General features: G+C 38.1%; 8 protein-coding genes across 11 annotated transcripts in view; 3 read left to right on the top strand and 5 right to left on the bottom strand.

Annotated features, from left to right (window-relative positions):
• Positions 1-1,814, bottom strand: part of mrps33 (mitochondrial ribosomal protein S33) — a 4,032-nt gene extending 2,218 nt beyond the window's left edge. The window contains exon 1 of the mRNA XM_060889545.1: positions 1,640-1,814. The gene's annotated coding sequence lies outside the window, so the exon portion shown is untranslated. The remainder of the gene's footprint in view (positions 1-1,639) is intronic.
• A 3,620-nt stretch (positions 1,815-5,434) lies between these two features.
• tmem178bb (transmembrane protein 178Bb) lies at positions 5,435-104,048 on the top strand. Its single transcript, XM_060890099.1, has 5 exons — positions 5,435-5,658; positions 6,165-6,818; positions 57,718-57,831; positions 98,629-98,766; positions 100,377-104,048. The coding sequence occupies exons 2-5, from the start codon at positions 6,437-6,439 to the stop codon at positions 100,625-100,627; spliced, it is 885 nt and encodes a 294-aa protein (XP_060746082.1). The 5' UTR covers positions 5,435-5,658; positions 6,165-6,436; the 3' UTR covers positions 100,628-104,048.
• Positions 104,049-111,822: 7,774 nt separating this feature from the next.
• Positions 111,823-133,475, bottom strand: cnot4b (CCR4-NOT transcription complex, subunit 4b). 3 transcript variants are annotated; one of them, XM_060889147.1, is made up of 14 exons: positions 133,264-133,475; positions 132,749-132,859; positions 125,467-125,703; positions 123,941-124,138; positions 122,235-122,321; positions 121,960-122,061; positions 121,738-121,863; positions 121,532-121,656; positions 121,081-121,284; positions 120,567-120,621; positions 120,135-120,396; positions 119,038-119,577; positions 115,225-115,467; positions 111,823-113,702 (listed from the first exon to the last, which is right to left on the bottom strand). In XM_060889147.1, the coding sequence occupies exons 3-14, from the start codon at positions 125,638-125,640 to the stop codon at positions 113,386-113,388; spliced, it is 2,433 nt and encodes an 810-aa protein (XP_060745130.1). In that variant the 5' UTR covers positions 125,641-125,703; positions 132,749-132,859; positions 133,264-133,475; the 3' UTR covers positions 111,823-113,385. The 3 variants fall into 3 exon arrangements, with proteins under 3 accessions (XP_060745130.1, XP_060745129.1, XP_060745131.1); XM_060889146.1 differs by lacking the exon at positions 132,749-132,859; XM_060889148.1 differs by lacking the exon at positions 132,749-132,859 and having other exon boundaries at positions 115,237-115,467.
• Positions 133,476-137,342: 3,867 nt separating this feature from the next.
• On the top strand, positions 137,343-149,623 carry mkrn1 (makorin, ring finger protein, 1). Its single transcript, XM_060889278.1, has 8 exons — positions 137,343-137,498; positions 138,988-139,116; positions 143,092-143,306; positions 145,423-145,640; positions 146,452-146,666; positions 146,777-146,887; positions 147,098-147,254; positions 148,259-149,623. The coding sequence occupies exons 1-8, from the start codon at positions 137,416-137,418 to the stop codon at positions 148,469-148,471; spliced, it is 1,341 nt and encodes a 446-aa protein (XP_060745261.1). The 5' UTR covers positions 137,343-137,415; the 3' UTR covers positions 148,472-149,623.
• Positions 149,624-150,806: 1,183 nt separating this feature from the next.
• On the top strand, positions 150,807-152,587 carry tmem121b (transmembrane protein 121B). The gene has a single exon (XM_060889600.1). The coding sequence runs from the start codon at positions 150,959-150,961 to the stop codon at positions 152,150-152,152; it is 1,194 nt and encodes a 397-aa protein (XP_060745583.1). The 5' UTR covers positions 150,807-150,958; the 3' UTR covers positions 152,153-152,587.
• A 4,777-nt stretch (positions 152,588-157,364) lies between these two features.
• Positions 157,365-162,729, bottom strand: il17ra1a (interleukin 17 receptor A1a). 2 transcript variants are annotated; one of them, XM_060889264.1, is made up of 11 exons: positions 162,475-162,729; positions 162,054-162,075; positions 161,639-161,785; positions 161,217-161,341; positions 161,002-161,128; positions 160,392-160,439; positions 160,113-160,261; positions 159,883-159,957; positions 159,689-159,755; positions 159,454-159,579; positions 157,365-159,323 (listed from the first exon to the last, which is right to left on the bottom strand). In XM_060889264.1, exons 1-11 carry the CDS (start codon positions 162,574-162,576, stop codon positions 157,888-157,890), a joined length of 2,424 nt encoding a protein of 807 aa, XP_060745247.1. In that variant the 5' UTR covers positions 162,577-162,729; the 3' UTR covers positions 157,365-157,887. The 2 variants fall into 2 exon arrangements, with proteins under 2 accessions (XP_060745247.1, XP_060745248.1); XM_060889265.1 differs by having other exon boundaries at positions 159,454-159,576.
• Positions 162,730-180,761: 18,032 nt separating this feature from the next.
• Positions 180,762-185,544, bottom strand: rergla (RERG/RAS-like a). The gene is made up of 5 exons (XM_060889978.1): positions 185,215-185,544; positions 185,049-185,105; positions 183,539-183,612; positions 183,081-183,229; positions 180,762-182,363 (listed from the first exon to the last, which is right to left on the bottom strand). Exons 1-5 carry the CDS (start codon positions 185,264-185,266, stop codon positions 182,078-182,080), a joined length of 618 nt encoding a protein of 205 aa, XP_060745961.1. The 5' UTR covers positions 185,267-185,544; the 3' UTR covers positions 180,762-182,077.
• A 13,653-nt stretch (positions 185,545-199,197) lies between these two features.
• Positions 199,198-247,825, bottom strand: arhgef39 (Rho guanine nucleotide exchange factor (GEF) 39). Its single transcript, XM_060889553.1, has 12 exons — positions 247,716-247,825; positions 242,602-242,805; positions 241,810-241,904; positions 235,763-235,883; positions 233,269-233,387; positions 221,811-221,881; positions 214,006-214,134; positions 209,174-209,403; positions 204,684-204,772; positions 201,975-202,104; positions 201,720-201,829; positions 199,198-200,298 (listed from the first exon to the last, which is right to left on the bottom strand). The coding sequence occupies exons 2-12, from the start codon at positions 242,749-242,751 to the stop codon at positions 200,259-200,261; spliced, it is 1,284 nt and encodes a 427-aa protein (XP_060745536.1). The 5' UTR covers positions 242,752-242,805; positions 247,716-247,825; the 3' UTR covers positions 199,198-200,258.
• Positions 247,826-288,358: the final 40,533 nt, after the last annotated feature.

Here is a 288,358-nt window from a genome sequence, read left to right as displayed (position 1 = left end):
GTCCAGAACACAGCAGCTAGAGTCCTAACTAGAACCAGAAGATATGAACATATCACCACTATATTATCGTCATTGCATTGGCTCCCAGTCAAGTTTCGCATTGATTATGAAATACTATTACTAATCTACAAAGCACTTAATGGTCTCGCGCCACAGTACCTGAGAGATCTTTTGGTTTTTGTGATCCATCATTCTTCGATCAAAAGGTGCAGGCTATTTGGTTGTACCTCAAATACAACAGGCTACAGCAGGGTTCATGGGCATAGATTGTTTGGTGAACTGGGATGTCTGGATTCGGTCTGCTTACCTCCCTCACATGTCACTCATCTGCTTTTAGCTATTAAGCTGCCCATAGTTGGAAATCAGATGGGCTAAAACATCAGCCACATTTAAATCTAAACTCAAAACTCATCTGTTTAACTGCATTTTCTGAATGAGCACTGTGCTACGTCCAAACTGATTATGTATAATCCTTTCCTCCTTTCAAATGTTTGAATTTTATTTTAAATACATTTTTTAATCATTTTTAAATTCCTTGTTTTATTGTTGTGAGTTTAAAAGTTTTTAAATTCCTTGTTTTTGTTGTGATTATTGTTTTATGATTATTTGACTTTTTTATGTAAAGCACTTTGAATTACCATTATGTATAAAATGTGCTATATAAATAAACTGGCCTTGCCTAGTCTTGTCAGAGCCCCTCTCTGCACTTTGCAACGATTACAATAATATCTAACAATTTTTCTCCTCTCTGTCGAGCTATATATGCCACTCCTGAGCCCGCCGGTGTTCTGAGTTCCTAGCCTGATCGTCTCTTCTTACGGAGTTACTTCATCAATCCTGATGTTCTACCCCTGGTTGGCGTCTCGTCACCCGGTGGTCATCTTGCCAGGGATTTATCTATATGGTCAACCAGTGTCTCATGGGATTGTTGTGGATGGAGCCGCCCGGAGACTGTCATACCTTCTTTGAACCAATGTTGTGTCAGTAAGCTGTATAGTCTGGTCTTTATCAGAAATCAGGTCTGCGCTGAACTCAGAGTTTTGCGATGACCCATTAGTTCCTCAGGAGCTCTCGGTTGCACTATTATAAACTGTTTTATAAAGGACATTATTGACATTATTTACTGTAGAGTGTCACCCAAATGAGGATGAGGTTCCCTTCTGAGCCTGGTTCCTATCAAGCTTTCTTTCTCATATCCTCTCAGGGAGTTTTTCCTTGGAAAAGGGTTAAGGATAGATATATAGTATCATAAATTTTAAGTTAATCTTTTTTAAAATTAATTTCGAACTTTAATTGTATATAATAACTTGTTTATTTGTATCCTTATATTTCTTCTTCTTCTTATTATTATTATTATTATTATTTTTATTTATTTATTTTTCTCTCTCTTCTGTTCTGGGAATTGTTAAAAGCGCTTTTCAAATAAATTTAATTTGAATATTAATGCCTTTAATTCCTTGTCTAATTACATTTACTGTTCAATCACCATCAATACCAAACACCTCTTCACTCCCTATATAGGCGCCCTATATTTGCCTCGCGCACTAGGCGTCCAATCCGGAGCCATTTGGGATTTAACCAATAACATTTAACTAAACAAGGTCTGAGGGTCATTCAACGGAAAAACAGAATTGCTTACCACTCAATGAAACCCCGAACAATTTACTCCGAGATAAAAATCCAAAAAGCTGTTGATAAATGTTTATGAAGGATACATAATAATGTGTGACTGTATTCGCCTAAACAAAACGCATATGCTAAATAGCTAAATATGCTAAATGTAGCTAACCTAAGCATCTAGCGTGGGATAGGAAATTGTGTAAACAGCGCATGCGCTAACTAAGGCCTCTGATTGGTCAACAGGTGACCAAGCAACTTCCTGCGGTGTACGAGTCTCTCATCACTTCCGCATTTTTAGCTATTTTGTCTTTATTTTTTATTTTTTTAATGTTGTTTTAATGTTATATGACTTTTCTTTAACTAATCCTGGTGAATAATTACATCGACTACATTTCTGTACAGGGTCAAAGATATCTGAAGCTGTTTCCAACAACACTTCCTCCAAAACAATGTAAAGGTTCATGATGAATATATTCGAGATATTCGTAAATGTTTTCTGAACACCAAGCTGAAAACACTCCCGTTTGTGTTGTATGTGCTGATTTTTTTAGTGTTAACGAGCTAATCTTTTAAACATGTTGCAAAGATGCTGAGAAAGATAATGCACGCCTTTGTATTGACTCCGTGTAGAAACAGATTTTCTAAATGGTTCCATTTTGAAAAAACGTTCAAAATTGTTAGAAGCAACGATTAGCTGTATTATTATCACCCTGAAAACAAAACAAATAAAATATAAATATGGCAAACATTGATATTAATGTGATTTGTGGAAACATCTTTCCCCACAAAGGTGCGAAGGAGGAAAAATTATTAATATTATTTATGTGTCAATAATACAGTATTCACAGTATATCCATTAGCAGTTGTTGTCTTTCTTTCTTTCTTTCTTTCTTTCTCCGATATTTTGTGAGTGAACATACAAGTTATTGAAGAAAGGAAGACATTCAGAAAAGCAAAAAAAAAAAAAATTAATTAGTTTCTTAATTAGATTCAATTAGTTTTCTTTTTCTTAAACATACATGATTTGACAAACCTTTTGCTATTAGAACATCTGTGAAATCTAACATACTTAAATATTTTATTACTACATATGTCAAGTCTTTATTTGATTATTTTCTCGCACAGGTATACAGGCTTTTGTACCTGACTGTTTATTTGTATGTCTGGTACTGAGAGCTGAAATGACACACTTGTCATGTCCACACTTGTCCACTAGATGGGGATCTGTTCATGGGAACAAGATTGGCATTCACTTAAATATTTCTATAGATGGCTTTCTACATTGGTATGAGCATCACGTTTTAACTTCTCTCACATTGAACGTATCTATTAACACGATTCTGGGGACAACAAAATTGAAAAAAAAAAAAAAGAAAGGCAAAGAAAAAAGCCTGAATTCAAGATAAGGAGCTTTCACACAGTGCAAGACAAATTGCTGTGGTTGTATCTACTGCGTTTCCAGATTACATTGTCTGGTATCCTAAAGTGCTGCAAAGAGAAACATAATTAAAATTCAGCTGTCAAGATGCCATTCTTACCATTGCAGAGAAAATTACAGTTGCATAGTTAAAATTCAGTTATAAAGTGTGGAAATGTGAGCAGGGGAAGCTATTAGACCTACTTTTATCTGGACCTTCAGGGCAGAGATTATTCTAATGCCACATTCAATCTATGACTGCTTCGCCAAGTGCTTTGGGAAGCTGAAGAAACAGATTTTATTTTTCCAGACCCAGTAGATGCTGTGTCATTCTACAGCAAAGAGAGAATATATACAGTAAAGAGAGAATATATGCAGTAAATAAACACTGCTTTAAAATCCAAATTTGTTGGGTTTGTGTTCTGTGACAGAAACATAAAGTCATTTAATCTTAAAAAAGTTGAATTCCATCCAGTTATTTGCGACTCAGTGGTGCAAGCTGGTCTTTACACTGGTCTTTACAAGTATTACTAGTTAAAAGCAAAAAATCCACCATGAAACACATTCAATATTAAATGCTTGTGGTGAGATCTGTTGTTACCTATTATGGTGTTAATTGTGTTATTCCTGTAAGAAGGTAGCATGTGCCTAGTAGAACGTCTCTAGCAGGATGTTGCTAGCACAGTTACTGTGTTATTAATGGGTTTAAACAAAACAGATAATGGCTTTGCTGTTGGTCGTCACATTATGAATTTTTAGCCTAATGTGGTTAGAACTGATACGATCACTAAAACTGGACACTTGAAGATTGAAAAAAGGACCAGGATAACTGTCATTTCTGAAATAGACATGATGCCACAGTTGATGTCACTGAGATCACATTTTCCCCACAGTCTGATCAGTGATGTGAAGATTAACTGAAGCTCAACTGCATTTGCATGATTTTATGCCTTGTTATGCTGCCACATGATTGGTTACTTGGGTAATTGCACAAATGAGCAGTGGTACACGTGTTCCTATTAAAGTGACTATTGAGTGTATTTCACAATTACAAAAGCTCATAGTTGAATTGTTTTCAGTTATGATGATGTAGTATGAAGAGCACTATGAGCTTATAGGCTAAAGAAGAAGATTCTATCTACAAACATCTACACTGCTGGTTCACTGACTCACTATTTCAGTATGTGACAGATGGCTACTACTATCATAAATTATTCAGCAATATACTCTGTGGACAGTACAATAGTTTACTATAACAAACAGATTAGGGAAAATGGATCTGTTTAGCTGTATCATATAACAATGTCCAATAAACATATGTTGCGAACAAAATGGCCATAATGATAAAGAAAAAAATGTTGGCAAGATCATGTGTCCTTGTTACAATATACAGACTAGCAGCTCATTTTGAGAGGTTTTCAGGCTCGATGTCTACTGAAAACACACAAAATACTTCTCCTCAGCATTTGCATGGGTAACCATGGTGCACACACACACACACACACACACACACACACATTTCTGCTACACTGCCATTATGTATGCCATACACTCCCTTTCTGTCTCCCAGTCCTTGAAATACTGTATCTTATAACAGAAATGTTTTTTGTTACATCATAACCATAGTGTCTGTAACAATACTTTGCATTTGTTTGTTGAAAATTGAATTAAGTTCAATTATTTGCTACTAAGTAAGGTCTTTGCAAATTTATCAACCCCGTCTATAACAGTAATGGGGTGGGGGCAACTTGATCAGTGGTATCGGATGTGCCCTGCCCCACTGCCCTGTTTACTGATTTTCAGGTTCTAGCTGTTTTTTCCTCCATACGAGATAAACAATTAATTGTAAATTCCGGTGGATATTTAGCACGTGCCATCATTTTTTAGCACTTAAGATGTGACCAAGGTCATTATGTATTGACAGGATGCTTACAGCTGATTGACATGCCAAAGGTTAAGGTTCAAGATGCTGTTCTGCTCACCACTATTGTAAACAGTGACCATTGTGATATATATACATAGAGGAGTCACTCGTTTTTTGTTTTTATATGAATGTTGTTTTTTTTATTGTCATTTTATTCAACTTTATTCTAACTTATGGAAATAAGTTTTGTTTTTACTCTTTAGTTGCTACAAATATCTTTCCCCTAGAACCTAATGACAAACAATCATGCAGTATGCATTAATACTAATAGGGTTGTACACCATTTGGAGTGACACACGTGACATTTTCTGACACACGTGAACACTCCGAGTCGCAAAAACGGGAAGTTCTCCGGCATGACGTCATACCGCTGACTCAAACCTCTGCAGGTGGCGCTGCGCTGCGCCTTTAAGAAGGTGCTTTAATAAACAATGAGCGTCTCCGGCTGGCAGCATGACATCACCGCTGGATTTGGAGACAGAGACGCGCACAGAGAACGCTGAGGCCACATTAACCGAATCTGCACCAGCCAAGTAAATATCGGCTTCGTTATTTCTCAGACTTTCTCCAGGTTGCTTGGGTAACAGGTAAAGAATACAGGCAATGTTCAGTCCTAAACTGGCCACCGACCGAGAAGGATTTATCGACATGGCCTCGATTTAGGACCTTACAGCTTCAGCATCATTATTATCTGAGGGTGAGTAGGACCGACAGACCGACTGATTGATTAATAGGAAAGGAAGGGCCGTGGATGCTTTGTGTGGACAGCAACATTGCTCTGTGCTCAGGAGTACTTTTACTCTCTATAACCTTTCGTTTTTTGTAAGATTTCATGCATGCAAAACTGCAGGTATGTTTACAGAACTGAAATGAATTTCTACACAATTCCTCATTGTACTAGTTATAGATTGCACGAGAAGAACGTGAGAAATGAATTGCTCCCAGCTCGGACCCTGTTCAGTGAATGTGATGTCTGATAGAGAAAGGCGAAGGTCTGAGTTGGACAGAGACATTTACAACATTTCATTCATTTGCTCTGAGCCTTGTTTTGGCATCCACATTGGTCATAGCGATGGTGCTCCTCTTTATTTAGTGTAAAAACCTTTAGAATGATATAATATTTATAGGATATAGGTCAGGCTACATCATATTGTTTATTTGTCACCTAAGTGTTGAATCATAATTGTTTTATTTTCTTCAAAGGTACTGGATGTCCCCTCCCCCACCACCCCATTTACGAATGGTCCGGGATTAAGGCGTCTTTTCTTCCGTACAAGATAAACAACAACAACAACAACAAGCAAATTCCAGTGCACGGACGGATATTTATCACGTCCCGGCATTTGTCGAGGTCAGACTGCGTTGCGTTGTTTGTCGCGAGGTGATGCACACAGCTGAGCACGGGGTCTCGCGCGCTCACGCCAACCGAAGCTGTCCGTGGTGCTGAAGGCGGCTGAGACGAAGCTCCGAGGAGTATGGCCGCCGGCAAGCTGCTGCTATATGCCGGTCTCTCTCTCTCCCTCTGCGCACTAGGTATGCTGGCCGTGGCCGTGTGCTCCGACCACTGGTACGAGACGGACGCCAGGCGCTATCGAGAGCGGTGCCGAAGCTTCTCGAGCCGCCGCAAGGACCCGGGTTTCATCTACATCCCCAACAACAGCCTGCCTCTGCGCGCTAGCCGCTCGCGACTCGACCGCTGGGAAGGCAAGCTGCTCGTGACGCGCAACCGACGGCAGCTTTTCGCCATGAGTGCCGCTGACGAGTGCAGCCGCCAATATAACTCCACCAACATGGGTCTGTGGAGCAAATGCCACCGCCTCGGGTTCGACCAGGACATCGAGGACCTGATTCGAAAAGGTAAGGGCTCGATGTGTCTGAGATCTCAAAACAAAGGGCTGGGATTTTTATTGATTTTTGGGGGAAAATATTGTCGCGCATGAGTGAACATTGAACCGTCGGTTGTGTAAGCATCACCTGAGATTTAGTATTTCGGGTTAACCTCGTGCAAACAATGAAGTTCTACTGTTTTCGTCCTGCACACATCACCAAGGGCGCAATATATGATTTGTTAATCAGCTTTCCTTTCTCAGAAGGCTGCATTATGCACGAATCCACAGTGAGTCACTATGTTTTGTGCGCTCTGATCCATTCTCGTGACGAGTTCCAGATGGGGTCCCTCCAGATGTTCGAGTTTCTGATTGTTTTTGTACAAAATACTTCAAGTAACTTTTTTTTTTTTTTTTTAACAATTTGATAAAATCGCTTCATAATGCAATTGACGAGCTCAAGTGAAAAGAAAAACCACTTGGTGGAAAAAAAGAGAATATTTACACTGACCTGGTTGCATAAGTGTGCACATGCATTTATAATGGGGCATGTGACTGTGCTCAGAATTAACCAATCACATACAAGCATATGTTCAGAATTAATTCTCATACACCAGTCATCATCGAAGTGATTCTGATTAACCCCAAATAACAATTTCTGTTAGATTTTCTTGGTTTCATCTGACTTCTGAAGCCATGGTCCACAAAAGGAAAGGGGTACAAAGGGGTACAAAATAATTTCCAAAACACTAAATTTACCATTGACCACTGTGAAGCTCATTAATTCAGGAATCTCATACCCATACTGAAACATGGTGGTGGTAGCATTATTCTCTGGAGCTGCTTCTGTTCAGCTGGAATTAGGGCTCTATTCAACATAATGGGAATTATAGAGTAGATAGCTCCAAATTCCAAGTCATTTTTCACAGAAACCTGCAGGCCTCTGTTAGACAACTGTAGATGAAGAAAAAAGTCTCCTTTAAGCAGGATAACGACCCAAAGCACAAATCCAAATCAACAGAATTTCTGAAGAAGTCGTCAGTCTCTGAAGAAGAAAATCAGCACTTTGGATTGGCTCAGATCTAAATCCTATCTACAATCTGTGGAATGACATGAAGAGGGCTGTACAAAAAGTTGTTTTGAAAATTTGTGTACAGCCCTCTTCATGTCATTCCACAGATTGTAGATAGGATGTACAATTGTAGACCATCCTTGTCTTAGTTGATGAACAGCATCAGACTGAAAATTTGTGTAAATCTGATGTACTCTGAGATTATTTTGGCCATTGAATATCCCTCACCAAAGGAAATGAAATAATTATGTTGCATAAAAGCTTTCCTTAGGAAAGAGAAACCTTTAAGTGCCAGTGAATGTATCAGAAAGCACTTCAGTGCTGTTGCATTTGGGTTTTGGAAAATAAATTATCTATAATCGGTGAAGTTCTGTATGTGAGCTGATATATTTTTCTTTAATATTTAGAAACAACTCAAACACAATGTATTTTCATATATGGGCTTTTTTATGAAGAGAAATGCTTTAGTTTAGATTCTTTATGTAACAGAACTCTTGCACCCACAACAGGACAAGCCATATTTTAACGGTTCTGCAATGGTAAGCAGAGAAAATATAACATGAGACCACCATTTTCATATTCTCCAGATGAGAGATTTGTGTTGTTTGTCTAAACTGATGGTCTTATAGTAAAATTCCATCCTGAACTACTTGCAAATCAGTCATAATTAAAACATCATCTTTAAAAGTTTCTGAGAGTGAGAATAAATCGGCATGTTTGTCTGTTTTACACATTGAATATCATTGTCCTAAGGAGCCCTCGCTTCACCTCTACATAAAAAAGTGATGCAGCTGAGCTTTAGTAGTTTAGTCCATCCTGCTATCTCACCTCATCATCTGTACACTCTGCCTGTCTAGTCAGGTTAGCTTCTTAATCTTCAACTCTCATGCTAATACTGCGATCAATGCCAATCGTTCTCGTCATCTTGTAGATCAATAACTAGACGAGTCTCTGTTAAAACTCAGGGCCAATGTATCATGTAGTTGCATTGCATTCTGGAACGTTCAGAAAAGTGAGAAAAGACTGCTCTTGGACTTTAAGAGCTAATAAAGATGACATGATGCTTATCACTAATGTTTCTTACCATTTCAATCAAATGTGATCATATCATCTCTACACTTTAACCATAACCCTTTTGTTAAAAATAACAAAAATACAACACCAAGCAACAAATTATAACCACACTCATGCAGAAACTCTTCATAAATATTTTATCATCAACATTTTTCAGGGTGGAGTTGTAAGGAGCGTTGAGGCTTCCATCTCTCTCAGGTCTGCCAAGGTGAATCTGCATGTGACAGCACAAAATGGCCTCTGTGCAACATGCAAGCTTTTACAAGTGTGTATGTACCCTGTTATGTAAGTCCACATTTGATGAAGAGGTGTTTTTGTGAGTTGTGAATGTTACAAACCTGTGTGCGGTGTACAAGCTGTCTGTGTTTTGTCTGATCAGCAAAGGCTTGTTTTCTTTTCTGGAAAGCCTGTGCTATTGTTTGGCAGCGTGATTCAGAAAGTATCCTAGATACGATGATAGTAGTTGTAGTAGTGTGTGTGTGTGTGTGTGTGTGTGTGTGTGTGTGTGTGTGCGTGTGTGTGTGTGAGAATTTAAAAGCACAATGAGAAGTGACCATTCACTTCACCGTCTTGCTGGTTGTGTTTAAAGAGCGCTAACTTTCTGTCAGGTTTGTCATTGCTAGCTTGAAAATGGATGAAAAAATGTGTCTGTGTGTGTGTGTATGAGTGGGTTCAAGGCTGAATTCTATTCCCCATTATTATCTCAACATACAGCATATCTTTGCATGAAATCCGCTGACTTCACTCTCCTTGTCACCCCTCCTACACTTTGTACTCCCAGAGGAAATTCATTTTGTTCTTACAAACACATTAGATTCCCATGAGGGAAAAATAGACAGAGAGAAAGAGGAAGGGGGTGAAATAAAATAGCAGAGTACTAAAGGAAAGACCTTGTTTTTTTTTTTCCACTGAAGAGGATAGGACTTTAACCAATACTTTGTATTCATTAAATATGTATTTCTTAAATTTAGTAGATTAAAAGGCAACTGCGAATGTTTAAAGAAGAAGATGTAGGTTTTTTTCTAGGAAATAAAATAAAAACTCTGGTCTAACAGCCATAAGAAATCTTTTGATAAATCTCTTATGCCGTTCTTGATCCCGTCCCTTGTAGATGGACGGTTTTGCCATTAATTTCAAGGATTTTCTAAGAAGGAATTGAGAATTTCTACAGTTTTTAATAAGAGTTATGTGCCGGAATTATTCATCCGTTGTAACCTTGGTTGTTAAGAATAAATAAAAAAGGGTGTATTAAAAAAAGATGGACTAGAGCAGGGGTGTTCAACTAAAAAATGTGTGTAGTATGTGAAATGCTTTAAGGGTCTCGGAAAGCAATTAACACTGACTAACTGAAGGCAACAGCTTCCTGTTTTAAACCTTGCAGTTATTTTTTTTCTCATTAGATCCACAAATGATGAGATTGTATTTGTTTTTTGTTTTATTGCTTTTAGAATTTGTTTATCATTTTCTCCCATTATTTACTCATGTTTTCATCTCATTTTGTACAAATGAGCAATTAAGGGACTTGCTCAGGGGCCCAGCAGTAGCAGCTTGATGGACCCTGGGTTCAAACCCACAACCTTCCAATTGGAAAAACAATGCCTTTATCCCCTATTACATATTTTAGATATATTATAGTAAACATGATATATACTGTAGACAGTGTGATAGGAAAAAACATAGGGAGGAGAAGAAAAAAGAAATAAACAGAAACTAGACAATGCAATGTCAATTTTCATGATCGATATGTTAAGAAGTCGCAAAAGTAAAGTAGAACATTCGGCCTTATTGGATCAGAGCTGTAACGTTGCTATATCTTGAAAACCATTTTTGGGCATCAAGAGTGTGTGGAGGAGCCAGCAAACTAAATTACTCTCTCCTCTATAGGGAGGTCAATCTTGGAATCATCATTTAACAGATGCATTATGGGGTCCACTGGCATACTGTACTCAATTAGATTTGATCATTTAGAATGCTCTCGCCTTCAGAAATGATTCACTCTTTCACATCCATGCAACATGTGGTGCAACAAGGATGAGCCAAGCTGTTAAAGAAATATGGAGGCATGTCACATAGAGACTAATGGATGAGTCAATACAGCTTTTCTTAAGGGGTGTCCAGTACGTCCTGTGACATGGTCTTCAGTTTGAATTCTCCCATGATGTCAGATTTTTTTCCCTCATGCTCTCCCAGTTTATTCCTCCCTCTTTCATTTATTGTTTTGTTTAACAAGCCTTGTCATCACTAATTAAACCAAAGAATGTATCGTTGAAAGTCTGAAAAATCTTTCCTCTCTTGATGAGCTGCAGTCAGCTAAATAAATGACAGAACCTCATGTGATTGACTCAGATAGAGAATCTGGTACTGATGCTGTGATGGGTCATGCTTAGAAAACTGGAGTTGCTGAACTTTTCTTTCTCAGTAATGTTCCAAAGCAAGGATTTGGTCCACTGAGATGCACTGTTCACATGCAGTCCACCAATCGATGACCTCGTGGACTAGGCATTTACTCTAATACTCTTGCAACCTCAAGATTAGGTGATATTGATGGGGAGTTGGGAAGAGGAAGAAAAAGTACAGTTAAAAAAAAACGATTCATGAAACAGAGGTATCAGGAGGTTACAGGTAAAGCAAACACTTTAAAAAAAAAAGAAAGAAAGAAAGAGCGATCACTCAAGGAAAGTGAATCCTTTTTCATCATCCACCATCTGTTCCACAGCTCTCTACAGGAAACCCATCAGGAAATGATGAAGATGTTTAGGCCTTAGAGTGCAGTCACTGAGTCGCAGAGCCAAAAATGAGCGACGCTTGGCCACTACCTAAACCACATTGTCTGTCCTCTAACCTAATGAGAGAGAGACAGACAGAAGGAGGTGGGGGTAATAATTAGATGAGATGAGAATAGGATTACCCACCAGCTCCATGGGGATATTCCTATCCATTGGGTGTCTAAATTTGACACTGTGTGAGGATGATGCGCCGGCCTTTTGGATTGTCACCGAAGCCCTAATGAGACATAGATGCTGGCATTAATCAGATAGAATTTTACTACTTTCTTCTTCAGGATACAAACCATTTCCTTTGGAAAATACCATTAGGAAATTCTATAGTTGACATAATATTGCTTGTGAGGTTGAACGACTCGCTGAATAAGCCTTTCCTGCTCTTCAAATCTAAAAAAAAAAAACTATTAACATTTTGCATCCATATCAGATTATTTAGGATTTTTATGTGCCAAGCACATAATCACCATCCATGGCTGTAAGGAAAATATACATAAATGTAAGAATAAGCGTAAATGTGCCTGATTTTACTCTAGCCCAAAATGCCTTTAGGGAAACCACAAGCAAATAAAGTAAACGCACAATTTCCAACCAAAGTACATATTGCACAAAAGGACAGATAACAGAACCGTAAGTTTAGTTTAGTTTTTGGGTGGTTATTGCTTATGTTTACCATGTTTACCATGTTTGTTATGAACCCAGTAGAACCCAGTACATCTAGTTTAATCCCCCAGTCTAAAGACATGCATTGAAGGTTGATTGGCATCTCTACGGGGGCTTTCACACTGGCAGTTTAGTCTGAAACAGAGCCTATTTCAGATGAAAAATTGCTGTGAAAGCTGTCCTGTGGACTGGGAAGTGCAGCCGGGTACTGAACCCCAGACTACCTGTAGGCAGTGGTGTGAGTTATGAGTCTGGTTGCACTGGAAGTGTGCCGCAGTTCCCATGAATATAAACGCAACTCGTACTTGGGTCCCCACTTGTTCAGGAGGTAAAGTAACCTGCAAGTGTTTTTTACTCAATGATTACATCATTTGTTTTCACAACACGTTGTGGAGCACTGGAGATGTGAGACCAGGAAAAATCACACTCAGATTCTGACCACAGCAAACATTCCCAGTGAGAAACCTGGGAAATTTTCTGTAGTGAGTGACTGGCACATAACAGTGTGTGCAGTTCTGGGTTAGCAGCCTCTCCAGGGTGTCTCCTGTCTTGTGCACCAAGTCCGCTGCGATAGACTCCAGACTCCCCATGACCCTTTGTAAAATAAGCAAAAATTAATATATGATAGAAATGAAGCTATCTTTAAATGTTCATGTCTAATAACTTGCCCCACATCTTCCGTATTAAGTCACTGATGACACTCGTGATATAATTCATTGCTAAACTATAATAGTTTCATTATTCAGCTATTGATGGAATAACCTCTTTAATATAATGACCAGAATTCACTGTGTGTGTGTGTGTGTGTGTGTGTGTGTGTGTCAGTAACGGCAGTAATTTTCATTTCCTTATGTACTGAAATAAAACCTTTTTGTAGGGTTTCTGTTAAAAAAATACTAAAGCAGGTTCTATATTTTCTCTTGGTATTTTAACTGTTGTATCACTGCATGCGGTTATGTTGATGCTTCTTAACATTGTGCCACAGTTATATTCTGAGCCACAGCATTGCAGGACGTTTTAAATGACTTTATCATTATTACAGAGTAACATGTTGAGGATGTCACACTTGGAACTACTCACCAAATCATGTACTGTGATTTTGCTTATTTAAATGTTTTATCTTTGACACTTAAACCTTGTTTTTTGCTTCTTCATACATGTTGTTCATCTACAGTATACATGTGTGGCATGAAATAGTAGAATCGTTTAACTGCTGGTTCTGTTCATCGACATACGTTGAAAAAATAAAAAAGACATGCATATTTAAGTGACTGTCAGCATTAATGTTTCAGGCTTCATGCTGTATCTGATAAGTAAGGAATTAACCCCTTTTTACCAGTACACTGGAGTTTGATATCAGACCATTTCAGTCAGTATAAACAAATGAATTATTTTATTGCAAGACTGACAGAAAATCAGTCCGGACATTCAGTCAGATGTTTGTTTTTCCCTCAGTTCTGATAACCTTACACAGAATTTTAGTGGTTGAAGATAACACCTCCAAATTTTAGATGCTTAAATCATTTGTGTGGAAAAAAAACAAAAAAATTATTTTATTTTTTTTAGAATTTTGCTATGAAACTGTTCCCCTAATATGGAAGGTAAAAACAAAAATACTTGATGAAAAACTATAAATTCTTAAAGCCCAGAGTGTCTACTTTCACATGAGGCATTAAACACCACTGTGGAGTGTGACATCACAAAGAAATTTAATGTGAAATAAATAACACAACCAAAACAAGAGCAAATTTCATATTTTAGCTTCTGGATATGAAAATAATTCTAAACATAGTGATATGATACGATATGACATAAAGTACATCTGCCCCAAAACATTTCAAAGCGTATTATTTCACAACATTTTTAATTCTATAATACATTAAACTACATCTTATGATATATTTTCTTATACATTTCTTTCTCTCATGCATGTAGCTTGCCACAAAAACACAAAGCCCTCCATCGTAATGACTTTCTATTGATGGAAAAAAGCTTAATCTCTGACTTCTACACAGCACTGACAGTGGAGACGTCTTCGAAATGATGCTAAATAAACATCACCTCATAGGAAATGTCCTTATAAAAATATTTAATCCATTAATTTGACGCACGTACCATTACTTGTTACTATAGAAACAATAATTATTAAGCGTTAGAGCATCACATTCATTAATATAAGGCTGTGATATTCTTGCAGCTGCAATTACTGCTCTGAACAATCAGAATCCAGAATTCAACAGACTGTGGTAAAATAAAATAAAGTAAAATAAAATAGTGGACACACATAGAAATCAAAAATCGTCTCTCATACCTCCCATAAATTAGCCGAATGTGCAAATGGATACATTTTATCATGACACTATTGAGATTTGCACAATTGTCCTTAGTCTTGCATGGAAATAAATGGGAAGTACAGGAAATGGAAATATACACCATTAGACGTGTTTGAATGTTATTTGCAAATGGCACCAAAATGTCAGTGAGTGTATGTGTGTGTGACTCACATGAGTGTGACAAAGATCCATTAGAGGCTCATGTTTCCTTACTACCCAACCACATGTACAGCTGCAAAGCTCCTGTTACAATTTGCGTACAAAGCAGGAAGCAGGGATGCTTTTCTTACGCTACTTAATCATTTAGGAGCATCTGAAGAAAACGAAACCTGTGCTACACTATTAACACCATCCAACGAGCTCCTGCTATCAGCAGACTATTCCAAGCCCACACCAAGCTCTTATTGCATAACTAAGCAGCGCTATCAGTAAGTCAGATTCCCAGAGAACAGCGTAGGCCGGAGGAGTAGTGATAAATATTGTTATTTCACATGGTCAGAAGCCAGTGAATAGCCATCAATGTTTCATGACCCCAGAGTTGTTCTGAGAATTTCTTTCTTCCTTCCTAACTGTTGAAACTTGCTGTAGATTAAACCTCAAAGCCAGCCTTGTACGGATAATGCTGCGTCTTGAGGTGTGGGAGTTGCACGGATAGCAAATATTGGATGAGGATTGAGTGGGGACGCTGAATGCAGTAAATACTAATGCACTTGTGCACCTGTGGAACTCCAGGATATGCATTTGTAAAAGCGGACAGCTTGCTGAAGCAGAGAGAGAACAAATGCGGCCACAGAGGTGAAATAAGACCAGCAAAAGCTTTCTGAGCTCTTTGAAGTGCCACTGTAAATCTGGCTTCATATGCCACCCTCCTGTTGTAGCCTTAGGATAGTAAAAACACTGAAAAAGCCATCAATGGACTGCCATAACTTTTTTCAGTGGCAACAGTCTTCAGTGCTTCTCGTTTTTATGTATGGTGTATCTGTTGTGCTCAGTGGTTAAGGTGGTGGACAACTGATTGGAAGGTTATGAGTTCAAATCCCAGGACTGCCAAGGTGCCACTGCTGGGCTCAGTTGTATAAATGATATAAATGTAAGTGGCTCTGGATAAGGGCATCTGCCAAATACTATTGTGTAATGTAATGCATTGTATTGTGATGAGTTACCAAGTATTTTAGTTATCAGAATGTAAAGTTTTTGAACCATTAGATCACCAAGCTACAATATAGTGAGAATAAGAAGTAAGAAAGAAGATACTGAGCTCATCAGATTTTGGCACTGGGGATAATCTAGAGCAGGTTTAGACAGAAATAAATGGGAAGATCATATACTTTAAGTTTGGAATGAAACAAATCCTGAGTTTTACTTCGTTTGATTGGAAACTTTTACTGGGTTGCTGTAGTCTGATTAATTATTAATTACTAATTATTTTATCACACTGATCAAATCTTCGAATCCTCCACTAATATTTGTAAATGTTTTTGTAGCGCTAACTAATTAATTGCTAGGTTTCTGTAACTCTGATCTTTTTTCTAGTCATGTTTATAAACGCCAATCACCAATAAAATGCCAAGCTGATTGAATTTGGCAGAGGTTAAAACATTAAAATGGCAACTAAACTGTGGGAAAATGCTTCTTAAGGGCAGTAAAATGCAACTGAGCCACTCATGTCAGCTACCACGAATACACATTTACTCTCCCACCTGTTATATGGTGCCATTTCTTTTGTCCTAATTCAATAGCCGATCTGATTTGACCTAATATATGGATTTCTTTTGGATTACTTTCTCTCAAGTCATTAATATGAAATAAGTTTTACATCATTTTCATTAAATCAGTATATGTGCAATTGTAATAAATATAAATCATATGCAGCAACTCACAGCAGTTATATGGTTTGAAGTCGATCAGTTAAGGTTCACATGCCAGTCTGCCTATTTGTAAATGAACACAAAATCAAGTATGCATATATTTTTCTTCACTAACCGGATTTTCACATATTATACATGCATTTCCTGTGAAAATCCACCTGGGAAAAATTTCCGAATAAATTTGTTTGTATCCGGTTTGATAAATGAGACTTATTTTGTGAGAGCAGAAATCAGAAATAACCATCTGTGCTGCCATCTTATTGCTGTTTTGTAGCCAGTCGCCTAATAACTCCATTGTGCTGAAAGCATTTTAATGTAGATTTGTAGGTGATTCACACAGAGAAACTTTTCTCCTTAACCCTCACCCCGTCTGAACTTCCTGCAGCCTTGAACAGGGCTCAATAGACCTGATTGAGCTCCTAGCTGGGATTTGGACCAGCTCTGATCGCTGATGTATGACCTCTCCTTCTTCCAGGTGGGTTCCTCCCTCCCATCCTCTTCCTTCACTCCTCTTTCTCTTCTCCTTTGATCAATGGTTGAACAGAAGGGCTGGACTTTGCCAGGGCCAAGCCGACAGGGTGATGACACCAATCAGCTTCCTATTCAGAACAGGAAAAAGACGAGGCACATGTTAAGGACCATGTAGATAGGAGAGCAGGCCTTACTTTTAATGAGAATCACGTTCTCTGCAGCTGCCTGACTGAATAGGGAGCTTTCAGGCTGCCTACAAAGAAAGAATTATACCCAACATAGGAGTAGTACAGCTGCTTAAACTTTTTACCCCAAAGAATAAATGATGAGTATAGGGTACTTTAGCTTGTCGATTTTCAATGAACAGTTTGGCCTTGAGAAACAACGTGTTTGGTCAGGGACAGTGTAGTACAAATAGAAGGTCTGATGAATTAAATAATACCAAGGATGTGTTGGGACAGAAAATGAAAAATGTCTTCAATTCAGTTGCAACATATCTTCTTTTTTAGGGTATATTTTTGTGCCTTGTGTAAGTGAATGTGTTTCACATTGAAAGGTACTAGGATTCCTAAAAGTTGCAGGAACCTTTTTGAGATTTACATTCATTCATTCACAAGCAAGCAGTCAGATATTAAGGCTCGAATTCCATGTTCATTAACATGCAAGTACAGCTTTCAATCACCCATCTTTAGTTTTCAGGGTCGCGGTGCTTTAAACGAGGCTACTAAACTTCAACTTGTTTATATTTGGTAAATGAGATGCAGATAAAATCATTAGAAAAATATCATGGTACAGTACAAACTAAATTAAACACCTTGCAAGAGTGGGTTTAATAAAACAGAACAATTATGAACTCGAGTGATATAGCTGAGATTGAAGTACTGTCAGAGATAATACACCTTCAAGTGTATGTCCCACCCATTCCGGGTTTAAATCTGAATAGAGATGCAGATACAGGTGTTTGGATCACTATGCAGACAAAGAGAGTGATATCGCATTACACCTCTATTTCAATCCCATTTCTCAGGAACATGTCCTGGATGTGACACCACTCCACTGCAGAGTACAATGTACACATTTATTTACACTTAAGAGCAGTTTATATTCACCATTCCACCTATTGGCCTGTTTTTGGAGAAGGGAGAAATCTGAAGAGTCTGAAGGAACCCCATCTATCTGAAACTTTACACAGGCAGTAATTTAATTTTAAGCTCAGGATCGATCTCAAGGACCCTGGAGCTGTGAGACAGCCATGCTATCTGCTGCACCACAAAGTATATGAATACAAATCATAAAAATACTGTATCCATGTATATGATTCTAACATAGTACTAGTGTGTCCCCTTGTGGTGTGCTGCTTTAGAGCTTTGATTTGGAGTGTGGTGGGGTAGTGTAATTAGATTTTGCTTAGGACTCCCACAGCTTCAGAAACAGCCTTGTCCTCCGTAGTACCTCCCATGTGACAAAAATTGTGTTTTTTAGATGTTTTTTAATTTGTGTTTCAAACCTCAGTGCAGTGGGGACTCAGTTTGAGAAAGTCTAGTCTGCAGGTTGTTTGTCAGGTAGAGCTTAATGGAGTGACCAATGGATAGAGATGTTTCTTGTTCTTCACTGGACTGATACAACACAGACCCATGAGAGAAGTTGAAAGAGGCCGTTCATCTAGAACAGGAAGAAAAATTCCTCTGCCTCTGTTGTCATGGTAACGTGAAGACATTGCTTGACAGATGTTATTTCTGCTCTCCAGAGCAGGCATTCATTGCTTTGCTATGTACATGGTCAGACTCAGTATTCAGGATGTGTCAGATGTGTGTGTGTGTAAGTTGCAAATACTAATCCATCTGTATGTAGATGGAAATAGCTGAAGGGTATCACTCACAGTCGAGCAGGTGTCTATGACTAATAATGCTTATAATACTGTACTGACAGTAAGATGACATGAAAATGTGTGAAAAGGGGGAGAGAAAGAAGAAAGAACGTGAGAGAAAAGACAGAGGGCTTGAGAGCAATACAGAGACAGGCTGAAGCTTCACTTTGACAAGAATCTAAAAAGATAAAGTGGAATTAGAACGACCTTTTATAGGCGTTAATTGGCACTGTTTTGTTTTTTTCCTGAACACTGAGTATGTTTACATCTGTTCATGAGATCTGAGGTACTTAAATTGTCTTTGAAAACACTGATGATGCAAGATGTCAATCTTTCTTACTAATACACATCAGTTAAAACAACAATCACGCACATGTAGACTCACATGCACACACACACCGTCCATATTTAAGGACCATGAATGTGCATTACATTAAGAAGCCCAGCTTGTGTGAACACCAGGAGAGTCTGAAATGGCTTTGACATTTGAATGACATCTATTTCCCGACATTTTAATTGGAGCGGTCCCTGAAAATTCGGCAGAGAACCAGCACACACTGCCAGTGCTGTCACAGTACTGCTAAAGATCATCAAGAAGAAAAAATATCCTCCAGTAAATATTAGTTTTGTTTGCTAGAAATTAGAGACGGGAAATGCTATGCAAGGTCCATTTGGTCTGGTTTCAAAAACAATGCAATTTCTCATTCAGTGTCATTTTGTTTGGTACTAGCAACTATTTTTTACACACTAACTGGTTATAGTTGCGTGTATGTTATTGTTAGCAACATACATTAATATATTTTTCAACCTGCCACCTAAAGACACTCCAGACTCTTCTGTCAATGAGGAACATTAGTTTGAAGAAGCATCGTCTTGTTCACAGCACTGTCATTGTATGAAGCAGACGATTGCTGCTTTAGAGGACAGACCATCCATGATCAATCAGATGAAGTACGACAAGATGCTCTTGCCAAATAATTTATGCAAGCCCAAGCAGCAACAATTTTAATAAAGGAAAATTGTTGTTAATCTGGACAAAAGCTTCCCATGCAATCCACTTTATGTCAATGGCAGCCAGAGTCAATAAGGTTAAAAAAAACAAAAGATCTATAGATAGATAGAGAGATGGATAGATTGGCTTGTTTAGCTGAAGGAATCTTTAAAGTATAAGATTGTCAAGGCTGAATTTTGAATGTAGTCATAGGAAACTTTTATCAACGGTTGTATACAATATAGTTTTATACACTTGTAAACGCTCTATACAATTCTTGTATTAAAGAATATTTTAATCTATCTAAATCTAATATATCTATCCAAAAACAACTTGTATTAAAGAATATTTAAGATTAGTCTATTCATCACTGAGAGATGAGAAGTTCAAAACACAAAAGATACTTTATCTATCGAAGAGATGTGTAATAATCTGCTGCATATTATTATTATTATTATTATTATTATTATTATTATTATTATTATTATTATTATTATTAAAAAACACCCGGATTTGCACAAACTTCTTAAACTTAAATTTATTACTTTATTTTTCAGATTTAGATTTAGATCCAGATTTTCTAATAGCTATCCAAATAGCTATTAGTTTTTATAGTAATAGTATTAATGTATGTTGGCAATTGGTGTGTGCTGTCCTTGATTTCTGTATACTGGCGTACCATCTGGTATATGTGGGTAAGAAAACTAGCTCATCCAGAATGGGTGAGATCATTTGGAGATGCAATGCAATATACTGTAATGCTGTCACAGACTTCCTCTCAAATAATATCAAACACAGAGCCATTGCTGCTGCATATAGCACACAGCATATAGGATATTATATAGGAACAAATACTAAACATAAAGAAATTATTTCTGGAACTTTGTTTAAATTATTATATTTATAAAATATATTAGATCTGTCAATCTGTAATATTCTATGATATAATAATATATCATGCCTCTTTCTGTCAGGTTCTGGGGTGATACCCATGATTTGGATTAAACAATTTTACTACCGCTTCTTTATATCCCACCCGTTGACAGGCATCATTATAAGCAGATAATCAGCGTTATTCATGTCAACCTTCAGTACGCTTAATATTATAACTGATCTGTGTGTATGTTAGAAACATTTCAATCTAATGATACTAAGTATAAGTACATAAGTACCCAAGTTCACCCAAATGTTTTTTTTCATCTAAACAAAACAGAAGCTGATCGTAACCATGTGAGGAAGGGTTTCTTTTCAATGCTTCGACATCACATTCTGGCTGTCTGCTTCATTTCAACTTTATTATAGGACTCTTTTACTGGTAAAGCTTTTAATGGTATAGAGCCTTCATCTCAGACAGGATATACTTGATATCAGGCTCTAAGATAATCCACTGCTGACTTATTAAGCATTCCATGAATGACGTACAAAGACAAGCGAAGCAGCTTCTGTTATGTTCCAGAACATTATGTATTAAAACTTGACAGGTAATTAATATAAATAGCTTTAGAAAGCAGATGTGTTCTTCGGTTAGCTTTGCATTTTAATGACACTTGTATTTTATTTTTGAGAGAAAAATAGCATCGATTTAAAGAGCCATAAAATGAAAATTGTGGCTCTTTAAATTTAGGCTATTTTTTCCTCTCCTGTAGACAGTTCATCTATTGCTATCCACTATACAGATGTTTAGGCTATATAATTTTATTTTACTTAAAGAAGTTGCCCAGAGGAACTGACCACAATCAGAGCCTTTTTTTTTAAAGACCGTAGTGCTGCAGATTACAAGAAAACTAGAAACTAAATAAACAAAATCAAATGATACAAACAGCTCAATTGACATATTATAAAGGATCCCATAGCTATTAGGCAATAAAATTGCTATTATTTTTCATAACTGCCATTATTTTGCATGCATAGAAAGATAATATGAATTCTTACTCAAATGAAATATCACTAATAAAAAACACATTCAAGAGCCTATTGTAATACTTTAATTATTTTCACCACTGCCTCATTCTTACTTATAATATATAATTCATAAACCTAGCCAGGATCCTACATCACCCACCCGATCAAAATCGGACTTAATTCACAACCACGTTCATGAGTCAGACCTGCATGCTCGGATTCTTGATTGCTGTTGTTTCTTTTCGTATGTGTGTCTCTATTATTTCCTGTAAAAGTAATGTGAGATAAACTGTAACCTCAAGAACTACAGATCAGAAGATGAAAAGAAGCCAAAAAAATCAGACAAACAAACATAGTATGCATATATAAAGGTGTGTTTTTTTTTTCACCAACAGCAGATTTACACAGAATTTGAATTGCGTAAATACAGTGTTTATACACTGGGTTTATTTCTTCTTGCATCACATTACTGTAAAGGCTTCAAAACATAAAAATCTACAAATGTTTTTCATAAGAAGTGTTGCTGTCTCCAAAGTAGCTGAAGCTTGCTTAAAAACGTAACCAGATGACATCATAGACTAATTTGCATGTAAAATCATCTTTTGCATCATTTGCATATCAAAATGTGTTACATGCAGAAGCAAGATTTCTGAAGACACAGATGGCATAAATCTCTTTCATTACGTGTGTGTGTGTGTGTGTGTGTGACAACAATAGTGATAAGTGATCAGTGGGAACAGTGATGACAGTGCTGGTGGTGATTCTTTATTGGGAACAAATGATGTGATAGTGATCAGTGGCTGTTTGCCGAGAACAATGGTAATAGTGTTGGGAATAATGATGATCAGTGATTAGTTGTTAGGAATAAGGGTGATCAGTGATGAATTTTGGGGAACAGTGATAATCAGTGATTAGTTGTTAGGAACAATGCTGATCAGTGATTGGTTGTTTGGATCATGCCTAAACCATTGTAATTGGTTTGTGGGATCGGTGGTCACCAGAGATTAATAGGAACAATGATAGTCAGTGATTAGTTGTTGGGAACAATGATTTTCAGTGATTGGTTGTTGTGAACAATAGTGATCAGTGATTAGTTGTTGGGAACAATGATTATCAGTGATTGGTTGTTGGGAACAATGATTATCAGTGATTGGTTGTTGGGAACAATGATTATCAGTGACTGGTTGTTGTGAACAATAGTGATTAGTTGTTGGGAACAATAATTATCAGTGATTGGTTGTTGTGAACAATAGTGATCAGTGATTAGTTGTTGGGAACAATGATTATCAGTGATTGGTTGTTGTGAACAATAGTGATCAGTGATTAGTTGTTGGGAACAATGATTATCAGTGATTAGTTGTTGGGAACAATGATAATCAGTGATTGGTTGTTGGGAACAATGATTATCAGTGATTGGTTGTTGTGAACAATAGTGATCAGTGATTGGTTGTTGGGAACAATGATTATCAGTGATTAGTTGTTGGGAACAATGATAATCAGTGATTAGTTGTTGGGAACAATGATTATCAGTGATTAGTTGTTGGGAACAATGATAATCAGTGATTAGTTGTTGGGAACAATGATTATCAGTGATTAGTTGTTGGGAACAATGATAATCAGTGGCTGTCTGTTGGAAACATTATCTAATTCAAGCTCAGCTCAGTCTGGCATTATGCACTATTGCTGAGTAAAGCTGCTCTCTCTCTGTAAACCAGCAGCTGTGGTGTGTTCCAGAAAGCCATGTGGACTGCAGGACAGTAAGTAAAGTAGGGAAGCTCATCTTATATAACTACACTATACATTATAACTAATAGTACTGTTGTACTATTATGAAGTGCTAACAGTTTTTTTAAAGACTCAAACTTGAGATGATAGTCATCAGCTGGAAAAATACATTGTAGAAATTGCAGATTTTTGCTCTCACATCCTATATAGTTGGATATTCAGAGATGTTTTTGCACTGTCTTTAATTGTAATGTTTTATTTCTTCTGCTTAAACACAGGTTGATTTGTTCCAGTGTTTTATTTAAGCAAATATAAAGTTATCTACCCTTATGTGCATCAGTTCACAATGCACATATTGTTTAAAAAGAGTGGTTTCATTTATGACCATCTGCCTTTTAACAACATGGCATTTTATGTAAAGTATAAAAAAAACTGAGATCATTAATATGTTAAGTTATTTATCTAATGTAGAGCTCGGCAGTGTGGGCAGTGCTGCTGTCTCACAGCTCCAGGGTCCCTGATTCAATCCTGAGTAGAGACAGTGCAGGGGTTTGCATGTTCTTTCTGTGATCTCATGGGTCTGTCTTCTCAGGTTTCCTCCAACCTCTCAATAACATGTCAGTAAGTAGATATGGTAGGTTTGATAAATTGCCCCTAGATGTGAAAGAAGGTGTGAATGTGTGTGAATGCATGGAATGGTATACTATCCCCAATATGTATTCCCATAGCACATCTAGTGTTTCTGAGACAGGCATCAAATCCACTACAACTCTGACCAATTAAAATCAGATACTGGAGATGAATGAATAAATGAAAGAATAATCAAGCCAATATTTTAATTGAGCTGTAACATTTTTGTCTTTTCCTAAAGATTGCGTCCGTTCACAATACCAGCAAAACATCCACCCACTGGATGGATGGACACTGTTGCTATGCCGTGCTCCTTAGAAGCTCTACCTTCTCTATTAATTCTCAGAAATCATCAGCCATTTATTTGACTCCATCCATCATTAAAGTCTCATTCTAGAGTAGAGCTACGAAAGCATATTTGTGATAGCTCTCTGTTTTTTATGCTATTCTTCTTTGACCTCCTGCGTGGAAGCCTTAAATCAGGCTTAATCAGAAAAACGCCCCACCAGGCAAGAACAGAAATGAACACAAGGATATAAGGATATATGGAAGACAGAGAGAGAGAGAAATAGAGTGAGAGAGAGGTGAGTTCATAAGAGATAAAGTGAGACAGCTAAGTGGGAAAAGAGAAAAGAGAAGGAAGAGATTGTGATGTAGTGTGAGAGGAATGTGGTCTTCAATCTCACACTTGCGCTCAGCTAGTATGATAATGAAGGTAAGGCAGATAACAATCTGTCTGGATGTATCTTCACTTCATCAGCAGGAAACTCTTGGGATAATTGCCTTTTTCCCCTGGGCTATCTGTACCACAGCGACAGCTCTCTCTCTCTATCTCTCTCTCTCTCTCTCTCTCTCTCACACACACACACACACACACACACACACACACACACACATGTGCATACACATCTGAATACTGCCTCAAATTATCCACTTCTGTACTTATATTTGTGATCATAAAGAACATGCAAAAATAACACTCAGGAGTTTCAGTCTGCAGCAAGGATGTGTGTCGCAAAGTTATTCCTGTGACTACTGGGCCAGCTAAAAGTGACGTAATCGTAAAAAAAAGGGACGATGTCACAACGAATACATTATCATGCGGTGTGATTAGTCGTCCTGCTGTGATCTCCATTCAGATGAGCCCCTTTCGTTACAGATAATAAAATGAATGCACAGTGACATTTGCTTACTAACAAGTTACTAACTTACTAACTCACGATGCAGTTACACTTTATTTCAAAAGGTAACTTTTTATGTGATCTTATATAGTTGTTCTCTCACGTCTCTGAGCATGTGGAACTACATTGAGTAATACCTTGCCTATAGTACTCGACTGGCAATACATTTTTCGACATTTCTTTCCTCTGTTTCTCCTGTAATGATGTATCGACTGTCTGATTCATGTTTAGTATCTACAATTGAAGTGTTTGTTGCGCCGCGTTTTTTTCTACAGGCTGGTGAGCCACTGGATTATGGAGTATGTAAGACTGTAGACATGCATGCTGTAATCTGGAGGCATTTCAGAAGGCATTCAATTAGGAAATGATGATACCTTGATGCCTTTAAATTTAGCTCAGATTCAGGTCCTAATGCAGTGTAAACTGTTGGTCCAATAGCTTATTTTATGCACATTCATGCACCAGAAAGTCAAAGAGGAAGACTGACACTGTGTCCTAATTACATTCTATCTGTAGTCCAGTTCAGTTGAATTAATTATACAGGGCCTTTAATAATAGATATTGGCATAAAGCAGCTTTGTATAAATCCAGATATGGCTTTAGATTCCTAACAAACAAGCTTAATGAAGGCGTTTACATTGTCAAGAACAAAAAAAAAAGCTCCCTAAGATGATATGATATGGGAGAGGATGGGAACTCATCCTGTGACTGACACTGAATAGTGGGATAGCAATTAAAAAGTAATAAACATGTGTAGAATACAGTACAGTGTGTTGAATGGATGTTCAGTATGAGCAGAATGTTAATAAGAGTATTTAAATGAACATGGTAGAGTCTTTATGATTACAGCAGCAGTTCTTAGGTACGACTCTACAGTCTTGTACAGAGGCAAATGGTGTGTGCATTTTTTCTTTTGTTTTGGGAAATCTCTTGATGATATCCATTACAGAAGAAAGTGAGTCACGAGTACAGCAGCTCCAATCAGAAGTCAAGCATGCATTTTCATCCATTTTGCAATAACACAGGGATGCGGGCAACACTGTCTGAGTTACAGCACTATAAAATGACCAGCCAGCTCTCAGCTCATTAAGCCTGATTGCTTGTTTTGGTTCCATCAAGTGCACTTCTGAAAACACTACAAAAAAAAAAAAAAAAAAAACTTGTTCAGAGATTGTAGGCAGGCAGCAACTTTTCCCCTTTCTTCATATATTTCTAAAGAAATGCTAATACCAAGCTCATAATTAGCAGCAATCACAGATTAGATTCTCATATCAAATTTATCCGATATATACAACCACTCATTAAGAGTCCAGCGACATTTGAACAAACGCAGACAGAATTTTAGTGCTGTGACATTTGATTTGTCAGCACTTCAGCATTTCAGCTGGACAAGAACCCCCATATTACATCTGCTAATGACATGTTCTAAAAGCCATTACAGGCCGGAGGATCACCGCTTAAGAGGATCCGGAGGGAATACAATTATCTGCAGCTCTGTGAAGGTACGACATGAAAGATTGGAAAAAATTTTGAAGCACCTCCCAATCGTGGCAGAACATTGATTTCTTCACAGCTCCTGTTCCCCAGGCTAGAAGACTATCTGTGTAATTGGCAATGCTGTTCAATGTTCACATTCATCAGTCTTCAGGTTACAAACCTGCCCTCTGAATTACTGCATAGTCTCTGCGAAGATGCCAGTGGATAAGTAAAAGCGAAATGTAGCAGATGTTAAAAGATCAAGATTTAGATTTGTTTTTTGTGCCTTGGCATGATTACCTTATTGATAACAAGTTAACCCTGTTGCACTGTGGTATTGGTATTAATGCAGCGGAGGCTCAAAGGTCATCATGCTGGGTTATTGATCAGAAGGTCAGGGGTCCAAGCCCTAATACTACCAAGCTGCTATGGTTGGGCTCAGGGAATAATAAGAAAACTATTATTTAGAGCAATGTGTGAACACATTTTATTCTCTGTATTAGATGACCATTTTAAAAACCTATAAAGTCTATGCTCTAGATGAAAATAATAATATTTTCTCTTACTAAGTATCTAGCATTAATGTCAGACGTGCAAATTCAGTGAACGGCACGAACTACACAAACTCGGATCAGAACAGAAATATAACGTTAAGTTATATTAAGTTATCACATTTAAGATATCACAGTTATAATAAGTTATCACATTTCCATACACGCTCAGAGAGTGCGGTGATATTAGAGCATCTGACTAGATCTACAACGGATGGATTTTCTCAATGTTTAAATGAGTAAACATTTTTGAAGCCAAAAGTTTGTAGAATTCAATTCAATTCAATTCAAATGCATTTGTATAGCACATTTAACAATGGACTTTGTGTCAAAGCAGCTTTACAAAACTTTAATATTATATAAAGATTAATATAAAACAAAAATTCAAGATTAGTATTAGACTTTAAATGTGTTTGTATTTATCCCCAATGAGCAAGCCTGAGGTGACTGAGGCGACTGTGGCGAGGAAAAACTCCCTAATTTGGAAGAGGAAACAACCTTGAGAGGAACCAGACTCAGAATATACAGTCAGACAATTGTGTATTGATGAGGAGGTTGTTGTCCTCAAAAAACTGCAGTGCAGAAGCATCATGGATTGTTGTGACTGGTGGGATGTGATTATAAACTGAACTGATAAGGCTTATGTCCATTTTGCTATAAAGCAAAACTATCCAGCAGCTTGATTAAAGCCTGACATTCAATGTGGGAGGAAATCATACTGAGCTAGAAAAGATTAAGACGTTTTTAGGCAGAGTGACTGTTTCTACCACTGCAATTTCCCAAGGCGATCTCAACAGGAAGATAGTGTGGGTAAGCTTGAAAAAGAAATAAAAACATTTCTACATTTATGCTTTTGGTGAATTATGATTATAAGTTGTTCCCCAAAAATGTTACAGACAGACAGGCAAACAATTTGGCCAGTATTGAATTTTTCATCTTTTCTAAACGTCTTCTACACAATAGTTCGGGAGAGCCGGCTATTGTGTTCAAGACAACAAAGATGGAACTAAAACCCATTTTAGTGACATCCAGATCCAATCACCACCTGAGCTGGAGACAGACAGAAAACAACTTTGGGTGGTCTGGTCACCCACAGCTGAACTGCTGGCTTTGTATTTTAAATGAAAGTGTATCATCTTAAGCATCTTGCAGTCCTTAACAAGTGCCTGTTCTTTAGGTCCAGCAAGCGTCATTAAGCTCAGCCTAGTGTGATGAGTTAGATGGAGGTTCACTGGTCTTATGTAACACCACAAAGGCTCTGGGAATAAATTTGTGCCCGTAGCAGCAGGTGTATTAACGTGGCATGAAGGGCAAGGTGAAGCATAGGAGAGTGTAAAATGTGCTATGGAGTACAAAAAGGCTAAAAACACAACCCAAAGGTTGGAGCAAAAAACATTATTTACATTTAGCAAATGTATTTTTCATCCTAAAATGTATAATTTTACTTCTGTGACAGATTAAAATAAAATTATACCTCAGTGCTGGTGAATTCCCAAATCTGAATGGATAGAAACTGGTGGGTTTCAGCTGTGATTGGCTGTAATTCAAATCAAAGATCCATATGAAATAATTCACTTGGGCTTGTATGATGAAATGTAATTTAAGGCTTTGTAGAAGTCTTTTGCATTGCTGAAAGTTTTTCATAGCAGGCCAATTTAATGATTCTTTAATAAATATCAAGGGCACGGTGGCTTAGTGGTTAGCAGGTTCGCCTCACACCTCCAGGGTTTGGGGTTCGATTCCCGCCTCCGCCTTGTGTGTGTGGAGTTTGCATGTTCTCCCCGTGCCTCGGGGGTCTCCCCCGGTCCAAAGACATGCATGGTAGGTTGACTGGCATCTCTGAAAAAAATTGTCCCTAGGGTGTGATTGCATGAGTGAATGAGAGTGTGTGTGTGCCCTGCGATGGGTTGGCACTCCGTCCAGGGTGTATCCTGCCTTGATGCCCTATGACGCCTGAGATAAGCACAGGCTCCCCGTGACCCGAGGTAGTTTGGATAAGCGGTAGAAGATGAATGAATGAATGAATGTAACCATTGCCAAATTGTTGTGGTGAACAAACAAGGTGAAAGTCAGTGTTGTTGACATTGTTATTTTCAGCACACAACGCAGTGCAAAGCTTTTATTCCTCATCCATATGATACTACTTTCTCTAGAGTTCATAGAAGAACCAATTCTGGATTCCTGAGGAACAAAAATAAGGTAAAGGAAAGTGATTACTAAGTTTATTGAGGCAATAGAGATTTCATTAAACTCAGGGATCAATCATAAGTCAGGTATCTACATTCCATATAGCTTAAATCACTAGCATTAGGAATATGTCTGTACAGTGAATGTATAGACATCTAACAGGCATCTATAATTACTAGCTAAATGCACTTTGCCCAGTGAGGGAATCTTGATTAATAGACTTATGTAACAGCCTAGTCTGATTTGAGATAAACTAAACTGTCCCTAGGGCTCAAAAAGTGTTACTGTACCATCTTAAAACTGTCATGTTCAGACTTGTAGCTAAATCACATCTAAGAAGCTTCTGTATCTTTGCAACGTTAGCATAAGGAGTCGTGCTGACCATTATAGCAGAGAAGGACATCTATTGCGCCCACGGCTCTCTTTAATGAGATGCTAATTCTGGTTCTGGTTTACAAATGGGCTGACAGTTTCATAGTAACCTCACCCATCTGTGAGGTGATGCAAAGTAAAGAAGCAGTCTCTCGCCAGACTGCAGTCAAAGATGGCACCCACCACGGCGCCCGCCTACCCAGTGTCTGTATTTACAATTGCCTCATTGCCTGTTTGCTATTCTGGCCCACGTTCCTTCTCCGGAAGGGCCGAGATACAAAAGCAAGTAAATGTGGGGCAAAGGGGCAAAACATGAGTGAAGACAGCACACGTAATCACCAGAGACTTTCAAACGCTGAGAGACTACCAACACCTGAGCAAGGTGGGGAGCGAAAGGCCAGAACGGCACGAGGGAGCAAAATAGCCTTAAATCTTCCAATCTTCCATATCACCTGGACCACTAAGAGAATTCATTTCATAAAAATGTGACACCTAGAATGATAGCTTTGGATTTTCTTTCTTTCTACAAAGCAATTTTATTTTCCAGCACAAAAAAAATCAGAGATTCATTTTTCTTAGCTCCAGATCCTATTACTCTTATCTCAACCACTCTGCTTCCAGTCATGTGTCAGTGTAATTTTTTTTAAAGTGAGCAATTTCTTACATTATTAAGCAAAGTCTGGGAATGAGACGGAGAAAATGTTGAAGAATTGGCTCCACATTCGATGCAAACCAAAGTGTTTAAAATTTTTTCAACATGCTATATTACATTAATTTTCCTAGATATTTTTCTTTCATTTCGTGTAGGCAAGCAAAATCACCTATGTTCTGTTCACTAGCAAATTAGAACAATGATTCCTTTTGGACCCTAAAGGGTTCTCCAAGGGGTCTTGCCTTAAGCTGAGTTTACACAATACATTTTCTTTGCTCAGTTCCTTAGAAAAATACAAATAAAAGGATTCTGAAACTTGTGTGAGTCATAAGTGTGTGTTTATGTGTCAGACTGAACATTGGCATTGATTTGTCCATCCTGGGAATCTTCTGTGGAGCGAATAACTACTGCAAGTTGAACTGGTGATGTTCAACCAGTGTTAGTTTTAGCAGGTACTGAAATGAACTTTGCTACATCTGTAGAATGATAAAAGTGTAATTCAGTCAGGCAGACAAGTGGTACACACCAGACTGAAATAGTTTTATTAATGCATAGCTCTACTGCTTGCTTGGGCCCCCTGGCCATGCAATATTCAAAGCCAGCAATTTTCTTTCCTATTTCCTTAAGTTGCAGCTTGGGCAGGGAAGCCCACTGGTTTTGTGGTTATATCAATTTCACTGACTGAAATGTTAATAAATAACTTCCAGGCTTATCAACCACAAGTGGCCCTGCCAAGGGGAAATAAACTCCTCTGATGTCACCTGGAGTAATAAGCCTACAAATGTCTTGATGCTAGTATCAGTTTCTGTATTCCATACTGCTCGAATAGTTGGAGTTTAATTTGTTATGTCATTTTTCTTGATTCTGATTGGTTCAGATTTGGAAAGTCACAGGTTTTCATTAATGAATTTGTTTTAAAATGTTGTTTCTAATTCACAAAGATTTGTATGTTCTACACTCTATATTACCTATATCTAATAATCAACAGCTTAAAAAACAGAAAAAAATTGTTGATATGGTGAAGCTTTTGTGAAAGGAGTCTCCAGTGTCAAGGCTTTGTAACAGTCAGTTACTTTAAGGTTTCCACCAGGGGAAAGTCTTCAAGACAAAGACGTTTCTCTTGAACAAGCTGCATTTTTGCCTTATTTACTTGCTTCCTGATTAACATTGTAAAGAAATAAATAAAGGGAATAATTATTTATTGCAGCAATAGTGCAAGATATAACAGGAACTAACTTCTTGCACAAGAACAAACAACTATAATTACATCTAAGGGAGTTTTTCCTCGCCACAGTCGCCTCAGTCACCACAGGTTTGATCATTTGGGATAAATACAAACATTTAATAACGTCTTAAATTAAACGTCTAATATTAATCTTGAACCTTTGTATAAATCTTTGTATAGGTTTTGCAATATTTATGTTCTGTAAAGCTGCTTTGAGGCAATATCCTTTGTTAAATGTGCTATACAAATAAGTTTAAATTTGAATTTATAATTGAAAGACATTTGGGGGCACGGTGGCTTAGTGTTTTAGCATGTTCGCCTCACACCTCCAGGGTCGGGGTTCGATTGCCGCCTCCACCTTGTGTGTGTGGAGTTTGCATGTTCTCTCCGTGCCTTGGGGGTTTCCTCCGGGTACTCCGGTTTCCTCCCCCGGTCCAAAGACATGCATGGTAGTTTGATTGGCATCTCTTGAAAATTGTCCCTAGTGTGTGATTGTGTGAGTGAATGAGAGTGTGTGTGTGTGTGTGCCCTGCGATGGGTTGGCACTCCGTCCAGGGTGTATCCTGCCTTGATGCCCGATGACACCTGAGATAGGCACAGGCTCCCCGTGACCCGAGGTAGTTCAGATAAGCGGTAGAAGATGAATGAATGAATGAATTGAAAGACATATATTTTGGGGTGGGGGGTTTAGTGTTTAGCACATTTGCCTCGTAGCCTAGTGGTTAAGGTGTGGGCAACCAATCAGAAGGTTGTGAGTTTGATCCCAGGTCCACCAAGCTGCCACTGTTGGGCCCCTGAGCAAGGCCCTTAACCCTCAGTTGTATAGAAATGAGATAATGTAAGTCGCTCTGGATAAGGGCATCTGCCAAATGCTGTAAATTATGGTTTTCCTGTAACAGCATGCTTCATTGTGTTTTATTCTTTAGTATTTTAAGGTCACTACCTACCGTTATAGTGACAAACATCTTGTTATATCACCTCTAGAGCTTCAGTAAAGTTATTCCTTCTTTTAAATGCAAGAAGTGAGGCACTATAATATTTAGTGTGACACTACTGCAGATGGTAACCTGACATCTCTTACATAATGATGAGCTATGTTTTAGCAAAATGTGGCATGGCATTACAATCCAGCATGAGCAACGTTAGAAACAGATATCTGTGGAAAGCAAAATTCTTCTTGTGTCATTTGAACATCCAGCTTAGTTGCCCGAACAATGATTGCAAGACACAGAAATATTAGGAGATAAACGCAGAGGAATTATTGCCTTGGGGATACTGCAGGAACCAGGACGTTTCTTTTGAAAGTAAACTAAACATGATTCTGAAACAGCGCCAGGTTTCATGTAACAAAATTGCCTATTTGTGTAGAATCCACATTTCACATTTGCCTTGATTCATTTGGAGTTAAGGCAGGATACAACTGAGCAGATGTGGGTGAAGTGTCTGGCTCAAGGACCCAACTGCGGCTAATTGACAGCGACTGAGACTTGAATTCACAGTCTTCAGCTTTATCACTATTATCCTAATTCTGGATTCTGGCCTGTTATGGGTTTTTATTGAGCAAATAATATTCAGTCTTTATGTCAAAATTACTGTTAAATTTAATCCATACATGTATGTAGATGGGAGCTCTCAAATATATAATAATGTGACTTTTAAACTATGAAAACAAACTGAATGAACAAGTCTGTATGTCATATTACTCACTGTCTGATACGCATGTGTATTATTATGTATTTAAAAAAGCTGATGCCATATATCAGAAGCTTATTTTAATGTCTGTCATATAATTAACTTGTGTTGACATCCCAGCCCTCTGACGTCACCAGCAAACCATCAGAATTGTGATTTTGAACCAATTTTGCCAGCCAAGAACAGGCTTTTTTGCTGTGGAAATGTGAGAAGAGGTTCAAATTAGCCACCAGCTCTAGAATCATCACCACCTGAAGAAAAAAAGGCCATCAGAATGATGGATTAGCTCACACATATATTAAGGTAGGCAATGATCTGAGAGTACATCTCACCAGAGCGTGAGTAGGAGGAATATCACAGGGAGCTACATCAGTTTCATGTGTGTAAATGAAAATCGTAATAGACACATCCTCCCGAGAGACAAGCTCAAACTCAGACACCCTCCTGCATCGAACGATCCAACATGGCATTTGATTGAGTGTCCTGTCCCGGGTCTGGTGCTGCAAAACATTTGCAAGCTAATCAGTCAATTACGACTCTCTCAGTGGGTTGATGGGTCTCAGTTGGAGTCTGTGTATATATGTGAGTGTGTGTGTGTGTGTGTGTATGTGAGTGTGAAATCACTCGCCACATTGGATGCAGGACTGTATTAAGTGCACTCGTGTATAAGATTGGGAATAGATCGTTGCCTCTCTGTGGCTGTACAGCAGCGTGGATCGTCTGAGCCCTTTGTTGAATACACGGTTCCTGCAGTGGCCTCCTTGTAGTTTTGTAAAGCAGAAATGTTTTGTCGTATAAATTTAAATATGAAAATATTTTGGGGAATAGTTTAAAGAACACTATTACTCCATGACACAGGATGTAAAAAATCGCCCCTTGAATATTTCCAAATATGGTTTTATATATATATGTATGTATATATATATATATATATATATATATATATATATATATATATATATATATATATATATATATACGTATATATATATATACGTATATATATATATATACGTATATATATATACGTATATATATATATATATATATATATATATATATATATATATACAATACAATAACAACATTAATTTAATAGTTATGCATTCAATTAATGTTCGTATATTTGTTAATTATTATTATTATTATTATTATTATTATTATTATTATTATTATTATATTTTTTTATATTAAAAACAATTATTTCATACAACTGTAACCACCGAAAGCAATCAGACATGAACATGAATTAGGATATGTATGTATTCTACTAAACTCCTCTCCAAACATGAGTCATACAGTACCATACGCCCCCAAGTATATGCATAAGTATTAGTGCCCTCCCCTCTGAAGTAGGTTAGTTAAGGTTACCATGGCAATGACCATCTTATGCAGCAAGAATGGTATGATTATACCCTGCTGCATTATAGCCTTATATATCTGATAAAGCTGTAATTTCATGGATATGTTGCTTATAACCTGAATTTTAATACCGAATTACATACAAAACTTTTGTAAAATATTGTTAATTACAAACGATTTTACTTGAGACTTGGATACCTGGGATACAATTGGGGACCTTTTGCATCACTGCAAAACTTACAGGACAGAATCACAACATGCCGCTGGAATACACCACTTGCCACTCACCACCTCAACCCCTCCATGCCCCAGTCCATCTTTAAGCTCGACGGCAGGATCTGAGTGTCGATAGTGTTTCTGCATGAAAGAACACGGATGTTGTGGTGTGTGTGTGTGTGTGTGATAGGCTGTGAAAGATGGCCCATATTGTTTGGAATACATTACTGTGCATACAGGAGGACATGGCCCTGACTGCACAGCCTAGAGGCAAACACGGTATGTCATGACAACACATTCTGACAGAACTTGACTTCCTGCCACTGCCTCTCCAAATCTCTGCATCCACTCATGTGTGAGTCACACCAACAATTTGACCCACTTCATAATAGGCCATCAGAGAATGATGTCATCTGAAGCACTGAAGGTTTGGAATGAGCAAACTGTGCACTTTTCCCAAACTCCATGCATGTTCAGACAGATTTAGTTCTACATGGGGAGCTGGGAGCTGGAGTATCTCTGGGACCTTTACCATCTATAAAATAACACTGAGATGGTCATATACACTGAGATGAAAACATCACCTTGTCTTCTTTCTTTTATCTGTACAGTTTTGGCGAGCACATGTCCGTTATAGCCTCAGATACCTGTTTTTTTTTTTTCTTGGGTGACCGTATTCTGGTTTTTGAAAAATCTATATTATTTGTGGTGTACGAGAAGGCTCGAGTTACACAGAGTGGTTAAAGCAAAGCAAATATCCAAACACATGATAAAGTATTTGACCATAAGCAAATCATAATGAAACTAAAGACAAATCCGTGGTATGATCCATGTTCGCAGAATTACAAATCCAAGGAGACGTCCTGGAAAAAGAGGATGTATGGTCACTATATTTATGGAACTGGAGTGGACCCTGATGCAGTCTTGTGCTTATTCTTTTATATCTCATCTCTTCTGAGATGCTTTTCTGCTCAACACAGTTTTAAAGAGTGGTCATTTAAAATAATGTATAGCCTTCGAGTACATTCACTTTGATCTGTTTCAAAAGAGGCGTCACTCATCGGATGTTTTTATTTTCCACACTATTCAATGCAAACTCTGTAGACCATAGAGAAGTATTGATCTGGTTTAAAATATAGAACAGTAACTTATAACATATAAATGACTTTTTAAAGGGTTGGTGCTGAATCTCCAAGCATGTGTAAAGCCTATCGGCATTTTATGGTCATGTGACGTTCTAACGATCGAGCATTCCTTGATCAGAAATGTACATGCAATACATGTACTAAAAGCGCTAATAATAAAGCACAATAACAAACAGTTTGCGTTATGTATGTAGTACACATGGAATTTCTAGTGTGATGGGGTTCATAAAAACATTCCTTTAAGCAGAAGTCACTTATCCTGTCCAAATCGATCATAATTACTACCAACATCCTCTAGCAACATTACTTATAAGTCATGGAAATCCTATCCATTGCCAATAGTACGTGATTGATTTCTTTTTTCTTAGCATACATGGTTCCCAAAGGTTCTAAAATAAGTGTCATGAAAATCAATAAGATCAGGGACCAAGATACCGGTAGTCCAGTAGTGGATTTATTTCATGAAATGCATAGCATTCTACATTGACCATACCAGAGCATCGAAGCATCTTCTCAGATCAATTCTCCTGCATGCTGGTTCTCCAACACAAAAGCACACAACATGATCTATCAAGTGGTACAGACATATTTGTTTCTTCACGACTCGATACCATCTGATTTCTTTAATGAGCTTGTTTCCTTAACAATGTAGGAAACCTAATTAACAAAACAGATGGAACAAGTACCTGTAGCTGTAGAAGAGCTCAATGAGCCTTTGGGGAAGTTAACAGTGAATATTTTCCTCATTTCATACATGAAGTATCATTTGAAGTAGAAAGCTGTTGGAGACCTAACATCAAAAGCATGCTTCATGATATTAGCATTTTGCCTGTAGCCTTCTCTCTTTAATATTTAGTGGGGAGAAATCAGTTGTCTTGGTGCATCTCTCTTACTTTAAGTGTAAGTCATAAATCTTTACCAACTCTAAGACCTGGAGTGGAACAAAGACTACTGAGAGATTCAGCACAACAGCAATTTCTCCAAAATTACCAATGAAACAGAGGAGAGACTTTAACTCACACAAGGGAAAGGAAGCCTCAGGCTTTTAAAAAAGTTTGATTTTTTTTTTAATACAGCTATGTGACACACCTATAACTCACTATGTACTTTTTTGTTTTATTTTAGAATAAATTAGTGAGATTTTCTGTGGATTAGAATAGAAAAGAAGCTTTTATTTTGTCACATATACATTACAGTGAAATTCTTTCTTCGTATATACCAACTGGAAGTTTGGCCCGAGCACAGGGTCTGCCATGATACAGCACCCGTGGTACTGTGAGGGTTAAGGGCCTTGCTTAATGGCCCAACAGTAGCAGTTTGCCAGTTCTGGGGTTTGAACCCTGATCCACAGCCCAGAGCTATAACCGCTTGAGCCACCGCTCCCCAGGATTGAAGTACGAGTGTGGCTTACTGGTTTTAAGCATTCAGAATACTTTCTCACATACACCATCTGTCTGTATCTTTAATTCCTTCATGACTTCTGTATCAGAGCAAAATGGAAAATCTCTATCTCATTCATCATCACATCTTCTCAGTAGGAGCTGGAAAATATCCAGTAAGCATAAATAACACGAGCTTTGCTCCTGCAATGTTGGTAAAGGTAAAACAGCATAAGGCATCTTTGATACACAGCTACAGAACTTGTAGCAAACTGATTCATGTGTGATTTGTGAAGCAGTTGATCAGCTTGTGTTGAGGTTAGAGCTGAGCAGCAGGAAAAATAGAATTTACGTTCTGTGTATGTGATTGGATATGTGTGTACACTCTTAAAAATAAAGGTTCTTTGTCAGGATGTTTTTTTTTACTATGAAGAGCATTTAACATCCATGGAACATAAAGCACAAAAGTTTTGTTGTAGTGAAAGTGTAGGTTCTTTAGACTATAAAAATGTTCTTTATGGAACTAAAAAATGGGTTATGTTCAGAAACATTTACTGAGAGCTTCTTAGGGGAACCAAAAATAGTAAAACTCCTTTATGGTTTGTGTTGGCACATTTTATTTTTAGTGTGGTACTGTGAAAAAGGTCCTACCCACCCTGCAGTTCTTTGTCTTAGATATTAAAAAGAAGCAAATTTAGACAAAATTAACCAGTTTGCATGTTCTCTGCACACTTTAGGGTTTTCCTCTGGCTATTAACCCCCACCCCCACCCCCCGAGTCCGAAGACATGCATTGTAGACTGATTCTCATCTCTAAATTTTATGTTTGTGTGTGTATACTGTATGTGTGTGTGTGTGATTGTGTCTCCTGCCTTGTGCCCCAAGTCTCCTGAGATAGACATCAGGTTACTCACAACTTTGTACAGGGTCAGAACATGGCTGAACCTGACTATACAGTTTCTCTATAGAGATGGAGGCTGGAGGTTTGTTTGTGCCTAAAGGCAAAGCTTGGTTTTTCTCTGAGAAAAGCAAGAATATCAGTCTCTTTGGATATGCTCACTTCATTTGGACTGCATGGGAAGATAGTCCTATAGTTTTTGAGGATATTACAACCTGCTGAGATGAAAACGCATTTAGTTTTCACTTCCTGTGATCCTTCTTTATCTACTTAGCTACAAACGCAAGCCTGCTCCCTGTGAAATGATCTACGTTCAGTCATCTCAGGGATTTTTCAGGGAGTTTTAACTGAAATGGTAAAGTACCATATCAGAAATAGCTGACAGCCGTGGCATCAGTCTGTACTACAGAAACCAATCTCTTAAATACCAAAGCTCTGAAGATCAAGCTGAGTCTCTGAATCAACCAACATTTGGATTGAAGTTAGAGATCTCATCATAGAGACAGAAACTGATTTTTTTTTTCTCCAAAAATAAAAGTTGCTGGCAAGGATGAAAGTTTCTAATGGCATGTTCTTATTAAAATATAGTTGAAGGTCCAAATCCTTAAATGTCCACTTTAGTTCCAGGGTTATGTATGATATGGCTGATAATATGATTGCTGAGCCGTGTGGAACAGGGTCATTATCATCTGATGATAATGATAGCAAGCTCAGTATTTATTGAGTGCATCTCTACTGTAGACAGTAATGATGACCTTTCTTTCTGTTCCTTACTTTGCAAATTACTAAAATCAAAAAAGTCAGTTGACCTTTTAAGATTTCTGTTGTGTAATCAGGGGATAAATCCTGAAGTCACACAGAAAAAAAAACAAAACTCAAGGGTTGGGGGTTCCAGACTCAGATGCCAAGCCTATGAACCGTTGACTGAACGTCTGTTGCATATGGCACAGAAAATTGGAAACACTTCAGGAGTTTCAAAGTCATTATCTGATTCGTTGGATTCTACAGGATTTCAGGGATATTTGTTTGTTACGTTTTTTAACGGTCCCCCTGGAAACAAAGCCGTCGTGAAGATCTGCTTCCTCCATTTACAACTGTGACAGTGAGCAGGATCAGTTAAACGCTGGATTTTCCAAATGATGTGAAGTTTGCAGAATAACCTCATTACTTTGTACAACATTTTAAAATGAACAATCTATGGTTGCACTTGTCTGTTTTTAGAGACATCGAATTTACAATTTCAGGCTGCTAAACTTGATGCTTAACAAAATGAACATGATTGGTTACTTTCTATGTCAGTCAGACGCCATCTTGGGCGGTCCATGGCCAATAAAAGCTGTTATGGAACCCAGACCTTCTGCCATCAGTCTGAAGCTCTGGCTACATTAAACTAGGTGTTTGATTAATACCGCTGCCCTGTGGGAGTTTAAATCTTCTCCCTTTCCCTTGGGGTTTCTTCCACATACTCTGATTTTCTCCCACATTTCAACAATGTAAGTTGTTTATTGTGGAAGTGGGGGTGAGGTCAAGCGTTGGTTTATGAATAGAAGGCGTGGTTAAGGGAAGTGAGTGGTAAGGATCACACATACTGAATTTGACTAATGACTGTTCTCTGATGCAGTGAACTGCAGCAGGGATAAAAAAAAAGAGATAGACTAGCATCCAGGGAGAGAGAGAAGCAGCTCAAAACAGTGTGTGTGCATGCGAGCGTGTTGATACAACAAGATCTCTGATAAAATAAGATTTTGAATTGTTCCAAGCCTGCCTCCGGTTTATTCCTAACACTAACATGAATAACACTTTAGTGAAGATGTCACCTGAGAAATTCCAGGAATGAGGCTGAAGCTAATTTTAATATTTATACCTGAAAAGTGTCGGGACGATATTTGCATTTACTGTGAATTAAAATCATGTGGCAGGATAACTGTTACTAATTTCTGTGGACTTATTTTTTAGCGATGTATTGAATAAACAGTACTCAGTTAACATGTAAAGAAACATCACTTTCTTAACATTACCTACTGTTTTATTAATCTAGTGATGTAAAGGAATCTTAAAGGAAAGAGTTAACACAATCGTGCTGAACTGGTTCTCTGTTTCAGTTCCCTGCTTATTAAATATTTACAATTTTATATGAAATCCTCCTACGATTTCTAATTTCACTTTCTCTACTTGGGTTGTATATATATACAGCGAGACGGGAAATCTTTAATATTTAATATCAGCTTGTTGATTTAAATGTCTAGGGCTATTCTTTTTCATTCACGCTAAATGAAAAAGGTGCTGCTGAATTCTGGGGTTGATTCATTTTCTAGAGCAGCAGATTTGACTGAAGTTCTGTCTGCAAAGCAAATCACAATCTTATGCTTGTCCTAATACATTAGTGGTTCAATAGTAACATCTTATTCACAAGATTGTTGAGCTTTATCGAATGGGTTCAAAATAATAACACTTAAGAGCTGCTGCCCAATAAGCGATAACAGAAACAAACCTATTTCACTGATTTTTAAAAACATGGAATAAAATAGCTCTTTAACCCCCCACCCCACCCCTTTAACCAGTACACCTGCTTTCCAGTCTGATGGCAGAATTGAAATTGACTTAAGGGACATTTTCAATCAGTATTAAAAAAAACTAACAATTTTATTAACACAAATCTGATATAAATTTAGGTCGGACACTGTTGCCTTACAGGGTGAGATGTTTGTTTTTCTCCCTGTTGATAACTTTACACAGAATTTTATTCATTCATTCATTTTCTACCGCTTATCCGAACTACCTCGGGTCACGGGGAGCCTAAGGCGACATTGGGCATCAAGACAGGATACACCCTGGATGGAGTGCCAACCCATTGCAGGGCACACACACACACTCTCATTCACTCACGCAATCACACACTACGGACAATTTTCCAGAGATGCCAATCAACCTACCATGCATGTCTTTGGACCGGGGGAGGAAACCCGAGAACCCGGAGGAAACCCCCGAGGCACGGGGAGAACATGCAAATTCCACACACACAAGGCGGAGGCCGGAATCGAACCCCCAACCCTGGAGGTGTGAGGCAAACATGCTAACCACTAACCACTCTAAAACATTTCTATGAAGATATTGCCACTTGTAGGCTACTAACAGAAAAACTTAGGAAAACTACAAATTCACTGAAATGAAAACCCAAGCGAATTCTTTCATATGAGTCATTAAGCACCACTGTGGACTGTGACATGACAACATCCACACAACCCGAATGAGCAGAAATTCCATTTTTTTGTCCTCAGGTAACAGTTACTCCTATTTGTGTATTAGTTGTTGTTTCAATAATATTTCAATCTTTAATCATGAACGGATGCTGTACATTTCTTCATTTCTGTGGATGCATGTTATTGACATTTCAGTCCTAGTCTTATCCTGATCGATAGCTTTTTTGGTTTCGATCAATCTTACTTATTTGTAGTTTTTAATGGTGATTATTGACAGTCATGTCTATCATTTTAACACATTTGAGCTTTTCAGCTATTGACAGAAATTGACTCCCTCCCTCTACAATGTGTTTTTACAGAGTGGATAGAAACACGCCTGGCTGTCAGGAACATCCCTATGTGGCTATTATCTATGGGTAAAGGTGTTTTACTACAACCCAAACTATCTTATTAGGTGTGTCATGGTGCCTTAATTTAAAGAGCTTAAAAATACATGACAGCGAAAGTGATAACGAGCAGGATAGCCAGTGTTTTATTAAGTAGATATTGTATTGTTGATCAATTATTGATCAATAATGGTTATAAATAAAATCACATGCAGGTCAGTAGTTGCATTTTCTGTAACACTTATCCTGCACAGGGTCCCTGGAGTTTTTTCACAGGGACTCAGGGCACATGGTGTGAGACATTCTAGACAGGTTGACACACACCATGGACATTTTGTCTGATCAGCTTACAACCTAATGCTAGATTGGGGGAGGAAACCGAAGTACACAGAGGAAATCTCTGAAGCACAGGGAGAACATGCAAACTCCACACACATGACAGAGGCAGGAATTGAAAACCCAATACTGGAGGTGCAAGGGCAACATGCTAAACTCTAAACCACAATGCCCTGCATTTAAAGTCTTCACATGCAACACGTGTCTTGCGTTTATTTGCTTAAATAGAATAAATACTGTAGATTCCACATTTGTATAATCTGGATAGTTTTTTGAATGAATTTTATTTGATATGCTGTAAAGAAACACCATAATGTGCGGCCTTCGGGCTTTACCCGAGGACGTGTGTGAGGACTGTCTTGTAGGAGGGTGGGTTAGCACATTATCTATTACTCCTTAGATAATTAAATTAGATTTACTATAATCTATTATATTCTTTCTAGAACTGCCACTGATAGTGATGGCTTTTTATAGCTCACTAGATATACAGTAATGATAATGTGACTATCACAGTATCCTTCTTTCTTAATATGCAAGAACTGAAGGTGACTTGGGCATGACACTTAACATTTTAAATATCTGAAATGTTGTATTTTTGGCCTAAATTGAAAAAAAAGAGAGGATAAATTGGAGAAAATTGAATTGGAGTACAATTATGAAACTCAATTATGATGAGATCACAGTGAGTCATTATCTTGAGCGCTGAAGATGGCAGATGAAGCTTAATGCCCACCCACTGGGTCTTAAGTCTTGTTAATTGATGTCCTTTTTAAATTGGCTCCTTAAAATACCCCCTCACTGATGCTGGAGCATAGCCATAGGAAGACCACACTCAGAACATTATTTGCACTCAGAACCACACACACTGTATACTCGTATACCGGTTGGAGCTATTTCATGTGTATTGTATTGTATTGTATTGTATTGTATTGTCTGTTTACTCTTTCTTTTGTCTTGCACTGTTTTTATCTTGCACTATTTGTATATATTTTATGTATATACGTTTATTTTACTTATTTTAGCCCTTAGTTCTGTTGTCTCATGTGGCTTCATGACTCCTGACTTGACCACATGTAACTGTTATCTATCCATCTATCTATCTATCTATCTATCTATCTATCTATCTATCTATCTATCTATCTATCTATCTATCTATCTATCTATCAAGCATAATAAGGCAAAGGAATTAAAATGAGTTTTAAATTAAGCTTTAAAAATGGCTAAAGACATGCAGTCTTCAGATGAGAAAGAAAACCATTCTAAAGTTTAAGACCAAGCAGAGAAAAGGCCTTTATCTTAGATCTTAGTACAGCAATAGTGAACGGATAGAAGAAGCTGATTCAAAGATTAAAAGATTTATATACTAAGATATACTTAAATAAGATTTTTTAAAATTTGTTAAAATATACAATGAGGCATTTTTCTAGTTCTTTTCTAGTAGAAGTCTAGTAATCTAGACTTCTTTGGTCTTCAAAAAAGAAAAGAATTTGACAGCGTATTTCTTGTTGTACAGAAATATACATTATGCATTATGGGAAGAAGGCACGCCGGCAGAGGCAGTGTAATGCTTTGGGCAATGATCTACTGAGAAACCTTATATTTTAGAGACCAACACAATATTAGGTAGATGGTCATAATGTTATGCCTGATCGGCGTATATACTAACATTTTATTATTATTTGCTACAGTGCTACAATCTGGTTCATATTGTTTGGCAGGCTGGGAAAACATAGCAAAGCCTGCTATAAAATGACAAAAAAAAGCTTTTCTTGCATTAGCTTTAACATCTCAGCCTAAAGAAATCATATCTTTTCATATCATATCTAATCATATTCATTCATTCATTCATTTTCTACCGCTTATCCGAACTACCTCGGGTCACGGGGAGCCTGTGCCTATCTCAGGCATCATCGGGCATCAAGGCAGGATACACCCTGGACGGAGTGCCAACCCATCGCAGGGCACACACTCTCATTCACTCATGCAATCACACACTATGGACAATTTTCCACAGATGCCAATCAACCTACCATGCATGTCTTTGGACCGGGGGAGGAAACCAGAGTACCCGGAGGAAACCCCGAGGCACGGGGAGAACATGCAAACTCCACACACACAAGGCGGAGGCGGGAATCAAACCCCCAACCCTGGAGGTGTGAGGCAAACGTGCTAACCACCTAGCCACCGTGCCCCCCTATCTAATCATATATTTTACCATAATATATGTATATTAACCATATATATTTACCATAATATAAATAAATTTCAAGTGCGACTGTATTTGGCTGAGAAATCTACACTCCCTTTGGTAAGTTTAACAATCACCGTGTCTCAAGTGCCTTAAAATGTTGAACTGTTTAAAAAGCATGACTTCCTTATAGGATGAATGCCACATCGTAGTTCAACTGTGTGCTGAACTGAAAAGCATACAGTATAATCCTAAACAGGTCAGTTTAGAATCAGATATGAGCTGTCAGAATATCTGTGAATATCTCCACCTATCTCCCTGTTCACTTGTTAAAACAATCAGATATTAACATGCTACAGTCGTACTTGTTGTTGAAATATATGTCAAAGAGAAAAAATTTTCAGTATGTATAATATTTCACTATGTGAGGGCTTCCTGCAGTTGACCTGACAAGAGTGTTTTTTTTTTTGAAGATTTTTCTACAGAATTTATAGCTTTAGGTTGCAAATTGATTATGTCAATAGAATGGTCAAAGGATCATATTAAGGAAGACTGTAAGTGAAGGTGGGGGGGGGCACGGTGGCTTAGTGGTTAGCTAACGTTCGCCTCACACCTCCAGGGTCGGGGTTCAATTCCCGCCGCCGCCTTGTGTGTGTGGAGTTTGCATGTTCTCCCTGTGCCTCGGGGGTTTCCTCCGGATACTCCGGTTTTCCCTCCCGGTCCAAAGACATGCATGGTAGGTTGATTGGCATCTCTGGAAAATTGTCCGTAGTGTGTGATTGTGTGAGTGAATGAGAGTGTGTGTGTGCCCTGCGATGGGTTGGCACTCCGTCCAGGGTGTATCCTGCCTTGATGCCCAACGACGCCTGAGATATCCACAGGCTCCCCGTGACCCGAGGTATTTCGGATAAGCGGTAGAAGATGAATGAATGAAATGAATGTAAGTGAAGGTCAGGGCATGTCACTGGCTCCACTATTCAGTAGGATGGCCTGATATTATGTATTATTTCTCCCAGATTCTCCAGCTACAGATAAGGTAGAAGAACAAATGTGTGGAAGTGAGCAATATCGGAATGTCCGTCAGACAGCTAATAACTGTCACTAGAAAAAAGACAGGCAGCCCACTTGATGTTGGAAATGCTAGCGCTATTGTTGCTTTTCGAAATATATTGAAAGGTTGGAAGTGCTGACAGGCATCAAGTCACAGTCAAGACTCAGGTCACAAGCATTTAAGCCTGAATGGATGGTTTTCAACCAAAGTAAACAAATCTAATTCAGACTGAATTGTTCAGTTAATTGTAGACTAGAGAAGATCAGTAGATCACACAAAACCTACAGATATCATGTCAAGGGAACAGCTATATTTGCTCATTTTGGCTGACCAAATAACAGCTATATTTGATGGTTGAACATTCCTTAATTTTGCTGTTATATTATATTTTCCACTGGAGTGTAGTCTGCCTCCAGTTCATCCTAAAGAGGATCAGTGGGGTTGAGTTCAGGGCTTTGTGCTGGACACTTGAGTTCTTTAACACCAACTTCGGCAATACCTACAGTATCTGGCTTTATTGAGCTCTTTATTGAACTCACATCATGTACTTTGGCATTATCATGCTTAGAAAATTTTGGGGTTCTTAGTTCCAGTAAAATGGAATTCTCAGTGCACCAGCATACAAATAACTTTGTTACTTACAAAGTATGCTTAGGATCATTGTTCTATTAAAAATTAAACCTCCACCTCTTGCTCAATTCATTTGCAGACTAGAGCAGGTTTTCTTCTAGGATTTCCCTGTATTTGGCTCCATCCATCTTTGCCCTCAACCTGTACCAAATTTCCAGTCCCTACAGATGCTACCATGACCATGTTTCACTGTGAATTATGTGTTCTAAGGGTGATGAATATTCCTGGGTTTCCACCAAAAAGAATGCCTTTTAAAAGCCAAAAAGTTGGTGACATCAGACCAGAACCTTTGCCACATGTTTACAGACTTTCTAACTCTGGGGAGAACATTTGGAACTCCACATGCAGTAACTCAAGCTGAGGATCAAACCGAGGATTCTGCAGCTGTGAGGCAGCATAGTTACCCACTGCACCCCTGTACCACCCACTCAAAAATAAACTGCTCACTATACCTTTAAGCTTGGAGTGCCTAGGATTTTAGTTTCCATTACTTAGTTCAAGTAAAGGGGAATTCTCAATGCAATCTCAATGGCCATATTTTTATAGTTGCTTGGCAGACAAGAATAAAAAATGAATGACATATATAAATAAAAATAAAATAAAAACGAAACCCCCTTCTATGATGACTTTCATAAAAAAAAAAAAAATGTCATTATAAATGTTATGATATTGTTTGTTTGTGTCATTGTTTGTTTCAAATGAATGCACTTCATGGTTGTGACACACCTCAAAGATCAAGTCACACATCCCATCACATGCTGCACTACTTATCAGCCAAAATGATAATGAGCTGGCTGATGGAAGAAGGATTTTTACAATGCTGATTAATTTGTGTACAGATGACATTTGAGCTTTTCAAATCAAGAACATACAGGTCTGTATAAACACTGACAAAACCAAGAAAAATGAAGTGCAGTGCAAAGTCTCCTGCTAATACAACACACACGTCACCTCACAGTCAAACAGATCTTGTTATTGTGCTTGTGATGCAAAGAAAAAACACCACAGCTCATAGGTGAAACATCAGTCTGTGAAGTACTCACAGTATTCACAGTATTCAAACCATTATTTTTTTTTTTTGTCTAGATGCTTTACATATAATAACACACAAACATTTCTGGTCTCATTGCTCCAAAAAGAACTACTGCTTTTCTAGCAAATCAATAATTAATAGTTCTGAAGATAGTTCCTAAGAATGGTTCCTTAAAGGTTCTTTGGATGGCTAATGGTTCTACATTCCTATATGGGTTTTATTTAGACTGCTTTTTTGTGAAAAGAAAGCACCCTTTATGCCGTTAGATGGACCCTATTTTTATAGGAGTGTAGGATGAACGTTGAAGCTACTTTTCAAATCTCACTGACCTACTAAAGTGTTGGTGGTGATTTCTCTTGCTTGTGCTACACTATGTTGTAATAATGTAGACAGACAAGACACACCAGCTGGGACAGACCGGCCGGGAATGTTGTGACATCCTTCCCCACACAATGAACTAGTGCGTCTTACTCCATTAATCCTGAGCTAGGGCTTGGGGGCGAACTAGGTCACCAAATAATGAGGGCACAGCATGCACTGCATCGTAGCATCCATCTGCCAGCTACGTGTGCTTGCCTCTGCCTGAGATGTGGAGGACTCAGGAATAAACAAGGCGAGAGGGAGCTTTTCAGTCTGCCCTCACTCAATGCTGGAGGAGTATTGCTAATGCTAGGCACCATTTCTGTGCAATGTGAGTAAAAATAGAAAAAAAAAATTGTTCCAAAAAAGATTGAAGCACAACAAGGTCTTTTATTATGAGGCATAATATATAGGGGCCCTATTATACAACAAGATTGTCTCATAACAGTATGAAGCATTTATCTGAAAATGATCATATTTTTGCTTTTTTTCATTAGCCATGCATGTGACATTTAAGGTAAATGCCACAGACATGCACAAATCAGAGGTATACTTTAGAAAGCCAGCATTACAGCACTACCTCAAACAAAACTGCCAATTCATCAACCACATCATCCTCAAGGCTTCAGCAGTAACAGCTTGAGCTGTACTGTAGGCACTGACAGTGATCTACGATGCCCATATGGACTATGGTGACAGAATAAAGTGGCTCTAAGCACAAACTTGACTCATGCACTCGAGAAGTCTTCTTCTATCTTTATTACATTCATTAAACATACTCCCACCACCATGAAGCACGTTCACAATTAGGCCATGGGGCAACTGTTAAGTACAGATATATTCGTCTGAAGCTCAGACGGCGGAGGCTTACAATATAATAACCTTGATTAGTTATTGCGGTCTTACGGCACTCTTATGGCAGTCATTACGGGACTTATGCTACTGTGTGACTAAGGGTATGAACCTTCACTAACCTTTCATTTACTAGAAAGGCTGGAGGATGAGATGCATGTGGAATTACAATAATATGTAGTAATAGAATTCTCAGATGATGAGCCAGGATGTTCTTTAGTCCTGTAGCATATTTGAACCAAGTATTTTGAAAATTACTAATACTCTGTCGGGAGGCACGGTGGCGTAGTGGTTAGCATGTTCGCCTCACAACTCCAGGGTTGGAGGTTCGATTCCCGCCTCCGCCTTGTGTGTGTGGAGTTTGCATGTTCTCCCCGTGCCTCGGGGGTTTCCTCCGGGTACTCCGGTTTCCTCCCCCGGTCCAAAGACATGCATGGTAGGTTGATTGGCATCTCTGGAAAAATTGTCCGTAGTGTGTGAGTGCGTGAGTGAATGAGAGTGTGTGTGTGCCCTGCGATGGGTTGGCACTCCGTCCAGGGTGTATCCTGCCTTGATGCCCGATGACGCCTGAGATAGGCACAGGCTCCCCGTGACCCGAGGTAGTTCGGATAAGCGGTAGAAAATGAGTGAGTGAGTGAGTAATACTCTGTCAGGCTGGATGGAGACTGTTGGTGAACAGCAATTTACAGTTTTACCAAAGATATCGAGGTTTGAAAGGTTAATTCATCTTTAATTAATCATTAATCTTTTCCCTCAAACTGTACTAAATTCCCAGTCTATACTGATGAAAAGCATCCACTGGACAACATGATGCTACATTATCATGTTTCAGTGCAGAGATTGTGTTCTCAGGGTGATGATTATTTCTGGGTTTACATCAAATAGACTGCCAAAAAGTTGGTGACATCAGATCAGAACCTTTCCCACATGTTAACAGAGTCTCTAACTCTGGGGAGAACATTTGGAACTCTACATACAGTAACCAAATAGTGTAATATCTTGGAACTCCACATATAGTAACCAAATAGTGTAATTACATTGTTGTTAGTTAGCTAGATAACTAGATAAGGTAGCGATTTTGATCTCAAACATTTTTTTTTTTTGCTCTACTGTAATACTGAGGAGAACATGATAAGAGCAGAAGTTTTGTATATCCTTTGGGTCACAGTTACTTTAGATGTATGTACTGTATTAAACAGTATGTCAGTACACCATGCTAGCATAATATATTGCAACATATTCTTCTGCAACTAGCCAGCAGGAAAGTTTTTTTTTTCTAGTAAGGAGTGTTCCTAACTTTTAAACCCCAACATCTTGCATCCACCTGCCTTAAGCAGTGTTGGTTATAGTGCTATAGTTTCTCTATTCATCTCCTAATTTGCTAGCAGTCTAACCATATAGAGCAGGAGACCTAGAGCAGAAACAGATTATAAGTAATGTTTTTAAACTGAACGCCGCTGTGAATAAGCCCGTTATACAGTCGATGCTCCTGTAGCGAACTAAGCGAGAGCTTTATGATTGAGTGTGAGAGATGTAGAAAGCATCATACCAACTGCTGCCTCCAATTAACTCTGCTTCCACCATTGTAGCTGTGCATGGTAAATACACTACATCACGGAAATGAATGCAGCCTTCAGTATTGTGCATGCACAGAGCACTCAGTGGGAAACAACAGCAGTGGTGCAGTAAAAAAAAGCCTTAACTACAGAAATATTGGAATAAAAATATTGAAACTGCAGGATTGAAAAAATTAAACTGCAGGATTGACACACAGGTCAGAATGTCTTGTGTAATCGACTAACAAACATGGCTTCTGTTAGTATACAGTATTGTGTACATATAGAAAATATTACATATTTTCTAATAGCAGGAGAAAAGTCTAGTTCTAAACACATTCCGTCATTTTTTAGTAGAATATTCAAGTGATAACAAGAATTTTCAAATAATTATATTTAGATATAAAATATTTAATACTTAAATGGTGGTTTAAATGTCTACAAATGAAATTTTGTTCATTTAATCAGAAATCATCAGAAGGTTTTAATACGTAAAGCAAAAAAGTACAACAAAGAAATTCTGCACTATTTCTAGCTCCCTAATCTCTTCTATTGAAGCACGTCTTCAGATGGATTTGATCTAAAATGGATCATTTGATCTAAAATGTACAAACTTGTGGCAGCTCAAGCACACACTGTCATTAAAGCAAAAAATGGAGATAAACCGAATACTTCAAACGCTGAAATTCATAAAATTTGTTTCAAAGATTCTATGTTTCACTCGAGTTGATAGCAATATAATCTGTAATTAAAAGTGTCTTATTAAATTAGAATAAGAATGCAAAATTGAAGCATTTTCACTTGTTTTCACAGACATTCGGTCCCCAGTGCAGACACGTTTTGTTTCTTTCCCCAGTTTCACGATTTTCTTCAAATTTAGAAATTTGAAGACTGTTTCCTTTACATGTGACAATAAACTAGTGAATCTTGAACCTTAAATGTATTAACAGTAAAATGCAGTCTGTAGAGTTTCAATGGAGTAAATGAGTCTTTATGGAATCGAGATATATAAGAGATATAAGATGGACATGTCTGTGTTAAGGAGTCTGGGGCCTATGGGAAGAAGCTCCTCTGAAGCCGCTTAGTTAGGCTGAACATCATGTTACTAGGGTGGGTGGAGTCTTTGATGATGAAGGTATGCTCTCTGACCAAATCTGGATCTTCCAGGAACCTTCTTATCTTTAACTACACACAGATCAACTGCATTCAACAAATGATGTAACTTATGATTGTAGCTTGGTTCCACTTTTGTTTAAAGCAACATATTATATGCATCCTCCTAATCCTGGTACCCCCTATACATCTGTATTATAATCATGATTAAGTCCATTTCATGTCCAGGTTGTAGCAAATAGGAAAACAGCTATAGATAAAAGTTTCTTTTTCTTCTGTCTTGCCATCCTAGGGCTTCAAAACCAATCGTTTTTTTGTCAGAGCATAAATAAAACATGGAAATGAATTGTCCACAGATGCTTATGTTGCGTTTTATCCTGCATGATCTTTGACTAGCAGATTAGACCATATTTATTTATGTGCTTAGAGGCAAGAGTTGTGTAAATGCAGCAAAGAAGTAGTGAAGTTCGTATAGCTCATTATTATTCAAGACGAGTCCAGAGTTCTCATTAATCCCCTTTAGTAAACAATATGAGGCACATTGAATAAAACACACATTTTTTGTCACTCTAACCTCCAGTGCCTTTGACAGCGAGCCTTTGGCAATGAATGTGCAATTAGCCGTGCTTGTATAAATATTTAAGGAGGAGGAAATACCTCTCTTGATAACGGTGTTTATTTTTCACTGGGACAGTTTCAGTATGGAGAGGTTAAATAAGGTTCTTTTATAAATATTTAATTGGAAAGACTTGTGGTGTTGGCCTAAGCTGATTTTAGGGAACAAAATAAGATCTCAGGTCATCAGTGTGATCCATGAATATATTTATATTTATTGCAGGCTATATTATTATTATTATTATTATTATTATTATTATTATTATTATTATTATTATTATTATTATTATTATTACTATTATTATTACTATTATTATTATTATTATTATTATTATTATTAGTAGTAGTAGTAGTAGTAGTATTATGTTGTGCAAAAATAGCAGTCTATTTTTTATTTTATTGAATAATGCTTTTAAATTTAATTTGCTTTTCAAAAAGCAAAAAAAATGTTTTTTTTTCTTAGTAAGAAATTTATGGAGGTTCTATTTTAAAATCTTTGAGCAAATGTTTTGGAATTTTATATATAATACATTTATATTAATATTTATATCTTTTATGTATCTAATTAAACATATATAAATGCATTTTACTTTTCAAATGTATTATTCTTTACCTTTCTTTGCTCAAGCATCAAAGTTGTTTTTATTTTTAATTTAGAAAGAAGAAACAGGATTTTTTGATGTACTGTAATTCGACCGGTTTTATTATGGATTTTTTTTTTATTAAAATGGTGCTGTACTGGGGGCACGGTGGCTTAGTGGCTAGCACGTTCGCTTCACACCTCCAGGATTGGGGGTTCGATTCCCGCCTCCGCCTTGTGTGTGTAGAGTTTGCATGTTCTCCCTGTGCCTCGGGGGTTTCCTCCGGGTACTCCGGTTTCCTCCCCCGGTCCAAAGACATGCATGGTAGGTTGATTGGCATCTCTGGAAAATTGTCCGTAGTGTGTGATTGCGTGAGTGAATGAGAGTGTGTGTGTGCCCTGCGATGGATTGGCACTCCGTCCAGGGTGTATCCTGCCTTGATGCCCAATGTCGCCTGAGATCCCGTGACCCGAGGTAGTTCGGATAAGCGGTAGAAAATGAGTGAGAGTGAGTGAGTGAGTGGTGCTGTACTGATGAAAGGGTTCATAACCCTTATCCAGAGTAACTTACATTTTTATCTCATTTTATATATCTGAGGGTTAAGGGCCTTGCTCAGGGGCCTAGCAGTGGCAGTTGGTGGACCTGGGATTTGAACTCACAACCTGCTGACTGGTAATCCAACACCGGGTACAAAATCCCCCTTTTAGGTAGAGTATGTGCATAAAATTGAAGTGAAAAATCACACTACACTTATGAAACTATGCATTTTGTGACATTAAAGCATTAATATAGATTTAATGTTTAAAACAAAGACCCATGTTTCCTGTTCTGGGTGGCGCTTAAAACTGATAATGACTATGATGCATTGATCAGTCTTGTAATGTGAGTAGTAATCGATCACAAGCCAAATCAGCCAGCGGCTTTTGTAAGCGTATACTCATTGATATGCACTAGCTGAGGCACCATGCAACATGATCCTGTGCCTTTTCCTCCTCTAAGCTGTTTCCATCCACAATCAGTCGGATCAACATAACTGTTCGAAAGGGCTGTTATTAAAAATAAAATGTCTTCATGCGCAGTATCCGCTAAAAGGTATATACCCAAATTTCAAGGATAATTAATTTGCCAATTGTGTCTTTGAGGTATGTTTTAGAATCCAGTATGAAGGGAGCATGGCAAATTATTTTATTATTTGGATGAGTGATTCCATTAGCTGTGAAAAATGCCAAATCGGTGTGAAAAATTATAAATCCTGCAGAATATAGATGAAAAGTTCTTTTTGTGATAAGAAATAAGCACAGATCACATCAAACCATGAAAAGGAAGATTTAATAATAAAAAAAGGCCCCAGCTATTAAGAATTGTGGGCTCCTTTATGAGCTAATTTCTGTGATCTTTGATCAGGAACCAAAACAAATGATAATGTTGTTGGATTGTCATTTAATGATAGTTGTTTAAACCTCTGGATACATGAACAGGAATCTGATGCTATCATGTGTACAAGTTTATCCATCTGGTCTTTTCCCAGTCTTCAGGTCTTCAGTTGATTAGTTTGGGTGAGTCTGCACCCACCTCATGTGAAATTCTGATTGTATTAGCACATCCATTTCAAGCTTTGATGCATTGTGTGTTCTGTCATGCTTTTCTGCTCGACAAGGTTGTATAGAGTGATTATTCGAGTTGTTATATAATTCCTGTCAGCTAACACCAGTCTGATCATTCTCTGATTTCTGATTTCTCTCATCAACAAGGTGTTTCAGTCTGAAGACCCTGTGCTTACAGGATGTTGTTTTTAAGATAAGATAAGATAAGATAAGATAAGATAAGATAAGGTGTACTGTTATTCGTCCCACAATGGGGAAATTTGACTGTTACAGCAGCAAAGAGCAGAAGTGGGAGTAAGTCACACATGTGCAAGTCACAAGTAAGTCTCAAGTCATGAATGTCACGTCAAAGTCAAGTCGAGTCTTTTTTAATATTTGTCAAGCAAGTCTCAAGTCTCAAATTTGCGACTTAAGTCTGACTCGAGTCAAGTCGAGTCCCCCATCTTTGAACCATTTAACTCAAGTCCGAGTCAAGTCTCAAGTCATGAATGTCACGTCAAAGTCAAGTCGAGTCTTTTTTTAATATTTGTCAAGCAAGTCTGAAGTCTCAAATTGGCCACTTAAGTCTGACTCGAGTCAAGTCATATGACTCGAGTCCCCCATCTCTGGCAAAGAGTAAGAAAATGCAAATATATAAAAAGAATAGAGACATAATATAATATACAGTGTATACAAAACAAAATGTATAAAAAGATGTATATTGCACATTGGTAATTTTTGCACCATTCTGTGCAATAACTAGAGACTATTGTATGAAACTCACTTATTTGACAAAAATAAAAATACCATGGTTAAAGTTAGAGATATCAAGGGTTTTGTTAATTTTGATATTTTATGTGAACCTTAACTGAAGCGCTTGACCTATATCTGCACCTTTAACGATTTTATCTATTGCTCTGCTGCCACTTAAGGGCTAACTGCATGATGCATGTTCCTAATAAAGTTATATATACTGTAGTTATATACATAAACCTGTGATTTGAATGATAGTAGAGTAAGAGCTGTTATAGAAAATGCATCAAAACTAAAAAGTAACAATTCAAAAGTGCTGTGGTATAAAATGGCATAAAGTGTGTGTGTATTTTTTTCTTCTTTCTTCTTTCAGAACAACTAACATTTATCTAATATATCTAATTAGCCTAAGTGGGCCGTAAATGATCCTTTAGAAGTAACAAGGATATAAACACTTTTAAGTGTCCAAAACAAACTCAGTCAGCAGTTTAGACCTTTTACAGCTATCCTGACGATCTGTCTTTGACATGTTCAGTCTCTAACTGAGGTTTTTCTGGCTCAGCTCAGACTTCAGGAAATCCATATGGCAAGGTTTAGTTGGAAGTGGGAAAGGTTTATGGTTCTCGGATCAGATTTGCTCCACAAGGACAGATAGTGAACAGGGTGATGTTTTAAAAAAGAGCACAAGATGTGGAGATGGATGGAGTTGTTGGCATAATTGTAAATGGAATTTGAAAAATGGCAAATTGCACAGATTATAAATGTGTCCCCTGGTCATGCGGCACATTTTAGAGGTTTCAAAATATTCTTCCTCTACAGACGCATTAAAATGGGAAATGGCAATAGACTTTTTGTTGCTATGCGATAGTCATTTTCAAACCAGCACTTTAATTGCTAATTAATCATTTTGGCACTGTTCCTCATATTCTTAACCACTGTTTTTTGGAAGACAGGCATGAAATTCAGGCCAAATGTGTGGACTATAATTTGCTATTCAGGGTGGAAGGAAGTGCTTGTGTCCAATCAGCAGAGTGTTACAATTAGCATGCAATGATATCTTAGATGCAAATGACTCCTGGCACGTGCACCAGTGAAGTTTCAGTAGATTATAATTATATCTGTCAGTGGCCATGTTCTCTTAACTGTGTGAGTGTGTTTTCTGACCTTGTGGGGATATTTGGCTCCTTTGCATGTGGAATAAATTACAGACTTTGAAGCCAGAATATTTCTTATTAGGTACAGAGGTTAAGGTTTGGTTTAGATAAAGTATCGCTACAGCATTGATTAACTGCATTAATAATTATAAGTGGAAAATCCTCACAAGTATAGTAAGGCAAACATTTGTGTGTGTTTGTGTGTGTTTGTGTGTGTGTGTGTGTGTGTGTGTGTGTGTGTGTGTAAGATCAGCTAAACTATTTTTTCTTTTGGTTCCTGAGGTTTTTGTTAGCCTTACTGTAATCAAGCAATTTAGTAATGAGTTTAGTAAAGAAAAAACAATGTGGTTTGTGTGTCCTCTGTACAAACTGCAGATGTCTACAGTATAAGATGTTTCTATAAAGAGAAATGACTTTAGATTCTCTCTATCTCACTCTACACATAACAGACAGTTCCATGAGTTGATGTTTTATTTGCTTAGAATACTGAGGCTGAAATTCAGGCTGCATTTTGAGCTACGATGAGGATGATGATGATATGTCAGATATTCAGTTGGCTTTCATTGTCCTAAAACGCGAAATAGTGTCTTTTTGAGTCAACATTGGTAAAGAAAATGGTTTTATAGCTACTATATTTACTCACTCACTCACTCACTCATTTTCTACCGCTTATCCGAACTACCTCGGGTCACGGGGAGCCTGTGCCTATCTCAGGCGTCATCGGGCATCAAGGCAGGATACACCCTGGACGGAGTGCCAACCCATCGCAGGGCACACACACTCTCTCATTCACTCACGCAATCACACACTACGGACAATTTTTCCAGAGATGCCAATCAACCTACCATGCATGTCTTTGGACCGGGGGAGGAAACCGGAGTACCCGGAGGAAACCCCCGAGGCACGGGGAGAACATGCAAACTCCACACACACAAGGCGGAGGCGGGAATCGAACCCCCAACCCTGGAGGTGTGAGGCAAACGTGCTAACCACTAAGCCACCGTGCCCCCCCTACTATATTTAATTACAATTAATTAACTAAACTTATTAACTAACCTAATTGCAGTTATTATATGAATAACTGCAAAATCTGGTTCAATTTAGTAATATGGCTTACATATCTTTATTCAGTAGCTTTAAAAATAGCACTTGATCCAGCACATCCTGTTAATTTTTTTGTTTGTTGCTGTTTTTCTTTTATTGTTTGCCAACAGTTACTCTCGCCCGCAACTTTATGTAACCATTATATACTAAAATGAGGTAATGAAATTGTAATGTGTTGGAATGTAGGGTATTTATTTTAATTCATTATTCTGAGTCAAATTAATAAAATTGTGCCAGTATTTTTTGTTAATTCAATGTGCTGTTCCTTGTAAAGTACTTGTGCCTCACAGATTGAAAAAAGGATAAAGTAACCAAGCCCTTATGTGCTATGTGAACAACCACATATAGTTAACCATAATTATTATATAAGATATTGTAAAACGATGTCTCTGAAAAACAGGTTTTTGTAGAGTGACCAAATTCCACCACACACTTTTCACGCAAGGATCTGAGTAGTCCATAGTGCTTAAGACTGAATATGTTTCCAATGTGCACACTTTTAGTTGAAATTTTCCAATATTATGAAACCCAAAGCCAAGGCAAAACCCAAACAGTTTACAACCACTGGTTTCACTAAAGGAAACAGAAAAATTGTGATATTGTGGTAATGTTAATTGTGGGAATATACCTAATAATGATATAGCTCTTATTTAAACTTAACTGCCCAGTGTGGCTGACTGTGGCGCTCAGGATTTCTCAAACCTGCCTCTTTTTATGGTTCTAGGTTCTATTGCACGATGCTCCTACATCAAGTACCACTATTCCTCAGCCACGATACCCAAGAATCTGTCCTATAACATCACCAAGACCATCCGACAGGACGAGTGGCACTCCTTGCGTGAGTATTTATTTATTTTACAGTCACATGTAAAACCTGAACATTTTTTGTGAGAAACCATAGAGGAAAAGTATTTATTATTATATATTTTTTTTCAATCAAGGTTTGCCATAAACCTGTACCATTTATAGCTTTTTAATTATTTTCAGCACAATCACACAGACAAAATCACTCTGGCTGATTACAGATCCTAAATATTTAAAGCCCTGTTTAAAACATTGTAGAAAGTGGTTTGTGCTTCACAGAAGGCTCTGTCTCTAGACTAAAACAAATGTATGACCACAAATTCTCAGTGTATCCATTAAGTGATGTCATCTCTGCCCTGCTGGTGGAAGTACTCAATACTTAACATCCAAAAAATAGGTAAGGAGCTGAGAGAACCACTGTGTAGTTGAATGTAGTCTGGTAGTGAGTTCCCAGTAGATCCAACCCAACCAAGAAACAGCCATTTGTTGTTCTTGCTAAATAGGACACAAGTCTCCAGTTCCAAATATGCCTTACTAACCCATTTTTTCCTCTCAGCAAAAAGTTTCAGTGTGTTAAAACAGCAGCAAAGCCTCTTTAAAGTGTCATAAATCATCTCCAGATCTGCATAGGGACAGCAGCAATTAAATGACAGATAAAGATAGAAAAAACTTTTGGTAAAACTCAGCGATGCACATTCATTATATAACACCACTATGATGTTATATAAAAGGTAAGAGTAAAAAAAGGACAAATATGATTATACATGAATGAGAAGATGCTAAGCAGTGAAAAAAACTAGTCTAGTATATTGTCCATGATTCAGCACTTTATTGCTAAAGCTTTTATAGATAGATAGATAGATAGATAGATAGATAGATAGATAGATAGATAGATAGATAGATAGATAGATATCTGATTTAAATTAGATTTATAAATACCTGCTTGCTCAGCTTATACATTAAATAACGTCCTATTTTCTTTATACAAGTTCATAAATGAATCAAAATGTACAAGAAAAAGTCCAGAAAGGTAAATTGTGTGTCTACATTAGTTTCATTGCTTTAATAAGGTGTCTTGTATTTACATTTTAGTAAATAAACAGAAATAACATTTGAAAACGTGTCACCTAAATAATAGTTTAGCTTGCAGACGTTTCCAACTACAGTACTGTACAGCATCGACGAATGGTAAAATCCGGAATTTATCAGCAATGTTATATAGCAATGTTAGTTATCACCATACAAGACCTAGGTTCTTATCTGAATAAAATATCACTCTCCTGCTTAACAGTCAGCATTTGTAGCCACACCTTGTGTCATTATTAAAAAATATGCTGAATAAAATTTTATTTAAGTCTTCTTGGAGAAGCCAAACCAGCGGTAAGTCAGAGATCCTCTTACAGTATAGAGGAAGTGTGTGGTTAGGAGCAACCTGGTAGCAAGAGTAACCAGGACAGAGTACAGGGAAGGATACCACATGGCCTCAAACTGTCAGACAGTTACACACCAATAATCAATGAAGATCAGCCTCTATCCGGTGCCAGGACAAACAACACTCCTTTAACCTCAAGGCCTCTTGCAGCAATTTCATTAACTGTCTTAAAGCTGCTTTATGCTTTCTTTATTTTCCATATATCTATGGAAATTTGACTTGCTGCTACTGGATTCGAAAGAGAATAAAAACATTCTAGATCAGTTAAATATAGGCAGTTAATGTTAGCAAAACCAATTAGCAAGACTTACTTTAACATGCTTTTTTAAATTAAATGGAGTTCCTTCTAGAGAGGTAATTTTATACATAAGTAGAGCCATGGGCACTCATCCTCATGTTTAACACTGTGTAGCATGAGAAAGATGTCACAGTTGGTAAACCGGCATGATTTTATTTTTTTATCTCAATAAAAAACGAGCTGTCATTTATTTTTCCTTGGTAAAGTTTGATTGAATGGACATATCATGTTCAGGGAAGTTCCTACTTCATGGTCATAAATGAACGATCCAGTGCCAGAATGAATATAGCAGCAGAAAAGGGGTTGGCAAATTCAATATTAGTATTTTAAATCCATGTTGATCCAGAACTGTGGTAATGTCAAACCTCCAGTCTGTCCCATTTCTCTTACAACCCAGTTTTTGTGCATGTGCACTATTTATTTCCTCCCACTTCAATATAAATAGGGCACCTCATCCAAATACTAATTAAATCCAACTGATTTAATTCATTATCAATAATAAATAAATACATTTAACATGCTTGTGACTATTAAACCAAATGAACAGAAGTTCAATGCATTATTAGTTTTCATACACCTAAGTAACTAACCCTGAACACCCAAATTGTCAGCTAGTTACTTCTCCCAATACAATACTGGTGGAAAATAGATCATTAAAATATAATCAGATGACCATATGGCATTGAAATAAATGTAGCCAGCACAAATTCATTTTGTAATGGGAATTAGAGAAGTTAATTGGATATCACCAAACCTCTAAGATCATTTTCAAGCTCCCTTTTGATCCTGCATTCAAACCCGTAGAAGCCTCATGAGCAGTCATTTTACATAACTCACTATAATTGGGTTGTATAAAGGGTGGTGTTTTATGGCAATATTTATGTGGAAAAATACATTTTTCATTTTACATTTTTACATTTTACGTATTTAACATTTTTGAACACAAGAACTAGCCTTTAATTACAAAAATGACTGGAGTTGAAAATGCAGATGGACAAAAAAGTTCCTTTTTGGCTGCTGTTATCTGTAAAATGAAATACATTTACATTTACAGACTATTACATTTAACCTACTTACCTGGACCTGGAAGATTTTTTCAGTTCCAAAATTTCCCTTAGCTAAACTTTCATCCAAATATATACAGTCAATAAATTGAAGCACAAAAAATTAGGCAAAGCAGTAGAAGAATAGCTCATGCTGGCTGAAAATTTGTGACATGAGTGCATTAGAAATGTGAGATGAAATTGTAAAGGCTGTTTTTCCAAAATTGTTCATTCAAAAAGCCACTTATGCAAGGGCATTTTGTGTCTGGACATATGATAAAGACTGTAATGTGTATAGCAAAAATTGGAGAGTTTCATTCCCACACCTGCCCTTTAATTTTGGAAACTTCCTACCGTCTCCTATAAACGAATAATAAGTGAAGACCCACAGGGACCTCTTAGCCTGAGTAAGTGAACTGAATTAATCGTAGCTCCTTTAGGTTTGTATGTATTCAGATTCTATGTGTTTGATTTATTACTGAATTTCTTTCACATTGTACCGTATCTTTTTCCTGATCAAAGCATTTTTCTCTCTTCTGATGATCACAATTAGAATTCCTACCTGATCTCAGGGTAAATCCTTGAATTTGAGCAAACAGATTATTCAAGGATAATTATGGATTATGTTCAATTTCAAATGTAGTTATGAGAAAAGGTACAAATGCTAAGCTCATCCCAAACCCAATCCTTAAGATTTATATCCACATTCAGTCATACAAATGAATCGAAATATCTTTTTGTGATTGATTTGTTTTAAGTCTGATTCATTTACAGTAGTTGCATTTTTGGCCCAAATGTGCAACTTCCAGCTTGAGTAATAATAGCAAATTGTGGCAATTTAGTGTTATATAATAATATGCTTTTATATCCATGTTTAGAAAAAGAAAAAACCCTTATTAACACAGACTACTACTATATGCATTAAAAAAACTGGAAATGTTCTGTTCTGACTGAATACGTCCAAACAGGACTCATTGAACTCACTGATTCATCTGATCCACTGTATGTGTGAAGAATGAATCTTGGTCATGACTCATACACTGACTCACTGAGCACGAGAGGATTTGATCTTGTACGGTATGTGACTGAAAGAGTCTTAAACACTGATCCACTCCATAACAAATGACCTATTCATGATCCGTTGGCTCCGTCGTTGATCCGATGGCTCGGCACTTGCATGTAAACTGTGGTTTGCCTGTATTATTTTTAATTATGTACAAAGAATAGACTTCTTTGATACATATTAGAAATAAATACATACTATCCACTGCCATAAGGCTATTTGCGAATAGTACGGTTGTTCTTTGTTAAATGAAAAAGAAATTGTTATACAATTGTAATTTTTACTCAGTGAAGTCTGAGATAATGATCAATCTAATGATCTAAAGTGTTTTTTTAGAGACCTGAGTTAGAGAATAGTGATGCATACCTCAACTCAAGTGGAAGGTCAGTCTCAGAGTAAAGCTAGCATCAAGCTGAGATGTTTAATTTCCTTATTACCAGCAATGCTGACATGCCGTTCTTCATCCAAACAGACAATACTGCCACGATGGATGAGCTGTCATGTGATGGCAGAACCTGAGTGGAAAAAATAAAGACCAAATAAACAAAAGCATCCACTGTTTTTAGAGAACGCCACACAGCTGAGTGCAAATTCATTGGCCCAGGAGGTAAAAGAAGTTCAAAAGTCTTGGAGAGAAAAGACATAAGGTTGAGAATGACTCTAATTTAGATCAAGGAGGAAGAGTAGAGAAAGAGACTGGAGATGATGCTGACAGAGTGGCATTAAAGCATGTACAATCATTTTACAAAAAGGTACACACAACTCTCAGCTAGAATATGTGGCATTGTCTTACACAATGTTTGGTCACTTCTGAACTGTTCTTGTTCTTATTTGGATGACAGGTTCAAACTCGACTTTCATGAAGAGCGTGAAATTGCCCGATGGCTTATTTGAACTATTCCCACAATAAATTTCTACAGGCTCTCGAGTGGCATCAGCCAAACTTCATAGCCTGCGACATGTACACAAAACTCATTTGTAGCTGTCTGTCAAACTCCTAGAAGCAGGTTTGCTGCTGATAAATTTGCAAATAAAGCCGCTTTTCCTATTAGAGCCAAATATAAAAAGCAAAAAGGTTAGAATACACTCTATCTTTATGCATGCACATGCCTATGTCTTTTGTTTGCTCAGAGCTGGTATAAATTCATATTCATTGGAACACAATTAATACTAGGGATTTTTTTCCCCTTTTTCTCATGGTCTCTTAGGGAGTAGACCTAAATAATGCTGCTTAGGGATTTTCCAGAATCAAAGGAAGTGCATAAAAACGAGCTGTCAGTAATATTACGGTGAATAACTAGGCATAATGTTTAAAAGCTGTCAGTCTTCACTAATTATTCCCTGAGAAGTTCAATTCCTCACATCTCAGCATCCTGATCACAAGAACAGGTCACAATGTCAGTTGTCAGGTTGTATACTGGTCAATTAGGATTTATAGATTTGAGCATAGGGGGGCACGGTGGCTTAGTGGTTAGCACGTTCGCCTCACACCTCCAGGGTTGGGGGTTCGATTCCTGCCTCCGCCTTGTGTGTGTGGAGTTTGCATGTTCTCCCCGTGCCCCGGGGGTTTCCTCCGGGTACTTCGGTTTCCTCCCCCGGTCCAAAGACATGCATGGTAGGTTGATTGGCATCTCTGGAAAATTGTCCGTAGTGTGTGATTGCGTGAGTGAATGAGAGTGTGTGTGCCCTGCGATGGGTTGCCACTCTGTCCAGGGTGTATCCTGCCTTGATGCCCGATGACGCCTGAGATAGGCACAGGCTCCCCGTGACCCGAGGTAGTTCGGATAAGCGGTAGAAAATGAGTGAGTGAGTGAGATTTGAGCATTGAATGGATTTACCATTCTAAAGCCTGATATCCCACTTTGCATGAGATGCCAGAGACAAAAATAAAAGAATATTTGCAGTTTTACCACTTGACTACATGTTTGAATCCAGTTCTTGGCTCATTTTGGGGAGATCATATTGCCGGATATGATTTGTGTTCAAATAGAATTCCTTCCAACCATGGACCAATTGTACCTTTTGTACAGTATGTCACTTTTTTTGCAAGCAGGTTGACAAAATGACAGGCAGCTTTCTTACTCTCACTCAAGCGGTGAAGAACAGCACATTTTGAATGCAGGAGTTCCTTCATACAAAGAGCCAGATTCATAAAAATGCTTCTCAATGCAAGCACTTGCACCATAAAGGTGAGCTAATTGGAGATCTCCAGGCATTACCCTTTAAAAATCTGGTTTTATATATCAATAAGGCATTCCACCTTCTCTGCTGATCAGAGCAACCATTTTCCTGTAATCAGGAAACTTGTAACAGCAAGCGATGATACAACGTGAGCCAATAATCTTAGTGTGCAGCACTGATACCAAAGAGCTCGGTTGAAGACAAACTAGAGTTTGCAAGAGGACATGGGATTGCTCCTAGGCTTAATAAAACAGCTTTCACACTTCACTAAAAATACCAATCTCTTGGGTCAAACAGTCCGTTGTCTGGAAAATAAAGTAAGCAAATGCTAAAGACACTAAATTCAATTGTAATTTTACCAATTTGGCCACAAGGGCTTCATCAATCCCTGGCAATCAGTGAGTGTTTACTCCTATGGGTGGTTAAATGTTAAAGTATTTTTAGGCTGTTTTTGTGTTGCAGTGTGGATCTTTTGACTCACAAAAAGATGGCGGACGCTAGAAAAAAAAGCTAATTGTGACTTCTGCTCATTTTGTGTGCTCTTTCTTTGCTTTGTTTTTTTTTGGTCGATACTCATTCAGTAGGGCAAAAGGAGTGCTGAAAACCACTCAAGTAAAAGAAATTTAATTAACTTCTCTCTGAAGCCTGCCTGCAGTGTCTTCTTTCCTCTTACTGACTACTAGAGTTCTACAGCAAAGTTTTTTACCGTGTGCCCCTTAGTAAACCTACAGCAAAGTTTTTACTGTGTACCCCAGTGTGGGTTCTAAACAGATTTTAATTTAAGCGTGAAGTTAAATGAATGCACCCAAAGAGAAGCAAGAAGGACCAGTTTATTTTAGTTATGTAATGACTTTCACTTACTAAAAGGATTTATAAATGTGAGCAGAACCAAAGCCACATAGCTATACCTATAACTGATAAGGGGGTTGGAGAAACGAGCTAAACAAACACAGCAGTACAGTAATAATGAAAATATAAACTTTCCGAAAATGGATCTTCAGAGTACCGTCAGCCACAGAGAATTTTTTGTGACTTGTTTAGTAGTGGTATGTGAAGGCAATTGTATTCAATGTACCACTATGCGTGTAAGAATGTCAGTATGTGGTGTCTGAAAACTAGGCATCCCTTTGCATCATGCCAGAGCAGTCTGAGTAGATGGAATATGCTTAATAATTCTAAAGGGTTGCGGTTTGAGAGCTTATTATATTTAAGGGCTTATGCAGTATACATTTAAAAAGTCTATGTAAGAGATTATATGAGCTAGAAATAAAATCCTAGGTAAAGGGCTAAACCCAAACAGGATTATTTTCTGTCCGCTGCATTGTTTATCTGTTGCCTCATACATATGAGTACTTTCTTCATGAGTAGTCAGTGAAAAAGAAAACTTCCATTACCTTTCGAGGCACAAAGCAGAACTTTCACAATGTCTGACAATGCTTAAGGCTTGCTACACACTAGAAGTGGGAACACACTAGACACTATGTAGACCATCCAGCAACCGAATGTTTAAATAATACTCAAGTGTGTGATATCAATACATTATACCATAGGTTACACCATCTTCTTCTTCTTCTTCTTCTTCTTTCGGCTTTTCCCTTCAGGGGTCGCCACAGCGAATCATCTCTCTCCACCTAACCCTATCTTCTGCATCCTCAACACTTGCACCCACTAGCTTCAAATCCTCATTAATTACATCCATATACCTCCTCTTTGGCCTTCCTCTTTGCCTCCTGCCTGGCAGCTCCATGTCCAACATTCTCCTACCAATATACTCACTCTCCCTCCTCTGAACATGTCCAAACCATCTTAATCTCGCCTCCCTAACTTTGTCCCCCAAACGTCCAACATGGACTGTCCCTCTGATGTACTCGTTCCTAATCCTGTCCAATCTTGTCACACCCAAAGAGAACCTCAACATCTTCAGTTCGGCTACCTCAAGCTCTGACTCCTGTCTCTTCTTCAGTGACACTGTCTCTAAACCATACAGCACCCATAGGTTATACCATACATTATACAAACAAAGGAAAAAACAAACATCTCACACTGAAAGCCAATAGACGTCCTGACTCATTTTATCTCAGACTTATAATAATAATAATTTATCAATACTGATTGTCCCATATGTCAATTTCAGTTCTGCAGGCAGACTGGAGTGCTACAGTTTAGTTAATTTTTAGGAAGGAAAGTTTTTGGTAAAACAGAAAATTTGTTTGACAATCACACCTCTTGAGAACAAATGTCTGAAACCTAACTGTAGCATCTGTAGCATTAAACCCATATCCACTACTTTTCCCATTGATTACTGACCAGGACAGTTTATTGAACCGGATGACTGACAACAGTGTCACTGAGCAAAGATCTATAAACATCATTAGGACTATCATCATCACATAAGATAATGTTGCTGCCTCACAGCTACAGTTTCCAGAATTCGATCATGTACTCCAGTCACTGTCTGTACAGTGTTTTCCATGTTTTTCTAACAGTCCTGTTTTTGTTTCCTCCAAGTACACCAGAGTACATACCTTGCTAACACTGTGTGAGAGTTGGTAATACACCCTGGAATTGTAGGGTATCATATGACTAGATTTGTACACTTATCCACACCTAAAAGCAAGCCCACCAGCATGATTTTTGGAAATTGTGAATGAGCTGGAGAACCTGGGGAACCATTCAGTATACAGTAACCTGGTCTCAAAACGTAACATGAGACCCTGGAGCAATGCAACAGCAATGTTACCCAGATACCAAAACATCTTTTGAAACTATCAGTGGAATTGGTCAATCGATGTTTGTCTATGTTTGTCATAGACAGAGTATCTGAGGACTATGGTCACAGAATCAGTATTTTTTAAAATCGTTTTATGACCGTGAACAAGCCTTCAGGCAGAATTTATACCTGGCACACTAGGGACCACATTGAGGGACTATTAATCACAGCCAGGGACCAACAAAGGACGAACTGATACTTAGTCATTTAAAATGTTGGTACAGTATTACTTCATCTGTAAGGAATACAGTACAGTATTACTTCATCTTCATCATAAGTAAGGAATAATGGTACATGTTGTTATAGGAAAAACAAGGAGGTGTGATGCTTATATCACCTGGCAGATTAAAAATTTCCTTTAACAGCACATTCTAAATATTATTATAAATATACACAAATAATATACAATTACGGTTTTGGACTTCATCAGTGATTTCATACTTTACCAGCTTACGGTTGCAGTTTAGGAGATCAATTAGTTCATAACTCTTTTTCTAATTCATAATAATAACACATAAATGTCCTTCTCTAAACAGCCTCTTTCTTTTTTCTCTCTCATAAAACTAATAAGATCCTCCATTCTAAAGACGTTCCTATGATACAGTAGGAAACTTTCTGACGTTTACATAATAGTAGCACTGAAGATTCTTTCCAGAATGTTAGGTACAAAAAAAAAAATCACCACATTAATACTTGTCGTTTTTCTTTTGTAAATAACAATACGTTTTTTGTGTGTTCATTATTCTGTAGTTCTTGCCTATCAGCCAGAACTACAGCCAGAGTTTGTGTTATAAAAATTAGTGACCCATCAGGTTTGACAGTCTACACTGAGGTATTACTGAATATCGGTATCTAATCTTAAGTGTCTCTTCCATAAAAAGCCACAGACACTTTCATTAGTGTTGTCTTTGTGATCTGTTACTAGCTGATTACTCAGCATTGTAATTGAGTACGCCCATCTGTAATGACAACATTCCAGGCTGTAATTTAGTCTCTTTACCCCAGATTGTGATACTCAGAGGAAATAGCATGTTGAGAGTAATTAACTGTCACTGGTATAATCAGCTACTGTTAAGGTACAATAAAGCAATTTATTTATCACTGAACAGATCTGTGTATTATAACAGCAGTATCACTGTGTAAAATATCAGTGCAGAAGTGCAAATTCATCCTCCCTAAAACTCTTCATTTGTACTGTGCCGACATTTCAGCTATAACCCCCTGCCTCGGCTTGATTTCATTTCCCTTAGACAAGCCTTTTCCACAAGCGTTTTGCATTAGTAAGTAATGAAAATAGAAAGAGGTCTCCGAAGACATCTGGGTCTAACATCGTTGCAGCTGCAGGATAGAGGGAATGAGGGAAGGGAGAGGTGATGGAAAAATTACTTGGTGTGATATTTAAAATAAAACAGCCGCAAGATTCTCGTGAGTGTGTCTTCTGTGCAATATCCTCGACCTTCCTGACAGCTGAGTCACGACAATCAGGAGGGAAGTCTTGAGGTTTCCTGCCTCCCAGCTCTTTGACTCTTGTTACTCAGCCTCAAAAAGCAGACAAAAAAGTTGATTATATGCAATAGCATACAGGCTGAGATAAAAAAAAAAAATGCGTGTATCTAACTGGTTTTAGGTGAAGAGCCTTGAGCCATTAGTGAAAATGTGGTATTGATTGCCAGCATATGGAGTGTCCTTTTGTAACTGAACACTTGAGGCTTCTGTCATTCTGCTGGAAGTCCAGTGCTAGCACATGTGGCTATGAGGTGCAAAGATGACTAAAATACATCTTGGAGTGTTGTATTTCTCTTACACAAAGCCATTTGCTAATATTGCCGATTGTTTTATTAATGACTCATTAACATTTGTGATTTCTTAGTCAGTTTCATTAGAACAGCTGCAAGGAGATACTTCAACAGACTCTAGTGAATGTTTTTTTTTTTTTTTAAATACAGTTTGTCATCTAACCAATGAACAAAAAAGCCCAGACAAAATTAAAGACACAACTTTACACGACTTGTTCCAAAAATTGCAGATAAAACAGATATTATAGAAACAATAATGTACTAGAAGAATTGCACAGCTGAAATCCTTGACTTGACTGTCAGTGCTGCAGTTGAATTAAAAATTCATTAAAAATGAATCAACACCTTTTGTTTAATTAAAGTATTTAACAGAGCTGTGGTTTTAGACTATAATTTATATTCCTCATTTGCAGCGGTTATCAATCTTCTAGATTGTCTTTTTGCTAAAAGAAAATAAATGATTTTGTATAGAAAATGGGTTCTCATCATTATGCAGCCATGAAGCACTGAAGCTCTGTCTTGGGCAAAAAGACAACAAAAAGATGAAGTTTTATATGCTGAGGGCACAGATCACTTCAAACAATCAAATCTCTCATCCACAATACACTGATTATACACAATAGTAGAAAACCTTCAAACTCTAAATTGTTAAATGATACACAAATCTAAGAACAACGTAGTACAAGTTCTCTACCACTGATATATTATTTGTGTATTTGTGCTTTACTTATATTAAAACCTTAGACACCTTTGAAAGAGAACGTTTATACATTTCATTTGATGCTTCTATGGTAATTTAATGCTTGGAATATTATGTATAAACTCTTAATAAAGAAATCGCTGATCAATCACTTAGTCACTTCACTAAATGCATGAAGCTTTTTTTGGAATTCTAGCATACCAAATTAAAATAAATGTTCCTTTCAAATGAAAACGTTAGCTCATTTTGCTTTAAAAATTTAAGTCAAGGAATACTTTCTGAGGATTGTCTTCCTCAACTTTTTATTCAGGTGAAGTCAAAACATCTCAAATCATGCATTATTATCAAGAGAAAAAGAATAAAGTCGAAATGAACAGCCAGACAAGACTAATAGTCCTGAATCCATAAGACTCATTACACGCGTACATGTGGGGATTTCAGTTTAGCTAGAATCCTTTTAGATTTCGTGACTGGTGACTTTGGACTTAATAACAAATGCTTGTTTATTTATGAATTTTGTTGATTTTATTGACCAATGCTGAACTGAAGAGAAAAATATTAGGGTTTTTTAATATAATATTTTGCTTTTGATTATTTTTATTTCTGTTTTTTTTTATGATTATTAATTATGCTGATTTCTGTTTCTATTGATTTCTGACTTCTAGATTAAACTCTGATCTCTAGCTCTAGAGATTTCTTGGTGCCATGACCCGGATGGCACACTAACACCTCTCTTTTGAATTACACTGTTATTTATAAATCAAGAGAAAAGTTCAATGTTATTCATGATGTTAATGATAATGTTGCAAAAAAAAAAAAAAATTATAAAAAAAAAAAATTAAACCAATTAATATTATCTCCTAATTTTTTTTTTTTTTTCAACATAAAGTATCTGGTGATTCCCAGGTCAAGATCATTTCTGGATGGAGTTTTGCATGTTCTACATGTGTTCACATAGGATCAATAATTTCTTCTCACTGAACTGGTAATCGGGGGGCACGGTGGCTTAGTGGTTAGCACGTTTGCCTCACACCTCCAGGGTTGGGGGTTCGATTCCCGCCTCCACCTTGTGTGTGTGGAGTTTGCATGTTCTCCCCGTGCCTCGGGGGTTTTCTCCGGGTACTCCGGTTCCCTCCCCGGTCCAAAGACATGCATGGTAGGTTGATTGGATTCTCTGGAAAATTGTCCGTAGTGTGTGAGTGAATGAGAATGTGTGTGTGTGCCCTGCGATGGGTTGGCACTCCGTCCAGGGTGTATCCTGCCTTGATGCCCGATGACGCCTGAGATAGGCACAGGCTCCGCGTGACCCGAGGTAGTTCGGATAAACAGTAGAAAATGAATGAATGAATGAATGAATGAACTGGTAATCCATTCACTCAGGATCCAGTTAATTCTCCCACTCTGTGCCCAGTGGTACAAGGATAGGCTATGGACCAGGATATGGACCAGAATTTTGGTTTCCATACAATGAAATTTTCAAACAATATAACCATAGAGTGTAAATTAAATTTTTTTGGATTCTTCAGCATTTCTGAGTTTTATCATAAGCCCATGTTTTTTCAGCCCACCTCAGGGCTTATGCACCAGTTGGTTTTCATTCGGTCGCCTCTGGAGGACGTGCTGACTCAACATCTCTGAACTCTGTTGCACTCTAGGGTATCTTCAGATTGATTTAAGCCAGGAAGTCACCATGAAGACCTGTGGTAGAAAGCATGAGAGAGAAAAGCACAAGGACACCCTCCAAACCAGGCTTTTTACATTGCAAGCTTAGATTGCCACGGTCAGCAATTTAGGCCTACTGTTACATTACTTAAGAGTAATAAGCACCTCTTGTGATTGAAACTTAATGTAGCCTAATGTAATGTTCTTGAAATGAACACACCCTCAAGTACCTCATAAGAACTAGTATGTGGGGGTGTTAAGATGTACATGTGCACCTTGTGAAGTTGATAGTAACAGAGAGAGAGAGAGTTTGTGCAATTGGTGATTTGTAAATAATGGATTTCACAGAAGCAAATGCATTTCTTATGGGCTTTTAAGAGAAGTGTATGACATCAAGGGAGAGTGTTAATTGTATGGCAGATTGTATCACCTTCATTCCCACAGCAGTGAGGACAGAGGCTTTGACGCCATTGGCTGTCACATTCTATAGAGACTCTTGTGGATTAGCTGAATTGCTCGTCTGTGGCCCGTGGCTTTCTGAGTTCATTAAGCTCTTGAGTGGGGGCAGCTTAATGACAAACCTTCTAATGACTCATCCACTAATTTTTTCAGTCAAGAGTAAGTGCACTCCTCGAGCTACATGCCCTACCTTAAAATTACTCAGCACTAAGATCAGCAGCAAATTACAAAAAAATCAATAGATCAGATTTGTAAATGCAGGATAATTATTTATCTGATGGTAAGCTTTCCTCCACATATACCTTTTAACAAAGGATCTTTAATTGCCTTTTAGAGACAACCGGTTACAATGAATAATATAGTAAGTTTATAAAATTCAGGGTTCAATTCAATTTAGTTGGATTTTTATTTGTATAGCGCTTTTAGGGATAGACATTATCAGAAAAGCAGCTTTACAGGATTATAAGATATTTCATTTATATTTATCCCTAATGAGCAACTCCTTGAGGAATATGAGATAAGTTTGCAGAAGACATGGGAACTCATCCTCATCCTCATCTGGTTGACACCATATAGTGTACTATAAATAATTTCCTGACTTTAACTGTACACTATATTGTCAAGCTCTATTGTGTAACATAAATATGAGCATCAGCACAATTTCTGAATTAATTATAGTTTTCACATAAATTCCTTCCTGCTAAGCCATTAAATGTTCAATGATGGAGCAACTTTTCGTAGCAGATTGGAGCAATATTAAGTGAATCTCTTTTAACCCCTTAAACTCACATACATGATCTGTTAGTGATCCCATACAATTCATTTCACTTTAGTTACAGAATAATTAAGGTATAATACGTGATAGGATGTTGCTGTTGTAGAATGATAATCAGCAACATGGTGGTATAATCTGTTACTACCATAATGTGGATTATTTTTGTGAAGTGTTTTATTTCTCTTATACCACAGCAGTAAGACTATAGGACATGTCGTACTTCTTACTTGTTTATGGTGCTATTTCATTTTGTGAAATGTTTGCATTTAGCAGATATAAATTGTTGTTCCCTCACTAGCCTCTACTTTTTTCTTATGTAGTTAATGAGAGAAAAATTTAGCTTGCCATGTATGAGTAACTGAAACATAGTTTACTGTGCATAAAAATGTAAAGCAGCAGATGAAGACAGCTTCCAAAAATGTTGATTAATTAATTAATGTATTATATTTGCATACTATATTTTTAGATTTTTTAATATAGTTTCTCATTTCCTGTCTGTACAGTTCAATTTTTAAATAAATAAAAAAATGTATTTTTTGTGACAGACATTTCTTTTTATGTCGTACTGTCTGTGATTGTGTATGTGACCAACAAAATATAAACTATTATTTTTACTGTAACTGGAGCAAGTCTTTGAGCTATGCTGTTCTACAAAAGGAGTCTACACCTTATGACCAATCCGAGTGGAGAATTAAACAGTGTCATTTCTGTATCATGTGCCTTAAATTATAATAATCAAAATTCAAACAATAAGCTGGGACTTCTTTGTGCAGATGTCTTTTGCCAGGTATAGATTAACCCGTTCTTTATGGACGATGTCAACAAACAATCAGCGAGACATTTCAGATTCATGTTTTCAGGGACATGGTTCTGTAGTCACATAATCAATGCCTGGCCCAGTCCAGAGACAGCTTTGCAACCTTCATTATGTTGTTGGAACCGTATCAGAGCTATGCATAATCACTCACCATGTCCTATTTTGCCCTTGCAAGTGTTCCGTACAGATTTAATGCCGAAGCTTTAACAGTCTGATATTGAGAAATACGTCGATGAGACGCCATCTCTGCAAAATTGTCCTTGTTTAACGAAAACACTAAGAATACGAACCAACTAAGTAATATTGGGTTTGAAAATGTGCTGGCGAAACATAACAGTAAGTATTCATTTGCAAGAAGGATGGACGTCTCAGTGAGTGCACATGGGAGCACTGTGAGACATTTTGAACACAATGGCTTTTGTTAATCCGGTGGATGCAGTGCTATATTTATCCGTATGGATAATCTCTTTTCTACAGCACTTAGGCTTTTTCCTTAAAAAAAAAAACTACTTTTCTCTCTCTCTCTCTCTCTCTCTCTCTCTCTCTCTCTCTCTCTCTCTCTCTGTGCCTTTATTCCCCCTTCACTTAGACTATCTTGGGGTGGACAGTGATGAACTCAGCTACACTTCCACTTCAGGCTACATCTATGTCAGTGACTCACTTGCGCTAGCATCCAGTCAATACAAAGCCCTTTAGAGATCAGGGCCTCGGAAACTCCAGGTCATCTTCTACTGTAAATGTGTCCTCTTTTATCCAGCTTAATAGCAAATCTCTACCCTATAGCAACATTCTCTATACATACTGTAGCTTAAATGCATTCTGGCTTCTTCATGGGTATGCAGACTAAATCAAGTAATTGCTATTTATAACCCATCCAGCTTGGCACGGACTGAAAGCAGATGAAAGCATACATGCAATCACATAGACGTAATGTTGAGGATAACTCGATTATAATTGATCTCTTGCCAGATGATCTGGAAACAGGCCACATGATCAGACTATCCTACTTATCCCTGCCTGTACCAACTGCAGTGATGATTTCATTGAAGTTTTAAAGAGGAGAATAATGATGATGATGATGATGATGATGATGATGATGATGGAGTTTTTTCTTAGGTTTTTTCTAGTATTTCACAGCAAGCAAGGTTTCTATTTTACACAGGGAAGAGCTCAGTGAATGCAGTCATGTATTTGAGATTCAGCTATTGCACAGTAAGCGCTTGGAATCTCAAACATGGCAGCAACAACATCCTGTTGTATAGTCAGAGAGGAACAGATGTTATCTCGCGGGAAAGGACAGAGCTGGGCATTTTTGTTGCAGACGTGCTGCTTGAAACTGCCTGAATCAGAGATGATGGTTGGATGTGTGCCATCGATGTGTGTTTGAGGTCAGCATCCAAATATCAGTGCTGCTCTGAAGGTATTCAAGAAATACTGCTATTGTACACAGGACCATTTAATGCTCTTAGTTAGGGGCTTAAGGACCAGATGTGTGTGAGTGGGCAGATTGAGTTATGTTGTATAAAATGTATGTAGTTCTCGGGAGAGACAGAGACATGTATAACCTTCAGATAATTGTAAAAAAAAAAGTCATGTTTGGATTGTTGAATTTAGTTGAATGATGAATGTGCCATCACTATGGTTGCCAGATCTCTGTGTGAAAAAAACAGCTGACATTGTATTATTGATATATTGTCATAAATACAGAAAGGCTATTGACACAGATCCATGCCATGCGTATGGTAACATACAGTGATAATGTTATGAATGAGAGCAAGATGACGATTGCTAAGAAATGAGTAAGAAACTTGCTCTATACAGTAATTACAGCATTGAATTTTGTTATACCACCCTTTAACGAATAAACATTCATATTAAAAGAAAACCTTTGATTTGCTAGTATGGGGTAGTAGGTTGTCCTTTATAGTGTTGAACCTACCGTTTCACTGTGTAAATAAGAATAAACAAACTAAATAAATAATTAAATAAGACACAAACTCTGCTTGTCCTGAGTGCCTGAACTACTGATTTGTCCATTCTTCTATCATTATTATAAAAAGAAAAAAAATGGAGCACTCAGAGTGGATTCCCTTATGGTGCTATTATCAACTAAAGCTCAGTGAACCAAACACTATCTCCTGCTGCACTGCCGCCATTTTCAGAGCTACTCCCTTCCTCATCCCAAAAGAGCAACCATAATCTAGTTAGTCACATAGCAGAGCCTGTCCTCTGTTGGCCATATCCCAAAATAATTTGGACTTTAAAAAGGAGAAGAAGTAGTTTTACGGCACGTTGCCCTGCTGCCACATAGAATTTCACACCACAAAATCATACTGTTCTGTTATATTCTTCAATTTACTGCCATTGGTTTAACATTTTCACTGAGAAGCCATCTCAAGACTACACATAATCTGACACTAATGCTGATTAAAATTCAGAAACGTACACAGCGAGAGGTACTTTGTGTAATCAATGTGTGCACATGTTTCTTGTATATTAATAAGAAAGGCTTAATCATTGTTTAAAATGTGTGTTTCCTTTTTCCACATTATCGACTGTAGTCACTATAGCTCGGTGATACATGATGTCCACTCTTAGAGAGGTCCAGTAGGTTAGTTCCAATTTATTGTACAGAGAACTGTCTCTCAGAAAACAGTAACATTAAAATGTTCTGCCAGTATGGATTTAAAAATTCCTTTGCATATATAATACTTAAAACATGTTACAAGTTTCCATCATGACCCCTCAGGCACTAAGAGGCTTAGTGAATGGGATAAGATGTCACCTCAGTTTGTAATTGGGGTAAGAGAGGTAAGAAAGCCATACTAATTCTAGCACCTTATACTAATACCTAATTCTGATTCATAAAGAAGTTGTGCACTCTTCAAGAAGTAGGCTTAAAGTCAAGTCAATTCAAGAAGCTTTTATTGTCATTTCAACCATATATAGCTGTTGCAGTACACAGTGAAATGAGACAACGTTTCTCCAAAGACAGAGCTAAGGACTTAGTAAGTAGTCCTAGCCACATTATGGGCATCTGTGCAACCTGGTGCAAGCATTGCAAGACAAGACAAAAAGACAGTGCAGGACAAAAGACAGTGTAAACAAAAAATACAAGATATTACACAAAAAAATACACAAAAGACAAAAAACAGCGTCTACCAGTGTAAATACTGCATGTTCAAACAATTCATACAGTTCTGCGTAAATGTGTGCATAAATACTGGAATGAACACAGTATTATAGCAGCAGTTACATGATTTTATTGTAAAGTATTGTGCAAAACAGCAATCAATGTGAAATATGAAATGTGAGACAGCATGTGCAAAGAGCAAAAACAGTGTGCATAACAGCATGTGAATAGTTTGATGGATGTATATTGGAAGAGTGAGTATTTGGTGTAGGTCTGTGCAGTCCATACAGTTGATGTGCATATGTGTGTTGTGCTCAGTACAGTTCAGTACAGTTATTAAGGATTCTGATGGCTTGTGGAAAGAAATTGTTACACAGTCTGGTAGTGAGGGCCCAAATGCTTCAATACCTTTTTGCAGACCGCAGGATTGTGTGTGAGGGGTGTGTGGTGTCCTCCACAATGCTGTTGGCTTTGCGGATGCAGCGTCTGGTGAAAAATGCCCATGACAGAGGGAAGAGAGACTCCAATGATCTTCTCAGCTGTCCTCACTATCCGCTGCAGGGTCTTTCTGTCCAAGATGGTGCAGTTCCCAAACCAGACAGTGATGCAGCTGCTCAGGATGCTCTCAATGGTCCCTCTGTAAAACGTATTCAGGATAGGGGGAGGGTGATGGTCTTTTCTCAGCATTCATAAGAAGCAGAAGGCTGCTGGGCTTTCTTGGTGATGGAGCTGAGTGTTGAGTGACCAGGTGAAATTCTCTGCTAGTTGAATATCAAGAAATTTGGTGCTCTTGACGATCTCTACAGATCATCCGTCGATGTTCAGCAGAGAGTGGTCACTCTGTGCTCTCCTGAAGTCAACAACCATCTATTTAGTTTTATCAAAATTCAGAGACAAATGGCGAATAGGCAGTAGCAGGCAGCGGCCACTCCTGATACAATATGGTGCGATTTACATTTTTAAGCCCGACTATTGCTGGTACATGGACACCAGAGACAGCGGTGTTTATGTATACAACCACCAGAAGTTAGTAAAATACAGAAATCATGCAACAAGCAACGATGCACGATGATGTGCTGGAAAGGCTTCGCGACCTTGGCTTGCTGCGGAGACCAGGTTTCAGGACCAGGGACTAGGAGAAGGGACGCCGAAAGCGGTGCTCGAGGAAGCAGAAGTGCAATAAGTGGGCGGGTGTCCGTGCTAGGCTAAAAACAAACCCTAGCCGGCCAGCCAATGTTTGCTCCCTGAACAATAAACTGGACTACATCCAACCAGAACGCACTACACGGCAAGTAGAAACTGCTACGTCTTTGTTTTCATGGAGACATGGCTCCGTGACAGAATTCCGGACACCGCCATTCAGATAGATGGGCTCAGATCGAAGCTCACCAGCTCAATCCGATGCCATGGATGTGCGTGTGCGTGCACTGCTGAAAACTAGAGCCCTAGACTGCAGAGCAGGGGACAGGGTAGCCCTAAGAAGAGCAAGGGCCAAACTGTCCAGAGCCATCAGAGAAGCAAAACACGCACATGCCCAGACAATCCACAGCCACTTCCAGGACAGCGGAGACACCCGGTGCATTTTTTGGCAGGGCATACAGCTGATCACAACCTACAAGAAAGCTTCACCTGCCTGTAATAGTGATGCCTCCCTCCCAAATGCACTGAATGACTTCTACGCTCGGTTTGAGGTGCAGAACAACATAGAGGCAAGGAAGAACATCCCTTCCCCCAACGATCATTTACTCTGTCTATCCACGGTCAATGTGAGGAGAATGCTATGCAGAGTTAACCCACAGAAGTCTGCTGGACCAGGCAACATTCCTGGCAGGGTGCTCAGGGAATGTGCAGAACAGCTAGCGGACGTCTTCACTGACATCTTCAACACGAATTTCGTCCCATTGCACTCACACCCATCGTTATGAAGTGCTTTAAGAAGCTCATCATGAGGCAGATCAAGACCCAGATACCACCCTCACTGGATCCCCTACAGTTTGCGTATCATCCAAACCGCTCCACGTACGATGCCATTGCCACAGCCCTTCATTTAACCCTCACCCACCTGGACAATAAAGACACTATGCTGTTCATAGACTTGAGTTTATCATTTATCACAATTATTCCTCAGCACCTGATTGAGAAGCTGAGTTTGCTAAGACTGAACACTTCCCTTTGCAACTGGATCCTGGACTTCCTGACTGGGAGACCTCAGTCATTCCGGATCGGGAACAGCATCTCTAGCACCACCACATTGAGCACTGGAGACCCTCAGGGCTGCGTGCTCAGCCCACTGCTGTTCACCTTGCTGACTCACGACTGTGCAGAAATGCACAGATGAAACCTTAACATCAAGTTTGCCGATGACACAACCGTGGTGGGTCTCATCGGCAAGAACGACGAGTCAGCATACAGAAAGGAGGTGCAACAGCTAACTACCTGGTGCTGAGCCAACAACCTGTCTCTGAATGTTGATAAAACAAAGAGATTGTTGTTGACTTCAGGAAAGCACAGAGTCAGCATACAGAGTGCAACAGCTAATCGCCTGATGTAGAGGATTTTGGCAGACAACTCCAACAGTCTAAATGGTTTGGTTGGTCAACAGTTACAAACACTGGGTTAATCTCAACTGAACAAACCAAAATAGCATGAACACAATCAAACATATCACCAATAGTAAGTAAAGTAAGACATTTGGCAATAAACTGAAGTATGTGGTTTGTATTTAAAGCTTGCTGGTGAACGAGTACAAGATTGATGAGTGATTAAAGGGAAGGTGGAGTCATTGGACAATCTTGAGAAAGATTTATAAATTTATTGCTGAGCTGAGGACTAGGAAATGAAGTTTGTACTCTATAAAGCAAAGCAGACCAGAGATCATCCAGTTATGTTTTTCTATCATGTTGCCATGTTCATAGAATATGAACTCATGTCAGTTACCTGTGATACTGACCGGTAAAGGTCATACAGAGCACTGCACTTTTGTGGAATTCATAATTTTCCACTTAATTGGCGCTGCAAGTAAAGCACAGGAACAGACATTGATATGGAGGTACTGTATACAGTAAATATAGAAAGTTAATGTTCAACCCAGGAAATAGCATCTCTCAGATTATTGTTTTTTAATTAATTGTTGATTAATTCAGAAGAAAAGTGAACCAACCTTACTGGACCTTATTAAAAAAAATCACCTAAAATGCTCAACATTTACACTGAAGGGTCACCAGGCTGTTCATCATTGTGTAGATACACGTCTGAAGCTAAACACTACCTCCATTTGCTGTGATTTTGTATTAATAGATAGACAGAAGTAAACACTTTGTGTAAGCTACAGTACTATATGATTATAAGGTATAGTTTACATCTACAGCATTTGGCAGACACCCTTATCCAGAATCAGCCATGTCAGCCATGTTATAGCACCACTAGAGCAGTGAGGGATAAGGGCCTTGCTCAAGGGCCCAACAGTGGCAGCTTGGCAGCCCAGGGGCTTGGACTCTGCTCCTACAATTAACCCAGAGCTTAATCACTTGTTCCACCACTACCCGTAACACTGGTTCATTAGGTTACAGGTTACATACAAACATCAACCTAAAACTCTGTGCAGGGTTTTTATTATTATTTTTTTTTATTTATTTTAAATATACAAAAGCAAACAGTGAAAAAGTGCTAGTTTAAGTGTTTCAGGAAGGTAGGTCTTTACCTATCATTTCAAGATTAGCCAGTTTTTCAAACCAGTTTATAAGCCAGTTTATAGTACATAGATCATTGTTTACATTACCAAAATAATAAAATAAAATTTCCAAAAGACCAGCATGATATTTTCAAAGAAACAAACTTTCTAGCAAGTTTTGTTCTCAAGCATTAAAAAAGCCTTTTGAAAAAGGTCCATTTAAAACAGATATACTGCTTGTTATGTTTTTTGAGCAAAACATCCTGATTTGCTGTATGTATGCTCACATCACAGAGTATAAAACACAAAGATCTGTTCAGGCTGTGATGTCTTCATCTGTTCTGACTTCCTCTGTGAGAAGATTGTGATGATGGTTGATGGCAGTAGGTCTGTAAAGGTCAGGTGTCTGTGCAAGCGTGTTTCTATCCACATGACTTACATGCCCTTTGAGCATATCAGTAGCATCAACACTCCAGAACTCACCACTTGTATGATACTGGCCATTTTATCTGGATATTCTACCACCATCATTGTTTTTCTACTGTAATGCCATCAAAGGATTAGAGTTAATGGTTGGTGATTTACAATATAAATATAAGCCTTTGTATTAGATTTAAAATTAAGGTAAATGGTTGTTTGCCTTTTTATTGCTTGTGAATCTGTGTAGGATTTCCGTACAGTCATCTTAGACAGATGATAGAGTAAAAAAAAAAACAGGATGTATGCTTACCTCATTGAGTACAGAGCATCTACAGTACCTCTGCAGCTATCATCATGTCATCTATCTGTCAGGATTAAAGAATCAGCCTTGTAAGATAAACAGGATAACAGAATTGACATGCATTAAAAATCTTTGATCTCTGGCCAGACCTTTGCTTTTGTGTCTGCTTATAAATCTGTCAATCACACAGGAAGTTTTTCTAAGCAAACACTATTGACGTTATCATTACAGTCAAGACTGGATTTAAAGTGTGAATCAAATTAAACTCTAAAGCTGAACTAAACTAACTTTAGCATCTCATACAACATAAAATAGCTTTAGATTTATTTCTATTTAGTCTTTAAGTTATCTCTAGTTTAAAAGAGCCGCGTATACATTTGAATGATCTGAAAAATAGAATTTTTGAAGGAGTCTCCAGTGTCAACAGGTAAAACGCTGTAACTTTATGTTGGTTTTTTTTTTGTGGTTTATACCTTCAGCCAATGCCAGAGGAGCTTCACACATATAAAAACAAAAAACTTGCACGCCAAATGATAACGAACAATGACAAGGAACATAAACATTAGGGCATGTTCTGATAGAAGCTGTCAAAGGCAGAGAATCACAGCAGGGAGTCTAAGATAAGAGCTGCTTCCTGGTGAGGGACCGAACAAAGTCATTCAGCGAGAACCTTCAGGGTCTGTACGTGCAGTCGCTGTGTGAAAATCCTTGCAGATTCATCGTCCTTTTCTCTCTCCGTGATGTAAATGGCCTGTGCATCTGTGACTCACTCTGTGCTTGTGGCCATTGTTTGCAGAAGAGGCAAGCATCAGCAGTACATCCTTATCGCCATGGTACATGTGGCCGAAGGACACTCTGTTTCACCCAAGGTCATCTCCGTTTCTCTGCCTTATTTCAGAAAACATAGATGCGCTCTGAAATGTAACATAGTTTATTTTATTTTATGCTGATGCACAATGAACTATAGAACTGAACCTGCTAATTGCTGCTTTGCACTCCACATTTCAGTACCTCATTACATACTGTAAGTGTAGATATGTTTAAATAGAACCCTCTTGTTCAGATCCCTATATTTTTGCACAATGTACAGTATAATATACAGTATACACACTGATCGGTGCTGTTTTGTCTATTGTCTTGTACTGTTTTGTATTGTTTTGCACTAGGTTGCACACGAGCACATGATGTGGCTAGAACTAACATTGTCTCATTGCACTATGCACTGCATCAGCTATGTATGGTTGAAATGACAATATAATCTTCTTGAATTGCCTTGACTTGCCAGGGTAATGCAAAAGAAGAAAACATTTCTCAACTATTCCCTTTTAGACTCTTTTAATATCTCGACTTCCTAACCTGATTGTGCTGAGCATGGTGTAGTGGACTACAAGCCTCCAGTGAACATGACTTCATATGCTAAATTAGGATCAGAATTCTAGCCTCAGTTTTTATCCTTAACTACAGCAGAAAGCTTTAAAATCGTTTCAGTAAAGACTCTGTGTCTGTCACTTGCTGGAAGGATAAAGCAGCAGGGTTGATGAGTTACAGAAGAGAGAAGTGCAGAATGGCTGCGAGCAGTACAGCGTTCACAGCAGCTCAGCTGGTGATAAATTGCTGGTGCTAATGTCTGTTCTTTCTGTTGTGACATGTGGCAAGTGGAGATTTCTTCTGCCCTCTGAATGTAGCCCAGAGTGTCTCTCTCTCTGCTTTAGCTGCCATTTTGCAAAAGGAGCATATAGACACATTTTTGAGGCATTAATTAAACCTCTACAGTATGAAGATAACGTGACTTAATCCAATTTCGCTAACTTTAAACTGAAATAAAGTCATTAAAATACACATCATTTTGCATTAAGGTATCAGTCTGTTTAATCTACCTCCTGGAACATCCTTTTCTAAAAGCCCTCTGTTAAAAATTATGAAAAAAATCTACATTTTTTGTACAATCAGAGGCACTTAACTCTTTTACTTGAGAACATTTAACCCAATGAAATATTTGGAATATTCCATAAGTCACATGTTCAACAGGAAGTTCAACAGAAAGTTCAAGATCATCAGACGTTTCTTGAAGATCATGTTAAATTTTCTTTATGTTCAGTGATTATTCAGGAAAAAATGCAACAGCATGGATGCTAGTTTACCACAGTTTGCATGTTTGCTAATAACCCGATACCTGATACTTTTACTTTTTTTAGAAAGAAAGAAAGAAAGAAAGAAAGAAAGAAAGAAAGAAAGAAAGGGGATTGGTAAGGGGAGACTTGCTTTTTGTGAGTTTTTTCTGCTAGTGCTGTTAGAACTAGCTTGCTAAATGTACCACTATCATAGGAGTTAGCCTGATTCAATATTAATCTGCATTTAGATCATTGTAAAAACAAATTGCAAGCAAAATGCCTAGCATGAAAGACAAGAGAATACTGAAAATTCTGAATACAGAGGGTTTTATTATTTTTTGTTGGTTAAACCATCAGCCAAAGTTTGCTTTGCTACTGCAGCTGGAGCAGAAACAGTCCTTAGCTAAATAACCAGCTACTGTATAAAATCAAGGCCATTAACAAAAACAATGTAGGTGAACAGTGTCTAAATCTATATTCTTATTTTTTTCTGTTGTGAACTTTAATATATATATATATATATTTAAACCATGCAGAACTGTTTTAACTTATTCATCTGTCATACTTTTTAAAAATATGTTCAGCCTTTTGAAAAACCCAGAGACTGTATTTACTGTGTTGAAGGCTGTGTAAGCATAAGAGCTTTTGGTGTTTATTTGGCTTTGCTTTGTTGCTAGAAGCAATTTCTTTATCTTCTTAGAGCGACCGCTTGGCTTCAGGTGGATTAGAGAGAAAAGAGAGTGAGAGAGAGAGAGAGAGAGAGAGAGAGAGAGAGAGAGAGAGAGAGAGAGAGAGAGAGAGAATGTATAAGGCATAGAGTCAGCAAATAGCAAGTCCCTCTTCATTCCCCCTCATTTGCATATTTTACCTCATGACAAAACTTAAAGTATTAAACAAACCAGCACATGCACAGGTTCACAACCCAGATCCTGAAGTACCCCATGTCCTACACACAGTAGTTAAAGTGGGTGTGTTAGAGGTGTGTAAAAGCAGGAATTGGGGATTGCAGGAATTGTTTAGTCCAGCATGTGAAGTATTGCTTTGGCTCAGATAGACAGTGACTCTATTCATCTCTCATCATTTTAAGCAGGATAACCTTAACACTTTTTACTAGTACACAAGTGGATTAAAAATGAACTTATCAGACAATGTTCTATCAGTGTAAACAATTATTTTATCAGCAAAAGTCTAATATAAGTTTAGTCAGATATTGTTGGCTTTCTGTGTGCAGAGTATCGAGACTCTTTGTTTAGCTGATGCTGAGCAGGGTGGGGAGAAAGAGGAAGTGTTTAAGCTCCCTCCTGGGCAAACAATTCACACCTCTCCACAAAGATAAAACAGATACACCGTGTACAACCACTACAATAAAATTAAAGCATTTAAACCCTATAAACAGATTGTATAAATCATGCAAATTTCCACTGGTATATAATCCATGAGTGTTATAAAAGAAACTCACTGCAGAACATGAGCACCCCTGAAAATATTTTTTGCCTCAGGTACAGTAAAAAGAATTTAAGAAAAAAGGACGCCGAAAAAATTTAAGAAAACTGTTCACAACAGATTTTTCAGAAAGAGCTGGACATTTTTTCTATTTCGAGACAGATTTGAACAAGTTTCCAGTGTCCATATTTATGTATGGTGAAAAGAGAGGCACCTGAGGGACACCTTGTGCGACAAGGACAAGAGAAGATTTATGTTTTTCAATGCGGGAGCTACGAAAAAGATAAGATACACACTAAAAGTGAGCCATGCAAGAGACAGCGATAAAGGCAAGGTGCAAGTGCGGAATGTGATGATTCATTTTGTCAAAAGCTGCAGTGGGATCTTTGCTGTGCATTTATCAGCACACTGCAAGGCACTTGGTGTTAAAATGGCTAGCCCTGTTTATCGGTCTCTATCTGAATTTAAGGCATGTCAAAACTTAAGTTAGGAAACAAGGACAAGGATGGGACATAATTGCTTTCCCGCGAGTTGGCATGCAGGCATGGCTAGCCATTTGAATCCTGATCGTCTGCAGCAAGAGGAGTGGAAAAGATCTCTTCAAAGGCAGGGTGAGCTGAATTAATGGAAGAGGAAGACAACGGTAATTGAATATAGAGAGGAAAGCCTCCTGAAAGTGGGAGCTCCATTTAATCAAATGTATCGACTGAGGCAGGGCACTGGCAGAACCTGGAGGCTTCAGTTCAATTTAAATCAATCTTATTTGTCTAGCATTTTTAACAATAGATGTTGCCACATAACAGATTTAGATTGCTAAATGAGCAAAGGTAAGGAAAGCATGAGGAACAAACCATGAAAGGAACCAGACTCAATAGGGAACCCATTTAATTCTGTAGGTTAGTGACACCCAGATTATAAACCATTCTCTTTTACAGTGGTACTGAAAGACCAGGAAGTGTCTTGAAACATACATTATTGTGAATAAACATCCTGGGTTGAGAACAAGACAGTTTTTGATTATGGCAGCAGTTTTTTTAAGTCTACAGTATCCAAGTGCCAATACTTACTGAATCAAGTGTGAGTCATGGCCATAAAAGTTAAAAGCCTCAGGGTTTCCATGTGGAACCATCCATAGGAACAGAGAATGAGTCACAAGTACAGAAATCTCTAAGCATCAGGAAGAATCAGGAGGTGAGAAGGAGAGAGAAGCCACTGCAGTAGAAGTGTGTCACGATCAGGCGTCACATGAAGCAGCAGGAGTTCATAAACAGTCCTTTGAGTATGAAACAAGTGCTCAGTAAAGAGGCGTTCACACATACAGCGACTTGCAGAGACAAAGCAACCAGAGACCATTTATTTTCAGTGAGCATGAATGTGACATGAGTGAAGACGAGCGTTGATGCCTAGATGTGTCCAGCAACATGATAAAGTTGAGAAAAGTGTAATATACACATTGAATATTATTTTCAACACCAAATCTCCCGCAAGAACATTTAATTATAGCGGAAACAAAACGTTTAAATGCTAGTTGCTCCGCCCACTGATAAACCTTATTGCTATAGTGACGAGAAGAAGAAACACCTACTGGAGACTTCATAGTACAGTGACTGAAGACTTGTAGCGATAAAAATCACTGTATGTATGAACGTAGCATAAAAAGCTGTGGCTTTTAAAAATATCCTCATTTACTATTTCTCACACTGAGAACTTTGCCAATTTAAAGCATCCATTTCAGGCATTATTAGTAAAACTACATTGAGTTGTCACAGGTGTGTTTATTAAGCTGTACTGAAAGGAGCTCAGTAAAGAGAGAAGCCACCTGACAGATGGGCAGCAAAACACAAACACACGATGCTTTCAACCAGTCGGCCAACGTGTAGACACAAAGGCCAAAGCCCACGCTAAACTGTGAAGGTTGTAGGCTGGGCTGTAAAAGAGCCACTGTCTAACTCATCCAAAGTGTTTCTGTTTCATCAGCTTGCCCTGAAACAGCCACAGGGCCTGTCTGTTGAGTCAGTCTTCAGTACTACAACCGAATACACTGTAGGACTGACGCTCCACTGCTCAATTATTTCAGTTACACAGCGTGGGTGTGTTCGTTCACTGGCATAAGCCTTAATGACAGAAATCTGCTGTTGTGGGAACGGCGCTACTGCTAGTTGCTAGTGATGCATCTTGGCAGTGCTCAAGCATCATTTAGAGACTTGTTCACACTGTCAGACTGAACTGATGTGGTGAAGTTTAAAAGTCTCAGCCTTTTTCGGATAATTTTTTTGTCTACAGTGGAGCCTTGAAGGAACGTTTTGAACTTTCTCCTGAGAGCTCAAGATCAGTTTACATCAGAACTATGTGTACAAGACTCATGTTGTTACTGGCAGTCCAAGAAGTCTGTAGCAGCTAGTAATGCATTTATATGTAAATTACTGACCAGAAGTTTAGAAAATAAATAGATTGTTGGCTTCATGTTTCTTATTTAGTCTTTTTCAGCTACAGATATATAAGATTATATAAAGCAAAATACTGAAAATTTAAGCAGTGTACTCTGCTTAAATGAAATTATTACTAAGGCTCTATATATACTATGTTTGTAAAATATTTAAATTTAATATTTACAGATAACACAACAACCGTGGCCTAATAGTTACTGTAGAGAGTCTGACTCGTAACCCGAAGGTTGTGGGTTCGAGTCTCGGGCCGGCCACGACTGAGGTGCCCTTGAGCAAGGCACCGAATCCCCCCCAACTGCTCCCCGGGTGCCGCAGCATAAATGGCTGCCCACTGCTCCGGGTGTGTGTTCACGGTGTGTGTGTGTTCACTGCTGTGTGTGCACTTTGGATGGGTTAAATGCAGAGAACGAATTCTGAGTATGGGTCACCATGCTTAGCCGTATGTCACGTCACACGTCACAACTGCATTAGTGTGGGAAAAAATCACAATTTTATCATTCATAATGTATTTTTTCTGGTATTTACTTACATGTTCTCTTTCTTAGGCTACCACTGACTTGAGTTTACATCAAGTTGTTGAGTTGTCCACATTTACATATCTAGACAAATTTGGTCCACATTCTGTTACTCTAGAGTCTTGCATGGAGCCTCTATATGGAGTCTCTCTGTGTGAACATGTTAAAGTGATAGTATTCTTCTAACCTGATCAATTTAGAGAGACAACTTACTTGATTTATCTTTGTATCTGAAGGCCATGCTGAAGTCAATACTCATTTAGGATGGGCGGAAAGTATCATCTGGCAAGGATGTTTGTACTCACTTTTGGGTCAGATTAAGGAAATGAGATTTTTTTTACAGACACATCATTTCTGGAATAGATAGGGCTGGACAGTATGTCTTAGTTTTACTGCATGCAGCACACTATGTGTCTCTGGTGTCTGCTGAATCATTTGAATGAGATTTATTTTTCACATTTGAAATTATATTCTACCAGCACTAGTGTAAATGCACTTACTACTGATCAGAAATTGAGCTTGTCCCTACAGCAGGTTTTGCTTTGGGTTTGGGTGCAAGTGCGGATTTATTGATGTAACTGGTAAGGCAGACAAATGGCAAGAGTAAGGACAGAGTGATCAATAAACAGGGTAGACTAGACAACGCTAATATACAGCTTTAAAATAAAGTCCCTTTTCAGGAATTAACAGGTCATGTGATGAATCAGTTTATGGTAGTTTGATATTTGGTGAAGGATTCTGGGACATTCATGGAAGTTCATCTTTAAAGGTGCAGCCAATGTGCCAAATTATACATAGGCTGCTTCTCATTTCTTTCATTGCTCATTATTTCCTTTCTTTCTTAGCTCTAGAAAAAGGGTACAAAGGAAATAAGGACAGAACTCAAGGATAGATATACTTACAAAACGAGATTCTTATTCATTGAAATGTCACTTTAACCCTTTTTGCCAGAATACTGCCATGACGTTCTGCTGTCAGAGTGGAAATCAACTTAGACATTTTCGATTAGTATGAACAATTTAATAATATTATGGCCGCAAATCTGATATAGAGTGAGTCAGGACTCTTTTGGCTTTCAGTGCTAGATGTTTTTCTCTCTGTTGAGAAACACAGAATTTAAGTGGCTGAAGATAACACTTTCAAATTTTGGACATTTAGGAACAAGCACTTGGAGCAGCAATGGGTTCGATATAAACATTTACTTTGAAGATAGAAACATTTGTGTGAACAGAATAACTGTTTTTCTCTTTGGAACTGTTCTATGAAGTTCTGCCTCTAGTAGGTTAGGGAAAAAAATACTTGAAAAACTACTCAGATTTTTGTAACCGAATTACAAATGCAAAGTCCTGAGTATCTGCTTTCATATTAGCCATTAAGCAGCACTGTGGATAGGTCAACAACAACAACAACAACAACAACAACAAAAAACAGGTGGAAATTCAGTTTTTTGGTTAGTTAAAGCAATTCAGTTATGACATTGTGACATGTTACTATGACATCTTAATAACTGTATAACAGATCTGGCTATATGATTACAAACTAAAGTATGCTTTGTTATTATAAAATATTATTGTATATGCATCATGCACACATCACACTTATCTACTCATCACCTGGATTTGAAGCACGGCATGTGAAAGGCTGCCACATTAACAGAAAGATCTGTTCATCCTCACTCTAAAAGCCTCTGAACTCCTTTCAAACATGATTTCACAGACAGAAATTTTTGAATTGGTGCATCCTTAAAGATGGTGGACTTTAATTGATTTTTAGTGTGCTGAAAGAGAATGAGCAATGAATCATGGCGTTAGATCATAAAGATCATTTCGTAGAGAAAAATTTCTGACATGAAACAGTTGGTGTTGACTATCGATAAAATCAGCCACTGGAATAGTGAACATGGGTTGAGAAAAATATTTTGCAGAATAAGCTTTGAGGAAAAAGATCCTCCTCTGAGTTTATTGATGAGTTTCTCGTCCATGTTTTACCTCCACCGAGTGAGCCAATGATAGAAAGTGTCTCTTATAAACCATCTAATATATGCACTTTCTAACAGCCTTTAAACATACTATTTTCCCAAGGAAATTCCTCCTGATCTTCAGGTGTTATGTAAATGTAATGAATGTTAAAGTCATTATACACACTACAGGATACAGGAGTCTTTTTGTGAAATAAGCTGTGTCACTAAAAAGCAGAGACAAGATGGTGTATTGCTTCCTTCACACAGAGAGCCCATGTGGAGAGAAAAAGGAAGCATGAAGCAGATTTAAAACTATCCATTGTTTCTCTGTGGGCACCATGACCCTTGATGCATTGCCATGTGCTCAGGCTTATTACTTCTTAAGCCTCCACTTCTTCATCGTCAAATTCCACGCAGTTATTAGCTCACTCACTTCTCCTCTGCTGATTTTCCCTAGCTTTTTCTTCTTTGCTTTCTATCGTGCTTCTTCTAAATCTCTCTGAGCTTAGCCCGCCTCTCACTATGCAAATCCACTGCTGTGCGTGAGCACTCAAGCACCGAGCTAGCTGACAACAGCGTATAAACTAGCAGCTCCCATAATCCCACACGTGTCAGGATGCCACAGCAACCTCGACTGCCCGTTGCTATTGGAGAATGACAGAATGATTGGCGTTGATCACGATTGTCTTGCCCTAAAGCACAGCGACAGAAAATCGTTCTCAAGTTGCGAGAGTTTTACTCCGGGTGGCCTACTACATCACTCTGAGACCCAGTCTAAGCGATCAGAATAAACAAAGTCACGCAGCTGTCACAGACAATAGTGACCACCTTTGGCCAATCTGTTCCCTGTCGTGGTGCTTGTCATGAAGGCAGATGAACAGCAGATGACGTGATTAACTTCTGGCAGCTATTGCCGTGTTATAGTCAGTGACTTGATGACGCTGAGTGCCAGTCCAATTTTATCAGCGAGACAAATTCAGATAAGATTGAAACAGGGCAAAGGGGTTATATTTATTGTTGTGTGTCTGTCCAGACTGCAAAGTAAAGTATTTTTCCAAAGTTTTATTACTAATTTTCAGAATATAGACTAAAACGCGTTTGCTGAAATAATCCATCCAGTGAGAAAGGTGGAATGCTTTTTCTAAGAGTTGGGCTGCCAGGTCATTCAAATTGACACGCTGATGATGTAATGTGTAGAGACTGCAGCCTGGTTTGAGTGATAGACTCTCAGCACCTACACCTTTCTCCACTCATACTCTTCCTATCAGCACTTACCCAGCCATGCATGACTCCATTAAACTACTCAACCATGACACTTGATTAAAAATGGTTATTAATCCACCCCATCCAATTTCTCCTCTATTATGTGGAGAATGAAGGTGATGGAATAGTGTGTGGAGGGCAGAAGTACCAAAAATATCTAGAAACATCCATACTTTTTGTAATCATCTTGCGGTGGCTACTTGAAGGAAATTCTACAAAATATTCAATTCGTTTAGATTTTAGTGGATTTAAGTCCCTTATGAGCAAAGCCAGGATGACAGTTCCAAAGCTCTCTGACAGAAATTAAAGGAGAAACCATGAGCATTTCCAGATTCAAAAGGGAACCAGTCTTCTTCTGAGAGTCCAAGACCTTGGAAATTATATATTATTCCGTATAAATTATTTTTTTTATACTTTTAAGCAATTTTACTGATGTTTTTTTGCTAAAAAGATATAGCTTTGTAACTTTATGGTTGGTTTTGTTGGAGTGAAAAGATTAAAGAAAAAAATGTGTTAAATGTGAATAGGACTCATGAACACTGATGATGAACACGGGCACTGTAAGTGAAAAACGGATGTGGATTAGAATGATATGGATTGTTTCAACAGCCGTCTGTGGCAGATCAGAATGACCTTAGGGTTTGTAAATTCACCAAAGCCTGGCACACAAAGCAGCTCATCTGTCTGTGCTTCCAGTCCATTGGGTCCATTTTTTTCCCTAAATGTGTATGTGATACACAGGAAGGCTATGGAATCAGCGATCATCAGTGTGGATATATTAGTACCTCTTCCCTAGCAGGAGTACCGTCTCTTTAGAAAAAGCTGTATCCTGATTCACAAGAGTGAACAATAACTCACAGCACTTAGCCACAAATGCAATCACTGCACTCCACAGCTGCAATCATCACAATTTAGACTAATTAAATGGGTGGCGGAAATATTTGTGTTGGCAGCTAATTGCCTTCCCTCCAATATGACTGTGAGACAAAAGCATGACAAGACTCCACTCAGCTGTATTGTTAACCTCGGTAACTGTCGAAGCACTCGCCAGTCACCAGCCCCAGGAGGAAGCCTGTCACTCCTGCTCACTATCGTGATGCAGGTGATGGACAGAAAATCACCATAGCAACTGTCAGAAACTCTAGCCTGCACTTCAGTCAATGGGTTTGTCACCAAGCTTTTTATTCATGAGCTGGTTCTCAATGGGTGCCATCTTCTCAGTCATATTTCACTGTATCACTGTTTATTTTATTTTTTTTATTTTATATTTTTGGAATGATTTTTGTTATTATGTTGATTTATAATATAATTCACAGCAAAGAAACAAAATTCTCTCAAAAATCCCAAATTAAGTCACCATTTCTGAATTCAAATCGACAGCATTACAAAAATATTGATCTACATCATGCCTTGTAATGAGTTGCTACATCATCCAGGGTCTTGCCCTGGTATATGCTCCTGGATCTCTGTGATCTTATGTAGGATCGGTGGTACTGAATATGAATGAATGGATGGATCTACATCATGATATCTAATGCGCAACCCAGAGGAGACTTTTCTCCTCCAAATTTTTCATCCAACCTTCAGCCCTAATGTTAACTCTGTGTCCTCTCTAATGATTACTACTACACTCCACTCCCTGAGTGACATGTCCCTTAGGACTGACAGTCCGATATGTTGTCTTGCCTTTAAGAAGATTTCTGACTTTTTGCAATGCCTGTTCTGGCCTGCTTTTTCAATTTGTAAGAAGACCTGACGTCATGGCCCTTCACACTGTTCCAACTCTCCATGAGGAGATGCAGCATGAGGAACACTGCTCCCTTCACTACCTTCTACCCTGCTGGGTGTAATTTCATTCGGGGCTGTGACTGTTCTCTCACTAGCGGCGCTTGACATGTGGTAATGAAATTAATCTCTATTATCCTCTTAGCCAGCGGAGGCAGAGCTGACAAGTGGAGCGAAGAGAAATAAACACAAGCGTAAAGATGGTCAGCAGAAGGAGACCAAGGAGCAAGGTGCAACCTTTGAACATGTCACATCAATCCAAATCAAAAGGACTTGCTGCATGTCATGCACACAGTCAAATAAAATGATTGGCACTCTTATTCAAAAATGGACAAACACAAATATCAAACGTCTTTCTGTTCCAGCATATAATGTTTTCTTAGGTTTCTTAGTAATTGCCTGCAAAACACTGATTTCAAATTTTTGGCACCCCTACAATTTAGTAGTTGTTTCTATCCGTTAATTTACTTATGCATGTCAGCTGTCACTTTTGGGATAAAAGTTCTTTTAGTGGTGTTAACTGATAAAGTGCAAAGTGAAGAGAGACAGAGTTGTGTAAAGGGAAATCTTTGAAGGATGACATTTTTTTTTCTTTTTGAAAATTACTCTATTACAGTTACTACTTAAAGGAAAAGGTCAATAATTATTTTATAAAAGGAATTTGATACTTCATGTTTTTTATGTAAATATTGTAACAGAGGGCTTTTGGTTATAGGAATCCTTATATAAAGGATTGTTTAAACAAAGAAAAAAAAATGATGATATGATATGATATGATATATGATATGACATATGTCCATATGTAAAATAAAAATAAAAAAAAATATATATGTTTTTTATTTTTATTTGAGAACACTGAGAGAACATGGAATATATATATATATATATATATATATATATATATATATATATATATATATATATATATATATATATTATTCCATGTTCTCTCAGTTCTTTTGAAGGGGTGACAGTAATTCTGGAGTTGAGTGTAAGTATAGGAGCCAAACATAGCAAGTCTGTCTCTAATAATATAGGATATGTGAACAGAAATGCATGTCATTACACATCTATTGTGTGCAGCAAAAGAAAAATATAGGGCAACACATTTTATCCAAACATCTAAAATTTTAATTTTTTTCATTTTCCTCCAAGAGCCTTTCATTTTCAGTAACTTTGAGCATGTATAATTTAAAGAAAACAGTGGCACGAGCTTGAACAATGCAGGCTAACGAGCCAGAGAGGACCAAGCAACAGCTTTCAACCTGTCAAGAGCTGATACGTAAATAAATGAATATGCTTGTTATCCACATTGAGCTAAAAGTTACTGGTCTAATGCTGGAAAAGTAGGCAGAAGTGTCAGAAAAAACTAAGCAATATTACAGAAGCAGTCTGCATGGTGTTCTCAAAATATCATTGTGCAGCCTAATTTTCTCACAATAGCACATTACATTGCTATTTAAAGACCCACAATGACAGAAAGTTATACTGTAATGTTAGAATTGTGGAAAAAAGGCAGATATGTTTTTCGCTTTTCTTAAATTGTGTGTAAATACACCTACACATACCCAAAAAACACACTGCTGTCTGAATTGTTTTTTTGGCGATGGGAACGTGGGCCTCTATGGATGCGTATAACCTCTTAGAGTTCTGCCTGCCATGAGAAAAAGTAAAGAAACACAAGAGCAAGTTTAGTCAAATGGAATTTCACATCACAAGTTAGTTATGCTGTCCTACTTTATTTCTTTTTTAAGCCTCCTGTTAGCTGTTAGTTTAATCTGCTGGCCATAGTTGCTCATACTTGCTTTCTACCCACCTCGAGCATATTTTTTTCACATCCAGAGAAGAAGCCTACAGACTTAACATCAGGAGTGAAACTGTACCTGTTCATATACTGGAGAATTTGTCATTTGGTCTCTAAGTACTCTGTACTTAGTACTCTGTACTTAGCACTCTGATATGACTTTCCAGTTACATTAACTTGTTTTAAACAGAAGACAAATCATGTAATTTGTGCTTTGTTGTGTCTATGTTCAGCATTGAATATCTTTGTCATGTCACATTCCCAGTGGTGTTTAATGGCTCATATGAAGATACACCCTTAGGGATTTATTTGTCATGAGTATTTCTGTTATTACCGAGCTTACCGAAGGCAATATATTTATAGAAAATAGACAGTTCAAACTTAAACGTAAATGCTGCTATCAAACCCTTATCTGTTCTCTGAGATTCCCCAAGATTTTGTTCATAATCATCTAAAATTTGAAAGCATTAACTTCAACCTCTAAAATGCTTTGTAAGGTTAACCCAACAGAGGTTTCACGCTGAAAGCCAACAGTGTCCTGACTCATTTTATATCAGACTTACAGCCATAAAACCATTTGTTTATAGTGATTGGAAATGTCTCATACTGTAGGTGGAATGCCAGGGTACTGGTGAAAAAAAGGTTAAATCAGAGTATAACTGATCACCAGTCACCAGATGCAGCTCTATATTTGTTCAAATCAACTGTAACTTACTTTAATTGTTTTTCACAGCTTTAATCTCATGTAGGTGTGAAACAGTATGTAAATGTGTATGTATGGACTTCCATCTCATCCATGCTGTAATATCATCTCGTTTTCCATCTAGTTGGTAAAATATATCTGCACTTCTGATAGTCTATCTACTACAAACGATAGTGTGGCTGAATGTACCCTTAGACAAAAATGTTCATAGACCAACCTAAATTTATACAAAGTTTTCAAGTATTGTCATATTTCTAAAGATTCATTTACAATGATCAATTTACAATTTACATTTAGTTATTTTCTCGATTTAAATATATTTGCCTAATCACCCAAATGAGGATAAGGTTCCCTTTTGAGTCTGGTTCCTCTCCAGCATTCTTCCTCTTCCATCTAAGTCACCTCAGGCTTTTTCTCGCAATCATCGCCTCAGCCACCTCAGGCTTGTTCATTGGGAATAAATACAAACACATTTAAATATAAATCTAATATTAATCTTGAACTTTTGTATAATATTAATCTTTGTATAATAAACTTTTTGTACTTTGTTTCTTGTGTTTTGAGACAAGGTCCATTGTTAAAAGCGCTATACAAATAAAATTTAATTGCATTGAATAGAAATACAACAGCGTCTATAAGAACCAGTGTCGAATAAAGTGCTGTTTGAAAATTTTCTATCCAATCCAAGATCTCCAACAGTAAAGTGAAGTGTTTTGGAAAACTGCTGCAATGGGAAACCAACGAAAAAACAACTAGTAAAAACAGCCCAAGAGGAAGCTAACAAGTGTCAATGCATTAAATAAACTTGAAAACAACATTTAAAATAACTTAAGCATCAACCTCTTATGTGGGGCTGTTATTAGTATAGACTGAAGAAAAAATCCACCCAAAAACCCAATATTGTCCTTTAGAATTCTTCAATGACATTCAGTAGACTTTAAATATCTTTTTTCTACATGTTGGTCTATTTTCCACAAAGCTGCAACTTTCATGCTAAATACCACCAGCAACAATATCAACTATGATAAAACAAGCTCCAGCATCACATAATGACAGCTCATTGTCGCTGTCACTCACTCTATATTCAGACAAGACCTAATTGCCGGATCTTTCTGCATACATAATTACACGTCTCTGCTTTCATGCACAAGAGAGCAGCGCAGCACATTGATGTGCTGGAGGATACCTATTGTAAACGCTCAAATTCACCCTTTCACTAAATGCAAGGGAAAAATACACATAGACAGCCAGGTGCCTGCTGGTTTTAGAGACAGACAGATGTGTATAAAGTGGAGGAGAACACTGGCTAAACGCTGGTGGACTCGTGCCTAATGGTGTGACTGACTGCAGTACCTCCTTTTGCGTTGCTTTTCTTCGGTTCCTGAACCTTCTAGTGCATTTTACGTTCAAATCTGCGTGTGATTTCCTTTAAACATCGACCCAGGCTCGCATTTCTCTGTGCGTCCTGGGATGATATATCATTTCTCAGAGAATGTACAGTGTCCAGTTTGTTGCCACTCAGAAGACACCATTAAATCTCCCTGAATCAGTCAAACTGTCAGGACAAATTCCAACACTTAGGTTTAAGTGCGCTAAGCAGCAGGAGCTGTCAATGAATAATCATGTGCAACAGAACAACTGAAGAGTGCTTATTGTTTTTTTCCCCAATTTTCTAATTTGGTCACCTGCCTATTGCCACCCACTTGCTAACTCTCTTGTTATAAAACAGCTACCAAATGGCGATGGCGAAGGCTAACACATAGTTCTGTATGAAGCCAGTAAACTTTTCAACATGCTGCTCATGCTCCAGCACACACAAAGCAGTGTCGGCCCTCTTAAGCAGCTATATGAGCTCATAGACACCAAGAAATCAATTCTATTCAATTTCAATTGAATTTTTTTATATAACGCTTATAACAGTGGACATTGTCTCAAAGCAGCTTTACAGAACATAAGAAATATAGTACAAAAAGTTAATCATACAAAGACTAATATTAGACAAAAGTTCAAGATTAATATTAGACTTACATTTAAATGTGTTTGAATTTATCCCTAATGAACAAGTCTGAGGTGACTGAGGCGATGATTGCCAGAAAAAGCTCTCTTAGATGGAAGAGGAAGAAACCTTGAGAGGAACCAGACTCAAAAGGAAACCTCATCCTCATTTGGGTGACACTGGAGGGTGTGATTATAAATTGTTGTAAACACCAGAGAGTGCTGTTATTAATAATGTCCTTTCTGCAGTCGTATACAGTCCGACAATTGTGTATTGATGAGGAGAAAGGTGATACTCTGTCATTTATGCATGAGGAGCAACCACTTCTTCTGTTTTAAACAAGATGACCTTATAAGTCATTATAAGCTTTTTAAATACATTATACTTTTAAGAGTAATATTAATGATGTTTAACCTTGTAATGTTACTCAAGTAACTAAAGACAGGGATGTTCTTTTACTGTGTTGTTCTTTTACTTTTCAGTTTGCCTTTTTCTGCAGTATATACTATACAGTATAAATTGTGGCCTTTAAATGAGCTAATAATTGTGGCTATTAAATTAGCTAAGTGAACACATCTGTTATAACCTTCTTTGATTTAATATTAAAAAGCAGCTAGCAATTTCTTTGACTGAAGTAATACATTTCTGTGTAACATACTGTAAGAATGTATTTATAAAGGAGTATGAAACTGTATTACGTCCTAATTATTGCCATGTTTAAATTAAAATTTCTGCCAAATTATTTATCTGTTCACCCAAAACAGAAGTGGAGCAGCTCAGTTGACTTGAGTGCAATGAATGAATGAATAAATTACTAAAATATGCTACAGACAAAGCCTGTGAGCCCAGTCATTCCCAGACAGATGACTCTGAAGACTATAAACAAGGACAATCTTTTTTATGTAGATGAAATATTAACAGCACCAGCTGCAGTCCTGGACACTCCTTTATACACAACGGCCAACACAAAAGCACAGGAAGTTTGCAAGCATGTGAGCTCATGAGGCTAGTTTGGTCTTCACGCAAACCTTTGCAGACGTAGTCTACGCATAAAGTACGTTTGTATGTTCTAGACATACATTCATTCATTCACTCATTTTCTACCGCTTATCCGAACTATTCTCGGGTCACGGGGAGCCCGTGCATATCTCAGGCGTCATTGGGCATCAAGGCAGGATACACCCTGGACGAAGTGCTCTAGAAATACAATCCTCATTGAAATAGTATATTGTATGCAATGATTTAAGCAACAAGCAGCTGTGTGTGTGTGTGTGTGTGTGTGTGTCTGAGGGACATCACAAGCTGTCTGTTTTGATCGGTGTGTCACAGTTAAATAAGAATTGTATCTCTGCAGTGACAGTAGTGTAAAACTATAACCTCAAAACACAGGCACCTCACTAGGGAAGTTCAAATATGGTTTTCAGTCTCCAGCTTGGTTTCATGTTCTCTCCAGTCTCCAGTCCTTCTCTCTCAGGAGAACCCTGTAACCTTTTCACATCCGGCTGCTGTCTCGGGGCTTTGGGGCTACTCTTATTGAGAGAAGCACACTGAGAGAACTCAACTGTGAGATTAAAAACAGCACACAGACTCTAAAGCTGTGTGACCTGGCCTCGAGCTTACAGAGTTGACCCTAATAAATACACAGCATGTGCTTTTATTCCCCTTTACACACACACAGTATAGAGATACACTCGGAGGAAAAGGAGCATGGGAATCATCCTGCTAAAAAGTAAAATGAAGAAGAAAATAAATATACTTTGAACTAAACAAGAATTTAAAGGTAAAGGCTTAGGTTTAGGTGTAATTGCTACATGCTTTAATTTTTATCTCTGTTTACAGATTTTTTATGATTGAGGCATTTGAGGTTTCAAAATGTAGTCCATTTAGGGTAAAGGATTAGTGTACGTAATTGTCTTCAAACCAGGATGAAAGCAGTCATTGAATAAGAGCTGCTCCTTATATAAACATTATAAATACCTAAAAAAAAACAATAATGAGAATAAAATTCTGTATTAGTGTACCAGCAGTGCATTAATACGTCCAATTTGCATGGAAGATTTTGGATTACCAGTGCGAAGGTCATGAGCACGAATCATGAGCTGGGCCCCTGAGGAAGGCCCTTAACCCTTAATTGCTCATTTGTAAAAAAAAAATTAGATAAAAATGTAACCATAAACGTAAATTTATTTGCAGACTCTCATCCTTAATTCAATGTTATGAGCTATGAATTGCAGAGGATCTGACCTGGTTCTGTGTGTGTGTGCACGTGTGTGTGTTCACATAGACCTGCGCAGGATGACGGCGGGCTTCATGGGCATGGCTGTGGCCATTATCCTTTTCGGGTGGATCATTGGCATGCTCGGCTGCTGCTGGGACCGGGGCCTCATGCAGTATGTGGCAGGTCTGCTCTTCCTCATGGGCGGTGAGTAACAAATAACACACACACTCTTATACAATGTTGACAAAGGCTACCTGTCATGAGTCAGTGTATATGTGAGATGTTATTATGTATAAAATGTACAGCAATGTTTGTGTAATAGCATATATTTGTATATAGATGTAAAAATGTACCAAAAAGGAAAATTATCTAAAGTGTCAAAAGTCTTAACAGATTAAAATGCAGTGCAAAAGTCTCACATAAGTAAAGTTGTTGAAAGCACTTAAACTTCTCTTTTCGCTTGTTGATCATTGAAGCGCTTAATTACAGATTAGAGACTGGTGACAGGTGTAGGCGCGTGGCACGGTTAATTTCATAAAAAAAATCACTTTCTTTTAAGTTCACAGGTTTTAAAGCATGTCTCATACTTTTGTACAGCATTGAATTAGTAATTACTGCTGCACCAGTATACACTGTTACTGTAGTTATTTAGCCACTGAGACACTGAAACACTGGTTCAGGTGTCAACACATTTTTATATGGTTTGACTGATGTGTTGAAAGTATGAGCCATTTTGATGCAATGACTGAAGATAAGGCAGTTGTTTTGCTGGTTAACATCATAAACATCAGCAGCTTAATACAATATAACTCCGTATATTGAACTTTTTATCACTGGGTTTGAATTTCTTTTCAACTTTTGTCTCTGGTGACATTATAGAGTGCACAAATGCACCCAAGCTTTAGTTTAAACTTTTTAAAGGCCTTGTTCCATGTGGACCTCATTAGGTAAAAGTGCACACAGTGACCTTTCAGTGATTGACAAGTTGTGATGCTGGTCACAGAGTTTAAAACAAAACTACATTGCTGTATATATACGTATAAAAGAAACCTGCCAGCGTTCCATCATTAAAAAAAATCATCCATCATTTAGTCTTTCACTTCCTTTGCATTGACCAGCTGCTTTTTCCAGTGCTCTGTGTAGTTGATTCTGTACAGTTCAGTTTGATAATCTAACAGGTAAGCAGGCCTCTCAGAGTGTTCAGGGATTTTTTTCACTCTGTTACATCATATTGTTTGGCACAACCAGCCAGACATTTCCCCTGCAGGAAGGATGCTGAGGTTTTTAATGTGGATGTTGATTTTGGTAAACACAGCGGCCTCCTCTCACATCACGTCACGCTGCTTCTTCTGTATGCAGTGTGCAGCTCAAGAGCTGTGGGGAGCAAAGCGACGATGCAATTAAAATGGGTGGCATTAATGTAGTGGCCCGCTTTTGAATAATAAGGAGGCAATTAAAAAGCCAATTAAGATGCTAAGTCATAAAACCAGAAGGTTGCACTGAGGGTCAGATTACAGGGGGTTGAGCGTTCGCTGGGTCACAGCATTATCTTAATGTGTTCCCAGTAAGAAGTTAGAGTGATTTATATATACAAAGAGAGAGAGAGCAAGTATAATATAATTAATAAAACTATTCTGATTATTGAAACCATGCATTTGTTTTCTGTCTTCTTGTCACATTTTGGTGTCTTTCAAATAAAAAAATATATAAAATGTGTTTGATTTCATTGCTCTTTCCAAAGAGCTATGCATTGTGAATAAAATACATTTTAAATACTTTTTTGTTTCTTTCTCCCTTTATTTATTTATTTTCAGGTACCTTCTGCATCATCTCGCTGTGCACCTGTGTAGCAGGAATTAATTTTGAGCTTTCCCGCTATCCACGCTACCTGTATGGGCTCCCGGATGACATCAGCCATGGTTACGGCTGGTCCATGTTCTGTGCCTGGGGAGGCCTGGGCCTGTCGCTCATCGCTGGCTTTTTCTGCACGCTGGCTCCCTCCGTTCAGCCGATCCCACGCTCCACCTGCCCCAAATCCCGGCAAGAAAACGGCACGGTGTGTTAAGTGGAGGCTTCTGACAAAGCCACCGTGCGGCTGTGTGCTGAGTGAAAAACATACAAACAATAAGACGACTGATTATCCAAAACCATACGTTTGTTCCCCCGAGTCATTTCTGATCTCACCAATCAAACGCCATTTTGTGTGACTTTGCAAATAAGAATTTTGATCGTTCCATGACAAAAAAAAAAGGATGAAAGTGTCAGTGTGTTTTTGAGATATGGAAATGGAGATACCACACAGGAAGACTTTACTTTCAGGATTATTATCTTTTTTCCCATGAGAACATTGAGCAGAGCAGCATGAAACGGCGACTAACGGAGACTTGTTCATCAGTATGTGAAAATACAGCAGCATGAAACTTGAAAGGTGTGTAAGAGTTTCTAGCTGTTCTTAGTTGTCTCTTTATTGCTAAATTGGTGCTTTTGGGGTTGCTAAAAAAATCCCTATAGTATATGTGTTTTGTGTTTGAAGAGCTACAGAACTGGATACGGTGCCAATCTATGTCTAAGGAAAGTAACAGTGCAAATGACAGCAGAAACAGTTTGGACCAATGGATTCTGTGACACAAATACACCTAGTTCTAGTGAACTGAAACAGCACTGGATACTGGACGCAAAACACAGCCACAAGTCGTTTGGTCTGCAGAAAAGATATCAGTATGGTTAGAGAACATATGGAGGAACGGTTCCAGTATCTCTACACTGCTATATTGCAATTGTAAAGAATATTCCAGAACAAATCATGACCATGATGGAGGTTTGGGAGAGTTTCATTTCTTCCATCATCCAACAGGATTGTTTGAATATTTTTAACATGGTAGTCCACCTCTATTTTTTTGTCTGCTTGATTTTTTCTGCCATTAACACGCACCAGGGATGGATGTGAGTGTATACGTGTGTATCTGTCCTTTAAGTGTCCATATTGCTCTTATGGATTCATGTTTAGGTGAGAGGGTGGGTTCAGATTCTGTAGAGAAAATGATGGAGGGACAACAGTGTCAGAAAAAAATCAAATGCCGTAAACTTTCAACTCAATAGGTTAGCTCTTTGATAAACAGAAAAAAAGGATCAAAAAGGAAAGATGCCATATCTTGTCAGAAAAGAAGAAAGCACAGTTTTCCTAGAGACAATGACAACTCGGCATCACAGGAGCTGTCTGTGAGATGGCACTTATTCCATTTGATGAGGAAGAAGCCTTTGTTCGAAGCGAGCTTCCTGTTATTGTGACGCCCCATTTTAACGGGCTCATTAAAAAGACACAGTGTTTGCATGCTTCTTAATTACAAGAGACATTAGTGACAGAAATCGTTGCACCTTCTTAAGAAAAAGCTTCTGAATAGAGGCGGGAGTGGCCATCATATAAAGCACAAGCTCAATGCAACCTATAAGGCCTGAACACTGTTGGGCCCTTACCCCAATCCGGATCAAGCCGTGATGCTCACACTCATCATCTCGCATTGCATTCAATTTCATTTTCCTCAGTATCAATTATTAACGTCCTTAGAGAACCATGTAGTGTATCTAAAAAGCTCAATCCCATCTCAGAGAAAGTGTCCTCAGTCTCAGCCTGGCCTAATTGTATTGTGCCACTGTTTTTGGAGTCTCTCATGTCTAGAATCAATCTGAAATGCTAGGTTATGGTCCCTCAGTCAGTCATTATAGGACTTATGCAGACCTGCCAACCCTGAAAAAGAAGAAGAGGAAGAAGAAGAAGAAAAGGGTTAGTGTTATGGTTTTTACATGCAAAAAGCAGTCTATCCTCTTCTGGGTGACACCAGATTAGTGAATAGGAGTCATTATTCTTACAATAGTTACTATAAAATCTAACAGTACAGAGTGTGTTGACTGGACCTTCAGTCTGAGGGTCGTTATTGATATCAGGTCCTAACTTAAAATAAATTTTAGCAGAAAGTCTCAGGAGAAGAAATGTTGGTGCAGCCCCAATAAATACAGTTAACTGTTGTTATCTATATGTTAGCTAAGCCAAACATATACTGATAGATTTAATAATAGTAATGAACTCAAAATGTTGTCTGTAAGCTTGATTGAAGGTGAGGATGACACATTTTACATGCAAGAAATCAAGTTGAGAGGAAAAACTTCATACTAAATATTAATCAGATGAGATCAGGTGGAAGTTAATGTCAGGAGAGAGTCCAAAACCTACACAATTAGTCAATCATTTCAGAGATATATAGTGGAAAAAAGACAGGTTTGGGTGATATTTCGTGTCCTGGTGCACTTTGATGTGAAAATACCTACACAAATTGCAGAAATGCTGGCAGGTCTGCTAATGCAGGTGAACAAAATATGGTAGAACATGGGTAGTTTGGGTCTTCGTTCATCTGAGCTCTGTGGTCTGGAATGTAAAGAGATTTGGATGCAAAATGTTAACACAGTTAGCTATGAAATTCCATTAAGCCAACCTATAGGACCCAGATGGAAACCCATGTCTCTGATTACTAGCTTCCCACAACTGCAATGATGTATGGAAATCTGGTCTCAAAGGAAAATTGTATAAGCCCATCTGGTCTTATATAAGATGGTGTTCCTGGATACACTTGAAAGGAAAAAAATATTTAGGCTATTTCAGTCTGCGAGGATTACGCAACCAGGCATTGATATAAACGGGGTCGCATCCGTTCCTCACTGGTGAAAAGCTTTTTCCCATCATTTCTTATCCGGAGGCTGCAGGCCAGCACCACTACATCTGCATTATCATAGCTAGAAAACATACATCATACATCAGACAAATCTCCTTTTTCATGAACATCAGTGACTTTTCTTTTTAAAAAGCATGTAGTCAGTATAGCTTCACATGACATAGGGTTCAAGTGAATTAATCAATTAATTAAATGTGGACATTTCAGACGCTTAACACAGATCAGGCCAACATAGTAAACAATTTTTACCTTTATCTCAACAACCCAAAGTACATTCATTGCAGATGGTAATATTTCTGATTCTACTTTACTGAAGCAACTATTTTATTAAAAAGAGAAATATTCAGGCATTATTGGACGTTCAGATCAAAGCTGTGTTTATTAAACCAACATGGGAAAAGAATCTTTAGACATATCATGTCATCACTCCATCCAACTAATGTCTGTGTTTACATGAAAGCAGCCAAACATGCGTATTGTGTCTTTTTGTTTAAAGAACAAGCATTTGGATGTTTGGGTATAGCATTTTGAGTGAGTGGGAATATATTTTTTCCTCCGTGTTGTAAAATAGTAGCAGGATAACAGAAACTGCAACTTTCATTTTTATGAGAATTAAAAATCTATGGACTTCTCGAATTTTTTTCATCCGTAATGTGTCTGTTGCATAAATCCAAAAAATGTACAAAAAATGAAGAAAAAAAAAAATCCTGAAATGTTAAAACTGTGGAATGTAAAACCATAAAATAAAATGTCATTGGTGTGTTTATTTGTATGGACTGTTCCCTTTACACATTGCAAAGTGCACAGTGGTAACACATGTCTTGTGTACTGTGCAAGAAATCAGTCAAACTATTGAAAAGTTATATATAAGTTTAATCAATGTTGATTCTTTTTTATGTCTCTATTTGGATAAGCAACGCAAGTATTAGAACAGATGGATGAGACATGAACCGTAATTAGTTCTGCATATTGGCATGCATGACATTCATAAAGTCAAATATTGAAGAGCTGTCATAACAAAAAAAAACATAAATCACCTCAGGCTTTGTCCCAGAATTGTAACAACAGCAACAGTTGTCGTCATCGCTGCTGTTATTCATGCAACATGAAAATAATAGTATATCTAATTGTATATCTAAATATATCTAATGTATAAATGTTTTGTTGATGAGAGTGGATTAAGGAGAATGGACAGACTGGTTACACTGACAGAACGTCTATAGAAACTCAAATAACCACTCTTTGCAAATGTGGTGAGCAAAAAAGCATCTCACAATACACAACACACACAACCTAGCGGTGGATGAGCTGCAACAGCAGAAAACCACATCAGGTTTGTCTCCTGTTAGCCAAGAACAAGAATCTGAGGCTGCAGAGGGAAAAGACTCACAAGATTTTGTGTAAGAATTAAATAGTATGTCTATTTAAAAATAAATGAAAAGACAGACAGACAGACAGACAGACAGACAGATAGATAGATAGATAGATAGATAGATAGATAGATAGATAGATAGATAGATAGATAGATAGATAGATAGATAGATAGATTAAATACACTATAGGATTTTGTTTTGTTGTAAAAGTAATTGACAGTTAGCATTGTATCAGCATGGGACATGTTGTATGAGTATATTATACACCAGGTCTTATATGTCACACATCAGACGAATGCGCGAGAGGCAATATAGTCCGTTCAGACATGATGGACTTCTTGCTTTATTGTTGCTGAACAGATAACAGAACAGATAAGGCCATAATTTGTTCTCTAATTTGGTGGGAAGATAATTAATGGTTATCCTCACTGTGGAAGTTGTGTCATTATCCAGTCACAAAGTTGCTTTAGCTGAAGGGATAATGATACCTGGACAATGGATAGTACTTGACATAAAAATTTCATTTAATAATCTACCTATTATTGACTAAATGTGAATGTTTTGTTCTCTACCTTGGTTTTTAATTATTGGTTTTTAATTAACTACCTTATATTAATTATTGTGTTTTAGATTATTCACAATTGAGTCCTGACTATTTAGACAGACTACTTAGTGAGCAGTATGTGTTTTGGAACGCAGCCTTGAATTACACAGAGGACACGTGTTGTTAAATGTCCTTCGGCATTCAATAGATTTTTTTAAAAAGCTTAATTTCAGAAATTTTAGGTTCAAACTTTCAGCAAATAGCGTGAGAGTGTATCCTTAAAATACAATTTTCACATTGCGATTAGTAACGTGTCACGTAAAATGGTGCTTTAATGAGAGACTGGAAATGGAGAACATGAGTTGAAATCTTGTTCAATGACAAAGTACACAGCTGTAGAATAAAGTAACTAAAACACTCATTTAAAGGGAAGACGAGGGGGGAAAAACCCTTAGGCTAATGAATTCTTCATGAAAGCTTTTAGAAGAAGGGCATGACTGTGAATTGGCGCTGCTGATTATGAAGAGACGGCTCTTGATTTGTGGCCCAGAGTGCCAAGGTGACAGAGGGCCATCTTCCAAGCCTGAGCAATTGCCCTGCATTTCATTACCTATTTCTTTCTCTCAGACATGCTTCCTAGGCTATGAAACATGCCCTTAAGATAATACTATTGACAGCCCAACACTGCAAGAATGAATAGCTGAAGAATCTTTGTACTTCAGGCACTCGTTAATGTAGTTTGGACTATGAAGGCTTTAATTTACTAAATGATCACATATTTAAAGAGTGTTCCTGTCAATGGGAACTGCATGTAGAATTAAATGCACAGTGTGGTTACTGTACAGCTGGTAGTTTTTCATCCCACTGTGTATGATGACTGTGTTTGATCAGATGTGGTGTGCTGAGACCATCAAGATAAATAGAGAAGAAGCCTTTATTAGTTTGTCACATACATTACAGCACAGTGAAATGATTTTTGTCATATCCCAGCTTGTTAGGAAGTTAGGGACAGAGCACATGTTCAGTCATGTATGTAGCACCCTGGAGCAGAGAGGGTTAAGGGTCTTGCTCAAGGGTCCAACACTTGGCAGCTTGGTAGTGCTGGGGCTACCTTTACCACACAGAAATACACAGAGAACTGAAAAACTAAAATTTAAGGTTAAGCACTAGGTCAAGTTAAACAAATGTGTGAAGCAATAGTCTGGAAATTAAAAGGTTTACAACTAGTTCATAATATCTACCCATCCATCCATCCATCCATTTTCTGTAGTTCTTATCCTACATTAAGCCTGGTGTCTATCCCAGGGGACTCAGGGCACAGGATTGATGACACCATGAATGAAGTACCAAACCATCACAGGGCACAATACCCACAAACACATACAGTACATTCACCCACTGCAGATATTTTAGAGATGCCAATCTGCCTACAACACATGTCTATGGACTATCGGATGAAACTGGAGTGGCTGGAAGAAACCTCTGAAGCATGAGAGGAACATGCAAACTCCACACACAGAGCAGAGGCAGGAATCGAAACCCCAACCCTGGCATTTCTGAAAACAAGAAAAATGACTATATACATGAAACATTAACTTAATAGGCTGCATGTACACTGCATGTGGATTTCAACCTGGAATTTCACTGCCATTCATTTTAAACAGAAAGCTACAAAAAACTGTATAAGTGTATAATAATGTAGGAGAGTGAGGATAGGTGAGACCTGCAATCCAGGCCTGATGAAAAAAGTTGAAATGGGTTTTAACTTTAAGCAAAGCACAAGCAGGAGCCGTATAGGGGTGAACAACTAGTCAAAAGACATCACTATAACATTGCTTCCATTCTCATTACACTGTCTATAGTTCTGTCTGGATGAAAAATTAATAACCTATATTCTAGTTTCCCCATTCTCTACGACTCAAGACTTAATGAATACTAAGACAAGAATAAAAGAAATGCTGCATGGCACATAAATAGACATTTTTACTAGATGCTACTGTAAATAGACAAAAACCAAATAAGGATTGTTTCACTGTTTCATAAGTCTACACCAAGAGCATTTAACTTATAAAGCTTTTTTTAGACCTAAGTCATATACGAGAATAAGAAAAGCACTTTTATTTGATTACATGACAGGCTTTATTCAGATTTATTCGCATCCTGCATTGTAGACAGACATCACTCATATTGTGAGGCCCTGATGGAGATAGTGGAGAGAGACATTTGTGCTGTGTATCTTTGAAGATGTTGTACAGAAAACACCATTTCAAGGAGTAAACAAAAAAAAGACCACCATTTACCAGATGAAATTATCCAGAGCAACGTACATTTTAATACAGCTGAGGGTTAAAAGCCGTGCTCACAGGCCCCGCAGTGGCAACTTGGTGAACCTGAGATTTGAACTCACAACCTTCCAGTTTGTAATCCAATGCCTTAATCAACAGGCTACCACATTCTACAGTGCCACATCACCAAAGTTGAGTGTTGAGCATTGAGGTTTCTTGGCTATACATTCCACCAGCACATCATGTAATAAAGCACAATCACTTTTGTACTCAAAATCCCACAAAGCAACTGTTATGTATGATATGGCAGTAATATAATGATGATGGTTGCCGCTCCAGAGGTTTTGTGAAGATTGACGTGCATGGAAGCTTTCAGGTAGATGATGACTGCAGATAGAAATGTTTGCAGCGACCAAAAGGTTTTCCAATGACTATCTACATCCCTGATCTCTACTAAAAACCTGTGGTTTTAACTGAAGAAGCCAACCCACTTAAATGATTATTTATTAAAGCAGCTTCAATTGTTTTAATGTACTAAAAGCTTCCTGTTCATGTAACTCAAATCTTTTCAAACATAATAGGAAGAGCCTATGTGCAGGCTGTTAGTTGTGGGGTACCAATAATTTGGTTTTGTATTTTGCAGAAAAATACTATTTATTTATTTAAATTTAAATATGTATTTAAATAAAATAAAACTATAGAACATCAACATTATGTTTAAGCTGAAGATATTAATATTTGCATTATTTTTTAATTTTTTTTTTTTTTTTTACTTATTTTCATGAATCTTCTTCTTCTTCTACTTTCTGCTTTTTCCGTTGGGGTCACCACAACGAATCCTCTGTTTCCAACAAACTCTATCCTCAGCATCCTCTACTCTCGCACCAATAGCCTTTATGTCCTCTTTCAACACATCCATATATCTCCTCTTTAGCCTTCCTCTTGACCTCTTACCTGGTAGCTCAATCTCCAACATTGTTCTACCAATATAACTTATTTTCATGAATAGTGACAATCATTTTGTAGATAAATGTATGTATTATTTCATTTACATTCATTTCCGAATATGTGTATGTGTATTTATTAGCATTGTTTACTATGGCTTGTATATGTGCTGCATCATATCAACATATATAAATAACAGTATTACCTTTGAAACTATTTAAATGTATAGATCAAACTATATATTTATGTCTTTTTCTCATCAAGGAGCTAAAGTACACTGGAAATGTTGCACCAAGAAACGTTTTTCTTTTTCTTTATCACAGGTCAATATCCACCAAATGAATTAGAGACGTATTTAGAGTAATGGATATAATAGACTCTACAATTCAGTAGCACACTACAATTGTCTCTCACAGTGGCAGAAATTGTGCTTCATCATCCTGTAATGGTGTAAGTGAAGGAGTGTGTGTCTTCTCCACCTGGTGTCTGTGCTCCATTATCAACCAGTCCACCATGCCACCAAGTCCTACAGAGGACTCTGTCTGGACTCCCAGTACAAATATCTGCTGACAAATAACAAAAGAAATCAGATTTTGGCAATGATTCAATCAGTGTGCACTTAAATAATCAGATGATAGAAAAATTCCAAGTCTATATAAGTGTCAGTAATCTGTTTTTGCTTTGCAACCTGTTCGAATCAGTTAGGCTATGACAAAGTTATCTTGCTCTTAATCTGTGTATGCGTACGATAAAGGTCTAGCTCTAATCTTAAGTTGTTACCAGAATAAACATTTCAAACAAATAGTGTCTTGTGCATAGCTCACTGCAGTGTTTAATCATTCAGAGAGCAAATTCCCATGTTTTTAAAACCTCTTTCTATTCCGCCAGTAGTATAAACAGATGAATTATTTTATCACCCCGAGTCTGTTATAAGATTAATCAGGACACAGTCAGGTTCCTGTATATAGAGTATCATGTCTCTTTTCTATCTTCAGCTGCTGGTGAGCAGAAAGATGGGAAAGGGGAGGGGTGTGAGCCCCCTGCTGGGCAAACAATTCACACCTCTCCACAATAACACTGGTATACATATAAACAGACATATAAACTCAAGCCTTTTGATATTAAAACAATGTACACTACTGGCACAATAAAATCTAACATTTAAACCTAGTACACATCTCCATATCAGGCAAAAATTCCTCTTTTTTATCTTTGGTATAAAGAGTCAATAAAATGCTAGCTGTCCTTGTAGGGCTAGAGAAAAAGAACCCTAATGTGCACTGTGTTTCACACTCCTTCAAAGTATTAATTATATTGAATTGTGGCACAGATTCCTCTTCATAGCACCCGAGTCCTGCACTCCAGTAACTTCCGCTGGATGAGAGCCTTTGGCTGGGACTCAGAAACCTCAGCATGAGCAACTAATGCACTCCTGACATACAGGAAGTGCTACCTCCTCACTCAAATTATGCTAGTTCTCTGGCAGGGGCAGTGAGAGTATTTAAAGTGCTCTGGTGAAGAGGGATGTGTTCATGTGTGATTTTATTCTCTGCTCCATTTTTCTCACCCATGCTAGTTTTTGGTTTTGATGCGGTTACAAAGAAACACTCAAATAAGCACAAAAATAAGTAGTTTTTGACAGAATAAAACACAAAGCACTGGGTTCAGACATGATACAGCTATGATCTCACCAATTAAAAAGTATTAAATTGTAATGCACGACCTGCTCAGCCTCTGAACAACTGGAATTGACTTTTTGGTGTTTGATTTGTAGGTTTAACGTGTGCGTACATTCAATCTTTACTTGAGAAGTATATCAGGGAGTTCTCTGGAACGCAGTTGTTTAGACTCACTGCAAGTGATGCAGGAAATGACCGCACGCCAAAGGCATGAAAAATGTGCATATTTTTTCATAAAAACTTCCTTCTTATACCGTAGTGGAACTCAATTTAGCCATGGACGTACTCCTGCTACTATTAATTTTTTAATAATTAACTAACATCAAACATTATCTCTCTCTGTCTTAGCTCACATTAGTTCCTTACATAGTATAAGCTAGTAGAAGGTCAGACATGCTACCTAGCTAGAATGAGCACTTGAGAAAAGTGTTCGTATTTGCTCCGAATAAAATTTGAACAAATAATTTCATCAGACACTATCATGGGCAGGTGCAAACCATCTGTGAGAGCAGGTGGAAGAGAGATTAAAAATTAGTCCAGCACAACAGCTTCAGTGCAGTAGGGATGAATGCTGTTCTTCCAAAAGATACTCAGTCCTTTGGTGTTTTGATGATGGTGAAGAAGATACCCAACACACTGCTCCAAAATAACCCAGAGGTTTTCAGCTGGATTGAGAAAGGTATATCGTGAAAGATATGAGCATCATTAAATCATTATTATCCTAATTAAACCAGCCAGTCCTTGAGTCCTTGTGTCCTGTGGATGGGGGGTGGTGTATTCTTATAGAAGACCACATGCATCAGGACTGAACTGTGAATATTAACTATGTAGTATTAATTTCCTTGCTAAAATTAATCAGGAACCTGCCATTTTGGAGAGGTTTGTCCCTAATACATCCTACCACATGACAGGAGCCATTGTAAGAAGATAAGCAATATTAGCCACTTCACCTGCCAGTGCTTTTAAGGTTATGGCTGATCAGAACCTGCCTGAAATGTTAGCTTCTTTCATTGACATTTTCACTTTGGTTTTCTACATTACCCACAATGCTGTTTGACTACCTGCTGATAGTAATGCCAGTGGCTTGTGGAGAAACCTGACTCTTATTGCTTGTGTGTGAGATCACTGAACAATTTTCACCTTTTAAACTCCACTGTAACTGTGCTGTTGACGTCCTCCTGTGACATCAACGTAGCACACAACCAGTCGTGCTGCTTTCGATTTAACTCTGACGTAGAAAGCCTGAACTCAGAATTACATCATTTTGAACCTGCTGCCTTTGAGCTATTAAGTGGGGGTAGTTTGGTAGCAACAGTCTAGCCAGTGATGAGTGTTTTCGTCAGCAATGTTGGATTCAACAAGCCTACAGATCTGGATGTTTACTGATTAAAGCAAACAACAGTACGTACAGCATACTGCAAGAAAACAAATGCTACTCCTGATACTGTCTCATGCTGAACTCCAAAGTCATTAAGTTTTCTTTGGTTAGAAATTACAAGTTTTAATCTAAAGCAGCATAACGTCTCACTGGAACATCAAAATACAGAACCAGCCAATAAACCAGGATCAGAATCGCTGAACACAACACAAATATTTCAATAAAAAGACATTTGATATTTCAGGATGGAGCCTTCCTTTAATCATGGTGCAGGAGAAAAAGTGATGTACGCTTTATTCTGTGGCTGCAGGATAAAAAGTTTCAACATCGGCTTCATATTTAATCTTTTTATTAAAGATTGTTGTCTTTTTCTTTCAGACCTGCAGAGATACAATTCCTTTTGATGCTTCATTTGAACTTTTCTTAATTTTTTTATCACTGAGTAAAACCAATAGTTAAATTGTACTGGTTTATCTTAAGATTTTTAATTTAATCACTGCTCTTGAATACTGCTGGATACTGAACAGTTGGCAAGAACCTACATACGTGATACAGAATTAAGACTGTTAAAAGAAAATGGGCAGAAGTAGAAAGAGAGTGCATTTTTATGACCTCTGATGAGGGGGGAAGAGAAAAGCTCTGTTGCCTACCAGTGCTGCTATCCCAGCTTTCACTAGCAACATGGCCAGATTATCTGTCTATTATAAGGAAAAACAATCAATCACTTTCCTGTTATCTTTTCTGACAATCTTAAAATGGTCTTCAGAGTGAGTCAAATTAACAACTGAATTTTCATTGCACTAAATCACTGAAACACAGCTTGTACCTCTAATAAGTTTTCTCCTGTCTGACACCCATCGGTGCAAAGAACACACTCAAGTGCTTTTCTCAGTGACGAATGGAGATGCATGATGATTTTGTACCTTCCGACATGTTGCTTCATGGGTGAATATATATTCTAAAAACGCACACGGATATCATGATGTCCTTTTCAAGTAATGACAGCTATGTAAATCACCACACGGTGGTGCTCCATCTGCTACGCCTTCCCTTTGTTCAAAGGGCTCTTACAGCTTGCTTGTTCTTTAAAACAGAGGTTTGCGCCTTTTCTCTGTGCAACGCACGGCCCTCTGATACAGAGGTTAGGTCCAGTGTTGCAGCTGGAAAGCCACTTTCCCATCCTGGTACCAGTCAGCTGGTAAGAGGGTCATGAACAAGTACCTGAAAGACCACATATAGAAAAAAGGGAGTGTGATTGAGGACATATCCTGGTGGCGTTTTAAGGCATGGTGTGTAAGCTGTAACCACGCTCAGCATTAACTTCTCACTTCTAAAAAGGACTCTTTCTAAAACCTGAAGAAAGGATCGGAGTTAAAGGCTCACCATTCAATGAAAAAAAGTCTAGATTTGTTGAATCTTTGCTTCATTTCTTTGAATGTCAGCTTTAAATGTTCGTAAGAAAGGGCTTCTTGGTTGTGCACACAGAGAGAATGGGTACTTACTTGATACAGATTTAAAGCTTTTAAATGTTTCAATGGAATATTTTTAGTACTCTAATCCATTCACTTTCAGAATTTCCACATGGACATATGTTTCATGATCATCATCATCATCATCAAATTCCTTACTCAACTCTCTCATTAACAATGCTTTTTTCAAGAACTTCCTTGCTTATGCTGGGATAAGAGCATTTAGGCAACTTGAACCAAAATTCTAAACTGAGGAAAATGAAACCAAGAGTTAAAATGAGCTCAAAAGTCATAAAGTGGCAGGAAAAAAGAATACATAATCCCATAATTACTCTGTTAACAGGTTTGTATTTTCATTTTTATTCATCTTGCTGTGTGTGTTGGGTTTTCTCAGAGTAATGGAAGGGGGATTCAGTGTCTCAGTCCCTAGTGGCGGTCCAGTCCAGCACTCTGCAGCAGGTCTGTGGGGGGCTGAGCCGAGGCTCTGAATGCTGTCTGGAAACCTGGTGGGGGAGAATGGAACTGGCTGACAGCACTGGCAGTGCCTGGGGGCAGGTAAGGTGCCCAGCTGGCTCTGTGGAGAGACATCTGGGCATTAAAGGGTGTACTGTGTGAGGGCTGAGGGGGTACTGTGGAGCCAGAGGGTACGTCCATCTCTGTCAGGGCCTGCAGGGATTTTAGCCAATGTGGGGGACTTTCGTCCTGAAGAGAGTCCAGACAGTTGGCCGAGGTTGCTGGGACACCTACAGAAATGAACAGCAAATAAACAATAAAAGAAACATTAGCAATCTTTTGTATCTATACATTTTCAAATCTACTCAGAATGCAGGACAATATATAAAGCTCTTGAATATACTGAGTAGCTATTAAAGGATTATTCAACATGGAAACACAATGAAACATTATACATTTGTTCAGTGTAAAGAAGTTGAAACATTCCATACTCAAAGCTTTGGCTGCGAATCATTAATTTTAAACCTCTTCTGGATGATAGATGATGCCCAGCAGCACCCACAACACTCAGACTACAGACGTGACTTCCATGCTGATCATTCTCTTTATAAAAGCAAGCAGCACAAACCTGTTTAAATCACTACTCGTCCACAGATTCTAATTCTCTCTTAAGGCTTTGATGAAATCAAATAAACAACTGGAAAAATGGCTGATGTTCGACTGATGTTTGGGATGTGGAAAGGTTTCCCCAGTAAGTATCTGTACCATACTTGCAGTATCAATATCATATCAATATCAATACTCACATATCATGGACGAGGCAGATGAGTTTCTAATCAATTCTTATAGAAGTAAGCAAAAGTGTCAGGGTACATGCTAACATGCAAAGGTTGTGTCATTTCTATTTCTGTAACATTGTGGCCCAAAATTCACTCTGTGCCATACTGGGATCTGTACATTTATAAAAGTAGCACAAAACACACCAAACTAGCACAGGAACGCAGAGAAAATGGGAGGAGAAAGAAATTACATGAATATGTTGAAGTAATTTGAACATTTATGCCAAAAAAAATTTTTTTCCAGCACGTTCATAATGCTATAAGGAAGGATATTTTATGCTGTGCACAATGTAGGCTTTTTTTAAATCCATTGCTCTGAGAAAAAGTTGTTGTTGAGCAAATTTTGTGAAGCTTAATACATAGAAAATGTGTTGTCGACTTATAACATAGGGGTAACCAGTATTTAATAAGTTCTATATCTTTCCCTCCAAGAAAAAAAAAACAGATATTTGGATAAAAATGCTAGAAATACCAGCCAAGACCTGGTATAGAGACAGAACTATAAAGACGGAGTCAATCCAAGATAATTGCGCACATACATACATACCCACATATATTATATATGCATGCAGTGCCACTGGTTAATTTTTTTATTTTTGTCAGCTCCCTGTTCCTCTACCGCACCGATACGGACACCCTGATGTTATTCACTTTTTGTTCAAAGAGGCTTTGATGAAAAATTGTTAACTGTGATTTCTTCAAAGCCCTGAAGTGACAGCACTATTTAAAAAAAAAAAAACAAATATGTCCATACCTCTTTTTTCCATTTCAATTATGCTAATGAAGAAGATAATGTAAAAGAGAGTTCAATTAATAATTCAAAAGCCCTCAAGGACATGTCAGCTTAAACTGCGAATTAACTGTCACTTCTAAATTGCTGACAATGGAGCTACAGTGGTCCACATAACACTGGAGCACTTTTGTGCATTCACTATTGTGAGACCCAAGAGAAAATAAAAACTTGGTTTCGTACTTGGTATCGTACCTGTGATGATCGCTGGGTCCATCCAGCTGGCCGTGCCGTCCCAGCTCAGGCTGTGCGTCATGCCACCCGTGTGGTTCATACCGGACGAGGATGAGGAGGAGGAGGAGGATGAAGATGAGGAAGACGAGGAGTTGGGCAAGCCACCGAAATTGATGTTGATGTTGGGTAAAAGAGCACGAAGGCCATCTTGCCACTCTTTAACATTTATACTCTCTACCAAATTGCTGTTTTCTGCATGGACAGAGAGAAAAAGAGAAAAGGGGGCAAGCAAAGGTCAGTAATGAGGAAATGAATGGAATATACGTTAAAACCAATTATAGACATTCATGTACACAAAGGAAGAGATACACTTTTACAATAACATGATGTAAATACAAGGAAACAAGTGGCACTGGTGAGGCACAAGTAGCCCGAGAGCCCTAAACAACTGCATTTCCCATATACAGTTTGTTGAGGCTTCAGCAAATATTTCACTTCAATACCATAAGTACATTAGCTGCTGCTGTAATCATGAAGACTGTCCAGTGCATATTGTACTCTTTCAACACACCTACTACTGGTATTAAAAAAAAAAAAAAGATTTCTAATCCCACTCTGCTCTTACAATCCTCAAGTTTTCATGCTCTTTCTTAATCAAAATGGTAAACAAATCTACATGCTGATTTCTGTAAAGCTGCTTTGGGAGAATATTTGTGTTAACTGTCCCAGTGAAATAAAAAGTAATTGAATTAAACTCAATTAATCAGACTCTTAGAACCATCTCCCTTAAGCAAAACTATAACTGCGAATCAAATTGTGACACTAGCAGTTAGTGCTTGAATAAAGACAAGAAAAGATTCAAATTCAAAAACAAGGTGCTAAAGGGAATCAAGAACACATCCACACGTTTCTATTAGGTCTGTGGTAATCCATGGAGAGACGGACTTGAAAATACAATTTAATATAAAACTCAGCAAAGTGCATCTGTGGAAATTGAGCAGCGTGTCCTGAGGTTTTCTTCCAATAACACCGCTTTCCTAAATAGACCACTTGCCAACATAAGTGTCAATTTTGCTTATGTTGCACATCCTTGATTTCTACAATTTAGCTTGTGCTGACATCAATGAACTGGATCGCTACGAGCTTCACTGGATGTGTAATTTAATTTTCCATGCCTCAGGCAGCATTGTCGATATACACAATTGTTTTTTTTTGTCAGGACCTTCAACTAACACTGTTACTGTTACCAACTAGGTGACCTTTACATGTGCCTAGGCAACGTGAAAGGCTTTTAGAACCGTATCAAGAAACGGTATCATTTGTTCTTCCAAACAGTATGAGAACCGGCTGTATTTCAAGCAGAATAAAAAGGCCGCTGTGCTTAGGCTCTAATACGAGTCTTCTCAAGCATAAGGAAAACGTGACATTTGTCTTTATTGCTGGCTCAGGAAAGGCATGTCAGTGTTAATAAAACAAATCCACTTCCTCCCTAATAACTATAGCACACCATTCATCAATGTTATGGTGGCGAGAACAGGGAGCCTGGCTTACTTTCTTGTTTAGACATCGTTATTAAACTTGCATGATTTTCAACCTGTTCAAATTCTCAAATGGCTAAACTTTGACTTCGCCTTCTTTTAAAAAATACATTTAAAACTATTTTTTTTGGTAATTTTAAAGGGTCATCTAAATGAGCAAAAGAAAATAAGGTTTCATGTGTTTCTTTTTAAAGCTCTGAACATTAGAAGCCTATTTTATCTTGAATCTACTGTGAGCAGCCTTGGAATGTTTAATGTAAGTTACCTTGGTTCTACAGTGAAAGGGAAGACAAGCACTGCTTAAGAGAACAAAATCAATATCACGCATATGGAATTGCTTTCCCAAGTGTTCTGGGGATACAGATTATTTGGGGAGAGGAAAAGGTATGACAGATGGAGATTCTAGCTTTTGTAAAATACTGTCGGCTACACATATCTATCGGCTTATTTGTGCTCCAATTTCAATTCTTTATTATTTATTAACTAGCACATTATATGATCAATTATTTAGAAAGATTAAATTATTTAAAGTTTTAAAATGCAATTAATATAGTCCAAAAAATTCCACCCGGGTTTGTTGCAATCTCTGGTGCGCTGTCGAGTGCTACATGCTGTATGTTTAGCTCATGATATGAAGAAAATGGACACTGTGGTCTCTTCCATTGTTTCTGCAGAAGACAGCAATTTCAATGAAATACTCAAGACTATTTTTATGCCAGTTCAAATGCAAGTTAACGACAGATTTGCGTTAATTATATCCCAAATAAATATCCCAAACATTTCTAGGAACTAAGAAAAGAATGACTAATAACGTTTGTTCAGAAAGCTTTTAGAACTGAAGACTCGAGAGCCGTGGGTCAGTGTTGCAGCAGCTACCCTTAAACCATATTCTAGCAGTAAGCTCATGTGGGCAAAGCAACAATGACCGAGACATTAAAGTGCTTTACCCCCATTTTTTTGTGATGGATGCCCTGTTTCTATTACAGGCTCGATAGCTGAACCTTAAAAACTGATGAAAAGAAACTCATCCATGAGATAGAGAAAAGATGGTCAATATTTGACCCCTTTCTCTGAATGGCAGAAGGAGATAAACAGAAATCCTCAATAAGAATCATGTAGTCAATAAATATGCAGAACAAGCACAAGGCTCATACTCAGATTATACACACTCCTTAATCATGTATATCAACTCTTTATAGCGATGCTAAGTAGAAAATAATATGGCGAATGCAGAACACATGAAACATTTTCAGATCAAACTGTCCAATGAGTGATTGTGGGGAACATATTACAGCATATGAAAATATTTGACCATCATTCATGGTATGATTTCAGGCTGGAAAGAGTCAGATTAAGAGAATCCCTGAACGCTAACTGGGCTGTGGTATGGTTATGGTAATTTTTTTTTATATTAATAATGAATCATCTTTTGATTGACAGGGATGAGCAGAGCTCAGATGTCAACTGGGTGTAAACATAATCAAGGCAGTTTTAAGCAGATGCATTTCCATCATCCCTACAATGGATCAGTCACACAGGCACTTGCAAGTGACCTTGTATGAAATTAAACAAAGGTCTTCGAATTGCCACAGATGTGTATACACATACAAGCTGGCTATAAAAATGCTCAGAAGCATTACTTCTGTAGCAAAGCTGCTCAAGCTCTTTAGGTCCATTAGAAATATTAAAAATATGTAAGATCAGTAAATACTAGGATTAGTAGATCCAGTAAATGTTGGGTATAAATAAAAGCAGCACAATACACATGATTATTTGTTTAGAAAAATGATCTAGCAGGTAATTTTATCTGTTCTGTGGGAGAGTTGCTAAACCAGCACAACTGTATTTTGTCAATTATTTATACGACAATTAGATTAAAAACACGCCTTTCTTAATTAAAGACATAAAACCTTTAATAGATTTATGTCTGGCTAATCAGTGTAGCCCCAATAATATGAAAGACTTCACTTCTTCAACCTCTGGAAAAAAATCATTAAAATTCTGAGAATTGGTTGCAAACACGTCACACATGTGTATCCGAATATTCTTGACGGGTGTATATACTTTGCATCTAAAGGCTTTTTAGAAACTGCTTCCATCACAGCATTACAGTGCCTCCTTGTGGATTAGTGCTTACTTTGAACAGTAATCCCTATTCTTATGTATTCTACCTGATGTTAAGCAGAGTTAGGCCTTTAATCTTTATTAGCACATTATGCTGCTTAGTATTTGCATGCTGGAAACAGTACATTCCAAAAGCCTGAGATAAGGCCTTTATACTCACCTGTAATTGGGATTCCTCCTAGACCTGTACTATGCTGCTGCTGTTGTTGAGGTGGCAAACTCAAGTCCATGAAGCTGTTGCTATGTTGTGTGGTGTGGTTTAGATGTGGCAAGTTGGCGCGTGCTGTCGTCAGCCAGCTGTGGCGAGATGCTAGTGTCTGTGTGTGTCCAGGCAAGCTGAAGGGGCCATAGCTAAGGCGCTGGGAGAGCTGGGGCTGTTGGAGATGGTGGGAAAAGGCTTGCGGGGCCAGCCCACAGTTCGGGGGAAGGTGTGTGGATGAGGCAGGAGGAGGCAGCATTGGGCCCTTGGCACTGTGAAGCAAACTGGGGATGTAAGGAGGGAAACCTGGTGCTGGGGTCATATGGCTCATGGGCAATGAAGATTTGTCCTGTACTGAAAGCTCCTTCTCAATGAGATCAGCAAGTGCCTTGCTTGTGATGTCGAACGGGTCAAAGCCAAGGTCGTCCTCCTGCTGCTTATTGGACGATCCGAAGCCGAAGGCCGCTTGCCAGTCTGTGGAGGATGAGACTGGTATGGTATCTGCCAAAGAAAAACAAAAGAAATAACATAAATTTAATTATTAAAGCATTCAAAGAGATCTTAAATTCATCATTTAAGAGAGTTATTGATAAGGCACTACTTGCTAATACCAAAGTAAACCTACAGACAGGCAAAGACCACCACAATAAATACATGTAGTCATGCCTTCATTAGCATATTTTCACATCCTGCCCACTAAGTGCTGTGTGTGTGTGCAAAATGATTGACAGGGATGTAGGGATGTGTGTATGTATGCATTTGTGTGTCATTCATTCACACATTCAGTCTCAATGGGATTTTTAATTCTTGTTTACAAAACATGAGACAGTCAGAAGCCAATTTCTTTTTCTTGGAGTACATATACATACATACATACATACATACGTACATACATACATACATACATACATACATACATACATACATACATACATACATACATACATACATACATACATACATACATACATACATACATACATACATACATACATGCGTAAATTTATGCATTTATCTGTGCTTAGAATAAAACAAGATGAGATTTGTCTCGGGCTAACCTGATGTAAACAGGCTCTGTGGTTCAGGAGCGGTGGGCCAGTCTGTATTGTTCTGTGTGGAGTTTGGGAAACCAGGAACACTGCTGCTACTGGGGATTGGGTTTGGATGTCTGAAGTTGCTGTTGTCAGAGAATAGTGACTGCGACTCGGTGCCTGCCCCTTCAAAGGGTGACCGCACTGTTAAACCAGCTACGTTTGCAGGCATCACCAGACACGGCTTGGACAGACCTGGAGGTGGCGATGGCGAGTCACTGCTGGGGATCTGGGTGAAGAGAAATTGTGTCAATACTGACTGAAATTACACAGGAAGGAAATGAGGAACCAAAAGAAGCTTTTAAAAAAAGGCACCATACACTGGAAAGTCTAGATATACACAATCTCTAATTCTGTCACACATTAAAAAGAAGAAAACTGGGTACTTCTGAGAATTACCTGTGGTGTTTCTCCGTTTCCTATACTGATGGCTTCTGTTGGCTTATCACTAGGACTATAGAGAGACACGATTAACATGATTGACTGATGCATGAATTTGATGCAATGCCTGAAAAGGTGTTTATCTGAAGTGAGCTTCCTAATCTCACTACCTAAAGCAACAGGATACAACTATCATGCTTACGTTTAAATCAACATCACAATTTTCATTTTATATGTGGACACATGAACCTATACAGTACATTAATCAATTTAACCAAAGCTATTTTGACCAGTTGCACAAAATTATTCAAATGTAAAAATTCATAAAACTTTCCACCCAGATATGCATGTAGCTCTTTCACGGTAATATCTGAGTAAATTTAAACTCGAAGAGTTGTTGTTCATTTATGTGGTAAATAAATAATTCAAGCCTGAGACTGTACAGATTTGTGCAGTCAGTTGGAAAATTTGCATAAAATCTGTTTGGGATCATAATGATTGCATTTGTGTTATGTAAATGCCATTTTAGTACCTGGCAGGTTCACAGTTTGAAGAGAAAGGCGAGAGGGCTGGGAGAGGTCCGAGTCCAAGCTCAGATTCTGTCCCGTCAGGAGTCAAGTGTTCACAGTCTGAGCCTCCATCCAGAGGCGGGCTCTTGCGGAGTTCTGGAAGCCCATTGGGTGTCTTTCCCATGGGCTGTAATGATGGCCAGGCATCTTTATTGATATTATTGGAACTATGGACCAAAACAGAGATACGGCATGGGAACTGGTATTTTAGGAAGGAGATGAAAGACAATTATAAAAAATAAACGTGGACGAAACCACACTAAATGTACCCAACACCATTGTACCAAACAGTACTGTTAAACGGAACTTAAAAGAAAAACTGTTAGGGAATAATACACAAACAGTATCTTGTATATTCTAACACAGTACTGCGCTGTTAAGATAGATGATCTAGATAAAATAACTAGCTCAAACCTCTGTACAGAGCCTGGTTTGCTTTTTGTCTTTTCCCCAGTCCCAGTGGATGTCTGTAGGAAATTCGGGTTCATTTTGTAGAGCTCTTGTAAAAGTTTCTGTTCGTATTCTTGATGCTTTCCTGCCTGTAATTAACGAACAGTCCACTTTAGATTTGAGTTTCTTTTTAATAATCCAGAGGTTTAAAAAAAAGGTACAAACATTACCTGCATCTCCTCTTTTGTGAAACTGGCTGCCTCGTCACCTAGCTCATGTAGATACATGCAGTCTGGTTTGGGACACTGCATGCTTTTTAGAAAGTAACTGCAGTACTTTGTTGTACCTAAAGATGCCTGCATTGTAAATGACAGGTCAGTTTCTTAGAAAAATCTAATAAAACTAGACTTTTAATGATATAAATCACCATGTAGCATTATGTAATTTGTTACCTTAAGAGTTCTGCCGTCTACTACTACGTTGTTGACGCATTGTATAGCTCTAAGGGCATCTTCTGACCGAATATATGTGACATAGGCACTAGCGCTAGGACCCTGATGGAGATAGGGCAAAATAAAATGGCAAAATCAGCAAGTTATTCAGTTTGGAGGAAACTGCTTTTATAACATAAAATGAGAAATTAATCCTGCCATAAAAGATCACTGACACTCATGTAAAATGCAAATTTGATTTATTTAGCTAGAGAATAAACAACAGTAATGATCACCTGTGAGCCAGCATATGAGGTGCTGTTGTTGATGACCACTTTATGGATCTTCCCAAACTTCCCAAAATATTCCGGCCTCTTTAAGACCTGTGGAATGTGAAAGAAATAATGCGTTTACACAGTTTTGGCAGAAAAATAAAGTCTTAAATGGGAGTCTAAACTGAGCTGACCCTCAAGCGACACACCAAATAAACGAAATAAAATTATTTGTCTTATTGTCAGGCAGACCCAAGTTCAAACCCTGATGACACGGATGCCAGAGACATCCACGCTGGGAAATCAAGAAACAAATCCTCTCTGGGTGGGAGGGATGTTCATGCACTGGCCCATCAATTAGCATGATGCTAACCGATTGTAGGCATCTGTGAACTCGTTTATATGCAACCTATTAGCACTTTTCTGAGTGTTTTCTGAAAACGATGCGGTTTCACATACATAACAAAAGCACAGCCTAGACATTGTGTGATAAGGAGGATGGGCTGTAGTCCTTTTCTGTGTGGAGAATAAAATGCACACTAAAGAACTACAAGAAACAAAACCACTGGGTGAGCTCCAGAGCTATAGATTCTATTAGGTCCCTTGTGTTTGAGTGTCATTTTATGAACATTGGATGAACCCTGTTTTTGTTTGGGAAGTGTTATCGGTCAAGACACATTAGCATATAACCCATCAGTTTTTATATCTCTTCTGTGCTTTCTTAGGCAGCAGGGGATTTTTTTGCTGTATTTGCTTTGAGGGGTTTTGCGCTGAGGTCTGAGTAAAATGTGTCGAGCTGTTTCAAGCAGAAATGCACAGTGCAGTTTTAAGGCTAAACTATAAAACCACAAACACATTGCTCTGGTCTGAATTCTTTCCAAGCTCCTAATCTCATTCAGACAGTCTACATACAAGCAGACATGTTCGCACTCTGCCCTTCCACTTCTCACTCTGCATAATTTGTTCTGTGCTGGAAGCTATTCATGGTGCATGATGTCAGTGGTGATGACAATCGGGAGACAGAATGAAAGAACATGCAAGAGAGAGTAAGAGAGTGAGGAGAGAGAGAGAGGGAGAGAGAGGAGAGAGAGAGCGAGCGAGTGAGAGAGCGAGCGCGAGAGAGAGAGAGAGAGAGAGAGAGAGATGCGTTCCGTGGGCATGAAGCAGACTGACAGCGGAGGCTGAGTGAAGCTACAAAATGTTCTTGTTATGAAATATATGACAAATCTCTATAAATCTCTCTCTCCAAGAAGGTTCTTGCTAAAATTTCTCCCAGCAACTAAGAGTCAGAAATATTCATATATAATTAACAAACATAACCCTGCTCAAAGACAAGTGGCTAAAGCAGCAACAGGAAATCCACTAAATTAATTCCTCTGTCCAAATATAATTATGACCAAAAAAAACTTATTTATTAAAATACTATACATTCTATTGCAAATAATTCAGATAGCAATTATTAGCACAGCGTTAAACAAAGCTTTGTTGAAGTGGATGATGACTAAGGTCACTTTTATAAAGATTGCTTAAAATTTGCATTATCCACTGTTGTGTCTCTAAACAACACTTGTTACATAAAAATGTATGGCTTATTTTCCTCGATTAGATGTAGTGTGTGTGTGTGTGTGTGTGTGTGTGTGTGTGTGTGTGTGTGTGTGTGTGTGTGTGTGTGTGTGTGTGTGTGTGTGTGTGTGTGTGAAAAACAAAACAAAATAAATAAATAAAATCACCTCTGGGTCAGCAAGCCTCTGCGAAAGCCCCACAACAAACACTAAGTTCCTCTGGACAACACGCACACTGGCTAGGTGTTTGCGGTTCTCTGTGATCTTCTGCTTGCGCTCATTCTGCTTCTGCTTTTTCTCGTTCTTTATCCTCTGCAGCTCTTCCTGAGACAGGGGTTTGTATACAGCTGGGTCTTCTGGATAGGGCTAGAGCATGAGGAACACACAGTTACACTCACTTAAACAACAGCATTCAATCTGACTGCACTTTTTTTGTATAGAATAATAGAATAATTACATCATTTCACTAACTGGTAAAAAGCTCAAAGTTTGGTGTCCAACTATTCTCTAGAAGAACCTTATGTACAGAATAAATTGAGATTTTAGGGTGTAGACACTCTGGGAAAATCATTTGATAATCGCTGTATTTTTTGCAGAACTCTTGGAACGCTGGTTTTCTTGCAACCTTTTCCTAGAGAGCTTCAGAGCACTGAAATACAGTAATACCTCATGCATTCGCCTTTCAAATTTTTTCATTAAACCTAACTAATTTGCATTCACGATTTTTTCACAGATCTGTGAAATTTGCAAAATCCTTGAAAAACCCTGCATATGTATTTTTGTTGTCTCCCTCTTCCTTTATTAACACACACAGATTTTTAAAACATTAATTTAATTTATTTAATTTAAATTTGATTGAATATCTGTACCCTCTACGTACAGTACACATTTTCTTTATTTTAATGGATTGTACCTTCGTTATACGACTTCTATGACATATGAAGTTTGCCTAGTTGTTTTTACCTTATTGTGAGTGCAAAAGAAAACAGCAGCCAATTAGTTACTATACTGTAGGGTAACATTAGCATGCCATACTGTAAATGTGTGGCAAATAGCCATCAGGCGATACTGTACTCTATTTTTACATAAACCTTTTTTTTTTAAGGGTAATGTATTAAGCTAACTTTTAAATGAAATTAAAGTGCTTTGGGAGCATGATTTGGGTCATACTTATGGGGTTAGACGCATTTTTAGTGAACTGTACCAAACATTTGCGATTCCTCCTGCGATGGGTTCTGGAACCTAACCTTGCGAATGTTCGAGGTATTACTGTAATGCAATCACTGTAAGCCCGAGGCAACACAGCACAAACAAATCTATATACCAGCTATCAGAAATCTACATACCACCTATCAGAAAACGCTTTTCTAGACCAACCCCTGTGGAGCGCTTCCCTAAAAAGTGCTGTATACAGAAAACCCTCTTACAGTGGGATCCTCCCTAAAAACAGAAAATACAGAAAAAATGCTATACAGAAAACATTTATGGAGTTCCTGATGCTAGATAAATATTAAGGCTTTTCAAAAAAAAAAAAAAATCTATATCTAAAAGCTATAGCTTGTTAAAAAAAATGCACCACATTCCCTACAAACACTAATAAAGATTTTTTGTTTGAAAGAGCTACAAACAAGCTTCATAATTTTAACCCTGTTGGGAGAAGGCCCTACAAACTCAAAGTTCACAAGGAGCCATACCTTCCTGCAAGCAGGACAGAGGCCGTTTTCGTCTGTGCGGATGCGATGCCAGCAGAAACGGCAGATTTGGTAGCCGCAGGTGCAAGGAAAGAAGTTAACGTCATCGATCTCCAGGGGCTCCATGCAGAGAGGGCACTCCATTGGATCGTCTTTCACCTCAGGGCTACGGGACATCCTATGGCACGATGTGGCAAGCAGCAGTGATGTTTCACAGCAGAGGAAAAACCGAGTGGGACACTGAAGAGAAAAACAAATGCAAGAGGCAAGATGAAAAGCATTACATTACCGTCAACAAAAAGAGTTATTGAGATGACCCGATAAACACAATAATGTAATGACATGAGGCTCTGAACTAAAATGGCTGTTAATTTGAACTCATTTGTATTTTCTGATACAATGAGTGTGGGAGACATTACTCATGTGGTCTAAAATTGTTTTTCTGTGGTCAAGACTAAGTTTCAGGCCTGTATTCACATTCACCCACAATAAACAGATCATCATGAAGTTTCGCAAAAGCGCGGATGTAATCAACCTTATTTATTAACCTTATTATCCTAGTTTATTTTAATGCAGAAAGAAGTACTAAGAAAATACAAAATACAATTTGTTAATTTGTGTCCTTGGTTCTACATCTCCTTTTGGTGTTTGATGAGGTTGGTCTGATTACAGCCCCATGACATTCATCACTCTTCAACTGACATTATTGAATTTCGTTTGCTATAGTCTCTTTCTCGAAGACATCCCATTAACTTGTGAAGAACTGGACCTAGCGCTGCCTAACTACTTCAGCCTACAATGAAATGTAATCTTTGGAGTTAATAAGCCTCATTAATGAATGGTTTCAGCCTGTGCCTTTTGGGTACAGATTTTCTGAGAGCCAGCTCTAGTGCTGATTGAATAAAAAGGTTTCTTTCTGGTTTTTATTTTAGCTAACCGTATTTACGTTAGCTCCAACATCACCTCCTAACGACAGCAGTCTTTTCACGTTTCGAAAATGCCATTTCAGCGAGACAACAAAACCACCATTTAGTACAGAAAATGGCAAGCACAATTAGTCAGGGAAGAGGTTTCTCTCAGTCAGTCTGTTTCCTGCATTAGCAATAACACTCTGACACAGCCTCACCAAAGTGTTGATAAATAAGCTGTCTGACAGACTCCAGGTCACTTTGACTGGCATATCAACATGACATTTGGACCTACTCATCATTGCCTCCTCCAGCACAATATGTGCATTTACTACACTTTGCTATAATCAGTGTAAGGTGCGCTAGTGTGACAGCGGGACCAAGAGAATGAGTGGAGGCGGGACAGAGAAAAGGCAGCTAAAAATATCAAATGCACACCAGCTGTTGAAGCCAGTGGCAGCGCCTCTGGTCTCTTTAAAAGGTCAGCAAAGATTGAGAGCTGGGAAAGACGATTACAGCTCCTCCCCTCACCCTGCCACGATACATGTAGGGTCATCAGTGCTTCCTTCAGCCAACAAGGTCCCAAGCAGTCAATGGCTCGAACACACCATGTCCAGAACATGCCTGAATGGAATTAGCAACACTGACTAGGGTTGGGGTTTTTACCCCCATTCAGATGTCCATGATTTCACATCCCAAGTTTCAAGCCTCCAAGACAACCTCTTATAAAGGAAACAAACTTGCCACAGATACACGCATGTAATTGTATAGAAAGATTCTTACTGTTAAACGTAACGCAAAGCAGAATTGAGTCCAAAACAAAACCATTCTTTAATCGCTTGACTTTAGCAAACAGGAATAAAGTTTACTGACCTTGATCGTGTTGCAACAGCATGTGAGAACAAGAGTGTACACTTTTCAAAATAAATTAGTAAGATAACGAAGGGGGATGAGAACAATGAAACAATGAAATATTTTCGTTTACATGCACAAGAAATTTTGAACCATCAATGCCAGAATATGCACAAAGCAGGAAAAGAGAAAAAAAACTGTCTATACACATGAAAGTTTTCAAATCAGCTAGAAAAGATTGAGGCTCGATCTTCCTCGCTGTGTTCTAGATTCACTGTTCCACAGTCTATTAGCGCTGGTGTAGCGTTTTGGTCCACCACTTACTGGCCTTCCAGATTATAACTCCCCAGGAAAAGTGTTCCCTTACAACACACATTAAGTATTTGGTTGAATTTCCCAGTTTCTGATTGCTGCTGACCATAGCCATTACCGTTTCCCAGAAATAATACGATGAAACATTTTGTACAATTGTGTGACAAATTAAGGACGAAATGGTGGCTCTTATTTTGCAGGAGGCATTTTTGTCCCCTTAGAGTGAAAAAGTCACTAAGAATCGATATACATTTCTATCCTAATTGGAGTGGTCCCTTTCAAAATGACTCTGCTCCTATTCATGGGGTACAATGGCTCATTGAACGTATAAAAAAGATGTAAAACATATCCTATGGCCTAGACACTAACTCTCAAGCCAGCAAAATTATGAGAAATTTTTAGAACATGTCCTATATCACCAACACATCATTTGGAGGAATATAATTTGGAAAACAATGTTGATCATTAGAGTACAGCTCTAGAAACTTGAATCTAGAATCTGGGTCAAGTTGCACTTAATGTTTTCGAGGCTCATGGTGGCACAACACATTCATGTTGGATTTTCACTAGGCAAAGCAAAGTATAAACAGATCAAAATGTAATCTTATTCCTCATTCGAATAAGTATTACTCACGTCAATACGATACTGAATAAGAATCACCTCAGCAAGGTTTCCCCTCAGCATTATTTACACAATAAGATTATAATAAATAAAAAACAATACACTATCATTACACACTCTGGAACTATTTCACATTCACTGTGTCTGATGTTTTATTATCCCATACAAACACGTACCTGTTTTCAGTCACACTCTCCTATCTCAGAATAGATGACAGAGTTCCGGAAGAAAACACTTTACGGCACAGATACGGTTTCTGATAAGACTATGCACTGTATAAACCAAGAGAAAGCACTTCTGTTATCTGGAATGCCTGTATGAGAAAATGTTATTTTTATTAGATAAAAACTGCTCTGAGAACAAACACCTATGCAATGAGAGATATTTTCGCTTTCAAATAGGAATATATACATATTTAAACTCACATTTCACAGCACAGGCAAACATTCACTGCTGACTCCGCTGCTGAAACAGCATGTTACCAGCACCTAACCTAACAGCTTTTACCTCAACATGATCATAAACAGCTGGTGAATTATTAACTGAACAATTGATTTGGGTTGATTTTGCATCAAATCACCTAACAAATATGAATGTTTTGCTGTTTATGTTGTATGTGAATAACAGATCATTAGGAATGACTGTACACCTGCACATTCGTGCAATCATCCATTCAGCCGACTGAGGCAGTGGCACATGTCAAGCTCAACTAAGGCTCTTGAATTGTATAATGTTCAAATCAAACATCTGAATGCAGAAAATATGGTTATGAAAAACAAGAACCATCCAGTGAGCAGGAGTTGTGCCAGCAACTTTGTTCATGAGAGAGAGCAGAGGGGAATGAACAGATCCTACAGGAAGGCTACAGTAAGTCATATAACCGCTCATTACAACAACGAGAAAAAGCTCTCAAAATGCAGGACACATCAAACCTTGAGGTGAATCAGCTACAACATCAGATCACAACAGGTTACACTCCTTACAGCCCAAAAAAACAGAGATTTGAAACTACAGACGCCACAGGCTCGATAAGTCTAAAAGACTGGAAATATATCCATGAAAAATTGAGGTTGAGTTCACCGCACCAGTATGGTGTAGGATGTTGTGCCTAAGTAGGAGTCCTAATGTACATGATGCTCTAATAAAATTGAACATCTTTCCTCTAACCTCTGCTTCTTGGTTGCATGCTTATGCTCAGGAATAAGTCTCATATCACTTCATTTCCAGTGCACGAACTAGCCTTCTTCAATAATAAAGTGTGATCATGAGTATCTCATAAGGAGCAGAGAGACACAGTGGAGTCAAGCTGACTCGAAATGAGATTTGGTGTTAGCTATACATGTTTCTGAAAGGCAGATATAACAAATATGCAAACTACAAAGTCACTGCAGACTAGCAGAGCCTAAAACCCAGACAAAACACAGAGGCAAACATGCAAGTAATAAGACAAGCCCAACTGTAAGTATGCCTGCAGAATAGAAACACAATAAAACGCTTGTGTACAAAGAATGCTGCAGCCACTGCAACTTCTCATTTTTTCTTAATGTGTAAACAAAGAGGAAGTGCCACATGTCACATACACAACAAAAGAGTCATGTTATAACACGTTGTAAGTTAGCAGTCTGCTTTGATTGCCAGTGCACTGTCTGGACAGTCTATAGGAAGACAGAAATAAACAAACCAAAGATTCTGTGCTTTACCATGCAATCTGTATCTAGTTTCCTAAAGTTCAACAGCTATAGTATTAACTGGTTCGATTAGTAATTGAAATCCTGCACCTTTACACATTGTGGTTCTTCAGTTGTTGTTTTTTTCTCATTTTGTGTGCAGCATTAGCACCACACTATAGTGTCCCAGACAAGCAGGTTTTATGACAAAAGACTTCATCATGGGGAAAGTGGAATGTTTTAGACTTGTCAAGCCTAGACATCACAGACCTCAATGCAATTCATTCAGGGTGAACTGAATGAACATGGTCTGAGCACCATGAGACGTCACTCTCAAATCACTCTGATTCTTTAACAATGAGCTATACAATACCAATATTATTTAAGGTGGGATTATTTTTTAATAGTATGTATAGTAGTAAATTTAATCATTATTTCTTAATTAAAATAGCATAGAGCATTTCTCAATCTTCCTATTAAAAACCAAATGGCTAATCAAATTATGCAATTGTCCAGGGCATTATCAGTAAACCTACACACACCAAGAGTGACAACAGACTGCAAGTAGCTGTACTCAAACAAGCATGACAAGACATAGCGTGCTTGTTTTCATACAAAGGGCCTCCTTTCAACAACTACAAACTGCAGCCTGTACTGTTTGAGAATGGTCACACATTATAATTGATCCTTGTCGTGATTTATAACCTTATATCCACCGTGAGCCAGAACCAGAGCAGCCACAGCATGTGTTCATATGCGGCCAAGGACATTTCTGCACCTTTCTAATTCCTTCCCCTGATATCAGTTAAACATCTTAAACATTCCCTCCCTACCAAGATATCACCTTTTAGTGAGGACAGACAATGCACATGGATATAAAAAACATGCAATAATTGATATTAGTAATAGGACATTTGCAACAGTCCATGGATCTAAACAATTCAGTGAGTCCAACAAATAAATATAAATATCCATTAAAGGTTAATTCCACTTAAACTCTCACAAACACATTGTAATAATATTTTACACAGCTTTTCCAGGAGTGCCAATAATTTCAGAGCCATCTGTATAATGAATATGCATACTTCCACCACGGGGGAGTACTTTACCAAGGGCACTATATTAAATCTGCGAGAAGAAAAGATATAAAAAGAAATCTAAAATCAGCCTACTGCTAGAATACTTCTCCATCAGCGTACGTCTCTCTCAGAAAGCTCGCTGATCATATCCGCTTTAACACAAGGTTCTTTCACAAACGTACATTTATAATGTTTACATTTACAAATTTATAGACACTGCTGTCAATCAATATGTGTTCTGATGCGGCCACGCGGAATATTTTTCCACGTTGCCTGCATGAGGAAATCTAAGTTCCATTGTTGACTGCAGCTGAAATCACAGCTGAGCATCTTGATAAATAGATGATAAATAATCACCTGTCACCTGCTAGTTTTCCAGTTTTGCGAGAAAATTGCGAGCATTTTGCAGGCCCTGGCAAACAGGGATTCGTTTGAGTCTCTATGTTCCACTCATACTTAAGCTGAGTTGAGACAGAATGAACTTTTAGCATCATTTCGTCACAGTATGTGAGACAAAATCCACCACAAAATCCTGTCTGATGTTATAACCTGAGATCTTTTATCCTATTATACCAGAAAGATCCTCTAAAGACAGTCTGGTGATTAAACAAAATTACTACTTTGTGCATCACTACCTTTTTTCCGCCGTTTTCAATACTGTAGTCACAGTCATCCTGAGTTACAAAGGAGTGCTGTAGTAGTAAGATTTTAACAATATTTTAACGACAGTGTGGTTTTTACTCTTTGTGGTGGTTTAAAATTACTTCTATCCAAGATGATAAAAAAAATTATTTTATAACAGCCTGTGCAAAACCTTGTTCTTCATATCAGATTGCACAATGAAGACAGTTACTGCAGTGTGCCATACTGGGTGTGCAGTGACGCAGTACAGGTTTGGAGCTCTTCAACTGGAAAGAATAAAAACAGTTTCATATAGTAATAACATCAAATAAACTCTAATGCTAATGTGCTAGCTACACATCTGGAAGGAGTAATTCCCCATCACTGTCTTTTCGTGATATGACCAACAAGACATTATAGAGATATTCTCTTTGCTGTTGCAAATCAACAAATCTCAAATGTATTTTAAGCTCTCCTCTGAGCTCGTTGCAATCCTATGAACAATGTCTTATTGGTGGATTGCAGATTAACGGTGTGACACTTTTAAATCAACACTTTCTGACGCTGTGAGAACTTTGGCTGTCTTCGGTCACAGTGGCACTAAATCAACCGTCTGTGAGTTTTTCATAATTCTTTCGAAGGACACCAAACTCAACTCAATCACAACTTCAGCTGCAGGGTCAATCCTCGATAAAGAACTCAGAAAAGCACTAAAAAATAAAATCAAGCTAACCAAGAAGATAGACAGCCTCAACCAAACCCTGGTAAACAGACAGACAGTCTGGACCTGCAAACACTGCGAAGTCGTGTCTGTATTTTATTCTTGACTGCACACTAAAAATTCTGATATCAAATAATATTTAATTTTCTGTTTCTCAGGTAAAAAGCTATAACGTTTCATGAAGGCACATTGACAGATGGCTAAACACAACAGCTCAAAGACGATTCACAATTAAACCACTAACGAAAAACACACACACTCACTATCAAATATTAATATCCGCTCTAATTTTAATAAAGCAAAGAGCGTTGTGTTGAAGCTACCGTTACAGATAAGGTTGGGTGGGGGTGTTAGCCCGCTAGTTAGCTAGCAAGCTATCCATTACAAGGGCTGGAAGACAACAAGCACAAAATATTCTACTATTATATCACACTTTAATTGGTAATAGCGAGTTAGGACGTATAAATATAATAAGGACTTGTATTTTGTGTTGTCAAACATACCGGTGAAGGCTAGTTACGAGTTAGCTAATGCTAACTGATACGGGTGTAGCAGCTGACAGTTAGCCTGCTAGCTAGATTGTTGACAGTACAGCAACACCGCCAAGTACACGTCTACATAGCAAAAATAATAATAAATATATTTTTAAAATGTGTATAAGAAAGAGAACAAAAAGAAAGAAAAACAGAAGTAAACTAAAAAAAAACAAGACTAAAGTCAAATAAATTAGTAGGTGGTTAAACTAGTAGGTATTTTAGCCATTTTAGCATCGAGGCCTGTGTGCTGTTCCGGTAAAGCCCGAATACAGCCAAGTAAATTCCTCTGAAAAGCACAACAAAATTAGTTCTAAATAGAAGAACACTCGGTTCATCACGCAGGATAAGTGGGGTGTTTTGTTTAGTTTGGTTTACAGCAAATTCTTGCATAAAAGTGTACACTAAAACTTTTGTCGTTGCTCTGTCTACGGTTGATGGCGAGCAGTCTGCTAGCTAATGCAGCTAGCTTTAGGGATACTCACCCTGTCTAAAACTGTTCTTCTCAAGATTTATTCACAGCAGTTGGGAAGGTGATCTAAGGAATCTTTCTGAGCTCCGGAATTTTACACTGGGACCACGGATTTTTTTTGGGAATCACTTCTACGCTCTTAGCTAAATGAAAACACCAAGGCGTTTTGATAGCCTCTATAACCATGTACAGCGGCTGCACCTTCAAACCTCCATCTTACGTGAAATGGGAGGAGGGAGTAAGGAGGGGGGGTCGAGTTATACCCTACTGAGCATGCGTCAGTTCAAACGATTCATGGGTAAAGTAGTTCTATTCATGTAGTAACGATAGATATTGATATTGTTTCCTGAAATTAAACTCGTTTCTCGTAATGAACATAATTTTCTACAAAACAGAACCAGTACAGTAAAACAACTTACTCAAAACCCGTGGTTCATTTGCTGAAAAGGTTCGCACCGAAGACTTATTATTAAAACTAATGCGACTCGACACAGAACGACTCAAAGAACCGACTCTTTATCGCAATGTAGTTAATTAAAACCTTATCCTTGAGCTTACCATGGACAGTGAGTAAGTTTTGTTTTAAACTGGAATAATTACAAGGGCCAATTTTGTTCAAAGCACATTCATAAATAGTCAGTTTTTAAATAAATAAAAATAAATAAATAAATAAATATTATAAAATAAAATATTAGTTTATATTATGACTAAACACACCTGCTAATATATGGAACGTGTCGCTGACTGCTGGTGTTGTGTACTTTATATGTTTGTAATTAGACAAAAAAATTGTTAAATGTTTAAAATATGTTCATTCTTTTGCACTACTGGTGGTTTAAGCACAGCTTTTGTCCAGAGTATTATTTAAAAAAATAAATAAATAAAAAATTATATATATATACATACACACACAGTGGTGTGAAAAAGTGTTGGCCTCCTTCCTTCTTTTTTTTTTTGCATGTTTGTCACACTTTAATGTTTCAGATCATCAAACAAACAAATTTAAATATTAGTAACACAAGTAAACACAACATGCAGCTTTTAAATGAATGTATGTGTATATATATATATATATATATATATAGATAGATAGATAGATAGATAGATAGATAGATAGATAGATAGATAGACAAATTTGCATATCAGAATTTTTGGACAAAAATACATTCTGTCCCACTTTGATGGCAGTAAGTAAGGCAGTAAATGTCCTAGTTTCGGACAAATTTGAAATCTTCTTCTCATAGAGGCAATCTCTTAATTCTGGTTCTGGTTATTTTAACATTTTTTTAGGGGGGACTTGTCAGAAAGAACTAATGCTCCATACCACATCACACAATAATAATCATGAACAATTTTAAAGTCATGTGTCTTTATATGGCTAGTTATAGGCTACCAGTACATGTTTGGGATTGTTATGTCATAATATCAACTGTCAATCAATATGGTTTGATAAGCAAATAATTTGTTTTTATTAAAACAACAACATAAAATATCGTGTCAACATCATATGTAGTACTGTCACATCGGCCTTTCATACCGCTGGTGCAGGTGATCAGATCATCACGAACATATTTCATAACATGTTTTTAGACTGATGGTATTCCTAGTTAATGAATCAGAATCGATGTATTCACTAATAAAGACTTCATAAGCACGTCTCTGGATGAGGTCATCTGCCAAATGGTGTAAATATATATCTAAATATGTTTTATTACAAAATGGAAACCCACATTGGGAATTCAAATAGATATGAGGATTGCAATGTTTAGAACAATAACCTAAAAATACCAAAACCCAAGTCATCATACAAATCTCCATTGGTATGGGTTTGTGTAAATATGACTATTAATTCAAATTAAATGAAATTAATTTTTGGTATTTTTATTATATATATATTATATATATTTGTCTCTGATTTTTGTCACATCTAAAGTTTTAGCCATAACAAAGCTGACATAAATGCTTGCTACATAATACACCAGAATATAATCACATATTAACTGTATCACGTATTGTACTTATTAGTACCCAGGCAAAATTATTTTGGTCTAAGCTTAAACATTACTGATGTAAGGTACTCAGATTTACATTAATCTGTAACAAGGATGTTCCAACTTACTCAGTCACTGAAATATCATATTAATCAAGGCTTTATCATTTGCCAAGATCCAGCGTTGCTTGAAACTGTCCTTCATGTATTTAGATAAAAACAAAATGATATGAGCTACTTGATATTAAGGAGTCTGCAATTAAGGGGAACACAATTCAGAGAGTAAGTCTGTTTCAGGAAGCAGTACTTTTTCATGCTTACTTGCAGAATCAGTGTTTATACCAGACCTGAAAGCCATCTTAACATTTACAGATTGTATTGTTTGCAATGTTTCTTTTTAATCCAACTTAATTGACTCTTCTAAATCCATTCAAGGCAGAATTCTCTAAAAAAAACTAAATAGTTGCTTATATTTGACATTAAACATGAGCATATTGACATTAGCTTTTATATAAACTTTTGAAACAACATGCAGCATAAAACCTGCGTGAGAACCTGAGTGAGAACCTGCGTGAGAACCTGCATGAGAACTTGCATGAGAACCTGAGTGAGAACCTGAGTGAGAACCTGAGTAAGAACCTGAGTGAGAACCTGAGTAAGAACCTGAGTGAGAACTTCTTGATACAACTATGTGCCGAAGCTGTTTTTCTTAAAATGATCACCAAAGTTCAAAAATTCATATTTTAATTTAAAAAATATATGTTAAGAAAGCAAAAATATTTTTGATTATGATACAAATTTAGTCTGTAAGGATTTTTGTCAGATTTCCTGTGGTTTGCTTTGGATTTTTTTTCCTGAGTTTCTCTGGAATTTGGGGGGGGGGGGGGGGGACGACTCATCAATAAGATGAGTTCTCACAATAACAATAAGTTCTGACCTGGATAATTGCCACTTAAGAATAAATTATGGTTGTCGTTAACTATGTGCAAGTGAATACAAGATGGCCATTACACATTTAGTGTGTGCTCTGTCTACCATTTATAGCATGTGAGGGTTGAGTGGTGGCTTGGTGACCCTGGGGTTCAAGCTCGTGACCTTCTGACCATACCATCCACACCGAGCTCCCTGACCTGCAGGACATCTACATCATGCGGTGCCAGACCAGAGCCAGGAAGATTGTAATGGATCTCAGCCATCCCAACAAAGGGATTTGTCTCTTTTTTTTGTTGCGTTCAGGGAACCGCTTCCGCTCCTTGAAGCATACACAGAGAGAATGAGGAGAAGCTTCTTCCCGTAGTCCATTCGGAGTGCACATAGACACTTTAAGGACAATCATTAAAAACTATACGCATTTATGTATATGTAAATACATTATTTTTTTTACATATATTTTCATATTTTATATAGTTTTTATATAGTTTATACTTTTTATTTTTCTCCTTTTGGTTTTGGTTTTATTTTTTATCCATAATTGCATTCCATTTATGCTTAAATACCGGACAGATGCAAAAAAAAAAAAAAAACATTTCACTGCATGTCGTACCCTGCATGTATGTGTATGTGACAAATAAAAATGTGATTTGATTTGATTTGATTTGATCAGTATTCGAACACCTTAACCACTGGGCTACTATTTTCCATGTACCAAAGCAAACCAAAGTAAACAGTGGAGGCAGTATTGCACCATGTGTCCACTTTATCCCAATCTAAATAAAAAAAACTAAAACCATTTCTCCAATTTTATATTAAATTGCTAAACTTTAATTGAACAATTTAGTATATTTAAAGTTTAAACTTGGGAACCTGATGGACCTGGATGTTTTGGGCTCTGTAGTGCCCTCTAGTGGAAGCTGTATTTAATGCTTCAGATGTACATTAACACTGTGCTAGAGATCAGTTTGTAATATCAGTGTAGTGTATAACTATATAACAAAAATACAGCTCCAACCGGCAGATTTGCAACATAATTACTAAACACACCACAAATATTTCTGTATAAACATAGATAAACGCATATACTGCGACTTTTTATATTGTTTATATAATAGCGCTCGATCGCCCTCTAGTGGAGTTCCGAAGCAGTGAATGTTCGGCTTCGGTTTTCCGGAAATGGCCGAAGCGGATCTCAGGCTCGCCGGAAGATCCGGGTGCTGCTGGTGTCGAACATAAACAGCAATGGCGGAGGCAGCGGCGGCGGCAGCGTCTATCGCGGCTCCGGTAACAACAACAGGAGGCTGGACGAAACACGTTACCTGCAGGTCAGTTTAAACGAACCGGGAAGCCGTGTTTTAAAATGGCTTAATGGTTTTGTGTCGTGTTGTAGCCGTTAAAGAGCAGCAACGAGCGTCAGAAGTAACCGTTAACGTTTAGCTCGATGTGTTTGTTGTGATACTCGATAGCTAGAAACGCTTCGAGAGTAAACAAGACTTATCACGGTTTGACTCGACAAATAAAACCACTTTCCTCGAGTTTTGGACGGAAATTCACTCGGACGTTTACTTTCACTATCAGTTTGAGCGACAGATGTGTATAAAGGGATTATATCGGGTTATAAACCGGTTTGGTGGTCGGCGTTAGTTCATTTTAACTCACTGACCCTTGCTAAGTTTATTACAGCATTTAGCACGACGCCATTGTTTAGAGTCGGACAACAATGAACACGATGAGGATTTAAAGCTCCTTGTTATGAGGAAACGTTACATTAAACGTTTAATTGTTTATCTACATAAAGTATCATTATTGCTGAGGCTAATTATGATTGTGACCAGGACTCACTTACTAAGTCCTCCTTTGTTCTGTGTAGCATCAGGAGAAAATAGTGACCCTACACAGAACAAAGACAGAGCTAAGGAGGACTTAGTAAGTGAGACCTGGTCACAATCGTTAATGTGCAATCAGTTGAACAAACCACATCACAAAGTGACCCTAGAGTGAAAACACTGTGGTGATACTTGACTTGTAGCACCACAGTGTGTTCACTGCAGGGTCACGTTGTGATGTGGTTTGTTCATATGGTTTAAAATGAAAACGTAAACAATCATGAGTTCAGTGCTGTGTCCTTGCCTTGTTTACATTTACGGCATTTAGCAGACACCTTTATCCAGAATGACTTACATTTTATTTCAATTTATACCACTGAGCAATTGAGGGATAAGGGCCTTGCTCAGGGGCCCACCAGTGGTGGCTTGATGGTGAGGGTTTCTAACTCATGACCCTCTGATCAGTAATCCAACGCCTTAACCACTAGGCTACCACAGACTCAGTGTGTCTCTTTTTTTTTAATTATTATTATTTTCAGAAGCAAAATACATTTTTTTAAACAGTTTTTACTGATTTAACATGTGCAACTGATTTGCATTTCTTGGCTGATTGTTTTTGGCTGTCCGTGCTACAAAATCAGCTATTGGCTATTTTTATTTAAAATCTCATTGTGTGCTATGACACACTGAAAGCCATCAATAGGTGGATAAAATTGGGTTACTTGAAACTTGCAGGACTGTTATAAACAAAGTAGTGGTATATGACAAGGCATAAGCACATATATGCAAACACACACACTTTCTGGAGGAACCTAGACATCTAGACCATGCTGACACGAGGGAATAATTAGAACTTTTCTTTAGAATCTTTTGTGTTGTATATTCACTGTCTAATCTGACACAGAGAATATGAGTTCTGGAATCAGAATCAGTGTACCCTCGTCGAAGACAGCATCTCAAATGCACCCGTCTCTTCATTTATTTCAAGGTATTTCATGCATGGTCTTTGTAAAGAGGGGGACAACTGTCGATACTCGCATGACCAAAGTAGCAGCAAGCCAGCCATGATCTGTAAATTCTTTCAGAAAGGATGCTGTGCATTTGGAGACCGGTGCAGGTAAGAAAATATTTAGCTCTTCCACATCTGGTCTATTAGTGCTAGATCAAGACTGTTGTATTTGTAAATGTGTTTTTAGCATGTACTGTTTATCTCTTTGTATTGTTTACTTTGACCGAGTGACACAAACCCCACAGAAGCAAGTGTAAGCAAATGTGTTGCAGTTTCTGTTGCATTTTTAGAAGGGTTGGTTAGGTGTATAGTTCTCTGAACTGTGATACAGTTTTTGCTCTTGATGTGTATTTTGACTTGGTCATTAATCCTAGGGAACTGTTTTTTGTGAGGACTTTGAATGGTGTTGTAGAATATCTTGGGGCTGGGTTTAAATATATAAAGCATGGAAATCACAGCTAACTATTATTAAGGTACAAATCTTTTGGTTTGTAGAGTTATCCAGTTTGTATGTACACTATAGTTTTATTCAAATTGCCTGTTAATAACTTGGACCTTGTGTGATCTGCTATTTTATGGATAAACATGTCTTTAGCTGCAATAAATCCTGTTGCTCCTGTTGATTACTCTGATAGAAACTGCTAGTTTATGTAGCAATTCTTGGTTACTTGTGGGTTGTTATTTTTGTGTGTGTATGTTTTTATGCTTATGTCTTATGGCTTATGTCTTGGAATGTTCAGTTATTCTGGCCTTTTGTTGTTGAGTGTGTGGCACTTGGATACATTGTACACTGGCTGTTTATCATTTAAAAAGCAGCTCGACCTTCATGATGCAGATTGTGAAATGTCTAGACACGTGTCCATGGTGTAGCTTCTATCCGATGGCTGTGATGTACTGCACGTTCATTTTGCTCCCAAATGTTTCTTGTCACACGACCGCGTCGAACCTGACGGTGTGTGAGAATATAGTCGCTAGCCAGACAGTGTCGGTTGTGTTTGAGTCGTATCTGTTTGCGGTCAAGTGCATCCCCATAGTAACTGCTGCAGCAAGGGAATGCCTTTGTGTGGCGGCCTGCTTGGTGACAGCGTCATGTGACGTCAACCCATTCTCTTTCTTGCTTATACGCCTGCCTGCCCCCCCTTCTCCTCCTCTTTGAGGTCTTGGAGTTTGTATTTGGTCTCTGTGCAGATAGCAGTGTCTGGATGTATGTAACAGGGCTTTGTTGTCATGGTAGGTAGGCAGGCATTTCTCCACCAGGCTGTGTGATCTGCACATGCAGTGGAATGGAGTCTTCTAGCTTTCATTAAAGGCCCACAGAAACCTTGCATGCATTACTTCATTATGGATGAAATCTCTCTTTTTATATTGTCTCTTGTCTCGTCCCCCCCCCCCCCCCAATGTCTACAAAGTCCAGCGCGTGTGTCCCCCACCCCCCACCCCAGTGTGCCAGACAGAGCAGCGTATACTGCGGTCTGCATCACAATTACATAACCCTGATGTGTTAACGCATCTATTCCGTCTCCTTCAAGTTCCCCTCCCCTCTCTTCAGCTCACAGTTCAACACAAGCCGATGCAGTAGCTTTTAACAACGACATGTTTTGTTTTTTTTTCTACCCTCCTCTAGCACAATCAGTTAGCATTTCATAATAAATTCAAGGGAAATGTTTTGTTCTATTAGTAGGCATTGTATGCTTGTGTTTTGTTGGTTAGGCCAGTGGTAGGTGGTGTTATCAGCTTGCACATTTCATAATGTCAGTCCCTCTTATTCCGCATTGACTTTATTGTTTTCTTTCTTTTTCCTTTTCTTTGTTATATAACTACAGCTTTCTCGGATCGCATTAACGTTAACTGAGTATAAGTACATGTTAATGATGCCCAGCAATATCGATAAGCTGCTTAGGCTTTTGTTTTATTGTCTTCATTGTTGCAGAATCTTTCTTTGCTAGAGATCAGCAGTGACTATTCATAACAAGATACTGCTGTTCTTCTCCTCCGTCCTGCATTGTCAGACTTTTTCTCCCTTGCCTAGCTAGTTTACTGCAAGCAATGAGGGGATGTGGTATCCTAGTGGTTAAGGTTGTTGGGCTACCAATCGGAAGGTAGTGAGTTCGATTCCTACGTCCACCAAGCTGCCACTGCTGGGCCCCTGAGCAAGGCTCTTAACCCTTAATTGCTCAGTTGTATAAAAATGAGAAAATGTAAGTCGCTATGGATAAGGGCATCTACTTATGTAGAGTTGACTAGTTACTGTAGTAAACCCTTATCCAGAACCCTTATCCATTTTTATACAACTGAGCAATTGAGGGTTAAGGGCCTTGCTCAGTGGCCGATAGGAATCGAACTCACAACCTTCCGATTGGTAACCACTAGGATACCACATCCCATTCACATATCATAATCACATATTCCATGCAAGTTTGTAAGAACATCTCTTTCTCTAATGGCACTAAGCAACAGGGATCAGCACAGATTAAAAATGATCCACAGCAATCCAAGTCCAAACTCAAGGATATCTTGTAACACGTGTGCAAGCAGAAGGCACTTCTCTGGAGGTTAACGTGTGGCCATGTGATAGACACAAGCACCGAAAACATCATGCTTGGTTGTAAAACCCTTAAATGAAACCCGGCACATCTCGTTTGATGTTAACCAGTAAGCGTGGGAGACGTGCACACCTAAACACAAGCGAGACAATACAAAATCTTTAGTGAGTAAATGAGCAAGCCTTCACTTAATGCATGTCCACACACCCACCACATCCCAGTAAGCTATCATTTTAATCTTCAGTGAAAACATGAAGCCAGTGCACAAAAGTGCATTAATTATGAAGAAAAATATTCATCTACAGTTGAAGTCTTTTATGGAAGAGGTCACTATCTAAGGTGCTTGGATATAAAAGAATGGAGCCAAAGAAAGAGTATGGGAATCCATTTTGGTTTAACAAACAAGAATAGCAGTTTTTGCTTCAATCACATTAAGGAAATAATAAATGGCAATAGGAAAAATGTTCTGAAGAGATCTTTAGCTGTAGCACAAAGTTGTTTAAAACCGATCATGTTTTTTTTTTTTTTTTTTTTTTTTTTTTTTTTTTTTTTTTTGTCTGTCTCGTCTCAACGAATAAAAATAAAAATCACTGAATATTTTTGTGCCAGAGACATTAAATCCAGACCAGTCAGCTGTCTGCACTTAGCTCCACTTGTATGCCTAGGGTTGACTTACATGGTACTTGGTAAAGAACAGTAAGAAAGTTCAGTGCTTATGGCTGGCATGTTATGATTGAAAATTTTGGGCAGTTTCCTCTGCATGATTTAGACATTTAAACAATAGGCATGGTTCAGAAGCCTGTTCATGCTTAATAGTTCTGACTCTTTAAGGCATGACATTTGGACTTCTTGTTCCATGTATACTGAAATTGACTGTTAGTTATGATACCAGTAGCTATGCAGAAAACAAGACTGTTCTGTTTCCCTTTAGTAGCATGTAAGTAACATTAGTACACACTCCTGTGCCAGTGATAAGATATGATCTACATATAGTGTACATAGTGATCTGTTTACTCTGATCAGCAATCTAAACTCTGCCAGGGGAAATGCCATAGCTGTCTCAGCAAGCAAAGAACTATGCTATGCAATTATGAGGATGTTTTAAGCACGGTCCAGCCGATAGCGTTGCCTCCTCACAGCTCCAGGGTCCAAGATTTGATCCTTTCCAGGCTCTGAAACCACTGCAGCACTGACCAGATTAAAGTGCTTGAAGACGTATGAATAGTTTTTCCTTCATCAGTTGTGCAGTGACGATAGATTTATTTATTGCACATCATCCTTTCCCAATTCCAAATGTTTAGCAATGCACAAAACCCAATTAAATAAGAGGTTGTCCACTTGGAATGGCTTCATCTTCTCAGCTCAATTATGTAACCCCTAATACATATAAACCAAAAGATTCATGTGTCCACTTGACTATTTATATTAAACCCTTTGAAAACATTTGTTTCTCTTACATCAGTTTTACCTTGTGTTTACCTTGTGTTAAGGACATGCAAGCAATAGCCTGATGTTTACTTTTACTTTACAATTGTTTGAGGTATGAACACACCAAACCAGACAAGCAAGAGGAACTTTCTGGCCCCATGCCGTCAGTGCCGCTTCCCGCTGCCTCCGTTACCCTTGCAGGTGACTCTGGGTCTGTGCCCAGTGAGCCAGCTGGCATGTCCAAAGCCGAGAGGCCCCATGTCTCTGGGGGAGTGGACTGGGTCAATGCAGCAGAGTTCGTGCCAGGTCAGCCTTACTGTGGAAGGGGTGAGTGGATCATTTTTGGTGAATTATTTTATTTATTTATTTTTTGTCATGTACATCACAATGGCAGTTAGTTTAATTTGAGTAAAGTTGAGTTTCATATGTAATTCCTGCTGAGACACTAGTCACATGTAATTATGGAGATAATATGGAGATATTGTGCCGAAACTTCAGACTGCATGTTATGTACATGGCAGCTGGGTGAACTTTAGATGAACACACGATGTAACTGCAAAAAACAAATCTGCAAAGAACTGACAAGCTTGTAAGCTTCTGAAAGTGGTTTTAGCTTCTGTCTGAGAGGACTTTTTTTATTTTTAAACTCCGAGAAATCTACTTTGCATAATTTTCCTTTGTAGACATAGTGCTGAGTAATGGTTTGAAAATGATCTTGTCTACTCAGATGAGGAATATGAGTTATGAGGCTTTGAGTGACCATTATACCAAATAAGCTACAGTACCCTTTGTTTTAGTAAAAACTACTGATAACAAACAGCATTTAGATGAATTGTTTTATTTCATAACTTGCAATTATGGCTGCGATTTGGTTATGTGCAATAAATTTTGTAAATCTTAAAAGATTTCTAGAATCCTAGGTTAGTATTTAATCGCTGGATTGATGTGGTCACTGGCAGCTGATTAATGGCTGTTGAGATCAGTTTTTTCCTCCGATTAAATTCTGGCAGTGTTAGAAGTTTTCAGACACTTACCAACAATGTGAGCAGCAAACCAAGAACCAATAGGAGCGCCGACCCAGATTACTCACTTCGTGCAACAACTTCTAACCATCTCAGGGAAGATGATGGTTTAATCATTAAGGATTATCATGAACAAAATGAAATTTGTTTGCTGGACAAGTCTTCTTGTGTGCGTCCGAGTTTGACGCGTCTTGACTGTTGTACTGTCTTGACAGTGTGACATGGGGATCATGTTCATACAGTTTGACAAGTGACAATTGTGAAGGATTATGAAAAATCGTAGCTTTAGTTATTACAACATTGAGCATCACCATATTCATGTCCATTATTTGTATGAGCGAATCAATGAAGAGAGAAAGAAAAATATTTTAAAACTATCTAACACAAGTGTGTCGGTGTATACATACATACATACATACATACATACATATATCTCAAGTATTAGCTAACGTCTAGAATTGTAACAGATCAAGGTTTAGTAAATGTTTATTGGTCAAGATGAATTGCTTGGAATACCAATCTGGTGTAGTGGCAGTTCTTATACAGCTCTCTGTTTGCCTCTTTTAAAACTTTATCCAGTTTTCACTAATAAGCTCTCCTGTGTAAGTAAGTAACCCTAATATATCACACACTGCTGTGTAAGCAGTAGGATTACGCTGGATGCTGGATTTATGTCCCTCACATACACAGTTATGGTCATTTCATTAAAGCATTTTATCATCAGATTGGTTTGAATACATTTTGGTCTTTGGTATCCAAGCTAGTCTAAAAATGTTGCCTGTTTTTTTTTTTTTTCTTATTAAATAATCTTTTATTCTTTAACCTGGTTGGTCAAGAGGTGTTAAGAAATCCTCTGTACCAGCCACTCCAACTGTGCTCTGTCTGCAAGACAAATTGCAGGTTTATATTAATGTGCTCATTCTAATGCACCATCATGTCTGTAGTATCAACTTGCACAGTAATGGATTATAGCAGTTTTCAGACACCGGAAAGTTTTGAAAAGCTGTGCACATTGCACTTTCTTGGTAACCTATCCAGCTGCTATTCTGTTTGTGGGGGACTAGGAGTTGTTGATTCTAAAAGTCTGGTGTATCAGCAGTAACACTGCATCTTGTCAGCCTTTTATTATTCCTTAATTATAGAATTGTACTATAGTAGTAGTAGTAGTATACAGTATTTCATAAATTAAGTGTCTAATATTGCGATTATAATGCAGCAGACACATGAAATTTTGAGTTGCTGGATATAAATAATTACATGTTTCACAATGTCAACTTGTTTTGGGATGCTCTAACACTGTTATTGTTGGAATTAAATCTTGATGGCTTAGCATGTTGTATACAAAAGAAACTGCCCTTATTCCCCCCCCCCCCCCCCCCCCTCGATTTAACATCCTATTCCTTATTCTGCTCACTCGGTAGATCCTGTGATTGTGGATGGACCAGGGCCTCTCATCGAGGACGAATATGAAAAGGAACAATCCAACAAGGAGCTGAAGAAGCAGCTGTGCCCATACGCAGCTGTCGGTGAATGTCGCTATGGCCTCAACTGTGCCTATCTGCACGGTGATGTGTGCGACATGTGTGGACTGCAGGCGCTCCATCCTTCAGACTCCGCTCAGCGTTCTCAGCACATCAGAGTGAGTGTGGTGTTTTGGGGATTTTTAATCAATATCATTTAGAACCCTATTTATGTCTTATGTCATGTGAAACAATGGGCTTGGAATATAATGTGGTTCACACTGATGTGAAGTACCTCAGAGTTGTACTTATCACAAGATACTTGTTCCAAATCCCTCTGCCTTTCTGCACTACACGCTTCAGCTGAGACGTGAGCTTGATGATGGTGTAGCGATTTTTACAAGGTTGTAGTGCTGTGGTAGCTCCGTGGTTAAAGGGTTAACCTTTAACCTTAACCGACTACTGATCGGCAGGTCATGAGTTTAAATCCCAGGTCCAACAAGCTGCCACTGATGGGAGATCCTTAACCCCTTAAATGCTCAGCTGTAAAATATGAAATAAAATGTAAGCCACTGGATAATTGGCTGCTAAATGCCAGAAATGTAAATGAACTAGTTTGATTCATTAGTAGGTACATTTGATGCATGAGCTTTTCAGAAACAAGAAAGGCAGGAAAAATAACATTTTTCACAAAGCTGTCATTTAATAGCACATGCAGTCAGCCTGCTTTTAAACATTTTAATAAGAAAAAACATGTTTATCTTGGTTATTGGTTATTATGTTTTAGTCTGTATTAATCATTTAACAAGCTAGCACACAGTGTGCTGTTGTTATATTACATTATCTACCAATTTTAACCTTTTGTAAGTTTGATTTTCAGGCAACTTAAACACACGAGCTTTTAATTGTCTGGATGGTTAGTAAATCTTTGATTTGTAAGCAGTGCCTCTATTCAGTTTGAAGTTCATGCTGTGCTGTTGTGCATGACAGGCGTGCATTGAGGCCCACGAGAAGGACATGGAGATCTCGTTTGCCATCCAGCGCAGTAAGGACATGATGTGTGGTGTGTGCATGGAGGTGGTATTCGACAAGGCCAATCCCAGCGAGCGTCGCTTCGGCATCCTCTCCAACTGCAACCACTGCTACTGCCTCAAATGCATCCGCAAGTGGCGGAGTGCCAAGCAGTTTGAGAGCAAGATCATAAAGTATGTTTGAAAGTGAAGAGTACAAGTTGTCCTGATGTCTCTTTATGCTTTAATTCGCATTGCTCTGCACTTGCTTATTTTATTTGTTCTCCAATACATTGCTGTTTCAGGTCCTGCCCAGAGTGTCGAATCACGTCCAACTTTGTCATCCCAAGCGAGTACTGGGTGGAGGACAAGGAGGAAAAGCAGAATCTCATTCAGAAATACAAGGATGGCATGGGGTACAGAGTTTATCAAGATATTATTTATTTATTTATTATTATTATTTTTTTTTAGATGAGAGCCAAATTACAATAAAATATATAACCAAATGCAACTGCACTTTCATTGCCTTAGTGGTGATTATTTTTTTTTTTCTCCCCAAATTTATTTTTCACTAAAGTTAGTCTTTATTTTTTGACACTTAAACCCTGATTTCTGTCCATCCTCAGGACTAAGCCCTGTAGATATTTCGACGAGGGCCGTGGAACTTGTCCATTTGGCGCTAATTGCTTTTACAAGCATGCATTCCCTGATGGACGACTCGAGGAACCTCAGCCTCAGTCCCAAAAACAGCAAAGGCAGAATGGCTCCAATGCAAGGAACAGGGTAAGACCTTTGGAGCAATGTGAAGGAAATTATTACACATGGAAATCTTTGTACAATTAAGGCTTCTTATCTTTTAATGGGTTTCCTTCTAGCAGAAAAAAGACAAGCGACATTTTTTTTAGAGTGTGAGAAAATTCTTTAGATAGTAAAATATTAACATTTTTATGAGGGTTCTGAAAATTAGAGATTTTCTTGAACAGAAGTTAGTGTCTTGTTTGCATGTCTCAAATGTAGTTCTACTATTTTAAAGGCTGGTTAACTTAACAAAAATAAGTATACTTTTTATAAAGAAAAAAATACAGTAGTTCCTCAAATATACCAACATTGACTGCAACATATTTTTATTTAATTTGCACTTATTTAGAATGAAATTAATTAAAATTAAAACTATCTTCATTGGAATAATTTGATTTGATTTTAATGTTCTCTTGAACTGACAAGTTAGTGTGTGAATTCCCTGCCTGTTTCTTTTATTCCCAAGTTAAACTATTATGTCTGCCAATTTTAAAGGATTGTAACCTTATAATGGGGAAATAGTTTATCACTTTTCTATCCATATCCGTGCCTCTTACCACTGGTGGGATTTGAATACAAACCTCATTGTCGCTCTTTATTTTACTCCTCTGTCTACTTTACATCAATAAGGACATAATCACTGTTCTATTCAATCGTTTATCGGAACAGAATGTTAGCATTCGTCTCTGTTTTGATGAAGTGACAGCTCGGGTGCATTGGGGATATTTTAATAGATGTCTGTCTATATAATAAAACCATGTATGGATTCACTTTAATAATATTTCATGAAGCACTGTACTGAAGCACATTTATTTCTTGCTCTTCTGTATTCCCACAAGATTTGTTGTTAAGAATAGAACAGCTGCCAGGGAATAGGAACCTGTCATGAAATGTTGAACAGCTTTATAAAGGGGGAAAAAGGAGAAGCTAAAATGGTCCATCTAACCATCGCCAAATAAATGATCTAATGTTTTGACACAATTTCACAGGGCTCGAGGCGCACGCCACTCTGGGATCTGTTCGACGAGCGGGAAAGCAGCGACTCCTTGGACAACGATGACGAGGAGATGGTAACGTTCGAACTGAGCGAGATGCTCCTTATGCTTCTGGCGGCAGGAACCGAAGATGATGTCACCGACTCTGAAGATGAGTGGGACTTGTTTCATGAGGAGCTGGACGATTATTATGAGCTCTACCTATAGCACCAAGTCATTACTCTGGTCTTTCCCTCTGTTCCTCACTAATCTTTCTTGCCACCATCAATTACTCCTCACTTACCTCTCCCCCTACTAGAAGCTAGACTGCGTGAGTGATGGACAGTAGCTTATATTTCCCCCTGTGTTGTGGCAGTGCCTTTAAGCAGGCCGATAAACTTATAAATTCAGTTCGAAGTAAAATGAATTAACTATATATATATATATCAATCTATATACAAATCAGATTTTTTTTTAAAAAAAGGAAGAACAGGTCTGTGCACCCGTGCTAAAGCCTTTCTGGAAAACCTTCATTTCCATGAGTGTTTGTGTGTACATTATGTACTAAAGGAAAAATATAAACAGGAAAAAAAATTACAAAGCTTAAAAATGACAAAAAGACACTGTTATACATGTTAACAAATTGGAATGATATTGCTATTAAATATGACTGGTTTTATTCTGAAGTCTAGGTTTGACTTATCTACCCAGGTATAGTCCTGATTAAATGGGACTTGGAGCATACAGCAGCTTTATAAGACTTTACTGTAACTGGTGGTGGCTGTGATGCTTTTCTGGAATATTTTCTTCTCTCATGCACTGATTCTGGGGGGTGGTGGTGAGCTTCCTTGATGTCAAATGCACACATGCACTCTTAACGTTTATAAATACAACGCGTGTCACTGAACATTGTTCACGTTCTCTCTCTCTTTCTCTCTCTCTCTTTCTCTCTCTCTCTCTCTCTCTCTCTCTCTCTCTCTCTCTCTCTCCAATTCTCTCTAATTGGCCTAGTCAGGTCAGTTTTTAACCTACCTGAAGTGTACAGGTTATAACCACCTGTGGTATCAAATACAGTCTCTCCTATGAACTGAGTGTAGCGATACTTTTGTGAAATTGGACTCCCGAAAGCAGACTTAAATGCATTCAAATATGAAGCTGAGTGTTTCATCACTTTAACTGTCTAGTAATTGTAGTTTTATGTTTTGCTTCAGTATTGCATATTAAGCTCGGCTGTCAGTAGCCAATCCACAAACACCCAGTTGTTATTCGGTTCTTGTTGAACTTAATTAAAATTGCATATGTTTATACTGATATGTGCTTGTTTTCTATGGTCCAGAACCATCCAACATAACTTGAAAATTAAAATTTATTATCACAGTAGTAGTGTCTGTCTTGCCTTGTTTTCATGTTTGGATGTATTGAATAACATGTGTTCACAGATTAAAGGCTGCAGAGTTGTAATTACACACACAACAAAATGACAACGCTTTACACTTTAGCTTTAGTTGTGGTCTAGTTTGTTCTCTATAATAGTTTCCTTAATAATGACAATTATTGCTGAATTGCTGCAGAGTTTCTATTACTGTTGATTAATTTCCCATAACAACGTTACATTATATGTATGTTTGTGTGTGTGTGTGTGTGTGTGTGTGTGTATATATATATATATATATATATATATATATATATATATATATATATTACATTACACACACACACGATTTGAAACCTCCACAAAACAAGTGAATTTCTGTTGTTCTGTATATAAGCTATAAACAACCGTTCCCTTACCAGCCTCTGTTTCTCTCACTTCACGTTAATAACCAACAAAACACAACTTGTGCAATGTGCCTCTGAATAAGCTCCCTAAATGCTAATATATTAGATCGAGTGTCATAAAGTGTTAACGCTGCTGTTTATAAAGTTATTCTATATATAAACTATTTAAAGAAATTCTGATCAACAAGACAATGTGTGGTATATTTTAAAATTATAAATTATTTCAAAAATGAGCAGTGAGAATATCTTAATTATTGCTAATAATTAAGAAGTATATAGCATTCAAAATGGTTCTTTTATGAATAAGTATATGGTAGGATATTTATGGCCCCTTTCATTTCTAACTGCCTCCAACTTCCTTCACATTATTTTTTGGATCTTCTCTAATATTCCTTTACACCCTAAATTCTCAGGTAGCTTTTAAAATGATTGAATACGTGGTTGATGGTTGATACTTTGTATGTTCTTCATTTGAACAAGAAATCATGGTGAAAGTATTTTCTGTTTATTTATTTACTTGGATGATTGACAATTATTTCTTTTGTGGCAAAAATGAAAAGGATTCAAAATAAGAAAAACCTCACACATTTTTAATACCTGACCTGCAGAATATCTGACCTACTATCTCTGTAGTTCGAGCAATTGCTTTCCTTCAGGTGCATTTTATATGTAAACTTTAGTTCAATGTGTCCCAGACACTGTGCGTTTTACACAGATGTTGACTCCTGATATATAATTGCAACTCTGATGTGATGTTTTATATTCTTCAGTAAAGACCACAGGACTAGAAAACCCTGATATGTCAATCGAAGCGCGCGCACAATCCGTTCCAACGCGCTCCATAACGGGATTTCTGCGCCTTTGTGAGCGTCTGTGACTCTGCGCAGGGCCGCGGAGACGAAATCCAGCCGAGGAAGCAGAACGGGCAGGAATACGATGATCGCGGACGTTCGTAAAGCGAACTCCGTGGCCAGCTGTGTTCGAGCTGAAGCAGCGATCTACCCAGACTCCCCCGTGTCCTCGGCACCCGAGAACGGCCAGCTTCTCCTCCGCAGCGGCGCGTGCACGAGGGGTACGAGCACGAGCGCATCCAGCGCCAACGCGGATCGAGGCAGCACGGACACCGAATCCGCGGCGGCTCGCGCCATGACCTCTGGGTGCGAATTCCCTCCGTCTGCGCCGCCCTTCGTCCCTCGTTCCGCCAAGAATCTCTTCTACAAGGTGCTGTGCTTCGCCTTGCTCGTGCTGCAGGGCGGTATCCTGGACTTCTACCTCATAGCGTTCACCGACCTGTACTGGTGCTCATGGATTGCCACGGATCTTGTGGTGGTCTCTGGCTGGGCCATCTTCTTCGTCCGCAACGCTAGAAGCAAGCGCGAGCGAGCATGTGGTTTCCGTCAAAAGAGCTCGCTCTTTGGCTGTCACCTGGGCGAGTTCGCATTCGCGCACCTCGCATGGCTCGTCTACGTGATCGCGTGCGCGCCGAAGGTGGCGCTAGTGCTGCAGACGTCCATCCTGGAGCTTGTGGCACGTGAAGTGCCTTTGGGCGCCGCCGGCTTTGAGGCCACCGCGCTGCTCGCAGCACCGCTGCTCTTCTGCCTCATTAACTCTCTAGTGGAAGATCCGCACGGAGCTCCGCGCTACCACTCGCAGAGCTGCTTCGTGAACATGTGCGTAGATGTGCTGGACAGCTTCACGCTCGTAGATTTGCTGCTTGTGCAAAACGAGATCCCAAACAACACATACCTGAAGTACGGTGTGATGGCGGCGTATTTCGTGGCGCTGGTTGTGCCGGTGCTTTGGCTCTACGAGCTTTCCGCCGCGTCGCGGATGCGCTGTCGCTGGATGTGCGCGCGTTTCCTAAGCGGCGTGCTGCTGGACGCGCCTCTGCTCGCCGTCAGATGCTTGCTCGTGTTCCTTTACGACATGCCCGTGTCACTTTTTATGTTCAAGAACGTTTTTTTCTTGGCGTGCAAGTGCCTGGAGTTACTGGAGCAGTGCGCCAGCCTGAGGAGTGTGCGCAGACTAGCGCGCGGTGGAGACCCGGCCCAGTTCTCCCACTGCGTCTCGGAGAACGACATGTGCCCGCGCGGATACGTTAACACGCTGGCTGTTAACACTCAGCCCTAGATGCTGCTGCGCATCTACATAAACTGGGACGCGCATTTACAGAATATTCCCAAGAACCTATCATATAACCAGCCTTATGAAACGCCGTCGCAAGACCAACGTCCCTAACAGGTGCTACAACCAAAACAAATCGACGTGCCAGTGAAAAAGGCAGAATCTCAAATGGCCGCTACTCCCTATGTGGTACAAGTGTTTACTTGGGGTATGAAATAATGGCTTTTCCACATCCTAATGCGCTATACAGAAACACATCACGGTCTGTCTGCAGGTCACAGAAGGCGTGTATTTGAGTCCATTACTGGAATGTAAACACCTGCGAATGGGCGTGGCTTTAAGCCAGGAATCTCGGCACTGACGTTGTTAGCCAGTAACCTAAACTGACAGGATTCCTAAATCAGGACCTTAGATCAGGTTCAGGTAAAACTCCACCCTGAAACTACTACTACTACTACTACAAATAATAATAATAATAATAATAATAATAATAGGGGGGCACGGTGGCTTAGTGGTTAGCACGTTCGCCTCACACCTCCAGGGTTGGGGTTCAATTCCCGCCTCCACCTTGTGTGTGTGCAGTTTGCATGTTCTCCCTGTGCCTCGTGGGTTTCCTCCGGATACTCCGGTTTCCTCCCCCGGTCCAAAGACATGCATGGTAGGTTGATTGGCATCTCTGGAAAATTGTCCGTAATGTGTGATTGCGTGAGTGAATGAGTGTGTGTGTGTGCCCTGCGATGGGTTGGCACTCCATCCAGGGTGTATCCTGCCTTGATGCCCGATGACGCCTGAGATAGGCACAGGCTCCCCGTGACCCGAGGTATTTCGGATAAGCGGTAGAAAATGAATGAATGAATGAATGAATAATACTAATACTAATAATAATACCAATAATAATAATAATAATAATAATAATAATAATAATAATAATAATACATAGGTCATATGCAATCGCAAACATAAGTGATAAGTCAGATTTTGCTGTTAAAACAAAAGAGCAAAAGCTTCTTTTCTCCTGCAGCTGGACTCAAAATTCCAGAATGCTATGCAGCTTCATGATGCAGTTACACTGAGTAATGCCTGAGACTCATCTGACACTTGCCATACAGCTGACATAAGTTAACATAAGCTGATCTGACAGGATCCCATAAGGGGAAATCTGTACTGTAAACACTAATTAGTTAGCTGACATGCACTACCCTTATAGGATCATTGAGGGGATTTAATAATATTTGTAATAAGTAGTATTTATAGTTTTCACTGCCAGTGCTAGCTGGCTAACAAGTGTACTGGACAGGATTTCTGACTGAAGAAATCATAAATACTCCTGTCTTTTGTGCATGCATGTGAGCTTATGTATAGCTCCAGAGACATGTCCGCTGTTCTGAGATTTGCAGACAGATCCTGCTCTCTAGCCGTGCCACAGAGATGGTTGATATCGGATGTTTGATATTCAGCACAGGAGTCAGCATATTACATATTTCATCTGTTTTGTTAAAAACAACTTTTTTTTTAAATTTTGACCTACATTCCAACTACATACCATAACATACAATTCTAAAACCAACTGTAAAGGGTGTACAGGATATTATATATCTATATACACTGTCCACTTTAATAATTTATCTGTATATCTGTTCATTTACACAGCCATCCAGCCAGCCAATCACGTGGCAGCAGCACAATGCATAAAAACTCTGTGTAAAATCCCAGGAGATTAGTAGTTTCTGAAAGACAAACACACCTGTCTGTAACAACCATGCCACGGTTAAAGGCATTAAGATTTTATCTTCATTCTGATGTTTGTGAACAGTTTGTAACTGAAGCTCTTGACCTGAATCTGTTTTTAAGCATTGTACTGCAGGTGTAAAGGTGTTTCTATTAAAATGGACAGTGTATATACTGTATATGTGTATATATTTTTACTTTATGACAATAATTCTAGTGCCAAGTTGAGTTTTTGTCTGATGGGAATGCACCGTACAGATCTTTAATTATTTATTTATTTTAAAAAACCAAATGGAAAATAGTATATGTACAATTTGTTGTTTGGTTTGTTTATCATTTTACATTGCAAATTAGCAGTACAGTATTTTATAGTAGCTATGTATACTCGCCAGAGACACCAACTACTTCCTTTAACTTTTATTTTCTTCGTATTCCCTCTGTACGCATTTATGGACAGGTTGTATATACAAAAGAATAGGGTGACACCACGATTAACCATGTAAACAAGCTTTTTTCATCTTTGTGCATCAAATTATAATAGGAACTAGGTAGAAACATCAGATCACACAGAGTAGGACTAGTCTGAGTAATCATTTGAGCCAGGTATTTGGATTTGAGGCTTTACAGTCTGGAATATATTTCTAAACTGGTATAGAAAGGAGAAAATCAAAATTTAAATATTGGTTGCTTACGCAAAGCTATTATGAACTAAATATTGTATTAAGTCCAATATGTGCATTGTTGTCACCTAGTTGCATTCTATATGGTTTTAACATTGTATGCCGCACTATATTGAAAAGTTGAAATGAACTGAAATTGAATTCAAACTAAAGTCTTATTAAGTAAAGATTAAGTAAAGCCTTTTTAATTTCTTCAACTTTTTAGTCATTATATAGAACTTGGTGAAGTTGGTGTCACTGACTTTTTGCTGTGGATATGAAACATCTAATATTAAGCTAACGTCATGTCTTTAGCCAAGTCCAATAGGAAGCTATATTCTCCTCTTCCTATGACTTCAGTGATTGTAAACCCTCACTCGTGTGTGTTCATGATCCCGATGGTCATTAGTGATCCGTGATTCGTGGTGTCTTTGGTTTGCACTTGTATTGTGAGGCACTTTAATGAAACTGTTGAGAATTTATGAATATCAATAACGGAATGTCACACGTGTGCTTAATTTAAAAAGCATAAAATGCACCTATTACTGGCACAACACTTCTGACAGGGTAGTAAATACTGAGTTAAACACGTGTAGCTCTATCTTTCTGTATGTTAAAACATGAACTTCCTCTGTTTTTCATGAGAGTTAAGACAAAACACTACAGCAACAATTCTTTGCAAGGTATTCTTACAGAATTCTTATAGAATAAAATATGCGTGATGTTTCTATGCCGAATACTGATTGCAGTTGTACAGTAAAAATTTCACTGTGGAAACACTTTTTTACTAAGTTTTAATCAAGAGAAAACAGTACACTTCTTGAATAAAATAGCTTTTTTTTTTTTGATAGCACCAGTATAAATTCTAACATAAATCCGACAATAATTAGCATTTTGGGAAATTCTTCTTTCTTTCTAATTTGAGATAGGAAAGAACTTCAATGAATGCAGTTCATTTATTAGCTGAGATTTTTGGTTGTATATGCAGAAAAAAATGGTTTGCTGTAGTCATTGTGGCCTATAGGGTTTATAAGGCCTTAATCAGTCACATGATCAGGTTTGAGGTAACATGGCCATGTGTAGATAAAAAACTGTGAATTAAACAAACAATTAATACATATTAAGAGAATGTTGTGTTTAGATTTTAGCCCAAAAATTTGAAAATTGTTTTCTGTGGCCAAAATGGTTATTTCTACCTGTAGTGTCTTGCCTTAACTTTAGTCAGTTTAGAGGAAGTCCTGTTTTTACCAGTGCAAAATTGCAGATTAGTAAAAGTATAGACTGAAATTAAAACTTTTAGAGACCTAATATGATGCTCAAAACACAGGCCAAGTTGGTCAAAATCTTTGCCTAATGTTAAGAGTAGAAATCAAACAGTTTCCCAATTACCTCTATTAATGCTTCTTCATAGACAGGGTATTGTAAACATTTGATCAATTTAATTGTGTAAGAAAGAATGTAGAAAATAACTGAACAGCTGGCAAAGATGACCTGCTTAATCTGTATTTTGGCAGCTGATCAGATTTGTTAGTAGCAGTGTATCTTTGGATGGAATTAAAAACTAAAACCATGTGTATATTCGGTTAAAAGATAGGTTGAGCACCTTTCTCTGATCCATGGCAGGAGTCTATAATAAGATCACATGGCTTAAAAATTACTCTAAGCTATGAATTTAGTCATTAAGTCTGTTATCAGTGTCAAAACATAGCACACATTTAAACTTGCTGGTGCTTAATTAAAAGTGTCGGTAATACGTGCAATGCAATTAGTTGTTATATTCTAAAAATATATACCATGTAATAGACATCAATCTAAAGTAATGTGAAGTAAATATTGTCTCCCAGTCGTCAAGCAGTCAGACACATTGTGGATGTATTTACATGCACTTGTCAAAAAGGTGAAAACTGTTATATATCAAGTGAAAATGATGTATTCTTTTTGTTTAAAATGTCCATATGTTATGGCCAGCAGTTGTGAAAGAAATACCACATTAATTGTGTACAGCATGAGCTTTGGAATGATCGCTAATACCTTTGGTCATAACCACATACTTAAGATGGTACTGTATTCACAAAGTGAGGAAATGTTTAGACCTCATATACTCTAAAGATCAGCCTCGGAGCGGAAGCTGTGTCTCATTAGTCTCCACACAGCGCTAGGCTACCTCTCAGCACAACAACATGCTGACAACATAGTTCAAAATATTCAGTTCAAGATGTACCATAATAGGTCAGAGACAGGAAATATCAGTAGGTCTGATGAAAGAAATGGAAAACCCCGTGTTTTCAAACTCTTTCCATCCTACTCAAATGCACTGCTTTACAAACCTGCTAGACTAGTCTACAGGTTTAATTAGAAATTAGATAGCAAGCATTTCAATAAGGAAGTGTATTAGTTGGTAAACACAAATGGTGAGAAACCTTACTGTAGGAGCGTAAAAACCTTAAAGGAACGTTAAATATGCAGGCCGAAAGTGCATTATCAAAAATGGTATTTCTGTGCCTCACCGTGCAGTGTGAATATGTTTATAATACAAATGTATTCCATGTTTGGATATGTGTATGGCAGCAAAATAATACGCATGTAAACTGTTTATGCCGACTTCTACTTTTACATATGCCTTCAAATGTTCTACTCTCACACGTCCCTTTCACAAGAGTCTTTATGGGTCTTTTTTTGCACTATAAAATCCTGACATTACCTTGTCGGAAAACAAAATGGCAGAACTTTATTAGCAAATCTTTAAAACCTGGAATAAGGGAACAGAACCACGATTTAGTTTGATATGTTTACAGTAAATTCCAGTAAAAAAAAAGCACACAACGAAGACAACCAAAGAATGCAGTTTTTAATTTACAGCTATTAATAATGTACTATTATAGTATTACATTTAATGCCCCATCTGACGGAGATCCAATAATCTGATTATACAAATCTACCTGCGAGAAGACCGAGAAACAAATCATCTTCGTGATATGTATGTTTTTACATGAAAAGTTGCTTATAGTGCAATGCATGCAAAGGTATATTGTAAATTACAGCTTGTAGATTGCCTGTAATGAAAACCCATTTTAACCAAAAAGGTTATGTGCAATATTAAATGTAGAACCTGTTTAAATGGAAAGAAATAGACAGTTGTCCACATGTCTGTTAATAATGTCGTCAAAAATGTTACACGATTTTTTGCATTATCAAGCAGTTCACAGGTTAATTGTCACTTGTTATATACATAAGAATACAATAAAAACACTTGCAGAGTATGTGGCTTTTCATTGGTTTTTTTTTGACAACCTGAGGAGATTTTTGTTTGGTATGTAGAGTGTACTGGAAATCTCTTTGCCTATCATATTAATATCAACTCTCCATTGTCTCTGTGCAGAATCCGGATGAGATTGGACTGTTTAGGTATAGGGCTTCCTGCAATTTAGCCAGTGCAACAAGAGAAGATGGAGGAGGCTCCTCCCTTACCATAGAGTCTCTTGAGCTATAGCCTTGATCTGACCATCTAGATTGTCTCCTTCCTGAGGCATCTTCCACCTGACTCTCATCCACTTCCACTGGCTGTGATGAGTGCACATCCCAAGATGTCTGGAACTGATCATCCACCGAGGGTGGAGGAGCTGTAATATCAACAGATACCAGGGAGACCTGGAGGTTCAGTAGTTTCTTAAGGGCATCCTCTTTATCAGTGGCAGAAGAGTCCTCAAGAAATGGCCCCTTGTTCACAAATACCTCGTTCCTACTCGATGGTAAAGGCTCCTGTAGTGCAGGTTCAATTAAAAGGCAGGGATGGTTCTCTGAATTTGCATGGCACACTCCAGCTTGGTGGATACCAAGTGGGGTTTCCACAGCTGGATGGAGGGAATATACCTGGCATGCTGGTTGGACATCTTGAACAAATGGTTCCTCATAGTCTAGGTTAAGATGTGGTATTTCAGTGGACCAGACACTATGGGTCTGGTCCGCACAGTGTACCTCCACCTTACACTCACATACAGAGGGTCCAAAGTTGAGCACAGGATCACACTTAAGAACCTGTGGGGGACACTCGTTAAGAAAAGGGCTTATCTCAGTTCCCGGAACCTCATCTTCACTGTCTAAGCACTCCTTTTCAAACCAGTCTGGATTCTCCAGCTGGTAAGCCTGGAAGGTTTCAATGGCGTCTCTCAAAGCTTTGCCTGATGGGCAGTTGATATAGTCATCAATGCCAATGCCCTTGATTGCGTTCACCTTCCCCTTCTGATATTTTTCCAGATCCAGGATCCGAAAGAATAGCTCTTCAAAGTGCTTCATTAGTTTGTATTTAACCGCCAAGTCAAACATGGAGGGCACATCACGTTCGCCACATATATCCTCAAAATACGCCACCAGGTACTTGCCATAAGAGGCTGGCCGCTGCATGTCGGGTGTGATAAGTTGCAGGGCGAGTGTCAGCATGTCCCCCATTGGCGAGCAAACATCCTCATGTAAGAGGACTTGAGGTCCGCCACACATGGCTCCCCACTTGGCCTGCACTCCTCGTGAGCAGAGGACCAGCACTTTGGCAGAAGATTGCTCTATACGACGCATCTGTAATTCCATCCATTGCAGGCGGCCCATGGCTCCTATAGAGGCCGTGTCCAGGAGGTCCAAGTAAACCTCTGTGCCGCACTTGGCCCTCAAGAAGGCACAGAGCTTCAGCACTATATCAGTGTATTTTGGGTGATCTCTTGAGTAGATGATTAACACGGAATGCTCAGCATCTGGTAGATTATCTGGAGTAGGGTGCCCATGCAGGGGTATTGCTGGACCTGTAATACAAATAAAGTAAGACGTGTCTGTCAGGGATTTTTTTTTTCTATAAATAAGTAGTTTATAATAAGCAGATTTCTGAAAAGCTTCCGGGAGTTATTGAAAATAAAATAATCTTGTGTTACTTACCCTTCTGCTGCTTTCTGTAGCGCAAACAAATGGCACAAATGGCACAAAGACCACAGAATACGACAAACAACCCAGTAAAAACCTTCCACAAACCATCTGCACTGTTTGCTGCCTTAGGTGGGTCTGCTTAACAAAAATGAACACAACCATTATAGCCAGGAACAGTCAACTTCTTATTCTGACAATGACAAAAGATAAGAAAAAAGAAAACTGGATGACTGTATTAAGTTCGTACCTGGGCATATATTAAAACTTCTTTTCTTCCGTAAGCAGTCATTTCCACACTTAAAGAATGGCTGGATCTACATGAAGAAACATTTATATTATGTATAATATGTATACTAACACTTCGGATAAATTATGAATCTGTATATAATAATCGGAGGTATACAGTTTATATGTTGCGTTGGAAAACTATTGGAAAAATACCTCCACAGTGAAACTGCAGCATGTGTGTGGCCAAGCTTCTAGGTCAAATGTGACATTTAGGGAGGACATGTTTTCCTGTGCATAAAATATACATTGTAAATTCACATTAAAATTAGGTTTGTATAAATGAGTGTAAGATGTGCTTCACTTTATATCTTTCCACATTCAAAATCATTCCTAGTTCATAAAAAGAACAATACTTGAAAAATATGTCCAGATGAATTCCTTACCTTACTGAGATTTTGGGTTTCTTTGTGTTGTTTGCACTTCACATGGACTTTATAAGTTTCAGAATGCTCATCAGTGTCAAAAGCAATAAAAAGTGTCCTGTCCTGAGGCCCTGATCTCACCATGGAGATGTTGGGATTCCAGTTGTCTCCTATTACACAAGGAAATCCATTCATAGAACAATGTTATGAAAGTTATCTACAAGCAGGATAAAAAATAAAGGTTCACATGTTTGCTAGTTTTTGTTTTCCCAAGGCAAATAAAGACAGATGTTCACTCACCCCTTTCGATGCAGATCTGAGTCTTCTGCATAGCAGGACTTTTACAACCTGTAAAAGTTTAAATCTTTTGACAGCGTTCGTAAATAAATACAAAATTATATAAGGCTTTTAGCAAGTGCACATTTTGGAGGATGTAACAAAATATACAAAAAAATGCATGTTAGATATTTCTTGTCAGTAAATTCTGTGGCAATAGTTAAAATATGGACATGCTAGCAAAGTACTTTCTTTTGCCAAGTCTAAGAGACACAAAATGATTTCCTGAAGTTTAAGACTGAAGTGATTTTTGGTGAGTTTGTGGCAAACACCAGTGTCTTCGAACTCTCCCAATGTTGTTTTATCAGTGGTAGAATAAATCATAGTTTTGTCATGATTTGTTCATTGCTGTTCAGATAATAAAGATAACGATAACTATGACTAAGATAATGAATAATAAAAATGATGGAAATTCAAATGCATCATTAAATAGTTTCTTTTTCATTTTCATGTGACTTAGAAAAAGAAGTCTGTACCATGCTGTGAAGGAAAATACAAGAATACAAATGTTTCAGAGACAAGCGATGATCCGCCTCTTGGTTAAACTTTTAAAGATTAACTTGCATTAACTTACCTGAGACTTTGATAGTTTTGTTAATGTTGTAACTGGTGTGTGCGATGTTGGGCTTGGGAAGGTTGGAGACAGATACCAAATAAGTCTCATCTGGATCGACAATCACTTTGTCCAAAGTAAAAGACCACTGCAAGGCAAAATACCGCGTTACAAATATAATAATAATAATTAGAGAAACAGGTTAAGGTATAAAGTGTTGTTCTGTGTTGTCTCACCTGTTCATCAAATTCATTTCTCATTGTAGTAATCTTCTTAAGAAAAATGTAATGAACACAGATGTGCTCACCGTTGCCCTGCTTTGTCACTTGAAACTCTGTTCCAGTCAAATGTATAATGCTCCCTGAAAGAAACGGCTCCTTTACACATGAATAGTTCTAATTCAAAATCCATTTTCATGGACCACCTTTTTTTCCTTCTTTCTTTTTAACACATTTTTCAAAACATTTAATGGCAATCAGATTCTTTCTAGAAAATTCTTTTGTCTATAATCAGCAGGATATGTTTATATAATTTGGACATAAAATATTTCTCTTCAACAAAGGCTTAGTGCTAAAGAAAATCCATATAATTCAGCTGGAACACAATATCGAACACCCCTATTTCCTACATCAAAACAGCATTGAGTTCACATACTAACCATCATCCCTTGCTTTCCATTCTGCCACAATTACAGGCACCAAGTATCCCCTCTCATCCGTCGTGACGTCTACATGAACCTTTAGATCTACTGGACTGGTTGGAGTGAAAGTCTGTGGTTTCAGCCATTCTTTATATACACAGTGATCTGTGGAAATGGATAAATAAATAAACTCAGATTTTGAGCTCAAAAGGTAAAATGCTGTAAGGGATTGTTAGTTTTAATGAATTTATTATTGACAGTTTAGGGATATGTGTAGGGATATTCTGATATTTAATTAATAATAATTAACAAAAACAATAACAACAACAACAACAATAATAATAAAAGACAAAATAAGTTATTTTAAAATGTCATCAGAAGGATAATCGTGTGTGTGTGTGCCCGTGCGGGCATGCGTACAGAAAACACTCACTTATATTAATTTCACATGGCACCTTTAAAGAAAAGAACAAAAGGACACAATCATTTATGGAAATATAATCAACAGCATGATCAAATATGACTAAAGTAGTTCAGGAAACCTGCCAAGTTTAGGTCTTTTAAAGTGCTTTACTACTTCTCATGATTAAAAAAAAGCCCTATTCGATGTCAGACAGATGTAGATCAAGCTTAAATACAGAATCTAAACCTGGCCACATAAATACCATTGTCTTTGTATTAAGTCTAAAAGAAAGAAAGAAAGAAACAAACAAACAAACACACAAAACTAAAGACCTGTCATCTTCAAGCTTAAGAAGATTCCCTTAATCATTTTAACAGATAGATTAATTCTAATAGATTATTATTATTATTATGATTATTTTATAATTTTTTTTAATGATCTACCTACTCACCATTTGGTCGCAGGTCAGAGAGGATCTGTTTGTGATGCCAAGACCAGAAACTTCAGATGTACAGAAGAAAAATAAAACAGCTGATAAACACTTCAGAGCCATGGTGCTCTCATGCTACAACAATAAACCTTGAGTTATAATTTCAGACTGTTTTTAACATTAGTTCTCAGACTCTTTTTTTATTATTATTATTATAGTCAAGCTGAACAAAGCTGCGGTGTGAAAGTAAGTGAGACAAACTTCCTGGACTTTATGGAAATGTGCACACACACACACACACACACACACACACACACACACACACACACACACACACACACACACACACACACACACACACACACACACACACACACACACACACACACACACACACAAACACACACACCTGCCTTTACTGGAAAGACCTGCCTACGTTTTCTAAGAAGAGCTGACAACGGAAGTAGGCTGTTTTTACCTGCCCTTATAACTTTCTCTAATGTGAGAGTCTAGTATATAAGTTATTAAAAAGAAACACATTTAGGAATAAAAATAAATAAATAATAATAAATAAAGTCTTAGTCCGTGTATTAATTCAATTGTTTTGGAATTACTCATGAGTTTACAATTGGATTGATCCTAAATCCGTCCATGCTCCCTATAAAGGGGCACTAAAAAGAACACTACTGAGTGCACTTAGTTTTAAAACGGAGAGGATTTAGGATACGGCCGGTAGTCGCTGCTATTTTTTTTCTGCACACCTTATGGAGGCGTTTTTTAAACCGTCCACAAGAGGGCAGCATTTGTTCTCTTCTTCTGCGCGCGTTAGCCTTGATAGCATAGCTTCTAGTTTTAAATCACCATACATAATTTGTTTTATTAAATACTTCACTTCAAAAGGAGTGTTTATATGTCATTACAAATACATTTGGAATAAATCTTTAGAACATCATAATCTCAAAATCCTCAGGTAGTTAGCATGGATGTTAGTTAGCAACATTTTGCTAATTATTTGCTTTAAAACCCTGTTAATTTCAACCCTTTTTACTAATTTAAGCAACCTGTCTGCAAAGAAACCTTGTAAAATGATGGACTGTTGCCTGAGAGCTTAAATAAACATTTAAATACATATTTTCTTTGCTTTGTTCTGAAGAAAGCATGTTTTATTGTTATAGTGTCTTTATTATGAAATGTATCAGAATAAAAATACAGTTTTTTGGGTTTTTTTTACAAACAAGTAAGTTTTTACACACAAGGGATTTGGTACCAGATGTCGGTGACCCTCAAAAGTACAGACATAAATAATGACACTACAGATGATGCTATGCAGATTAAATAAAGGCCACAATATACAGAGTATGTGACAGGCATGGTATAAGTGTGAGAGTGCGTAGTAGTGCAAATAACAGTAGTGTGCATCACATATGATGACTGTTTGTACAATACACAATATACGGTACAGAATGTGTGAACAGTGCAAGCAGCAACAGTGTGTGTAACATCGGGGTGAAGTGATGAGTGACTGTTCTTACAGTATGTGTAGATGTGAAGTGGAGTGTAATAGAGCATGTTTTGTAAATGTTTTGTATGTTTGTGCTTTGAAATGGCACCCACATTTTGATATTAATAATTAATAAAAATTCTAGGATATGTAATTACATCGATCAATTGTTATGTAATTAAAATACAAACCGCTTTCATTACCTGTCTCTTAAATTACATATAATGTTGTTTGCCTACCTACTGATAGTGGTTTAGTGGGATTTAGCTCTTTTTAAATCTCTGGCTAAAGAGTGCAATGTGATAGTGCTTTAGCTGTGCTATTTTCTTTTTACATCGCATGTGTTTGAGTGTTGAGAATTGTTCCCTTTTTTGCAAGTCCCCAGCAATGGCAAGTCCCCGGCCGGTATTATATGCATAGGAGACAAAACACCTACTTTTCATGGTTATAATCAGAACAAAACAACCAACCATCACATATTACTTGTGTTTGAATGAAACCATGAAGGATTTGATGTAAATGTGTATTTTTACTTCCCAAAAATGACAACATTGTAATTCAAGCCCAATTTGCCCAAGCAGAGGCTTGTCCATTCACCCTGGGGCTTCTTGTTGTCAGTCTACGGGATTGTAGCTAGATCAGAGATTTAAAACCATCATCAAATCATATTTCCTTCACCAGTCATGCGCAATATTAATGGCATATTTTATATACAATGTGCTTATGTACTTGACAGCAGAGCTGTTTCACTCTCTGTACATCTGCACAAAGATTATGAGAGAAGCACCAGTGAACTGAAACATTACAGAGCACTCAGCCATGTGTGAGAACAGTAATAGTCATGGGTTACTTATGTTCAGCACACTGTGATCAAACCAAAGGCTATGAGGGAAAAATACCACACAAGCCTGATATCAAAACCCTGAGATTAGCCATGTGAATAGGATCAGGGCTACCCACACCTAGCACAGGTGTTCATTCTCATGTTTTTATACATTACACAATAGAGGGATTTTGAGCGAGGGATCTGAATGTTGCATCCTCTCTTTAAAGTGTATTGTTCAGTCTATTCAGGCAGGGTGTGGAAAGATAGTTTTAATGATAAAATCAAAGATTTCAGATGTGTCAAATCCAGCTGAAATGGCTCCATGTTCTAGTGTTCTTTACTTAAGACTTATGAGACTTTTCAGTGTTAAAACATCAGCATTAACTAAGTCAAACCAGGTTGTCAGTTAAATATTAGCCTTATAACAAACAAGATGCCTAGCTGATGTGCTTGCACAGCATGCAGAATTGCTGCCTCACAGCTCCAGAGCTCGAGCCTTAGCCTATGTTATTGTCTGTGTGGAGTTTTTATGCATGTTCTCACTGTGTCTGTGTGGATTTCCTCTGGGTTCTGTGGTTTCCTCACACCTCCAAAATCCGGCTAGTAGATGGATTAGTAACTCTAAATTGCCCCCTGATGTAAGCAAGTGTGGAATGTTTGTGGCTCTGTGCAATTGTCCCACCTGTGTGTATTCTGTGCAATTGTCTGTGCAATTGTCCCACCTGTGTGTATTCCCACCTGACACCCAATGTTCCCTGTATAGGCTCCAGATTAGGGTTGCAAAGGGGCGGAAAGTTCCAGGTAAATTTCCGGTAAATTTCCGGAAACTTTCCACGGAAACTTAATCTGGGGAATTTTGGAAATATTCAAAATTGGAAACTTTACGGAAATTTACGGGAATTTATGGGAATTTATGGGAATTAATTGGAAATTTATATAAACTATATTATACAAACATAAATAAACATTTTGTTTGGTCATAAGCAGACATGCATGCAAGGTAATACAAATTTTAAAAATGATGTCTTGACTGATTTAATTGTAATTAGAACTTTAATTGATTATTTCATTGAGTAACACAAAAGCATAATAAACATTATTATGCGTGTAATAAACATAATAAACTTAATAATTGTAATAAACATTTTATAGAGGATTTTCTTATTTCGGGGGGAGTGAGTGTGTGGGGGAGGGTCATCAAATTATCTGTGCATGTAGTAACACTCCTAATTCACTGCTTATTAAGAGTTAGTAAGGTAGTTATTAAGTTTAGGTATTGGGTACAATTAAGAATGTAGAATAAGGTCATGCAGAATAATAAGGCATTAATATGTGCTTGATAAGTACTAATAAGTACTAATAAATAGCCAATATTCTATTAATATTCATGCTAATAAGCAACTAGTTAAATTACCCTGTTTGTGGTACTGTGCATGTTATGGAAGAATGCAAGTACATGCTGGCGGTTTGGCCTCATTGGCCCTCCAGTAAGCAGTGTGCTGTGTGCAAGTGACCGAGGAATGCAGGCTACAAACTTAAACTGCATTAAATCTTGTTGTTTTAAACAAAATTATGCTGTTAAGATTTTTAAACTACATTTAAGTTCCTTGTTATAGGCAACTCTGCATTTTTTTTTAAATTCCCAGTTTATTTCCATATATTCCCGTTAATTCCCATATATTCCCGTTAATTCCCATGGAAAGTTTCCAGCCTTGAAAATTCCCGGAATTTTGCAACCCTACTCCAGATCCACTGAGACCACGAGTACAAAAAAAGCATTTAATGAAATTAGTTAATCATTTAATGAAATGAAGTTAGTCATGATCATTTTATCTGTCATACTTTCGTTTTCAATGTAAATATACAGAGTGGGGTGAAAAAGTGTTTGCCCCTTCTTGATTTTTTTTTTTTTTTGCACGTTTGTCACACTTTAATGCTGCAAATCATCAAACAAATTTAAATATTAGTCAAAGATTACACAAATAAACACAACATGCAGTTTTTAAATGAAGGTTTTTATTATTAAGGGAAAACAAAATCCAAACCCACATGGCCCTGTGTGTAAAAGTGTCACAAATATGTCACAAAAGACCCAACTTAGTTAAGGTCAGTGTACATGACTCCACCATAAGAAAGCAACTGGGCAAAAATGTTCCAAGTTCCAATGAGTTCCAAGACAAAAACTGCTGCTGAGCAAAAAGAACATAAAGGCTTGTCTCAGATTTGCCAGACAACATCTTGATGATCCCCAAGACTTTTGGGAAAATACTCTGTAGACTAAAGGTGTGTGACTGAACATTTTGGAAGGTGTGTGTCCCATTACATGTGGCGTAAAAGTAACACTGCATTTCAGAAAAAGAACATCATAGCAACAGTAAAATATGGTGGTGGTGGTGGTGTGATGGTCTGGGGCTGTTTTGCTGCTTCAGGGCCTGGAAGACTGTGATAAATGGAACCATGAATTCTGCTGTCTACCAAAAAAATCCTGAAGGGCAATGTGTGGCCATTTGTTAGTGAGCTCAAGCTGAAGCGAACTTGGGTTTTGCAGCAGGACAATGATCCAGAACACACCAGCAAGTCCACCTCTGAATGGCCGAAAAAAACCAAAACGAAGACTGAGGCCTAGTCCTGACCTGAACCCTATTGAGATGCTTGGCATGACCTTAAAAGGCGGTTCATGTTCAAAAACCCTTCAATGTGGCTGAATTACAACAATTCTGCAAAGATGAGTGAACCTCCACAGCGCTGTAACAGACTCATTGCAAGTTATCGCAAGTGCTTGATTGCAGTTCTTGCTGCTAAGGGTGGGACAACTGGCACTTTTTCACACAGGGCCATGTAGGTTTGGATTTTGTTTTCCCTTAATAATAAAAACCTTCATTTAAAATCTGTATGTTTACTTGTTATCTGTGACTATTTAAATTTGTTTGATCTGAAACAATAAAGTGTAACAAACATGCAAAAAAAAAAAATAAAAATCAGAAAGAGAGCAAACACTTTTTCACACCACTGTATATTATAATGTCTGAGGCATGCAGTCAATTTTTGTCTAAGAATCACATATTCACCTGGATTTGCACAATCACACAATTTGCACTACATGACTTTACCAATATATGTAATATTCTCTATTCATATACATATCTAATCACTGCATCCAGCTAATGTTGTTGTCCTCTCAGCTCTTCCCTGTTTGGAGTCACCACAGCAGATCATCTGTTCCACACACTTGATCTGGCACAGGTTTTAATAATACTTTTTTTTTTTTAATCACAATTTTCCACCATGTTTCCTCTATATGGCCTATATGTTTCAAATTTAAAAAAAAAAAATACAAAAATGAATTTGATTTCATTGTTTAACAGGCTGTTCAAAGATCTCATCAGTGATCCTTTTATTTCACCTACAGCTGATGTCTGATCGCTAAAACAATGGTGTTGTTGGCTTTGGATAAGCAGCAAAGAAGAACATTGCAATATTGAGTAAATGTGCCTTGATAAAAGACCAAATAGACTAGGAAATCTTGCACATACTGTATGTAACACATTTTGGAACGAAGTCTGGAAGTGAGCCCATGTGTATGGATATATAAAGCCCTACTGTGTGGTTTATTTTTCTCTCAGTAAGACACCCAAAAGCACGCAGCTGCCTATGAACTGAATTCCTTATATATAATATATTCAGTTTGGCAGAACGATTTGTGATACACCCAATTTACAGGGTTTTTATTGCAGGACTTTTAGATTAAGACTGCTGTGCTGTGATCCTATCAACCTTTATGACTCAAACAGTATGTGTCAGTCAATTATACATTTATATCTGACTCAAACAGTATGTGTCAGTCAATATATATATATATATTGGCTTTTTTTTGTCTTGTTCCTGGAATAAGAAGATAGACATCAGAAAAGAATGTTTGCTTGAATTGATCCTGTAGTCAAGGTGATAGTATCACTAACAGTCCAGATGCCACAGTAAAGAAATTTAGATTAAAGAAATGGATTAATGAAAACTTTAGAAATTGTATATTGATTAAGCTATTGATTAAGAAACCACTAATTTAATCAGACTGTACTGGACTAAACACCTGATCATGAACTGATCTTATTGTTTTAAAAGGCTTAAACAATTTCCTTCAAGGAGTAATGTGTTTTTGTGGTATTTTTGATGAAGAGTGAGAAATAATGAATGGTGTGTGTATGTGTGGGTGAGGTGGCATGTGCTGGTGGGTTGTGTGTGCCATTTTACACAATTAGCACCTGCTTCTCAAAATGTCTTTTTTAAACCAAAGAAATTGTTTAATATCTGTAGGTGTTTCCTTGCTTTATTTCAGCATTCCTGATTTTTAAAACAAATGAAAGAAATGACTTTATTATGAAAAAATATATATATAGAATTGCCCTACCCCGGTGCATAAAAGTGAGGTGTCTTACAGATATCATAGGAGATCTGCTATTTTTAAATTGTCCTTGAATTGAATGGGTCTAATCCAAAACCAATAGATCTACATACAATACAATGTTAATGTGGACCTGATTTAGTGATAGTTTTAGTGATGGAAAGTCCCAGGAACTGAAAGCTGTAAGACTCTTAGTAAGTAGTATAACGAAAAATACCAATTTATTTATTCATTCATTCATTCATTTTCTACCGCTTATCCGAACTATCTCGGGTCACGGGGAGCCTGTGCCTATCTCAGGCGTCATTGGGCATCAAGGCAGGATACACCCTGGACAGAGTGCCAACCCATCGCAGGGCACACACACACTCTCATTCACTCACGCAATCACACACTAGGGACAATTTTCCAGAGATGCCAATCAACCTACCATGCATGTCTTTGGACCGGGGGAGGAAACCGGAGTACCCGGAGGAAACCCCCAAGGCACGGGGAGACCATGCAAACTCCACACACACAAGGTGGAGGCGGGAATCGAACCCCGACCCTGGAGGTGTGAGGCGAACGTGCTAACCACTAAGCCACCGTGCCCCCAATTTATTTATTTATTTATTTATTTATTTATTTTTTAAATTTTTAAACAAATCGTCAGTGAGGTTGTTTATTAAGTAGTATAAAGGGGTTGATAACTACAAAAGATTTTACATATATATGCATGGTGAAGATATATCGATAGTGAAGTATAACACTTAAACCCAAGCAGGTGGGAGAATTCTGCAGAAATCCAGCACTCCTCAGCAGTGCCAGATGTGCACTTAGACTGTTTGCTTTGATGTAAGTCACAAGTATTCTTGTATTAAACACAAAGCCCTGAATGTAGTCCAATAAGACAGCATAACAAAGATATATGAACAACGTTGGTTGATACCTTTTGGGTACAGAACAGCTTTAGTCCTTTTTGGAATATTGTCATATAACTCCTGAATGGTTTGCGGTGGAACATTTGACTGTTAGTCAAGATGAAAATCTTTGAGGGATGAAGGAAGTAGATATCTTCACAGTTTGAAATCCACAACTTTCCATAAAGGGTTAGACTTTTTTGCATATGGTGATTGTGGAGCCCATAGAATGCAACTGACCTCATCTTTGTGACTCTGGAATGAAATTACCAGGATGTAGCGTATAAAGACAAGGGTTTAAGGTATGTGGGACCATCACCAGGGAAGTGTTTGCACCATAGGGTCCTTTAAAATTGGCTGATAATTATTGGCTGATATTGGACCACTAAAAGCAATCATTACACCCAATTATTTCCACAAGATGAATGCCTAACCCATTATGGATCCCACCCACACTTGATTTAACATTTTCCAGCATGAATTTTGGGTTAAAAGAACCCTTTGGCTTTCTTCAAACATATGTTTGGAAGTAGGAGACATGGTCAAAGACTATGTTCTTTTTTCCCCCTTATTGTTCACTTTACACCAGTTAAGCATCTTCGTGGATTGGCATGTGACAGACAGGATTTCTGAATGAATGCTTTGCCATGATTCCAGCATTGTAAATCTAAGGACATGCAATTTTTCTTCTTTAAAACTTTGCCTGTTGTATCATGTAGCATTGAAACTGTCTGAATTTTTAGATCTGCTATTATTTTATTAATCTAATTAATCTACTATATCTCTTCTGTGCAGCTGTTTTTGTAATTGTGATTTAGTCACTTTAGATTGTTTTCTCATGGTGTTTCTTTATTTGGTGCACTGTATGTATGCTATTTCCATATTATTTTAAGATCCGACATTCATTTATTCTTTCACTTTCAGTATCCACTTTATCCTGCTCTGAGATACAGTAAATTCAGATCTTGTACTGGGAACACTGGCTATCACTGTCTGTGGGGAAAAATACACTCTGAGTGGCATAGCGGTCCATCCGAGAAGATCTGTCATTTTCATTTGAATGAATGAATGAATCAAATTTTATCCAAAATTCAAACATGCAAATAATATGCTCTTTGGCTGGTTCATCTGAGTAAAATTCTCTAAGAATTCTAGTATAATTCTCTAAGAATAATAATGTAGAACACTACTACAACTCATTTTCCTTTTTAAATAAACCATTGAGAAGCCCTCTAAACGTCTTGCATTTATGTCGAAACCACATACTAGTATTGCATATTATATTATACACAGTAATCATGACACTGTGCATTCCAAAACACAGAACCTTGTATTCTGCCTTCTATAGTTGTACTTTTCATGTTCATGTTCTTTAATCTTTTAGCAATTTGCCAGACAAAAATAAACTGATGGTAATGTATTCCACAAACCCTGAGCCAAGATTCACATAAAACGTATTTAAAGTAATAATACTATATACTCTGTGCACTGCCTTTTGAGAGGTACAGCACCTCCAGGAAAAGCCTCTGGGTGTGCCGTTAGATTTTAATCAGTTCTCTCCAACAGAGATCATGGTCTTGTTTATGTCACTGACTCACTGTACAGTCACTGTGCCAGGCAAACAGCTTTTTGGCATGGGAAGTTCCAAAATGATTTTTAGATTTAAAGAAAAAAGTAAGCTGAAGCACTTAAGTGGTTGGTTAAGTCACCCATATTCTGGCATGACTGCCATTGTGTTCTCTATAGTTAGTTGAATCAATTGGTTTTGAATCTATGTTAAGTACAATTACTCATCACAATCTCCTGTGTTCATCCACTGGCCTCTTCGGGCAAGCAGAGCTGTCCTGTCTGCCCGCCGTTGTTGTTTGCTTACTCATTGTATCCAGGAATGGTGGTCAAATATTTTCTTGATGGCTGTAATCTGTGTTATTTGCCCCCTCCCTTCTTCTTTTACCTCTGTGAAGAATAGATCCCCACAACGTCTCCTGAAAGTAAACTTTGTCTCCTGGAGGAGAGTTGGCAAGACCGGCAGAATCGGATAGCACAGCACTTTAGTCCAATGAGCACCATGCCTGCTTCAACACACACACACACACACACACACACACACACACACACACACACACACACACACACACACACACACAAACCTGCACACTTATATAACCTGGCCTGGTATGATTATTGCTCCTATTTTCCTTGATACTCTAGCTGAATTCTAACTAGAATAATAGTGAAGAATTAGGTTATGAGAAACATTTTGGAAAAATAGGCCACTAGCTAAAGCTGTGTTTAGGAAAACTGCAGAAATAAGGTTAGGGCAATAAATCTAAGAATTTCTTCGCACTTTGGCCAACTCATTGAATCAATCCTTTCTTTTCCTTTTCTGGTCATCTTCAGGATTTAAAGAGATTCCACACCATCGCTCAAAGCGATTATTTTTGCCACATAAAACACAATGTTCTCAGAAATTTTAAGTGTTTCTAAAAGGTCAGGAACATGCACATACTCCACAGTGATTATTCTGAATGTTCTTGGTAATTTTTGCTTTTGAGTTACATCTTGCAAAATCTTTCATCAGAGTTCTTCATCTCCACCTGCTATTGTGACGCTTTTAGATAAAGTGGTAAACATTGAACATCATGCCCACAAACCATTTGCTAAATGTCTGATGCATTTGGTACAGAAAATCACAAACACTTGAATTTTGAAGTCTCTATCTGATTAAATGGATTATACAGGATTTCAAATCAAATGATGTGAAGTTCACAGTATAACCTCATTAATTTGCATGCTTTCCTTAAATGAGTGATCTATAGTTGCTCTCCGGTCTGTTTTTTAGGGCAATTGACTTTACATCTTCATACCCCTAAGTATGATGCTGTACAAAACAAACTGTGTTTCGTTGCCTTCCATGTCAGTCAGTGGCACTCTTGGGCAGTTCTTGGCCAACAAAAGCTGCTATGGAGTCAAGACCTTTTGCAGTCTGTCTGAAGGTCTGGCTAACAACCAACACATTACAGCTTTGGGGTCTGTCGGGTAATTCTGTGTTTGTGTTTCTTTGCATGGTGCCCTGCGTTTGGACAATCCTTCCATTTCACTTGCAAATTAAAGGTTATGGTGTTATGGTGTAACTTAGTAGTTTTTATGTTTGCGTTCTGTTTTTTTTGCACACAAATTCAAATTAGACATTATAAAAGGTGAAAAGACCAAGACTAATACCTCTACTTTTTTTTCTCTTCTTTCATCCATGCCATGTCCTACATGCCTCTGACTAGACTGTGACTGTTCCTCTACCCTCCAGCAGTACAATACAGATGGGAAACTTTCCTCAGCCCTAATCCTGATGTCTAAGATTCCTAACCCTACTTGTCCTTGCACATTCCGAGCATAGCAGCAGAGAGCAAACGGAGTGAAGCGAGAGCCACTGTGCCTTATCTCAGCGTAAATACCTGCACTTTTCCCCAGTATGTTCCGCGTCAGTTGAGACGCAGTAGGCTATCTGCTCTATCTCTGTGCTTGGTTCCCGTCAGTGAGGCAGTGAGAGTGCCAGGTGCCGGGTTCTGCTGTTTCATTAAGGTGCTCTGAAACACACTGGGTGACTTGCCTCCCTAGGAGAGCTGCAGTAGGTGGTCTGTGTCTGTGTGATCACTAGTCTCTTCTCTGTATTTTTTTTTGTTCAGGAGAAATAGCAGCGATGCTATTAAAACTCAGTCATGCTTTTTGTATATTTTTTGGGTTTGTAAAATGAAAGTTAAACACCATTTAAGATCAGGAACTTTAGCTATGTTGGCATGCCATAGACTCCTCTGTATACTGTGTACTATAAAAAAAAACACATGCAATGTGATACGTCTTACTCAAGTGGAATGGCACGTACATACACAGTGCTCTGCGTTTAGAGGATATCATACAGGAAAGGAGGACCCCCTGATAGCTTTAGATACGGTCCAACTGTTACTGTAACAGTCACAATTAGTACTTTAGCCCTGTTGGAAACATTAAAGCAGTCCAGACACGCAAACTTTGACCATTTCCTGCTGTCTTAAAGGAATCCATTAGTGTGACGACATCGGACGTTCAAAGGAGTCATCTTCCAAGACTTGAACGCAAAAAGACAACACAGATCTGGGCTAATCTGTGTAGATGAGATGACGTCAGGACTTTAGGTCCTAACCATAATCCCTAGTGGTGTAATTACTCCTATTTACTGACAGAGTGAGTCACTGGAAACCTCAGGATTAATGTCGTAGTCACGTCTCACACTCAGTGGTGCAGTCGACTCCAAAGTGAGAGACATTTTTTACCCAGATCAAACATGGCAAAGACTTAAACAGACTTGTTCTTAAAAAAGTAAAAGTACTTTTTCTGATCTTTCCCCCCTTGCAGTTCTATGCTCTCATGAGTGAGGGCACATACCTTCATCCATAATGATGTGCAAATACGAATAATCAATACACACCAACTTCTTACCATTTCAAATTCGGGAGACAATTATTGGCACCCTTTCAAAAAAAGGGTAGTATCCATTTAACAAAATATTTAAGTTATATTAAGTAATTCACGTTTTTATTTCATCTAGGCTGGACTACTGTAACTTGCTTTATTTTGGGATCAGCCAGACAGCTTTATCTCACTTGCAGATTGTCCAAAATGCTGTGGCTCGACTCTTGTGTGGGATAAAAAAGAGGGAGCGTATTACTCCTATTTTATGCTCACTACATTGGTTGCCTGTTTGTTTTAGAGTGGATTTTAAAATTTTGCTCCTTGTTTATAAATCTCTGAATGGTTTGGCCCCCCGTTATCTCAGTGAGTTACTGACTGAGTATCAACCCACTAGATCCCTTCGGTCTTCCAACCAGGATCTATTGTTTACCCCAAAGTCGAGGCTTAAGTGCAGGGGAGATCGTGCTTTCTGTATTGCTGCCCCCAGGCTCTGGAACGCCTTGCCACTGTCCATTAGACAAGCCTCCTCTCTTAATATTTTTAAGTCCAGGCTAAAGACATTTTTATTTTCAAAAGTGTATGGTTGATGGGATATTTGTATGATTTTATAATTTTTCTGTTTGTTTGTTGTATGTTTTTCTGTTTTTAATGACCTAATGGAAAGCACATTGGTCGGCGGAAGTTGTAATTAATTGTGCTTTATAAATAGTCATTGTCATTGTCATAGTGTTTTTTCCCTGTAAAACACTAGTTTAAGAATTATTGGCACCCCTTCAATTACTACTTGGTGAGGAGAGAAAAACAACACCAAGTCACCCTAAATACTGACACCGGAGAACACAATGGAGAACACATGTATTGAATCTTGTGCCAGTCCTTAATGTAAAATATTTAAAAAAAACCTTTCTTTTCAAATATTAGTGTATTTTGACTGCCATTTTTTTGTAAGTACAATTAGATTGGTTGCAAATATTCCACAGGAGTGCAAGTATTCTTGCTACACATGTTTTAAAGGAAGAGAGAAGTTTTATAGGAAATGGATTTGTTAGCGAAAATGTAAGTAGTTTTGCCAGTTTGAGTGGAAAATTGTGATTATTTAATACAAAAATAAGGTGCCAATACTTATTGGACTGTTTAACCTAATATGTATTATACTGTATGTAACAGCCACTTTACGTTACTGTAATAAATCATCACTTCCATTTGCTGGGAATTTAGAAACTAGCAGTTCTACAATGTTTGAAAATTATTTATCAAACTATCCTGATAAGGATTTTTAGCAGAACATTAGCAGTGAAAAATCAGGCCCATATGTTGGTTTTGATGACACCCTAAAAAACATTATTCCCCACATCTTCACCACTGGTACGAATCTACTCTTACTGTATGTTCTACATACAGCTTAGTTGCTGGATCTCACAGGGTGGAGGCACAGAAGTGATATCACACTGGCAGCGCATGCTGGGACAGTAACCGAATCTCAGCTTGTTGCTCTGACATTGTTCTCTTTTTCTGTTTTCCAGTCATGCGCACACTCTCACAGGTATTGGCCTACTTTTTTGGGTCTTACATGGATGGTCTCAGTTGTCCTCATTAACAGCTGAGCAGTGGTCCATTTATTTTTCATTTGCATCTCTGGCAAACACAGTTAATGAGACATATTAGTGCCTGTGTCCATTTGTGGAAATGATTCACTATGCCAGTAATTCAGCTACCTGCTGTGACCAAGCAATGTGGAAATATAGGTATATTTACTTTCAGGCTGCATCAAAAAAAAAAATTGACTCTACAGCTACATGAACAGTTCTGCTTCCTAAATCACTCAATGTGTTTGTTAAGAAAATGAATTGGAACAGTTCCAAATAGCTATTTTTGTGCAAGGTCATTCAAGTACAACACAACAACTGAAAACAGCAAACCTGTACTAAGCAAAGAATACTGTCTTGTATAGGTATTAAGCAGCTTGAACATTTCCACATTATGCAGTGTTACAACCTGGGATTGATCTGATATGTACTTTAGTGTAATTATATGTCACTAATCTAATTAAAATCTAAATAAAATAGTTACTATCATTGAATTGGGGGTAACAGGAATTTAGGCTAGTCTCACTTCACAAGCAGGGTTGTTAGGCTAATCTCACTTTGCTAGCCAAGTTATTAGTCAACTATCTCTAGAGACGTATGATTTTTGCACTAATGTACACTAGCGATATTTTATGGTTAATCTCAGTATTGTAGTAAGAATGTTAGACTAACAATATATTTTGGCTAATCTTACTACACTAGTAACATGACTTTTGACATTTGCATAAAACCTTAAGAACTAAACTAAAAAAATATTAGTTTTTTTATAAGTTACCATCTAAACCTGTCTATATGTGAGGGAACCATATCCCTTTAAACCTTATTGAAACTTGACAACTGTTGTATGTGACCACCATATTGTACTGAACGTATATCCAGCAGAGTTGAAAGAAGAAAGTATGGTGATGTAAATCTGTCATCTCACTGGGCAATGTTGCATCCACACACCTGTTCTAATCTCATATTAGTCTGCGTTTGAAGAAATAACACTCATTCATCTCTAACGTAAACATGTCATGCTGTGCTCAGGTAGTCTTGCATGAAAGTGTGAGGGTAGACCATTCTTGCTGTGATTGTTTAGGAGCCAGCATTTGTCCAGCACAGCTGGAGATCCGTTCTGCCTGAGCTCACATCTGGAGCAGAACGGAACTTCATCGCTCCTTTATTACCACACTAATCTGAGCTTTGCTTCATAAATGCGTTTCTCTTTATCTGGCAAGTAACAATAAATACACACACATGAATGCTCACTCATCCTCACTTATCTTACTCAGACACACACCACAAGACCACTTTTAGTGCATTTTACACCTCCCTACTACATTGGATACAGTTTTTACCCGTAGCTTCCTACGTGAGTGGGATGGAGAGCGTGCAAGAGAAAAAAAACTAAGCGGTATGAACAATATTATTCATTCTGTCTCATGCCCAGATATGGAAATGTGCTTTAGAGATGAGGATGACTCTGAGCATACATGATGGCCAGCTTTTGTTTTCAGTCTACTGCTAAACAAAGCAGCTATAAATCCACATGAATATCAATGCAACACTGAGCTGTATTGTATCGATGGCTGTTTTAATCAGCATGGCTAATTATATCAGTCCTCATATTATGCATTTCCAAATTGAAATAATAAAGATTATTCTGAGGATATAGTTTCACAACAGATAAGGAATGAGAAAGTTCTTGACATCATTTTACTTGATACAATGTCATAAAAGCAGAACCAATCCAACACTGGTCAGTATAACAAGCTGTATCATGTTTTACCATATAGCCTAGAATTCATTTTAGTGTGAGTGACGCATTACTAAGTGTGACATGCTCCAACAGCTTGCTAAACACTAGCAGAACTGGCAGTGATGTTAATGAAGGTTCCAGTAAAAATGATTAAAATAATGGAGTAGTTATATGGAGAAATGACTATTCATCTTATAAACCCAGACCAGTCTTTTTCTCTTCATCATGTATCTTCATCACATATCAATCTGATACAAGTATTTCATCATGTATCAATCTGATATCCCTGATCTCATAGTGCAGCCAACTGAGTATTATCTTCAAAACAATAATTAGAAAAAAAAATGTTTTTTTTTTTTTATCAGTTCATTGGCAGTAAAATCTGAATAAACAAAAAAAAATGAAAAAGAAAATCTCTGCAAAATGACAGTGGCATCTCAGCATGCAAACCCTGAAACTTGATTTATTCCAAACAAGCTGATTACAGCAGGGTTATGAATTGTGTCAAGTAGCATATTTTGTGTAGTAATTGCATTATAATGTTTATAAAAGGTCAAGAATTCATTCTAATCCTGAATTCTTCCAAAAAAATAAATCTAATGAAACACAAGCTAGTTCCATTTTAGAAATGTCATTAATTCAGTAAGTGCTTTCTCTTTGTCAGGGTATGCGTAGTCTGTCCAAGGAAAAGTGGGCATGAAATGGGAATACACCATTGATGGGACACCAGGTCCATGCTTATACAGGCATGCTTTTGGAAGGAGGGAAGAAAACTGCAGAACCTTTAGAAAACATGAACAAAGCTATATATAAACAGTTACACAAGCTATGGATCGAACTAGAGACCCTGCAGAGAGACCCATGAGGTAATGCTAACCACTATTGAATTTATATGAACAAACATGCAACTATTGATTTTAACAAGTGACTAAATGTAAACACAAACACAACTCGACATCATGGATCAAACTTTAACCATTTTTGGCCAAACTCTCAAATTGTTAGTTTGTGACACAAACATCTTAAAAAAGATGGAAGGAAGAAGGAAAGCATAGACTAGTGTTTACAGTCAATGCACATTTGGTTTGAACAGTCCAAACATCTGCCTCTATCATGATCCTGGATAAGAAGAATGTTGACAAGACCCACATGATAAAGACGTACTATTTTTCTCAACATCACCCTCAAAATCAAAAGCCATACTTAAAAGCTCAAAAGCATTTTTTGTTTTATGTGTTTTATATTCACAGAGCAGGTGGCTGGGACTTGAGCCGGAGATGGATGTTTGATGTTGGCCTGTAGATGTGTCTGTAGACCAGTGACAGTTTAATGGTCTGTTCTAAAGGGCAAAGACAAATAGTATTGGCCTTTTCAGCATGTCTCTGTGAGAGGCTTTTCTTAAAGATTAACCTTGCAGACTAATTTGTCATATTAATATAATCAATATGCGCAGGCAGGGTCTGATAGGTTTGGTGATTAATAAGATTTAGTACTGTTCTAAGTGGGAGTAATGGTGCAAATATCAAAAATCGATCACTGCCTCACTAATGACACAGCTATTCACTCTAATGCAAAAGTAATGGTTTATACCTCATTATGAGGAACACGTGTATTTGTGGTATAGTTGCATTAAAATGGGAACAAATATGAGCAAGTTGGTGTTATTTGATGCATAAACAGCCCAGGGTGGCATAGTAACCACGGCAGGTAGCAATGCTACATCATAGCTCCCTCAAATCTGTCTGGGTTTCCTCCAGGTTCTCCACCCACCTCCTTGTCTGGCCCCTTGGTGTGAATGTGTGGTTGCATGGTGCTTTGAGATAGACAGACATCCCATCCAGGATGTATTGCTCAGCTTTCCAGGGACAGACTCTAGATTCATCACACCTCTGACAAGGATAAAGCAGTTACTGAAAATGAATGAATAAAAAATAGGCAATTTTGGTCATCTCAATGCAAAACAAACCACATCAAATTGTGAAACAAAACAAAGCTATTTGCAATGTTTAAATCAGTAATAATAATATCCCCAAAATGCAGATTTTCAGTTAATAAGCAAAAAAGAATATATTATGAAACCCAGCTGATAATTTAAGGCCTGTCCTTTCAATCATAGGTATCTGTAAAATTCTAGTTGTAAATAAAATACAACTTTTGAACTCAAGAGTTATTTTAGGCCCGAACAGCTATATTTGTCTATGAGATGTTCAGATTTTCTTTTTCATTTTGAAGCTGTTCTGTTGAATCCCGAATTTGTTCACACCTTCAACACCGTTGAAGATGATAGATGACAGAGAATGACAGAGCACCATTTTTACCTTCCTTAACCTATATTTCACTGTGTTTACTGGCTTTTATGTCTTTTATGTCTTAGGCTTATATAGATAGATAGATAGATAGATAGATAGATAGATAGATAGATAGATAGATAGATAGATAGATAGAGAGATAGAGACAGACAGATAGATAGATAGATAGATAGATAGATAGATAGATAGATAGATAGATAGATACCATAGATAGATAGATAGATAGATAGATAGATAGATAGATAGATAGATAGATAGATAGATAGATAGATAGAGATTTTATAAATGTATTTATTTATTTGGACATTTTTTGACCAAAAGCACTATGGAAAGTGAATAGGAGTCAAACCAAAGCTTTATATGTCCAAAACAAACTGTAACCATTTTAAACACTGTTTTCCATGCCTGTTTTTCACAAAGGTCAGCAGTACATCCTTTATTTAATTAATTGACTTACTCACCCTGCTCTGCCCAGCAGTGTTTACTTCTAAAATTAGCTTAGTGAGGTTTATACACCAAAACAAGCCAAAGCAATCAAAACCCTGCTGACTAGTTCAAACATGCAGAAAGAAGAGTCAATGTAGCAGACGAGCACAAGAGCGAGGTGAAAGCTGTTTCACTTTATTCTATGAAGATGACAACATTTCAATCAGAAAGAAATGTTTACTGAAAGGCACTCAGAAATGTTTACATTCTATAAAAACAAGTTCATTTCATCCTGTTACGTTTTTCAAAACTAGTTCCATTTTTCATCCTGTTGAGTTTTACAGCTCAAACTTAATTTCTGTCGTACCTGACATTACGCTAGCATACTACAAACATCAAGCAGCAATTTTAATGCAAAGAGCATTTCTATACAATGGGACTATATAATGTGACCCCAGAATTATAAGAATGTGTCTGGAATTTTGGTGTTAAATGTGTGAACCTGATTAACATCAAACTACTTAATTCTCCTACTGTTTATTTGAAAAATCTTAAGTTTTATTTCCAAGCTCACAAAGATTTTACTAAGGTTCTATCTGCTAGCCAGCCATCACACAGAATGCACAAACACATGAAGCGAGGCCGAGATATATCTATATTTTGGTTAAAATGTAATTTCTGTTTCAATCCTAAGCTCAGGATGCTGTCATTGTGGAGTTTATGTGCATGTTCTCCCTGTGTCCATGTGGGCTTCCTCCGGCTTCTCCAGTTTCTTTCCACTTCCAAAAAAAAAACATGGTGATGGTAGAGTGGTGAGCTTAAAAAAATTCTAGCTGTTAATCAGTGTAAACATTGTGTATGCATCGTGCCATATCATGAACTGATGTCCCATCCAGGGTATCCTCATACCCAGTTTTTCCCTTGATCCCTCATGACCTGGAGAAAGCGGCTAATGAATGCTGAATGAATGAATGAAGACATTTCAAGTCATTTATAGGTGCCCTCATCAAGGTACAAGCTGGAGACCTAAAAAACCCTGCAACTTAATGTACAGACTTCTTGAGATGTAAATGATAATTAATGGCATACATACTTATGTCAGTTGTAACTAGAAACTCTAGAACACTTAGCTCTTTAACCTTATAATACTAAGGTCACATCTTGCTTATAGTTCAACTCTCTCGTCATACTCATATGAAATGTATTATATTCGCCAGATTTATATTTTGTCCAACAGAGAAACATTTAGAGTGCACAGCTGGGACATTTATAGCAAACAGAGGAACATGTCAACCAAAAATGGTCACCTCAAAGCATGCTACTTCTACCACCTGAATGTGACATTTTAAAGATAATCGCATGCAGTAAGAGTAGCAGAAATAACCATTTTGTTCTTTGATCCTCTTTGCACTCCAGTAAGAAGCTAAAAGCATCCCTAAAGTTCATGGCACTGAAGCGTCCATGCATGTCTCTTCTTCCACTGGAACTTACTCACACTGATTTCCGCCGCTTGCCGAACACATTGTTGATCAGTTTAGCCATGGACTTAGAGCCGCTGGGTCGCCGCCGACGCTCTTTAGCTTTTCCGCTCAGGTTAGCGTTGCGCACCAACTTTGTGAACATGAGCGCCACCTCTTGGAAGCACTCTGCAGCGGAGAGCTCAAAGAACTGGCAGCGGCCATCGGTCGCAAGCCTCTGACCTTCCTCCTTGCCCACCTCACGCATGTGGCACAGGTCTTGTTTATTGCCCACCAAGAACACCACTGACTCGGACTCCCTAGGGGGGTTAAGAAATCATTTACTGACTGAAGGTGACATTTTGTCTGGATGTTGAAAGATAGATTAAGTGTTTTTATTACAGTACATCAGATTGGCGTGAAATTGTGTGAGAATTGTACTTTGTTTACAACTTTTCACTTGGAATCCATGTACAAATAAGGTGGTCTATCTATCAAAGCTAAACTCAAAGGAAACATTGGTTAGATTAAGGCAGATTTATCCTGATTGTAGTGTTTATATTTCTGCTTTACTTTGCCCATTTTGGACAGTCCTTGGATTTCTTTTCTGTGATGACCAAACTAAACATTCCTGAATCCATCCTCATGAGGAGGAATCAGCTGATTAATTGCAAACAGGAAAGCATTTATTATTTGACATTCCGTCACAGCTTCACTGCCAGTGCTTACAATGAATCGTAGATCCACTTAGCTATTTAAAAAGCCAAACAAGATGTGGGCTAAAAATGTAGGTGGCTTTAGCCATTGACAAAAATAAATGAGCAGGCTGAGCTGCCAGTCCTTGCGTTAACAAAGCGCCCACTCAGCCTCCTCAGGCAGCTCGAGTCTCTCTGCTCTTCTGTATAATAAAACCTCGAACTAGACTCCTGGTCAGCTATCGACTGCCTACACAGCAGAGGCACATCAAGCACTTGTGAATGGAGAATTAAAAATAGCTCCATCCTCCAGGTCTTCATATGATTGTTTTAGACTTGTACCTTTTGGCTGCTCCCAGGTTGAGCTCTCGGATGAGGTGGATGATAGCTGTAGCTGTGATGAAAGAGGAGCGGTCACTGATGTCGTACACCACTACAAAGCCATCAGCCCAGTGTATCTGCTCATTCAGTGTGGACTTTCCCTCACAGGGCTGCAAAGACAGAAACAGAACACATAGTTTCAGATTTATTTGTCTGTATTTCTTGAATTGAACTAGTGGTGTGATAACAAACAGCAGCTAAAAAGAGAGACTCTAACACTGTAGACAATATTTAATAACAAAGTCTCTAATATCCTTACACAAGCACTACTTTTCATTACAGAATTTTAACACCATATTGTATTTAAAGTCTTATTTTCCTTCTATTAACCTTTATGAGGGTGTGATGTCGCATAACTTGTGGACGCTTATTTTATTGTAATCATTACTGCTGCTTTCACTGCTGTTGTAAACACATACCTGGGAACATGGGTCGTAAAGTTCCAGATTCAGCTGCCTTCCATCAACTGACATGCGTTTTCTGTATATACACTCTGAAAGCAAGAACAAATTTTCACAGAGTCATGCAAATGCATTTTGCTGCACCTAGCAATTTTCTGAATTTTATGATCACACTAAATAACTACGTATGGGTATTTGGCAGAGCACCCTTTTGGTTTGCAGTGTAAGTGCTTCTTAGTCCAAAGTATCAAGTTATCAGAAATGACTGTGGGGAATATACTGTATCACGATGTATTCTCCCTGATGATATACTTTAAACTATATAGTATACTGTATGAAAAACATGTAAAGTTTGTGAAGCCATGTCAGACAGCCATGTCTAGTTTTGAACACCCCTTCAATGGGGCATACCATTTCATTACACATACATTTGCTGTTACACGAAAAGCAATGAATTACTAGCTAGTGTATATAGAGTGTAAATAGAACTGCATTACCTAAAGCATGTGCATGAATTATTTAACGCTGATCGGATCACAAGCCACTCTAGCACAAGTGAGTACACACCATGGTGTGAGATATTCCATGACATTATATATTTTAGTATGATATATGTATTACTACTTTACTGTTTACTTTCAGGGTTCACATATTAGCACATATTAGTGTTTTGTCTTTACACATGCAATAAGTTGACAACTAATAAGATAATGAAAAGCCTTTCCTTTGTTGAAACACTAATACTTTCTGAACTAAAACATTAACATTTCAGGACAGGTATATGAAATGTATTATATAAAAATTACATAATGTATATCATGGAAATATACAACAGAGTATGTCATAGCAGTGTATGTAATTAGCTAGATAGAACTTTATTGTCATTTCATAGTACAGGTACACAGCAACGAAATGCAGTTTGGCATCTACCAGAAGTGCAAAGAGTAGCAATTGTGCAAATAGACAAGTGCAGATAAATATGTAGCATATGTACAGTATGTAATATATATAGGTATATAAAGGCTATAAGATACACATAAATTAAATAGTGCAGATTTTATGTTTATATGATCTAAGCACAATATGTGTAGAGGATGAGGAGTATAAAAAAATACAATATGTGATATGTACATTTTATATATAATGTGTGTGTGTGTGTGTGTGTGTGTGTGTGTGTGATATATAAAATAAATCTTGTACAGTAGACCATATCATATTAGAGTCTAATTATGATATACTCTGCATGTCACTTTTTAATTAGACACTCTATGACCACAACATGTTATAATTATGATATACTATGCACTGTATACTGTAATGCATCATTACTCTATGGCAACATTACAGTAGAATTGTAATAAAACTAAACATGTGGCACTTTAATGTGAACAATTCTACAAGCACTTCACGGTATATAATATACATATACTCTCGAGCAATAGAAAGATGTGAGAATGATGTGAAATGAACTGAAATCATGTGAATCAGGAGGTGTGTAAGTAGGACTCAGTTAAGCCAGACATTGTACCTGATGATGAGGCGTATTCTCCGATAAACCTCCTGGTTAGGAAACGCACGACGAGCGCTGTCCATGCAAAACAATACGTGGGTGAACAGAAAAGCGTCACAAATCAAAACACAGCAAAATATTAGTTAGTAAAATAAATATGTAATAGAACAGAACACCAACCTACCTGATTTCCCCACTCCTTCTCCTCCAAGAACAGCAACTTTAATATCATTCATCTTCTCTGCGTTTCTGTTTACTGTGCTTTCAGGTAAGTCAGGAAAATAGGAATCTATTCCTATTATTAAATATTCTGCTTTAGATATATCCTAAGTGTTGTGACGTCAGCTAACATCCTGTGCTGCTGCCGCTCTCGCTCGTGCTCGTTTCTCTGCGATAAACCCGACGCAGAGCTCCGTCTCGTTCAGCTGTTCACCTCGCTGCTGCACAGGGTTGCCAGTTGGTGTTCTTTAAACTCCGTATTGTTTATAGTCAAGCCCTCCCAATTTCACCAAAGCACACCCAATGTAGACTTTACGATAAACACTAATCATCAGTAATGATTGAAACCGTCCGAAATAACAGAATAAGTATCGGCCATGTGTTTACACCCTAATATAACAAATGATACCAGTGTGTTTATGTAACACCAATCTGGCAACTCGTGTTAAGTGGGTTTATTATTGTACATCTTAGAATTTTTTTTTAAAGTTACAAACTAAGAAAATATAAACTAATTAAGTACATTTAGTAGCTTTAAAGAAACATGATTAAATAAATCCGTACGTAGGTTTAGATCAACAAATGAAAAAACAAAAGAAACAAAAACAAACAAACAAACAAAAAAAGTACAGATGTAACAGTGGAAAAGAAAATCAACAACAATTACAAAATTTAATACTGATCATTGCAAATGCATAGAAATGTTAATGATCTTTCCCACAGAGGAGAGCTCGGTCCTCTAATGAGTACATCAACATCTGTTGCAATAGCCTCCATTGTAATGTATTCTCTAATTTAATAAAACAAGGCATGTTGTGTACAAAGCATAGACTTTCTTTCATTGTTAACCTGTGCATTGTATGCAGGTTTTATTCTGTTTTGTAATTTCAAACTCTTACACTTGTACATTGTTGTTGATTTCACTCAAGTACAAACGTTTATGCAGAGGTGATATACGCTATAATATATTTCTTTAGTCTCCATGAACACTTTTTAGCAATACTTTTAGCAACTTTAACTTTTAGCACCACATCCCACACAAGTATCTCACACACTCATAGTGAACTAGTCAACACATCTGGGGTTACACCATTCTTAAAGGTTATCTGGGAAAAAACTGCCAGCATATTTTGCTAAAAAGTGTTCATTTTCCCAGTGTATAGAGATTTTTGGGACACCCTGTAGATTTAATAGGAACAGTGTCCCAATTCTTCTTATAATACCCTCCACTCTTCTAGGAAGGCTTTTTACTAGATTTTGGAGCTTGGCTGTGGTGATATGTGAGCATTAGTGAGGTCAGGTACTGATATTGGGTAACAAGACCTGGGTGCAGTCAGTATTCATCTCAGAGGTGTTCAGTGGGGTTGAGGTCATGGCTCTGTGAGGGACACAGGACAGCTTGGCACACCATGTCATCAGGGAGCTTACTTTGTACACAGGGGAATTGTCATGCTGGAACAGGTTTAGGTCTCTTATTTCAAGTGAAAAGAAATTTTCATGCTACAGTACAGAGACATCCTTGTGTATCTCCAACATTCTGGAAACAGTTTGAGGAAGAACAACATATGTGTGAGGGTCCACGGTCCACAGATCTTCAGAAATATAGTGTAGTTAATACACTACAAACTATTTATTTAGTGTAATGGCTATAATTTTTGTGCATTTTCTTAATGGATGCCAAAAGAATATTTAAACTAAAAGAGATTTAAAGGGTCTTTGAACAAATATAACTATCAACTCCACCACAGCCATTAAGAGATTGTGTATATTGTTGCCATAAATGTTACTGCAATTGAGTTCATATTCATGATTGGATTTAAAAATATTCATACTATTGTAACTTATCGGAAGGTCAATAGTATCCAAGAAGATATACAGATAGATCAAAAAAGGCTTACAAATGGATATCCTTTTCTTCAACATCTGCAAACTTGCTAGAAGGAGGAACAGATGAGGCTGATATATCTCTCTGGCATTTTCCCTCTCATACACCTGGCTTGATATCAGTGCTTTGGTAAATTCCCTATTTTGCTTGAGAGTTTTCTTCAGGTGATTGGTCTTTGAGGCCAAGAGATAGGTTGCCAAATCCTCTTCTTGCTGCTGGTGTTTTTCCCTGGATCCATTCATCATGGTGGATTATCTGACTTGTGTACTGTACACTGGGTTCTTTTTGGAACTCAGTCTGAGAAACTGACTTATTTAGGAGTGAAAGGTGGAAATCATTGAAACCATCAATTTGTACAATGTCTTCTGGGGTTTATCCATGCCATAAAACATACAACAAAAGTGCTCAAATTTCACACTTTAATGAATAAAAACATTAACATATGGTTTTAGAATGAACTAAAGAAGATACCACGTGAGGTTTTGACTGTATAACTTTGTTACTGTAAAGAACCTGCAGAGATTACAAGGGCATTTACTGAGAGTTTTCTATGATGTGCTATGATGATAAGTTAACAAAAGATCAACGGTGTAACCAAAAATGAATACATTGAAATGACATTGAATGAATACAATGAATGTGTTTGAAACAACATGTTAGGTTGGGTTTTTTGTTGAAATCATGCCATTGGGATCATGCCAAATGCAACAAAAAAAAGTTTGAATTTCATGTTCATATTCAAACATGCTCTGGTACCTAAACTTACAGTGGTCATTCATTCATTTCCTGTGCCTCTTATCCTACACAGAGGTGTGGGGAGCCTGGAGTCTGTCCCAGGGACTCTGATGGGGCAATGATGGCGAACACCCTAACTATGGACAATTTAGAGACCTATATTGCATGTCTTTAGACTGGAAGAGGAAACCAGAGTACCCAGAGGAAACCCCCAACCTCGGAGGTGGAAGGCAAATGTGTTAACCTCAGTGGTCTTTTATTCACTGCCTGGTCCAAGTTATGGTGGTATAATTGAGGCTATATCTAAATAGAACACTATTAAACGATATTAAAAAAGTTATAAAATAATGTGCATGTATGAACAAAAAAGTGGGAGTGGGATTAAAATAAAGTACAATGAATTCTAAACTTACTCTGCTAACACATTTATTCAGCTATAAATGTTTTTTTGTTAGATGAAGCAGGTTTTCTGGAGCCTGTGTTTGTCTTGGCTGCCACTTTAAAGCTCACCTCTAAATGGAACATAGCTCAGAGAAAAATGACAACTCAAAGCACCAGAGACTTCTCAGCCCTACAATATCTCCCCAGCTAATCCACATAAATGGATATGGATATAATGAGACTGGCAGTGAGGACATGTGAAGAATAGGATCTTATTTTCTCACTCTGCTCATCAGACTGATGTATCACTTTATCTCTGGCCAAGATATTCTCCCTCTAAAATCCATAACCCATTTTGCACTCAAAGTTCCTCTCCATAATAATCTGCCAGAAACACAGTGAGGCAGCCAATGATTGTTTTCCTTAATCAGTGTAAATGAAGCTGTCCGCCAGTTCCACTCTGGACTGATCAGGTCACCCATTAAAAAAATGAAGTACTATTAGAAAACATGAAGTGTATGCAAGACCAAACTCACTGATTCATGCTAAGAGACTAAAAGCCTTCCAAACATGTTTTGCTCCTGGGCTAACCAGTCACGAAAATATACACATCGCACAATTAATATAGTTTGTAAAAAAACAAATGAATATACTGCTCAAAATGAAAATATATAAATAGTTAAGTTTTTAGTTATTATTAGTTATAAATAGTGTAGTTAAGGAGTTAACACCTGTGTTTAGACATATGTCAAGTACCAAACATATTTTTGTCTCCGTAGTACAGTGGAATATCCAAAGTAACAGGCTTATGGTCTATAAATGGCACTGAGCATTCATTATCTCTAACATTGTCCAGTTGGCCATAATTCTGGCACTAAATGCACCCTTAAAAGTGGATGTTGTCAAGATCAGCCACTGTCTCATCATTAAATATTTATGTCATTTAATATTTTCCCATTTTATGCCCATAGAAGTGGTGGAAAATATTGCCAATCCTCTTGTACACGGATAATCTATTTTTAATTCTCAGTTTATAAGAACTCATAGCATGAGTATAAATATTTTAAATGCAACTTTATAAAAATCTTGATTCACTTGTGTCTACCAAATTCTCTGGGGAGCGGATGAGATGTTTCCAACAAAAGTTGAATGATTTAGGCCAAACATTCAATCTGCTTATAAGATTTATATATTAGCCATAAAATCACTTGTAGTGGCCATGTACACATTTTTTAAGAAGTACTTCCATGTTTCCATGAAAACGGTTCCACTCTTTCAATCCCAAAAGTTCAAAAATAACAAGAAGTTTCATTCAAAGTTTCACAAAGTTTCTACAAATTTATTCAAAGCAACAATAACAATAACATACGAACATGTCATGTCACTAGAAATTACTGTATTGTGTAGTGTTGTTGATTCTGTAGTGTTGCCTGGGGGTGACTCTTGGTCTGTGTTAACCAGATCTATCAGCTGGTTAATCTAGTGTAGAACTTTATTGAAGGTATATCCAACTCAATATTCAGTGTGTTTTAGTTGCTTTTGTGTACTATCTGCTTGACTTGGTTGGATCTAGAGTCATGGTCACTAGAATTCTTGTATTGTATAGTGTTGTTGATTTTGTTGTGTTGGTTGGAAGTGACTGTTAGCCATTTATAAGATAAAAAAATGACTTCTCCTACATTACCTCCTACGTTACCTCCAGTACTGTTTGTAAGTGACTACCTGCTGATAATGGTGCCTAAAGTGAATTAAATTTGTGAAGCCTGAAGTGAATTAAATTTCACTTCATCTCCACATAAAGAGAGTGATGCTGCAGAGATTTAATACTTTAGTTTGTCCCTTAGCATCTGTACATGCTGTTCAATCAGATACAGTTCCAAAGCTTCAACTTTCATGCTCCTACAGTACCACCATCAAGCACAACTTCTACAAGGATTACTCATTAATAAGACATTAAATGATGTTGGGTAACGATGAATTTATTAGTTATATACAAAAAATTAGATATACCAACAAACCTGAGCTTTATGGTGAATATTTGAGATTCTTAGATTCTGCCTCATTCAGAATGATGATAAAAAGGTTTTGTTGGCTATTATGAAGTCAGTTAACACACCCACCAGTACAAAATACTGTGCAACACAAAAACATGGGAGATGTGAAAAGATGGAAAAGATGTGATTTTTTTTTTTACTTACAAACAAAAGCAGTCACGCACCCTCAGTCATGAACTGAGTGCCACTCAAACATGAAAATCCGTTTGACTTTAAAATAGCTGTATTTTTTTTGTCCTGTTGATCACTGAGGTTTAATACAGAAAAGGACAGTAACTAATCTGCACGCAAATCAAGGATTATATAAAACATGCCATGACACTTGGCTTGCAGTTCATCAGAAAGTAACATGTAGATGAGAGGTATTACATACATGAATTAATTCAACATTAGGTTTAAGTTGTGAATACAAATGCTAATCTAACATTGTTTACTCCATTTTACTAATTATTCCTGGTAAATAGCGTTACAAAGCAAAGCAAGCCGTCCAAATAGAACACCAAAACATCCAAAACTGTGGATAATTTTGACTACAACCTATGTTTTTAGATATGAGTGGAAACAGCAATCCCTCCACACCAATGCACAAGATTTAGAAAACAGGGTTCATTCCCACTGCATAATTATGTGGCAAAGACAACCACAAAATATCATTCAACATTCCCAAAATGGCATACAGTATGTTTGCATGATGTCTAACCATTGTTGCTTTCAGCCTAGCCTATATCATTTTAACAAGCCTAAATATACTACATCATACAAACCAGCTAGTGCTGGAAAATGAGAAAAAAAAAACAAGTGCTACATGCACAGTGTGAGTAAAACTCGACCATGTTTTAATCCTTGAGTTTCTACATTATGCATGAATGGATGTAGGAGTATTTTATAGCTCAAAGGATTCTGCTGGCTGTGAGTGTTTTTTGCTAGAGGCGACCAGACATACCAGCCAGAAGAAGCAGAGATCTTTTTAACTTATTACATCTGTAATCATAGAGCTTCAAGAAAGCCAAAGTGTGACATCATTGATGTTGGCTTTACTCATTTATTACATCCTGTTTATTAGCACAGAGCAGATGAAGGCACATGCTATTTTATTAACACAAAACCTGATATCAGTTTCATTTTATTTGATGTATAACACTTTTAACAATAGACATCATCACAAAGCAGCTTTGCAGAAATCCAGATGTGGATTTAGTTCGCTAATGAAGCCAGAGGTGAACGCAGCAAGGAAAAACTTCCTTTAAAGACTAACACACTAAGGGCTTGATATATTGAATTATGTTTAATAGTTTGCTTATTCATTCATGTAAATTACATGTGTAGGCAGGGGGAATATTATGGGTGATTTACAAATAAAAATAATGTAAATGTAATTAACTTTCAAACAACATGCAGGAAACAATATGCAAATCAGGCTTTTTGTGAGCGCTAATTGTTCTCAACAGCTGTAGCAAGGTCAGCATTTAAAAAGAGCTTCTGGAAACAAAAACTGAAAACTGAGACTACAGAATTAGAGACATTAGTTAAAGAGTTTTTGATGCTTGAGGAAAATAAGAAAAATATCTCAAAACAAGAAATTCATTTCTATTTCATGTTAACTCAGGTTTGAAGAAAATGTAACTATAAATATTTCTATATTTATACTATAAATTCGTTCACATTTTTATTAGAGTAATCCCTGGGTGCAATGTGATCCTTACTTATATTTAACAAGACTTTAGGTCTGGAAACTGTTAACATGCTTTTCTTGAGTAAATCTCAATCCAGTATTTTTCCAGTATAGACCTTAGGCATGTCCCACAGAGTCCTGACAGATTTCCAGCACCTCTATGGAGAAAACCGTGATATAAAAGCAGAAGCGCTTTTATTAAAGGGAATATTTATTGCTTAGCGCTGCTTCAAAGGAAGACTGGATTTTGTAACATAGACACTCTTTCATGTGAATCCATCTTGGAGGTCACTGCAAGAATATGGAGATAAAGAAGTTGTTATTGTTTCCTGGAGCTGAACATTAGAGCTTACTGTGTTGAAGCCATGCTTTCATAAAATATCATATCACACACACACACACACACACACACACACATACACACACACACACACACACACACACACACACACACACACACACACACACACACACACACACACACACACACACACACACACACACAATCTCTGAAAACAAGGCTTGCTGCCAGAAGGAAGTATTTTAAATCTCCATTCATCAGACATACTCCAGCATCGTTCTCCCTATCTCAGAGCTACAACTGTATAAATACAGTATATTTGGTGTTATTTCAAGTAATCTAGAAATGAAAAGAAAAGACAACTTCAGTGTCTACAGAATCAGAAGGAAAGAGGTCATTTGTGTAGGACAGTGAAATCAGACTCCTTCAGCTCAAATTGGGACTAAATACAAGTAGTAAATATATCAACAGACAATATCTGATACGGAATTCCTTAAAAAAAAACTCAAAAGAAAATTACATTTGATATCTGAACCTGGGTAGTTTTGATACTCTGGGATTATTAAGCAGTGATTAATAATGCATTATCACACTTTGTATTATATACTGTATATACAGGCTTTAGATTCTGAACGAATTCACCCTGATTTGGCACAAGCAGAGTATAGTAGCTGTAACAGACTCTTCTGGGCAATCAGTGTTGATATAGAGCTTAATATTAAATAACAGATACAAATGCCGTGTTGTGTGATTTTAAATTTTTTCCTACAGTGTTTGACATTGTGATCTTTAACATTTAATCTTTAAAATCTTTTAATTTAAAATAATCCAAGTTATTATTTATACCCCAGTGTGTACTCAATATGGGTGGGATGTGGTAGCCTAGTAGCTAAGGTGTCGGTTTACCAATTGGAATGAGTTTGAATGCCAGGTCCACCAAGATGCTGCTACTGGGCCCCTGAGCAAGGCCCTTAACCCTCAATTAAGGGAAAAAGCATGCATGGGTCCTTTTTAGCATCTCCAAGCTGATATTTGAGTGGCAGCTCAATGGTCAAGGCGCTGTTCTACTGATCAGAAAGTTAAAGATTCAAGATTCAAGCACTTCCAAGTTGCCACTGTTGGGCTCTTAAGCAAAGCCTTTAACCGTCTGTGTTACGGGGTGCTGTACCATTCCTGACCCAGTGCTCTTAGCCCAGCTTCCTAACATGGGATATCTAAAATAATAATAATAATAATAATAATAATAATAATAATAATAATAATAATAATAATAATACATGTGACCAATAAAGGCTTCTTTCTCTCTTCGTCAAACGCATGTTAGAAGGTTAATGGGCTATGCTTAAAGGATGTATTTCCACTTCACCTATTGTGCTCCCAGGATAGGCTCTGGACTAAGTCTATGACTGAGTAAGTAATAGCATATTAATGATTTTTTGAGAATCTTCATGGCCTGCATGGTAAATGGCAAGTAATTACTTTGCTATTAAGTAGAAGCAGCTCATTTAGAGTGCACTGGTAAGTAACTGAAGTGTAAATAGAAGTCAAATAAAAACCCACTATTACCACTGATCTTGTAGAATTTTATGGAAATAAAAATGACAAAAAACATGAACATAAGGTCATGTTCTACTCCCAGTGCTGTGATTCTGCAATAGCTACAAACTTGTCAGTGTATTTCATTGATTGAAAAAGATAATGAAGAAAGAGTGCTTTGTAAGATAAAAAATCTTCCTCTTTGTGATTTGGAGATCCTAGTTGTTGAAAATGAGGTCGCTTAAATGTCAACTGTGCACACAGACATCACCAGACTTAGAGGGCAACTGAGTGAAGTGTCACACCGTCACTCTGTCACTGATGTGAGCCTCAGTCCTGATTCCAGTGTTTGATCTGCTCCCTCATGCCCGGAAGCAGCAGGGGGTCGGAGCAATGACCTACGTCACCACAAGCTCCAACATGAAGGATGGCAAGTAGGACACTCCACAGGGGGTGGTCCATCAACCATTTTCATGCTGTCATGTGAAACCAAATTCAAAATATGTACATCACTGAGGGAAGAACTGAATAACAAGCATTGGATGGATATTGAAATGATATTCAAAAAGAATGCTTATATAACTGTAACCTTTATTCAGTGCTGCTGTCAGTTTGAGCAAAAAAAAAAAAATATGTCATGCAATGAACTTTTTTTTTTTTTTTAAATCCTTTATGCACATTGTTTGAAGGGTGCCAATATCTATGGAGTTCACTCTATGGTGTGCATGCATAAGAGCAAACAATCAGGATGTACTCTACAGCATCACAATCAGTACACAATCTTCTGTAACAAACAAATTACTCCTGCATCAAACAAAAGGGAAGTTGTTTTCTTTAGAAGAGCCTGCAGATCACTTTGTGTCCTCCAACATGAGGAAAGTTGTCAGGATTCTTGTCGGCAAAGAGGCCATTTATGTTTACTTCCGACTGGATCTTATTAAAAAGAAATGATTTTTAGTTGGAAATAGTGCAAAATCCCCTCCTGAAACACTTCCAAGGAAGTAGGAAGATATCCTGCATGATAAGGATCTGTTGCTTTCCATCAGAAATAGTAACAGAACAGGTCAGACTGGCAACGGCTCAGAAGGTAAACATGTCGGGCCGAGGCTTTAAATAGCTCATACGCCAGACACATAACTCAAAGCTGATGAAAAATACAGAATCTTGTAAATGAGATTATAATCTCCATAACCTTCGAGAGTACATTGAGATTATAACAGAGGATGAAAGAAAAGAGGAGAGTGAGAACAAATCATTTATGATAGTATAGGAGTCATTAATAGGAGAAAGGCATCTTTTCCAAGTACTCTATGTCTTCATTGTCATGCACACTATCAAGCTAACGAACCATAAATATCTGTGCCGCAACTGCAGTCCAAAAAGCCATGTTCATGGTTTCTAAGTGGAACCATCTAGTGCAGTCCCGTGTATCTCCAGGCTGTCCATGTGGAGTCATCCTCAGCAGCATTAAGAGGCCTTGATGTGATGAAAAGATGGATCATATAAGTCTGACAGAGGTTTGACAGTGACAGAGAAATGCAAGTTTTTTTTTGAAAAAATATTTTTTCAAGTGAGATTTAACTCATCTTCCCAAAAAATGTGATTAATAATAGTTCATTCCTGATTTTGAAAGGGGGCAATTTTTTCCTTTCCCCTTAACAAACAAAATCGTCATTTAAAAACTGCATTTTGAATTTACTCGGGTTATCTTTGTGTAATATTTAAATTAGCTTGATGATCTCAATCATTTAAGTGTGACAAATATGCAAAAATCTAATTAAAAATCACTCACTCACTCACTCACTCACTCACTCACTCACTCACTCACTCACTCACTCACTCACTCACTCACTCACTCACTCACTCACTCACTCACTCACTCACTCACTCACTCACTCACTCACTCACTCACTCACTCACTCACTCACTCACTCACTCACTCACTCTCTACCACCTACTTAACTTCGGGTCACAGGGAGCCTGTGCCTCAGGCGTCATCTGTATGTAAACAATGTGTGAGCCGAGAAGAGACAATGAAGATAATGCATTCTTAATTTCAATACTTTTAATATAGCAATATATTTTGTAGCATAATTGCTTGTCACTGTTAGACGCATACTGCTATTTAGATAGGAATATAAGTAGTTATTTAGAAATCATGGCATGAAATCAAATTGAATTTCCCAGCAAATGTCTGTCATAATATATCCAGTTCACACATGTAGTTTACATGTTTAGACATTAAAAAACTCCAGGAAAACTTTGCTCCTTGTTACACGTAGAAAAGATCCGAATCTGTCCTGATTCCAAATGTAAACGCAAAACCCTCCCTTTAGTTAAGTCCACTTGGAAAAAGTAATAATATAAAGATCTACAGTTTTGATAACACATTAATAAGCGGATTATTTGGGATTTACCCTTTAGAAATGAATTACAGTGTCCACCATTTGAGTCAAAAACATCCTTATCTCCATGTCATTATTTTTTTAGTGAGAAAAGAACAGGACTTTAACAGAACCTGAGCTTCTACTTGAGCTTCTTTTGTCTTGTGCTGGAGCTTACACAGCTGTGGCGCTCAACATTTCCTCTGGTTGTTGTGTAAATTTCATTACAACTTCATCTCCATCAGACACTGCACATTATTTATTTGTTGACGATTATATATGAGGTAATGGAATATTAAGTAAATTTGATTTAATCCTGCTGTCTTCAATAATCCAAGCCACAAATCATTGTAAGGTTATATAATATCACCTACTAATATTTGCACCTGGTGAAGTAAATCAAGTTGTTTTGCACATTATTATTTAATCTCTTTTCAGTACAAATATAAATCAGCACACTGTTTACATTAGAACTAGATTATGTGAATTTTAATGATCTTTATAACAATCCTTTTCACTGAACTATTACTCTTATGTAACTTGTATTATTTTGTCCTTACACAACCACACACAGAGATATCAGGCTGCATGGTGACACTTTGGCTATTTCTAGACTGGTTTATTTCATTTTTGCATCAACATGTTGCAGTGAAGGAAGCCAAGCATGGTGTCATCTGGCCAATTTCTTTTTCCTCCTATTATCCAGGACAGCTTATCGGTTTAATATGCACAGAATGTGATTTACTGTAATCCTGCAGAGTAGCACAAACAAACATTACACAGAAAATCACTTCTGTAGAAAAATCCTTTATCTTTTCTGTCTTTTTAGTACTGTGATTAGAAAACAAATTTATATAACAACATTTTATACAACAATATATAGATCAATTATAGTACTCATGCGACATTTGAAGATTTTCCTAATATTACAATAAATCTAATAATTCAGTCAACATCTAACAATCAACCTACCATGCATGTCTTTGGACTGGGGGAGGAAACCAGAGTACCCGGAGGAAACCCCCGAGGCACGGGGAGAACATGCAAACTCCACACACACAAGGCGGAGGCGGGAATCGAACCCCTAACCCTGGAGGTGTGAGGCGAACGTGCTAACCACTCGTTGCTAGACATAATGGAACTGGAAGGCCATCTAGAGTCACTATATAATCACAAAGCTTATTTTCTCCAGTAAAACTAATTCTGTTTTGTTTGATATGAGCAAGTTACTCAGGGTCTGGTGCATCAAGTCTGTTATCTGAATTTGCTGAAACAGCTGTTTGTCATCAGCAAAGAATTTAAATGCTAATATCATTTTAAGTAAAGTTTGTATTTAAAGTAGCATATACAGTATATGAGGGGAAAATGTATAGGCTATAAGACAGAGCCTTGTAGAAACACGCCAGAGAGAAATCTACTGTATGTCAAATTAACAAGTGAGAGTAAAGAAACACAAAAATATTAGCCATGGACTATATACCAAGCATGGTGACCTCTATCATCTAAGAATAATGCCTTAACTCAAATGACAGAGAGAAGGAATATACCGAGATGATGCATAGTTTATGTGTCTGGTTATTTAACATGGCACAGGTAAGAGTTAGAGTGGTTAAACAACAAAACATTGATGTGGTTGAAGACTCTTTGATCAGATACAGTATTAAGATCAGATTTAAAAACACAGGCTTTACTCTTCAGTATTAAAAACACAGGCTTTACTCTTCCTACAAGCAGCCCTGCTACCTTGTGGCTAACTCTAGCACTACAAAGCCATAGATGGTATTTTTCAGTGCTGAATCAAAATTTAATGCCAAAACGTTAAACCACAAACGAACCAACACTGATGCTCTCAAACTGATAAGAACAAAAGAAAGCTAACTTGTTTGCTTTACAGTATGTTTGCCAGGAATGTCTATAAACAGAGAGAACAGTTAAAGGATGTGACACAAATGAGCATGACAAGGATGATGAAGCGATAAGGATTTAACAGAAAAAAGTAGATCAACTGAAAAAATGGTAAACAAAGCTGAAAGCATAAAGCATGAACATTCAGTAGATACACTTTAATATTAAATATATGATGTAATATCTTGACTAAAAATAAATAAATAAATAAGTATAAGTGTGTGTAAGGACATTTAGGGGAAAAAAAATTCCCAAATATTTTAATTTAAATACATAAACTAATGAATATTTTTTGATATATTAGGATATTTTATGTTAAGGATCATGTCATGAGACTTGAGAGCAAAGTCACAAATACATTGTCCACAAATACAGAATGTACCAGTATTTCATCTCACTTCATCAAAATGTCACATACACGTTTATTTTTACAGCCCTTTAGTGCATCCGACCCTACACACACACACACACGCACACCTATGTTACACTGATCCCATCTGTTAAGGTACTTTTGAGTGCAGTTTAGTCAGTTGAAGAACTTTGCTGGATCCACATCTGGACGTAGCCCACTAGATGGTGACCCATGCATGAGACTAATCTAGAAAACCTTCCTCTTTAATGTAACACGTCCTGATATGTACACAATCAATGGTGCAGCAAGAGCACAATGGTGAAGAATTTGGGCTGCTGATCAGGTGGTCTTGAGCTCAAATCCTGTACTTCTAGTATCTTTATGAGCATGTACTACGACTACTGGAACGACTCCTTGAGCCCAGGAGTTCATAAAGACCTTGACCAGGATAAAGTACTTATTGAAGATGAATGATTTACTTGCTAAGAACTTTGTGGTTACAGCAGCCTAAACCAATTGATTCTTCTTTCTCACTCATTTAAAAATGACAATAATTGACATATACAGTGCTTTAAAGCCAAGACATTTCCCTCATGTTCTGAATATTTTCATTTCTGTCAACACATTAAAAAAATAAAATCAATACAAGCACCTTTTCCAGGTTAGGCTCCGCGTTCACCAAGAAACAGTTCCTGAAGATGAATGAACGAATAATTAAGAATTAATATATTTTAAACACTTGATTTTTTTCCTCAAATAGGATTTTATTGGTTACTGATAAATGGCCAGGAAGTTTATAATGACTGAAAGAAAGTCTAAACAAGGATTTGTATCTTTGTATCACATTAAATAGCTCTGCATTGTGTACATAGTTGGATAATTACATTGGCCACAAGAGGGCGCTTTTGGATTTGTAATGCACCAACAACTCAAGAAGTTCTCCCAAAATGCACAAGTCTGCAGGTTTAATAAAGAAAAATAAACAATCACCATATAAACAAATGATTATTAATAAAAATTTGTCCAGAACTTTCTCTCTCAATTTAATTATATTTAATTGGTTCAATGTCAGACAAGTTCTGACTAACTGATCAAACCTGCCTCATAAAATGAGCCTAAAGTCAAAAATTCTCTACAGCCTCTAATTAAATGATTAGAAATTGTGAATAACATTAAAAGTCACAATGACGTGCCTGATTTATATAGAAATTATTTAACTGTTGTTCGGTGTAACAGCTTTTAGTAACATTAATGCACCAGGTAGAAAGGGAATATTCTAACATTAATAAAAAAACAGTGGAAATCAGTTCTGTTGATTGCAGATGTGGATGATTACATATTATATAATTTCAGCACCAATCGCAGTCTGTAAAACTTTTCCATACACAATCAGTAGTGAAATTCCTTCATGCTCTCTCTTTATATTGCACTTCGTACAGTATTTCCTCCCGAATAAAAAAACACAATAACATGCTGTGGTGTTAGAAATCATTGTAAATGTGTTAATTATTAGTAACCTTAATGATACAAAGTAAAAAGATGATACGATATGATCAACGTGTTCAGTCGACAGTGTCACGCCTGACAGAAAACGCAACACAAAAGACAAATAAAACATTCAGAAATAAAAAACAGTCTGTTTGTTCTTTGGCATTTAGGAGCAGAAATAAAACATTTCAGAGAAAATCACTCTTAAAATGTTTGAGTATGAACTTATCCTTTTAGTAAAAACGAGACTAATCTAATATGTGGAATATATCAGCCTCCCAGCAGTAGCAGCAGTTTTCTCAGCATCCTCATCGTCTCACAGGATGACGCAGCTGGAGCCGGACGATTCCTGGGATCTGTTTGTGAGAGGTGTACATGTGATTATACTTTCAGTAACAGAACAGATATACATGCAAATGAAATAATCATTCAACGATGCTGAAGTTATAAGAGCATCTTTTTTTTTTTTTTTATCAAATACTCTCAGAAGAAAAAAAATTAAGTTTAAACAGAGCTTGAACCACAAGTGCTTCATAAAATTCTGTCTACTAATATCAGAGCCCTGAGTGATGCTCTTCTGCCCATCGATTTATTTCAGCAAATGATGAGCTTAAGGAGCTTAAAGAAAATAAAGATCTTAAAGAAGCTGCTTGACTTTGCAACACTAACCTAAAGATTAAGAGACCAAAATATAAAAATGAAACAATATATTCAAGTCTAAATTTTATGATACCAAACTTTTTGTATCTACAGTTTAATGCTGTGTATCTGGTTTGGAAAATTCAAAAGTCAAAATAACTATAGTTAAATAAATATGATACAATATTTGCCTATTGTGTCTACTATTTAATATTTTTATTATATTACTAAAATTCATGTGTGAGACATCATGTTGATATAATCATATTGATACTACAAATAGAAACGCAGCTAATTTTATGTACTAATTTTGTACTGAATCTTTAAAATTGTAAAATGTTTCAATATATTTTTTCCCCCTGCTAAATATTTGTATTTAATGTCCTCAAAGATGTACCACGGAAATATCTTTAAATGTAATTATAGGATTGTGTGTGTGTGTGTGTGTGTGTGTGTGTGTGTGTCCACCCCTAGTTGTGTGCAATATTCTCACACTAAAAGGAAAGACTCCCTGGCTATAAAAGGTTTGACCTCTGACCCAGTGTGTGCTGGAGATGTTTCCAAAACAGCTGCCAAGTCATAACGGGGGAAAAAATCAAGACGCAACATGAATGGCTTAAATAAAATGACACATTTTAGAACAGGTCGGCCATGACATCCTCACGTGAAAGTGTTAATGTGGTGAAACTGGAGATGTTACTGTCTATCCTGATACTGAAACCTTAAATATCAGCAGGTACTGAATTCCAATTCAGATTTTTTTCTTTAACACACACACACACACACACACACACACACACACACACACACACACACACACACACTTACTTATATATACACATCACACTCCTATTGCAGCTTGTAAACAAAAATCTTTGCATATACAGTATAATAAATATAATATTGTTTAAACACAATTAAAATCAATTCAGAACAAAATATATTTTAAATGTAAATATTTCCAGATTATTTATTTATTTATTTTACAAATGTAATTATAATCCTTTCTATTTGTTACAGGATTCACTTATTTTTGTCATTGAAATTTTTCTCCTCCTTTTTTTTTGTATAATTGAAAAACAGTTTTAAAAATTCTAAAATATTAAATAAATAAATCTTTGGTGAAGGTACTGTGTACCTTCCAGAAGGATCCTCTGAGAGTTTTATCTTTTTGGATGTACTGCATGCGCTCTCTCCAGCTGCTGGTCTGTAGTTACTCGTGCTGCTCGCAGTCCCCTGTTCATTCGCCTGCACAAACACACACACACACTAAGTCTCTATGGAGAGTAACAGAAGATCGGCTGAATAATTCACCCAGTCAGTTGACGTTTCATAGCATTCAAGTGAGTGTTTTCATAGCATTCAAGTGAGTGTGATGGTCTGAGTCTCTGACCATAGCTCTCTTCCTGCTGTGTGTTTGGGACGAGGCCGGTGCGCTCTGCTGGCTGTGTGTGGCTGCACGGAGCGGCGGTCGGAGAAGCTCCTCTCTCCTGTGCACTACTGTGTTCTTGGTCTTGAGCTTTCTGTTCGGAGACACACAGACACGCATCAGAGTGCAAACAATTTAAGCTGGTATACAGAATCAAAGACCACTTAATCAGCTATAAACATTTCTAATATACAGACACATGTTTTTTAGTTAAATGTTTGCATACATGCAAAAAAAAATATTTGTGGAACATGTGAATGAAGGAATGTGCTGCACTAATTGACCCTAAAGTCTCCTGTGAGATATGTTAAGATTTCTCTTAAAGTCACCACAATCTCCCGATGCACTGAGACCTAGACATATACAGAGAAAGGTAAAAGCGTCTGTGTACTAATAGTACACTGAATTTTGCATCAAATACAAAGACTTTTTATTTACTTCTAATCTTAGCATAAATGTAGCAAGTAGCTAAAAAGAAATTAAATCAATTAAAAAAATAAACCCTTATCCTCAAATCAGGACATGATTATATTTCACTGAAATCAAAGACTATAAACGTCAGTGACATGGATTTCTATTAATGGTAGAAAGATCACGTTTCTCTAACACGAGCAATAAAACTAAACACGATCCTGTTTCTAACAGCAGAAATCTGCAGGAGAAAAAACATTGTATATGCATTACTAATAAATCACAGGGATTTGGATTTTATAATGTGATACAAACCAGAGACATCAGTTGTTTTAGATTTTTTTTCTTTCCGTTTTAAGAACAAGATCAAATTAATGTACAAATGCAAAAATAGGAGGGGGATAAATAAATAAATAAATTCATGACTGTCTGCAGGGGTGTGGTAGCTTAGTAGATAAGGTGTTGGTCTACTGGTCGCAAACTGCCACTGTGGGGCCCCTGAGCAAGGCCCTTAACACATAATTGCTCAGTTGTATAGTCACTCAGAGTAAGGGTGTCTGCCAAATGTAAATAAATACATTCACACTAAATATTCTTTAAAATAAAAAAATAAAAAAATAAATAAGTTAAGTATTGCTACACTTAACAGCTTTTGGAGTCAATACCCTCTGATAGAATCACTTCAGCCCTGTTCCGAATGCTCCCTAAATGTCCATGTTAAAAGAACTATATAAATATTAGTGAATTGAATGATTGGTCCCTGCTTTTAACTGCATATAAGACCGAGCTTCTGACAGAATCCTCTCTTCAGAAATCATTCATCAGTGCTGTAAAGTTAGGATGGCAACTAGTCTAATGTTTTTATTCTTATTTTATTCTATTTTCCCCTCATACAATATTTTTAAAAGTAAAATGGTCATAACATCCATGTTTATACAACTTGGCCCTTAGCTGTTGAGTTACAGAGTTTTAACCACGTTTACCAATTCAATACACGGTGCAGAACTCTATAACTCAATAAATAATGGTGTGTTGTGATTTCAACCACAGTAACAAATTATACACTAACCATGGCTACACTTCCCTGAGCTCACTGTGACAGATTAGCAAAAGCTTTTAAATTGTACGCTCAGGATTTGCGATTGAAGACGACAACAATCGCAATGATGGAGTAAATTTTGAAAAAAATAAATAAATAAAAAAACACAAGAAAAGATATTTGTGTATTTAACACATTGTTCTGCTGCAAAGAGGGAAATGTGACCCAAAATAGTTTTAGCAGTTAACATGGAAACTTGGCAGAAGGAGATGTTTTGGCTCTGAACTTCCCTCTACTGAATATCGTCTATAATCCACCACATGTACAAAAGGTATAGAAAAAAAAATCAGCTTGTGTATCTGCTGCATTCGAGCACACGCTTGCCTATTTATTATTGCCCTAAAGACTTCAGGGTGTGATGGGAATACAAAGTGTACAACTTTGCAGGTGTTGAGTCATGAAACATGAAGGTCTAGTATTATTAATTTTATGTGATTATTGGTCATTTGTCATTATACAGGTTTGTCTGGGAACAGAGGGCAGCATCAGTGTTGTCTATTGTCACACTGGACATATTCATGCAATTTAAGATTTAATGTACGATCCTTAAAAAGTTTTGGGTGAATTGGTGCTTTAATAGCAGGTTGTATTTTAACAACTAGTTCTTTTTTCTCTCTTAAGCAGCAGAAAAATAAATAAAAAGAAATCGCTCACTTGACTACATCTCAACAGGTCATTTGCTTTATCTTTCTATTTCTCACAAACAAACACACCTTTTCCTCCTCCGGCGGCTCGCCTCTGACCTCGGTCACCACAACCTGTCCAGCTCGGTGGCTAATTACACTCCCTTGAGCTGGTGCTTTGGGCACAGGGCCAGCGGCGAGAAGGCTCCTCACTGTGAGGCCTCTGTGCTCCGCCATCACTCTGACAGGCCTATAAACTAATTAGCCTAGCCATGAGAGTTAGGTCTTTTCCCCTGTGAGGAGCTTGCCCTGATGCTAACCTCTCTGTGCCCCGACGTCCTTTGAAAGAAGACAAGGTTGATGCTAAACTAGCCGTGACTTGCCTTGACTATAGGTTGGAGCTCTGGAGGCGGGGACAGAGAAAGAGAGAGAGAGCGAGAGAGTTAGAGAGAGAGAGACAGAGAGAGAGAGAGACGGGGAAGCTCGGAGCTACACAATCAAGTTTTACAGAGGGAAAATATGGATGAAGCGTCCGCATACCCGATGGCCAGGCAAAGACTGCGGTACCAATCGTTAATGTCCTCTTGATGGCTGGACATAAGGAGCAGCTTGGCTTTGGAGAAGGTCAACTGTAAGAGACGGGGGAAGACAGAAAACATGAAAGAAAGAGAATGAACAGTCTTTCACTTTGTAGGCAAATTCTCTATTCCGGTTGGTAGACATATACAAGTTTAACAACAAACATGTATCAGTAATTTAAAATAGCACAGCTGCTGATTAGGTGAAGCTTTCGATAAGATGACGTCTAGATTTTTTTTTATCCGATTATGGAAGGCGTCAGCACTTAACTAACCAGTAAGTTTTCAGGAAACAGGAAAACCTTCAAGACAGAGGACCTCTTGGTAACAAGACAATGTGCCATTATTATTATTATATCTGTTATTAATAATAACAATTAGTAATAGAAAAAAACAAGGCAGGTGTGGGAATGACTTCAATTTTGTCAAAATGTTACTCAACATTGAATCTAACCATAAATGGCACAAAGTGTTGTTCATTAATTTTAAAAGCAGTAATTATGTGTATAAGACGTTTTTACAGCAAACTAAGCAAATTCAGGTAACTCTGCTTCATCGCATCACCACTTTGATGATTATTTTCCTGTAACAGAACATCCGGTCATGTTTTTTTCCTTACCTATACAAGTACAGAAGAATGAATTCATATTCTTCATATGTCCCAGCTTGTTAGGAAGCTAGGGTCAGATTGCAGGGTCAGTGATGATACTGCACCTCTGGGGCCTAACTGGTTAAGGGCCTTGCTCAAGGGCTCAATAGTGGCAGTTTGGTGTTGTTCACAGTCTTCTGATTGGTACAGAACTATCACCACTGAGCCAACACTGCTCACAGAAAAAGAAGAGAGAGAAAGATCTTCTGTCGCTGATGACAGCTCTCAAGACATCGAGGTTTCAGGAGGACATGACACTTGTGCTCACTAGAGGGCAGCCCTGAACTACTAATCCCTCGAATTTCACAGCACTACCTAGTGGCAAATGAAGATTGTTTACACTACCATTATTAGCCATGCTCTTCACAGAAATGAAGGGACATTAATTACCGAAAGTAATAGCAAGGGCAAGACAACACCTGCGGCCTTCTGTGCATCGCACGTCTCCTGCAAGAACCGAGCCTGACCTCATGAATCCACCTTCGACCACGGCGATTGTTCATGTACATGCCAGCATGTCAACTCACAAAGCAGGCCATCGACTAGAGAATAAAACAGCTGGAAGAAAACCAAGAGAGACACCTGTCGACCAAAGATGCACATTCAATGCTAATTTGGCGGCCCCCCTGCACTCGAGAAGTTAGTTCTCTAGCGTCTCTCTTTTCCTCCTGCTATCAGCCGGCTCATCCTCCGAGTCAACAGTAATTACCATCACTCATCCATGCTGAGGAGACTTTAGCGAGAGATTAGGCATGTCAAACAACACAATGGGTGCCGTCCAAGACCAAACAAAAGGCACTAGCTTTATCCTTGAATAATTACAAACCGGAACCCATTAGAGTGGATTATAATTGGGGGCCTGGAAAATATTAAATGACCTTTCACATTTACCTGGGGCCATTGGAACAGAGGAAACAGCAGCGGTTACCGGTGGCATATCAATAATCAGCTCTAATCTTTATTACAGCCAGGAACAGAATCCTAATGACGGAAAGACAAGGAAGCAAAGGATACTCAGTAAAAATAATGGCATCGTCATTAAATCTGGCGGAGGGGGTGAGGTCTGATTATATATTAAAAAAGATTAAGATTCCAAATGTACTATCAAAAGTGTTATCGAATTACAGAGTTCAGTGAGCGAGGAACAAGCTGGTGTGAAGTGCCATTTATATCAGGCAGCCACCGCGTGGGGGACGGGAGGCTTGATTTATGCATACATAGATCCTGCTTCCATTGCGACGCGGTAATTAGGGATTTGTCACGCTATCTGACCCTCTTAGGTAAGAATGACTATGTATAATGTGAACGGTGAAGCACGAAGGCTATATTCATGGTGCACGTAATTTCGCTTGATTATTTATACATCAAAGAGATTCTGTCATGGATGCAGCATAATATTCAACAGGAGAAGGGGGAGACAAAAGGACAGAACTGAAAGATAGGAGTGGAGAAATAAAAAATAAAAAAAAAAAACAGCTAAACATGTGGAAAGGAAATCTTCAGTTCAGTTTTTTTTTAAAGAACCTCAGTCTCCTTTTACTTCTTCTTTCAAACTTTGCATATAGATTGCCATGGCATTTCCAGCTGTCAAATTTAATTTGCCTTTAATTCTTCATGGCATGGTTGAGGAGGGGCCTGAGAGTGCTGACAGTCTCTTTCGCCTCTGCTCCAGGTAGGAGGTGGGGTAGCACCAGGGATCGATAATGTGTCCTTATGAGAAATTACGCCTAATGCTATTGAGTATGCATTTGAGCCCTGGGTCGGATAACAAGCTAATGAAATGCCATTTCTTGCCATTAGATAACGTGCAGCGGCGGCAGCCTGCGAAGAGGCAGGATGGAGTGGGGCTGGAAAACGAGAAGAGCAATAACAGTGCTTGAGGAAGATGTATTTGCTGGTACAGAGGATGAGATGGCTCTCTGCTCTAATCTGATGGAGTGGTGCGAGAGGGTTCCTCTTATCCCATCACGACAAGCGTTTAAGCAGTCCATCAGCCAGCTCTAAATGATGCCCAAACCATACAGGACATCACTAGGCCTCCCACATGATCTCAGCACATCTCCCATCTGAAATTATAGACTTGTGCTAGTTGATGCTTTGAGAATATCAAAAGGTTCTTCACCAAAAATCATGTGATATTTAATAAAATGTAGGATGTGCTTTGGATTCTGCCCTCTTCATCTATTGCATATAGGGAAAAAAAAAAAAAAAAAAGATTTAAAATTTAAAAGATCTAATATATATATATATATACTGTATATATTTTTAAACAAAACAGCACAATCAAGCAGAGAGCAGAAGACAGAGATTACAGAACTCCTTGTTCATGCAGTAATACTGATAAACACAGCACTCAAACTGTTTGGTTTGGACTGCAGTGGTTGAAAGTGCAATACGTTCAGCTGAATGTTTCACGACAGCACACTGATCATTTAGATGTAATTTGTCACCCGACGGCAACACGGGCCTGGAAAGAGATCAAGCAGCGAGGAGACACATTAAAGCTTGAACCGTTATGAGGAACCAGAGCAATTAGAGAGAGAAGAATGATGCATGGAGCATTTTTGCTAACTTGGGGATCCAATCTGTCTGAAATCAATTAATCTTTTAACCTCATGTGTGCTGAAATGTTGCACTTGATAGAGGGGATTTGCCAAGAATGTTGACAAATCTGAAAACTGCTTTAGACCTAATGGAGAAAACTTTTCAGTAATAATTCATTTTTTTAGCCTTTGTTTGGTGGAAATTTCCAGACTACTAAATAAATATGTTTTGGTAAGTAGATGGCAAGTCGCTAAATTTAGACTGAACTGCTAAATATTAAGTAGCCAAGTGTGTAGTACGAACACTAGTAATGTCTTAATTATGCTGCAGAACAGTTAAAACCCAAGAGATTTGACTTAATTTCACTGAAATCATTGATATTCCAGGTACTTTAAATAAATGATATATAAAAATAATTTGAAGTAAGAAGATGGCAAGTGGAAAAGATTTAACTGTAATCATTTAGAATAAAATTTTTTTTTCTTATTTTGTGGTTGAATTTGTAGTGTTTTAACATATTTATTTTGTCATCAAATAAATATTGAAAATATCTCATCAAACCCAGGTGAGAGTAGTGGCGTCTCTGCATCACACTGTTCTAAATACTACACATTGTAATGTATTTTTATCCCCTTTTACCACCAACTGAATAGAAATCGTCTTATCAGACATTTTCTATCAGTATAAAGAAATGAATTATTTTATGGCTTATATACAGTACAAGTCTTATATAAAATGAGTCAGGACACTGTTGGCTTTTACAATGAAGGTGTGTTTTTCCCTTTGTTGAGATAGAATGAGGTACAAATAATTGTATTGGTTGAAGGAAACACCTTCAGATTTTGTATGCTTATGAACAAGCACTTGGGGTATCTCAGACAGCAGAAATGGGTTTGAAATCAATACTTACTTTCAAGATAGAAACATTTGCGTAGGAAAAAAAAATTAAAAAACCTTTAAAAAAGGGTAAATAATTAAAAATGATTGTGATGTAATAATTTGGCTTTATTTCCCACTCCAGCTACGTTATTACCTAACTCTTGTACAGGAGTATGTACAGCTGTACCAGCAAATAGCATATTCATCAATAAATCATGCACAACCTTTTGTGTTCAAAGTTTGAACCTCTCAATTAGTAAGACTTGGCTAATTATTTGTATACGGTGTCTGTGGGTAAAAGTGTGCAAATGTTGCACAAGAATTTCATTGTATATAGATATACGTATAAACTGAAACAGTAGTGTGCATGTCACACTCACACTGATGAGGCCTCCCTGGCTCTTGGTGTGGCCAAACACCTTGTCCACAGTGCACTCCTTAAGCGGGAAGACTCTCTGACAGGAAAGCTTGTCTCCATTTGTTGGATGCATTGGATTACACCGTTTGGCCTGAACCAAGATGTCTGAGAAGAGGAAAAACATCTTAGGTTTGGTCTCCGTGCCTTTAGGGGGCACCGTTTTCAGCCAACCTTCACGGATATACCAGCGACCTGACAGACGGAAGAGAAGAGAGGAGAAAGAGCTCACATCAGGATTGAGTTCTCAGATTCATTAATACTCTGACTTATCCATTTGCATCCAACATGTGCACTGGATGGTGTTTACAAAACCGCAAAAAGCAAAATCCCAGACGCAGTAGTTGTAGAGCTGTTGTGCTCTCTGCTCTCACTGACTGGCAGGTGTATGATGGCTACTAAATTGGATGCTGACATTTTGCAAGATAAGATTAAATTTCACTCTCGCCACCGATTCCTTATTTGCCCCGGCACACCTTGAGATTGCAGCCGTAGCAGAGAGTTCAAAATGGATACTCTGAGCAAAAAAAGAAGAGCTTTCTATGATTAGCGGAGGGGGCGAACAGGGGTCAAATTGCTTTTAAAATGCCACGGGTTTTAATATGTGACTACAATAAGGACACGGCGCGTGAGACTCTCAGGTGGTGTGTGAACATTAGATTTGATGGCTCCTGTAAATCGGTTAAATCCATTTAACTGGCCAATGTCTGCTTGCTGCTCAACAAATAGTGAGGTTTTAAATCAGGAGGCCATCTCTGGGAAAAAAAACAACTCAATTCTAACAACATTAAGAAACAATATTGTCCCATGTGCCAGGGGAAACTACTCCTGTGGTAATAAGAGATAGATTACAGTCCCTTATGATATTCAGTCAGTTATGTAACTATTCTCACTATGAGTTGTGTGCACTGACAAACAACATTTTCCATCTATCCAAGTATCTTCACGTCATGGGATACAAGCCAAGCTTGGCGATCGTATTCTGTGTCAGAGTTTGGAATAATGAGGAGTTCTTTTTTTAAGAAACAAAGCAAGGAAATGGAAAGAAAGATGGAAAGGAAAGAATATTTTCTAGTGTGTCATGTTCAGATTCACCGCCTCACCAATCAGATACTCATTAAAAAGCCTAACATCAATTCTTAAGCCCCACCCACATGTATATAATTTTTTTAAACAGAACATCCAGTCCACACAAAAGCATCAATGAAAACATCGTTTTGTTTTTTTTTTTGTTTTTTTTTTAACTTAAAAAGAAATTAGGGGAAAATATAGCTGTGTATGAATATCCCTACCCACACAACAGGTGAAAAGCAGTCGGCCAAAGCAGTACCTCCTGCTGAAACAATTACTTATGACTAGTGTACAGTTATAGAAATGAAATGATTAATAAATCACACTTATAATCTGGTGTCAGCAAGATGAAGCTGGGTTCCCTTCTGAGTCTGGTTCCTCTTAAGGTTTCTTCCTCATATTGTCTCAGGGAGTTTTTCTTTGCCCTCATTGCCTCCCTAAGTGTCAAGAAGCTTTTATAGTCATTTCAATAATACATATCTGACGCAGTACATAGTGAAATGAGACAGCGTTTCTCCAGGACTATGGTGCTACATAGAACAACACAGATCTAAGGTCTTAAAGTCGCCTTAGCCATTTGATCGTGTGTAATCGAGTGTAAATTTGATCGGGTGTAATCGAGTGTAAACAGTGTGAGACAAAAAACAGTGCAGACAGAAAATACAAAACACTACAGGACAAATACACAAAATAGCACTGACCAGTGTGTATACTGTATATTGTGCAAAATTAAAGGGTTGTACGCATGGGGGTGTTCTTGCAAACATATATAGACTTATGTAATAGCAGCAGTTGGATGAGGTATTAAAATGTGCTGTGCAAACCAGCAATTAGCTTGCTCTTTAGGGATAAATATAAATTTCAGTTTTTAATTTTCTAGTTTTTATTTTGAATTTTTAATATCCCTTTAAAAGTTGCTTTGCGAAAATGTCCAAACCAAGTGCTATACGAATAAAACTGAACATTTATAAATAAACATTTGTGGGGTTTTGGGGGAAATTCTTTTTTTGCATGTCACCTCATACATCACTAACTAGCTAGCTACACCGAGTGGCTGCTGAAAATCTGTTGTGTAGCTGTATGGCATTAAGGTGATGTTGAATGTCCCTGAAAAATGATGAGCAAGAACATGGAGCCTTCGATCTTTTTTCTCGTATTGAATGCCATAGTAATTGCACCACACAGCAACACGTTTATTGAAGGCAGAGTTGTTGTTTTTTTATTGATGTTATTGTTGAATGCGACCCGGTCAAAAAAATTAACATAATCCTTGTATCAATGACCTGTTGATGTAGGGAATATATTAAATTAGTATTTTCTTTCATTTAGGTGCTGTCATTCTGCCAGTTCCTTTGTCTACGCTTTAGACTGACACACTGACGAAAAACTCTGTCTGCTCCATCAACTGTGCGCAGTTCAAAGAGCAGGAACTTCGAGCGCCCCTCTCCATGTCGTACGCTTTCAACTCCCCCTGTCAAAGAGCACCTCTGCCCAGCTACAAAGGCCCGATGAATTTCTGGGTGCTAAAGGTTGCACTACAAAGGCTGCCGTGTCCTCCTGATGTGACCAGGCCAAAGACAGGGAGACACATGAAAGTCTGTGTGCGTATGATGGGTGCTAGATGACACCGAGCGTGATCATTGTTAATTTGAAGCTGGACTTGGTTTGATAGGTTATACTTTCATGTCGGGGAGCTACAAAGGCTTGGGAGGAAAAAACCTTTTCAAAGCCTGCAAAGCCACTCTTGACTCTCGAGACACTGAAGTTCTGTTCTTCCTGCTGAAATATATACATGTGCTCAAAGTTATGTCCTGCACTGGTCTTATGAAGGAAAAAGTAAAGAAAGACGTTGTTGGATATCTTTAAGCATAGCAGGTATAAGAAGAAAAGCAAGGTTGTGTTGTTAATCAATGATCTTTTTTTTTCTCCTCTACCTCAGCGTCCCTCTTTGTCCTTTAGCGTGTAAAAAGGGGAGAGATGAGCCGGAGCTTATGGACAGAAGTAGCAGTAGTGGCGGCAGAGCGCCCGCTCACGGCTCTCAGGAAACAGACAAACTGTCTGCCGTATCGATGTCCCATTGATTCAGCCTTTGCTTCTGAGAATCATTGCACCCTTATCTCCATGCTCATCACTTAAAGAAAAACTTCACCCGGACACACATTAAATGTGTTTATACTGCAATATTTGTGCTCTGCTTAGTGATTCTGGTGCGAATTTGATTTTGCTGGTGTCCCTATGATTCGTTCACACATCCCCAGTCGCTGTACTAGGAAGTCGCCAGTAGGCATTCCGTTCCTACTTCTGGTTGCCATAGCAAAAATGTTTATCTGTGTGAAGTGCAACTAGCAATTAATTTTCTTGCTACTAAAATGAAAAGTTATGGAGGGAGATTTAGTGTTTGTTTTAGTGTATATCTGCATCATATCATAGGATAAATATAAAGGAGAAGCTGTGTGCGTTCTACTGTCTTCAAGCCCATTGATAGTCACTGCATCAAGTGCTTCATATGCATAAAGTTATACTTATGTCAACTTTGTTGTGTCACTGGACATGCCCACATTTAGTCACCTAAAGTTAAAAATAAATAACGTCCGGTCGCTTTGCGGCTGCGAACCGCTGTATGTGTGAGTGTATCCTGAGAAGTTATCGGTTACAATAGTGGAGAAAAAGTCAAGAATTTGGAAGCTGATCTGTTAAGTGTACAGATGAGGAGGTGAGAGAGTTGGACAGACTAAAGCTCTGCTGCATTACATAGAGTTCAAGCAGGGGCTAAAACTTTCTGCGCCGCTCTCAGCATACAGTCGAACTGGATTGTTGGTAGAAAACTATTAGCCAAAGTGAAATGAGACCCTTTTATCGAAGGTCATTTTAGATTCAGACTGGATTTTTTTCTTTAATAACATAGATGCCACTTGCATCAGCCTCTTTTAGGCACTTAGAATAAATCATGGATCAAGTGCAAGTCTGTGGAGTTTGCTCTCTTAAAAAGTCAGCAAGAGGTGGAGAAGTCTTAATGGACAAAAGCAAGGAGCTTGGGAGAAATCTAGAGGCCTGAAAATCCTGCCCGTGAGGGAGAGTGAAAGGGATTTTTACACTTCCCACATCCGGCTCTGCGTGAAACGAGACCGCTGCTCGTTGGGTATTCATCGCCAGCCTCGAAACACCTTTGTGCACGCACACGTACACACTCTCTCACACATGCTCTCTCTTTCTCCTCGGCTTGCTTTTTATCTGCCGGTCCACAAGATGAGGAGAAGCGCTAATTGGTCCTGGGGGAGATTGGCAGGCCAAGGCATTGACGACAAGGCCCTCTCTGTCTTTCTCTCACTCCCGCTCTCTCTCTCTCCATCACTAGCCGTCTCTCTTTTGTTACACATGGCCATTCTCCCCTGGGACAAACAACAGGGGAAGAAAGGACCTCCACTCCACAAGTAGCGAAAGAGAATGGAAAGAGAGAAGAGATAAAGGACACTCTCCACCTTTCTAATTAACACAGGGAGCTAGTCAATGCTGTCGATTAATCCTCGGGCTCGAATATAAGATTATAAAGCACAAAATGCTCATCTTGTGTCAACGTCCATGTTTGAAACAGCCTTGTGTTCTAGATTGTTTCGTCCCACCTGGTGAAAACTTCCTTCTCTTTCTCTTTCCAAGATACAGACAAAGAGAGAGATGGAAAGTGAGAGAGGGGTTAGATGAAAGGAATAGCAGATCACAGACTCTAACCTGGAGCCAGCAGCCTAGTGTTTCGGCCCTTGAGCAGTTTCTGGACCCTCTGCAGCTGCAGGTGGTTCTCATGGCTGCGGGCGTTGTCCTGGATGCACTGGGCCACCTCGGAGACAGCGCTCACTGCCTCTGCAGCAACACACACACACACACACAGCAGATGAAACACACACCTAGACTGCCCTGCAAACACAAGGATCTTACAGCTACATAGGCAAGCGTGAATTGTTTCTTAATAACATCTGTGAGTTTTGTGGTCAATACAGTGCAGTCTATAAGGATTCAGACACTGCTGCATTGTGTGTTGGGTCGACTCTCACACACGGTGTTTGAAACGGAAGAATGACCGTGTACAGCCTTCCTTGCAGGAATTACAGTCATTTTTATTTATACTTTAAGGAAGTTGTTCTCAGAGACAAAGTTTTTTCATCATTATTATTTGTTTTATTATAGTAGTTGAAATGAACTCAAACAAGTAGAACTATAAACAATGTCAATTTCGACCGAATTTCTTCTGTTGGTGGAAAGTTTAAGAAAATATCTAAAATGATATGCTCACTGGATATGGCTTGGATAAAAGATCCAAGAGTATTACTGCACATATTTAAATAGGATTTTTTTTTTTTAAATTATGTTCATAAAACAAATCCATCCATTGCGTTAGCTTTGCAGTTAAAAGGCAATTTAGAACCCCTGTTTAAAGCTGTTTGATGTTGCATTTGCATCTGAAACGTTTTGTGACTGAATCTGAGTACTTAATAATTCTCTTACTAAAGACAAGCTTAAAAAAACCTCTGAAAAAAGCATGAAGTGAAAATTGGTGCTTTAAAGGCCTGTCAGGGTGGCATCAGGGTAAATACCCACACACCCCCGCAGATTTAAGGAATTCGGGCTGGAAATGGTTTTCAACCAAGTAATAAAAAGATGAAGAATACGTATTCGCACAAACACACAGAAACGCAGATTAGAAAAAGCTACACATCTCTGATACAAGAGGATTTTCCGTGATAGAAAAAAAAGATTAACGATCAATCGTGAGATTTTTATTTTCACCCTCAATGTAAAATTACAACATATACAAATGAAGTAAAAACAAATAAAAAAAATTATGCGACTTGATATACTTATGCAAATAAAATGTTGTAAGTATAAAGAAAAATTAATTCTAATCATAACCCCTAAACTTTTTTTTTTAAACAGGTTTATTTAGACCCAGCATTGGTGACAAATTAAAAGAAACAAGAGCATAAGGTTTTTAAATAGAATGTTGAGCCACTATAAGCCCATTCAGTGAACCCTCAGGTTCTGTGAATGGGGCGGAGTCATCCCGAATGAGACCACTCCCACCGGGAGAGAAAAGCAGGTCAGAAAACCTTTTATATAATAACAGTGACACTTTTTTCTCGAAAAAGGAGAAACGGACCCACACTCCGCCAGCCAAATGCCTTCATAACATTACAGAGCTGTCTGTTTTTCCCTTCATGTCGTTCTTCTGTAGATAAGACTACAGTCAAGGTTTAAGTCTAACATTCTGTATGTTTACCTATGTGGCAGATGGGGGCGTGCTTTAGCCGGAATCAATAGCAGAAACCCAGGGAAGTGGGAAATTAACTTCTCTGTCTGTGTTTTATTAATAAATTGAAATCCACTCACAGCTGTAGCTTTTGAAAGAGCAGTCAATTTTATCTTTTTTTTTCCTTTTTGTATCTTTTTCCAAAATTGTGACCTTGGCTATGACCAAAGTGCTAAGGGACAGAAAATAAACCTGTGACGGTGTATACAATCATTCAAACTGCATTACACAGGTGGCTATGATTAAAAAGGAAGCTAAATTAGGATTAAATGGCATGTTACAGGAACAGGAAGGAAAGATTTTCTGCAATCCGAATGCCAAAAAGGGAGGAAAAAAATCTTCATGGGGAGTGTGCTGCTTTCTGTCATGGAAAAAACTGCAACTTGGACAACAGCATGGGTAAAAGCCAGCATGATGGCAGGTCAGGGGAGAAACACAAACAGTATACAAACACAGCATGACCACACACATATATACACTACATATAGAGCTGTAGTACCTACATTGACAACGGCATGAATGCTGTATACCCTCTTCATCCTTTTTTCTGTCACGTTATCATAGTACTGTCTAAACATTTCCTTAAGTTTTTTAAGTCATCTATAACAAAATCTCCATGATGGTAGTTGCCTAATTAGCTCACTTTCATTTTCATAGACTAAATGTACATATGATGTGTTGTATTAGAATCGATCACTAATATTAATATTAAGTCGTCTTCTTCTTCTTTCGGCTTTTCCCTTCAGGGGTCGCCACAGTCTGTGTGCGAATCATCTCTCTCCACCTATCCCTATCTTCTGCATCCTCAACACTTGTACCCACTAGCTTCATATCCTCATTAATTACATCCATATACCTCCTCTTTGGCCTTCCTCTTTGCCTCCTGCCTGGCAGCTCCATGTCCAACATTCTCCTACCAATATACTCACTCTTCCTCCTCTGAACATGTCCAAACCATCTTAATCTGGCCTCCCTAACTTTGTCCCCCAAACGTCCAACATGAGCTGTCCCTCTGATGTACTCGTTCCTAATCCTGATTGCTAATATTATGAACAGCAGCTACGCTAATTCCTCTCCAATTGCTTCTCTTTTTCTGCCCATCCTGAGGCATCCAGCTCCAGTTATGTTCTACATCATGAAGATTTTAGACCTCAAAGAGAAGAGGCCAACCCCTTGAGGATCCTGAGGCATTTAGAGATGTACCAGCTCCAGCTGGATTCCCCTTCATGATGATTTTGGACATTTGAAGAGAAGTTGCAGAGCCCATGAGGACATTAAGGAGATTAGGCTCTTAATCAGTACAGATGAGCTAATTTATGAGTTGTTTCAGAGCTCCCGGTTACACAACTCCAATTGACTGTAGAAAGGACATTATTTATAATCACACTTTGGTGTTTATGATAATTCACACACTCCGGTGTTACCCAAATGAGGATGGGTTCCCTTTTTTGAGTCTGGTTCCAATCATGGTTTCCTCCTCACACAATCTAAGGTAGTTTATCCTCGCCACACTCGCCTCAGACTTGCTCGTTAATAAATTTAAATAAATGCACAAACATTTTGTGTTCTGTAAAGCTACTTTGAGACGATGCATTGTTAAAAGTGCTATATAAAATAAAATTTAATTAAAACCAAGTGGACACTCAGCTTTTATACAGTATGTGATAAGAAAGAAGTCTGATTTGCTGGGTGTGCAAACTAATTTCAAACCTCCAAACAAATGGAAAATGAAAATTTCTAGTGTCTTATCATGCATGGGGTATCGGAGGGTTGTGAGTTTGAATCCCAGGCCCACCAAGATGCCACTACTGGGCCCTTAACCCTCAATTGCTCAGCTGTATAAATGAGTAAAATGTAAGTCTCTCTGGACAAGAGCGTCTGTCAAATGCCATAGATGTAAATGTTAAGAAAAATGTACTCCATAGTAATGTCACCAGTGGTCAAAGACCTACATTTATACTAGACCATTTGCATATACTGAATTCTAATGACAAACCTAGCCTCTGTATAATTACAGTTTCAGACTGGACTTCACCACCGTGTGATGTGATGTGAGGTGTTTATTCAAGGTATCACTCGTTTACCCTAGATATGATTTGACAATAGTGGACAAACCTTCACTATTTCCCCATGCAAACACATCTACATGTACGGCACGTGTACACTCTGTACATATAAACAGAACGTGTTTGATTTTTTTGACATCAACCCCCTGGAGACAGATGACCCAGCACGAGTGTATTAACACATGCAGACTGCACTGATTGAGTGGGATATGCCGCTGTGCAGTGTGTGTATATGCTTGAGGCTCCTTTAATTAGCCATAGTATGCAGTCCTGCTCACAGGCTCCAGGAATGAGTCCTAAAGCCTGGACATGAGTGAGTATTTTAGCACGTCCGGTTCCAATGTCTGAAATAAGGTCTAAGGTTAACGCAATCTCAAGATATTTTCAAATTTTTTCAACAAAATAAAATCTATCAGTAATAACCTGTGTACTTTTTTAAGCTTTTACAATTGCCAACAAGCGGCTAAATGGGACTACATACGTTTTTTTTGGGGACACTAAACACAGATGATCCTTATCAGGGAAAATGTTTATAAAATAAAGATGGAAAGCTTAGTGGTGGTCACGTTGAAGTCGTGTGACCACGGTGTAGTTCACTTATAGTGTTCAACATCTACAGATTGTATATAGGCTTCAAAATTCTTAACAGTTGTGTTCATTTGTGAAGATTATTTTGATTGGAAAACGTCATAAACTGTTGATCACAGAACGTATTGTCTCCGATAATCCAACCGCCAAAAATCCTATAAGGGATTGTTTTGTTGAAGGAAACAGGAACGTGCTAACTTTTGGGTCCGCCTAGAAAACCCGTCGTTTATTATTATAGTACAAGGACTATGAAGATCTCCTAATAAAGGGATCTGATTTTAGAGGAGAAGTTAATGAAATTTTACGTCACCACAAATCTTTTGCACAAATTTGTTTCTACCTGCATCCAAATCATTCTTCTTATACATCAAAACAGAGTTAAGATTGCTGAACAGAACTTAAACTGTTTTGTAACTAAATGACACACAGAGGTGAAGCTTGCTGTGCTTCAAATAATACATTTTCAGTTACATAACACGAAAGCTGTGAATAAACGGTTTGGCCAATTATTGTGTGCTGAGTATATTCGTCTGCACAGGCATTAGCGCAGTTGAAAACAACATGCAGCAGATGGATACTAATTTTACATTCCACTCTTTGGGCTTGCAGTAGAGGCATTGCAGTCGTTTCTTCATGATAAAATAATTAGACTAATTGGAACACTTATCCTCAGAACAATTCTATAAATTACAGCAGAAACCGAAGAACGAATCGTGTCTCTAGTTTGAAGTTATAGTGTACGTTATTAGGAGCAAAGGCATCTGAAGGATTCCTGATTCTTAAAGTTTCTATGCAGACATCTAGAGGTTTTCTTTTCCTTATAGATAAGTTTCCAGTTAGAATCTCTCAATGACACTAAATCCTTTAACCACCCAAAGAACCATGAACTAAAAGCTGTTTCATTTTGAAGGTTCCTTCAAATCTAGCTGATAAATGCAGTCTACCTCAGCCATGTTTTTAGGGACATGGTATGAATCTTTAAGGCCTGCATTATACACATTTCATCTTTAAAATTTTAAGAAAAATGTCCGAGGGAAAAGGCGTTGTGGTGGCTTAGTGGTTTGCTTCACATCTTCATGGTTGGGGATTGATTCCCATCTATGCCTCATGTATGGGGTTCGTATGTTCTCTTTGTAATTCAGAGGTTTCCTCCTGGTTCTCCAGTTTCTTCCCCCAGTCCAAAGACATGCATTATAGGCTGATTGGCATCTCTAAATTGTCTGTGGGGTTTGACTGTGGCCTGTGATTTGTTTGCACCCTGTCCAGGATGTACCCAGCCTTAATTCTAGGTATAATCTAGTATAACCTGGGATATAATCCAGGTTCCGTGGAACCCTTTGTAGGAAACCTAGTGGAAAAAATGAATGGATGGATGAATGTGCACACCAGCATTTCTGTTAAACTTCTAAATATTTATTCCATGTATGTGTTTTATAAAATAAAAGATGTCAGTTATAAATTGAATGTATTTCATGCCTTTCTCAAAACGGCCCTTCGGGAAACCAATGTTGAATGCAATTAATTGCATTAAACACTTTTTCTGGTTAATGGAGGGCTATGTAGTGTAATGATAGCTAGGGAAGGAATAAAACATGATGTATCAAGAAAACAAATCAATAACGGTGGCGTGATGCAGCCTGATGTGGAGCAGACTTTCTGTTATCACCAGGGTGTGGAGTTTGTTTTATTCCTCTTTTTCCACAGCCTTTTGCCAAAGAATAAATGTTTTTCCTGGACTGCAGTTTTTATACATTTTGTCAAATAAATGGTTAATGTTTATAGTGTATTTAACTCAATTTTGACTGATTCATTTCATTTGCTTAATGAGCAAGCCAGAGGTGATGATGGTGAGGGAAAACTCCTTGAGACAGCAAGAGGAGGAAACGTTGAGGAGAACCAGCTTCAAAAGGGAAGCCATTCTCCGTTTTTGGTTTAATAAAGTATCCATCTATCTATCAAACTGAAGCAATTCACTGTTTAGTGATTCTAGCGATTCCAATCCTAAAACTGTCGAAGGAAGAACGTTTACAACCATCTGTAAAGCGTATGAGTGCCATCAATGGTAATCTTATAGTGATCTATAAACTATCCATGAAGGGACATCTTCATCTACTGTATAGTTAGATATGGAGATAAGGACAAAATGCGACTGTTACAGAAAATGAATCAACAGTCAATTGTGAATCACAATAAAAATACCCTCCAAGGAGGTATCCATCCATTTCTGCATAAAACTGTGTATTCGACAGAGCCTTCCTTTCTGTATTAACGACCCAAAACCTCTCATTATACATTCCACAGACAGTTTCTCCCCATCACTTTTTTTCTTTCCACATTATCCATTGAGTGTGTTTAAATGGAAACTCTTGAGTGTTAACTTTTTTTAATTAACCTTTGACAGCACTGGATTGGTCAGTGGGTGGCTGTCATGCTGGCTGGCTGACAGGCATGCAAAAGTATGTGCTGAAAAGGTGCTTTAATTTATGATTGACGAGGAGTGTGAAGTGCGGCAATTACCACAATTAAAGCTGTGCCACATAAAACGTCAAAGGGTGGGGGTATTGAGAAAACACTCCAATACAACAAGGGTGGAACTAGCAAACAACAGAGCCTGCTGGAATATTCTCAGTGCTGGTTTGCTTAATCAGATGCAACGTGATTTGTCTGGGGTTGTTTTTAAATAATTCCCTTTACAATGTGCTTGGCCTGGGTGTGCAAACCCCCACCGCCCCCCTAATAAAAGCAGACGAGCAGGAAAAAAAGGGCTTTAATGAGAAGAGGAAGCGGTGGCATGAGGGGCAATTTTGGATATGTACCTTCATCTTAGAATCAGGCGCGGTTTTAATTTGTAAGCAAAAGCAGCACGAAACCAATGAGATTTTAATTGATACACATAAATAATTCTGTGTGTACACTTGCGCTTAAGTCTGATTTGCTGTTTATTTGACGATAGAAATTAGTCATTATCGGAGCTTCTGTTGACTGTGGAGATTTTATTTATTTATATTTTACACGGTTGATATCCTCTGATCTGGTCCCAATTAATTTTGTCAAAATCCACACGGGGAATTTAGACTCACGTTAAGCTTCGCCGTACTTTCATCCTCTGCGAGAGCTACAGCAGTAACGGCTGTGACAATAATAACAAATGAACGATGAAAGGAGAGCCCAAAGTTACTCTGTTTGTCACCCTAACAAAGACAAGAGAGGCTCTTTTCCTCCGCAAGCGAAAAAACTTCACAGGCTGATTTGTTTTTGCCACCATATGCACCACTTTCTGCACCTTTTTCCCCCCTCCAGAGGGCCCAAGGTATCATTGCTTAGCGGAGCAAAAGCAAAGCAAGATCACACGAGTGCTGAATGATCTTTAGAGGTTTCTCAAAAAGTGACAAACTAGAATGGAAGGCAAATGCGTAATAAGCGTGGCTTTGGGTGACTGATTTTTTTTTTTGATACAGATCTTGACAATAAAAAGATAATAAAAATAATCCAGGTTGGATGAACCCATCAACATTTTTGTCACAAGGATGAGAGACTGTTTGTTGAGCTGTGAGACAGAAAAGGCTTGAAACTCTTACTTGAAAGCTGCTGGAACTCTGGGTTGTCTGGACTGGTGTTCTCTGTCAAGTCTCTCAAGAAATTATTGTACCTGCAGAGAAAATCCACAAATAAGCAACAGTGAAACAACAGGCGTTTTTGGAAGATGAATAAAAATACAACTTTAAAGAGGGGGGGGGACTAAAGAAGCACACAGGTGAGAGGGTTAGACAGGCAGCATCACAACACGAGATTATTCCTACCAAGAAAATATCAGGTCACTTAAACAAGTGCTTTTGGTGCAGAATAAAGAGCCATTTGATTTTACTCATCCCCAATGAATCCAAGTCTGCTCATGGTGAGAAATGATGGAACAGGAAAGGAGAAAATGTGATAGGAAGTGAATATATTTCCTGTCATACTCTACACATAAACAAGTGAATGGATTTGACAGGGTTAAGCTCCACACATTAAGGAGAAATTAAATATTGATTATTGTGCTATCACCAGCCTGTCCAAAGATAAAGGTTATTAATGGCCGACCAAATGAAGGGCCCTATTAAGGAAATGACCCCTATCGCAAGGTGAGAGTGAATTGAGAGGAAGAGAAATTTGGGGGTAATTTATTTCGCCGTTTCTGAGGCTGAGATAAAGACAGAGTGAGCCTTAATACTGGAGATTACAGCTCACTTAAATAGAGTCCAGTGCCTGCTGACATCAAAGACCTCGTTCAATTCAGGCGGCACTCAAAAGTTACGGACTGTTCGATCCTCCGTGGGCTTTGCCACTTACTGGAAATCTTTCAAGAGATTTGGGGGCGAATCCGTTTTCAGGCATATATTCTTCTAAACATGCTTTGTGAATAAAACATTTCTCAGTGAGTATAGCAATAATACATTTATGAAATGATGCATCACATTCAGAGAAAAGGCAATGATTTGATCAGAGCAGTACTTAAATGATATCCTCTTAAATGCAGTCTCACTTCCAGAGTGCTTCTCTTTGATGATATACACTCACTCATCAGCCAATCATCTGTCTGCGGTTCAATGAAGGTCAAGAGCTTCAGTTAATGTTCACATCAAACAACAGACTAGGGAAAAAAGCGATCTCCGAGACTGTGGCAGGGTTGTGGGTTTGAGTAGTTTAGAAACCGCTGATCTTCTGGGATTTTCACATATTACCGTCTCTAGAGACAGAAAGGTGCAAAACAATGGGGGAAAAAGTAAGTAACAGAGAGGTCAGAGGAGAATGGCCAGACCCATTAGAGATGACAGGTAAGCTACAGTAGCTCTAAATAACCACTCTCTACAACTGTGATGAAAAACAACTCAGAAGGAACATCATGTCATATTTGAGGTGGATGGATACAAGAGCATATCACCACATCAGACTCTACTCCTGTGAGCCAAAATCAGCACTCGGAGGCTACAGTGGGCACAGGCTCGCTGTAAATGGGCGGTTCAAGCCTGAAAAAATGTCACCAAGTCTTCTGCTGTTGTAGCTCATCCACCTCACATACAGTATGACATGATCATTATGAGATGCTTTCTGCACATCACGATTGCAGTGAGTGGTTATATATGATCATTATTTATAAAATCACACTCCCAAACAAAGATGATTTATCTTTTGAGTCTGTTTCCTCTTAAGGTGTCTTAATAATAATCTTAAACTTTTTGTTTTATATTTCTTATGTTCTGTAAAGCGCTATACAAATAAACTAAAGTGAATAGAAAATTAAGAACTAATAATTGAGTTTGACGCCATTTACGTGATAATTTCCTAGTTGATTGTTTTAAGGTTCGTGTGTGGCCATTCTACCAGGGTGGTAGTTTTTTCCTCTTTGATTATTTTCCTTTTAAATGAACCTAGTAAAACCACTAATAAACTAGGATGTAGTAAAAACACTGAAATTGATCAGGCAAATGACTTCTTGGTCAGACAGTGATCGAATCATGGAGAATTCTGGGAGGCTGCTGGTAAATCTCTCTGCAGTAGCAGGCATAAATGTACATTTAACATGGCAAATTGTATATATATTGTTCAAGAAGCATTTTTAAAACAAAAAGAGGTAATGGTCTGAGATAGCTTCCGATTGTGCAAGTGTGACTATTTTTTCTATATTTAATCCGAAGGTTTGAATGAGATCAAGAGTGTGACCTCCATTATGAGTTCTGATTAACCCCTACCCCTAAGATGGACACAACTGCTTTTCCCAAAGGCTCTTATAACTTATCAAAATGAATATCAAAGTCTACCACAATTAATGCTTTGTCTAAAGAAACAACCAGGTTTGAAATGAAATCTGCAAATTCACAAAGAAATTCAGAATATGGCCTGTGAGGTCTGTAAATAACAGTTAGTGGAACTGACTCGGTAGACTTATTTTTTGCGGCTTTTGTGGTTACCTATGAAAAACTATACCTATAACCGGGCTGAACAGCTTCATTTAATGTGACAAACTCGTTTGCTTCAATCCATGTTAATGTTCAATACTAAACTTCTGATCAGTAATCACTTAATTAATAATAAGTGCTTTAGATGCAAGAGATTTTATGTCCTAGCTTCAAATCAAAGGTGCTTGCTGTGCATTCACTATGATCTAATTTTATGCTAATCAGGTTACTAAACAAACTTTGTGTTTATACATTTTTGCTTATCTTAGGAAACAGACACAGTATCTGACTTTTGGCAGTCAGAGTAATATTGTAGAAGTTTGTAAATTCGAAGGTGGCATCTGATGCTGTAGTATGCTCTGGCCCTCATCCCGATGCAGTGTTGCGATGTAGCTTACAGCAGGTTATGGTTGAAAACGTCCTTTGAGATTCTACACTTGCTTAGAACCCTAAGGTTACCTTCTACGTCTGGCACCCAGGCTCCCGGAATACAGTTTCTCAGTGGGTGCCTCTCTGAGGAGAGCAAGCCTGACATGTGAAGCGGAGGAGTGGTGCTCCTACAGTATAGGCGAGTCTTAGCATTAGCGTTAGTCATCACCCCGTTAGGGTTTTCTAACTCTGCCTAATGCATACAAGCTTTCCCCTACAGACACTACACTACTCTTACTATAGCTAACCCTCTTTAGCATCTGGTTGTGCACCTCTGAATCGAAAATCTACTCCGTCATAGAGCTAACTAACATACAGTTATAACAAGTAAAATTAACAAGAACCACGGAGGATAAATTACTAAACATACTGCAGCTCACATGCTATACAAGCTGAATGTTTGCCACACCTAAGACACTTTCTTTAAAAGGTAGACAGTTGTTTTGTTAACACTTCTTTATTCATTCTATTCATTCAAAACAGATGTATATATCCTAGCTTAGAGCTTTATTAAAAGGACCTGATGGTAACAAAAATGGCCACCTGATTCAAACAGTTGTCACATTTAGAATACTTTCTGAGCTGGAAAGTTACGATTTAATATTCGAGAGCTGCAGCAGCACATGACTCTGTTTTTAATTGAAGGAAAGTGATGCGAAAGGAAAAACGTCATAATAACCATCTGCCCTACAGCCATGTTTGAATAACAAACAAACAAACAACGGCAGGCGCTTTGAGCCCCCGTCAGCCTCCAAACTGCAAGTAGCATTTTCTTTAAACTTCACTTCTTAAATGCCGTTTTAGGAAGCTGACACTTCAAGGCCTTAGTGAAAGAAACTTCTGCAATAAGCCTTTCAAATTTGCACTCTTCCACTCTAACAAGGAGTTGAGTCAATATAGCATGCATACCAAATCCTGTTAAAGTAATGCAGGAATGATGGGAATTTATTTACAGCAGTACAAAACTTTCGATGAAATAAAAAAAAAAAAAAGAGAAAAAAAAATCCCAGAATGTGCACACTCGTTTATTCCTGATGATGTACTCTGTACATCCCGGACAGTCTTATCAGGGAATTTGCTGTACCTCACCTGAATTATCAAGCATCTTGCTTTGAATCTGAAAAACAGATTTTCTTATTAAAAAAAAGGAGAGAAAGAAAAACAGATGCGAACGGCATCTGTTGAGAAGCAGCAAAACATCTCACAACTCAGATGAACCTGAGCGACTACGTACGGAGAAATCTCCACATCTACACATTCTGGCTCTTATGGTGATTTGAACAGTCACCAAAAAAACTGACAAACAGAACAAACTGTGGAGAGTGGAGCGTGAGGAATCCAGGTTTCAGGGTTTCAGCCTGAACACAGCACACTGTAAAGCACTGAATTGTAACTAAAAACCAAACGAGCTAGGAAATTTCATATGATATCTATATAGAGGTAAAATAACCAAAATATAGTTTTCTATAGTATTTATTTATTTATTTATTTATAGTAATATAGTTATTATATTACTATAAATATTCTATATTTAGTATATATTATAGTTAGTATATATTAATATAGTATTTATTTATTTAAATAAATTTAGTTAATTATGTAGTTAATATATACAATTGTAAGATTTTTTTAACAGATTTTAGTGTTTTATTTAGTGTTAATTGTGGTTTTAATCTATAATTAAACCATAGAAACTGTAAACGACAAAAAAAGAGAGAAAGAAAAACAATCAAACCTTTAGTTACAGTAAACTTTGTTCTGAATATTAGTTTGTATCATGTTACCGTGTAGTTTATGAAACTACATGAAACAAACATTGATTATTAACACTATTTTTTTTTTTTTTTTTTTTTAATAAGTTACTGTTTTGCTGGAAATTTGTTAGAATGAAATGATATACCATGACATAGACCATGTCCTCACATAATATATTTGTTATACTGCCCTCCCCAGGCTAGAAGACTGATAAGAATTTATGGCCCAAGTAGACTGTGCTTTTGTCTTATTGCTGGAAAGTCAATATGGGATCTCTCTGCAATATGACGCAAAGCGACAGCAAGCTGTGCTAAACTGGAGAAGAGGACTAGAGGTCACTCGTGAAGTGAAGATCGGAAAAAGTAGTTTTGCTAAGCGATCACTCTCTTAATCTATCCGTTCGGGGGGAGCGGGTGCTGTGACCTTGAAGTGCATTGACAACTGACATTGATTTCTGCTCTGAGTGCTTCTCGCTGCCTCTTTTTCTTCTCTTTCTCGCCCTCCATCAGATCGAGACAGGAGCAGTCCTCTTCCATTTGCAGTCTACCGATGGCTGGGACAGACAAACGGGTGCCAAAGTGGCTTTTAAAGGGACAATCATGGCAGTACACATGGGATGGAGAGACTAATGCGGTCTGGTATGCAAGCGTTCGAGGAAAACGGCTATCATCATCATCATTTTCTTTTCTTAGCTCTCCTGATTCTCTATATGGTACAATATTAAGGAGACCAAACAAATCAAACGGGCTACAAAAAGTCTGCAGCAGTGGCTCTCAAACTTTCTTCTGCCAAAGACACATTTAATTGTAAAGTAATTTCCTCATAAAAATTCCAGTACATATTTAGTTTAGGAATAAATTAGTTATTTAACTAATAGACACATTATTTGAACACGGTTAGTTTAGAAATGGAGAGACAGAGCGAGAGAGAGCAAGAGAGAGAGAGAGAGAGAAAGCGCGAGAAAGAGCAAGAGAGGACAAGAAAGAAAGTAAAGAAAGTAAAAGAAAGAAAGAAAAGAAATGAAAGAAAAGAAAAGAAAAAAAGTCAGGAAGGACAGAAAAACAACAAAAAAGTTAAAAAAAATAATAGAAGGAAAGAAAAGACTGACAAAAGAAAAAAGAAAGACAAAAACAACGTAGAAGAGAGAAAGGATAGCCGCTAATATGCACCTGTTTAAAACTGTAGAAAAAAGGGGGTCTGGGGGTTGATTTTTTGGAACAATGTTGTGGGAAAATAATGTTGGTTTTGAAATAATTTGGTGCTACTAGATCTTGTTTTAAAGCAAATAATCAGAATCAAACAGAATTACTTTCCACTAAAAGTTAAAGCAAACAAAGTAAACGTGCAAGTGTGGTTGCAGCCAGTATATCTACAATGTACAGAACCTGACCACCAAACCCGTACACGCTGGTGAACATCCCATTCCAAAGTGACTCCCCACATTGCTGTTATAATGACCTCCACTCTTCTGATAAGGTCTCCACCAGACTTAATGGAATATGGCTGTGGGGATTTGTGTTCATTCAGTCACATGAGCATTAGCGAGATCAGACACTGAGGAGACCTGGTGCGCCGTCAGTGTTCCAGTTCATCCCAAAGGTGTTCAATGGGGATGAGTCAGGGTTCTGTGCAGGACACACCAGTTCTTCCACTCCAACCTTGGCACAGTAAGTCTTTGTGTCTATTCTTTGTGTGCAGGGACATTGTAATGTTGGAACAATCTCACGCCTTTAAGAGAAATTGTAATGCTACAGCATACAAGTAAATTCTACACAATTGTGTGCTTCCGACTTTGTGGAAACAATTTGGGGCGAGTGAGAGTGTCAGGTGTCCATGTTACTTTGACACATACCATATAGTGTATATGGCAAAGAAAGTTATATAAAATGGTGATATGGATAATAGTATATATATATATATGTACTCTGAAAACCTTGCACAGACCTGGCAGCTCTGCATGAAGTTCCCTGGAGCCCATTTTTGAGAACCGGTGTTTTTTGAATAAACCATAAAAGAGAACACAAGTATATGAAATGCTGTATAACTCATTAGCAATCAAAAAGGGAAAAGAATCAAGCAAAGCCTCTGTCTATTATAAGGCACTTAAAAAGAGAAATAATCTCGCCTCTTTTTCTCTGTCTCTCATGTTGTAGTAACAAACACATTACAGGCATTATCAGGCACGAATGCCCTTATTAGGGCTGAAGGGGGTGTGTGTGTGTGTGTGTGCATGCGGAGAGCAGCAGAAATCTAATTAAAGCAGCAGCTTTAAAAAAGGGAATAGCCTAATGAACATTATTAAAGCACATTCCAAATAATGTCGGAGAAACATGCTCATTTAGCCACCCTGTCCCACTCATTAACACCAAAGCAAAGAGAAGATAACAAGACAATAACATAATCCGAGCCATATTTATAACAGTTCAGATATTCTAATGAAGAGGCATGGCGTGTTAGAAAGCACGACTGGCCTAGTTACCGTTGCATACACCCCGCGGTGCTAATGCCTTTGTAGTATGTAGATAAAATAAGCTTCATGTTTTTAGCCCCCCCCCACCCCACCCCATCACTTCCCTCTGAACAGACATGGGTCATTCCATACTTACACACATGTCAGTGCAGAAGAAAAGAGAAGAAATATCTGCCTAATTATTTCTCTTTAAATACGTACATTAAGGATTAAAATTCCTAATTAAGAGACAACAGAAACTGTCAGGCTCCTACACGGGTTATTGAACACTGCACAGGCGGTTGCATAATTGCGGCGTTTTAATAGCTTGCTGAGGATGAGCAAGACGCTTTGAGGTGGCGACTACACTTGCCAAAACTCCACAATTAAACGGTAATCGGGAATGAAAACAGACTCAGCATTGTCCAAGTGTAAATTCCAGAGTTTTACATACTTTGGGATGGAAACGCTCGAGCAGCTTGGTGTGAGTGGGAGAAAAAAAATAATAATGAATTTTAAATTATTAACATTACTATAAACACAAACACAATAAATATAACGCGACAAAAAATCCTCACAGATGTTTACTTACATTCTACATTCAAGGTCTCTGATACACATCAGTTTAAAACAGAAGTGCAGGAGGAAAAAAAGAAAAACTCAGGAAGGACAGAAAAACAACAAAAAAGTAAAAAAAAAAAAAAAAAAATAAGTAATAGAAGGAAAGAAAGAAAGAAAGAAAGAAACTCAGGAAGGACAGAAAAACAACAAAAAAGTAAAAAAAAAGAAAAGAAAAGACCTATAAAAGAAAGAAAAGAAACAGAGAAAGAAAGAGTAAGAAATAAAAAGAAAGGTGATAAAAAAGGAACAAGAAAAAAGGTAAGAAGTAAGGAAAGGTCATCTCTAATATTCACCTGTTTAAAGCTGTTCAAAAACAGAAAGCAAAAAAAAGAAAGAAAAGGAAAAAAGAAATAAGGAACAAAATAAAATCCTACACTAGATAATTCCTAATTACCAAACTACTAAGCATGTAATGCATTTAAGCCCAATAAGCCTAATAAAAAGCTCAAACCTTGCATTGAAAAGTACAACGGCAGAAAAATGAAGAAACACACACATTTAGTGATTCACTGCTTCCAAGAATTTTTTTTTTCAATTGCTTCCAAGAACCTTTCCTCTCACGAAGCAGTTATCAGAAGCATTCGCAAGCCGAGGTCAACATGCGAAAGTCGATAAGATGAAGGTAATGTTATATTTACGGGATCAATAGCCGTGGAGAGAGTAAATGCATGAAATATAAAGCTCTTTAATGAGGCTGCTCAGTGTAGCACCGCTGCTTAAGCAGATACTTAAACTTCTTTGTATGTAGACATGAAAAAATGAGGACAGCTGAGGCTTGGGCAGGTAAATGTAAGGAATTAAACATGATGGAGAATGCTATATCAAGAAAATAATCAATAACGAGCTGCTTTCACAGAAGATTACAATTTTTCTATTTAAAAAAAAACAACTTGTATATACACTATGTTTTAACCCTTTTATAGTTATAGTATACAAGATAAAGCAGCATGCTTTATTATTTTTCTGAGATTTTGCAGTGGGTCTGGAAAAGAATTCCAGCAGCAATGAAGCAGTTGTTGCTATATAAATGACGAAGAATTAAAATGAGCGCATTAATATGCACCGTTATTTGTAGAGCAGCTGACTGCAGTTTGACTCATAACATAAAAAGGGGAAAACTGAAAGCTCAGTGTGAGTGGCAGAGGAAATATAGAGTTACGAAAATCATCTCAAGTGATTAGTATAGAAAAGTTATTTATATTCTACATTCAATTTATCTAATACACAGCTACTTAAAACCTTGAAAAGGAAAGGAAGGAAGGAAGGACAAAAAAAAGGGAAGAAAGGGACAGCCGGAAGGACAGAGAAGTACAAAAGGAAGGAATAAGAAGTACAGAAGGAGAGGAAGGAAGGAAGGAAAGAAAGAAGGAAGGAAAAGAACTGAAGAAAAGAGAAGTACAGAAGGAAGGAAGGAAAGAAGGAAGGAAGGAAAAGAACTGAAGAAAAGAAGTACAGAAGGAAGGAAAAGAACTGAAGAACAGAGAAGTACAGAAGGAAGGAAGGAAAAGAGAAGGACATGAAGGAAGAAAGGAAGTAAATGTAATACAATCTCATGTACGAGGGCAATGTCACCCCTCACAGCACCCGAGTCCTGGGTTCACCCTGAGCTCAGAGAAATTTAATTCATGTTCATGTTCCTATAAAAAAAAAAAAAAAAAAACCTGTCTTAACAAACAAACATTCTTTCACATGGAACTAATGTATGCATTTGAATTCAATTAATTATTTTTGCTCATGTTCGGTGTCAAACAAACCCGCGTCTCGATAGAAAAACCCGGCGTAACCCAGGGTTCAAAAGTGAAGCAGACAAAGACTTTCACCTTAAAAAGGATTTCGATCCAACGCTTCCTTTCAACTTTAACTTTAATCTCGGTAAAAGCCTTGTGACCTGCAAGCATTATACTTCGCGCTGACTGGAATCAACGTAACGGACGTTTATACGTAAGCTGCAGTGTACTGTCATAGTGTTCAGGTCCATTTGGAAATAAATGTCACCTGCTATTATGTCTGTTTGTGTAAAAGTGATGCTACAAAACAAGTAGGGGAAGACGAAGGGTTAACAATTTCACAGGTCACCGACCTACCTTTATTCTCTAATTCAGTATCTTTCAGAGAATTTTCAATTCAGACATTTGCCACAGATCTTGCCTGTGTTCTGGGTCATGGGCACATGTTAGAAAGGAAGCAGAGAAAATAGAGATCAGGTTGTACATAGGGGAAAAAAAAGAAGAGAGAGTTTTGCTTGTTTTGAGTAGACGCTGGAAACCACTAAGGGTTAATTTCCTGAATTCTGTGTCTCAACAAAAATGGTGTTCAGGGACTGATATTGAGTAGCCTTTTTAAACCAGGATGAGAGGAAACAAGAGAATATCTTACTATAAATACCAGTTCACAACAATATTTTCAAGAAAACAGCCTAATTTTTGCTGTCGTTTGATTTGAAACCAAATAAAGTCCATTGAAAATTCCAGGCTTTGAGAAGAGAATTTCTATTTTTCCATATAGGCGTACTTCACTACAGCAGATGGAGGTGTCAAAACAGAAAAAGTGCTCATATAGCATTATATAAGGCAGAAAAGACACACTGTTATGCAAGTGGAAGAAATTTAAAGGTATAATTATCTCCATTGCAACGCTGACATCGTGTCTGCTTCTTTCATGTTCCAAAACTATATTTACAAAGTCGGAGTGACATGAAAGCCTAATTAAGATCGACTTGAGCAGCTTGATAAAGCGATGTCACATCATTTTCACTGGCTCTTAAGCGTGTTTCAGCCCATTTCGCACCCTGTTACACTAATTAACAGCTGAGACCACGACCGCATGAAATTACATCCAACAAATTCGGCTGCTTAACAAAGGCGATTTTGACAGTTCTTGGACAGTCTCGAGGCTGGTGTGAGCGTGACATCAAACAATAATTATGTCTGTCATCCAAAGCCTTTCCTCTGTACGTGGCGCGTGTTTTGCGGCGACTCCACCAAAGCAACCAAACAGAAAAAGGGATGAGTCAAGCATGGAAAGCGTAACCTGGTGGTGACAGCTTTTCTGCACGGCTACAAGTGAGTCCCAACAAGCCCCTACTCTTAAAAAATAAAAAAAAATAAAAAAATCCCAAACCAAACAAACAAACAAAAAAAAAATACGTTTTCCCCTCTCCCGTACGGACGCAGTCAGATGTAGGAAAGAGAGCGTTGAGTGATTTGACAGCCAACGAGAAGACTTTTGTCACATCAAAGGAAGCAGACTGGCCAGTGTCAGGAGACACTGATGCATAACCAAAATGCATTACGTTCACTTCAGAAAATGACTACATATCCATGTTACCATCTTGTAGGAGCTGTCGAACGGCCGTAATCTCTCCGCAAAAGCAGATGGTTTAAAATGCACTGTGCTGGCGAACAATTCATTTCATTTGCACGTAATATGGAATTCAATGCCTGAGTTACTCTGACATCTGATGAGTCAAAACTTTCTGAGCCAATCTTAGTCAATACTTGAAGAGCTTGAGAAAAAGAAATATGTTCCACAGAATCAAAGTGTTTTTTCACCAGAAGAAAAAACACGTGTATATGTGTTAGACACACGCACACACACCACACACTGGTTGAAACCATACTCTGTGTATGTGTTTGAGAGGGATACTAAGAAACTATAAAGCCTAAATAATACTGTGTGTGTGTGTGTGTGTGTGTGTGTGTGTGTGTGTGTGTGTGTGTGTGTGTGTGTGTGTGTGTGAGAGAGAGAGAGATACTAAGAAACTATAAAGTCTAAATAATACTCTGTGTGTGTGTGTGTGTGTGTGTGTGTGCGCCTCTGTGTACTTGTGTGTATAGAGTCACTTACTGTTGAATGCGCTCTAGTGGAAGAGGAAGCAGGTCTTCAAGTTTCAGCTTGTGGAATTCAGGTCTGGCTTCCTGAAGCTTCTTAAATCGTCGAAACGCTTTGTTTTTCTTTAACTGCACCTAACATGAAACCGATAAAATCGAAAATATTTAACAACAGAATTCAGCACTCAAGCCATCACAAGATGCAATATCTATTCGAATAATTTGCACGACAAACGTTTTGCACAACACGAAACGACAAATTTTTGTTAGTGAATTTTACATTCTGATTGGTTAGAAGGTGTTGACTCCTTTCCTATAAAAGAAAGTTATCGCTTGACATGAACAGGATTTTAGAAATGTGTGAAATTTTGGGAAGAAGCCTCCAAGGTCAGCACTGTAGAACAGTCTGTAATGCAAAAATATGTAGTGCAGAAATAGTGTAGAACCTTGAAGAACGTTTACTTTGTTCATTTGAAATATATTAAACTTCTAAAACTGTTCATTTCTATTTTTAAAAAAAAAAAAAAAAAAAGCCCAGAGTGGTCTCAGAGTTTTATACACTGAATATATTTCTGAAAACAACAAGATTCCTGAACTGAAATAAGTTTTGCGTGTTTAGATTACAAACTGAAGTGATTAGGTTTATATCTGTTTCTCTACAGCACATACCATCAGTGCAGGATGTTCACCGTGTGAGGAAAACACTTCTACTGCAAAGACCACCATGTTACAGAAACTGGCTCCTTACCCGTGTGAAACCTGCCTAAGCATGATTAAAAGGTCAATCTGAGAAATAAATGAAATATTGTTTATTAAAGCTGAGCTCTCATAACATGTTAAAGACAGAATTTTGGCCATAACAAAACTTGGTTGATTGTGAGAATGTTAAGTGAAATTATTTTGGCTGATTTCATTGCACAAAATGAAAAAGAAAAGAAAAAAAATTAATAAATCACACACACACACTCCATTCTAATAACACATCTATTTTTTGTAATCATTTAAAGCAGAGTGTAAAATTTAAAATGTTTTAAATTATTAATATTTATTATCAGGACTAACACGGTTACTTGATGAAGATCGCTAGTTTTGTCATCACTTAATTTCACTCTGGATTAATTTGGCGCTTTTCTGCTCAAATAGATTTGAATCTTTATCTATTATCAGAGCGCTGCATTTGCTAAAATGGAGATTAGGGCACATGAACAAAAACGGACTACTAAACAAATATACACCGAAATCTATACACCGAGATCTAATAAGCTAATCATAATCCTTGGCATTAAACACAAATAAATTCTGCCCCTTGTATCTGGAAGAGATGCTTTATTAGCTCACCCCACGTCAATGACACAGTGGTGATCTGGAGGGACAGATTGCCGGTGTGTGAGTCACACGTCAGGGCAAACATGCTGCTCTGTGTTCCTGCAATTACTGCCATGTAGGCTTGGTAGGGGAAATCGATGCAAACTCACACAGCTCGGTCCCGAATCGATGGGAATCAGTCAATTTGGTGCGGACATATCCCTCCTCTTAATTAAGACATTAATATCTGTGAAGCTCCAGGCTTCCCACAGATAAATAAGAGCAGATGTTTGTGATGTTAGCCTTGGCTTCTGGGCTGATAGGTGAGGAAAACATTTGGAATGGTTTTTTTTTTTCTCTTCCTAAACCATGTTCCAGAATCAGGCTTTAATTTGAATCTGTCCGGTTTGGAAAAAGGCGCCTGTCTGGTAGTTACCACTAGCATTAGCATAGTGTGGTGATAATTCTTTAACTGCAAGCTGATTTGGCTTAACAAGGAATCAGTCATCCATAGACAAGGGTACAGGTGCCATACTGAAGGAGGAGCTAATTAGCAGAGAGAGAGAGAGATAGAGAGAGAGAGAGAAAGAGCGATTCTCTATTACACTTTTTTTTGGGGGGTGGGGGTGGGGGGGGGTGGCAATTGACGGAGGCTGCCCACTTAAGTCAGGCCTAATGAGACGGGAGTGTTGGACTTAATGGTACCACTGGGCTTTGCCTGAGAAAGATCTGTTTGCACAGGGTGTCATCCACCAGCCTTAATCAGGTAGGTGGTGACGTTATCTTTTTTTTTTAAATCGCTCCAAACGTCAATCATTTTGAGTGGCGATCTTTGAATTACTGACCCAACAGTGAGTCCTCTTTTCTTTTTGCACAATGGGAGAATTTTTTAATGTATTTTTTATTTTTTTTAAACTGTTGAGCAACGATCCAAAGGTTTAATGGGTTCAGACTAATTAGAGCTGAAGAATGATCTACTGTCAATCTCACGTTTTAGCATAAATCTATAACAAATACATATTTATGAACGTATAGAGACAGACGTGAGCACAGAGGTAACAATAAATGACAAAATCAAAGGCAAATCCAAATCACGTTGAAACAACAGAGAGAATTCAGTTTGGGGAATTTGTACATGGCTCATTTAGCGATCATTTCTTAGAATGATTTGTTAGAAATAAAAACACAGGTCTGGGTGAACTTACTGCGAGGATCTTCTTTGCTGTATGGAAGTTGTTGACGTACGTAGTGTAGAAATGCATGTGAGGGCAGAACTGATCAAATCCGACGCCGAAGTTGCCGTCCTCCAGATGGCCAAGCAGCGTCCTGGTACAAGCACAAAACATTTTATTTATTTTCTTTAAACCTTTACAAAATTTATGAGGTCGTCTTTATTTAAAGTGACGAATTATACAGCTTTATAGTCACTAATGAAAAGAAATAAATGCACAACCTCAGTCTACTACAGATGTGTGGTGGACTGGTGAACCCTTTCACAATGTGAACCACAAACATTTTCTACTTTATTTACATTATATAGCGTATATATATATATATATATATATATATATATATATATATATATATATATATATATATATATATATATATATATATATATATATATGAAAAAGCACAGACTTTCCTGAAATGAAATCTCTTTCTCTATATAGTATAGTATAGCATTATTAAAGTGAAAAGAGTGTAAATTGCATTTAAAGTTTAGCTTCTGGCACCACAGCAGACATTTTGACAGCCAGCATGTGATTACAGGCCGTCCATTTCGCTGCAGCATGCAGCCATCCAGCAACTTGATCAAAGCATGACATTCAACCCACAAATAAAAAAATAAAAAAATAAAAAAAAGCCAGGTTTTAGACATCTTTAGGCAGACTGACTTTTTTTTTTTTTTTTTTTTAAACACAATGTTTGCTAAACTACCTCCATATAAAACATGATATTTGCAGGAAGACAGCCTTGGCAATGAGGAAATAAACACAACTGTGTGTCATTCTGCTGAAATATATTTTCAGTTTTTCAAGGCAGAGATGTCAAATCATGTTGAATCCCAAATTTCTGGCAAAAATCATCATTTTTTTGGCTGGTTTTCCAAACTACCACACAAACAGGTCAAGATCTAAACCAGAGTCTACTGGTATTAACCTAAACACCTTTAACTTTTTTTTTTTTACCAGAAGCAAAAATTTTTTTTGCCTGTTTTGTGTCCATGTTTATCAAGGATTTTCTTTGTCATGTCACACTCCACAGTGATGCTGAATGACTCATATGACAGGAGATACTCAGTTGTCTAAGAATTTACAGTTTTTTGGAAGTATTTCTGTTTCTTACCCTACTAGTCACAAAATATTCATAGAAAAGTTAGAAAAATAAATAAATAAATAATTCCCCCCCCCCCCCCCACACACAGATATTTCAAAGTAAATGCTGATATTGCTGCTGAACCGGTTGCTCTCGGAAATGCCCCAAGCGCTTGTTCATAAGCTAACAAATCTAAAATCTAATAAATCTAAAACCTAAATCAAATGATCTTCAACCACTAAAATTCTTTGTAAAGTTATCCCTACAATGATAAAACTGCACGTCTCTCACTGAGAGTCCTGACGTTAATATCAGACTTGTGATATTTGTTTATACTTATTAAGATTTATTATATTAGATTTAGATCTTACTTGGATAAGTGTTTTAAGTGTTTAAAATAAGAGGTGGGTCTTTATTCAAAGACAGCCAGTGACTGAGCTTCTCAAACATCAAAGGATAGTTCAGTACAGAGAAAAGCGTATCTTCCTTATGTCCTGAGGGATGAAGAATCGAGGGAACATGATACACGGCATTATGATTTGTCAGGTACATAGGGGTCCATCTTTGGCTTTGTAGATAAGCATCAGAGTTCAGGGAAACGTAGGAGGACGTGGAGAAAAGAGAAAAAACAACCTCAGTACGAGATCCATTTTGTTGACTTGATAAACTTCGTTCGAAGGATCTTCAACAGATCGCTAATTAACTCTGAAAACATATGCTAGATGTTGGAGAAATATTTGCACCGTTTAACACACGGGTGCATTGATGTTGTTGGTAAATAAATACAGCTTCACCTGGCAGCTTTCTCCTGAGTCGGAGCTTGCGTTTAAAAAAAGCATTGTGCATGCACAGCCACGAACGAAATATAAACAACAAAATGTAGCGCTATTTTGAAAATTGAAGCGTTTGTAAAGTGGAAAAATAACGAGAAGGGTTATGCAAAGTTCGTAGGTAAAGCTGTTTGCAAATTAAAGCGTTTGTGCGGCATCGAGTAAAGCCCTGACAGTTGGCTGTGACAGAGGTTCAAGGCCAATGCAGTAGGGTTAGGGCCTAAGGGCATCACTGTGGCATTTTCTACAGCACAAATCCATGAACAAAACACACCCAAAGTGGAGCAAACACACACACACGCAGACGCCTCAGCTGCCACGCGCATTACAGCGACGCACACGGAATTCAAGGATGATAGGGAGAGGGCGCTGACGCTTGTGAGGGAGCTTATTATCCAAACTTACAGCAAGGTAGCACGCACGCACACACACACGCACACACACACTTACTTTCCCTCTCTCTAATGATGTTCCCTAAGACTTTACATCCTTACATACAGGAAGAAGGAACACTTTTTTGCAGTTGAAGTTGATTTAAATAGATTTTAATGAAGTTGCAAGCCAAAGGTAGCCTCTATTCGTAATCAGTAGATGCCGGAGCAGCTGAGAGAGTTGTAACGAGGGCAAAGGCCGAGAAAAAACTGTGCTTTCCATTTCCCTTCTCTCACAGCCAGAGGCTATTGTAATAAATATGATATTACGAATTACATTTTTATGTTTTTTCTTTTTCCTTTTTTTTTTTTTTAAGAGCAATTAAATTTTTTGGCCACCGGAAGACACTAAAGATAATATTAGCATTCCTTCTGTGCCATCTTAATCCACTTTCATTTGTAGCAGTTGTGACATCTAGGATGGGCACAGACTCGACTAAACAATTGCTTCGTTCGTAGAGAAGTGGGATAGATGAATATTAATTAGTAATAAGCGCTGTGTAATAAACACACAAGTGATCGAGAAAACAAGACGATACGACAGAATATAAAGCATCGCTCAGCCTGAACAGCACCTTTCTTCACTACCGACAGCGACACCGCGTTGTCCTATATACAAGCTATTATTAGGTGTTTATGCATCGCATTTACATTTACACTCACTGCATCTGTCGTGTATTTACTGTTCAAGTACGGTTCGATCCCAACGCTCTGCAAAATCCTGACGCTTATAAGCAAATTAATATGGGGAAAGAATTCAACTATGAATTATTAGAAGCTGTGATAGCTTTGAGCTTTCAGGAACTGTTACTATTTACATCAATTCTTTACACAAACCCTGAATCACAAGTTGTTCAAGAGCTATGTCTTAAAATACTTCTTTTATTTCAAGATATTATGTCAAAGCAACAAGTTATGAAAAAAAGCAGTCATTATTGTTAATACAGTACAGCACAGTGAAATTCCTTCTTTGTATATATCCCAGCTTTGGAGGTTGGGGTCAGAGCACAGGGTCAGCTGTGATACAGCGCCCCTGGAGCACAGAGGGTTAATGGCCTTGCCCAGGGGCCCAACAGTGGCGGCTTGGCAACACTGGGGCTTGAACCCTGATCTTGCAATCAACAACCCAGAGCTCTAAACAGGGCTCCTAAATGATATTGCTAAACCGTAGATGTTTGCATCTCTGTTGCATTTAAAAGATTCTTTTCTTGAAAAAAATACAGCAAATCAGATCATAGCCTTAAGATACTGAAGCTTCTCTCCAGACAAGTATACAAAACATATCAGTCACTCAACGAGCCATGAGCACAGTGTCTGAAGCCTGGATGATTTACACTGAAACACTTTTACCCTCAGTTACTGACAGCTAGTTTATTTTTGTTATAGTTTATAGATCTACAACAAGAAGTCTCTTTAGCTGACAGGTCAGTGTTCGGGAATGACATGCAGACGTGACTGCAGTTAATAACAAGTTGTTACGTTAAAATGAACTCTACGCTTTGACGTAATCTGTTCGTTTAAGAATTGCCATCTGTTACGAGATCGCGTTTAATCGAACCCCTGGCAGACCTAATCGACAGTATGTCACTAGATAATCAAGCCTTAGGTGTTTAACTTGTAGAGACTTGAATCATGATATTCAAAGAGAAAATTTGACTTCAGTATATAAAAAAGGAGTTTTGCTGCAATTTGTGAAAAAGTAAAAAATGATTTTCCTACATCAGATGTTACAGCACACCTGAAGACACGACCCGATAAGTGCAGATTAGACAGCTCCTACTGTCTGTTCAGGGATGTAAATTGAGAGGCTGGCATTACGGCTCACGCAGACATTCAATAACCGATTCTAATGATGATATATGGTAACTGAGTACCAATTTATCCAATACATCAGCCTCTGTAACTCAGCCCTCCATCTTCATTCAGCCGCCGCAGCCCGTCAGTCTGGCAATGATGGGAGCCTCTGGGACTCGTAGTGATTCATTATTCACACCGCAAATATGATTCTCAATCAACACAGCAGAGGATGAGTCCCTTTCGCTGCTGTCACGGTTTTGTCTTGATGCTGTTTAGTCTGAAAGGCTAAACGTGTGCACGGTTGCTGTGAAGCCCGACACCGTCCGATCGTGTTAGAAGCCAGAAGATCCTATCAAACATGCATCTGTATTGATCACGTCATTAAAGATGGCAAATGCCAGTCTGGCTTTAGGTAAAAAAAAAAAAAAAAAAAAAAAGAAAAGAAAAAAGAAAAAACACAAAACAAGCTGGAGGCTTCATTTCTCTGTTGTTATTGGACACTAGGAGAGGAAATTAGGCTGCTTTCATGTGCACTAAACCTGCACCACATCAAAAAAAAAATACAAAATTCAGTTCTTCACAACAGCTCCTTAGTCCATACAGAGAAATCCAGCGCTCACAAGAGCGACTTCTTGACACTTGTTTAGTTAATTTGGTAGTTTGTTCTACCCACCCTGAAAGATCAATGCTCAGACAGGACTTCAAGCTAGCTTTTTTCTTCCTCCTGTTGTGCTATTTCATCTTCGTCCTTTCATTTCTCCCTGGCCCAGCTTTTCATTCGGGCCGGCTGTCACGAAGCGAGGTTCCCTCAAGCAGAGAATCCGAAAGGCCCGCGCACAAGTCACAACTAGACTTCATAAATGAGTACTGAGAGCTCCGGCCCCCATTAAAAACAGCAGGCCTCGTAGCAAACAAGCTGCTTTCTGAAGCTCAAGCTGCTACAGGAGGGTTTAAAAAAAAGGGAAAAGGAAAAAAGAAGATAGAGAGAGAGCTGTAACATCCCTGAAAAATGCATGTTTTTCTATTCAAAACATCAGCATTTATTAAACCATGCTGTAATCAGTGTGTGCTGCTTGGAGGACATAAGTGCCAGTCATTATGAGGAAGAATGGGGGTGATCGTGAGGGTGTTTAAGCAGAGGAGTGCAGTTAGGAGAAAGTGCAGCTGTAAACCTAAACGCAAAAGCTTCATTGATTCCTGATTTCACTTTACACAATACACAGATAAGACTCCAAACTTCATTTCACTGTCAGAGTCCAATTAATACTCACAACCTCCTCATTCTCTTAAAGCGCTAGCTCGTGCTTCCCGTCTCTCGCTCTCTGTAACTCTCTCTCACAGCGTCTCTCACTATCTGTACGTCTCATGCTCCCCTTTACCACAGACTTCTCTTCCTTTTGATTGTGTGCTCACTCAGTCTCTGTATGTCTGTTACTTTGTCTTGTTTTGACTTTCTCTCTCGCGCTCTGCTGCATGCTCCATTTCTCTTGGTCTGTCTCTTGCTTCTCGCTCTGTCTCACCCTTCTCTGTCTCTCCATGTCTGTTGCTTTATCCTGATTTCTCTCTCTCTCTAAGCTGTCTCTCTTGTTTCTTGTCTTTCTCTCAGTCTGTCTATCTGTCTCTTTCCATGTCTCTGTCCATCTACAGTACCTCTGTCTCATTGTACATCATTCATTCTTTTACTCTACTTGACTATTTCTTCCAGTCCACCTCTCTCCCTTTAACTGTCTGTCTGTCACTCACTCTATCCTTCTTTAGCCCCATTTCACTCACCTTCCATCTGTTTTTCATTTTCTGTTTCTCATTTACACACACACACACACACACACACACACACACACACACACACCAGTTAATTATTGAAAGGATACTTACTGGTTTACTAAATGAATTGATTTAATTGAACTGAAGATGCTCTCTCTAATGTCCTGCCTCAGGGTTCCTTTGGCCTTCAGAATCTCCACAAAGTACTAGAGAAGAGAAGGAGAGATGAAGAAGGAGGAGAAAATTAAATCGTTTTGATGCCTCTCGTTCATAACTCTTCATCTTGTGAGTGTCACCTTACACCCAGCACACCCTTGAGACACACAGGAAAGCATTTCGCATCAATGGCACCTCAATTATTTTTTAAAAGGTTAGGCGCATAACTAATTCAACACGACCCAAGGGCAGGGGAAAACCTGAAGGAGAATATATAGATTCTCATAAAAATATGCGTGGGGTTTAATAATCAGGCACTTACCTAACAAAACACGCTGCAAAACAAGAGGAATAATGCGGTATGCCGTGCTCGCTCTCCGGGTTCAAATATTAATCGTTCTGACGCATGCAGAAACAATGGCACATACAGAAACAGCTGCAGTGCTCTCAGGTCATTTAGGAATAAATTGAGCTGTGTAAATTGAATGTGCTCAAGGCCTTCGGTGAGCTAGAAACCACAGAAGGAAAATTGTGTGATAGTGTCGAGAATCACTCAAGAGTAAAATAGAAACTTTAGGAGTGCTACTTTCAGGGACGGTGAGGAACGCAACTCTGAGATATCACGTAATTACTTGCAATTTCGAGCCGCTTTGACTTTTCTGAATAAGAAACCCTAATTTCTTAAAAAAAAGCAAATTTCTGTTGTGTGATTGCTGAAATGAGATCGAGAAGCACTCAAATTCTCACCGTGGTGATCAGGTCCAGCTTTTCACAGTATCTCTGCTCACTCTGGACCAGCTCTCGTCCGGTCCGCTTCCTCTTCCTGTCCCAGCGTTCCCTCTGCTCTTGAATGCTGCGCACGCCTGCAGGAACGCATGGGCTCGGAGAAAAACTCATAACTGTCCACCTGGGGTTCCGTCTCCAGAGCTAGAGAGGGGTTTATCCTTTATTCTGAAATAACATTTGATATGCATCACAATGGCAAAAAAAAAAAATTCATGTATAGAGACAAATTGTGAAGACACATTAGGGGGATATTATATCTCTTACGGTTGATCGACTTCCTCAGTGATATCTTTTATGTCCTGTAAAGTATAATTTGACGAGGCCTGTTATGCTATTATCACTATTAAATCTGAGGTCATAAGTTCACATACACCTGGCAGTATCTACAAATGTAAATCATTTAAAAAAGGAGGGACTTATTTACTGGTTCTATTTAGTTCTACCCTGAATAAGCTATTTCACATAACAGATGTTTATATACACAATAGTACAGATGTTTAGATAACTTTTTTAACATAGGTTTTATTCTTAATACTGTGTTGATACCTAGATGATAAATGATAACCGTTTTTTTATGTCTTGTGTTGCTCGTTCATGAGAGATTGAAATCAGTCTTTTCACACCGAGGACAACTGAGCGGTTCGAACACAACCATTACAAAAGCCACACGTGTTCACTGATGTTCACATATGTAACAGGATATACATTTATAGCCAGGTAGGAAGCGGGTATAAACTTTTGAACAAGATGATCAGTATAAATAGTTCATTTGTATAAATTCCATATTTGTTCATTTACAGCTGCCATTTAGAAGCTACAGAAGATATTTACATGCTTTCCAAATGACAAAATAATAATTTAGGGCTTCACAGGTGTGACTGTTTGTTATACCAACATGATAAACCAACATGAAGATCAGAGAGCTGTCTGTGTGAGAAAAGAGGGAAAATCAATCAGAGCCTCTGCACAAACATTCGGTATAGACAATACAATTTGGAACATCCTGGTTTACTAAGAAGACATCAAAGAGGTCAGCCACGGAAAACAACAGCAGCCGATGACAAACGTTGTGAGAACTGTGAAGAAAAACCCAAACAACAGTCAGTGACATCCACAACAACCTCCACAGGCCAGGGCTGACGGACCGGAAAAAAGAGGCAAACAATATGCAATCCACTCATCAGCAGTAATCTGGAAGGTCAGGTCTGAATTCAAAAGAAGTACAGAAATGAAACACAAAAATAAAAAATGTGGAGTACAAACGATGATCCCAAACGTACAATCTCATAGGTCATGCACAAAAATGCCCTTACAATTTTTTGGATCTTGAATGTTTTTGTAAGTCATGATGTGCGACATTGACAGATGCTTACTAAACTTTAAACTATAGGGGAGTATATACTTTTCCTAAAAATTTCACTTAACTTTTACTAATTGTAATTTGACACAGAGAGTGGATAAAAGTTTGGACATGATTCATCATTCATAAGTAATCACAAACATTGTTGTGTCTGATGTGTAAACTTTTCATATCCATTTTATCAGCTCATATTCGTTTGATCTAAAACAAAAACGTCTTCAACGTGTAGCAAAAACAAGAACAAAGAGAATTGACCTTTTGTTCCAGTACTTTTGGAGGAAATTGTCTATCGCTATACTGTATACATATAATGCATCGGGGAAATGACATTAAGTATCGTAAACATGATGTTTGTCATATCTCCCGCACTGATCCTATTTAAATTACAAATCTTAGCAACTCGACTGCACGATTGAACTCATGAAAAACCACGTGTAGGCCATCAGCCCTGTCTGAACCTCCAATTAAAGGAAAGCAGTTACACACGTCCGACACACTCCCCATCACTACGCAACATTCTTGATCTATGACCTAGCCTGCACTCTGCTGAACACAGTTCCTCCATCACTCTCTGCTGCTCTTTCTCTCTCTCACTCACTCACTCACTCACACTGTGCCCCAGCTCTAGGGTGTCGTCCGTGCGCTGCCTCATTAGTGTCAGCTCTAATGGAGCATCAGGGCAGGAGAGAGGGACAACACCACCACTTTAACAGCAATTAACCCTTGTGCTGTCCCCGGGGAAGCTGGCGTCAGCCGCTCTCTAACATGGTAAACAAGCCACCTCCATCAGCACGAACCAAAGCAGGGGGAGGCTCGAGCTCTTCTCCTAAGAGCCGCTGTACGACGGCTGCCAGCAGAGCACTCATTAACACCTCGGACCAGTAGCTTGACTGCTAGCAAAGGTGGATTATAAAAGGTGCCATAACAATGTGCTGTTTGTCCACTTTTGTGCGGCCGTGCTTGCATAAGCAGTGTCAGTCACCCGGGCTCGGCTCGGTGTGCGTCTGGCAGCCAAAACAGCACAAATAAGCGAGTTAAAAAGTCAGAAGTAATAAGTACACCATGTAGCCCTGGTTATATCTACAATAAGCAAAAGCCAAGATGTTTTACTCTAAATTGCATCACTTCTCTTGCACAATCATCCAATTTTTAAGGGGATACAGCAGCATTTTTTGGCCAAGTGAAGCCAATTAAAGGCCAACTGAGGAGGGCTAGGGGGGAAACGGTGCACAGTAAGCAAATCAAAAGCATTCAAAGGATAAACAGACATACACTCAACGGGCTCAGGTTCCAAATGATGACTTTGTGATGCTCTAATTAGGATTTATGGGCTTTCTATTACCGCTTGACCTTGCAAACCGCTCGCTGAAAACAAGATAAGCCTAGACTTTAATTCTCATTTCAAGCTTGAACACATTATCTTTGTAGGTAACGTTGCTTATTTCTTTAAACAAACACCTGAAATAAGCGAAACGCACCAATTACAGCTGTACGATTTGATCAGATATCAGCAGTGTGTAATGTGCAGCGAATCTGCAATATTCCTTTAATTTTTCTTTGGAAAGGAACAATGCAGAGACACGTAATTCTGAACACCTTGAGAATTAGTCCTCTTTCCATTTTATTAATCGCACCAATGAGAAAACTAAGAGCAGCTTACCAAATAAAAAAAAAAACACAATTAGAAATCAATGGATGTTACAAATAAAATCATAGACAGCTTAAATAAAGTCACAAAAAGTGATCCCATATGAGCACAGGCTAAATTATAAAGTCAGGAAATAAAACACCAACACCAAAACATCAACAGTGCTGTCACAGGAAAACAATCAACTAACAAAGACATGGAGGTTGTTTATTTTCCTAGAACTGCATATAAAGTGGTTTATTCTTCTTCTTATTATTATTCTTTATCCTTCTAGGGTTCTTTCCAATGATTACAACTAGAGTTTTATTGAGCAAAAGATGACATGATTTTTATCCATTTATTGTTACCCAAGGTAGCTCCTGTCTCCCAAAGTAAACAAGGTAGCTCCTGTCATCACTCATATTACATCAGCTAGAAAACAGGCTTCCCTCGCCAGCCTGTTTATTCTCTCTCGCAAAATTAATAAGACAAATAAAACAGCTTCTCATGCTACCTAGAAACCACAAAGCCCTCTGTTCATTTATGTAAACAAATCACGCAATTTAATAATGAGCAGATGGACCAAGCAGAAAAATCAACCCCATGCTGCCACCAGTTATGTTCATTTAGCTTACTTCAGGAAAGGAGAGTAATTAAAAACTGCAAATGCTTGAGACACGATAAAATGTTATATAATGATTCCTGAGGCAGTGATAAGAAACAGAGTCTGAAACGTGTGCCGCAATTACAGTAGATACGTCTGAGTCCATCAGCTACAATTTACTCTATTTATTCATTGGTCTAACTGCTTTAACCAGGCCAGGGTTATGGTGGATCTGAAGCTTGTGCCAGGAACACAGGACATGAGGAAGGAGTACACTCCGGACATGCCGGCTGACCAACACAATTTAATCTCTACACAATAACAGTCACTGCTTTTTTTTCCCATATATTGTATTATCCATCAGATTGATGGGCATGTTTAAGCTGACAAAAGACAGAGCAGTCACTACTTTTACCAGAAAAAAAGGTCTGGTAAGAAAAATAATCAATGAAGAAAATCAATTTCTATGATGAGGTGGCTGTCTCTTTTTGCTGTCATGGTTTGGGTCAATTAGTCCTCGTAAAGTTAAGTGTTACAGCAAATAACTCCTACGATGAGGAAACCCTATTCTGATGGGCGTGGTCTTTTAAGATGGCCCCGCCCCATCCACTGGCTCACTGCATTATGTAATGAGAAACCTGGAAATCATTATGCTATGGAATATCTTTTTTGGCAGCATGTTGACTAGATTTCATAACTTTTTTAACCCCTTTGGCAACATTCAAACATTTCAAGCTTAGAAAAAATAAATAAATAATAATTCTAGTGACTTTGTGATCAGACTGTCCTACACTTGATAAAGTTCACTAGCTCGCTGCTGTCCAACAACCAATCAGAGATCACCATTGTTCCTAACAACTAATCAGAGATCACGATTGTTCCCAACAACCAATCAGAGATCACGATTGTTCCCAACAACCAATCAGAGATCACTATTGTTCCTAACAACTAATCAGAGATCACGATTGTTCCCAACAACCAATCAGAGATCACCATTGTTCCAAACAACCAATCAGAGATCACCATTGTTCCAAACAACCAATCACCGATCTCCATTCTTTGCTAAGTTTAGTAATCATTAAATCTTGTTATTATCTTTAACCATTTGTTGTTGTTGTTTTTTTGCACTGATTATTTTTGTCAGTGTTCTTTAAAGAAATGACAGTATTCTGTAAACATATAAAGAGTTGGGTTGACTTACTTTTCATTACCAAAGACGACTTCTTTCTAAAACAAACACGTTAGCAGCTATTTTCTATTCTGATCATACCTAAACATGCAGGCGAGTTTGTAAACAATCCTGTCTTGCTATTTTCCCTACATATAAAACCATCTGCCTCATGTGAAGGTTTTACTAGCGCGAGGTAAAAAATACAAGTATAACATCGCACATTTTATGCTTTATCAACAGCATGTATGAATAAACATAAAGCTTCTTCCGTGGTCGTTTGTAACGATATATATCATAATAAACATGGACTAACCTGACAGAGTGTGTAGCCTTTTCAAATTGAATCCAGGCGGTCTTTTTGTTAGTCTAGGAATTTCCGGGTTTGCGTCGATAGCTATTGGTTCTCGGCTGACGACGTCTTGACGTCAGGAGCTGCGTCTTGGGATCACGCGGTCCCAGTTGACGTCCCGATAATAATAATAATAATAATAATAATAATAATAATAATAATAATAATAAATACTTAATAATTCATAATAGTATAATAATACAATAAATAGTACAAATGTTAATAATACAATTATTATTATTATTTGGCATCTGTCTTCTTCTTCTTCTTCTTCTTATTATTATTATTATTATTATTACTACTACTACTACTACTAATAATAATAATAATAATAATAATAATAATAATAATAATATAATAAATAGTACAAATGTTAATAATACAATTATTATTATTATTATTATTAGTAGTAGTAGTAGTAGTAGTAGTAGTAGTAGTAATAATAATAATAATAATAATAATAATAATAATAATAATAATAATAATAATAATAAGACAGATGCCAAATCAAATTATTATGTCTCATTTAACATGGTGTTCATGCACTGGGTGTTGAGGAGCCTTATTAAACTCTCCGGGTGTTGTTTGGTCTACATCTTAAACTATTTTTTATGCTGTGAGGGGTTTTCAGAGAAAGCTGTTTGGAAATAGTAGCTCAGTGGATAAGGTGTTGGCCTACTAATCAAAAGGTAGTGAGTATGAATCCCAGATCCACCAAGCTACCTCTCCTGGGGCAGTTGTATAAATGTATAAAAGTCACTCTGCATGAGGGTGTCTACCTAATGCTGTAAATGTGTTTGTGTTTTTCTCTGTGTAATTATTTTCACCTGAAACCATTTTAGTGTTTTAGATATGTTAAGACTATGAAAGGGTTATTATTTATATAAACTCTAGTTAGAAATTAACTTTAACTCTATATGTTAGTAGAAATTAAACTCAGCAGGAGTTTAGATTTAACTCCTTAAAAGAGCTGAAAATAATCTGAAAAACCGAAAAAGCTGAAAAAGAGCTGTTAAATAATCATTTAACATTGTACTAGAGTTTGTTCCATTGTCACACATGTACATTCAAATGTAGCTGGAATAAACTCTCAGAGAATTTACTCCAAAGGCAAGAATTTGCTGTATATATTATAAGTAGTTGGTCAAGGAATTTACTTCTAGCAAGCTGAGAGAATACAACATGTTGGTAATGAGTAGTTTGGGCACTTAGCTTTTTGTTTTGGAGACTAAAATAATTCAACAAGCCTGTAGTGTGGATCAGGGAAGTTATACATTTCAGTTAATAAAGAAATAAGTACAGAGTATTGGTTTAATCCATAATATTTTTAGTCATACCATAAAAGTAAAGGAAAAATCCATGCTGAATGACTTGCTCATTTATCTTACCATTATCTTATAATGAAAATTCAGTGATAACTTCTTTTAAGTTTAGATTTTAGTTTCATCAACATATTGGCCATTTTCATTAATGGTTTTTGTTCAGTTCCAACAATGTAGCTGAGAGTAATGGAGCAGTATTTAGCTCTTGCTTCACTGCTTCATCTCTATGTAAAGAGAGTGATGCAGCAGTGCTTTAGCCTTTTAGTCTGTTCTGATCTTTCACCTCCTCCAAAGCTCAAGTGCCTGTGTGTGTGTTTTTGTGTGTGGTGTGTGTGTGTGTGTGCGTGTGTGCGCGTGCGTGTGTGTGCTTTAGCAGGAGCCAGACCTTCCACTTTAATGTAAAAAGCTTATCATTTCACATCATCATATTTCTGATACCCCAAAATCCCACAAACACATGCAACCCTAGTAACCCACATTAGCAAGAACACTGACATCTAGTGTTGCCTGTATGAAGGTAACCAGCCCACACACCATATTTCAGAGTAATGATCTCATTTTGTGTTTTCCCAAAACACATTTTATATTAGGTTCCTTTTGTGTCTACAGTAAAGCATCACAAGAAAAATATTCTATAATGCACTTTCGTTAAATAAGAACAGAACCTTTGTGGTGTTCTTAAAACACATCTCACACAGCAAGATCTATGGACTCTTTTCTCTGCTGCGGTCAGGCTTCTGAAGTCTAGCACAGAAAGAATGAAGAGAATCTTCAGGCCATTTGGGTCCTCAACCAGGACACACAGAACTCGTCAACTCAACACTCGCTACCTCACTCGGGTTTTGCACCACACATATTGCATACTATTGCACACAATTGCACACAGCTACACTTTATTCTTACAGTCATACTTTCTCTGCCACCAATCTGTATTCATATATTATGTTTTTTTTATATATTTCTATATATTTTGTTCCTTTCCTATCTGTATAGGTAAATTATATTTTATTGTTATTCTATTCTTATACTATTTTTATGACACAGACAGTCAAAAAAATCATTTCACTGCACATACTGTGTATAATCATGTATGTGACTAATAAAATTAGTATTTAAATTTGGAATCTATGTTTTGTTAGCAAACTTCCATGCATGAGTGAGGGTATCCTCAAGTACTGGCCTGTCTAAAAATCTGTGCATTGAATAGAAACCAAATCACATCTAAAATGTCAGTACGAGGAGTAATACCATCACTGTGACCAAAACATAAATATATAAATCTCTCATAAAACATACAAAAGTTTCTAGCAGTTGCAGTATTAAATACATGCATTTACAAAGTCTTGTGACCTGTAAATTCCCTTGAGGCAAAGACATATTTGATATTTGGCAGTGTTAAGATATTAAAGTACTCAAAGTTGTCAGGGTAACATTAAAAAGCATGTTTTGGGAGGTTTTTATTACAAAGAGTGATGATCTTAAAATCCCCATTTATTTATTTATTTGTTTGTTTGTTTATGTATTTATTTAATCATGTTTCCAGACCATTTGGTATTATAATAATTGGCCCCAGAACAGACCTGTGCAAATTAGGCCCATTTTGCCTGCAGGCTACTGAGGCATACACAGTGAGAGACACACCACAGACAAAGGGTCCTTTTTCACCTGAGGAGAGAAGAGAGGAGGGGGAAAAACTGGTACTGGAGTCGATAATCTACACAAGTAAAGCAACTCTCCAAGGTTTTTCAGACCCGTGGTGCATTATTCATCCTCACCATTGCCAGAGGACTCTTAATTGACCTTTGCTCCACGCAAAAACTTCACGAGATGAAAGAATGCAATGTTTTGTAGTGCAACTTTTTTGAGTCCTCTCACTCCAGTCCAATAATATTGAATTTCAGCTTATGAATCATTCAAAAGAATAAGTGAAGGTAACCCTGCGCTTGAAGATGTCATGAGCGGCAATGCTGCAGCTCCAAAACACATTTAATTACATAGAAACCAAAAAAAAAAAACAAATCCAGGCTTTTTAATCAGCATTTATATGTATAGCCTTGCCGTGTCACAGGACTGTGGGTGGTAATGTTTTTATTGAGCTAATGTAATAATAGCAAAATGCGTCCTTTTGTAGGAGGCTTATAATGAAAAAGGATGAAATGCTGTAAGAAGAATTTCAAAAGCAATTTGCAGAAATGGTCTGAAGTCTATATTTACTGACCCTGATTAAAGCCATCTGCAAACTAAGCCACTATACGTTTCACTGTTTGGGCATACAAGTATACAAAACAATGTGCTCATTAACCCGTAGACCCGAAAGCGGTGTGTCTTCAAAAATAATTAAAAAAAAAAAACTGTGTTTTTTTAATAGGAAAGGAGTATAGACTACATAAGCCTACCTGCATTAACATGTGAAATGAAGTGGAAAAACTCCACAGTGACTGAAATAGTAGAAAGGCCATATATATCTTTAAATGAATAGCAACAGCAAAAATTCAATTTAATTCAGTTCAATTCAATTAAATATATAAAAAAAAATGATTATGGTGTATTATTATAATAATTATTATTATTATTAGTAGTAGTAGTAGAAGTAGTAGTAGTAGTATAGGCCATTATCAGTACTATCATCATCAGCATCATCATCATCATCATCATCATCACCATTCTTCCTATTTTTATTACTATTATTGTTGTTGTTGTTGTTGTTGTTGTTATTATGAGTCCATGGTTTAGTGGTTTAGCATGGTTGCCTCGCCCCCTGAGGCCGTTCTGTGTCTGTAGAGTTTTTATATTCTCCCCGTGCTTTGTGGGTTCCCTCCTGGTTCTCTGATTTCCTCCCCAGTTCAAAAACATGTGTTGTAGGCCGATTGGCATCTCCAAGCTGTCCATATTGTACGATTGTGTGGTGTGTGAGGGATATGCTAGTCTTGTGGTTAAGGATTACAATCGGAAGGTTGTGAGTTCAAATACCAGGTCCACCAAGCTGCCACTGCTGGGCCCCTGACAAGGCCCTTAACCCTCAATTACTCAGCTGTATAAGATGCAATAAAAAAGGTGTCACTCTGGATAAGGCTGTCTGCCAAAATGCCGTAAATGTGTGTGATTATGCCCTGTGTTTCTTCAGGGTGTCCCCTGCCTCATGTCTCGTGTCCACTGGGATAAACTCCAGGTTCCCGGCGACCCAGTGTAGAATAAGCATTTATTTATTTATTTATTCATTTAACCTGGGCAATTTTAATGCTATATCGTTAGATGAATCACTGACTTCAGTAGAATGTATTAAGATATTTTCAAAAATATGTAAATAATAAGCTTTTGTGCTTTCTATATTTGCTAAGCACAACGTATACATGAATAGCTTTAGGCAATGTAAAGTGAAACAAGCTACTTTTAGGTATACTGTTTGTAGCTACTGATCAGAGAAAGGTTATTAGAAATCCTCCAAGCTGTTTGGCAAACATAGCTTATTTATTCAAAGCATTCATTATTATAAATCACAATTAAAATAAGCTGTCATGTTATCTATATATAGTACATATATCTAAAAAGTTTCTAAGTGTGTTTAAAGATGTTGAGTATGAGAATAATGTGAATGCGTCTTGGGCTGATCACAGGATTGTCTTTATGCTTCCCAGCAGCAGCTCTTACTTTCAAATGAAAAGTATCCAGTGAGATTATCCACTGAAACATGAGTGAGACTTGGATGTAAACTGTTTTTGGGAATCTTTTGTTTGTCCATGTGGGACTATCCATAGCAGCAGAAGGCGAGCACAAGTGCAAGAAGAGTTAGCTCCAACTGACCAGACGGACAAAAACCCGGCCTGGCAATGGTGATCTTTCAGCTACTTACATTCCAAAGAATCCAGACAATTCTCATTGTCTACTTCAGGCTTTCTGTTTTCCTCATGTTAATGCAAGAGGGAGTGAAGTTGATGGCAGCTTGAAACCTTGTCACTTTGCTAACATTGTTGGCCTAATGGCCAATCTTGGATAGAAATCTAGAATTCCATAATATGAAGGAACCTTCATAAATATATATTATGTATGCAATGCCACTATCTCTACATGTATCTTAATCCATATGTTCAGAGATCCAAATATTTGTATATTTTTATTTTCTTTTTTTCTTTTTTTTTTTTTTTTTTATATATTTTTTTTATTTTATACAAAAATAACCCTCCATTAGTATGAATATTTTTTGCATCCAAAGACGCAACCCCTAATGTCCAAACCAGAGCTCTGTACAATTCTGGCAATTCGGGCAAACTTTCATAAATAAATAAGCAAAAAAGAAATGTATCTCCCATACAGTTTTTTTTCCATCACATTCATATTCAGTAATATGCTTATTGCAAATTTTATTAACCTTTAAAAAAAATGAGAGAAAATGCTTCAGTGTTTCCATTTTTCATGCTTCCATGTATGGAGCAGTGGTGGCTCAGGTTGTTAAGGCTCTGGGATGTTGATTGGAGGATCAGGGTTCAAGCTGCCACTGTTGGGCCCTTGATCAAGGCCCTTAACCCTCACTGCTTCAGGGGGACTATATCATGGTTGACCCTGTGCTCTGACCCCAAACTCCAAAGTTGGGATATGTGAAGAAAGAATTTCACTGTGCTGTCATGTATATGTGACAAAATACAGGCTTCTTCTTCTGTTGATGTTTGCTAATTGGTTGAATTGTACATTTTAAGATAATAGTCAGTAATTTTGTTTATCTAAAGCCAAAACAAATACAGCTTTGCCTTTAGCGTTATCCCCCAAAACACAGAAGCTTAGAAAAAGTGGTGTTTTTATTTAAATAGTCACCAAGGTAGATTGTTTTCTAACCCAATAAATGTAATTTTATCCTTTACAGATTTATTAAAATATGTCCACTAAAAGGATAAAAGAAAAAATATAACAGCACAATTAATGCTTGGGTTTGAGAGAGTTAAATTAAAACGAGTGTTCGGTCCTGAGAAAAACTAATAATCGTGCAAATTAATAGATATACAAAAAAATTGAGTGACTCTTCAGTTGAGGAGGGCCATTGAAAAAGTGTAGTGCTTGCAAAACCCAGTGGTTTTCATGGATAATGATAAACTGTCATGGCTATGAATTGCCACAACTGCAGGATGGCTTGGTTTTATGCGTGTCAATGAGGTTTGCTCCTAATTGACGATGGGGGACGCTAACTCTCTTGAAAGCTGTCATTCAGCCATCAAGCATTAGAATGAGTGGGTATTGAATTTGTGTGCGGTTTGCACAGCGTTTGGGAATCGCCCGTGTTGTGCTTATGACATGGTGACGTCCATCACTGTGGTATTTGTCATAGTTGGCCACTTTTGGGAATGGAAATCAGAAGAGGAAACTTATTTTTTGTAAAAAAAAATAAAATAAAAAAGCAGCATTCCATGCAGGGAGAGGCTGCCTGTCACACTCTGACTAGAAAACAAATCTGAAGTTAAACTCCTAAAATGACATTATGTGTCTGTGCTGCTTGTTAGCTGAGGGAGGAAGAGTTTGAATGTGTATGAATGTTTAAGTTAGGCTCGGTGCATACCTGCTTGGTGTATCTTCAGAATTCTATGGAAATATCTTTCAATATCTATCCTGTGTGAAAGGACCACAGTGGCTCTTTCGTCGATAAGATTGAACTTGATGTTGACGCATACTGTGTATGATGGCAAGTTTCTAAGCATTTTAAAAAGATTTACTTTTTGCTTTTTTGTGTAGGAGGATAAATTCTGTTCTATCAATTATATACTTTGATATAGTTGCATGACATTTAACGTTACTGCAGTTATCCACTTTTCCTACAAGAGCTTCTTGAATTTGACATTTTGGAAACTTCTGCATATTTCTGATGTGAAGAAAAAAATACTTACTGATCCTTTTGTGCATGTGTGTGAGTGTGTGTGTGTGTGTGTGTGTGTGTTGGGTTGGTTGGTGCTTCTGTATGCATTTTTCGTTTGTTTTTAATGGACATAAGGCTCAAGATGTTAAAGACAACCTATAGCATTGCCTACAGCAAGCAGCACTAAATAAGCACTCATTTTAATATGAAAAGTATCTTCACTTGTGTGCTTTCTTTCTGTACCAACAGACTTTTCTATAAAAGGCTTTAGCTTGACAGTATTTTTACATTCTAACCTGTTGTATTTGAACTTGTTATTGATGGAGGGTGCAAAACACTTTTGGAAGTTGCTCTGAATATGCTAAAAGAAGAACATTTTTATGTGAATCAACCTGGTGACCTTTAACTATCTCTGATCTGCCCATCATATACACTGCTAAAAAATTAAAGAAACACGTAAATCATATATTGAATATCGATAAACAAAATAATCAAGTTGAAAACTTTACTTATGTGCATTGTGTAATTCGTTAAGAACAAAATGAGGTGACAATGATCAATGAAATCCAAAATCATCAATCTTCTCAGGGCTGTAAAATCAAAGAGAAAATTCAAATACAGGCTGTTTGCATAAATTTACAAACTCATAATGTAAGTCAGTAGAGTGTATGTCTCCCATGTGCCTGTATGTACTCCTGTCAATATCTGGGCATGGTCCTGCAGACTTGGCAGACGGTGTCTCATGGTGTCTCCTTCCAGACCTGGATCATGGCATCCATGAGCTCCTGGACATCCTGTGGTGCTACTTAACATAACATCCAAGAGGTGCTCACTTGGATTCGGGTCTGGGAACTCTTTGGCCACATGAGGCTAATGACATGACAATGGCTTTGAGGACCCTATGGCTCTCAGAACCCAACAGCAGTAGGAGCACCACTGGCTAGCACATAAAAGTCTGTGAGCCACATCATTGAGCAAATGCCAAAGCGGTCATGTTGGATGATATTGCAGGCAGCACAGTGTTCCTTATGGCATCTCAAGACTCTGAGCCCATGTGCTAAGTGTGAACCTGCTTTCTGACAGTTTGTTAAGGAACGTACACACCCTCTAGCCTGTTGGAGGTAATTTTGTAGGGCCCTGGCAGTGCTCCTCCTGTTCATTCTCACACAAAGGAGCAGATACCGGTCCTGCTGCTGAGCTATATCCCTATCCAGCTTTCCTCCAAGCTCATGAAACTTTGCTGGGAGACACCAAAACCACTGGAATGCCAATAATAATGCCATTGTGATAGCATGTATGGAAGATGAAGGAAGCATGGCTAAAGGAAGCATACCAATCAAACCAGGATAAGAACCACAGACCATCCTGGAGCCTGGAGACCATCCTGTCTCTCAGCTTACAATGCATGACTTTGGAATGGTGGAGGAAACCAAGTGTATGTGTCAGATTGTAGATCTTTTGGATTCATTCAATTACTCTTTATCACACAAAACCATGGTTAATTAAAAAGTCCATTGAATGGTATTTAACAAGCACCTCACTTCTCATTGAACTTCATGGTTTGTGCACAAAAAATGTAGGCCAAAATGCTAGACATGGAATAACGCATATAGCATACAGCCAGACGGTGGATGGGAAAGTCCAGCCTGAAAAGTGACACGCAGAACCACTTCCCATTAAATAGTATACAGGCTGAATGGTGAAAAATGGAATCGGTGGCCAATTTAGAAGCCCAGATGCAAGAGACAGTAGACTTTATGTCTGAGCTATTAGCTATTATTCAGAACTGTTCAGCAGACAACTAGGTTCAACAGTCTATCTGTATTCAGATTTAAACCTGAAGCAGAGATGACTTAAACTAACAAATCCTTGCTTGTAGTCTGAAAGTTTTGCTGTTATTGCTTATATTTACTGTTTGTTTATTCTTTTTACACCTAGCAAAATAAAAGTCTGCACTTCATCTGCCTCTTCTAAGAATCCCTAACAAATATCGGCAATGTCGGCATGGATGGTTAATTCCAGCTATGACCATTTAACTGCTATTATGTAGTTATTATGTTTGTATTACTTTCTGCCTGCCTGCAATATTCTTAGTTGGTATTTTCTAAAATTAATTCTTTGGTATTTGTTTGTCCTGCAAGCTTCACATCTGACTGCTCATGTGCAGTTTTCACAGATATGGATATGAAAGTAAAACCTCCTGCTTGTTGAGCGTCATGGGATCCAAGAATACCACAGCTCTTAGCCGAAACATTTTCCAATGATTCTGTTGAGTGCTATATCGAAAAAGAAGATGATAAGGACTATAGCATTTCCGGCATTTGGCAGACACCCTTATCCAGAACCGACTTACATATTTATCTCATCTTATACAATTGAGGGTTAAAAGCCTTGCTCAGGGAGTGGCAGCTTACTTGGTGCTGGGATTTGAACTCATGACCTTCCAATCATTAATCCATCACTATAACCACTAAGCTACAGTTTAACTAAGTCTGCTAACTTGCTAAAAATATGTTTCTACATTAAATTAGCTACAGTTTTAGCCTAATGACTTTCCAGGCAGCCAAAATATGGGCGCTTTTACTTGTCCAGTGGGATTGTTAATAAATGTATTATTTGTTTATTTTGCATTGGCACTAGTGTGACCAGTGATTGAGAAGTGAGTGTAGAAAAATATCTAATTTAGTAAATAAATAAATAAATAAAATTAAAAAATGCCATTTTTTAAATGGCATTAGTTATAAAAATGGCAATTATTTGAGATTTTGGTAAAGAGAGATTTAGTGAAATTCTAAAAGCAATTTCATATGCTCATTGTTTTTCATATGAGTAAGTTTCTTATGTTATTTAGAAGTCGTTTGAAGTCTGACATTGTTTCTCTGATTGTTTTAATACAGCTGGAGCCTTCCAACAGCATTAGCACAAGTAAACAGACAAGAAGCAGTTGATTCATTCCACTGAAGCCTTATTTTTAGATTTCCTTTACCTCATTACAATGCATTTATCCTCCTGAGATATTCTGTCTTTTATTTCAAAGTGATTCTATGCAAAGAAGGCCCGGGTGTGCTCTTGATTCATTTGAACATATTATTAGCACTCTGCTGTTCCTGATATGTCTGTTTTAATTATCACCATTCGCCTCGTTCATATGTGACTTCACAGTATAAACACAGAACATAGAAAAGATCCACAAAATATCTTGACTGTTTCTGACTGCTGAAAAGCAAACGTCTCTGTGAATCAAATGTAGACAAAATTTCACCTAAATGCATGTTAGAAGGATTTTTTTTTTATTCCCGTCAGGACGAATAGCCCTTCTTATCCCTGCACTCGTTTATGCATTTTAGGTCACACACAGTCGCTAATGTTTCCTGTACAGTAGTGTGGTTAATTAACGGGGTGCTCTCAAAAGGCCGTCCTTGGGGATCTGAGTCACAGATGGTTACTGTGTTTCAAAAGACTTTGTCTGTGCCAGAGTTTACAAAGCCTGGAATTGTAGCTGAACCTTCAGTTCACTGTTGGATGCTTTGTCTTAATAATTCTTTATGAAACAATAGACTTGTATCCATTAATATTAAACCTATTTTTGCTTTTTCTTAACAATGTATTACATGCTACAGGGTTTATAGACACGTACATACATACATATTCCCAAGATTTTGTTGAGAACATATTCAATGCAATACCTTTAGGTCTTTCTTTCTAGACCTGCTTGTGTGTGGGTGTAGGTGTGTATGGGTGGGTTGGGTGGGTTTCTGTGTTCGTGTAGGTTTAAAGTCTTAAACAGCATACTTAATTTTGTTTACACTAATCCAGTTGTGAATTAGGTTTAATGCCATCCTGCATGACTTCATGCGAAAGCAGTATTGTCTGTTTTGCTGAAATCCCTGGCTGTTGATTGGCAGCGCTGTTCCCTGAGTGAAATGCAATGACAGCATCGTGTGCAGGTCAGCCTACTTATTGCCATGAGCCATGTTTGCAACATTACCCTTCTCGCTTGTTTTCCTCGATGCACAGCCTGAAACAAGGTGCCTCCACTTTCTAATGATTTCTCCCTGGCCCCCCGTACCACTCCACGGCTAATTCAACCCAGTACGCTCAACGCTTCTAAACTCAGCAGAAAGCCTATTTACCCACAAATTAAAGTACAGCATCGGTGTGGCGCTGCTTTCCAGTGCATTCGGGGGAGAAAAAAAAAACAGGGCAATTACTTGGAAAGAGCGCACCATGGGAATAGTGCTCATTGCGGGAGTGTGGGTGCGAGAGCCGAGCCGAGCCGGCACGAGCAGACTCCATCTCTGAGCTTACACTGAGAGAAAGAGGAAGACACAATGCAGGGTGCAGAAAAAAAACTTCTTTTCCTGAAGTCAAAAGGAACTGGCACATCCCCAAAAGTGTAGAAAGGTGGAAAAGAAAGATGCCTTTTTTCAAGAGGGGAAGCCTTGCAGGTTCATTACATCATGGGCATGGAAAACAGCATTCCAGCTTAGGACAGCCAGGTTCCAGTGGGGATTTCTTTGTTGCCTTTGTTTTGGGTGTAGATGTGCAGCCTCCTGGGACATACTGGGACAGAAGGGATTGTGAGAAGCATAGGGAAATGGTGTGAACCTCATCTTTATGATGTTTTTATCATTTTCTCATACTCTTATTCCACCTAGCCAACTTCTTCTGTCGCGCGATGCAATAGATCCTTAGGATAAAAAAAGGGAGAAAACTGTTTCGTGCTCAAGTTTCCCTTGAAAAAAGTCTGGCCTTGGAGACAAGCAGCTTCCCACAGGGCTAGCATTCAGGGAATGGGAAGAGTGGGAAAAGTGAAATGAGCATACCTTAAATAAAAGACACACTTTAACCAAAAACTGATTAGGAAAAGTAGTAATTAGAAAAGTCAAGATAACACTTTTTTTTTCACATACTGATTAAGCAATACTGATGCCCAGCCAATATCGTTGCCTCTACTGAATATAATAGTGTATAATAAATACTAAAATAATCATAAATAACAATAAAATCAAACTCAACACTAGCAAAATAAAAATCCAAAAAAGTCCTTTTCCAAATCTAATTCCAGTCTTTATCGTTCCTTACAGGATATGTATTCTCTGATATCCCATTCATAATTGTTTTGTGGATCTTAACCCCATACTGATACTATTGACTGTATAGACATAGGATGACTGTAAGACTCTAGTAATCTTTAACTTTATTAACCATAGATATGTGCAATCTTCGTCACTTTATTATTAACACCCAAGTGCCTGCTCATTCCAGTAAGCTTGCAATCAACCAGTTATATATTAGAATGAATAAATTGGACTATTGAACAGTTGAATAACTTTTTCTCCAACCCTAAATAGTCCAGTTCTGATGATCTTGTTCCCACCGTGGCCTCGGGTTCCAGTATTGTTCAACATGATCTGAGTCCTGAGATGCTATTCTGATCCTTACAGTTACAAAAAACATTTATTTGAGTTATTGTGACGAATGGTTATTTAAATTCTCACATCAATAAGGCATTTCGGTCTGCAGTACAGTCCCTTACTGGATGTTTTTTGTTTTCCATACCACTCTGTTTAAACTCTAGGATGCTGTTTGTATAGCTAGCTAGTATATCTCTTGACCTGTAGACGTGTGCGTGATTTTATACATTGTACTTCTGCCACATGATTGACTGATTGGATAATTGTAGGAATGTGCATGTGTACAGGTTTTCCTAATACAGCGAGTGAGTGTATTTACATTGTAAAACTGACAATGAGGGAGAAATTTGTCATCACTCAATTCTCAAACTCATTACAAACTTATTATGACTTCATTCATCAAAAATCCTTTGTTTACAATTTGCAACTTCTAGTTTAATATAATTAACTTTCATTGTAGTTGTGAAGGTCATTTTGAAAACATCGTTTTAGAGGAAAATTGTAAGGAAATTTCAAGGAAACGACTTCTTAAGTATATATCCTGTGGAAACATACACACTGGAGCCTATCCTGTAAAAACATACAACCTAAGTGGGACAACAGCTATTACCGGATAACAGTCACATGCTTGGGCAATTTAGAGTAGCCAATACAAGAAGCCTTTATTTATCACTTATACATTACAACACAGTGAAATACTTTTCTTTAAATATCCTAGCTTAGGACATTGGGGGTCAGAGTGCATTGTCAGCCATGACAGCACCTCTGGAGCAGAGAGGGTTAAGAGTGTTACTCAAGAGCAAAACTGTGGCAATTTGGCAGTGCTTGGGCTTGAACCCTGACCTTTTGATCAATAAACCAGGACTGTTTGAGCCTAAATTGGGTAGACTGAACTACCCAATGCACTTACACAGAGGAAACCCACAGACAGAAAGAAACTGTGCAAAACTGTACACACATCATCCAGAGCTCAGGCTCAAAGGTACTTTGAGACATAAAGCAGCAGCGCTACCATCTATATCTTCTGACTGACTGCCTCATATTATAAGTTCAAAGTTTCACTCATTGCATGTGAAATGAATTTTATGTATTCATTTCTGCTGTCATAATTCAGGGTGCCAAGATAATATATATTCTGTGCCTGGATTCCTATTCTGTCAAGATTCTGAGCCTGTTTTCAGTTTGTGTATAGTTTGTTAACTGACCCATGTTTTTTACATTTCTTCCCTCTTTGGTTTGCTCCATTTACTACACAAAGATGTTCTTGTTCTACATCTTCCATCACTTAGGAATACAACATTCCCTGAACCCTGAAGTTTCAGCCTGGAACCTTTATTGAACATCATATGAACATCAGTGTCGATCTACATGAGTGCATAATTGTAGACTTCAGTTCGATTTAAACTTTTAAAAGCAATTAAGGTCTATGGCTCACCAGTTAGAAACATGCATTTGAAATGCACCATTCAAATGTGGTCTTCCCTTATGACTTGTGAGTTTTCATTCATTCAGATCTTTTTCTTACAGCAAAAGGTTAATTTGAAATATTTAAATACAATCATCGCTCATTCTAGGTTCATATACAAATTAGTAACATGCATGATGCAGCATGGTAGATCATTGATTTTTTTTATTCATTGTCCTGACTTCAGTATGTGTGTGTGTGTGTGTGTGCCCAATTTCAGAGGCTGGAATATGCAGAAAGACAGAAGAAAATAAAAGCATGGATTCCTTTAAGCCTGCATCACCGTCCTTACCATCCCTTTAGCCACTTTGCCATTGAGTCAAATTATATATCTGGTAACCCTAGTGCCCTCTGTTCAGATAGCTTTTGACTGTAATAAATTGCCTTCTGAGTTTGTACCTCATAAATGGCTCTTAAATCGAGATCTAGAGTGGTCTGATGATGTTTTAATTGTAACTCACAGAATGTATTAACTGTGACCTACAGGCTTTTTGTGGCAGTTTCCATTCAATATGTATGTGTGTTCCGACACTTTAGGGTTTAAAAAGGTTAATTAACCTCTGGTGGTAGACCTTTCCTTTGCACTTAAGTTGGTCTATGTCCTGATAGTACCATTAACCCCTGCCCTAGCCTCTAAACCTCTTCTGTCCTTCCCTGCATAAAAGCTATTAAAACTTCCTATTGATTCCTCCATCCTGCCTCACACTTGCACTTTTTCATAGACAGTTTGCTAGTTTTATTATACTGCCAGCTCAAAACGCTTCCTGGAACGACAAGTAGAGACAGTAACAAAGCATTTGAGATGTTAAATGCAGTAATTTAAAAGCTTGTATCATCCGATTCTACAGTAGAACAGGAAGTTCATGCTAGCCACATGGCCTGTATTATGGTTTGCTGTCAGAGCGCAAAGATAAACACATACGAGTGCTCCTTTGCTTTTGTCTAAGCCCTTTGAACAAGTCAGACCATAATTGATTCAAACACTCAGCAGTGGCAAGGTGTTTGCATTTGTTAATGGAAACAACAGCGCAACTAAGTCTGATGTAGAGACAGAAGTGGAAAAACAGGAGCGTTGGTCTTTATGAGCAGACATCAACTCGAAGCCCTCTTTGCTCTTCCTGTTCTGTCTGAAACAATAAAGCCCAATTAGCGGTGCCCTCGCTGTTTGTTCCTTCACCATGGCAACGGCATTGATTAACACTTCAGCGGTCTCCAAATTAATGAAGTAAAAGCTCCAATAAACAGCTACTCAGTTCACATCAGTGCTTCTCTGCAGGTTTTTAAAGCTGAAACATTCAAAGTGGAAGCACAGGGATTCAGACTGGAATTTTACAAAGTGTAGGTACAGCGTGATTTTTCTCAGGGTTTATGATTTTGTGTGTGTGTGTGTGTTTGTGTCTGTGTGCGTTTGAGGCCAAGATATGTGAAACCGTTCAATGACGTTAGGCTGCTCTTCTTCCAGCTTGAAAACATTTTCATTTTCAATTGTGGATTCACAATTAACTTATCTTTGTCCTTTGGAGTGAGGTTAATCACCAATCTCGCTGGCATTGCACCCCTACAGCAAAGCCACGACAACATTCAGGTGTTTTCAGCTCCCTGCCTTTATTTTAATCCATTGATCTAGAATAGATTTGTGCTGCAGAAAAAGAAATGGCCATGTCACCTTGAATGGTCAGAACCTAATTACCACCTGGCTACACAGGCAATTGTGGATTGTTCGATGCTGTTTAAACTCCAGGGAAGGAGAGCAGACAGAAGCGTACGGCCTTTGGCCAGCACTAAGCAAAGAGCAGAAGTGTTTTAAAGCACGCCTCCACACATGCTCTTGTAATCACCATTGATGTGGGTTTAGCGCAGCACTCTGCAGGCAACACAGCCGAGAGAAACATTAACTCCTATTAACTATAGCCTCTCGCCAGGAGTGAGGCAGCTGATCAAAGGTGTAATGCTGGGGGAATCAGAAATTGCAGGCTTTGTTAGGAAATCTGAAAAGTAGCAGGGATTTAATTATGCCGAGGATTAGCAACGTGCTACAAAGCAAAAAAGATTTTGAACGATTCAGAGCCAAGGGCTGGAATATTGTTATATCAGTGAGAGTGGGTTCAGAAAGTTTATTAGAGACATAATATCAGTTTGTATTTTCTGCTACTGCCAAGGTAATGGCTGTTTGTTGCACTATACACTGGACCTCATTTATTCGGATGTATACAAAAAAAATAAATAAATAAAATTTTTTTTAAAAAAATACAAAAAAGTATTTGCATTTAAGGAGCATGATTAAAAAAATATTAACCCTAACCCTAACCCCTAACCCAAGGAGACACAATTATGTGAAAACCATACGAATTACATGAGTTAAGGAAAATCTTTTTACAGACTACGATGTGAAGTTGCTTTATTTATTGATTTATCTCAACTTCACACAAGAATTGTGAAACTTGGAAGAAAGAAAACTAAAACAAACCCAATAATTAAAACGTGCTAAGACTAGCTATTTAATTAGAACAAAAAAATGGGGTCCTATAACCGAAGGAAAGTTTAACGTGTTCCTATGTTGGCCAGTGCATTGCATTTGACTGAGCTGCATTACCGGAAGATTAAGTGCTTAGTGTAAAGTGTTGGTCAATGAGGGAGGACACAGAGGTCTATGTTCAGTGTGTTTTTTTTTTCAGACGTGGACTAGAAGGTCATAGCACAAGTGTGCACTAACAAATTAGGATAATCCATAATTTCTAATCCATATAATCCATATCTATCAATAAAAATAATAGTGGCAAGAGTAACATAAGAAAGGTTCAGAACTGTGCAATACAATCAACAAGAATTTGTGAAGATACTAACACAGAGTAGTGTGAAAAGTATCTAACCAATGAGTTAACACAGTACGGGGTGGAGAAACTAAATGAAGGCTAAATGCAAACAAAATTCCAACCTATAAAGACATCAATTGCACCCTTTCACTGCTGTCATTTTGTCATTTTCAGTTCTTTGAGTTTTTCGTTTTATGGAAATTTGGGTGCATCACTAAACTAAATCAGTTGTGCTACAAACAGTATTTGGTAGTTTATAGCTGACTGGCATTTATCAACATGTGCCACATAAACAGGAGAAAATCAGTGCTACTGAACCTTCTGTGAATCTGCCAAAAATATTCATTCCTGCACAAACATTTAGACACTTTAGAACTTCACGAAAAGACTGCTAAATAAGGATCATTGTGCAGCTCTGTGCTCAGTTTTGAAGAAGCTGAAGAAGCTTTGCCCCACATTCAGCTTTAAGCCTCAGCAGGAGCCGGTGGCAGTCCCCCGCCCCCCCTTTCACCGTCCATTTAGCCCAGTTAATTCAAGACACACGCCAGCCGTAACGAAGTGACAGGTGGGACGCACGGCAAGACAGCGTGCTCGCAAAGGTTGACTCTCATTAGGTCTCCAAAAGCCTCTCCGAAAGACACTCGCAGCTGCCGTGCTGAACGTGCGCCCATCCACACCTGCATCTGTGAACTGCAGTGAGACAGGCAGCAAGAGCAGAGCAGGCAGAACTTAAAAGGAAGGAGAGAAAAACAGAGAGAGCTGTCCTTAAGTCTGCCTGTACTTACGGATTCCCTCCTGACGAAAAAAGCAATGGGGATACTTCCTATCCTCAGTCGCCTAGCAGGCCTAACCCCTGTCAGGCGTATGCTGACACACTGTGCACTCCATAGCATGCATTTTATATTCTCTAATCCCAATTAAAGTCCAGGAGGAACAAGGGAGAGAAAGAATCAAAAGAGAAGCTGTCCCAGAGATGGGGTACAGGCTGGTGGGGGCGAACCAATTATTTTGAAGGGTATTAAGTCATCAGATTTACTTTTATCTTGATTGCATTGTGGAAGTCGTGCATAATTAATGGCGGGAGCTTATTAGGAAAAGATGATTAGGCAAATTACACAGGTGTCGGATGCATTTTTCATGACGAATTTTGCCGGGACAATCCTGTATTTCCATCTGTTCTGCTCCTATCAGAATGTCACTGCAGGCGAAATTAATGCGACGGCATCGATAGCAAACAAATGAAGGGCTGTTGGAAACACAAAATAAAGGAAAATAAATGAGGCTTAGCATTTCGTGGTGCCATAAACATAAACGCAGCAGTATCTTCTTTAGAGCCAGCATAATTATTATGGCTGTAGGAAGAATTCGTATTAAAACAGCTTTATAAAGGCTATTTGGGATTTCCACATCACTGCTTAGTGCATAACTCAGCAAATGATGCAGATTTGTGCATGGATAGTCTCAGGTCATTTATTTACCGTTTTCTGTAACGGCACAATCAAGGCTTTTTTCTAATTAGTCCATTGTAAGGACAGAAGGTGAGAAAACTCAATGCTGCAGCTTTTTGTCATTCTGTTGTCCTCGCTATTTAATGGTAATCAATTTCATTAAACACGGATATTGATGCTCAGGACCTGCACTTAATCCTAGTTCTTTTCCCATCCCATTTACAAAAATGGTGTTGAAACAGACTGGACAAAATATCTGGCAGAAAATTGTTTGACTTTGACAGAGATCCTAATAATATAAATAGTATGTATTGACATCATTTATATTAAACACTAGTAAAGATCCTGAAAACGTTTCCAAAATATTTCGGACCATTCTCGTTGCACAAAGCCTGCTTTAACAGTTTACTTCTACCACCGTGTTCCCGAAGGACCACTTTCTGTTCTCCTTCTTCTACATGTACTCTTCATTTTATATTTGTATTTTATAATTATATGTTCCCTTTTCACACACTCACCCAACATAGTTTTGTCCTTGCATCATTCTCAGTGTAATCCGAAGCCAAGCAAACACCATTGTATTTGCATTGGTATTTGTTTATTCTGCACCAATGTTCTCACTTGATGTGACTAACATGTAGGTGTGAGTATTAAACCATCTGCCTCACTGTGTGACTTAAAACAGAAGTCACTGAGTTTATCTTCACAGAATACGGAAGCAAGCACCTGGGTTTGGTTTTTCACACATACAAAAAAAAACAAAAAACAGCGTTCTTAAGCCGAATGCCATGACACATAGGTGAGGAAAGATTTGACGAGCAAATAAATGGACTGACATGTGATCGAGGCAAAATTGGACGTGGTCGCTGTCCCCTGGCACGAGCTGAGGGGGGCGCTGATCTCTGTAAACAGCCCTATGCCATTTCCATTCCTTTTTTTCCCCTGCAAAGCATGAAATTAAAGCTATTTATAACCTGGACGATAATTACATTATACTTATTCCATCGTGATTAGATTCCTGCTTTTTATGATACAATGTCACAGTTTTAATTAAAAACGTCTCTCAGGCAGAGCGGCTAGCCAACTGGGCTGTTTGTTCATTTGCTCTCATTTGCAAGGGCCTCTCTCTCCGATTTTCATGCTGTCACTATCATGCTCTGCTGAAACCTACAGATTTACTTGACTGAGATTACAGGAATTAAAATCATAATATGAATGTGGATAATTTGCGTCAGACCTTCATACCTTATCTGATATTTTTGGCATGCGGCTATATTCAGTTAAACCTCGAACCATCTGTCAGTCTTTCAGTTTTCGCTAATTAACATGTTGGGATTTTGCTGGACTGCAGCTCATGATTCATAGTTTTGATGATTCACATTGGATTAGGAAGTAATTTATAGCATGCAAAGGGAAAGAAAAGAAAAGAGAAGAACTTAGACCATTAAAATCCTTTATACCTCGACAATAATGTAGTGCTATTGTACTTTCCAAACCTCAGTGCAAGTCTATTTTACAAATAAATACCTTTAGGATAAAAAAAAATCTTCTCTTCATTTTTAAAATTGTTGGACTTCTGTTAGAATTATGAAACATCTTGAACATTATGAAACTCCCAGGGTAGTTAAAGAAAGTTTTGAGTTAATGTTAGCAGTGATACTTATAAAACAAGAGAGAAAAAAATGTGAGAATACCCTGTAGGTAGTATGCACCGAGACCAAACTTAGGGCGAAGAAAGAAGTAGGCAATGCTTCCTAAATATTTAATGGCCGATATATACTCAATAATAAATCACTGATAAATAAAAGATGCTTACTTGTCTTGATTAAGGTGTGTGTATTCCCTTCCCCTGATGCCAACATGCCTTTGATTCGTATATCTGTGTGTGTGCACGGCTCCTTCCTCTCTCTATTCAACATTTCCACTTTATGTAGCACACTTGAAAAGAGAACGGCTCATGGCTGGGGGGATGTTGTACAGAAATAAGCCAAAGAAACGTTTCGCCGAAGGCACTGACTCAGGGCATTGTTAGAAGCTGAGGCCACCCCGGATGCTCATTCATGTTTTATAGTGGAGAGACTATCACTTTAAATGTGTCCCTCTCCAACAGAAGTGGGTATGTGGCACTGGGAGATGGAGAACGGCAGTAATTAATACCTTGTGGATATCCTATGTTTCTGACGATCAATTAAATCATGCAAAACACTCCTAATTATAAAACCCCCCACCGGATGCTGAGTTTCTCACTGTTGACTGCAAATGTCATGACAGGGGTGTGAAGTGACAGCACTTATCCAATTATTCATATTTACCAGTTGTTTGTCTGCCTATGTGTTGTTGGCTTCATCCAAAACGAAGTTATATACTATAAATACACAAGCATAAGGCTATCAAAAGTAAAATGTGTCTCATTTGTGAGGCTACCTGCTTAGTCTGTTTAGTGAAGCTGCTATGTGCAGTAGCTTCAATCAGGCCATGCTACTTGGCACAAAACCGCCACAGCATTTTGTGATTTTAGGTTTTATGTCAGAGAATATTGTTGTGACCCACAAAATGAGCACAGTGAAAGGTTACAGTGAGCTGAGAATTCATTCCTGTTCTTAACAAGGCTACTCCTCCAGGGTTCTTAGGATATTTAATGGATCTTAGATGCCTACAAATCCTGACTGATAGAAAAAAAAACATTGGATGTATTCAAAGTTACTTTTAGGGTTTATCTAAAAGCGACAAACCGAAGGAACTTGAGGGTTCTAGATTCAGTGTACAGAAACAAGATCTATCTGAAACAGCAAAAATAGCATTAGAACAAGCATTTGCAGAGGCTGTGATTGTATTTCCATAAATTTATTTTAACTTCTATTTATTTCACTTACTAATTTTCGCTTGCTGTCTATCTTCAATGCTGTGAATGTAATCATTTTGCATCATTCAGTGATTTTATAATATACTTGAACTTAAATGTTTGTAACACTTCATGATAGATAGATAGATAGATAGATAGATAGATAGATAGATAGATAGATAGATAGATAGATAGATAGATAGATAGATAGATTTTTCATTTTAATCAAGGTCAACATGGAGAATCTGTTATCCCAGAGAAATAAATATTCAAGTCAGATCACAGTAAACTCAAGGAGAAAAGACAAAAGGGTAAAGCTAGTAAAAAACATATATGCCCTTTAAGGTGATGTTAAGGTACAGCAAGCACTGCAACTTAATGCTTGGGCACTAAAGGTTGTGCACCTTCTTTTGACAGGGACTCATGCAGAATCATGCTGGTTTGACAGTCCCACAGCAAGCGGCCTTCATGGTGGAAAAACAGAAGTCTGCCGAAGCTTTTAGCCTGCGGAGCATCTGACCTTTTCTCAGCAGCTCACGTATGTGTAAGGTGATGTTTGGTAGATCTGCACGCCTAAATCACTGTGCTGTTGGTTTTCCCCACTGTAGCTGGGTTGAACGCGAAATTTGAGATGACAGTTGTTGTTGAAAGGCCATTAGATGATTAATTACGCAAAACAACGGCATGACCTTCTTGTCGGATCCAACTCATTCTTAGGACACAAAAGGCTTTGGCACTATGAGCACTACTGCAAGCTTATTTTTATGTGTAAATGTTGTAGATTTATGCAGTCTGTTTTGATTAGATTTCATTTCTGGTACACTAATTAGGCTGCACAAAAAGGATCATTTGGATTTGAATCAACAAACTGGAGGGAGATGAAGAGAGATTCATTAGCTGTTAGTAAGCTGGCCATGAGATAACAAAATTCTTACCATTATGAAAAAATGTCATCTTTTGATATAGTTGTGCTCTTAGCATAAAATACTCCTAAGCAAAATCTTTGCTCTTGATTAACGGTTCAAAAGCATCCTTTAATGCTAATAATGAAAACGCACCCTTCATAAACAAAGCCTTTACTGGGATAAAAGGCCATTTCTCAATGCATTATAGACTGAGGTATGCAACAAATGCTCTCCTGTTAATGGGTATCAGTTCCTACGTGTTGGAATGTCTCATTACTAGAGCTTTGAACTGAGAGCTCTGCTTTGGTTTTGGAGGTCACACAAGCATACCATTCCTACGAGTGCTCCTCGTCTGCCTGCCTGCTTCACTCAAGTTTACTAAGGTGATTACCATATGAATTGCTGTTAATTACAAACAGCAAAATGGTGGACTGGTTGCTATCAGTGTTTATTTAGTTCTACTACAGTTTTCCCACTAGCTGTGATAGTGGGAAAAATAAGAGCTGCATTATTGACAGTTATTGTTAATAATGTCAAGGAATGAACATTAATAATGTTTCACAGATTACAAGCCATTATATCTCATTACTGCTTTGTCCAGGAGATAAGTATAAAAGGTATCCTGCGTTCCATAATTACTGTATCAAACATGGTTTATGCTTGCAAATTGATTACAGTTCACATGATTCATTTCATAAGCTTCATAAGATGACTTGTATTATTCATACTCACTTCATACTATTCAATCATGTCAGAGAAGTAGAGGTTTTTAAATCTCACTACCACCTCTACTTTGGGAGTCCCAGAGAGCAAAATTTGCAAGTTTGGGAGTCCCAGAGAGCAAAATTTGATTAGATGCTACATGGGACATGGGTGGGAGAGAAGGCTTCCTCTCTCTCTCTCTCTCTCTCTCTCTCTCTCTCTCACACTCTCTCTTCTGTCATTCACAGCAACACTAACCAATCATAGCCACCTGTGAGCTTATGTATGTGGAACAGAGCAATGCCTCTCTCCTCTGTGTGTCATGCCCTGATAAAATATGGCAATTCTAAACAATAGGATATCGAAATATATAACAGGTGCAATGGTGACTTAATGGTTATTCTGTGCTACTTGCTCAGAAGGTTGTGAGTTCAGGCCCCAGCACCACCAATCCACCACTGCTGACCCTAGAGCAAGGTTCTCTCTTTGGCAGGGGTTCTGTATCATGGCTGGCCGTAGCTTCCAGGCAGTGTAGAACCTGTGAAGTACAGGACATACAGTGTGTGTTGTGTGCTGTACATACAGTGTGTTTTTTACTTTATAAAAGAAAATAAAAAATGTACACTGCATAGAACTGGGAAACAATTATTTAGTTACTTAGTTAGAATATACATAGAGCATAAAAACATTAGTGTTTTCTAGCTGACAACAAGTGAGAAACAAAAGAATGAGGAAAAAAGGGGTTTCTTGACCTCTAACATTGTTCAATACAAGAATTATATGCCAATTTTCATTTATGCCTAGCCATAGAGGCACACAGACTATCTAGCTAACAAAAAGAACATGCTAACAGGTGCTCAGAGTTAAAGGAATTAATAATAGGGGCTGTCCTACTGTTCACACCTTTTATTCTTCTTCTTCTTTCGGCTTTTCCCTTCAGGGGTCGCCACAGCGAATCATCTCTCTCCACCTAACCCTATCTTCTGCATCCTCAACACTTGCACCCACTAGCTTCAAATCCTCATTAATTACATCCATATACCTCCTCTTTGGCCTTCCTCTTTGCCTCCTGCCTGGCAGCTCCATGTCCAACATTCTCCTACCAATATACTCACTCTCCCTCCTCTGAACATGTCCAAACCATCTTAATCTCGCCTCCCTAACTTTGTCCCCCAAACGTCCAACATGGGCTGTCCCTCTGATGTACTCGTTCCTAATCCTGTCCAATCTTGTCACACCCAAAGAGAACCTCAACATCTTCAGTTCGGCTACCTCAAGCTCTGACTCCTGTCTCTTCTTCAGTGACACTGTCTCTAAACCATACAGCACGGCCGGTCTCACCACTGTCCTGTACACCTTCCCCTTGATTCTTGCTGATATTTTCCTATCACACAGAACTCCTGACACCTTTCTCCACCCACTCCAACCTGCCTGCACTCGCTTCTTTACTTCTTTCCCACTCTCTCCATCACTCTGGACTGTTGACCCCAAGTACTTAAACTCCTGTACCTTCTTCACCTCTTCACCCTGTAACCTTACTATTCCACTTCTCTCCCTTTCATTCACACACATGTACTCAGTCTTACTACGACTGACTTTCATTCCTCTTCTCTCCAGCGCAAACCTCCACCTCTCCAGGTTTTCCTCCACCTGCTCCCTGCTCTCACTACAGATCACAATGTCATCTGCAAACATCATCGTCCAAGGAGACTCCTGTCTGACCTCCTCTGACAACTGGTCCATCACTATAGCAAACAGGAAGGGGCTCAGAGCCGATCCCTGATGCAGTCCCACCTCCACTGTAAACTCCTCTGTCTGACCTACAGCACACCTCACCACTGTCCTGCTCCTCTCATACATGTCCTGCACCACTCTGACATACTTCTCTGCTACTCCTGACTTCCTCATACAGTACCACAGCTCTTCTCTTGGCACCCTGTCATACGCTTTCTCTAAGTCTACAAACACACAGTGCAACTCCCTCTGACCATCCCTATACTTCTCCATCAACATTCTCAGAGCAAAAATTGCATCTGTTGTGCTCTTTCTGGGCATGAAGCCATACTGCTGTTCACAAATTTCCACCACCTTCCTTAACCTAGCTTCCACTACTCTTTCCCACAACTTCATTGTATGGCTCATCAACTTTATCCCCCTATAGTTACTGCAACTCTGCACGTCACCCTTATTCTTAAAGATCGGCACTAACACACTCCTTCTCCATTCCTCAGGCATCCTCTCACTTTCTAATACCCTGTTGAACAAACTAGTTAAAAATTCCACTGCTGCCTCTCCTAGACACTTCCAGACCTCTACCGGGATGTCGTCAGGACCAACTGCCTTTCCACTTTTCATCCTCTTCAAAGCCTTCCTGACTTCATCCTTTCTAATCTTATCTACTTCCTGTTCCACAGAGTTCACCCCTTCTACTCTTTTTTCCCTCTGATTTTCCTCATTCATCAGCTCCTCAAAGTATTCCTTCCATCTCCTCTGTACACTCTCCTCACTTGTGAGCACCCTTCCATCTCTATCCTTAATAATTCTAACTTGCTGCACATCCTTCCCATCTCGATCCCTCTGTCTAGCTAACCTGTACAAGTCCTTCTCTCCTTCTCTAGTGTCTAACCTAGTGTACAACTCATCATATGCCTTCTGCTTGGCCTTAGACACCTCCCTCTTCACTCTGCGCTGTAACTCCTTGTATTCCTGTCTATTCTCTTCAGTCCTGTCCATATCCCACTTCTTCTTGGCTAATCTCTTCCTCTGTATACTATCCTGAACTTCCTCATTCCACCACCAAGTCTCCTTATCTTCTTTCCTCCTTCCAGATGACACACCCAGCACCTTTCTCCCTGTCTCCCTGATCACTTCTGCTGTAGTTTCCCAGTCATCCGGCAGCACTACCTGACCACCCAGAGCCTGCCTCAACTTCTGTCTAAATTCCTCACAACATTCCTCCTTTTTCAGCTTCCACCACTTAGTTTTCTTCTCTATCTTTGACCTCTTCCTCTTACAGACCATCAGAGTCATCCTACACACCACCATCCTATGCTGTCTGGCTACACTCTCTCCCACTACCACTTTACAGTCACTAATCTCTTTCAGATTGCCTCTTCTACAAAGGATGTAGTCTACCTGTGTTCTCCTACCTCCACTCTTGTAAGTCACTCTATGTTCCTCCCTCTTCTGAAAATACGTGTTAACCACAGCCATGTCCATCCTCTTAGCAAAGTCTACTACCATCTGTCCTTCAAGGTTCCTTTCCTTAACTCCAAACTTGCCCATCACCTCCTCATCACCTGTGTTCCCCTCACCAACATGTCCATTAAAATCTGCTCCTATCATCACTCTCTCGCCCGTGGGAATACTCTCAATCACCTCATCGAATTCACACCAGAATCTCTCTTTCTCCTCTAACTCACAACCTACCTGTGGGGCATAACCACTAACAACATTCAACATCACCCCTTCAATCTCTAACTTCAGACTCATCACCCTGTCTGACACTCTCTTCACCTCCAGAACATTCCTCACAAACTCCTCCTTCAGGACCACACCTACCCCATTTCTCTTACTATCCACACCATAATAAAACAGCTTGAATCCTGCTCCTATACTACGAGCCTTGCTACCCTTCCACTTGGTCTCCTGTACACACAGTATATCCACCTTCCTTCTCTCCATCATATCAGCCAGCTCTCTACCTTTCCCTGTCATAGTACCAACATTCAGAGTCCCTATTCTCAGTCCTACACTCTTACCTTTCCTCTTCTCTCTCTGTCTGTGCACTCTCCTCCCTCCTCTACTCCTTCGACCAACAGTAGCCCAATTTCCACCGGCGCCCTGTAGGTCAACGGCGCCGATGGCGGTCGTTGTTAACCCGGGCCTCGACCGATCCGGTATGAAATTCTTACTGACAACTCGCATGGTTAGATTTGGCAATGTTTTATGCCGGATGCCCTTCCTGACGCAACCCTCTCTATTTATCCGGGCTTGGGACCGGCACAGAAGTCACTGGACTGTGACCCCCATGGCTAGATTGTTCACACCTTTTATTATACCTTGTAAATAAGTTATAACTTATAAATATGGAATCAGAATCCACAATTCTATCCCTTATTAAAATTCTGAGGTTTTTCATGACATCATGTATCAAGTATTTAAGTTTTCTGAGTCATAGCATACCCTGCATTACATCCAGAAAATACTGCTACCAAAAAAATAGACAGCTAGCAGCACAGCAGGAATTTTCGGTCCTTTATTAACTACAACTTCTACTGAGCAAACAGCAGACACCATTAGGTACTTATCAAAAATGCACTGAAACAGACTAGAATCAAAAAGCCCTGGTTTCTCTAGGCTGGGCTCTGTTGCTTTTGGCCTGTGGTACAGTTTTTTGTGGCTCCTGCTGGTGTAAATTGTGGACGGGGAGTTTGGCTAAGGGAAGGGCGGTGCACACAATCACACATCCCTAATAGCTCAATCTGAGACCTGCCAGCATTTCTATTTTTAAAAGCAGTCCCTACTCCTTCATTAATGAACTCACGTGCACCTCTCGCCACTGCGGCTGCCACCTCCATTGTGCAGGCTTTCATTAGGCTCCTACACATTGGTGGAGACAATAGAGCAATTCCAAGGTAATCTTTATGGAAGGTTAGAAAACAATGGACTGCTGAGGGGAAGTTCACATGCTAATAAGTGGACAAACCCAGGAGCGATTAACTCTGCTGTAATCCCATTGAGTTCAGTCAAAGCGAAGCAAGTGGGGACCGTTTAGAAATCAAGCGAAGAGTGACGAGAAAAAGAGGTGAGGGACTTTGAGAGTAGCACCTGTCGTGTGGGAGCCACTTGTTTTAGTCCCTCAGGGACCACATGACTGGGCAAAGAGGCTGTAAGAAGAGATTAACTTAACTAACAACATTTTTAACAAGAGCCAATATTTCCAATGTATTAAACAAATCTAGAAACATTTTGAAATATGTATTTATTGGAACAAAAGATTGCAGCTGGCAATTTATCATGTCTCCTGAATTGTGTAAGGGGTGACATTAAAATGTGGCATTTTTATTTATCCTTTCACTGGTTTATCCAAAATTTGTGCTTTAATGTTATTGTTATTGTTGTGTATTGCTTAATGGTAATTACATCTAAATAGGTAGCTCAAATAAAACTTCTTATGTTCTTATGGCCATATTGGTTGGCTACACATGCATGTTGAGAATTTAATAAGAAATCTTGCACATAACATTACGTTATATTAGTATTATGTAATATTCTGACCTACGGCTTTATGTGCTGCTCAGACAGATGGACACAGGGTGGGCTGATCAAAGTTCTGATTTTGGACATCTTCATGTGATATTGTCTCAAGCGAGAAGGAGTACTAAGTCCAGTGCCATTGTTATTAGTGACAGTTTGATATGACCATAATATATCATGTTACACTTTATATTTTGGGCTGTAAATAAACTCAAGTGTTACTTTATAAGTTGTCAGATAATAAATATGGAAGCCATATTGTTAAATTAATCCATATTTGCAGTGATTAATGTGATATTTGAAACTAGGACTATTCTTCAGAGACATGGTGGCTTAGTGATTAGCATGCTTTCCTCATACCTCCAGGGTTGGGGGATTTGATTCTCAACTATCCTGTGTGTGGTGTTTGTATGATATCTTTGTGCTTTAGGGTTTCCTCTGGATACTCTGGTTTCCTCACCTAATCTAAAGACATGCGTTGTAAGCTGATTGGCATCTCAGAAAAGTGTGCTGGTGTGTATGATTGTAACATGCATGACTCCAGGCTCCCAGTGTCCCTGTGTAGGATAAGTTGTGCAAAAAAATGGATAAATGGACTATTCAAAATATTCATCAATGCACTAGACTCCTATTAAATGTTTAATTCAGTGCTTGCCATCTTCAGGATCATATATCATTGAATTAATTTTTTTATTTATTTTTAAATCGAGTCTTGCTTTTGTCTTACATAATATTTCAATTGACAAGTTTAAAGCTAAGTGCTTACTGTTTAGTTTCATATAATTTCCCCAATAAAATTCCATGGACCCTCTCATCCCACATGTATTTTATGGACCGTTTAAAGATCAGGCACATTATTCAGATGTGTACAATATTATACTAGCTATGTACCTCAGCTTTTTAGAACCTTCTACCTACAGAACAGGGCCACACTGACATTTTTATAGGTATATCATTGATATGTTATAGATGCTTCCTGTCCACTTATTACGGTTTGCTTTTAAACCCATTTTAAATGACTTAATCTAAGTAAGTTATGAACTAGAGGCATGCTTCAGGAAACTACTTTAGGAAGGAATCACTATTCTATGATCTACTGAAAATCCTGCCTCTTACACTTGTAATCAAGAAAGGTTTGGCAAACCCAGAGGTATGACCAACATGCAGGTTATTTTACTATGAACGAGTGCAAAGACAACTTGAGTATATGAATAAACCAACTTGACTACAAAGACCATTCCACATAAAAATATTACCATATCTTTGGATTTCATGTACCAACTCTGAATATGGTCCCTGGTGTACAAAACACACATAGGGGATCTAACAGAATCTAATGTAATGTAATCTAAAATTAAATAATAGTATATTACATAACTCTAAAACTAAAGTTCTTTTATTTATAAAAGGTTGATGGTTGACCAGGCTTTGGCCTACTCTGGTAGCACGCAGTTGGAAATAATATAAGACCTGCGCTGTTAATTGATACACTCCCACAGACTGCTGATATAAATATCTGTGCTTTCCCCGAAGGATGCAGGAAATTCAAATCTGCTCATAGATTTGGTATTTACTGAAATAATAAGCTCCTATGGTATTTGAATATGTGGCCAGTCTTTGTGTCATATAAAGCATTCCCATAAGGAGGCAGGTCGATTTCTAATCATCACAATGGCAATTCATAGAGACTGAGAACTATTGAACGGTGGGCGTGTCCACAGACCAATGGAGACCATTGGAGACATGGATATAATGAGAAATCATAGACCAGTGAAACATTTGTTTTCTTTTTGACACAAGGGAAAGTATGACCCCTCGATCAATAAGGGGCAAAAAGATTGATCGAAGCATCTAACTTTTTGTCATAACTTACACAGCACTTCTTTCAGTTGAAGGTAACTGATGTGAGCTAAAAGTATAATCTTTATGTAATTTGTAAAATCAAATGTGTACAAGGAAATAAATGTTCTTCTCACGTCCAGTGGTTTCAACCTTAATGTGCCCATTGAAACTCGGTATTAAACTTGAATGATTTATCTTATCACGTGTTTCGAAAATAAGTTTTAAGAAAGTTTTAAGAATTACATTCCTTTAGAAATGTTTGCTTCCCCCACAGATTCTGGGTTAAATAAAACAAAAGAAAATGTAGAAGAGATGCCAGAAACATAATTTACATTTACAGTAAATAGCTGAATGTATCAAATGGCACAAAATCCACTACATTTGCTTATTTGTCACATGCTTTAAGAAAATTGCAGTAAATTGCAACTAAACAATAATTTAAGGGTCTTGCGCAAGGACTCAGTGCCATATTTGGCATAAATTTCACCAAAAATGTTAGATATTCAACTATGCATTGTGTTTTCTAGTATTTTACAAGCAAACGAAGCACTGCTCAGTGTGTGTCGGTGTTACCCACTACACCATAAAGGGGTATAAGTTACTTTAGAATCTAGATCAGTTTTTTTAATATATTATTATCTTATCTTTTTGACAATTTTGTGATGTATTGCCATTGATAGACTTTTGCATTGAACCCCCTTTTTATCAGTCCTTACTAATAGATTGGATAATCTTAGATATAATCATAGAAAATTTCACATTTAATCAGTTCTTATAAATGTTGGTGTAAAAATTAAGTTTACCTATTTACAGTGGAGATGCATGGTATGGTAGATACAGGTAGATGCATGGTAACAAAAGGTTATAATATGACTGGTGACTGGAAGAGACAGAGGCCAAGGAAACAACTGTATTGATAATATGGGAAACATGATCATTCTGTCTGCCACAATGTTTAGAGAAGGAGCGAGGAACTGAAAGAAAATAAGACAAGTATGGTTTAGGAGAGCATGCCTGTCCCCTTGGTTCTCACTATCCCTCTGCTCCATTCTAATCGGGTGTCCTGTTGTTGCAGCCACTTGGCTGCCATTCCTCAGGCTATTGATGGGACTTTGGGACGGGGGATGGCCCAGACCAGCACTTTCTCATCTAGCACTGGAGTCAGGCCGTCTGTCCGCCTCCCGTCCAAAAAGAGACACCCTGAATTTAATCTGAGCTGTAGTGGGGGTAGCAGGCAGGAGCTGGTGTATCATATCAGTTCGTCTGATAACGCCTTAGCTATGAGGGATTGGAAACTGGCACCATGTATTAAGCTCATCTGATCAATGGCGCTTATGTATTGGGTCAAGCAGCATGGAGCAGATGTATGGTTCCACTTGTCTGCTTGCAATTAAAGAGGAGAAATAGATTACCAAAGCACTCCAAAGTAAAATGAACCCATGTGGATCCCAAGTCCCACCAGAGCCATTTGTCTTCCACACCGATGTATGAAAAGAGAGGCTTTGCTTCGAGGGTGAAACCACACTTGATCCCATGTTGTTACAACGATTATTATTTTGAACTGTATTTTGGGGCAATCAAAGAACCATTTAATCTCAGTTTGTGTTAAAAACTGTCCAGATGGGTTGCAGTTCAACATCTATGTACAAGATCCTCTGAATCTGGAATGTACCTTTTTTTTAGGACAGCTGTAACTGTGTTACAGTTGTGGTAAGAAGACTCAATGGTGTATTGTTTGTATTGATGATTATTGAGTTTGGGTCATCTGGATGAGACGACCACCAGAATTGCAGTCTTCTCAAGGCCACAGTGTGGGTAATTACCATTCATGTGTGAGAGAGGTTAACAGATTTCACTTGGTGCAGAAGCGCTCAGTACTTGCACCTCCCTTTTGAAGTGTAGGCAGTTGGCTCTCCCCTCTATCTACCTGAATGTCAACCAATTGGGACGGCACAAGGGCTTGACATTATGTCTGCGGGTTATCATTATATGTGTGTTTTTTCCCCCTCCACCTGATCGATTGGCTCTCGTCCGCAGTGGTGCTTCTAGGGGGAACTGTCATTGCTAGTTAGGGATTGACCAGTGGGGATCATTAGGAAAGAGCCCAGGCTTGGGGGAGGCTTTGTTGCATGGTGGAGAAAAAAGAGGGGAGGGCAGGGTTTTCTGAAGAAGCCAAGCCTTTCTCTTTTAGCCTCCTGGACTTGCTTGACCTTTCACTTAGGGAGCAGCTGGAGCTGAGAGATATTTAATTGAATGGAGTCTTCAGATGTATTTTGGAAAGAGCGATGCAAGAGAGAGCATGGGAGATACCGCCAGCTCAAGATGAGCTAGTCCAGGGGAGACTGAGAGAGAGGGAGAGAGGGTGAGAGGGGAAAACAGACAGTTTGCTTGACCTTCAAAGCCTAATTGATAGGCTTTTCATAGACCTTGTTTGAGATGTGCACGGTCCCTGTTGTTCCGTAGACCCTTACAACTCCAGCAGAAGTACAAAGTCAACTGCAGGTAGGGAGCCTCCAGCGGCCCACCACAATCAATAGTGAGCAGGCACGGCTAACGAGGGCTGCAGTCACTCTCGGGCTTCAGCAGGCTGCGTTAACAGAAACAGCTAAGCCTAATTCCATAGCTTGTGCTCATTAATGCAGCCAAATATGGTAGAACTGCACTATTAAGAAGCTGTGAAATGCTTAGAATAAATTTGTTAAGAAGCAAAAGCAATAATTATGTTTCAGTGTTGATGCTAGAGATAACCTAAGTCCACAATCTGGGGCATACATTAAAACAAAATCAGCCTTGCACCCCTCAGCTTTCAGTAATGCACCCTCGTCCAGAAATTTTCTTGCTCTCCTGCTATTACTTGCATATAGCCTGCAGTTTGAGTTTTGAGTCTGTGCATCTTTCACCGTCTTAATTTCTTTTCTCACTTTTGTTTTCTGAACTGTATTATGCAAGGGTTTGGGCACATGAATGAAACTTTATGCATTTCAGGAAAATCCCACCCAGCTGTTAGGTAAAAGCCTCAGGCTTAAATGTCAGTTAGGATGCAGAAGGAAGTTAGACAGAAAGCAAGCAGCAGTGGAAGCTTAGACCTTATTGTCTTTAAATGCAATTTAATTAGGTCTAGTAGTCCCTATGAGGGCTGCGGAGTGGGGGTTCAGAGACGGCTGGAGGCCGGGGAACGTTTCCTGCAGCTAGGCTCACGTGAAACTGGGAGCCTTGGACACACAGAAAGGATTTCACAGAGATCATGTACGGAGATCAACAGATAAGCAGCTAATTTTGTGTACTTAAGGGAGCAAACGATTGAGTGCGGCCCCCTCCGGAATTCTGCCAGAGGAGAGGATGAAAGGCGGGAATGGAGCAGAGATCTTAGGCTGTTTCGACCATTAATTCTGATCTCTAAAATTAAAGATTTATACCACTTGATAGAGCTCACTAATGGCATACACCAGATAGAAAAAAGCAGAGGGCCTGTCTTTAATCCTGTCTTTTAAAATATTTGAATAAGTAAAGGAACATATACTATCCTAAGATTCAGGGTTTTGACTAATTGGGTATCTTAGAGTAGGACTTTTTGTCTTATTTGGAGAAATGATTTGTGTTCTAAGAAAAATAAGTACTTCTTTTTTTCTGACATGAAGAATCAGAGTTGGGATTCATGTCATATATATTCATATAGTCTAAAACTGTTTGCACTTTTTCATATATAATTCATGTGTTACTGTTTCTTTGTCCATAATTAGCTAAATATAAAATCTATTCCACTAACAATAAGTCCACTAACACTAGTTTATATTCTGTTACTCTCTATGAGACCTCAATAGAAATAAATTAATAAAACAGGATTCTACTTTTAACCATCTTATCTTTTATGTCAAACTTTTGGCAGTTTTGTCTCCATATGGGTAATCTCATCAAAGTGACATTGTTATGCCTTGTTATGCATATCAAGCCTATAAAAAGGGGAAAAAAATCGAAATTACACATGAACATGTGCCTTGTTTCAGAAAAAACCTCATTGTTTTATTCATGCTGTTCTTATACTTTTCTTCAAAATGGGGCACACTCTACCTAGGGACACCATCCCTGCAGACCCAGTGGATCCATGACAAACATGAATCAACACGAACTTATTAATAAAAACCTTGATATTCAAATTACAGTTGATGCTGCCAGTCAAGAGCACCCACCCCCACCCACCACATCTCACAGCCTTACCCAACCTTCCATATTGTCACATACTTTTCTTCCTGTGACAAAGTTTTGAAGCTTTAGTGAATTTTGTATGGTAGCCATTTTGAATCTGAACCTGACCTTAAACCATCAAAGGGATGAAGCAGCCAATGGGCCCGTGGGCTGAGGTGAACGGTGGACACTTAATGGGGAGGCACTCCAGGGAGTCCATGGCAGCAATATATGACTGGTCTTTGTAAGGGGAAAATGCCTCAATGTTTAATCAAAAGGCCCGTTCTGGCATGTCGTTAAGGATTTTTGCAGAGTTCCAGTTTCTTTCAGTACATAGGCTCGCTTCGGAAAAGATCAAAACGGCCGGATAATATGATCTGTTGCCAAGTTTGATAAAGAGCCGATAAATGAGTTTGCCCTATTAAATGTACCTCTGGATAATGATTAAACCATTCAACTAACAACTCTGATGTGGTCCTTAATTGGGTTATGAAAAGGAAGATTCCAATACTGGCCCAGCACTTTTAAACTAAATTTGCAATGTTCTTCAATTAGGGGTGGCTCAGGAAGTTAAATAATGTCAAACAAATAGGCAGGAGCCTGAGTTCAGATCTATGCTGGGGCTACATTTTCTGGATTATAATGTAAATATGATTTTGCTTTAAACTGGTTGGTCCTTCTATGTACTACATGCAGTTTTTCTGCTACGTGGACAATTTTTTTCTGATTTTTCTGTCTTCAGATCGATATCTGTCTATGTGCATATATAAATTATTTGATCATCTGTCTGTGCCCATGATAGTATCAGATTGATGTTCTTAGTTGACAAGAGTGTAACCTGATGTGGACTTCTGCTGTTGAAGCTGATCTACTTCTACTAATCTAGCTTCTGAGATGCTATTCTGCTCACCATGGCTTTAATAGGTGATTATTTGAGTTATTATAACCTTCCTGTCAGCTCTGTCATCAACAAGTTGTTTCAGCCTGGAGACCCTCTGCTCACATGATGATTTATTTATTTATTTTTTACACCGTTCTGTAATAATTAGAAACTGTTGTGTGTGAAAAATCCCAGGAGATCAGTAGTTTCTGAAAAACTCAAACCAGTCTATCTGGTACCAGTAACCATGCCACAGCTCAGTTTTTTCTTATTCTGATGGTTGACGTGAACAATAACTGAAGTTCTTCACCTGTATCTGCATGACTTAAGATCAGTGCTGCTGCCTTATGATTATTAGCTTAAAAAATTATTCTAAATGAATCATTAGAAATTTCTTGATGGTTTTAATGTCCTCACATTATTCTATGCTAAAACCTTAAACATGATTATGTCAACTATCTTGTTTAAGGGCAAAATGCAGCAAAGAAATCTTGTAAAATTAAATATTGTTTCACGAGAACACTTAAAAACCTTCTTAGGTAAAACATTTTCTTAGGATTAATGCAAATTTATCAAAAAATAAAGTTTGCCAAGGGCAAAACGGCATCAAGCGTAAATCAGTGAGTCTGCAACACAATAACATAGGAGTGATAAAGTCACAGGAATGATTTATTCTTTTATCCAGGTTAATTAATAGATGCAGAAACAAAGTCACAAAGCCTTGACTGAGAGCAGAAATGAAAGGAATAAGCAAGGAGGTTTGCTAAACAGGGTAAATGAAGCAAGGCGTTTGCTGTCTAATCAGTGCAGTCAGTTTAGAGTTGTGTAATTTATTTCAATTGCTTTCTGACATTTAGAGAACTGCTCCTGTAATCACTCTGCCATGGCACTCTGTCCAGTAATTATTCAATTACAAAACCTAATTGACATCCACTGTTGTCTTTTATTGTCTGATTTTCTTTCCCCCAGTAATTGCACTGCCTCTAATAAAGGCTCTTCAACCTTGGTTGTAAAATAGATAGTAGTTTTTGGTAACAAGGCCCTTGTCATGCCCATAGAACTGCTTGAAAACTCCAAGAGTGTCCCTGATCTGTTGGACAGCAGTTTTTTGGATGTGTTTTTCGCTTGAATTAGAAGCGCTAAAAAATGCTTGACATTAGAAATTATGATATGAAAGTTTGGGGGCAAAAAAACACATTTTAAAAGTTGCAGTGTATTTCTGTTTTAACCCATGCCAATTAAAACAAACCCGGGCATCTAGTAAACTCTAATACATCTTCTCATGTCAGGCCCTTAACCATTCCCTTGTCCTTTGCCTTGGAATAAAGGATTTAATTCTTCTAAGCATGTAAGAGGGATACATGCACACACACACACATACACACACACAGCCTCATTTTCTATTTCCTTTGATGACTAGCAGGAGAAGGTTTCCAACTACAGAAGCACTCTTGAAAATAATAAATCATGAGAGTGTCTTCCTGTGCTAATTGACATTTGACAACATCATTTGCATAATGATTCAAAACACCCTCGAGGGAGATGCTTAAGAGGAGGAAAACATTATGGATTTACTAATTAGCTATCGTCAGTTCCTTTTTTTCCTCTGTTGCCTTCGTTAGTTTGAGCACAGTAACTTGATCAGACAACCGTAGCTTTCGCAACACTCATCATCACTATTCAATCGGGATTATTGGTGATGCTGTCATGCAGAAGTTACTTTTGCCTCATGGAGGCATTAATCTAAATTTTGAAGTTTTGAAGCCTGCCTACTTGTTTCAAATAGCTCACAGGCTTAAAACTGTTTCAAGATCACCTACAATATCTAGTCAATATATCCTTTAGATATAGTACAATATATCCTTTAGAGATTTGAAGTTACAATAAACAGGCAGAAGTTTGGATAGCGGTTAGAAGGCCATTCTGGAAATGAGGGTCATCCATGTTTGGTGCCAGATTGGCTTAATTTGCTGTGCATAGTTTTGTTTAAACCATTTAGGTGAAGGTCATCTTTTCTCCTACTCTGTGCTGGAGTGCCATTGTGTTTTTGTTTTCCCTGTGTTTTTGATTGAGTGCCACTCACAACACCCCGCTCCTCTGCAGTGCTTGCAAGAGCTTCTGCTGAAAACCTGAGTGCCTGAGCGTGAACTTGTTAATAGAGTGTGCTGCATATTATAGTGCGAGAGTGCGAGTTGCAAACAAGTGCCTCCCCTGTAAGTGAAATATTATGAGATCTCATTCCCAGGTGTGACTCAGTTATGAATTTTGAACCATGTTAATTTGGTAGGAATGCTATATTTTTTTTAGATTTCATATTGTATTCCATCCTGTATTTATCTATTTACAGCTGTCCTGTGTAATTGAAGGAACATTGCAATTTTGTGCTTGAACTTCAAGGGTTCTGGCTGAAATGAAACACAAACTGCAAACACTGTGCTCTTACAGTAGTCAATGCGGGCAAAGAGAGCAATAAAAGTGAGAAAAAGTATGGGACTTGGGCTCTGTTTTACAGCTGTTTAATAAATATTCAGCATTGATACTTCAGCAAAGAGTTTCAAATAAAGAAGACAAGCCCTGTGTCCCAAGTGGAGACTAGTCCTGTCTGCCAATAAAACACAGGCAGGTGCTGAGACAGACAATAGTCTTGACCCATGTCAAATGCCCATACAAACACAGACAAGTCCAGCATCCCAGGCAAGTCCAGAAATACAAAACCAAGAATGGAAAATAGCCTGGATGAAGCCATGAGTCTATCATAGCAAATCCACTCAAGGTATGTTCTGATTGGTGTAAAGAAACCTGAAGGAAAAGTGAGGAGAATGTGAAACTGCAGTAAAAAAAAAGTCAAATTAGATTACAGACCGAAATCTGAAAATGTAAAAAAATAAAATAAATTCAGAACATCCTCACTCAAGGTAATGCCATTTCAAGATTTTTCAACAGATATAATAATAGTACTGAACAAAAGACATGGTTTTATTAACACTAGTTTGCTCTTTAGACAATAAAACAGTGTACTACTTTATTCAAAAATTGTTGACCTAAGGCTACTATTGTCAACAGTGCCAATGTTAAATTTACAACACAATGAACATTCAGGTTTGCCCCTTAAGACTGAGCCCACCAAATATTCCAAGCCTTGGGCCAAAACGTATGTTTTTTTATTAACCAAAATAGGTTAAATAAGCATAATCCATATCAGTGGTTCTGACAGACTGCTTTCACATATTGCAAAATGTTTAGAATTCTAGTATCCATTCCATCCATCCAGTCCTAGTATCAATTCATGCACTTTTCTCCTTCCATTTTCCATCCGATCCAAGGGGATTTGGGCCACAAGGTGGGGGGCACCCTGATTGGGGTGATAACACATTGGGCCCAATCACACACACACCCATGCAAACTCAGTGCACACAAAGAAGGAGTAGGAACCCACAACCCCAAAGGTGCATGACACGTGAAATTCATGACACATTTCGGAATCCATGTCACGTGACTGATTAGCATACTCAAGATCAAATAAAACACAGTAATTATAGGCTATAAGTCTATTATTAGCTAGTATTCACAACATCACTTTCAAATGCACTATATATCACTATTAACACACACAATTCAGCTCATAATGTCAGGGACGTGGGGATAAAAACAGACCCAAATGCAGGATAGCGTAAAATAAAAAGGTTTATTAACTAAAAACACAAAACAGGGACACAGACTAGGACACAAGATGACACAGGACGAGGATGACAACAACAAGGATTCTGTGCTGCCATAGGCAACGTGGCACGGTTATATACACATGAAAATTAAACACATGAGGAACAGATGTGCAGAGGCATGGAGGAAGAGACCAGAGCGGGGTAGACACGTGACACAGAAACAAAAGCACATGGCCAAAGTTTAGGCTGAGTCCTGACACATAATGATATATGAAAATGGTCACATGTGCAGTCACTGCCTTTTTTTCTTGTAATAAGTTATTACAAGTATTAAACTGAGGTATTAGCATGTTAGCAGGATGCAGAGTATATGGTTGGTAGAGAGTGTCTGTTAAATGACTGACAGGATGGCCATATAAACACATTGCAATCTAATACATTCCAGTCTGACAAAATTTTCCAAAGGGGGTTTCTTGGCCATGTAATACTGGTAAAACAATTTTCACATATTTTTCATGTTATTAGTAAGGAAAAGGTGATGGCTGCACCTTTAATTAACCTTTGTGACACAATAAAAAATATTCTGCTCCTTCAAATTTTGTCGATTTCAGTTCCAGGTTGTAATATTGTGGAAAAGCAAGAGACTGTCCAGTAGATTTCCTGGTGTAATCCATCTATCCTCAAACTCTCTGTCTCCACCCTGAGGAGCTTCAGAGGACACAGTGGACACCGGCTATCAGTTAAGGGGAAATTAGAGGGCAGGCGTGTTAGTGTGGGGATACGAGTGACCCCTAGGCCATCAGCAAGCTTCAGATAAGACAGGATTGAAGATGGGGGACTGAAACCCAGTGTCAGTGTCAGCAGGTCCCCTGGGGCTCAGCAGCACACACACAAACACACACACTCATTCATACTTAGATTAGTTAATACACATAAATGTTCATGGTGAAAAAAAGCAGACACAAATTTGAACAACTTTTTTTTTTTAGAAAGATGGCCTCAAGGTCCTTGCTCTTTGTGGGACTATATGTTGTATTCTTTCTTACATGAATAATTATTACAGTTTAGCTCCTTTACAACCCCTAGAATGGAAGCCAAATTTACAACTTATCTGTCAATCTATAAATTCTGCACTAGATATTAGAAAGCTTGGAAATATTTAAAAAGCTTGTTCATATTCTTCCAAAAGTTTGGAGGCATCCTTAAAATCAAGTTTTAAATAGGACTTCTGTTTTGTTTGCCAAACCAGTTCTGCAATAGCAATAATAAGTCAATAATGTATTTTTTCCCACTATCAGTGCAGTTCTACATTCGATTTACTTTCTTGTACTTGGTACATACTCAACACAAAGGGCAAATATGTGAAGAGGGCAGAACAGCACCATGCTACTTTCCCTCGCCCATTCTACCTCAACGCTCTCTCCACTGAAGAAAGAAATTAGTTGAGCTACCCACCGAGAGAGGCCTCAAAACACAGAATAAGTGTTTATAGTCGAAGTGAATGCGGAGGCCAAGTTATTTTTGTAAGGTTAAGAAAACATGACCAATGGAAAGAGCAACCGCAAGAGAGGCTGTGAAATAATTTCCTGTCAAGGGCATAAAATGGCTCTCAATTGAGGTAAACATTTCTACTTTCAAAAGCAATTTATTTCCTAACAACCACTGAAAGCAGACAACATATCTTATGTTCCTTTTCCCCTGAATTTTCATTTTGCTTCTCTCTCCCCTTCCCATTCTATGAGTTTCTGTTTATTGCCGCCACCCTTTCTCTTTCTCTCTGCCAAGATCTTAAGACTGGCAGAGAGAAATTGTTCGGTTTGTGGGGGATTTGGATTAAGGTCAGTGTAATAATGTATGATTTCAACAGAAACAGACCTGGGCAGGATTGTTTTTTTCTACTTCAATTAAAGCAAAAGCATTGATGTCAGCTGACATAAAGAGATTTCTGTCACAAAACCTGTGAATAGCATTCTTTTAGAATGAGGTTTCTCAAAGCAGCAATGATGCATGAAGTCCACATCCACATTGGAAA

Source organism: Tachysurus vachellii, chromosome 16 (genome assembly GCF_030014155.1).
Source record: "Tachysurus vachellii isolate PV-2020 chromosome 16, HZAU_Pvac_v1, whole genome shotgun sequence".
Classification (NCBI taxonomy): Eukaryota; Metazoa; Chordata; class Actinopteri; order Siluriformes; family Bagridae; genus Tachysurus; species Tachysurus vachellii.
Note: the sequence above shows the minus strand (reverse complement) of the source record. Positions and strands in the feature narration are given on the sequence as shown.

What these genes read in the sequence shown, in the direction of transcription:
- tmem178bb (XM_060890099.1), top strand. Translation starts at nt 6,437, where the DNA reads ATGGCCGCCGGCAAGCTGCTGCTATATGCCGGTCTCTCTCTCTCCCTC. An exon ending in GGACGAGTGGCACTCCTTGC is followed by an intron (nt 57,832 to 98,628) that starts GTGAGTATTTAT and finishes GTGTTCACATAG; the next exon opens with ACCTGCGCAGGATGACGGCG. An exon ending in TCTGCTCTTCCTCATGGGCG is followed by an intron (nt 98,767 to 100,376) that starts GTGAGTAACAAA and finishes ATTTATTTTCAG; the next exon opens with GTACCTTCTGCATCATCTCG.
- cnot4b (XM_060889147.1), bottom strand. Translation starts at nt 125,640, where the DNA reads ATGTCCCGTAGCCCTGAGGTGAAAGACGATCCAATGGAGTGCCCTCTC. An exon ending in AGAGGCTTGCTGACCCAGAG is followed by an intron (nt 122,322 to 123,940) that starts GTGATTTTATTT and finishes CACATTCCACAG; the next exon opens with GTCTTAAAGAGGCCGGAATA. An exon ending in GAAACGGAGAAACACCACAG is followed by an intron (nt 120,397 to 120,566) that starts GTAATTCTCAGA and finishes CTCTTCACCCAG; the next exon opens with ATCCCCAGCAGTGACTCGCC.
- mkrn1 (XM_060889278.1), top strand. Translation starts at nt 137,416, where the DNA reads ATGGCGGAGGCAGCGGCGGCGGCAGCGTCTATCGCGGCTCCGGTAACA. An exon ending in ACGAAACACGTTACCTGCAG is followed by an intron (nt 137,499 to 138,987) that starts GTCAGTTTAAAC and finishes ATTTATTTCAAG; the next exon opens with GTATTTCATGCATGGTCTTT. An exon ending in TCAGCCTTACTGTGGAAGGG is followed by an intron (nt 143,307 to 145,422) that starts GTGAGTGGATCA and finishes CTCACTCGGTAG; the next exon opens with ATCCTGTGATTGTGGATGGA.
- tmem121b (XM_060889600.1), top strand. Translation starts at nt 150,959, where the DNA reads ATGATCGCGGACGTTCGTAAAGCGAACTCCGTGGCCAGCTGTGTTCGA.
- il17ra1a (XM_060889264.1), bottom strand. Translation starts at nt 162,576, where the DNA reads ATGGCTCTGAAGTGTTTATCAGCTGTTTTATTTTTCTTCTGTACATCT. An exon ending in GCCATGTGAAATTAATATAA is followed by an intron (nt 161,786 to 162,053) that starts GTGAGTGTTTTC and finishes CCATTTCCACAG; the next exon opens with ATCACTGTGTATATAAAGAA. An exon ending in CTACAGAAAGCAGCAGAAGG is followed by an intron (nt 159,324 to 159,453) that starts GTAAGTAACACA and finishes TTTGTATTACAG; the next exon opens with GTCCAGCAATACCCCTGCAT.
- rergla (XM_060889978.1), bottom strand. Translation starts at nt 185,266, where the DNA reads ATGAATGATATTAAAGTTGCTGTTCTTGGAGGAGAAGGAGTGGGGAAA. An exon ending in AGAAGGAGTGGGGAAATCAG is followed by an intron (nt 185,106 to 185,214) that starts GTAGGTTGGTGT and finishes TTGCATGGACAG; the next exon opens with CGCTCGTCGTGCGTTTCCTA. An exon ending in TTTACGACCCATGTTCCCAG is followed by an intron (nt 183,230 to 183,538) that starts GTATGTGTTTAC and finishes CTGTCTTTGCAG; the next exon opens with CCCTGTGAGGGAAAGTCCAC.
- arhgef39 (XM_060889553.1), bottom strand. Translation starts at nt 242,751, where the DNA reads ATGAGTTTTTCTCCGAGCCCATGCGTTCCTGCAGGCGTGCGCAGCATT. An exon ending in TCAATTCATTTAGTAAACCA is followed by an intron (nt 235,884 to 241,809) that starts GTAAGTATCCTT and finishes TGCTTGTACCAG; the next exon opens with GACGCTGCTTGGCCATCTGG. An exon ending in GCCAGGGAGGCCTCATCAGT is followed by an intron (nt 204,773 to 209,173) that starts GTGAGTGTGACA and finishes CGTCTCTTACAG; the next exon opens with TTGACCTTCTCCAAAGCCAA.